This window comes from Helicoverpa zea, chromosome 7, assembly GCF_022581195.2.
Source record: "Helicoverpa zea isolate HzStark_Cry1AcR chromosome 7, ilHelZeax1.1, whole genome shotgun sequence".
Lineage (NCBI taxonomy): Eukaryota > Metazoa > Arthropoda > Insecta > Lepidoptera > Noctuidae > Helicoverpa > Helicoverpa zea.
Genome location: NC_061458.1, coordinates 1,575,644 through 1,777,508, shown reverse-complemented (window position 1 = coordinate 1,777,508; position 201,865 = coordinate 1,575,644). Strand labels below are relative to the sequence as shown.

Genomic DNA, 201,865 nt, shown 5'->3' with positions numbered 1-201,865 from the left:
TCAACCCCAAACGGCTCAAAGAAATACATAGTTGCCGATAAGGCTTATATTGGGGCCGTTTGAGGTTGAAAATAAACAGATGCCAAAATTACCGAAAAAATACTTCGTTCTAAGCACATCAAAGTTCGTGTTTGATGAAATAGAAGATTCAACAACTATCTTGTATAGTTTCATCAGTAAACACTAACTTAACTCAAAAATAGTTGATGAGAAACTTCGAAATACTTAAACTTTATCCGTCTTACCACAAAAACTTTTAAACGTCAGTTTAAGCCTTGTCTAAAAAAATGTCAAATTATGACGTTGACATATGGTTCATTTTGCAGCCACAAAATTTTTAGACAACTGTAAACCAGGCGTTAAAGTTTTTGTAGTAAGGCCATTCGAGTTTTTAAGTTTACGTTTTGGAAGAAAATCTCCGAAATTAGTTTAAATAGTCGCGTCAAAGGATTCTAAGTAAAGTTAAACTTTTTATTTAAAGGCTTTGAGAAATTCTTCAGAGACTTTTGACCCGACGAACTCCAGTTAGTAGTCTAGGCAGCCGCTATAATTGCTGTTTGTACCCACAAGTTATTGAAATAACAACATTTAAAGACTAGTTGCCATAATTGTGAATACAGTATATATTTTTTCTATTGAACATACATATTTCAGTAATAAGTTTCTACTAAGAAACTCTGCCTGAAAAACTACTAAAACTATTTACATGAGAAGAAGACTGGTAGTTTATGTTCAGAGCATGCCGAGCAATGCCGACCTCAGCGTTCTTAAAATGACGTGTAAAAGTGATGTAATGTCCAACTTGCAAAATAAACGATTTCTTTCATTTCAGCACGAGAAGGGACATAGGCTATTTTTATCGGGGCTTTTATTCAGGACACCAGTGGTAAATAAACCACACGGGCTTGTTCATTGTTTAGCTGCAATACAAATACAAACAGCCCATGGATTCGAGATCTTTTTATGTCAATGCTTGGTTCGTGTATAAACAGACGATAGTCAGTAACTATGTACCTTCCTTCGATGAGGCTTAAACGATGTTAGAAAACTACCATTTGTTAGCAAAAGTAACAACGAAAAGTACCAGGTATTAAAGAGTGCGTTTTACAGTCCTTTTGTAATATTATACCTATACAGGATAATTTTTGAGACCCTCGTACTCGCTGCACGTGCAATTGGTGGTTGCCGGCTGGCTTTCAAGACGTTCCTTGAAACATTACACCGCTATGAACATTACATTTCCTTATCAATAACTGTTTTTTTTCGTGCTAAAACATCAAAGTAAAAGTATATGTATCCTTAAAACTTGTTTTAACTATAAGTGGTAAAAGTTTTCGCACTTTTTAAAAAAAATCCAGTATACATATAAAGTATACCCAAAAAATTCGTCTATCTGTTTTTATCAAAAGCTAAGCCCGAGTCGTGAGAAAAAACAAATAATAAACTCCCTGAATTAATACCCAATGAAGTGTTCTTACTGTCGTAATCAAAGTATTGCTGAAGTATCTCAAGGGATATTTTCATTTTAGGAAGATTTACGTTTCGATGATTTGAGATTAATATTTTCAAACATTGTTTTGGTATAGGCGGAAAGTTGGTTAGGGTGAGAGGTAAAATGGCAGCTCTGTTAACACAAGGTTTGGGTAAGCCTGTTCCTAATCCTCGTTGAATTAAAAAGAAAATGCCAAAAACAACATCCTTACTCAGTATTATAAATGTGAAAGTAACTCTGTATTTTAGTCAGGCCAAATGACTGAACCAATTCAAATAAATGAAACATAAATATTTTAGACCCCGTAGAGGACATTGCTAGACGTGAGTGAAAATAGTCAGTAGGTATAAAATATGCCCTTAACTATTGCAAAATAAATAAATATCAATAAAGACTAGACTCGTAATATACTTATCTGACAGACACTTATCCCATGACCAATAAACTTGGCCTCCAGGGTCCACTAGCGCGACGATTAAGACAGGTCTTAATTAGAAGGGACACATTGATTTGTTAATTACTCGGATTCACTAAAGCAAATGTTGTGGTAATAAAACCAATTATTCTCAAACGAATCGGTTCTTGTTTAGAAACTATCAACTCTTGCCGAGGCTGCGGGATTCTTCGAAATAGATACCAGGGTCCTGGTATATAAAAGGCTTAAAAAGAACATGGAGGGTTTTACTCTGTAGAAGTCTAACACTACCTCCCGCTGCTTCTAAAGCGGGATGGGTTTCCAAAAAAAGGGAACTAACTTTAATATTCCAGAGTCCTACCTCAAAATAAAACCATTATATTTAAAAAAATATATAAAAGGCAAGGCGGACTGCGACAGACATTTCTATACGACATCAAAATTAATGTTGAAATAAAAATAAGCTTATAAAAATTCAATTAACCGTATCAACATTGAAAGGCTAAACCTTCAAAACTTACAATACTTTGTTTGGCCTAGAATTTAATAAAAAGAAAATGCTAAGGCCAGCCTTTATTGTGGTTTCAAAGCTACACAATACAAATATTGGTGCCATTCACTTTTGTGGAGCAAATTCAATATGGAGGGTAACGTAAACAATTTTTATTTGAAGTAGCCTTCAAAGATATCATGCTGCTGACTAATCTTAAAGGATTGACCGTATTTCTTTTGATTTTCATAAGCTTATGTAATAAATAGTTCACCTTCACTAAATATCGTACAATCAAATATTTTCTTTGCCTGTCGATAACTTGTGAGTTTGAAACAGAAATATTTCAACTGTCGGTCATCCACTCACATGGTCAGTTTGAATAATATCATTCCTAGGTGCTTTCATTTTAAGTACATTGAATTTATGTTACCTCCCGTATTCTAATTCCCACTGAACATTACAGCACCCATTACTGGCTACATTCAACAATAAAACTGAATCTACTGTACACAGCCAGCGACGAACGCGCATCGGGACATAGCGTCCACGTTTCAATCTGCCTGCCTAATTGAGATTGCTTTCCGCATATCAATTTGATTTAGAGGCCATCTACCTGCCAATGAGGGACTTTGGGCTCCTGCCAAACCGATTTTGTGTAATATCTCTTTATGGTAGGAAGCTACTGAGATTATTTTGTTTTTAAATTTTGGTAGTTCATGCGATCAATTTAAGGGACAAACTTTTAGTTGGATGAGTTTCTTGGCTCATAAATCAGTGTGGAGAGGAATGGTAGCCCGCACATCATAAGGATCAGGTAATCAGCTGGTACCAGATTAACTAAAAAGCTTGATTGGATAAAAATTAAATAAACTATTAACTAACTATCGGGCGATAGTTTAGTCTGCTCTGTTCGAAGTTCTTAAGCTCTGCTGATACAGTTCATTAGTTCACGTTGTGAATTTATACAGATTGTTTTGATCTAATTAATTATAAGAAAGGTCGATGAACTAGAAGAAAAACATCTTGGCTGCCTTATTAGAGTTTTTGCGGAAGTTTATCTCTCAGGATAAATCTCTGGTAAACAATAAATACAAGCTGTTGATTTGCATCCGCGTCTTTCAGGAGGTTGACATACGTAAATAATCAATTGAAGGTTTGGTTTCTGGGAAATAGCTGATATGTGCTGCTTTTTATGTTCTTGTAATTGAGCGTTTGTGTGAGAGCGCAGTGCGGTTGTAAGGCTAGTAACACACCCGCCGAGTCTTAATACGGCTGGCCTGATTCACATAAAAAATCATCACTACTGATTCACATAAAAAATCATCATCATCCTCCTGCCCTTATCCCAATTTTATTTGGGGTCGGCGCAGCATGTTTTCTTCTTCCATACTCTTCTATCTGCCGTCATCTCACAAGTAACATTCTTTCTTACCATATCTACTTTCACACAATCTATCCATCGTTTCTTTGGTCTTCCTCTTCCACTATATCCGTCCACGTTCATACTCATCACCTTCCTCACAACATGACTCTCATTCCTCCGCATCACAACCCCTAACCACGACAGCCGGTTTCCACGCAGTTTTTCTGATACCAACGCTACTTTCAAACTTCCTCTTATATACTCATACACATAAAAAATAAATAAAAAAATTACGTACCAATTTTATTGTTGATTTGGGTCAAGAATCATTAGCATAACTATGTCCCTCAACTTGACACGAATGCAAAACAACAGCTGTATTTATTGTATTTAGTGTAATCTACAAAAAAAAAAAAACAAATATTGCCACCAAAATTCATCGAAACATCACAACCAGCAACAGCCTATATTAGGACCAAAATGATGGGATACAAAGACCCGGTGACATTTCGCAAAGTTCACCGCGTTTGGCTTGACGACGCCCTTGAGTTTCTCATTATTATTCTATCAATCAATACTTATGTATAAGGTTGATGACGAGCATTTCCTTATAAATAAAGCAAACTCGTACTATTAGGGTGTGTCTACACGGTGCATCTAGCTGGAGCAAGTTAACATGCGCAAGTGACAAGAGCTTGCGAGTATTTTGCTTTGGTACATGTGCAAGTCGCTGGACCAGGCACGTTTTTATAATGCATGTAACCTGCGCATGTGCCTCGACATGAGCAAGCTACTTGCACCGTGTAGATGTACCCTTATTGTTACTTTATTATGATATTGACTTCGTAGAGGATCCAGTCTTGATGTTTGATGCTCACTTGTTTTTGTCTGCCTCAAAATTCGAGGTATCTGTCAGGATTTGTGTACTTGATTGGTTAATAGCTATACCTACCGTCCCATCGAGCTATGAGAGTGAAGGAATAGTGAGTGCACCTGCCTCAATATTTCATTCGTCTAAAATAATCCTCCTTAAGACTAAAAATAGATACTTTTCTGCAAACATTTTTCTTCATGAAAATCTTTTTTGCATGAATTTTCTTTGAGACCCTGAAATATGAACACCTGTATTTTGAAGCGAACTTTATTTACGTTTCGATTTTCGTGACCTTAATAAGGTCGTTCTAACAAAGGGTGTATTGTATCGAATTCCAAGTCGCTGAACATTGGTTAATGATACAAATAGTGACGATGAACTGAACTAATGATGGCTAAGCGTTTCCACGAAATCTGATCATGCGCCTTTTTAATGAAAGTTATTTTTCTAGTTTATAACTCAATTAAACTTTTTAAATGGTAATTTCATTTCATACAGTAGTAATCATTTATATCTTAAATTATCACCTTTTAGTACAAATGTAAGTTTTCTAAATATTAAAAAATAGTATCATGATTTTGTCCCTAAGGACCAAATCCCACAAACGCTGACCATCTAAGCTCCAAAGTCCCGGTATCACAAAACTACAAACCACAACCCCAATGTTCAATGAAAAGTAATCCGTTTGTAAGTTTAAGCCTGCGGCTCTACAGAGCGGAGCGGAGAGGAGACGTGTGGGGATCGACCAATCATATTACATGAAATCCACATCTCGTCTCCGCTCCGCTTCTATGCCGATTGAAATAGTCAAGCGCTCCGCTCGTCTCCGCCTCGGTGGGAATCACGTACCTCTTTTCACAGCTCTGCTCCTCTCAGCTCCTCTCGTCTCCGCCTCAGTGGAGCCTAGGGCTGCGGCTCCACTGAGGCGGAGACGCGCGAAGAGGAGAGGAGACGTGTGGGGATCGACCAATCACATTACAAAAGACGAGATGTGGATTTCATGTAATGTGATTGGTCGATCCCCACACGTCTCCTCTCCGCTCCGCACGTCTCCGCCTCGGTGGAGCCGCAGCCTTATCCTACCGCCGTGTAACCACACGCGGCAAGTTCACCGCTGTTAAACCGAACTTTAAACCTAATAGTCTCCCCGTACACTCGATTAACCGCTACAGTTAAGTAAAACTTAGTTAATGGACTTACCCTGACTGGTGGTTCATTATGACATTGTTTTAATAGTATGGAAAAGGAAACCTTTTGCTAACAATAATATTCAATTAGTATATTGAATATAAAAAACAATATGTATGTACATTAGTTGCATGGACAAATTGGAAAAGGTAAGTATTAGAAGCCTGTAATAAGGTAGTTAAGGTGTAGCAAAAGACTAGGTACGCCGTAGCTTACGCATAGCAAAGGATCAAATCGTTCAAATTAAAGTTTGTGGACAAATAAAAGTGCTGATGTTACTAGCTCTTAAAAACCACCTCAAAGCCATATTACCTACTTACCTTAACTTTTTACTTGCTAAAATCAAAACTAGGTATTTGCTCATTCAAATATATTAGTTACTAGCTGTTGCCCGCAACTTCGTCTGCGTGGGCAATATAGAATCGTCAAAATACTACTTATCCCGTAGGTGCATTCTTTCACGTGACAGTATAATTAGGATTAGCACTTAGCAGTCGCATAGATTCATTGATCAAGGTTGTGTTGTGGATGTGACCATTTATCTAAACAAAAGAAGTAAAGTTTGTGACGTTGTTCAGCCAATTTGGAAAATTATTACGTATATGGTGCGTAAGTTATTTTCACAGGAAACAGCTATAATCAAATAAATATATGTCTACATGCTTTGAGTCTGACAAAGCTGTCATTTGTACATTTTCTGCAGCTGCTGCGACTAATCAGAAGCCAGAAAGTCTGTCAGTCTTACCATGGATATCGTCTTGTGTAGTTGACTGGATTAAAGATAGGTAGATAGGTAGTCGCTCCAAGCAAAATATTGGTACTCAAACAGATTCGGTGACTGGAAGCCAACACCAACATAGTTGGGGAATAGCTGGATGGATGATAAAATGAGTCATCATCATCAGCAGGCGCATAGGGTAGGATAGCTTCACTTACTCATGGTAAGGCTGACCACACATTAGGCGTGCGCGATCTTCGGGCGTGTGAGTAGCGCGGACGTCGCGAGCGCGCTGCGTGAACGTCGCGTTTTGCTGCCCTGCGGCATGTGTGAAGAGTGCAAGCGACGCGCTCGAGTTGCGTTCTTACCCCTTCGCCTGCTATCCCCGCCGCCCGCTAAACGCCTTAGCAGTTAAACGTCAAGGAGAGCAGCGCGTGCGCGCCGCGAGCGCGCTGCAAATGCCGCAGGGCAGCAAAACGCGACGCTCACGCAACGCGCTCGCGACGCTCACGCAACGCGCTCGCGACGCACGCGCGGCGCCCGCGCTACTCACACGCCCGAGGATCGCGCACGCCTAATGTGGGGGAGGCCTTAAGCCGGGACTCCACCGAAATGTTTGCATTAGTTCACGAATAGGCAAAATGTACGTATCTGTGAGAGTCCACTTCATGTGTTCGTACTTGAAACCTGTAGTTTTGCCAAGATTTTCAGAATGTACGCTCGCAATTTGTAATTTCTTGGTGGAGCCAGCAAATCAAAAGAAACATAAGTGTTGTATACTGTGCGTCACTACCGCACACCGGGAAAATTTCGCTCTAGCGGAGGACGTTTATATACCATATTTTGTGTCACACGTAAACAGGACGACAGTAAGTATCCACCGAAACACTTTCAAAGATCTGATGAACGAACAAATCAGACCTGACTTGGTCACCTGGGGCCAATCAGAGCTCTATGAAGCGATAATACGCTTTGGCTCCTACTGTTGTTGTGGTTTCTGAAAATTTATTCACCTCATTCAACGATGAATGTAATTCTGATGGTACTATTAAGAACACTTGCTTAGCGCAGAAGCTGACGTTGGCAGGTCAACTCTTTTGACTTCTCGAATAGGATACCATTGGTTTTTGTGCAATGCACACCTGCAATGCATTCTGGATTAGGATAGGATATAGGTGGATAGGATTTGCAACAGAGAACAATTCTGTCTTTGTGATTAAATGACATCAAACGTAGTTTTATATAAAAGGTGTTTTTTAGGGTTTTTAGACTTGGCTCGGGTCTTACTGAGACTGTTCGTAATCGTGAACAGTGTATTTGCGATCAGAAGTTGAAAGTAAGCATGTCTCTGGTATGCGGCGCGTAATTTGTACGTTTTCAGACGCATAAAGCATTTTACGTGTGTATGGTATTAAATAGAGAGAGCTCCCATTTCTTATCTGCACTTTGTATCTGGGCTTGTTTTTAAAGCTACAGAATCCTACATTACCTTCCTCACGCTTAGCAGCGCTTGCGAGAGATAGATCCTCATTTCTTCTAGGATTAAGTTTATATATTTTGCACCAGAAAAAATAATTAAGGTCTACTTAATACTACTCACTCAAAGTAATTTGTTTTAAGGCCACCACATTAGTGGAAGATAAGCTAAACTATGTTTATGAAAAAATCCTGATATGAACTCCATCTGTAACTTTAAATGATAATTAATTGTTCCACTAAAGTCATTATTTTTGACATAATGTTCAAAAAATAATTTAGATGGCACCGTTTTAAATTTGGCTGAGAACTATTAATTTTCTTTTCATCAAGGTAATAATTATAGTTGAATTTTGATGTGGCACGGCAAACTGACAAACACTATTGAAATGTCTATCGAAAAATTACACTACGTGTTAAAATATGGTGAAATACGGAAAATACACAACTCCATCTGTTGAAATAATAGTCCTCTATAAAGAATGTATGGTAATATTGTCATTTACCACCTCGCTCCTTTGACAAATTTGATGTATTTTATTTACCACAGATTTAGCACAGATGGAGCTACTTTAACCTTGGCTAAACAAAATTTTCATATTTTTTTTTCTTCCGAAGTTACTTATAAAGGTGTGATTTTCTGTGTAAAGATTAATAATAGGCCGATCAACTAATATAAGTACAACATTCAAATGTACAGTTTTGACAAATAGATTGCGTGTCGTAATATTTTACATCTTGAATTCACAAAATTAATCATATCTTTTGATAGAGTGAATCGATTTCGATGAAACAAAAACTAAGTAATACCCCAAGTTACGTAGAATTTTTGTATATAAGCATTGTCTGCATTTAATTCGTAGATTTTACGTGAATCCCGAACAAACAAACAGATAAACAGACAAACAGACAAACAGACAAACAGACAAAAATGACAAAAATGATGGAAATGGGCTCTGTTAGTTATCCTTTAACATGCTGGCTATTTTTTTTGTCAATTTCTTCAATGTACAAAAATTACTTTTCTACAGATTTATTATATGTATAGATTAATCCGTACAGAAACTGAGTGTGAGATTTTTATTCTTAGAAATCACTGAATCATTTAATAGAACGTATCGTGTGTCATGGATCATTGATTGCGTGAATGTTTAGCGGAAAGATTGAGAAAAGCCTTGTACTTAAAGCGGCTATAAATATTTTAGCACTCGGTTCCACCGCAATTCCATCCCCATTTTAAAATTTGAAGAAAAATGTCAGCTTTGTAAATGAGTAAGCTATTTTGATAATTTTTCAAACTTTCATTCATCAAAAGTTGAAAACTCAGTCAAATAAGTAGTCGGTAACTAGTATGCACACAAAAGTCTACAAAACTCAGATTTGATCAAAGCTCAACACTTTTACCCTCACCATTCAATTTTAACGAAACCCGAAATCGATATTCAGTATTCCGAGAATATTTGTTCACTGGATAATAAAATTACCGTTGGCGAAAATGAACCTCGATCCTTCGCCAATCTGGGTATTTGTGTGTATCTGGGAGTGCCCATAAAAGTGTCCACTTTACGAGTCACTCAATAAGACGGTGTCAATACAACGTATTTGTTTAGGCTCCCAATAAATCTGCGTATGTTTGGGAATTTACAAGTGCGTGATATTCTTGATACTTGAGAAGTGCTGATTTGTGTTAGGAGTTTTTCTTCTAAAAAGCAGCCAAAAAAACACAACCAAATTGGTTCGTCCGTTTCAGAGCTACGGAGCCACAGATGGACACTCATTGTGGTTAAACTTAAAAGTACCCCTATTTTTTGCATTTCGCTTTGAAAGTGTGCCTGTTTATGTAAAATGTATCCAAAGTACAAAACATTGTAGCTGCATGTTTTTCTGGCTTTGTAGAAATTCGGCTGACATCCTCAAAAATTAATTCTCTAGAAAGGTAACTTTGGCAAATGCTGCTATTTTTTATCGCTATCACATTCCTACTCAATCGCAAACAACTGGAAAACTAATTGGATTTTTGGCACGCAATGTTTGTACACTTTTAGTTTAACGCACAATACTTTTTGTACAGATGGGGATTCAACTGTTCAAACGAGACACATTTTTATTTAACATGTTATGTGAGAAGCCGAAAATAGATCTCAGTGGCGTGCACTTGGAGAGGCCTATGTCCAGCAGTGGACTGCGATAGGCTGATGATGATGATGATGATATAATGTCTTGTATATGTACACTTATTAAAACCCACACAAATTATCTAAATCCCCTACTAAAAATCTAAAATATTCAACAGCCACTCAAACCATGCCATTACCTACAAGTAATATCAAAAACCCTTTATAAATTCAAATGTTGAATCAGTAGCCATGATTGCATATTCGCACGACAGCTATAAGCATTTTCACACGTACGGAACCCTTATCTAACCCCTGTAGTCATAAAATGTACTAGGAGTTCACGACGTACGAGAGGTTATCGCATCGTAATACGACAGACATGCTTTGAGTTAGGATGTTTATCTTACGACGTACATTTTCTGAGTGAGTTTCATTTTGGCTTAGGTTCACATTTTTAGTTACCTAATGCAAATTATGAGTTTTGAATTATAATAATGTCGGGACACCTTTTCACACACGGTCGGTTAGCCCCATGGTAAGTTATTAATTAACTTGTGTTATGGGTGCTAACACAACTGATAAATTACATATAGCTACATATATACATATTTATAAATACATATTGTAACACCCAGACCACGGCTAACAAGCATGCTCATCACACAAATGTCGACCGAGCCGGGAATCGAACCCGGGACCTCAGGTTCGGCAGTCCGGCATGGTGACCATTGCGCCATCGAGGTCGTCAATTTGTGTTTAGCTAGTTTTTGAAGTCGCTGTAAAATAATTTAATGCAGCAACAGACATTTATGGGTAATTTTAGCAAAACAAAATTAAACTCTTTGTGTGGTTTAGTGGATACGAACAGCTTTTCTGTGTGCTGAGGATATAAAAAATTATAAAGTTTCTTTGACCGACAACTCATTAAAAATCCACCGGATCTAAGGACCAAAATTAGCTACCAAACAAGTTTGACACAGATTACCCATAATTTCGCAAACAGGATGTCTAACTTTGATAGTCCTTTGACGGAAATTAAGTGTTATCATCGAACCGTGTTGGGCAGATTTTATCCCTTTAGAACTTCGATTGACAATATTTACACTTGGAAGCATGAAATTGAAGTCAAGAAAATCATACCAAAAGACGACTATTTTTGTGGGTTTCCCATCATCAATTCATTATTAAACTAGCTTCCACCAGCAGTTTTACCAGAGCCCCGCAGTAACTCCGTAAATGGGCTAGCTATAATAACACTGTAATATTTATTTCAAATAGGATAACTTATTCTTGATTTAAGAAAACAATCTCTTCAGTTTTAGGTATAATAAAATGTAAATGAATTAAACCAGCTTTTTTTGTTGTTGCTGTCAGTTTGCGTAAGACTGACAATTGAACACAGAACCCCGTTGCTAAGCGAACTTGCACCAAGCGTAACAACTCCCATAAAAGGAGACCACTTAAAGCTGACCCGGTTTTAATGCACCCCAGTGTATGTAATCAAGGAAAGTTTCAGATGACCTTGTAATGGATGAGGCCTGAGAAATGTGTGAAGTTTGTTATAAGTAAAGACAGAATCGAGATTAATTTTCTGACTTCACAGAACTTAATCAAAGGACGAAAACCGCGATTCCAATCTGTTCAGATATTAAGCGAAAAGTTGTGAACAGTCTGTTAAGAATTCTTCAATAACGATATAGCTATAGATTACTGTTTTAAGGCAAAGACAGAAATTACAAAACGAAAATTTGTCTTAGGGAAGAGAGTATCACACTTTCTCATCACCTATCACCCCCAGTTCTTTCTAAATCCCTCATATCAACCAGGACTACGGTAACTCTTTCGAACATCCCTGCAACTTCGGTAAACAGCGACCTTAAGTAGCCCGAAGTGTTTTCTGACTACTATTTGACAAGCACGTGGGACCGTACGGCCAACATCGACCTATCGGACCGCGCGCCCTGAATAGAAGAATCATCGCTCACTCATATAAACAACTAGCCGCTTTCCCGCGGTTTCACCCGAGTCCTGTGGGAACTACTGCCGTAAAAGTGCAGGTTTCCAACAGTGAAATAATTTTTCATACTGGTTCCATAGTTTCGGAGCCTTAAGGTGAGTATAGACTACAACATTTTCTGGAGCATTTCTGTGTAATGTAACGTTCGTGCGAATGCTCGTCGTTATGTTACGGGTAAATGCTCACAGTGAGCGAGTCTTTCGTCCCTCTCCTTCCGCGTCACCCCGCAACCGCGCATCGCCCGCACTTGGCTCGACGAAATGTTACACCAATATGCTCGTTGGTTTGTAACAAACAGGCGAGCGTGCTCGACGTTTTGTTCGTAAAAGGATGATACACTAGAACATCTCAAAGAGCGGCTCGTTGTTCTGTTACATGTAAATGTTGTAGTCTATACTCACCTTTTAAGGTACAAACAAACGAAAAAAATTTTTCTCTTGATACTTCCCATTAACATACATTACTCTCACCAAAATCACATCATTTTTCTCACTACAAAAGATAAAACTTGTCTATCCCATAAACATAACAAAGTCACAGTTAAAGTAACAACAAGTTAAAGAAACAGTATAGTTAGTTAAGTAAGTCGCAGTATGTAATATCAAGTTTAACTAAGCTGTAAGTGAGAGTTCAACGTGTGTCGCTAACTTGACGCATGATTATATAACTTGTACGAGATAGTTTACTTTATACTTGTTTGTGATGTTTCATGTTTTTCTTGTGTAAGTTTCAAAAAATATTTTATTATTTTACTTGCATGATCTATGAAAATAAGCGGTTTTCCTCGATTGGCCACGCGAGTGCCATGTAAGCTACTTCCAGTACAAGGATAAAAACTGGAATGCGAAAGTAAAGTTAATGGTTGTATTGTTATATTAAAATACTGTTACTGTTACAGCCTTTTTTTTATTGTTCCACTGCTGGGGCACAAGCAAGCTCTCACACGGAGAAGGATTGAGCATTAATCACCACGCTTGCTCAATGCGGGTTGGAGATTTCAGGCTATAGTCCAGGTTTCCTCAAGATGTTTTCCTTCACTTTATTATCAGCCATTTGTGTCTAAGATTATTTAGAAAGTACGTCAAATGGCCTAGTGGGTAAAGAACCAACCTCTCGAGTATGAGGGTGTGGGTTCGATTCCAGGTCAGGCAAGTACCAAAGCAACTTTTCTAAGTTTGTATATTAAAATAATATTTGATTTTTTTCTACAAACAGCGGTTTGCTTTATCAAACGTTAAATCCAAGTCAAGTTTATAAACCTTCTTGATAGACTGGCAAAAATAGTTTAAAAGTTAGTTGATAAATATGCGGATAGAGATACCTCATTAATTTGTCTAACCTTCCCTTATAAATTTAATATTCCCAAGAAATAAATACTTATCATAGACGAAACCTCTCTAAATTATGTAAATAAAGGCAATAAAAGTGATTCACTAACTTTAAGTGTTCTAATTTCAAAGAAACATTCAATGTCATCGATCGTTTTCTCTAGAACTACTTCACAGGTTTCAAGAACAATACAAGGGTTAGGCCGATGTCACATAGAAAGCGATACATAAACTGGCAAATAAATCAACGTCTTTCTAACTCTCTTCTAACTAATCTTTTCCCAAAATATGTTACAAGTCGGTCCCCATTCTTCACTTCACAGTTCAGAGTCTTGCATCAAGTGACTGCTCATCTGAACATTTTTTTAACGACGTCAAAAATCATCAAATGATCCTTCCCGCTGTGGGTTAGCAGCGGTGAGGGAGTGTCAGACTCTTACTGACTAAAAACCATCGTGTTCCGTCGTAGGCCTTTTATGTACCAGGGCCGCGGTAACTCTTTCGAATAATCCCGCAGCCCCGACAGTGCTCATCTGACCTCCGATCCAATTACGTAGGCAACTTAAATAAAAATATAATTATTCTCATATAATCATCAATAGTTAGTTATTTGATTCAAGTATGTATGCTTTATGATTCATAAATACTTTTAAAAAAGAATTAGTTTAGCAGTTTTAGAGATCACCCATTGTAAACAGTATATCGCCCCTGATTATATATAGTTCTCACAACTATTTGTTAGGTTAAGACTGTTCTTCAAAATGTAAGTTATCATCATCTTCCTTGTCTATTCTCATCTATGTTGGGGTCGGCTTCCTGTTGAACCGGATGCAGTAGAGCACCAGTGTTTTACAAGGACCGACTGCCTATCTGACCTTGTCAGCCCAGTTACCCTGGTAACCCAATATGCTTTGGTAATATTGTTTGTCAATATTTTTGGCTTCTGGCTATCCGTAACGTCTTAAAAAGGACAGTGCCTTCCGAAATACCGAGGATCTCATCCTGACTGATAGTCACCCATCCACGGGCCGACTGCGCCAAGCGTTGCTTAACCTTATGATCAATCGATCGCGCGGCTTTGACTTAGTCACAAGCTGTTTGGGTCCTCCGTGTGGGAAGTAATCGTAGATCGCTAATTGAAAACTAAAGAACATACGTTATGGGTTTTATAGTTAAAGAAATGTGCTTCACAATAATCCCCACTTATAATTTTATAAATGCAAAAGTAACTCTGTCTATCTGTTACGCTTTCACGTCCAAACCACTGAACTGATTTTAATAAAATTTGATACTGAGACAGAATTGACCTTGAGAAACAATATAGGATAGTTTTTATCCCGAATTTTTTTAAAGTTCTCTTGGAAACGCTATACAATCGAACTCGCTGCGGGCGTAAGCTAGTGCCTAATGTACAGTATTATTATATATAGGTATAATCGAATAAAACAAGAGTTCCTTGACAAAGACACGTATATAAGAATTATTATGACAAAGATGTATTCATCTTCCAATTGTTGTAACAGTACTCACAAATTCAACGTGCGCAATAAAACATAATTAACTTCACGAAACTGAAAAGACATTTCAAGTTCCACAATACAGCCTTAATCTTGGTTTATAACTTAAATCAAATTGTATCATTATAGTAAGCTCAACTCAGTCGTGCGCGCGGCCCTATGTGTGGGTAACCCTTGTACATATACAGTGACTTTGTGTGCGTGACAAGAGGTACAGTCGGGTACAAATACAGTTATTTAGGGGTTGTATACGGCTGTTTAAAGTACAGTTATTACGTAATTTAGTTTATTTATTTATAATGATTCTGTATCGCTACTTGAAAAATCAAATGATGAATTTTCGGATTCGCTACTTTCACCAATGTTAATTATAAATTCTGACTCCATGTCAAAATGTCTATAGTATTCTTCTTTTTTCTTTTGTACATGTCGACAAGTATTACCCAACATCCCTTCATCAATTTGACTTAAACGTTCATTTATGAGTTTCATTATTTCCGTCTTATTTTGGTCGACATTATGCAAAGCAATATAATTTTTTAAAATTCCCCACACATTTTGTTTCCATTATTATACTAAATTATAGGTCTTTTACATTCTTAGTCCACACATTTATTTATTGTCCGCGTACCCCGAGCTAGAAAATATGTAAGGAGTATTTAATTCATCTTAGATATTTCACTTCATTTATATCTTAGATACTGTCAATGTCAATTTGAAAAGCCGTATGAGAAAATAATGATAAACTGTAAAATGTAATAATAAAAAGCTTTGAATGTTGTTTCATTTTTTTGAAACGCTACCTGACTCCTTAAAACATTTTCTCCGTGAAGAACTAGACATTTTCGTAAACGACTGTACCCATAACAAAAAGCGATGAGAACACGTCATGCTTGGACGACGTCACTGTCACACGAATGAAAGTTGTATATTTACAAGCCGACGCACACATACCGCCGCGGACAAGTGCCACAGGACCGCACAGTGACTTAGTGCATAAGTGAAGTGCTACTAACATAGTTTTAAGTTTTTATTTACTAACAATTTTGTATATCATATTATGTATGCTAGTTTTAAGGTATTTATCTATGGGCCTTTGATGCCTGAGAATAAAGATGAGTTGATTTGATTTGATTTGATTTGATTTGATAGGGCCGCGCGCAAATCTGAGTTGAACTATCTATACCTACATGTAAATATGTTTGTATAATTATAAATTTTTAAAGGAAAATAATAATTTGTCATCTTTCCTAACTAATATTACAAATGTGAAAGTATAGTTATCAGCACGAATCTTGAGCTCTGACCTACATCTGCGCAGAAGTGATTTATTAGCAAAGAACCATTCCTGAGTGACGGCTATGACGCGATGCACTGCGGGCCAATCACCGCTTTAGCCCGCCCCCGCGCCTCACTTCATACCACAAAAGGGACCCAATAAATTAGTTCTGCGCAGGTGAAGGTCAGAGCTCAAGATTCGTGCCGATAACTATAACTCTGTCTGTCTGTCTTTTCTTCACGCCTAAACTACTGAACCGATTTGTGTGAAATTTGGTACAGACATAGTTTGGAACTTGAGAAAGGACATAGGATAGTTTTTATTACAAAAAATATAACAATAAAAATACAATTTATTTCGGACATATAGCGCCATCCATTGGTCAAACCAAAAATGTGCCGGAAATCACTATTCCACGCGAACGAGGTCGCGGGCAAAAGCTAGTACTACATAGTAAAGAGGGTTTTTTTTATATATTCCCTTGTCTGTTTGCTTGAACAATATGAGGCTCCGAAACTGCTGAATTCTGAATTCAAAAATTATTTCACTCTTGGAAAGTTATACTCTTCCCGAGTAACATAGAGTGTGTTTTATCTTGCGCAGTAGATTCCACGGGATGCAAATGAAACCGCAAGAAAATCCTAAGTCTTTTCATAAACGTCTGTGTACCCCGTGTTTCATACAAATAAAAGAATCTTATTCTTAAACTTTTTTTAGTTAATAAAAAGCAGAGCCTCATGTTATGTGTGACTTAACCCGATAGTCATTAAGCAATCAAGCTTTCGTATCAATAGTAATTTCATTGAATTAAACGCAGACAGTAAATTATAGCTTTGCTTTAGGATTGATTTTTATTTTCCAATTCATGTAAAAAAACATTCATTCTTCAATTTCTATGCCCTACGCCCTAATCACATCACCATTTATCTTCAGTCATTATTTTACTAATCACTACTAATATTATAAATGCAAAAGTAACTCTTATCTGTCTGTCTGTTACGCTTTCGCGTCTAAAACACTCAACTGATTTTAATAAAATTTCGTACAGGGTGGATTGACCTTGAGAAAGCATAGGATAGTTTTTATCCCGGACTTTTGAAGAATTCTCTTGGAAACGCGATATAACCGAACTCTATGCGGGCGAAGCTGCGAGCGGAAGCTAGTCAGACATAATTTCAATAGAATGAAGAAGTAATATTACCATTGAAACACTACTATTAACCTGCAATTTTTGTCAAAGCACCTAATTTGCGGTCTAGAAACTTGTCCGAGAGCTAAACGGCCTAATATCTGCCAAAAACCAACCGCCATTTACTTCTACTACTACTTCAAAACACGTCAACCTTGGACTCAAACCTGCTGATCCTTTCAAACATCGTTTTGTCAATCTTTATCGACAAAAAAATTCAAGGGTCAACCATAATCGTAACATCGACATCGAGCATCGTCTAACACGAAAACGAGGTACATGACAACATTGTCAAAACTTATCGTGTTCCTCAGAAAGAGTAGTACACTACAGACTTTTAGTCGGCCGATAGTTTGGTTGGGCGTTTCATAAGCACGGAGATGTGCGTAACGATTTAAGTGTCGGGTCGGTACAAGATCGACTACTTTGACTGAATTCACGATTTAGGCTGGCTATACAAAGGATTAGCGCGGCGATCCAACGAGGTAATGCTGCCAGCCTCTTGGGCACGCTCCTAGTCGACAGCGAGGGGGACGGATTATTGTGACGCTTATTTTTTAGTGGCATTTTTTTAGTTTTGCTTTTTTTTCTAGAATTATTTTTAATTTTAACTGTAAATGTCAGTAACAAAATAAGACATCATTCACGATCTTCTAAAAAAAAAACCATAGGCACATCGGGCCAACTTTCGGCCGACTGTTAAGTCTACAGTATGAGTACTCTAAATGATAATCGATATAGTATCGAGCAAACTTCAGTATCGCATGACGAGGAAACGACACAAGGTCACATCGAAGAACCTTTGTTACGTGGGCTGATGCAGTGTCTGAATTTTTGAAGAGAATACCCTCAACCCGAATCGAATTACCGCCTGCCATGAACAACACTATGGTATAATTATCAGCCTTTTATTGACACACTGTTGTTTTTGAAAAACACGGTAAATTAAAGTCTCTGCACACAGCGGGCGCGGCGCGGCGGGACGGGACGGTGACGCGACATAATGTACTAGATCGTCGCGTCGCGTCGCGTCGAGCGGGACGGCTCTGTGTGGCGTGGTCCGTAATATCTAGTACGTTACAACTGCTCAGTGTGGCGTCGCCGTCCCGTCCCGCCGCGCCGCGCCCGCTGTGTGCAGAGACCTTTAGTGGATCCCGGCTGTCATTGGAACATCTTTGTCATCATCCTTAGTCATTTCCTTCAGTACTTTTTCTGTTACTTTTTTGTGCGAATAAATGGTACCTATTTCTTTCTTTAGATACTCAAACCCGACATTCTATCAACCGCTCTTAGTTAGGGGTATCAAGTTGCTCATGGTTGGCCAGATAGGCGGTCGCTCTATGAAAAACATTGGTACTCAGCTGCATTTACTTAGACTTAAAGCCAACCTTAACATAGTTGGGAAAAGGCTAGGCAAATGATTATTGTCCTACTACAGGACTCTCTTCTAAGGAAGAGACACGGAAAGAAACGACAAGGAAGAGATTTCTTAAGATTGTGATTCCTTAATTCTAGTCGTACAATTTCCCACTTACACGGTTATTCTTGACTAGCTTCTGCCCGCGACTTCGTACTCGGATCCTGTCCCTTATGCCAGCGACTACGGGGTCAGCAAAACCAAAGATCTGAATAGTCGCAATAGACGTGAACATAGGGATAAAAGTAGTGATTCTAATAAGTCCGCATTTAAGTTGTGTGTGGCAAAAATATTACGTAAAAAAAACATTAAATAGATGACAAAGTCGTGGTGACTTAGTGGAATTAGTGGTGGTTTAGTGGGTAGAGAACCAATCTCTTAAGCATGAGCGTGCGTCTTTGATTCCAGGTCTGGCAAGTGCCTGCCAATGCAACTTTTCTAAGTTCGTATGTACTTTCTACGTATATTTTGGATACCAATGACCGTTATTTGGAGGGGATGTTAAACTGTAGGTTCCGACTGTCATTGAACATTCCATTCTTGGCAGTCGTTATGGGTAGTCAGAAACCAGTAAGTCTTACCAAGGGGTGTTGGGTTGAGTGGGTAACCGGGTTGTGGAGGTCAGATAGGCAGTCGCTCCTTGTAAAACACTGGTACTCAGTTGCATCGTGACTGGAAGTCGACCCTAACATAATTGGGACAAAGGCTCTTGAGATAATAACGACAATAATAATGAGATATAGGCACCGCAGGGCATCTGAGGCTGATGACGGGGAGTAGCGACCCCGCGGGGCTATATATACTGAGTTCTCCAGGGAGTGTATACTGTCCCCCATCTCCGGCCGGTCGGAGTGAACCATGACGGGGGTAGGTCTCACGCCTCTGGCTTGGCTTGGCCGTCCAGAGTGGAGTCGCTAGAGCAGGATTAGTAGCCTTGCTCGGAGGGTAGGTGCCTCATGGTAAGCACAGGGAGTGCGTAATCTGCGTTTAAAGTCCGCCGAGGTATCCTCACCCTTCAGCCGCTCATGTCCCTGTTGCCCTCTTGTTGCTATTCAGTGACTGGTTCCCGGGGGCCCAGTAAGTGAGGTGGCGAGTCTCCACCTGCCGTTTTTACATGTACCTAATACATTGTCATCCACTAACATCCCATCACAATAGCCCAAGTAGTTTTCCTCCATAGCTAGCAATAGTTTAGCACAGAACCGGGGATTGTCTTTTTTTTTTAACGTCCACCGGGGATTGTCCTTGGATTCATTTCTATAGTGTATAAAGGGATAATCGTCGGTTTTGTGTCACCATTTCATTAAAGTTGTCTAAAAAGGACTTCAGTGTGTTGGCTTCGGCCCCACGTTTGCCTCCCAAAAATTCGGAACTCTGTAGTCCCGAGGTCTAGAAGAGACATACAAAATAATAATGAGATATAACGCAACAAAGTTAGAGAGCGGGGGCTCGTGACGCCACGTCTAGGTATTTAAAATTTGTACTTAGCAGTGACTTAACACGAAATTCAAGCGTTGTTGTATCTTCGTTATTATTTGTTTGTGTGAGAGAGAAAAGAAAAATGCGTCAATAGAGAGTGCTTCAGATTGAACCACTTTTACTAAAACGTCATATCTTCATATGCTTCATATAGTCTAGCAGGGCTCCTGGAGTTCCACATCAGGTGTTTACATCTTCAATTTTTATAAGACAACAGAGAGTGCTTATCAGATTGAACAACTTTTGCTAAAACGTCATACCTCTACAAGGTGTTGATTTGCATTTGTGCCATAGTTCAGGAGGAGGACATACAATACGTAAATAATCGAATGGAATTACAGTAGATGGGAAATAACTAATATGCACTGCTTTTTTGTCATTGTAATGTCGTAGTATTTCAGAAGTAATCCAATTTTATGAATGAAATTTACGAATGAACATTGCGTATGCTTTGTGTTTGCGTTTGTGTGAGGGCGCAGCACGATTTTAAGGCCAGTAACATACGCGCCAATTTTAAATAAGGCTAGATAACATTTACGGAATTCGGAAAAAAAATTAAAGAAAAAAAATTACGTACCAATTTTTTTATTGATTTGTGTCGAGAATCATTAGCATAATTACCTCCTTGAATATGGCACGGATGCAAATCAACAGCTTGTATATGCTATAGTCTAGCTGGGCCCCTGGAGTTCCACATCAGATGTTTTAGATCTTCAATTTGTATAAGTCAATAGAAAGTGCTTATCAAATTGAACAACTTTTGCTAAAACGTCATACCTGTATATGGTACAGAGAAGCTGGGCTCTTGGGGTTCCACATCAGGTGTTCCAGATCTTAAAATTTATTATCTCAGCTGAAAATGCTCATCAAATGAAACAATTTTTGCCACGGCACCATATTTGTATCTCTTATAGTTTTATTGGTCTGTTGGAGTTCTGCATCAGGTCTTCAAGTTTCGAAGATAAATTATAGCCTATATGCTGACCAGGCTTAATACTGATACAACAAAGAAAAAATCATTGAAATCCGTTCAGTAGTTCGGAAGATTAGCGTGTACAAACAAACAGACATACAGACAGAATGTTTTTTTTGGATTTGTGCTCCATTACTGTTTCTAAACCCCACCCAATTATTATTTATTTAATATATTCAATGTACAGACACAGTTTTTTTACAGATTTATTATAGGTATAGATTAAATTGTAATTAAAAGATGCTTAAAACAACCTGACACTTTATTGCCAAATAATATTGTAGTCACGGATGTGTTAAGCACTGGAAAGGCAATCCCCAATTCTGATATAATTTATGACCTGACAAAAAGACTTGGGAAGTTTGCAAAAGTCAAAATCCTTCATAAGATTTTATTTAAAATAATTACTATGGCTGTCTCTCAATAGCTTCAGTTCGCAGTGGACTATTTTCCGCACATAGACAAAGAGTAGCCTATAAGTTATTAATTGCTAAGTTTCATTATAATCTATTCAGTGGTTTTTGCGTGAATAGTTTTCTCATTTTTATTATATTAGTACGACGGTTTCATTATTTCGTATCCTGTCAGTTATACTTCCGAAATAAAACTTGATGAAACACGTGTACCTATAATTTGGGAGTAGACGAAGATCATAAAACGTTTTACTGCTTAAACATTATATCTATGGACTTGTTTTAGGGTTTTGGTTCCTTAGAAATTGCTACAAGTAAGTATTTCAAGTGTTCTCTATATTTAAGTAAACACTAGCCGATTTTCCGCGGTTTTTCATGCGTCCCGTGGGTACTACTACCCATACCGAGATAAAATATAGCCTATGTTACTCGGAAAGATTGTAGCTTTCCAACGGTGAAAAGATTTTTGAAATCATTTCAGTAGTTTCGGAATCTTAGGATAAAAAAAAACTTTTCCTCTTTGTTAAATTCGTATAATTACATTCATGCATTCCACTTCAAAGTTCGCAGTACCGAGACTAACTACGCATACAAGCATGCAATATAAAGTTATCTGGGCTTATATCATAAAACATAACGTTTTGTTATAATATTTTATAGCTGTTTCACACCATTTTACCTGCGCCTCGAGGGAACTGCTTCTCGTATCAAGATAAAATAAATAGCTATCAGACTCAACAATAGGTAACTTGGCTTCCTATTGATAAAAGAATTTTCAAAATCGGTTCGATAAATGCAGAGATTACGTCTTACAAAGTCAACATACAGATTACGGATTTTACAATCTTTACTTCTTTAAAATTTTGTGTAGAATATAATATGTTAAACGTACGTACGTACGTACGTAACCTTCTCAGAAATAGCTAGAGAAGTATTTTAAATAATCGTACATTTTTTTAAAGATGTCTATGGAGTTGCTTGCCGGATCTTCTCCATGAGACCAACTCTTTGAAACCGTACAACTAGTTTGACATGAGAGCTTTCGTAAGCCTTTTTGATATAAACAATTTTGGACTTTGACTATGTAGTTTTTTTTTTTCAATTAGTAGCTTTATATTTACATAATATTTACATTAATTTTAAAAATTAAAAATAAACTTATATATACAACTTAAAACTAATACATTGCATCAAAAAATTGCTCCTCATCGCTGTCACTGGGTAATGTACCCAGAAGGCTGGCAGCATTGCCACGTTGGATGGCAATGCTGCGCGACCTCTGTGCGAAATAAAAGCCAGCCCTTGGGTCACGAGAAGTGTCAACAAGGCGCTTAGAAATTTCCTTCGCAAGCGCGTGAGCACTCGGACCCCACGGCCCGAGAGTTTCAACCCCAAACGGCTCAATCAACTTTGTAGTTTTATCAAATCTGACTAAAGTTATAAACATCACTAAATAGGTACCTCACCCATAACCTCAAAGTACCATTGAAAACATATAGACATAGTTCGTAGGTCTGCATAGCTCAAAGTCTGTTATACTAATCCTTTCAACTATTAACGGTATTGAATTACAATATCTACTAATTTGAACTATTATTGCCAATAGGTACCAGAACTAGGCAATTAGTTTACGAAGCCGCTTGATTGACTCCATTGTGAACTGGTTCAATTATCAAGAAGAATGGAAACCCATCTTTCAGAACTATTACATTTATAACTAGCTGTTTTACCGCGGTTTCACTCGCGTCCCGTAGGAACTACTACCCGTACCGGGATAAAATATAGCCTATGTTACTCGAGATTTAAATTAGTGTAGCTACTAAAAGTGAAAGAATTTTTCAAATCGATTTAGTAGTTTTATAGCCTTCAGGGTATAAACAAGCAAACAAACAAAACAAGTGAAGTACATTAGTACCCATAGATTAAATTTTAAGGAGTCTAAATGCAAATTACATTTCTAAGGAAATCCTGAGTAACTGTATATTTTGACTTAAAGGTAGATAAACTTTGTGCTGAAATAATATCGATTTGGAAAATATAGAGATGGGAGGAATTCGATACTAAGATATCGGGTGTAAAAAGACTCTTAAAGGTGGCGTCGTCACGTATTTTGGATAGAACGGAATAATAGGCACATTATAATGATGATTTTCTTTAAGGTATTATGATTTTTTGGGTCATTATCGAGAGTGACTGTTAATGGGATAGAAAAGGACGTAGTCAGCATTTTTTCCCGTTTTTTTAAAAAGTCGTTAAGTTTATTTTAAAAACTTGTTCCCCTGTTACATTTTACACTCAATAAAAATTTGTCCATGTCTGTCCCTTTAAACCAGTTTAGAAGTTTTCTCCTAAAAGCGTGACAGTCAGCCAGACAGTAACTTTCGCATTTATACCATCAGCAGGGATATATTATTTCAAGTGCCATACAAACCACTCAAAGCTGTTCACATATCTTTCCAAAGAGAACGTACGCTATAATTATTCCAAGCTGTTCATTATTCGGAAAGAAGAGTAGATAATGAATCATCTCGGCGCGACATTATACCAACTGGTGGGCTTTTCAAAAGACGCGGTAGTGAAAAGGGGTTGCTTACAATATTATATTTGCTGTGTATGTTTCTTGCTTGTGTTTTTGTGTAGTTCAAAGGAGTTTTAGGTAGGTAATTGGTGTAACTAAAATTAGTGGTGGTAACTTTTGCGTACGATATCCGTAGGTACCACGGTGCTTTGCAATAATTTGAAACTATATAATTTGTTCAGCTAGTTTTGAAGCTGACTGCACCACTGTTAATGTTTGTGTTATTATAATGGTTTTTTGACACTAAATAAAAATGATTTTGTTGGTGTAAAGGACGTGGCACATTACAGCAGCACGGCAACAGCACGGCTCCACACCAGCATTTAAGTTGTCATTCAATTTAGAGCATTAAATCGTGTATATTATAATATATTTCGTAATGTCAATATGAAAAAGCCAACGGCGAGCAGTCAGCGTGCTTGCCGCTTCCACACAACTCGACTCGCCGCCCGCGTGCTGCAAGCGAGCGGTCCTCATGCGTACAGCGCGCCGACGGCGTGCTAATTGCGCGCCGACTCCGAGCCGGCAGCGAAACAATGTCATTACGTCGTGTTCAATCATAACATCAATCATAATCGTCTTAAAATAATATTGAGTTTGCGGTGACAGCAAGCTTACACCCCGCGGCCGGCGCGCGGCCGGCGCGCCGACGGCGAGCGGACAGCGCGTGGTTGGCGCGCTGGCAGCTAGCCGTAGTCTTAATTCGAGGCGACGCCGTGCTGCAGCCGTGCTGTTGCGGTGCTGCTATAATGTGCCACAAGCTTAACTTTCAATGATTTTAATGTTCGCTAGATCAATAAGTGTAGGTTCTGGTTTGAGCATAATTGGTAGTCAATACTTTTTAAATTATCCAACATACTTAAATTATTTTATTACGCTGTAAGTTAAGTTGTCCTGAAGTCCCACATAAAGAGATCGCTTTTAGCGATAAGACCGCCGAAGATAAACCGTCTTACCACAAAAACTTTTTAACGTCAGTTTAAGACTTGTCTAAAAAAATGTCAAATTTTGACGTTGACACATGGTTCATTTTGGAGCCACATTTTTTTTAGATAAGTGTAAAACAGTTGCTAAAGTTTTTGTAGTAAGGCCAAAAGAATCTAAAAATTGGTGTACCTAATAGAGTATATCTACCTATCTCTTAAAAAGTCCAAAAACCTAAAAGAAATCACCAATTAAACTCACTATAATAAAGCCTTTATATTTTGATGAAAACGTTCAGTTTTTTCTGTTCCAAATCAATGGAAAATGATAGTCGGAAGTTTGGCAGCATGTGGTGTGCACAAAAACTTGGCTGCCGAAATTCACGGTGGCATAGCGGGAACTGACGCGATACGTTTTTGGTTTTGATTTTATTTTTTAAGGCAGTTACAGCTTGTGTTTTTCACCAAACTAAGGTGGGGTATAGGTATTGAATATGTTAAAAATATGCGTGAAATCTTAATTCAAATAAAAGTACTAGGTACCTTTAAATAAATACGAAATTAAAGAAGGAAAAAAACGGTTATAACTTTTAAACTAAAGTAGCTGAACTTAAGCATTTGGATTGTTTTAATTTTCTCTTTGCCTTGACAAATTGTGAGTGTGAATATACATGGCCACTACTTATAAATACAATGTCCAATAATATGTATGTACCTCTATTTACACACACAGTCTAACCAAGGGGTATCGAGATCCCCGGGTAACTGGGTTGAGAAGGTCAGATAGGCAGTCGCTTCTTGTAAAGCACTGGTACTCAGCTGAATCCGGTTAGACTGGAAGCCGACCCCAACGTAGTTGGGAAAAGGCTCGGAGGATGACCTCCATTTACACACACAAGTTTAGCTCACCCGCATTCCTAGAATAATGTACCTACGTCTGTTACCGGCCAACAAAAGACCTTTTTTCTAGTTTCATCAATCAAAATATAATGTTGTCACAACACTAACTTTCACAAAGTTATTTACAAAGAAACAGTGGAACTGACCAGAAACATGTCATCTATTCATAACTTTGATTTATTACTTTTGTAATTGAATTTACCTTTTATGCACGATTAAGTAAAAGTGTGCCTTTTGTTATAAAAGACTTGCCGTTTTCTCGTGGTTTCACTAGCATTACGTGAGAATACTGCCCACACCGGAGAACAATATAGTCGGGAAGAGTCGAGCTTTCCAACAGTGAAAGAATTTTTCAATAGTTTCGAAGCCTTTAGAATACAAATATAATCAAAAAAATGTCTCCTTCTTATTATATTTTGATTGTAGACTATAGTCCTCTCTTGTTTTAATCGTATAACAAACATAATGACCAATTCAAAAAACTAGAGTTTCCTAATTCATTTATGACTTTTTAATGCCCAACGCAAAAATTACAGGACGCTATATCTAAGAACCAGCCGCCAGCGGTTTCCCCCTTAACAACTTCGCGCAGCCGGATAAAAGTAGCAACAAAGTACCTATCATCGTTTGCGTAGCCTCAATGCACCACAAAGCAATTATAGTATCGAACTACATGTATACTATGTGTATTAAATCAACTAGCTATCAATTAAGTTGTCCAACAGCGATCTAATTGAAGTTGTGATCATGGAATCTATGTAATTTCTCGCCTGTTAGTTCTAAGTAATGTTATGCTTCGGTTATTATTTGAACTATTCTAGAGCCACGGCGCACTGATGACTAAACCGTCGGTCAATAAATGGTGCAATGGTTGGTCGACAGTTTATTAGGTTATCGTGAATCCGTTCAAATTTTTATTCGTAATGATACCGGCTGGATGTGCGGTCTAACATTCATCACAATACTGATCTCTGAGCCCAACCAAACTATTGGCCTACTAAACTTTGCAGCGTGGTCTTGATGTATCCAATGATTCGAGTTCTTATTTATTGCATACTAGCTTCTGCCCGCGACTTCGTACGCGGATAAAGTCCCTTATGCCAGCGACTACGGGGTCAGCAAAATCAAAGATCTGAACCGTCTGATATTGAATTTTAAGGGCCCGTTGACTTGAAAACAACGGAATACGCATAGCCATTAGAAACGTTCCATATATTTAATTTTTGTACTTCAACGGCAAAAGCACAGCAGACTAAACTAAACGCTGAGAACTGAACCGCAAAAGATGTGACCATAGGAATAAAAGTAGTGATTCTAATTAGTCCGCATTTAAGTTGTGTGTGGCAAAAATATTACACTTATTAATACGTTAAAAAACATTAAATGTTACTGAGATAACAAAGTCGTGATGACTTAGTGTAAGTCGTGGTGGTTTAGTGGGTAGAGAACCAATCTCTCAAGTATGAGCGTACGTCTTTGATTCCAGGTCTGGCAAGTACCTGCCAATGCAACTTTTCTAAGTTCGTATGTAGTTTCTACGTATAAACTGTAGGTTCCGGCTGTCATTGAACATTCTTGGCAGTCGTTATGGGTAGTCAGATGCCAGTAAGTCTGACCAGTTTTACCAAGGGGTATTGGGTTGAGCGGGTAACTGGGTTGTGGAGCTCAGATAGGCAGTCGCTCCTTGTAAAACACTGGTACTCAGTTGCATCGTGACTGGAAGTCGACTCTAACATAATTGGGACAAAGGCTCTTGAGATAATAACGACAATAATAATGAGATATAAGCACCGCAGGATATCTGAGGCTGATGACGGGGAGTAGCGACCCCGGTGGGCTATATATTCTGAGTTCTCCAGGGAGAGTATACTGACCCCCATCTCCGGCCGGTCGGAGTGAACCATGACGGGGGTAGGTCTCACGCCTCTGGCTTGGCTTGGCCGTCCAGAGTAGAGTCGCTAGAGCAGGGTAAGTAGCCCTGCTCGGAGGATAGGTGCCTCGTGGTAAGTGACCCACAGGGAGCGCGTAATCTGCGTTTAAAATCCGCCGAGGTATCCTCACACTTCAGCCGCTCATATCCCAAGTAGTTTTCATCAACAGTTAGCAACAGAACCGGGGATTGACTTTTTTTTAACGACGTCCACCGGGGATTGTCCTCGGGTTCATTTCTATAGTGTATAAAGGAATAATCGTCGGTTTTGTTTCACCATTTCATTAAAGTTGTCTCAAAAGGGCTTCAGAGTGTTAGGCTTCGGCCCCACGTTTGCCTCCCAAAAATTCGGAACTCTGTAGTCCCGAGGTCTGGAAGAGACATACAAAATAATGATGAGATATAACGCAACAAAGTCGGAGAGTGGGGGCTCGTGACGCCACGTCTAGGTATGTAAAATTTGTACTAAGCAGTGACTTAACACGAAATTCAAGTTATATCTTTGTTTTTATTTGTTTGTGAGAAGGAGAAAAGAAAAAATACGTGTCCATTATTTTAGGATTATCTAAAAGACGGACTAATTACTTTTTTTGATTCACCATACCTATTTCATAACATTCATTTCTATACATTTCAAGTGTAGTATTGCTCTTGAAGTTCCACATCAGGTGTTCCAGATCTTCGATGTATATACGTCAATAGAGAGTGCTTATCAGGTTGAACCACTTTTGCTAAAACGTCATATCTTTATATGCTATTGTCTAGCTGGGCTCCTGGAGTTCCACATCAGGTGTTTTAGATCTTCAATTTGTATAAGTCAATAGAAAGTGCTTATCAAATTGAACAACTTTTGCTAAAACGTCATACCTGTATATGGTACAGAGAAGCTGGGCTCTTGGGGTTCCACATCAGGTGTTCCAGATCTTAAAATTTATTATCTCAGCTGAAAATGCTCATCATATGAAACAATTTTTGTCATGGCATCATTTTTGTATCTCTTATAGTTTTGTTGGTCTGTTGGTGTTCTGCATCAGGTCTTCAAGTTTCGAAGATAAATTATAGCCTATATGTTGACCAGGCTTAATACTGATACAACACAGAAAAAATCATTGAAATCCGTTCAGTAGTTCCGAAGATTAGCGTGTACAAACAAACAGACATACAGACAGAATTTTTTTTTTTGATTCGTGCTCCATTACTGTTTCTAAACCCCACCCAATTATTATTTTTTAAATATATTCAATGTACAGACACAGTTTTTTTACAGATTTATTATATGTATAGATTATTGTCGAAATTATTTTGTGCAACTTAAAAACATTACACCTTTACTGGTAGATGTTGTAATCTTTTGAAAAGTAAACAGATTTCAGATTCAGACCACTATTTCCAGAAATCTTCATTCCAGTCGAACAAAATGCTGTCATTTAAGTATATAGTTTTGTGAAATAAATTAGTCAATATACTATGAAATTAAGCTTACCTTTACATACCTTTTAGTCTTTTATGAATATTCACGCCTACTTAAAGGGCACCTAAAATGAATCTATTTAAAAGGGTACACTTAACGGCTACCTCACCCGAATAGATATGAAAAGCGCCAGATTATTGCCCTTTGGTTGCGATAAAATTAACAGAGACAGCTGATTCTAACCTCTGTATTGATGGTGATAAAGTCTAGTTTTCTCTGAATGTTTTTGCCAGTATTTGATTTAAACGGTTATGACAGTTTTATGTAAATGTTAAGGTTTTTTGTGATGTTGCCGGGTTGATGCGGTTCTATAAAAGTGCTCTACAGAGGCGAATATGCATGGAAATTGGATATTATTGAGGGGCGAATAGTCACTTCAGCGCTATGAAGTATTTTTTTGTAAATATTATATACTAGGTATATTGTTGAAACAGAATGTTTGAATACGTTATAACGTGCAAGAACTGTTTTATATTTACTAAAGGATATTGTGTAAGACCGGTGTTTAAAAAAAATCTCGTGTAATAACTTGCCGTGTAATAACCACTCCGAAGTTGTAATATAAAGAAAATAAAGATACATCACCTAATACTACCTACCACATTACATCTAATACGCACTTGTTTTTGATAAAAAGTTTATGTCTAGAATATAAGTTAGCAATAAGCCCTCACATTTTTGCAACGCCTGCAAAAGGCCGTTAAGCTGAACCTAAACCTATATTTAAGATCTGTACAACCTTAACATGCAAATAAATATTTTGAGTTTGAGTTTGAAAAAAAAAAAGTTGCCTGTACTGCGCAAACATGAAGCATACCTTGGCTGACCTCAGAACGGCAAAGTTAAGTTTCTTTACTACGATGGTATAATAAAATAGTTTTTGTTGTACTTCTACATGATACAACAAACTCAAGAAAAGAACATGAAACTATCATTTAGTATGTTTATCATTCTCGCAATAAACCTATAGATAGAAAATTTTCTCCTATTCTATATATTCCTTGACCTCTTTCTACCTTCTTAGATGCTATTCAAGAAAAGTCTATGATTTAAAGCATGCTTCCTCAAAAGTGCAGTTTGTCGGTTCCGGGACGATAGGATTTTAGACGACGCTTTTATGAAGGTTGAAAACTATTCAGTGTTCGAAAAGAGGTTAATATTTTTATACGGATAATAAAGTTACAGAGAAATATTTGTACATAACTTTGAAATATATTATTACTTAAGTAAAAGTTTAAATTATTCATTAAGAAAAGAACTTTAAAGTCGTTAAGTTAAATTATGACGATCATAGGCTGTAACTATCTTTCTAATACCAACCATCAAGTACTACTAACCATCTAAAAAACAATACCGAAGCGATCCCTGTAAACACAATGCTATACAATCCATGCAAACTCCTCGAGTCTGACAAAGATTGATGCTGCCTTCGTAAACGGATCCCGGCAAACAGCAAAAAAGTTAAACAGCCATGAATAAATGTTTACTTGCGAGTTTTCCAATGCATATTTTCATTAAGATTTATTAGGCTTATGGTAGAAATTATGATTTTCCTTGTTGGCAACACAAACGGTGGGACGACGCGGGCGAAACTCGATAACAGATTAAAAAGTTTTGAATATCGAGTTGTTTTTGTTTAATGCAAGATTCAGGCTCAATTATTATTTATCTCATCGATACAAGAATCTACTTACATTGAAAAAATATGTTTGCGTCTTTTGTTTACCTATTGGACAGTACTCGCTGGAGAAATTACTGGCATTACTGCAATCTCCGTTGAAGTCCCCGTTGAAACCAAGTAACCCTCAGTATGATTGGAAAAGACAAACTTACCTGGGAACAGGGAAGTGGACGGGAAAGAATCTGCCAACGACGGGACTCTCGATGCCGGCCGGCCAGCAGGACACTTCCTCCGCACTCGCTTTCTTTAATGTCTTTCCACGAGTCAGGGTTATACAGGCACTAACGGTCAGCACTTCTAGCAAGGGTTTTTCATAGATTTTTAATCGCACGACGAACTGCGGGCGATACCAATATTTTAACCATAGATGTATTATATACAACTATGATTTTAAGAGACAGCAGAGAAAAAAAACAAAAGCGAAACCCGTCATGGCAGGAAGAATAAAAAAGAAAAAAAATGACGATTGACCAAGAAGTCTATACACCTTTAATTTATAAAATTTAAATTGTGTTTTTTTTTTTTTTTTTTTTTTTTTTTTTTTTAAATATTCAATTATCTATAATTTAATTTGACGGCTAATTAGTTACTAATAAATATATATACAACATACTAACTAACTTATTACCTAATATATACACTTACTATAAATAAAAATATTTAAAAAATTGCATCAAAAAACTCCTCCTCATCGCTGCCCACCGGGAGTGTACCCAAGAGGCTGGCAGCATTGCCACGTTGGATGGCAATGCTTACTTTTTGGCCAAAATAAAAACCAGCCCTTGGGTCACCTGAAGTGTCAGCAAGTCGCTTAGCGATATCCTTATATAGGAGATGAGCACTTGGACCCCACGGCCCGAGGGTTTCAACCCCAAACGGCTCAAAGGTATAGTTACCCACCAGGGTACTATATTTGCGCCGTTTGAGGTCCTCTGCAGCCGCAGCAGCGGAACCAGCACATCGCGCCGAGCTAGGAAGGTGATTGCTGTAGTAAAATTGCCATCAAATGTCCCGTTTCAACTTTTGAACATGTTCAATTAATGATTTCACGTACAATTCCAAAATCACAAAATTTCACGAAACAAATGCGAGCTTAATTTAATCAATCCCAAATCGAGTCACGATATAAGCACTTGTCAATTTACCGACAGTCATAGACATGGGCGCCGCCCCAGAATTTTGCGGCGGCGGCGCGCTGATGAATTTTACACAGCGGCGGCGTGACGCCGGCGGCGTGGATGATATACATGTTAATAGATTTGCAATTCCTTTCGATTCTAATAAAATTATTCTTGCTGTCATCCTTATAGTCATTGCCATTTCCCTCCAACACTCATACTCCTTTCATTCATATCTCCCATTTCAATCATCTAATCTACCACCGCATTTCTAAATTGCTCCGCCAAATCGGCCCTTTCCAACCTGTGCCATTTTATGTTTGGAGGTAACTTTTCTTTGCCCTTTATTGACTTTATTGTAAACGCCACTTCCATAACAAGGGGTCTGTGTTGCGAGACTACACTTTCACCCGGTATAACCTTACAATCTTTTATGTTCTTCAAATTACTGCGTCTAACCAAAAAGTAATAAATTTGTGTGGCACGTGGACCGCTTTTATAGGTGATCCTGTGCTCCGAGTTCTTCTGGAACCACGTGTTGACCACTGCCAGATCAAACGCAGTAGCCGGTAGCAACAGGGCTTCACCCTGTCGACATATAGCTTACATAAGGTGTTCGTTGACCTTGAAAAGGCATATGACTGGGTACCTCGTGAGGTTTTGTGGTGGGCCCTTAAGGAGAAAGGTATGCCAGGCTCGAATCAACTGCACATACTTCATGTGCAGTTGATTCGAGCGATGTACGGCAGATGCAGTACACAAGTCCGGTCTACAGCCGGCACTACCGCCAGTTTCAGTGTAGGGGTTGGCTTACATCAGGGGTCGGCGCTCAGTCCTTACCTCTTCCTGTTGTTAATGGACGCCTTTACAGCGGACATACAGGAGGAGGTTTCCTGGTGTATGCTTTTCGCCAATGATTGTTCTGGTGGGGGAGAGTGGGCCAGAGGTCCAGAGCAGATTGGAGGCATGGCGGCTAAGACTGAAGACGGTAGATTTAAAGGTCAGCAAGAGCAAAACCGAGTACCTACATTGCGATTTTGGCGGTATATCAAGACCCATGACCATAACCCTAGCCGGCATGCCCCTACCAGTCTGCTCCGACTTCCGGTACCTTGGTTCACTCGTCCAAAGTGACGATGAGGTGGACAGGGATGTTACGCATCAGATCAATTCTGGATGGATGCAGTGGCGACAGGTAACTAGCACTATTTGTGACCCACCGGATGCCCCTCAAACTGAAGGGCAAAATTTACAAATCCGTAATAAGACCTGTCGTCCTGTATGGATCAGAGTGTTGGGCATTGAAAAAGAAGGATGAGAATAGAGTGCATGTAGCGAAGATGAGAATGTTGAGACGGAGGTGTGGGTTTAACAGAATGGACAAAGTCAGGAATGAGTATATCAGAGGAAGCCTTGAAGAGTTTGTCGTGGTATGGGCATGTGATGAGACGGTGTGAAACGCATGTCACAAAGAGTGTGCTAAGTAGACCGAGGAAAAGATGGATTGATTGATGACTGAAAGAGGACGTGAAGCAGAAGGGAGTGGATGTAAGTATGTCTGACAGAGAGGAATGGAAGAAAAAGACATGTTGCACCGACTCCAAATGACTTGGGAACAGGGCAGGAAGATGATGATGACTCGGAGTACTTGTAGCGGATATACACAGCAGAGCCCTTGCAAATGTAGACAGCCATGGAAATTCTGTCTTCTTCTCATTCCAAAATGATGGAAGGTCCGCATTTTGGAAATGGGTCGATCCCCAATAGCAGAAGCAAGATATTGCCAACATTCTTGATCTAATGGATCATCTTCGATTCCATGACCAACAGCACTATGTTTTTTGGATAGTTTACTCAAAATTGATGAAAACTACTGATATTTAAAGAAACTGAAGTGTCCATTTCGTTCAGATAGGCAGTCGCTCCTTGTAAAGCACTGGTACTCAGCTGAATCCGGTTAGACTAGAAACCGACCCCAACATGGTTGGGAAAAAGGCTCGGAGGAAGAAGAGTATTGCCTAAATAATTGCGAACAAAATGGCACGTCTTAACCTAACTCACGCCGCGCAGCTTATGTCGGCGGCGGCGGCGGCGCGCGGGCGTGTCGCGGCGTGGCGACGCCGGCGCGGCGCCCATGTCTACAGTCACTAGAACGCGTATGAAACTAACAAAAAAATACACATGTTCGATTCCCGGGTCGGGCCGAAATCGCTTTGTGGGTTTTTCTAAAACTTTCACAAAGCAGCCCGGAGCCTGAAAATTGGTGATTGATTCACCCGTACATCGGAGAGCACATAAATGTCGGTCCTGCGCCTGATCTCTCTCTCTGTGTCGAATTGTCGTCTCATCTGGTTATGAGAGTGAAGGAATAGGGAGTGCACCTGTGTCAAAAAACTTTAAATGAGAATTAACAGCCGCCGTGGCCGAAATCGGCCGTGGACGCCATTATTGTTATTATACATTTTATATTCGGTAGTCTGTTGATTTCTGACACTTACGCAAATATTAGACATTTAAATAAATCTATTTTTACGGATTTCTGCTCATGACCATGGATGATGTAAAGGATCCGAAACGTCGGGATTAAATAATATTATACTATAACCGCGATAAAAACCGTAAAAGTAGTTTTATCTAAATTTCGGTAATCTTAAATGAAATAAATAGGATTCAAGACATGGTTTAAGATTAAATTTTTAATAGATTAAAAATAATTTAGGATTAAAATCTTATTTTTAACTAGCTTCCGCCAGCGGCTTCGCCCGCGTGGTGTGTTGATAAAAAGTAGCCTATGTGTTAATCCAGGGTATCACCTATCTACATACCAAATTTCAATCAAATCGGTCCAGCCGTTTTTGCGTGATTGAATAACAAACATACATCCATACATTCTCACAAACTTTCACATTTATAATATACAGTAGGAAGTAGGAAGTAGGATTTAAAGCGAATTTTCGACGTCTGTAGCTCTGACAAGCTGTCAACTGCACGAAACATTCAGTCGATCTATATCAGTTCATTCATCCATATTAGTAAATCTCTTTCAGTCTCTGGGGATTATAGTTCGGCCATTCAGAGAATGCGTTCCTGACACGTCGCGATTGAACTGACGACGTAACTTTGCAATGGCGTTGCAGTTACGATAAAAATATTTTTGCTGGTTGTTTACCGTTTTAACAATTGAGGAGCATTAAAACAACATTATTATATCAATAATCAATGAATATTATTACGTCGTCAGTTCAATCGCGACGTGTCAGGAACGCATTCTCTGAATGGCCGAACTATAATGCTGAATACACGTGGTCTTAGATTTTGTTATGAAAAGGTTTCTTTCACGACCGTAAATAATACGAACTTGATATCTTTCCATTCGATCTGTAATTACATTTCTGTTTTGGGTTCGCTGTCTCGTATTACGTTTATAATGACATACTCTATTAAAGAAATAATGGTACCGATACTGTATTTCACTACTTCTTAAAAGAGTACCTACTTTACTAAAAAATACAGCATTGACCTATAACTAAATTCTTCAAAATATGATCAACCCCAATTGCACTAACAATAAAAAAATAGTTTCAGTAGAAAAATGGATCTAGTAAAAAAATTAAAGAATTTTTTGCTTGACCGATAGATCGATATTATAAGATTCTATTACTCTAGCTAAAACTTACAAATGGCTACTTATGGTAATTTTTCATTCTTTAGAAAGAAAATATTTCTCCCAAAAATAATTCACCGAACTTTTAAAACATTTTCATCAAGCCTCCTCTTTATTATCACAGGTTTACCGACTTCCACATTCACATAAACGCAGACTGTGACTCCAGCATTTCATGTTACTCTTATGAAAAAAACTTCCTCTCCCGACTTACAAAAGGATGTGTTTTATGACTGGTGTACCGAGTCTGTCTGGAACATTAAGTACCTACGTACATACATATACGTAGATATACGTACGCATGGAGAAATGACTAGCAGATATATCATAACGCAAAATCTCCTAAGAAAGTTGCGCGCCAAAATGCAAGTGTTCGGGGAACGAAAAACGTTAATAGCTCCGCCCTTCCACGCAATGGAATCCGCCCATTATTCTCAAAATAAATTCTCCAAACAATCAAGACCAATCTTTGATAGACTGATCTTGATTTGACAAGGAACCCGAACATCTCGTTAGTTCTAGGAACTGATCATGCATATCGTAGGCTGCTTGACCTACAAGAAAACGCCTGACCTTCCTTATTGAATCTCCGCTACCTTTCCTTCCTCCGTGTACCTACGTTACGTACTACGTAGTTAGGTTAGGTTAGGTACTTTTTTGGTAGAATATGTTATTGTCTGCGTAAACGCGGGATTCTGCGGATGTGCGGCACTGTGACGCATACAAGTGTTTCATCTAGTCTACTCACTGTAACAAACAGTAACAAATTGCGTGCGAACATTACTAAAATGTCCGCGAAATTGCAAACTTTGTCCGTGAACACATGGTTGTAGTGGCCACGCGTCGACGTGAAAAGTTTTCGTAATAATTTTGGAGGAATCTCACCATAAGGCTACGTCGCACTTTTTATAGGACAGTACAGCCGATTTTTTGTACGCCTTTCATACTAGGATTTTTTCACCAACTTTTTGTACAATGTGTTGCGTTGCACTATTGCCCATTGTTTTTTTTTTTTCTAAAATCTTTCACAGATTTTTAGATATGGGCAGACAGCCTAATATTTGTTTTCTTGTAGCAAACGTTTAGGCAGAAAAAGGAGCCCCCACACACTAAATAAACTGTCAGCCGACTACATGAAGCCACAGATTCTTTGTAGGAAACTTTTTTTAACTTTTATAACGACATAGATTTCATAAGCCCTTCTAATCCGGTACTTCGTTGATAAAATGTTTACAAAATATAATTCGGCTACGCAACAAGAATATCTTAAGAACTTTTTGTCTAAGTTCGAGAGTTCGTGCATGAGTTTCTAAGAGATTTCGTCAGTATCGCAACGTATCGTATAAAGTTTTTTGTTTTATTTTTGCATTCCTATCAGTGAGTGGATGAAAACTTTTTGATTCAGTTATGTAATAACAAAGGACTGTTATAAACATAAGTTGTTTTTCTTCACACCAATATTATAAGTTTGTGTAGTTGTGTGTGTTTTTTGCTTCAAGGGTTGCAATCATTTTGATAATACTCAGCGGTAATACAGCTAAAGGCTACTTTTATCAGGATATGGGGCATAAAATAGCCTAAAGCCATCCTCTATGAATGCCTCAATAAAACTATCTTACACTGGAATCTATATTTATTTAAAGCGAACCAGTACTTTCTGAGATAAAAGCGCTAAAACAAATAATTCAGCTTAGCAGTAGAGTCCTATAAAATCAGGTATTATCGCAATACTGCACAATCTAGATACAGGAGCAGCCGTGTAATAAATACAGCTAAACTATTCAGCTAATACAATAGTTACGACGTGCCGCTAAACCCGATTAATGGTCGGATATAACATAATATAAATGAACCTGTAATCATGTGGAAACAGGTAGATAAATGACTTATAGGTACTGATGTTTATTATATTGGTGCATATCATGGTCTATCGATCACGAGGTTAAGCGTAGTTAGTCCTACCGTTACATATATGGTGGATGGCGTTCCATCCATGTAGGAGATGATGGTGTTCCATCCATGTAGGTAATAATCGGCGTTTCGGAAGGCACATTTAATTGTGGGTGTATTTTAACATCTTTGACAGAGACCCAGACAGTTTCACAACCAATCTTACCAAGGGATATAGGGTTGCCCAGGCAATTGGGTTGAGGATGGCAGATAGGTAGTCGCTCCTTTTAGAACCAGATATTCAGCTTTATCTGGTTAAACTGGAAGCCAATCAGTAGGGTACAGGATAGGCAGATAGTAAGTGGTTACCTCGGGGAGCGGATGAAACCTCGGTTATTGGCTAATAGGGATATTCATAATAGGACAACGTCATTTGTGCAGATCCTATTTCATTCATTTTGTTTAAATGAGGACCATGCCAAAATGATAATCGGAAACATTTTGTGAACATCCAAATATGTTGGAATATACGCATCATGTATGTATAATACCTCCTTTACAAATATCCAAGTTTATACTTCTTCAATCATTCGTCAAACATTGAATCATTCAATGTTCACTTCAATCGTACATTCTTTCATTCGAAATATAACAGTCGTCCAGGATACATGTGTTTGCTTTGTCTCACCTGCACCCATATCCAACAAAATATTATCTAGATTGCATTATTCATGAAATGGCATCAATACGTCAAAGCAATCGTTCCAATTCAATCAATTTTATGTTCTGTCACTATGATGGATTATCGAAACAGAAGATGTATTGAGTCACTTTTGTTTTATGCATGCTAGGGCAATTTTAGAGAATGGGAGTGAACACGAGGGCCCGCGTTTTTTCTCAACAAGCTCGTCTCCTTTCCGTCCTCTTTTTAAGAACTATGTTGGGGTTAGGTTCCAGTCTAACTGAGTACCAGTGTTTTACAAGGAGACTGCCTATCTGACTTCCTCATCCCAGTTACCCAGGCAACACAATACCCCTCGATAAAATGATTCGTCTATTACACCTACATTATTTGGTTTTCACGACAGAAAATAAATTGATGCCTCAGATTTAAACGTAGGAAAGTTTTCATGAAGAACGTAGGTACCATTAACAACAAGTAAGTAACATTTTACTCTCTAAAATATGCATAATACTCGCTTTCAAATTGAGAGTTTTTATTCTTTCTTTTATCTCCTCAAGTTTAAGTTAGTACTTTTTACATGACAACCATTATAATCAAATAATCTGATCACCAATCAATATAATACATAATAGGAGTACTAAAACCCACAAAAAGACCTCGGATAGCCAGTCAGTTTCGACAGCGGATATCGGACGAGCGCTACAAATATTTGCTGACTGCCGTCCCCTTTTAATTGGCAAACATACCACCCGCATTTGCCTTTATTGAGTTTTGGGATATAAAAATGTGAGCCGAGGAAAATAATCGCTAGACCCATCGCCTATTGGTTGTTAGGTAATCTTATTTTGAATGGCATTCTAAAGTCAGAAGAATTAAGGTTAGCTTTAAAGCCACACGAGAGAAAGCTCATTCTATCTCTACCTATTTTAGAGAAAATTAGATTCGAGAAAAAATGTTAGAGAATTATTTTTGGATCCTCTAATTATTTTCTCTGTAGATAGAGTAAAAACGCTGGATTCTTTCGAACTAAAAGTGGTTTCTAGGCCATCTCCTTCAGTCAACCAATATCAAGCAATGTTGGCGTTGGTTGGCATATGCAGTGGCGGATTTACAAAGGACAATGCCAGGGTCTGGGCTCATAGTTTGCCCAGCAATGGGAGTAGTTCCAGGGTGTTCCTTAGTGCACTCTGAACACGTAATGCAAATATTTTTGAAATCGCTCCCTGGGGTCCCGAGGAAAACCGGTTCAAATATTCTCCATGAAGAGTCACTTTACGAGGCCTGAGCCATTTGCCCAGTAGTAGGAGTGGTTGGAATAGATTCTTTACTTCACTCTTAACACGAAATTAAAATATTTTTGAAATCGGTCTCAAGGGTCCCGAGAAAAACCGGTTCAAATGTTCTCCTTAGATAGTCACTTAACAAAGTCTTTGGCATTTGCCCAGTAGTGGGAGTGGTCAAAATAGGTTCTTTACTTCACTCTTAACATGAAATCCAAATATTTTTGAAATCGGTCCCTGGGGTCGTGAGAAAAACCGGTTCTAATATTCCACATGAACAGTCGCTTTACAAAGCCTGTGTCATTTGCCCAGTAGTGGGAGTGATTGAAATAGGTTCCTTACTTCACTTTTAACATGAAATTAAAATATTTTTAAAATTGGTCCCAGGGGTCCCGAGAAAAACCGGTTGAAATGTTCTCCTTAGATAGTCACTTAACAAAGTCTTTGGCATTTGCCCAGTAGTGGGAGTGGTCAAAATAGGTTCTTTACTTCAGTCTTAACATGAAATCCAAATATTTTTGAAATCGGTCCCTGGGGTCGTGAGAAAAACCGGTTCTAATATTCCACATGAACAGTCGCTTTACAAAGCCTGCGTCATTTGCCCAGTAGTGGGAGTGATTGAAATAGGTTCCTTACTTCACTTTTAACATGAAATTAAAATATTTTTAAAATCGGTCCCAGGGGTCCCGAGAAAAACCGGTTGAAATGTTCTCCTTAGATAGTCACTTAACAAAGTCTTTGGCATTTGCCCAGTAGTGGGAGTGGTCAAAATAGGTTCTTTACTTCAGTCTTAACATGAAATCCAAATATTTTTGAAATCGGTCCCTGGGGTCGTGAGAAAAACCGGTTCTAATATTCCACATGAACAGTCGCTTTACAAAGCCTGCGTCATTTGCCCAGTAGTGGGAGTGATTGAAATAGGTTCCTTACTTCACTTTTAACATGAAATTAAAATATTTTTAAAATCGGTCCCAGGGGTCCCGAGAAAAACCGGTTGAAATGTTCTCCTTAGATAGTCACTTAACAAAGTCTTTGGCATTTGCCCAGTAGTAGGAGTGGTCAAAGTACGTTCTTTACTCTTACACTCTTAACATGAAATTAAAATATTTTTGAAATCGGTCCCTGGGGTCCGGGTGAAAAACCGTTTCTAATATTCCACATGAACAGTCGTTTTACAAAGCCTGTGCCATTTGCCCAGTAGTGGGAGTGATTGAAATAGGTTTTTTACTTCACTCTTAACAAGAAATCAAAATATTTTTGAAATCGGACCCAGGGGTCCCGAGGAAAACTGGTTTAAATGTTCCACATGAACAGTCTGTTTACAAAGCCTATGGCATTTGGCCAGTAGTGGGAGTGGTCAAAATAGGTTCTTTACTTCACTCTTAACAAGAAATCAAAATATTTTTGAAATCGGTCCCAGGGGTCCCGAGAAATTAATCTGATAAGACTTTTCTGAAAAATAAGTCTTACTCATATGTATATAGTCAATCTGAATGCTCAGGATCTCGCTGTCAGGATCCAGTACTGGAAAATGTTGGAATGGGTTATTTTTTTTTACTGTAATTTTCAGATAAATTCTAAAAGCGTTGGATTCTAATAAGAACTGACAATGATTTTCTGAAAAAAAGGCAATTACCGCAATATTTTTGAATTTACGGTTTAAATCTACAAGGCGCCTGCGCTAAGAGCTATCTTCTAGAAAAATCTTATCAAGACGAATAAAATAAGCTCAAACATGAGGTAGTTAGTAGATACGTTGAGGAGTTCCCTCGTCTCTCTGTCGTCTCCATTGTCAGGTCAGATCTTAACCTCCACTGTTTTGTGGTGTCTGAGACATATACCCGAATGACAAGGTTTTACTCGATATATGTCTACAATTTTCGAGAGTCGCTCCCGATTTTTTTAGAGATTCCATCACCAGACCCTGGGCCGGATGACAAAGGAAGTAAGCCCTTTCAAACAATAAAATAATTGTTGAAATCGGTTGGTAAGCGAGGGAGTTATGCACGTACAAACGTAAAAAGAATACAAATGAATTAAGAACCTCCTCCATTTTTGGAAGTCGGTTAAAAAAAAGTTGTCGTGTACAATCCCTCGTATTTGTCAATGAATATAATTCATTTCAATTAAGGTAATAAAAGTGGAATAGTTAAGAGTTCGTAAGCTTATTTTATGTAATATTGAATAAGAGTCAAACCATTTTTTCTCAAGACTCCCAGGATAGATTTCAAAATGCTTTGGTCTGGGACCTAATATAAGCCTATGGAACATAATACACTATGCAGTTACTGTGGGCAACACTTGAGCCCAACTTCCATACAAAGAATAGCATTGTCCTTTGCCGCTAGTAGGCCATTCAATTTTTGCCGCCCCTAATGATTGTGAACTTAATGATATTTCTGTCAGTTAATATGTAGATTATTTTTGCAACCCGCTATGTAACGAAGAGTTTAATGTAGACCTAACAAGTTTATTTGACAGCGACTTTAAAGCGTAAAACCTCTGTAACTTTTAAACGGATCAATTGATTTTCATGAAACATATAATTGTTAAGTTTGGGAACAGTAAAGTACCAAAACGAGTTTAAAAAACTGGCGTAAAATTAAAAAGTCGCGAGCGCAGCGAGCGCGAAATTTTTTAGTTTTGGGACACAAAAGTAGGTACCCAAACAAGTATGAAAAAAAAACCACTGCAAAGAGAAGAAGCCACGAGCGTAGCAAGCGCGAAATTTGTGATTTTTGGGACGCAATGATACCTAAAGAAATTAGAAAAAAGTAACTGTCAAGTGAAAGGCGAAATTGTTGAGTCTTGGAACACAAAAATACTCAAACAAGTTAAAAAAAACCAATGTAAAGTGAAAAAGCTGCGAGCGCAGCGAGCGCGAAATTTTTTGAGTTTTGGGACACAAAAGCGAAATTATTTGGGACACAAAAGTCCTCCACCTCCTAAACAACTTAGAAATCGTCAGCGTAGAGCGTCAGTTGTTTTTGCTACTTCGGTGCTTTAACTTTGGACTCAAAGAGCGCAGAATAAACCAGAAATGATGAAGAAACCGCGAGCGAAGCGAGCCGATTTTTCAATTTATCACATAAACCTTAGTATATACTACAGTGCGTTTATTAATCGTTTATTTATATATGGATTGTGTACTCGTATAATTATTTAAAAAAATCTGTAAAAAAATAGCAAAATTTGCCGCCCCTCTAAATCTGCCGCCCTAGGCACTGGCCTACTTGGCCTATTGGTAAATCCGCCACTGGGCATATGGAGTTGCATTCTAAAAAAGAAGAATGAACTGACAAGTGATAATTATATTGTCTATATTTCAAGTAAAGTGAATCCACCTGTACAATATTGTGGGAATGTGTTGGCTGCAGAAAGCATATGTACCTACAAGTGACCCAAGTAGCACAAAACTGTTGCTTAAGAGCTTTAGAGCCAATCCGATTATTACCAAAGGTGCCAAGATCAAGCGCCAGAGCGTGCTCTACAGACAGTGGCGGATTTACCAATAGGCCAAGTAGGCCAGTGCCTAGGGCGGCAGATTTAGAGGGGCGGCAAATTTTGCTATTTTTTTACAGATTTTTTTAAATAATTATACGAGTAAAGATAAAGATAAAGATAAAGATAAAGATTCATTTATTGCATAACTGTGTACATATTGATGTTCATTAAATACAATAAATTAGATCAACAGTTTATCCAAGTCGGACATGCAATATTAAAATAAAGTAGAGAAAAAAAAAGAAAAAAAGATAAAAAGATTCACTGACAATACAAAAGTGACACTTCTAAATTACTTTTCCAAAATATTCATTTAAATTATAAAAAACATTATCAATTAAAAATTTCTTTAACTTTGCTTTAAACATATTTCCATTTAATTGCTTAATTGCTGATGGCAGTTTGTTGTATACACGAATAGCAGTAATATATGTACTTTTATAATAAATCATATTGTTTATACAAGGCAAATTAATATTATACTTATATTGTGTACGAACATTTTTAATGGAGTCACTTTTAAAATTAAAATATTGCATATTATTTTTAACAAACAAACACAGTTCCAGTATATAGATTCCAGTCAGTGTTAGGAAACCCTTTGTCTTAAATGTATCTCTTAAAGATTCAGTACTATACATGTTATATATTGTCTTTATACATTTTTTTTGGAGAATGAAAGTAGATTGTACATTTGTCGAGTTCCCCCAGTAAATAATACCATACGTTAAAATGGGATAAACATGTCCATAGTAGGCATTTCTAGTGATGTCCACATTTGTAGTTTCTGACAAGATGGATAATGCATAACAAGCACTAGATATTTTTTTATTTATTTTCGCGATATGCTCTTTCCAATTCAAATGTTGATCTATCGTCACACCAAGAAAATTAATATGATTTACTTCTTCAATAGTTCTGTTGGCCACGTTTACATTTAGTTTCATAGGTTTACTCTTGTAATTTCTTAGTTGGACTAATTTGGTTTTTGAGAGATTTACACACAACAAGTACACAATCCATATATAAATAAACGATTAATAAACGCACTGTAGTATATACTAAGGTTTATGTGATAAATTGAAAAATCGGCTCGCTTCGCTCGCGGTTTCTTCATCATTTCTGGTTTATTCTGCGCTCTTTGAGTCCAAAGTTAAAGCACCGAAGTAGCAAAAACAACTGACGCTCTACGCTGACGATTTCTAAGTTGTTTAGGAGGTGGAGGACTTTTGTGTCCCAAATAATTTCGCTTTTGTGTCCCAAAACTCAAAAAATTTCGCGCTCGCTGCGCTCGCAGCTTTTTCACTTTACATTGGTTTTTTTTAACTTGTTTGAGTATTTTTGTGTTCCAAGACTCAACAATTTCGCCTTTCACTTGACAGTTACTTTTTTCTAATTTCTTTAGGTATCATTGCGTCCCAAAAATCACAAATTTCGCGCTTGCTACGCTCGTGGCTTCTTCTCTTTGCAGTGGTTTTTTTTTCATACTTGTTTGGGTACCTACTTTTGTGTCCCAAAACTAAAAAATTTCGCGCTCGCTGCGCTCGCGACTTTTTAATTTTACGCCAGTTTTTTAAACTCGTTTTGGTACTTTACTGTTCCCAAACTTAACAATTATATGTTTCATGAAAATCAATTGATCCGTTTAAAAGTTACAGAGGTTTTACGCTTTAAAGTCGCTGTCAAATAAACTTGTTAGGTCTACATTAAACTCTTCGTTACATAGCGGGTTGCAAAAATAATCTACATATTAACTGACAGAAATATCATTAAGTTCACAATCATTAGGGGCGGCAAAAATTGAATGGCCTACTAGCGGCAAATTTGTAAATCCGCCACTGTCTACAGACCTTATGCAGCAGCTTTGCAGCCAAAGGGGCACAACTTTTTGCAGTCTATAGTTCCATTAGAACTTCATAGTAGAGGCATAAAAGCGATACAGGAGCGGCAACTAATAATTAACACCATACTAAAGCATGATTGAATGAATGACAAATTTAGCCGAATGAAGAAAACTTCACTGATCGTTCACCTTGTCTCTCATTTATAAAATATATTTGTTGTTCCTGAGTCAGACATTACTGAATACAAATAAATATTAAGTGAAGGTAAGTGTTTTTGAGCTATATTTTGTATTATATGGTAAGTAGCTACAAACGCAGATCAGTTTATCGTGAATATAGTTGATATTGTTGATGTATTTTTAACGCGCCTCAATAATTACCTCAGAATATCGTAAAATATATAAATTATTATTACATAAATATTTTTGTATCACATACCTACACGATATTGAAATTACATACTGGACTACATTCGTTTTTAGTAAGTTGCTTGTTCGATATTTAGATATATTTTACTACAAATGCGATAAAAACCTATAAATTTATCGACTACTAATAAATAATTATCTTGTAAACATGGCGTCCATTGAAAGTAGCTTTAAGTTGCAACTTCCACCTTAAAAACTCCTCTCTGCGCGTCATAGCGCTAAGCTTCACTCTTCTGAAGGTCCAAGTAATATCTGTACCTCTATTGCAGTTCAAGTCTGCACTGTGATACTGCAGATATCCAACCACACTATTAATGGCTACTTGTTTAGAGATCCGTAGAAGTCGTTGAAAACTCTATAATACGATGATATATTATTGTTAATTGTTTAACACTTAAGAACCATATGTTACCTTGTTTTCAGAGTACCGTTCAAAATAATTCAAACTTTTAATGCACAACAAAATAAACAAGAACTTTGCATCTGTCCATCTAAATGAAAAAAACGGAGTGTTTCACTATACTTGAGAGTAAATAAATGGAGCTACTGATTTTTTTTTTTATATTCTTAAATAAATACATATTTTTTGTTATAAGTTTTTTATTACTTCAAAACAAACATTATTTTTCCTCTGTAACTGATTCGTTATCAGTAATTGAGAAAACAAAATCTACGGGACCCTTGCTTGTGTTTATGAATAAAATAACAGAATGTATCCAAATGAGCAGGCAATGTCTATTAACCTCCTGCATTAAGGTTCCCCAATAGAATGGGGAACCTTAATGTGGCTATAAGTAGAACAGAGGATCAAATTCCTACTTAAGTCTGCACAAAAGAACAAATCACTTCTGCAATGGAACCTTTAGTGGCAGAAAAGTGATAAATATATCTTTTATACAGTTCCGTTAAAAAGTCTACAATTAAGACTCTAATTGTAGACTTTTAGAACTGCATAAAGATGCAGTTCTAACGCGTACATCAGCGGCAACAGAAACTCTTTAGCAGCTTTAACCTTTAACATAATTGTTTGAACTCTCTTTTAAAGATGTAGGCTGCAAATGGGTTGTAGAATGATCTCTTGTAAAACCTAGAGTGCCATTTGGTTCAGTTTCTGCTGCCTTAAGTGATATTTACAGCTATGAGCAGATACGGAAGCAATAGTAGAACTTAGAGTTACTTTCGGAACCCCTAAAGCACTACTGTACAGCTAACAGTTGCAAAATAGGCTGCTATTTCCACTAGTGTGCTAGTTGGGGATTCTTAGAACGTTCGTGCCAAGTCACACTTGACGCATTGCAATTTTCACATAGCTATAATTTTATTGTCTTTGAATATAACACTTGAGACTAAGCATCAGGCTTATGAGCAAGACCAGAATAGTGACAGTGTGATGCGGTAAAAGGAGAACGGTTACTATTTTTTTTCTTGTTTACTTTGTAAAAAGTTATCTTGCCTAATTATTTCCCCTTACTTTTTTTATTAAAATTAGCATTATTATCGTTATTTTAATAAAAGTAAAAAAAAAAAACCTGAAACTAAAAGGTATCAAAAACTTCGTCTCCGTCTTCTCTAATGAATTCGTTAAAATTCGATTAAATGCACTTAAAATTACAAAACGAGTGACTGACCCGCCATCGACTCTTTAAGCAGGTTAAACCAATTTCACAATAATAAAATAACGGATTAAAAACAATAAACTCCACTTCAATAAATACTGAACCAAAATCGCGATCGCATTAACTGTCAGTTGGCCGCAAATGATCGAATTGACTGCATTTACTGAACACCAGTTGGTAACCGCAAAACATTTAACATACAACATTTGATTTGCACTCTATTTTGTTAGCAATAAGGTTGAAAATAGAGTGGTGGTGGAAATCAAAGTTGGTGTGAGTTCGTTGATAATTAGGTTGGTAACAATATTCAATTAGGATGCAACAGTCTCGCTCGTGTGTAGTAGGCTGTCTATGTTGGTTAAATATTCAGGTTAAACCTTTTTTGAAACATACGCTGACTCCACAAAATATAAAAAACAATTTTGGTTCAATAGTTTTACAAAATGATCTTATTATAGGGAAATATTAAAACTAAGTATCAAAATATTCATCCGCATCGCTGTCAGCTGGGATCGTGCCCAAAAGGCTGGCTGCATTGCCACGCTGGATGGCAATGCATATCCTTTGACCGAAGTATAGGCCAGCCCTTTGGTCACGAGTGGACTCCACTAATCGCTTGCTAATTTCTCGAAAGAGTCTGTGGGCACTTGGGCCCCATGGTCCCAGGGTTTCAACCACGGAGGACAAAAAATTCTCCTCCGTGGTTTCAACCCCAAACGGCTCAAAAATGCAATTGCCGGTGAGGTTTACATATTTGTGCCGCTTGAGGTTTTCCGCGGCTGCAGCAGCTTTTAGAGGTTTTGTATAATTGTGGTTGCTTTTTTATTGCATTTTATTTACAGTTAATTAATTACATATTTCTAAAACTGTACATACCAGTAGTAAAAAGGTATATGTATGTACCTACATGTTGTGTTTTTATCGAAGAAATAACTGGGGGCTTTGTAAGTTGTTTTTTCATCAGAAAATTGAAATAGAAGAAGAAATATATAAACCAATTAATAAATATCTAGGAAATATATTTACCCACCATTCAGAGATATTACATAGCTCTGAAAGTTTCTGGTTCCATTAAAATATCGTTCACACCACAACACGTTCAGCCGAACGTACAAACATAAAATTTTATTTATGAGAACTATAAAAAGTGCATGAAAATATTTTTGCATAAAAATTTCCATAAAAAGGGTAATGTTTTTGTCTGGTTCGTTCATAAACTATTCTGATTGATCTATCGGTATGAAGTGTGTGGTTAAGCGTGATTGCTTTTGTTTCATTATTTTTTCATTGTTTTATTCTTGTTTCGATAAAAAAAACTTTCGAATCCCACAAAAGCAAGAAACATGTCAAAAACAAAATGTCTGAGTATTTAAAATTAAAAATACAACGTATTTTTAATGACACTGACCATTTTCAAATAAAAAAGTAACTATGACCTCTTTAAAAAGTTAAAACCAGTGTATCCCAAACTCGTCTCCTTGATGAGTATCAAAAAAAAGATTGCATCCATTTAGTCTCTAAATCCCAAGATGACACGTAGGATTACTTAAAACTAAATACTCAAACTTTAACACGGGAAAACTGACCTAAATCCGTTCCACTAAAGTTTTAATTCCTTTAATCTGAACCTAAATTGTGGGTGGTTCGCTTCGGATATAGAGCACGACCAACTTAACTTGATACTTGTATGCCCATACTTTTACTCGTTAATAGGACATTGGTGGTTGTTTGGGAAAGTTGTGGGGGTCAAATTACGCTGGTGGTGTGACCATGTGTGTTTCGACGCATTACAATAGGAAACCACAAAATGTTCTGACAAAACAGGCTTCATTTTGTCCGTTTAGACGTCGAGCTTTTGTTGACGTTTAGGTAATTCGGGTAATTTAATCCGTTTTATTTTGTTGACTTGCTTATGAAAGCTTGGTTTGCTATCTGTGTGTCTGTTGTGTTCTGCGGTTACACCACTGAATATTTGATATGCAGATAGGTAATTGAAACTTGTGAACGATAATCATATTAGCACAAAGTGAAGTATCCATTCAAAACAGAGGTTGGGGTCGGCTTCCAGTGTAACCGCATGCAGCTGAGTACCAGTGTTTTTGTGTTTATAAAAGAACTGAAAAGTCATACTAATAACCGTTTTACATACCCTGAAATCAGGAAAACAAATAAACTTAAGTGTGCTTTAAAGTCTGTCCTTTCGAAAGCCGGTAGAACCTCGAAGTCGTAAAGAGAAGTCGTAAGAACCTAGTTTTACGACTCACAGAAGAATCCGTTTCCGACAGATGTCAGTCTGTACTTTCGACAAATAAATGTATGGTTCATCGATTCTATTCTGAATAATAGAATGTTTCTAGCGAAGCAAGACTTCGCGAGAAAATGTAGATTCTTGTACGTGATATTTGACTTAAAAGGAGGAGGAATAACAATTATTTATTTTGTTGGCCAAAAGTGTTTTAAAGTTTTGTCACTTGCATGTTTGTGTGTGTGTGGGCTAATTTGCATGTCATTATATTATGACTGATTACCGAACACACTGAAATTTTGTAACACCTTATGAACCTACTGTATTCATGTGATATTTTTCATTTTTACAAAAAAATTATGTGATTAACTGTGATCGACATAGATTAAATGTGTTTAAATAGTTTATATCGAGGCAACTGAATCACTTTTTTATGATCATGATGAAATAACACAAACCAGAAAACCTAGTGACGGTGGTCAAAATTGTCACCGCTCAAATTATCACAACTGACAATCGCCTAAAGTTATTTAAAATGATGAAATAATAAAGTCACTTTGAAGCATCATAATCAAAGTGGAGACAATCTTAATAAGTTTCGAGTGCTGCGAGCGATTTCATGGCTCGCTGAAAGCCTTTTCGTTACATTAATCTCGCCAACGACTGAAATTTGGATAAAACGGACCGCTGAAGTCCCAGTTTTCAGTAGCGATGAATATTCCACTCATTTTCGACTTGTACAGTAATTTAATTTGAACTTTTTAGCTCGGAATTGTCTCGTTGCATGTTTAAAGACTTTGTTTAACAATGGAGCGGGTTCTATTTACGTTTTTGGGTGCAACTAACATTTTGTTTTTTGTGGAATACGAAATTAGTTTGGGTTGCATTTTGAGGGAGTTTTTTCCGCAACCGGATAATATAAAGCCTTTATTATGTTGTTCTGGTGAATAAGCTATATTTTTATCATTGTTTTCATCAACATCCACGTTAGATTTAGGTACGTTTAGGTTTAGATACGAGTAACTAGCGTCCACAGTTATGACATATCGGTGTGATTTTATTTAGGAAATTTCGAACCATCGATATCCATCTCTATGAAAATGTCTTCCATAGGAAGAAAATCCTAACTACAGATTTAATAAATACAAAGGCAGTTGGAGTTTCTTTGGCTATTTAACAATTAATGCCATCTTAAGCTACAACTCACATTAGTTACATTATACATTTGTCAACATGTCGAATATTCGCCATATTGTATTGTATTGTGCAAGCCATTCGTTTGATGCAAAACTGTAGCCGCCTACATATTGTTGCATAATAATGCTTGTGACTTTTACTTGACTGTTGTGGTCCCTTTTATAAGATTAAGCGGAATGATAACCGGATTGACGGGTTTTTAAAGCGAAATGAACTCTCGGCTGATAGTTGGTGATTGGTGACAGTTTTTTTAAGGTGATAGTGGATCGTATTAAAGTTGTTGATGGGTTTGATTTTGAGTTTGAGTTGTTTTGTGCCACCATTTAACGTCAAGAACGAACAAACTATCGGCCGACTAAAAGTACGCACCATTTTTAAGCAGATAGCCATATTCTGCGTTTTGTGTCAAATGAAGGCATCATATGAATCTGGTAAAAAATTGAAATTTCTCGTTTCGTTATAATATACTAGTCGTTTTCCCGCGGTTTCACCCGCGTCCCGTGGGAGCTACTGCCCGCACCGGGATAATAAAATACAGCCCATGTTACTCGCAGATAATATAGCTTTCTAATGGTATAAGAATATTTAAAATCTGTCCAGTAGTTTTTGAGTTTATCCATTACAACCAAACAAACAAACAAAGTTTTCCTCTTTATAATATTAGTGTAGATATCGAGCAATGTTCGTGATGTTTTTAAACTGTGACGACCTCGATGGCGCAATGATCATCATGCCGGACCGCCGAACCTGAGGTCCCGGGTTCGATTCCCGGTTCGGTCGATATTTGTGTGATGAGCATGCTTGTTGGCCGTGGTCTGGGTGTTATGATATGTATTTATAAATATGTATATATGTAGCTATATGTAGTTTATCAGTTGTGTTAGCACCCATAACACAAGTTAATAAATAACTTACCATGGGGCTAACCGACCGTGTGTGAAAAGGTGTCCCGACATTATTACTGTCCACCGCCATTACTTAAAACTTAGACCGAACTTAAGCTTAACTTTAATACTATTGTGGTACACACTGCGGCGGCCACAGCAGCCGAGTTGAGCTGCAAATATTTTCATCAAATTCTTATTGTGCCCCTAATTTATATTCCGCCCAGTGTAATATTGTTGAAATATTTTATTTACATTTGTGGTTTTGCCCGCATAGGGAACTTTCTACACTCTGGTAAAAAGTAGCCTTACTTACTGTTTGTTAACTGTCTGCCGGTGAAAGTCTCGTCAAAATTAGTCCTGCCGATTCATAAATTAGCCAGTAAACAGACAAAAACACAAAACCTGAAATCATAGTGTTTCGGTATATGGATACTGCTTGAAATTAAAAGCTGTTATTCTTTAATTTTATTTATATATGGCGTCCACGGCCGATTTCGGCCACGGCGGCTGTTCTCATTTAAGGAGATCAGCCAGCTGCGCAGGACATATTATAGTGCACGAGCATTTGCGCAGACACAGGTGCACTCACTATTTAATTCCTTAACTCTCATAGCCCGATGGGACGGTAATCCGACACGACCGGAGAGAGATCAGGCGCAGGACCGACATTTACGTGCTCTCCGATGCACGGGTGTATCAATCACCAGCTTCCAGGCTCCGGGCTGCTTTGTGAAAGTCTTCTAAAACCCACAAAGCGATTTCGGCCCGACTCGGGAATCGAACCCGAGACCTCGTGCTCAGCAGCCGCACTTGCGACAGCTAGACCAACGAGGCAGTTTTTATAAGTGTAGCATAATAAGTGTGAATCAATGTGAAAATTGGTAAAAAAATATATATATTCAATATTTAACCTATTTTAAAATGAACTAAGTAAACTTAAAATAAACACTTACTAAGATGGCGTAGTGTCCTGACCTATATCCGCCACTAGCCCTTCCAGCTTTATCAATATTAATATTAATCGCTGTTCTTTGAACTGAATAGGAAGCTGCTAACGAAAGAAATAATAATTTCGTTTCGATATTGCACTGAGAATATTGTTAGCTTTCTAGATATTTAATATACCTATTGCTCGTACTTGCCTACTTTATATTAAAGAATTATAGTAAGGGCTGATTTTTCAGTCATCAGTCAAACTTCTATCTGAGGAATAAATATGGCGCTTTGACGTATTTTCTATACAAAATCTGTCAAAACGTCAACCATATTCGTCAGATAACAGTTATCTGGCGATTGAAAAATCAGCCCTAAGTAGGTTAAGAAAAAGAAATAGCCTAACTTCCAAAGCATAGGAATTCTAAAATTGCAACCATACATTAGAAGTTGGTAACCTGAAGTCAAGGGTACAGGCCTTCTAGAGTCGTTTATGTAGTTCCATTTCCGAATTTCAGAGTTTTTTAAGAAAATTTTCCATTAATAGAATATACTGTCATCCTCATAAGGGTTTATACGTTATGCCACAGCATAATCGCTCTGACGTTTGATTTATGCGGACACTCTAATCAAAAATACAATAGCAGAAATAACAAACAAATATACCTGAATGTAAATAACCTTTCGGAACAATTGTCACAAGTATCATTGCTGTAATATTTTATACTTACCTTTTATGTTTCGCTAACCCAATAAGATTTGTGGTTCGCAACTCGACGCTTTGATTTCAGCGCAGTTAGGGTTGTCATGTAAAAAAAAAGTGGGAACAGAAAAATATAAGAAAATAGTTGTGTTTATCGTCTTTACAGCCGAAAGACGTGCACTGCTAGACAAAGGCCTCCCCCAATGTTCACCACTAGCTCGGTCTTTCTGAAGACCCGCATCCATTGCTTCCCGGTGACCTTGGTCAGATCGGCTTTCCATCTAGTGGCAGGCCTGCCGTCACTGAGTATTCCGGATTGTAGTCGCTACTCCACAACTTTTCTGCCCCTTCAGCCATCTTTGCCACGAGCTATGTACCCTGCCCATTGCTGCTTCAACTTTGCAATCAAATCAATCTAACTTTATTATAAATTACTCCAACAATACTCCAACCACACATTCTTCCCAATTCCCCGTTCACGGTTTTCATAAACATTTATCGATAAAAAACCCACTCAAATATTTCATGGGCCTTAATAAAAATTCTTCAACACGACATTCGATTACTTCCCATCATCCTCAACATGTTATTAACTTCCTTCAACATTTCTCATTTAATTAGCTATTGACAACCCTATCGACTGAAGGGGTGATAAACCTGACTTTGTAACGTCGACACGCAACGAGTTTGGGGTTGTCTCCAAACAATGTCAGCATATTTATTCCTCCCTACAATGTTGTGGCTGGCAGTTTTACAATAACCACCTACTCATATAAAATGATGTACTGAATATTTACGATTCGTTGTTTGATTCTATGTAGTTTCAGAGTTAGCTAACAGCCAATCAGAAGGCTAAACAATGCTGGGCGAGATTCATTCGTATATGGGTAATAATTTAAGACACATCAACTTAAACACCAATTCCCAGCTGTATCCAATTAGACTAGAAGCTGACCCCAAGTTGGGAAAATAAATGACGATACGTGGATAAGTATTCCGATTATTCAAGCTGTTTCATGCAGCGCAGACCCTTTTCCTAGAAACTTTATTAAAAACCTTACTTCTTTCATAAATCGTCTTTCGTTCTATAAATCTTTTCCATGTCAACTTTTTTATATTGTCACCGAAAATATGTCCTCACTAAAAGTCATCGACGTAAAAGCTAACCCTAAAACATGGAATAAACAAGTAATAACCGCTTCATATCCTATGTTTGCTGGCAAGGCGATGTCCTTATCGAGTCGGAAGCCGTCAAGACCTCCAATCAACAGGTTGATTGGCTGTTAAGTGGCAGCTATTGGCTGTAGCCTCGTAATTACTGCCTGATGTGTGCGAGAAAAGAAATCTTAAGTGTTTTGTTGTAAGAGAAGATAGATCATTGTAGGAATAGGTAGAAAGTTGTTGTGTTGATAAGTTGTGAAATGTTTATGTCTTGGGACTTTAAATAGAGGTGAAGTAAGGCTGATAAGTAAAGCTGAGAAATTAGTATAGTTAAGATTTGAAAAGACAAAATTGGGCTTACCTGTTTTGATTTTAATAAAAAAAATTCTACAGCAAATACTTTTAGAAATTCCTATAACTAACCGGTTTTTAAGAAAAAAATGCGTCTTTTGTAGATACCTTTACAACGAACAAATATTTGACCTTTATTAATGTCTGAGCAGGATATTTGCAAAAATATCATTTTCGTGAACTTAAAATGCCTGGATTGTAATTATGACCCTTTTAACCAAGATATTTGGCCCTGTCATTAAAGCCTAACTTCCCCTAACATTCCTACCTTGAATACTACAAAAACAACATTAGAAGGAAATCACGTAAAAGCTATAAAACAGCTTGCAATCCAACAAATAGATGGAGCGCAGTAAACAATTTGCAACAAACCAATGCATGCGGACTGCAATGCATCTCGCAGTCAATGTGCACTTGTCCGTACTTATGTGGCAGTGGATTCTGTGCACGTGGATATGAACGTATAATTTTAATTTTATGATAGTCGATGTTGTATTGTCACTTTATTCTGCATTGGTTCAAATTAAAGGAACTGAATCCATTTGTATAGCACAGTGGTTCTTAACCGGTGGTCCGCGGACCACTGGTGGTCCCTGGAGGCATTCCAAGTGATCCGCGAAGCTTCGCGACGTTGCTATACGTTATCTAACTTTATTTTTATTGACTTATAATTGCGAGGTGGGGTTTTTGCATGCACGTATATTGGCTGTGTCGTACCTAGTCCCCCCATTCATGAAAATGTATGTTTGGGCTACATTTTACGTAATTTTGGTTTTGAGTCTTAAATAAAAAATTATTAAAATTTCTCGCTCGCTTCGCTCGCGTATTCAGAAACGATATAATGGCCCTTATTTTAGCATTTGTCAACAAACAAAACGTTAAGTACGTTTGGGCTAAATTTTACGTAATTTTTGTTTTAAGTCCGATAAAAATTTCAAGCTCGCTTCGCTCGCGTATTCAAAAACGATATGCCCTTATTTTTGCATCTGTCAACAAACAAAAAGTTAAGTACGTTTGGGCTAAATTTTACGTAATATTTGGTTTAAGTCCGATAAAAGTTTCGCGCTCGCTTCGCTCGCGCATTTCGAAACTACATAGGCACGTTTTTCTTTATTTGCATTTGCTTACCTACACAACTGCCGACATGCGTTTAGCAGAGTGCTAATTTAGGTAAACCGATGAGGTGGTCCCCGGCAAGACAAACTTTAGTTAAAGTGGTCCCTCATGACTAAAAGGTTAAGAACCACTGGTATAGCAAAAAGCACTTCAAAAACAGATTATCTGCTTTCGGGTAGTTTGGTAGGCGTTACGGAACCTACCGAAAAGATGTTCAAGTGACAGCCTGGGTCTACTAAATTTTAACGTGCCTAGTAGCAACCAATCTCACCAAGGGGTTTCGAGTTGCCTGGGTAACTGAGACTGAGGAAGCAGTCACTCCATTTAAAAAACTGGTACTCAGCTGCGTCCTGTTAAACTAAAAGTCGACCCCAATATAATTAAGGAAGGAAAAGATTAGCCAGATAATAGCGTAAGTAATAATCAATTATTTTATACAAGTACAAGTAGCGATTAGTTCATATTTCATACCTCATTCAGTAAGTGCTGACACAAAACCATGAAACATAATTACATACTATACCAGTCCGTATCCATCGGTACATAATCTAAGCCATGAACGATTCGTTTCTGAGTAGATCGTGTATGCACGCAGCGAATATTGAGTGGATTCCCATGTTCCCTATATCGGTGTGTTATGAATATTTAAAAGGCGCTTTTTTATTTTTATATCGGTAAATAGGTCTTTCGAAAACGGGGAAAGGATGGCGAAATATATTTTAGCTGTTATTGGTTGCGTTTGTATTTATATTTCATCGCTCTTTTTCGTTAAAGGTATAATAATTTCATGCTTGAACAGTTTTAGTTACTTTTTTGTAAGAAGAAAAATGAAGTAAATATCTGGAAATTAATGCCGTCTAAGATATTTTTATTTGTAGACTTCATTTTGAAAATCTGGATTTCTTCTCTTAGTTCTGATATAGCCTAGAACGTTGTTACGTGTCAAGCAGAACTTTAGCTTTATCGAACCCCTAAGAAAATATAGCGCGATAATGCAAAGATGACACTCCACGACCGAAATAGCCCAACTTCAGTCAACCTGGTGTCCATTTGATAACCTAAATAAACCTTTATTCACAACATACATTTTAAAATCTCAAACGAAACCAACTTCAGTGACACCGAACCAAGGAACTTTGAGCTCTATTGCCAAAGTAGTAAGGGTGTTTTTGAATGTTGGTTCATGTGAATGTTTTTTGTCTTTGAAGCGGCGGCGGAGAGATTGCATTTTGTTCATACACCGCTCATCTAGGAGTTGACAGGGCAAAGCTTAGAGTGGTTCGACGCAAGACATAGGCGGATATCGGCTATTTCCTACTAAAACGCAGACTGGGACTCGGTAAACAATGTGGGGATAAAATTGATGTTTGATTCCTCGAAAGACCTTTATGGGAGTATTTGTTACATAAGTAACTCATTCCTTCCGTTTTCGTTTTCCGAAACAATTTGCAAAGCTACTGAATGGATGACGAGTGAAACAGCGCTATATATTTACCTATCGAAATGTGTCGCGTGTAAAAAACTGATCGGAAAATTCGCTGACTTAAAAGTGCTGATAATTTAACTTTTTAACTAAATGGTCTACGCATGATGTGGATTCCTATAAGTGAGGAAACACATGGCACGGCTGTTTTTTGTATATTTTTATGTGTGTGTGTTCATGTTGGTTTCTCAATGTAGATACAAAATAATTGCATGACCCAATTATTTGTTTCCATCCTACATAGCTTTGGGTATCCAGTAAAATAATTTCGTTCGAATCTCCGACAAAATTCGAAAGTGATTTTTCTCGCCCTAAAACAATATTTCATCGTCCCGTAAAGGTTCACAGCGAGACCCTTAATAATTTGATGTGAACAAATGTTCAGAATAACACAAATTGTGAACTGTATTAATATTGGAATTTACTTATTTTCATTTGGGAGTTTGCACTTGTATTGCCACTTACATTGAACAATTACATGCAAGCATTGGGTAGAAAATATTTTTTGACCACTACATCGATATTTCCGAAAGTGTTGATCTGGGTTTTGGGTTTCTTCAAGTAAGCAGAAGCAACTAATTGTTGTCCTCAAACGCCATCAATCCAAAACACGAGCTTCGACTGAAAAATCTCACTATCATTGTTCTTAACCTAAAATTGAAAACTCAGAATTAATATTTCTTACAAACTTATTCAAGATCAAATACCGATAAAACTACTGAGAACTTTATCATGGAAAATTAAAAGTGGCCAAAAATCTTCCTTATCATTTCATCATCTTAAAAACTTTACAGAGACACTACTACTACTGATTTCGTCACTACACCTTAACCCTTCCCCGCTAGCAGTTCTTCCCTTCGACCTGTAACCCCTTTCCCGGTGAGCAGCACGTGGGATCACATGAATACGAAAGGAGGCCCTTCATTCAGCAGCCGAGAAGAGGCTCGTTACGCATCTCCGGCTCAAATGGAAACTTTTATCGAGCTAATCCCGCAGGACCTGACGGAATTTAAAAGGACTGTTATGGTTGTTGTGGGTCTCTTTTGGGGGGCTATTGGTGGTATTGATAGTTTATGATTTACCATATACGCCTATGGACAAAGGAATACAAGGAGCATTTTAAAGCTATCTAAGAACCGGTTACAATTGGAAACGCCCGGTTCACGTGCCGTACTCAGGCACGGGGGTGTAACATCACCAACTTTTTTTAAATTTATTTATTTACAAGGCACACCAACAACTTATTTACAATTACTTTCGCATATATAGTTTAATGATGGTTAGTCCTGTGTAAATAAGTTAGTTACAGGTGTGCACAACGCTCACAGAGAATAGCGTGATCGGCTGTAAAAAACTTAAATGCTAATAAAACTTCTAGACTCCAAACTACTTTGATCCGAAAACCCAGGAATCAAACCTGAGGGTCCGGTGAATAGCAATCTCGGTTACGACCACTATTAGAACAGCGGTACATATAGACCAACAGTAATACATTTTCATTCACAGTACATACATTAAACGCAATCATATCTTTTACCAACGAGCTCATCATTGAGTTTACAAACCTTCATTCAAATAAAGATGACTATATCAAGAGATATATTTCATTCAAAGCTAACTTTCATTCACCCTCAAAGCTACCCAGTTGAAACGCTAGTGGTTTTCTAAAAGGTGAGTACAAAAGAAAATGTTACATATTTCACGTATTTGCCTCAATGAGCACACATAAATATGGCGGAGAATATTTTTAACAAACAAGAATTGAAATGTTCACGTATTCATGTCGTTTTCAAATGTTTGTAAATCGGAATGCATTTGAAAGCATTTGCGTGTTTTCTTTTTATTTGCATAAGCTATTAAAAGCTCATCAATTTCTATTAGTTTTTGATTTTAGGGCATTCTTTCTAACTGTACTTCATACTGTTTATAACAAGGTCAATAAACACGAGCGAAAGTATTATCATTTCATTGTTTATCTTTTGAAAATTAATAAAGTTCGCTTCAAAAGATATTTCTTAAATTACGCAAGACAATGTCAATAGGAAATGCCAATAATATCAAAATTCAACAACCAAAATCCGATATAAACTCAAAACGATTCGAATTCAACAATTTTGATGATTGTTGACCATCTCAGAACCTTTGACGACTTTATTTTTCTTCTTCGTACATTTTAACCTTTACGAAGTCATCAGTAGTCAACTTCGTTCCTCGTCACAGCGTAAAACGTCCACTGCTGGACAAAGGCCTCTCTCATGCTGGTAAGATTTATCCATATTCACCGCGCAGTGTGGTATATTTTATTCGAAGATGCTGCCAAATTCAGTGTGGCAAAATAAAACCAGAAGGAAAATTCTCACCATCTAACCTCCATTAGCAAAATCCTATTCAATAAACCGTTTAAAGTCGAGAATAACAAACACATAGCCAATAATCCAGCCCCCTAATGAGATTCCAGTCCAGATTCAAGAGCCATTAGCTCCCTTAATTGACTCTCAGGGTAATAGCGACCTGCACCTGCCCGCAATTTAGTGTTGCCAGGAAAAATAACAAAATTTCCAACATTCGTCATAAAAATGAATTGTACTACGTAATGAAGTTTGTTGGAGTTTTACAAGTTAGGAGTTTAATTTGAAGGAGGTTGGTATGGGATTTTATTAAGGTTAGGTATAAAGTGTGGCTTAAGATAACCCAAGAAGATTTTTTTTATTGTTTAAGCGGTATCTCTTAAACGTGCAAGTTTTTCTATAAGAAGAAAAATGTAAGATCAATTTCTTAGAGCCAAGTTTACAGGTGATCTCCGGGGAATGTAGTACGATAAAACGTTTTATAGCTTCGGAAGAGCAATTGCTTTCAAATAAAAAATCGGTTAAACCTCGGGTTTTCAACTCTTGTAGATTCTATTGAAATCTCAACTTTTACTTAAGCAAATGCGATGTACAGAACATTTTCACTTTTCAATTTTAGGCAGACTTAAAGGAAGTCTTAAATGATTGCCAAAATGAGGGTTTATTATCTTTCAAAATTATCTCAACTGTATCAACGATCAAGCGAAAGATGAAAATACCAACATCAAGGTCATTGACCTTTAAGATAACCAGTAATCGAAATGTAGACTAACAAATGAATGTCTGCGGCAATCAAACACAGAACAGACCACATCACTCGTCAACGATATTAAAGTAAAATATCAGCTTACAAAACAAAAGCACAACGCAAATACTTAACTAAATAAATAAAGCAGCTAATCTGCTGAAGCGGCGGTTAACCTAATATGTTAAATGAACTGACTCTCATTTTGAAAGCGCTTTGTAAAATCGCTGTAAACGCTGTAATGGGTACACACGAACGAATGAGTTGGGTAACCTTTTTCCCTTTGAACCTCTTTTTTATTGAGGCATTCGACCTTCTTGGGAATATTTCTTCTGGCTGGAAAGAATGTGCGACAAATAGTTTCTCATTTTTTACGTTAGGGTGCGTCCACATCTGGCGAATGTGCAGCTCGCGAGCCGTTTGCGACCTGCCCGCGAGCTGCGCGCGTGCATTTTTGTTCGTGCGCCGCTTCTGCGCCGCCCGCGCGCAGTTCGCGCGCGACCTAAGCGCCGTACGCGATCAGCGCGCAGGCGGCGCGCGACGTCTGACATCTTCGATAGTACTGAGCCAGTATACGGAACTGTAAGGGCGAGAACAGTGCGCGCAGATCGCACGCCGCTCGCGCACTCTATACGAGTCTTGCATGAGTTGCGCTAAAGAGGCACACCAAACTATTGCAGTGACTGCACGCGCGCAGCTCGCAGACGGCTCGCAATCGGCTCGCGTGCTGCGCATTCGCGGCACATTCGCCAGATGTGGACGCACCCTTACAAAGAAGTTTGTATGGTAAATGTCGTATTTATTCAAATGTTTTTTTTTTAGGGTAACTGTTGTGCAAACATGTACGTAAGACTATAACTTATAAGTATAGTCAACCATATGCGACATAAAAAAATATAGGATCGATTCGGACATAGCTATATTGATTCATCCAGACTTACAGAAATTTTATCAAATATGCTTTTATTTACTTATTTCCTTACCTCGTTGGATCGCCATACTAATCCAACGAGGTAAAACTGCCAGCATCTTAGGCAAGCTCTCAGTCGACAGCGATGGGGACGATTTTTTTATGCTTTCTAGTTTTAGGTTTTACTTGTATAGTTTTAACTTTTACTGTAAATACTTACTTGTTCTTCGGTAAATATTTATGTAAATAAATTATTTTTCAAGTTTACTTACCTACCTCTTTCTCTGACTACAAAATATGCCCTAGATTTACAGCGATAATACCACAACCAAATGAAAATATTCCTAAGCACCATCCACAGCAGAAACCACAGCAAAATTTATTACCCCAATTCAGTTTAATTAACTTTCCTTAACAGCCAATTTAACTTCGTCTCCAGTTGTATACAGTTGAAGTCTGTATGACTCATAACTAATTTACATTGGCCAGACGTAGCCCATTTGACAACGTTAAGAAGGACCATTTGTCATCAAATACGGTGCTAGCGGAATATTAAAGACTGTTAATTATTTTACTTTTGCATATTAAAATGTGAATTGTTTATTAAAGGTTTGGGGGTGGACCCTTTTTTATTTTTTGTAGGATTACTTTAGGAATGAACTCAGACCTCAGCTCAGTGAAGTTTGTGTTAAATAATCAAGTTAAATACATTTTCTTTGTCACATGTACAAGAGATAAACTTGTTCAAAGACTAAATATGCAAATTAAATTATGTTTATGATGCTATTTGCGAAATATTATCGTCTCAGCACATCAGAAAAATCATCGTCATTACTAAAAGAAGACCATTTAGTTTTTTTCAATATTTTAGCGGAATAGTCTTTATCCTCGAACATTTACTTATCTAGACACACGGCAGTGTGTCCGCCAAGTTCGAGCAAAAAAAAGCGACACACCGGCCGTGGGTTATATTACACGAACCATTTCGGGCCAAATTCGACCCCCCTATAACTCAAAATCTATTTTATTTACGCATATCAAATTTCTAGTATCTGTTGAAACCCCCTCACTTATCTAAAATACAAAATTTCATTAATATACCTATTGTAGGTCTTGAGATATTGACGTCAGAAAATCGCTATTTTTACTATACACTCACTGACTGACTGACTGATTCACTGATTCACTGACTCACTCATCAAAAACCTAGACCACTTCCAATGGTCGTATTGACTTGAAATTTGGCATGGAGGTAGGTCTTTATGTCAAGGTAAAGGGAAAAATCAGAAAATGGCCAAGTGTGAGTCGGTTTCAAAATAATGAAGGTGTAAAATACTCAGTGTAAATTTATACCCCTAAGGAACTAAAACGAACTAAATTTATCTATATTTATATAATATATCTTCGAATGGTCGTACCGATCTAAAATTCGTTACAAAGGTTTGTATTTAGTCAAAGTAAAGAAAAAATCTGAAAACGGCCAAGTGTGAGTCACTTTCGAAAATAACGAATGTGTAACTTTGATCCAAGAACATAATATATGATAACATGTCGTGTCAGTCAGTTGGTAAATCTAGTCCATTTAGTTGATCTAGTTCATTTCTTTGTAAGAAGCATAGTGCATATTCAAAAATCTGAAAGATAGTATACATGAGACATTTCCTTAACTAACTTAATAATAAGAAAAAAATAAAATAAACAACCTTACAAAAATAAATGAAATCCCACCCAAAACAAAAATGTGAAAGACTGCCAAGTTCGATAATATGGGAATGCTTCGCCTATAAAAGAAGTGACATCTGAATAAGTACCAAGTTCCATACACATACCTCAGTTAAAAATAGTTACTTTTTAATGATGTTACTTGGCAAGTTTTAATATAAAATTAAATACTTGATTCATTGCGTTTAGTAGGTTTATAACAAGGTGTGTGAAAACTTGCCAAGTAACATCACTAAAAAGTAACTATTGTTAACTGAGGTATGTGTATGGAACTTGGTACTTATTCAGATCTCACTTCTTTTATAGGCGAAGCATTCCCATATTATCGAACTTGGCAGTCTTTCACATTTTTGTTTTGGGTGGGTCATCATCTCCCGATCTTTTTTCTAACTATATTGGGGTCGGCTACCAGTCTAACCGGATGCAGCAGAGTACCATTGTTTTATAAGACCGACTACCTATCTGACCTCCTCAACCCACTTACCAGGTCAACCCAATACACCTAGGTAAGACCGGTGTCCGACCTACTGGCTTCTAACTACCCGTAACGACTGCCAAGCATCTTCAATGACAGCCGGGACCTACAGTTTAACATGTCCTCCGAAATACAGTCATTGGTGTCTAAGATATACATACAAACTTAGAAAAGTTGCATTGGTACTTGAGAGGTTAGTCCTTTACCCACTACGCCACCACGACTTTTCCTACAGCCGGGTCCTACAGTTTAACGTGTCCTCCGAAACACGGTCATTGGTGTCTAAGATATACTTAGAATGTACATACAAACTTAGAAAAGTTGCATTGGTACTTGCCTGACCTAGAATCTAACCCACGCACTCATACTTAAGAGGTTGGTCCTTCACCCACTAGGCCACCACGACTTTTCCTACAGTCGGGTCCTACAGTTTAACGTGTCCTTCGAAACAGAGACACATTTACATATATTCTAGTAGTATTGTAACAGTATGTCGTTGAAACGGTGATTGGTACATGTGGAGCAATCTACCTGGCTATTCCGCCAGCCAGTCCTCACTAAATTGTAAGTAAGATTGAAAGCCTCGAGTGGTTAATGGTCGGCGCCTACACGTTGTTACATACATGTGTTAGAGTATAAATGTTATAGAGCGCTTAGTTGCGGTTGGATTGGTAGCTAAAAATTGTCATGAAGAGCGTAGGTAAGCTTAACTAGAACTTAACTAAAGGAGATTCGTTTTGGTATTAAAATCTAAGTAAGTAATGTTTATCCAGCAATTTGTCAACTTAGCGATCAATTACAAATAATGCAAGTGTGTTTCCTTTAAAGTCAATTAAAAAATATATACTTCCTCATTCAATTCCATTTGTTTATCTATTTTCCTATACCTTTACTACTAATCCGCTCGACTCACTTAGTTGCTATGTATACTATTCAGAGATCAAATAAAACATAATTGCATAATTCATAACTAATTGTTTATTTTACAGCAAATCTGCGGGTAGGTTTACCATCTTCTAGATCCGATTTCAAAATATTTCCTCAAGATCTATCTAATGCTTTGTTACATTCATACTCCAGAACCCCTGCACCCTCTTCGATACAGTCGACAACGTATTGTGTGGTTACTCCGAGTATCTATTGTTAGGCCCACGACAGGTGTCTGCCTACTGGAATCAATAATCAGATGTAACTCAATATTCTATTCAAATTGAATGCTGTACGTTGTAATATATATACTTAGGTGTAAGTAGGTAGTAATGAGAGGGAATGGGTTGAATGATTTTGGAAGAGGAAGGCCAAAAAGATGATTTTAGAAAAGTTACCATGGTCGTGAAAACCCAAAGGACAATTGAAGTGGCAGTGTTTGAATTGGTAACTTGACACTACTATTGGGAGCTGTCTATTGTAAATTCCTGACGTTCAAAAAGTGCTGTCTTGCAGCCAAGTTTGAATAAACGAATTTTGATTTTGACACAGGAGAACAGACTGACCCATAAGCATAAAGTGGTTCATTTACAAAACAAAAGTACGACGTAAACGAATCCTAAAAACAAATGCCAAACACGACAAAAATAAAAATAAATTCAAAATTTAAAATAAGAACTTGGACCAAAATGTCACTGGCCGCAGAAAAAGGCAAAGGCCCAGTAGCCATTTTGCACGTCAGTGTCATGGCGTCACCGTGATGTGTGACGTCACAACCAGCAGCCTTTGTCATGCAAATGGCGTCAATCGGGCGCTCACTCCTTCACAGTAAATTGGCAGTGTCGGGCGACCGCGCGTAGGCAATTGTTTGTCAATTGATATAAGTGTAACAAACATCAAAAACAAATGCCAAACACCACAAAGATGTAAATAAACACAAAGTTTTAAAATAAGAATCCCACAAAAAGCCTGGCCGAAAATGTCACTGGCCGCAGAAAAAGGCAAAGGCCCAGTGGCCATTTTGCACGTCAGTATCATGGCGTCACCGTGATGTGTGACGTCACAACCAGCCAGTCTTTGTCATGCAAATGGGCGTCAATCGGGCGCTCACTACAGTAAATTGGCAGTGTCGGGCGACCGCGCGTAGGCAATTGTTTGTCAATCGGAATGAAACTGATTGAGTTAGCTCGCCGTGTTGGTCATTGCTGTGGGAGTAGAGGGTTAATAAGTTAGTTGGTTAAGTCTCATGTTAATTTAAATGAGATAATTATGAAAAAAAAACTAAGACACCCTTTAAAAATAAAATCAGACGGCCAGTATTATATAGTAAAACACGATTTGACGACAGATTTAAAACCAATTGCATTGTAAATCAATGCAGCATATCGGGTGTGTCGTTCATAATCACATTAAATTCTATCACATGTACTTCATGATATTCTATAGCGAATTGTAAAAAAAAACAACATAATCCATTCAGTGGTTTAGCCACAGGACTCATTTTTCGTTTTCATAATTTACAACATCATGTGTAAAGCAGAGATAAAGTTAGGAGTATCGAATGTTTTGATCAGTTGACAGCTGTCAGTTTTCAAGGGAGAATTTCAGCTGTTTGTAATGACTGACTTCTATATGGTGTTCTAATTTTCGCACATTTTTATTCTATTTACTTTGTTTGAAAAATGCATTTTTTTATTTTTACGTATTTTTCTTTTTTCTTTGTGTTAATCGACATATATCAACCAGTACATTAACGCATTTCATTTAATGTGATTATGAACGACACACCCGATATACTAAGCCGACCCGATATACATAGGTACATTCCTATTCAATACTTTAGTACTTATTTATTTTTCTATTTATTTCCTTTATTAATTTATGTATTGTTCATTACGTATGGACCAGTTTTCATCAAGTAATATTCAACCAAATCAGTTGAACTGTTTAAGGGCTACGGTACCACTTTACCTTTTTGACGGTTTATATAAGGTGCTTTAATATTACCTGCCAGGACTTGAATGGGAGGTAGTATTGCGTTTATAGATTACAATAGTGAAGAAATTTCGTTCCCCGGAACAGTCAATTTAATTTGCGATATTAAACAAGTTAAATTAACATTAGCTCTACTCTGCATAACGTGGTTCACAAATTACGCGCGTAGTGTCGTTCGTCAATGAAAACAACTGCTATCTCTTTCTATCTGTTCTGCACGAGTGGCAACGCGCAACACTACTGGATGGTTTTAAACTAATAAATTAAGTCAAAATACGTTTTTTTTGGTATGAAAAAAAATATGACAAATAATCAATTATTTATCTTTACTATTGTAATCTATAAACGCAATACAACCCCCCATTCAAGTCCTGGCAGGTAATATTAAAGCACCTTATATATTCGTCACTTGCCTTGAGTTATCCTCATTTTCTTGTATAATTTATTCTTCAAATAAATACAGTTGTTGACAATCAAGATATTTTTCATCTTTAAAATCTAGGTCAGTTTTAAGTCCGGCACGTGTACGAGATATTGTTCCCTTTTCTCTATTAATAGTGTACAATGCAGGTCTAGACTGAAACACTCACACAATGGTTACATTTCCACGTTCAATACAATCGAGGCACGTTGATACTATAGTCGGGGTTTGGTGAAATAACTATCAAAATAATATTTATATAGTAACAGATTAAGCATCTGAATTTTGTATTATATAGCTGAATGTTACTTTTGCTAGAAAGTGCTAACCTCAGGAATTACTGGGTCTGATTTACCAAACTACTTTTTTAATAGCTTTGGGCTACTTTTTATTCAAGTGCATAAAGAAGCTTCCATGAGCCGCTGACGATACCGAGGGCAGAAGATTCATTAAACAACTGGAAATCATTAAACTTTAATTTAAAAACATTTTATTATTTTAGTGCATACTAATATTACAAATACGGAAGAAACCCTGGACGTAGGCTACTTTTTATCTAGCTGCGGGATAATACCCTCGGGACGCGAGTGAAACCGCGAAATCACACCAACACACACTTCCCTTTCAGCTTCAGCTCAATAAACTCACTCGAAAACAGCAACAAAATAAACACTGTAAGTACGTTAATCTTAGCCTCCCTTAATTAATTTCCACAATGAAAATTATTAGCTTGTTAACGAGGGCGAATCATTAAGGGTTGTCAAACGGGCCGACATTGCTGAACACCGTACTTTTCGCTACGGTAATGACGACTGCAGAACAATTGGGAAATCAGCATAATTGTGATGGACTTACAATCTTGTTTATTAGCGTTATTTAATTTGGACTTTTTACATTATTATTTATATCAAAATAAAAAGGTTTATTTAATCATTCAACATTCTGAGTATATTTGTATAATTTTCATCATTATCATGTCAGAGGTTGGTCTTTTACCTAATAGGTCACCACGACTTCAATAGTATAGTTTCTTGATTACGGTTTCGTACTAAAATGGCTTAACCAATAAAGATAAAATTCAGCATAAAGATAGGTGATACCCTTTAGACGGATATAGGCTGCCTACTTTTTATCCGAATGCAGGATGAAGTCGATTTTTATTATAACGACCCAAAATTCCTTTTGATAATATCAATCGATCCCTTTAAGAAAAACAGGAACAAACCTTTAGTATCACACTAAACAATACAAAATACCTTTGCTTACATTTAAACCCATTGCAGTACATTAAAATTATAACTTAAGCACATTTCCTTCAATTATGCGGCACTCAATGAGAATTACAGTGTGTTTACCACGTCCCGACGTCATTTACATAACGATTGCCGACAAAGCCTGGTGCTGAAAATACCTGTAATAACCGATAATTGCTTGAGTTTTGGGTGGCTTACCGGTATTTTATCTTTGTCGTACTGGTATCAATTAATTTTGTTAGTGATTTAGGGTTATATAAAATTGAAAGAATAAACAAATCGAACCCGACCGGTCGTTCCTCAGATTAGCTTCAAACAAACAACTCAAATTCACTTGGTTTTGTCGAATATGACTGCATGGCATGGAGATATTATGTAATGCTTGTAAAAATGGGCATTTTACGCCTGTACGATTTGCTGGCGGCTTGCAAATCTTAAATTACAAATTAACAGAAAAGGACTCTTCAGCTTTATAAAATTTGTAGGTATAGATTGTTCGAAATGTGTGAATCATACTCAATAGGCTTCTATTTAACTATAAATTTAACACTGACAACTAAAAGACTATTTCAATTACAATAATTTATCTACCTAACATAGAACCGTCCCAAACTTAGAACACAACCAAATGTTTTCCAAACCAGCCATTTTTACCTACACAAAAAATAACATTGTTTCGTGAAAGCTTCAAAGTCGTATAATTTGACCTGTAACATTAAAACCCGAGCAAGCTAATCATATTATTGTGTGCCTAAAATTACCCCTAATGTTCCGAAGCCAAGGTTGAAAACAAAATGTTGCTGATTTGACAGTCAACTAGGTAATTGCGAAGATTATTTAAAACACATTAGCTTTTTAATTGGTGATTAACGCTTGGTGTAATGTGTTGTTATTTTATTCATGTGTTGGTAAAGGTGTATTTATGTCAAACGAGGGAATGCTCATTTCATCCCGGTAATAGCAAGTAATTTTTATGTAATTGCAGAGAAAAATACTTTTATAAAAAGTGGAAAGAAAAGTTATTTTGGTAAATGCTCTAGACTCTAGAAGCAACCTTTTGACATGACTTCTAAAGCGATTTATTTAACAGTATTGCTTTTCAGTGTTGTTAGAAATCGTTTTTTTTTTTTACAAAAAAAAAAAATTTTTAGCTTTCCAGAGTCATGTCCAAAATGGTCAACATTTATATACTTCATACCTGCAATGGTTATCATTACCTATAGTTATCGGCACGAACCTTGAGCTCTGACCTTCACCTGCGCAGAAGTCATTTATTGGGTCCCTTTTGTGGTATGAAGTGAGGCGCGGGGGCGGGCTAAAGCGGTGATTGGCCCGCAGTGCATCGCGTCATAGCCGTCACTCGGGATTGGTTCTTTGCTAATAAATCACTTCTGCGCAGATGTAGGTCAGAGTTCAAGATTCGTGCCGATAACTATACATGAGGGGATTGTCAACATACACATACACATAGAGACATAAATGTACGGAAGAAGACATGTGCTGACTCTAAATAAAGGGACAAGTGCAGGAAGATGATGATTATGATGTTAAAAAAAAGCAAAAAGTGAATGTTATAAAAATAATATAGTTAGTGGGTACATCTATATATAGTATGATCATTGGACAAGCAAGTTAATTCACCTGTGACTGAATAACATAATACAGCTATTAGTGATTAGCCGGGATTACAGGCCAAGCTAATTATCTCTAAGACTGATTTTGATGCTATCTAATTTATGTGTCAGAAACAACGATTAAAACATATGTTTAGCATTTGGACTGCACAATTATGATTAACTCGCTGTTCTTATCGAGTCTCGAGGGTACTACTTCTCGCACTTGGATAAAAAGTAGCCTCAGTCCTATCTCTGGCTCCAGATTACCCGTGCACAAATTTCATACGTATCGGTGCAGCGCTTGGCGTAAAAGCGCGGCAGACAAAGTTAACGGTCCTTGACATTACAAAAATAATCCCCTTTAAAGTTTTAAAGCCTTTAAAGTTTATGTTCGCAATATATTCTTACCCCCTACTTTAAAATTCCCTTCTTCCCACATTTCTCTAACAAAACCTTTCACACATGTTCTCCAATACAACAAACAAACAACACAAACCGTATGAAATAGAATTTATCGTTCGTCCGGCGTTTCTGCCGTCCAAACGTCCGTCGCCGTGAAAAATGTTCAAACGCGAATCGTAATGAAAACGGAACGGGACAATTAAATTCCAATCATGCGGACGAACGATATGCGACTCTGTGACATAATCGTTGTTTTGTGACGAATTTGTCGCGATTCGTGACGAAATTGTTGTACTTCGAACTTGTATCGAATTTGTAAGTAATTGTTGAGAAACGGAAAGAATGAATAAAACTCATTATTGTCTTTAAAGTTCTATTTTTATTTGAGAACGTCTATGTAACATTTTTTAGGTATGCCATTGATATAAAAAGCGAACCAAAAATTGTACCATCTATTTATCCAGTGTTGTTTACATATTTAAAAATAAGTAAGAAAGATGTAACCAAACTCACAAATACATTTATAATATTAAAAATGTTTACCAACGCAAATCGTAATGAAAGCGGGACGGACCAATTAAATTCCAATCATGAAACTGAAACGACATGCGATTCAGTTCGTGTATTAAATCTGAATATTAAAGCCTGTAGGTATTTTGCAAGTTATCAAATATTTATGCACTCATTAAGGTTATGCTTGAGTGCTGAATTGAATCTCTTAATAGTATTTTTAGTGTCAACATTATTTTAATTCATGTTCGATCAATGTGTGAATCATTATGTCACAACTTCTTCTATTAACTGTAATTTCAAACAACGTTTAATTTGACTAAAGTATACTATCGGTAACATATCGTCGGTATTTTCAACTTGAATTTATTTGAAAAACAGTTACTACAGTTCTAGTTTTTAGGTACTACTTAATAACTTACCACATCGAAACTACCAAAATCCAACTTTAAAAAAAACTCGAAACAAACCAACCTCAAGTTAATACTTTTTCACATAAACTTAGACTTACATCGTCATAAATAAAGCTATCGGAATCGATATGAACCGTGCTCAGCGCAAGTTAAATGAGTTGAAACTCACTAGCGAGTTGTGGTCGCCCGCAGCGTGCCTACCAATTGATTCTGAGCTTGCCAATTTTCACTTTTCATTTAGATTTACAGTCAGAATTTCAAGTTTGTTGGCGTTCATGGATTAGGTAAAGCAATAGGTTTTTGGTTGAAGTTAGGCACGCTTCCAGTGGGCAGCGAAGATGAAGATTTTTTTGGAACCATCTTATTTTTATTTATGTATATTAGAAGTTAACCTATGAGGTAAATAGGCAGACCATTATAAGTAAGAACTCTAGATAAGCTGTTTTTCTGCGTTTAAAGGGAATCTCGTGACGCCACCCGGATAAAATATGTAGCCTTCATCCTATTCGACCGAAATTAGTTTTCATTTTAGAAGTAAAAACTTTATTTTTCATTTACCCGTACCTACTGCATTTAAATAAATTTCCTAATAGCATGTAGCAATATAATTTACGTGTCAAACAAAAACACAAAGCTATAAATATTTCTACCAGTATTTACAGCTCCAATACTTATCGTACCTTGAGCATTCACATTCGTATTATAAGCCAATAAATGGTCACGAATAACAATATGGACACGTAACGATATAATAGCATGGGAAATTGGCCCATTTCCCTATTCCGGACCGCAATATTTATTTCCTTAAACACCTTTTGACATGAAAGGAAATTGAATCATGTGGATTTATGACAGGAGCGTTTGTTTCGGTTTGAGGGCCTTGATAAGTGGACCTTTTCTTGACCACAACTGGACAAAGGTCTCTGTCATGCTCGTCGACAGTTCTCGGTCCTTTTTTACCTGCCTACTTTTGAAGAATATTGGCGTATGTAAAAGTTACCATAAAAACGTTTAAAATGGTGTACCAGAAAAGTGAAGAATATGCAAATTCTATAAGGTTTGAAGTGATCGCATACATTCTGAGGATTTGATGTTTTCTATCCATATTTTCACTCGATCCTTCTACTGTTTCATTGGTTTTCCCCATAGTCGTAGGACATCTCAATAAATATAGCAGAAAATTTCCATAGGAAAATGAGTAAATTAAGTAGGTATTTATTATTGAGATTTCTTATTTATCTATTTATTTTTAAAATGACAAAAAATCTTTTACCATTTTTATGTGGTCGTCAAATCGAGTGCAGTGTAATAAATTCATTATCAGCCGGATTTAATACTAAAATCTTTAATTTCATACAGAAATAGCACCTTCCATTAATAATTCTTATGTCGTAGACATACAAACAAACGCTCAAAACATCCATAATCGTATAAAAATCGCAATCGTCGGCCGCCGCAAGCCACCGTAGCGTAAGGCCTGATCCGCATTTGCGCAATTACCTTCAGGGTAGCGAGGTGTACGTACGCGAACCAAAATAACGCGAACCTGCCCTACATACTGGCTGGCGTTTGTTGTGCCTCCAAGTTATAAGCGGCAGGCTATAAAAAGAAAACTCCTTAAAACCTCCCTAAAAAGTTAAGTCCTAATGAAATAATTTGACGCATAAATGACTTTACCACGTTGTTTAAGAAGCCAGACAAAATAAATAAAAATCACAAATATTCACTGCTGAGTGAAAATGAGATATGTAATGGATAGTCAGAAAGTCTGCCACCCAGTCTTACAAAGGAGTATCGGTTTGAGGAAGTTAAGTGAGCAGTCGCTCCATGTAAAGCACTGGTATTCAGCAGCATCCAGTTACACTGGAAGCCAACCCCAACATCGTTTGAGATAAGGCTAGACAAATGATATTAAACAAAAGCATCCCTAAAGTTTGACCAACGTTCAAACGAGCAACAAGTTTAAATTACAACCTAGCCAAAAATATGTTTCAGTTTCCCCGTTTAGAGCTGATTACTTATACCACACACCAAAAAAGGCAGTGTGCGCCGGTAGCGTAGGTGACCCATCTACATCGATTAAGCTATACGTAACCCGTGACATTGTTTAGCGCTCGCTTTAAAAGCAGTTCCGTAGTACGCGCTAAACGCTTACACTATTCAATTACTAGCCTAGCAGGGGATAAAGTAGGCTTTATAGTTTATAGGGAATAGAGGAGCTGGTGTAATTTTCATATGAGCGGATAAATGTCTTCCGATAGTAACAGGTCTTTTATAGGTAATAGTCTATCGATAAAACGGGTTGCACTTTAAGTATGCCTTCTATACATACTTGTAAGTCATTTTGTATGAGAGAAGAATAGTGACTCCTTGGAAAAAAAGTGATAGGCACTGCGAGTTCAGCTTATATATAGATATAGAAGCTATAGCTTCCATTTCATATACATAAAAAAGTAACGTGTTTTGTGTGTTTGATTAACAGTCAATCAATCAAAGGTCATTTATTCAAAGTAGGCTGAAAATCTGCACTTTTTGAACGTCTTTACTACAGACATTAGGTACAACAGTCATTATATCACATTAACACCATGTGTTCAAGAAGATACTTAAGAACAATTGTCGCCCGGCCCAAAAATCTTATTAGAATGCCCCTAACCTTCCATGAACAATTTAACACCTGACCTTATTACTTTCATCTTAAGACTTAAGTACAGCGTTTTATTTCTCTCACTTCTTGTACATTTTGTAAAAAACTCAGCAGTCGTTGGGTACTTTATTTCCCGTTCTACAAACGGTCGACGTTTTTCATTGGAAGCGGAAACTGTTACCTGGAGCCTCGGCCGGTTTATAAAGATTTCTGTTTTACGCCTCAAGTCCCTGTTTATCCCTTTATTAAGTTGTCCAGAGTCTGCAGTGGTTTATTATGGATCGTTTGTTAGAAAAGTGCTGTGCTTATCTACTAATATCTATGCTGTAATCATCATATTTTGTTGAATGCACTAATCTCAGGAACTACTGGTCTGAATAAAATGAAATAAATTTATTAAAAACATAGTTCAGCATGTACAAATACAAATAGCTCAGTTGTAATAGCAGTAAATAAGTCTTAAAAATAAAAATCATAGGAGTTGAAAATTTGTCAAAAAAATTCAATGTTAGATAGCTCATTGATCGAAGGCTACAACTAGCTAGGCTAGGTTGGCTAGTTTTTTCCGGGTGTGTGAACTAGTTCCCACGGTATGTAATTTGGCAGAAGCTAGTTAGAGATATAAGATAAACGGCAGGTCAGATCTCTAGTTACAAATTTTTACTATCTGGTTATTAAAAAAACATTTCTTGATTCATATGTCATCGCTCACTGCTACATACACATGCACAGTTTTTATTAATACGCGAATTTAATTTATGCGACGAATTCAAAAAATAACCAAAGCCAAAATAAATATCTTAATCCATATTAATGTTTCAATCCACTCGAGTTCTCGAAACACATGACTCGATTCCACCAACTCGAACAATCGTAATCCAGATCTATCTATTTCGATTTACGAGAAATTGAATGAGGCTTTTTAATCTTATCATTTCGGCAGGGGTTTAAAAGATTATAGATACCATTTTTCTGAATTTACTCTTTATCGACCTATAATTTGATCCCTTGGTGATTGATTATGTCTTCCCATTTACTCTCGCAACTACTTATGTGTCTAGAATCGCAAATATCTCACTTTTCTCACTCAAGTTCCTGAATATTAGTGTAAGTACAGTGAGATTCTACGGGTAAAACTGCACGCTCAAAATAAAAGATAAATCAAGAATAAATTGAAAAAAATGTATGAAGTATTTATTTCGTTTATTTTGACTATTGTAAAGGCACTATATTAACCAATTTCAAGAGGACAAATCATCAAATCATTTAAGACCAAAAAAAGACCATACAATAAACAGCCCAGCTTTATATCATCCACCAATAAACCAAATACCTCCGAAAAAAAAATCCAAAAAACGAAAACAGACAAGCGGAAAAAATACGTATCATATTTTTCATTAAAAACCGTAGCTAAAGCGGCCTATTCACGAGCCTGGACGACAATAATCGCGACAATAGTGTCGTATTGTGCTTGGTACCGAGTTTCTGACAATGCTGACTTGCGTTGTGGCGGCCATGTTTTTTTTTGCAATGCTGAGTGATGCGATTGTTCAAGCGTTTTTAGTGAGAGTGTGCTTAAAATAGGAATGGTATAGCGTTGTTGGTATTTTTTTTTTCGTGGTTTGAATGGAGAGCTTTTTTTGAAATGTGATCTATTTCTATAGAAATGGTCTCCATCGAAAGAGAAACTTACCTAATGTTATATTTCCTAGTTTAGGTGTAGGTACAATTCTTTTATATTCTATCCTGCCCTGTTGTAAAAAGTAGTAGTGTTATCATCAACATGTTTCTGCTATGTGAAAATTGTATTTTTTTATATCTGTTATATTAGTATCATATTTATTTAAGTTAAATAATTGCCATGACTGCACTTTTGCTCCTATTTTTTGCTAAATCTTACTAGATCCACTTAAAAAGATCGTAAATAATCTTATCGTTTTCCAATACATTTAATTCCATAATACAATCATTCGCTTTCTACCATAAAACTTAGAACTACATATAAACGCTTCAAGACCTATAAACCAATCAATCTTTATTTCCTGCTCTATTTGCCCACAAGTGGTATTCGTTTATTATTTTTGCCCAACTAATCGGAATCTAGCCCGACCTATATTCCACTCTTCATCTGTAGATCTAAAATTAATTAACGCGTTTAAGACGTAGAGTAAAAACATGCATTGTTTTTTCAGTTAGTCAAGATTGCTTCTTTAAAATTTTCTTTGCTGTTCCCGCTTTTCAAGGCTAGTTTAAAAGGTTTTCAATATACTGTGTAATTTATATACTGTATAATTAATGACTGTTTTCACTATGAACTTTTTTTAAACACCATCTAATCATTTAAAATGGGCTAGACGTTTTAACAGTAAAATTGGATCAAATAAAGTAACTTGCATTATCATCATCATCAGATGTATTCTCTTCTCCACAAGACTCTTCTCATACAAAGATGGAATGAGGGTTAATCACCTGGCTTGCTCAAGGCGAAATTAAGATTTCATAATTTAGTCCAAGTTTCCTCAAAATGTTTTCCTAAACCACACTTAGTTGAGAGGCAGACATTATATGCCCTGTTGACGTAGTGGATGCAAATAATTTATTAAGAATATGTAGATTGTAGATATTTTAATGAAAAGTAAAATCCTCTGCGTTAGATGACTGTAAATAAAAGCGGTAAACAAATAACTAAACAAATTATACAAACACCATACATATAAAATATTGTAAATAAAATAGCGACACTCGATTGGCAATGTTGCGAAGGATATGAGATGAACATTCTGATCGAGCGGAAATCCAATAAAAGTATGAGGGAGCGACATCGACTTGTCAATTCAAATTTATGGGGAAATGCGTTTGATGGTTGTTTAACGTGTATGTTATGTTATTTGGATGCTTTATAACTTTTGTAGCAAAAAAATTTAATCATCGAAGATTTAACTGGGCAAAAAAATGAATAATACGCAACAGTTTTTTTTTCAATGTTGATTAGCTTTTTTTATGTATTACTATTCTACTTGTTTACCAAAGAAATAATTTCTTGCACTCGGATGAAAAATAATCTATGTCACTAATCCAAAGTGCTTCAGCATCCACCTAATTTCCCAACAATTTCAGGGTGAAGAAGTTACATGAGGAAGTTAATTTGTAATGTGAATTATTAATAACTGTCATAATAATGTTCTTTATAGTAGGTATAGAAATATTATTCTTGGCCATAAATTAAAATTGTAAAGGAGAAATTACAAAATAATATTGTCTAACTGATTTTTCTACTCTGTGTCAAAGCGGAACAGTGAACGACCAATTAAGAATTGATTTGGAATGCTGACGACTTAAACTTCACTTTATGTCGTTTGTTTTATCACGAATCAACCACCAAGATAATACCAAGTTCATAATAAACCTAGCTGCCGCACTCGGTTTCACCGGTGATGCTAGGAACCACTTCCCGTACCAAGGATGAAAAGGACCAGAAGAAACATTTCTAGCGGAATCTGGTCCTAAAAAAGCATTAAAAAATGGTAAGCAGTTTATCTATCTATATCTATACATATAATAAAATGATAGGAAAGACAAAACTGTATGTACATTGAATATTTTTTTAAAAGAATACTAGGGGGGTGATCCATAATCGATTCTGAACCCAAATATGTAGTTTTTAAAATTTTTGTCTGTATGTCTGTTTGTCTGTATGTTTGTCCCGGATAAACTCAAAAAGTACTGCATGGATTTAAATCAAATTTTGCATGACTATTACCTGGGGGCCGGTTCAACACATAGGCTATATATTATCACGCTATCACCTACGGGGGATGAGCAATGAACGATTAAATGCACGAGAATGCAGACGAAGTCGCGGGCAACAGCTAGTGTGTATATAATTTACTAGCCATTTTCCCGCGGTTTCACCCGCGTCCCGTGGGAGCTACTGCCCGCACCGGGCTTGATGCAATGATTTGACTTTGACTTTTGACGGTCCAGTAGTTTTTGAGTTTATCCATTACAACCAAACAAACAAAGTCTTCCTCTTTATACCTAATATTAGTATAGATTATTTATTTAGTTAATTTATGATAACTGTCCTATATACCTTCTGCAATAATAAATACCAGTAAAAAGTAAAATATAAATTGAATGTTCCCGAATATCGATATGCTCTCGATATATTGTACTATCACTGTACCTTATCCACTGCCCCGCGATATATCATGGCCGAACAATAAATCCGTCTTTACAAAACATTAATTTTTCTTATCGCAACACCGATACTGTTGGAGGCTTAGACCATGTGACCAACTGGTGCAGCCATTGCTGTACCTTAATCTCTGCGTCAGGTTTATGCTTAATGTTGTCGTGTGTCTCTCCTAATAGACAGACATGTGTTGCTGAGGAGTTTGTTGTACCAAGTCTTCGCAGTAAAAACCCATAGGAAGTGGTGAATGGTGTGCGTTTTTGGCTTTCCTCAATCTTTTGTTAAGTTAATTTTGGCTCTTAAAAATGCGGTTTTGCAGTTTTATCTATAGTTTGAATAAATGAGTTTCAGTCTATGCGTCGTCCCTTGTGATAAAATTGGTAGACTTTTTCGCCTAGAGATTTGTATGTCCGGTTGATTTAATGCTCCGAGTATGGAGGTAATTGAGGCTGCATGATATATCGGTACTTGGTCTTATTCGCGCCGACTTTTAAAGTCGAAAGCTTCGTAGCGTAAAGCAAGCTGCAACGGTATGTTCTTTGCGGTAGAAATATTTGGAGATATTATATTGGTTACGAATGGTTTAAGATATAAGATTGGCTCGAGCTCTTCATTAGTAATCGTATGTTTTTTATATGTAAAAAAGTTAAAAAGTGCCAAAAAATCGGTTAAAAAATTAAAGAAGTAAACCAAATACTTCAGTCTGATTTTTCCACCACTGTTCCTATGTCGTGTGTCTCTTTTCAATTGCCAGTTAAAGGTTAAAAAAATGCGTTTCTCAATATTTATAGCTACTCAATTACATAATCATATTGTTGGAGCTAAGCACTGTTCACATCCCTGATCATTAAACCTCCGGAACCCCATGCATTATCGCAACACACATTCTACATTTTAAAACCATAAACCTGTCCTAACAAAAATGGATTTAAAATGACACCTAATAGGATTCAGTACATGTACCTAAAAACGTCATGTGCCGAATTAAAACGTCCCAACATTCGGTCGTGATTAAGCACAGGTGTACAGTATGCAGTACATGTTCTCTTAATGGAAAAAGTCGATACATCAATTTATTGGCTGAAACCATGGAGAACCAAATGACTAGCGGAGATGTCATAACGCAATATCTCCTAAGAAAGTAGCGCGCCAAAATGCGGGTGTGCGGGGGACGAGGAACGTCACTAGCTCCGCCCTTACATGCCTTCTATGGAACCTGTCTATTATTTTCAAAATAAAATCACCGATCAATCAAGATCAATCTTTGAAAAATTGGTTTTATTTCGACAAGGAACAAGAATGCCTCGTTAGTTCTACTAACTGATCACGCTTACCGCACGTTGCATTGATCTAGAAGAGGGCGCCAGACCTACCTGCCTAATGGCATCTCCGCTATCTTTCCTTCCTCCGTGGCTGAAATTGAAGTTAATAAATGGCGTACTTGTATGGAAAGGCAAGACTTTTTAAATTAAACAAGGTAAGGTATTAATCTATGACACTGTAAAAACCTTTTGGTTTCCAGTTTCCTTTGCAACTTTTTTGAAGATTTTTCTACTGGCTAAGTGAAAAAGGGCACTTAAGATTGAGTTTTTTTATGTCCTGGACTCTCTAATTTTTAGTTTTGAATAGCATTTTATAAAGCTTACCCAGTCGTCAACTATCGATGCGATATTTAGTTATAAATGTTCAATGATAATAGAGCTTTCCATTAGATTGCATTGGTCTAGTGACCGCAAAAATACCATCAGAAATATAAATTACAATTTTTTGTGACCCTGAACCTTGGCCTTGAACTCAACATCCACAAACATAAAAAAAAGAAAAAAACATGAATTTCTAAGAAAAAGTTTGGCATACATAAATCTATTAACGAAGCATGCCAGTCACATAATTCAATCTTATGTGTATGAGAGAAATGTTACCTTGTGATACAAATGTGCTCATTTCGTAACGTGGTGCCTTTGAGACGGATTATCGAAACCTGGGGAGTGTTATTATCTACGTATATGTGTTGGATTATTATGTGAAGAGAATGTCTGCTGTCCTTTTTTGGGAATACGAAGGAGTGTGAGATTTGGTATTGTCCAAGATGATCATTATATGGGCACAGGCCTCCACTCACACAGAGAAAGATTAAGCGTTATTCACCACGCTTATTTAATGCAGATTGCTGATTTCTGACATTATAGTCCAGGTTTCCTCGCGATGTTTTCGTTCACATTTAATGTGTCATTAGTGTACAAGGTATGCTTTGAAAGCTGCATTAGTACTTGCCTGAAGTGGAATCGAACCCACACTCATATTTAAAAGGTTGGTTCTTTACGAGTTAACTTGCTTAAAACTCCACATTTACAGAAACACTTCCTCACGCCACCATGTTATATATACACACAGGTATCTAAAGTAACAGAATTTCATTAAGACTATGAAATTCTTTCAAGCACCGTCTTAATGAGATCGCAGCGATGTCACGCAGGGGTCAATGACACTTGGTGTCTTATTAATTTTTGTAATCACCTGACACCGGTGCGTTTTAGTAGCTAAGATGTAATTGTACGACTACTGTTATTGTTCTATTTTTGTCCAAATAACTCGCATGGAGATCCTTCTCCTTGTGAGAGGAGGCCTGAGCCCAGCAGTGGGACGATAAAAAGACTATAACAGTAACTCGCATGGAGGACGCGTGGTGATTAACGCTCAATCCTCTCTGTGAGAGAGTAGGCCTGTGCCCAGCAGAGGGACTATATAAGAGGCTTATGATGATGATGAGGATTCTATTTTTGATGGAATGCATATCAAAGAATGTCTTACGTTAGTTACTGCTAGATAAGTTTGCCAATCCAAAATGCACAAAATAAAAACTATAGCTACCGTCAGATAACCAAATAATTTTGTCACTCTGAGGTCATCCTTCAAGTTTCTACAAACACATGCAAAACATCTGTATAATTTTTTGTAGTTAGACCATAGAAGTTTTTATGGTATCTATGTCTGCGATATGAAAACCCGTTTTTCACAAAACTACTTATAGTGACAGACTAGCTGACATACCTACATACTATAAGCACTCCACTGTGAAAAATACCTATACATCATCCATTCAAATTAAAAATGGCTGAATAATTACAAAAAGAAAGGCCCTTATCATCAATGAAACACACTCGTGCTCTTCAATTAAAATAATTAAAACCGTTAATTGCATCATTCAAATAATTGACCATTTATCACCAGTGCGTGCAATTAATGCTTAATGCTGATTTGTAAATTATTGGAATTCTGAAAAAAAATGTATCATCAACGAAAAAATACTCCTGTGGCTAAACCACTGAATGGATTAGGTTATTGTTTTTACAATTCGCCATAGAATATCATAAAGTATATGCGATAGGATTTAATGTGATTGTGAACGACACACCCGATATAGATAGTATACAGGATGGGTTCATGTATTTATCTAAACTAAGACGGTTTTAAATACACTTAAGACAATCCTTCAAAGTCAATTCATACATATGAATTTAGTTTCATACTTTAAAAGATCTAAAGAAAGTATTGCAGACGTCTAAAACCTCATAAAATTACACAAGTATTTTCTCAAAACTTTGCTCGAAAATTCAACACAAAATCAAAATGCAAACATTAATTTAGCAGTACTGCCAACATAAATCAAGTTCCACATTTAAAATATTCTTTAAGCAAAACATTCGTTGCGTCAGAAAAAAACAATTTTCATAATTTCACCAAAGGCATTAGAGTAAAATTGAAAATGTGGTGTACAAGGAATTATGGACTTGATTAGCTACGGCGTAGTACGGCGTAGCGTCGTAGGCTGCTACGCCGGGTGCTACGATTAAAAGAAAATCCTTCTCTCTCTTGGTAATGGAACGAGGTTTTTTATTTAGTATTAAAAGGAGTATTTTATGATAGGTCATGTTTCTCCTGGAGAAGTAATTTGCTTTCTACTTGATAAGAAAGCTTGCTAAAGGCAACTCATAAAACGAAGTTTTTTTTCATAAGCTGCTGAAAATTAATAAAGTTAATGTTTTTATTTCAATAAACACAAATAAATCTCCTATATAATCAGCAATAGTTACGAAAGACATAGGCCAAAACTTTTACCATAACCCACATCGAAATTTTGAAAAAAAAATGTCTTTCTTTCCCAAAAAACAGCTTTGAATCCAATGTTCGTTCAAAATATTCTAAACCACATTGAGTTATTACAATATTACAGCTAGAACTATTACTAATACTCTCGGTAAGCTGTTAATCTGAGCTAAGCTGACTGTGCTTGAACTAGTTAAGCGTTAAACCATCTCGTTCTAGTTCAGTCATAATGTTTAGATGGTGTAATTAGGATGTTGAAATTCTGTTAAATGTATGGATACCGGTTATTGTGCAGTTAAGTTTAACCTTATATCACAAATGTATTGAAAAGTGAGAGAGGTGTAAGGTATAGATCAACGTTCCTGACTCACTTTTTTATTGTTTAAAAAAAGGGATAGTGTTACTCAAGTAAAAGGAATGTCTCAGTGTTTCTTAAAACGACAGCTGCCAATTACACTAATAACTACAAGTCTAGACTTCACCGTAGCAAAGTGGTGTGGAGAAGTTTTTAAACAATTCCACTCTGTTTTACACATGATTTTGTAAATTATGAAAACGAAAAATGACTCCTGTGGCTAAACCACTGAATGGATTACGTATTTTTTTTACAATTCGCCATAGAATATCATAAAGTATGTGTGATAGGAGTTAATGTGATTGGGTACGACACACCCGATATAAAGTACTATATTTTTTTTAACAATTGTGAATCTCTTATTTTCTCTAGGACGGTTAATGAAACTACAACAATATTATAAACCTCTTTACTTCTACACAGTATTCTCTCCAGCCGGCTGGTCAGGGTCTGGTTTCTGGCACGCCTGAGCCCCACATCTGTTGGGACAGCACTTCAGAGCTCGGGGGCAGTCGGAGTCGCTGGTACAAGTGTGGGTGCATACCCAGGGTCCACGGGGATATTCTGGGCAGAGGCCGGGTTTTACTGGAATAATTGGATAAGGATATGAGTAAGTAATATTTCTAGTAAATAAGAGTGAGATCCTTACTAAGTGTGTCTTATTGTACGGCTGTTGCGTTTCAAGATGAAATAAGAGAAGTTATTAAGATGGTATTTCGTATGGATATAGACATAATGCTAATAAAGAATTGAGTATTGAATCTTGTTAAGGTTCCGATGTTATAGAATCTTGAAGGAATTGGAATACAATTTCTTCAAGACTGAGGTCCATCCATCCAGTGGTCTAAACCCATATTTCCAAATCTACTATAGCACACTGGTGGTTTCTTCTCTTTAGAATATTCCTTAGAAAAAACTATATTTTGGGTTTTTTTTTTTTTCATTTCTCATATTAATTTATTTATAAAGTTATTTCTATATGTAAAAAGTCATCAATACAAACCTAAATCAACAAAATGCCTCTCAGTCATAGCATCGACGCACATGGCGCCCCCACAAGCCGTGGGACAGCACAGCTGCTTGTCATTCGCGCACGGCTGCTCGGGCCCGCATGCTGCATCGCACAGATCTACTGGGAGCGTTGGAGGACACGAACCAGCGGTGCTTGAGTAGCCCACCAGGGAAAATACTGGAAAAACAAAAGAAGAATGTTTTGAACAGTTGAAACAAAATAAACAGCATAAAAGATAATACAAAATGAAATAGTTTAATTTAGGAAAAACTATTCTTATGAGAAGAGGGCTCTTCGTGATTGGTAATCAGATATTGAAATGCTGACTAGACTGTCAGTCTTTGGATATGTGTATTTATGAATTTAAATTTTACAATATTAAAAATATACTATACTATCAGAACTATAATTTCCTATCCCTATCTAATCTTCAAAATACAAGTAGAAGAAAAATATCTTCTTCTAGGACCAAATTATGGAAGTTTAAAATATACTTAAACTGTGGAAAAAAGTACTAAAATTAGGTACGTAACTTATGCTAGTATTACTTCATTAACTTACTACTACTCCCAAAATCCAAGTTCATCACAAACATAAATCACAATGAATTCCCAATAAACAATTTATAAGATCTCCCGATTTGAATTTCATAAGTTTTGATTTTATCTCCGCTGTAATGTTCAGCTCTGCAAAGCCTGGCCTTCTAATAAATTATTAATGGCTTGCTTGTAAACCTGCTTGCTATTCACGATTGCTCAGTCAACAATCTTGGAGGTAAACAAAACATTGACTTAAATCTTTTGAGTTGCAGGGACATGACTTAGGAAATTGAGTTTTAGTAAGCTTTGCAATCATGTGTAAAGCAAGTATTTTAGTTGTATGCCTGAATTTAGAGTATGAACAGCCTTACTTATAAAAATCATCTTCTAAACATCATTTTTACTAATTACTACTTAAAGCCTTAATTAAGTAGTGATTAAATATTTGGGTTCATTATTTAAGAAATGTTTAAGCAACGTTTATAAGTAAGAATATTTTTTAAACAGCCCTTATTTATTACTGAGTATTTAATTCACGCTTTTTTTTTGCCAGAATATAGGTACATTATAATATTGGTCGATTCGTTATTTATTAAAACAATCAGCTATGATGGCACAAGATGCTATTCATTTGTCAATTAAAAGAGTTTAATGTATCTGGCACAGCAAAAGAGTTACTAACCTTTCCTCCTTCTAACTTTGTTCCAATTTTATTCTCCATATTCCAACTCAATTCCAAGATTTTATACGTTTTGTTTACATGAAACAAATCTATTAACCCGGAACACAAGCATTGTTTTTATGATTAAGATGTGATGAATCATGTTTGTTCCAATTATTTCTAGTAACACTTGCAGATTTGCTTACAAGGCAACATTTTTGCCACGTCAGGAATAAGCTATATTTTATTACGTATATATGTTTATAAGCAAATACAAACGAAAGGATTGCACTGCCTACTTTGATTAAGGCTATGTATGTAAATTGCCACCACATTATTTTACAAACTAAAACACAAATGAAGCTATATACGGAACTAAAACCACGTAAACTTAATTACCTTTGAAGTTACAACTAACTACATTTCTCTGCGAAGTATATAAAAATCTTTCGATTTATCTTACGTATAATCATCATCACTAACCACTGAATAAATTCAATAATATAAATGAATAAATCCAATAATAAATAAATAATCTCACCAATAAATAAGACACAGTAAGACATTGTACACACGCGATACACAGACGTTTGTGATTGTCACTTGTTGTGATTATCTACAGCCAGTGACACAAATAATATGTGTGGCATACGGGCCTGAAGGATGTAAAATATAACAGCTGGATGGCAAAGTATAAGAACGTAATTTTATTATTTTACGAAATAAATAAATCAACATCATATTAGCCAGTTGCCACCCACCGCTGAAAGTACGCCACCAGGAAACGCCAAGCATCCCGGAATATGTACATACAGGACATTGAAACAATACGTCATGCAACTAATTAGTTACCAATTTCTGCCAGCGGAATCGTCCGTGTCACGTAGGGACTACACCGTGCACGTGGAAAAGGGTAACCTTTAGCCTTCATAGATAAATGCGCGGATTACAAATAAAACCATTTCTCGAATTGACCGCCAGGGAGGGGCAGACTTTTACTAACTAAAACCCAGCTTTGTTATTTAGCCGAATGTATCAGTGATTGTAATCGCCAGTTGGTATATATTTAGCGAGCAATTCTCTAGTTTTGTTGCTCTTCTTACATGTCTGAGTATCACTCCTACTAATGTCAAAGTGATATCTCTGCGTATTCGAATTAAATATGTATTTTATAAGTAAGAACACATCGATTTCTCAGAAATAAAATAAACATTCGCTGTAAATAAGGAAAAACACATTTTATTTTTTGACATTGAATCTATTTTTATGTATTTGAAGCTTAGTAAAGTAAAACAATCGATAGTTCGAGTAACAAATCGATATATAAAACGTAAACTCATCATTCTTATATTCGTAATCTGATTTGTAAAGTTTTAGACTAAAACTTTGAAAACAGAGAATTACAAGGTAAGATGTCATTTCCGGGAATAAAATAAATAAACATAAATTCATTGAATCAACATTTCTCATCTTCGTCCAACTTTGATAGGACAACAAAAGTAAACACTTTAAGCTATCTGTCTAGTCTTCCAACCCCCGATTATCCTTCTTTTGTCTTTAATCAATTTGCCGCTTGTGATGTTAAGAAGAGCATTGCATCCATCACTTCTGATGCTGTTGGAAGTGACTGTGTCAGCCGTAAAATGATCCTCCCTATCCTGGACGAAATCCTTCCCGTCGTCTGTCACATCCTTAATTATTCCATATTTAGTGGTGTCTTTCCAGATGCTTGGAAAGAGGCCCAAATTACCCCCTTACCAAAGAAACCCAATCCCACATCCTTTTCCGAGTATCGCCCTATATCCATATTACCATTCCTATCCAAAGTCCTGGAACGTCTTATTCATAACCAGTTAAGTTCATTCCTATCCAAGAATAGACTTCTTAATCCTTTCCAATCCGGTTTTCGTCCTGGTCATAGTACTGTAACAGCCTTGGTCAATATTACGGATGACATCAGACTTGGCATGGAAAATGGGAAATTAACGGTACTGGCGCTGCTGGACTTCAGTAATGCCTTTAATACCGTTGATTTCGATATTTTGCTCGGTATACTTAGCTCTCTTAACATATCTCCAACGGCCGTTGATTGGTTTCATAGTTACCTGTACGGGCGCCGGCAACGTATTCGCATTGAAGATAAATACTCTTCGTGGTGCGAAACGAGTGCTGGTGTGCCGCAGGGTGGCGTTTTATCTCCATTACTCTTCTCTATTTTTATTAATTCCATCTCAAATAAACTGCTTTCTTCCTACCACTTGTACGCAGATGATCTTCAAATTTATTCGCAAGCCCAGTTGGGGGAACTATCCGAAGCTATCGAAAAAATTAATAAAGACCTTTCCCAAATAGCTGAGTGGAGCAGGTTCTACGGGCTTCAAATCAACCCGTTAAAAACTCAGCTGATTGTCATCGGCAGCTCTCGGATGGTTTCTAAAATTGATTGGTTTGAACTCCCTCAAGTCATGTATGACGGTGTCCAAATTCCCTTTAGCACTAAGGTTAAGAACTTGGGTGTATACTTTGATAGCCGAATGTCCTGGGAGCCGCAGATTCAGGAAACCAGTCGACGGTTATTTGCATCTGCAGGATCCTTAAGACGGCTGCGAAATTTCTTACCCATTGCCACAAAAATTGCGCTTGCACAGTCTCTTCTTCTTCCTATTCTTGACTATGCTGACGCCAGCTATCTTGATCTCAGAGAGGACCAGCTAAATAAACTTGAGCGCCTTCAGAATGTTTGTATAAGTTTCATATTTGGATTACGCAAATATGATCATGTGTCAGAATTTCGTGTTAAGCTCAAGTGGCTTCCAATAAGACTTCGTCGGAACGCTCACATACTCTCCTTGCTATATAGTATTCTTTTTCACCCTACTTCCCCTTCTTATCTTAAGAGTCGTTTTGAGTTTGTTTGTGATACGCATTCAAGATCACTCAGGTCATCAGAAAACCTAAAACTTAAGATGCCAGTGCATTCCACATCATTTTATGATAAATCGTTTGTTGTACAGGCTACTCGTCTGTGGAATGCACTGCCAGTGGCAATAAGGCGAGCGCAGTCGATTGCAGTATTTAAAAAAATGGTCAAGGATCACTACTTGGCTCATTGACTACTATCGCTGTATTGTTATTCTTTTATCTTTACTCTTCTATCTTTACTTTCCGTTTATTGACTATTATTTATTTTTATTTATTTTTTTTTTTTTTATTCTTTCTTTTTGTTTATATCTTTGGTATTTGTCAATTATATATAACCTATATGTATGTACACCCCAAACTGCCCGTTTTTCACTGTATTCTACAGATAAACTCCATCCAAAGGTTGTCTGGAAGAAATTGCTATTTAGCAATAAGACCGCCGATTGTACTGTGTTTTTGTATGTTGTGATGTCCTGTGTTGTGTCTTGGTGTACAATAAAGAATAATCTAATCTAATCTAATCTATATTTCTCAACATATTGTAAAAGAGCGAGATCTTTACCAATCTTTCAAAGCTGAAGAATTTGTTTGTTTGTTCTTATTCGTTTTCTTGAACGTACTAAAATCGGGAACTGATAAACTGAATGAAAAAATATTTCAGTATCTATCACTGAAATAACTATTTATCAAGAAAGGAAATAGGCTACTTTTTACTTGGGTGCACTAAGCAGTTCCCACGGGATCAAGCAAAGGTAAGCCGAAGACATAAATACAGACAGCTTTAAACTATTTACATCGTCACATATGAACATTCCAACTCCTATAGGTAATCTCCCAGTATCGGTCTTCAAAGGTAATATACTGCTTCTGAAGATAATGTTGTATTTGCATGCAGCGGACCATACCCCCTCCCCCCACTTCATACCCCCTCTACACATCCAAACATGCACAAACTTGAAGCAATGAGCATCCAAACTTTCATAACTCTATGCCCAAATTTCATATCTCTGTGTACTCTTGAAGACTTCCACCGCAATCAAATATGAACTTTAGCTCGTTGTGGTAAGGTTGAAATTAGAGTAGTAGAGGGCTCCCTGATTAAACTTAAGTCTAGTACACATAAAGATGTTCGTATCATAGTGATTTCAATTTCGTTCCTTTAAAATGTATTCTGTGCACGTTCTGAACTGTATAGATTCTAAAATTTGGGGAAATAACTTAGTTTGCTAACTGGATTTTGGAATAGAGTAGGTAAGAATTTTAGCGTGGTACGTAAATGTAGTTTCTTCCGTGATCGGGAGAAGTCGCTTGACCTAACAGGGTTATTTGGTATTGTAAATGATATGCTTAAACCAAAATCAAAATTTATTAAATAGTATCCCCCAATACATCGCCCCCGCCCATGCCTATAACTATAGCCTTTATTCTAACATGCAAGCTTCTTCAAACTGTAAAGTTTCTTCAAAATTCATCCTGTAGTTGCTACGTCAATCCATACCCACATCCATACCAACATCATCATCTCAACCATAGGACGTCCACTGCTGAACATAGGCCTCCCCCTTTGATCTCCACAGATACCTGTTGGAAGCGACCTGCATCCAGCGTCTTCCGGCGACCTTTATAAGGTCGTCTGTCCACCTCGTTGGTGGACGTCCTACGCTGCGCTTGCTAGTCCGTGGTCTCCACTCCAGCACTTTTCGTACTGGATACTAGATACCAACATACGCATTTATAATATTAGTAGGATTTCTTTGACTTACAATTAACTTAGCTATAACATGAAGATCTATTATTTCAGGATTCTTTCTGAACAATAAGGCTTGTCTCATGAAGCCTTAGAACCTGATCATGTTTGATGTTGATCCGTCACTCGCCCTCACAGCTGCTCATTAACTAAAATGTCCTTACAAAGACCCGACAGTGTTAATAACTAGAGTGTGTATGAAACAGCGAACAGTTCAGACTTTTACACGTATGATGAATCTGAGATTACTGGTTATTACACATTAGACAGTAAAGGATAAAAAATATACTTTTTTGCAGATGTGTGTCATTAATTTGTCTATCCTTATAGATGTCCTTATAGATTCTAGCTGAATTTCTAATCATCTCATATCGCTCTAAGTACCGCCAGAAAGATTTCGATAAATGTCGAATCGACATACGAAAAGCAATTATTTTTTCATTCAAGATATAATTACAAGTTTGACTGGCAGGTCACGTACCTAATAAATGCTTAAGAGTGGATCAAGATGACTTATTTTAAACAAAACACAGCGACATTCAATTTTTCTTCTGCAATACTACGAATCCAAAAAGTCTTAACTGTGCGCTTACTCTTACAGACCTTATTAAAGAGGTTATCTCACAAACCCGCGATACATGCTTCAATACCAGGAATCGCTCAGATGTTTGGAGCCAATGATTATGTTATCAGTCATCTGTATTATCAATAGAAGGTCATTGGTGAAGAGTTCGATGATTTGCGTAATATTTATATCTAAAATAGATTTTGTCAAGGTCTTTAAACTTGTTAGATCACCGATTCACAACACGAGATAGGTATGTATTTCTCATCAAAATGTTGTATTTGACAAATGATTAAATAGATCTCAGTAGCATACCGTTTTAAAAGTTTTACTATGCTACCACGAGATGGCGTTAGTAGACGTATAGAAGAATATAAAAACTTGAAATTATTCCGATATCAAATGTCAAGATTGACTGTTTTAAGCGATATAATTGTAGCTTTGATCGCAATATCTAAATTACATAAGATTATATTAAATAAGATCACTTTTGAACTTGCTTATTAGAAATTCCCCAAACGCCACCGTTGAAATTTCTGCACGAGCCTAATCTTGAAGTTCAAACCAAAGCAAGTAAACACCTCAGGTCTATAATGAGCTACTTGAAGAGCTCAATAAGCTTCGTCTATTGTTAGGCCTTTCAATATCCCTTAACCGTAAATAAAGAGCTTCACGTACAAACAGCCACGAGAGGGTTGAGGTGAAGTTAAGTTAGTATTGTGTTTAAGAGAGAATTAGATTAAGTTTAAAAAGTACATCAGCATTTTTTTACTATCTCACTTCAGGGCACTGGCCTCTTCTCATACAGACAAGGATCGAGCATTAGTCACCATGTTGTACAGTATATACTTGTACTATGTAAAACATACTTAGAAAGTACATAATATACCTCTGTTACCTTCGTCCTTGCCTAGCTTGGAATCGATCCCGCAACTATACGGTAAAAATGCAGCTCACAAAATATTCAAAATAGGTTACCTACGCATTATTATTTTGCAGCGAAGTACTCTAAAATGTAATCTTAAACCTGCCTAAATGATCAAATTCTCTTATCAAAAGAGAAATCGTGGTAAACCACTATTATAAAATAAAAGGGGTATTTAAAATCGTTTTCCATTCACCAACAGATCCTTCTACCTGAAGCTTTGATAAATGTCTTTGAAAACAACTTCGGCCTTTATTCATAGTGTTCAGTTTGACGGAAATAATTAAATTAATACTGCCCTAGTTTGAACTAAAAATAGGAAATATAAAACCATTCGTTTGTGTCCACGACTTTGGGTTGGTGTCCGCAATTTTTAATTGATTATCAGTTGTTTAATGAATAGGTTTCAGGCCGCTGTTATGTGCTTTTAAAATATTCTAGACTCTTGAATACAGGTCTTGTTAGGTTCACCTAAGACATATCGCTCGAGGCTGCGAGATTATTCAAAAGATTTAACGCGGCATTGGTATACAAAAAGATGAACGGATTTTGACGAAAAAAAAAACAGAAATAGGTATAAAAAAATGTTAAACTTTTTATGTAAACTAGTTGAAAATAACTTTTCTTAAAATTATACCAAAATAGTTGCATTCAACATACCGACTTCTCAACTGGATGTCGTATTGGAAATTTAAAGAGAACCCGACCAGTTAAACTTAGTTACAGTTCAGTTCGTCGATCAAGTACTCTCTTGAAAACTTCTAAGAATATAGTCGAACGCTTTTTTCAGTAGCTGGAGAATTTTACCGCGGATTCCCGGTTTATTCCCTAGATATTCTTTGAGAATCTTAAGAGCTTCTTTTGAGAATTTGACTTTGAATTCCATAGGTCAGGACTTTTTAGTACTAGTTTGAGATAGTGAATGCCAAATTTGCAACATGGTATTAGGCTACCCTGAGATCTATAAACATTTACTTTTGACAATGAAAATGAGTAATAGTAGTAATAAGTTTAGTTTTTTGTATAAACATCAATGTTTAGAATAAACAGCAATGTAGCGAGTTCCCACCAAAATTGTTCGCGCTTTCAGCAAATTAATAAATTGTGATACAATGTGCATCATAGTGGATCTTGCCATCATCTCGCCTTGGAAATCACTTATTTTTCTGGCAGAAACTTTGTATGGTATTAAGTTTCTCATACATTTTTTTATTTATTTAGTACACTATGGAGAACTTACAGCTAAACAAAAACTAAACAATAAAAGGAAGTCATAGTCGACAGAGAGCCAATTAAAAGTCCTCGCTTATAATAACAGCCTAGCAATAACGTGATCACACATCAGTGCAACGTTTTTAGAGATAATAATATATAAAAAAAACAATAGCATTTTTAAACACAAAGAGAAAAAAAGAATGAGTAGGTAGATCTAAATTTCAAAATAATAAACTAAATCTGGGATACTAAACTACTTGAAGAACTTAAGGCTCAACGACCTTCTGGCTGCATGCCGCCACACTTATTGAGAAAGGATCCAAATCATGCTGCTTGCAAATCATATTGAAGTGCCTGCTCGCACGCACAACATAACTGTTTTGCCTATAATTCGTGTATGAGTGGGGTACATATATGGGAGGATTAAAACGTAATACTCTACTCGGCACGTTGAATTTACTATTTTTTAATTGATTTTACTATACAATGTCGTCATATTTAGGATACTACAAAAAGAATTACCAAATAAAACACCAAAAAAACCTACACAATAAACCAATATATTAATTTACAGCACAAACAAATCACTTGTGGATAAATTTGTCATCCTTAACCTCGCTACTGGCTAGATAGTTGTCGAGCCACGCTTCGATCACGGGCAGGTTCTCCGCAGACCACTTGGCTTCCTCCCTGATGTTCCTCATGGACTTCTCGATGATGTGCTCAGCGGAACCGAACTGGCCTTGATGCGTGACGTACAGTTGGGAGACAAGTTCGAGACCTTCTTCGGTCGTGAACTGTGATGTGGCTGACGTGATTAAGTTGTCCCAGAGGTTGGTTCTGCTTGAGTACCTGTGGATGGAATGTTGAAGTTATTGGATCGTCTTGACGGAACGATATTCCAACTGTTCTAGAAGCTAAGGTTACATTTTTAAATTAACTCGTTGTACCCGAAATTGGAGAGAAAAAGTTATTTCCTAATAATGCTACAAGAACAACGTGTAACAGGCTTAGCTAATATTTTAGTCACAACCGTTGATTATATTATAGGAAAAGGTAATTAATTGCAAAAAAAAAGCAAAATTGACCAAAACGGTTACCATATTAAGAGTAGGTACTATTTTTGCACAATTTGGATCCCTAGTATCCTATACACATCCAAATTCACAAAGAAAGGCAACAATTTTACCGAAAGAGCTACCTAAAAGTCCCTAAATTCCAACTCAAAGAAGCCTTTAACCCACTCAAAAACTAAAACTCAATAGCCATCCGAACTAAGATAACAAGCTCAGGAACTTCCAAAGTTCGCGAACCTAGCTAAATTATCCAGACAAGACTAGATAGGGTTAGACACAAATGAGGAAAATTGGCGGCTGTGGTGCATAGCCATTAGGTAGCTCCACCTGCAGTGCTCAACCCTTTGAGTGATGCAAACGCGATTACCGCGGGAGATCACGGTGGATGGAACGAGGTGGTACAAACACAAAGAGTTAGAGATTCGAGGTTATTATTTTAATGTAGCTTGGTTGGTTGTTGTTTATTTTGAGAGGTTTCATGTTGTGTAACTTAATTGAGTGAGCATTGTGAGCGTGTTTTGTTTCTCTAAATATTACGTGGATATTCGGATCTGATATACGCCCGGTTTCTATTTAATAAACGAGGAACGATTCGTTTTACTTTTGACGTGTATTGTATGAGGCTCATGTCAAAAAACTACTATCCGACAATAGTCTTCAGTAATAGAATATTTAGGCTTCCTATCTGTTACGACATAGCAAGGCCTTTGATTTTTTGAAGTGACATGTCTTAAAAGATTTCAGTTTGTAAAGACGTTTTCCTTAAAAGAACTCTTCACGTTTCTACGTCATAATACGTAGACTCCGATAGCAACCGGTGCTCAGACCAAGTTCATAAAGAAGTCAATGAGACAAATAACTGACAACCTTTGCGGATCAGTGTCAATGACTTTGAAATCTTCCACACAATGAATGATACTATTCTTTTCTAAGGTCATTCATGTATTCCATTGCATCATAGAAAATGTAATTAGTTTAAGAACTCACTGCAAACTTTTAGTCGGACGAAATGTTATTTAAGATCATTAATTAGTATGGAAATGAATGGTAATGCGCACATTACAATTTAACAATCAGGTATCCGGCCCCTATATTAAAACCACCATTAGAACTCCCACCAACAATGACGAAAAAATCTCAAAGAAAACAAAAAAAAATACGTATATATCACAAAACTCACCTCTCCTTCAAGACATCCCAGTTATTACTCACGAAGTTGAACAGAGTGGTATACCCTGCTGCCGACCCCGACAGCATACTGAAGATCAAGAAGGCATCAGTTTCCGTGAAGTTCACATTCCCTTCCAACAGCGTCATGTTCAGAAGCCTGTTGATCTTGGCTTCGGATTCAGGGCATCCAGCCAAGGTCTTGAGGAGGTAGGTCCTCTCACTCTGCTTCCTCGAGGGGGGGAAGTTGATGACTCGTTGGAGGCCGAACTCCCATTCCTTCATGGTGCCCCATTTGAAGACTGGGCAGATGTACTGGTTTGATAGGCTGGTGAAGAAAAACAATTGTTAGGTAAGTTGGTAAGTTCCTTACGTTAAATTATTGTTTAAATTAAAATACTTGAATTTTAAAAGATTGTACTAGACATTTTAATAAAACCACTTTTATGGATTTTATCGCGGTTATCTTAATATGATTTAATCCCGACGTTTCGGGTCCTTTACATCAAAAATCACCAGATTGTGATAGAGTTTAAAGGGTTGTTTATAATATCTTAAGTTAGTATTTTTGCTGCAAATAAGAGGCATTTACATTATTCTTATATTTTTCTTAAATAATCCTGTAAATAGGCCTGTATATAATTTTGTTGCCAAATAAACTAACACTACATTTGAAGCGTTGAATGATGAGACCTTTTAAAAATACACACAACACCTTTACCACAACATCATTTTATCATCAATTTCCATTATCAATACACCCATAATACACTTCTCAAATTATGAACCAAAGACATACAAGATCAGCAAACAAATGACAATAGTGTAAAGGAGAAGCCATTTCGTGGCTCACTGGGCACAAAGATGAATGAGAGTCTTACACGAACATGTTAATATGTTCTGTCCACTATTGTAGATAATGTACATGTGTGTGTGTATGGAGGCTGTAATATAGTGACGGTGTGTGCTTACGACTTTTGTAATACAGTGGCTAACGTTATAAAGAGTTGACATTATTAAATGGTACCTATAGTTATCGGCACGGATAATGAGCTCTCGGCGGAAGAGTGGGGATCGCTTTGCGCACTATAAACCAATAAATCACTTCTGCGCAGGTGAAGGTCAGGGCTCAATATCCTTGCCGATGATTATATCTAATAGATAATTTTGTGGATTACTAAAGATATTATGATGATTTTATGATTCCCGCAGTTCCATCCACGTCGCTTGGAAAAACATCCCGCATCCGGAGAAAAATAGCCTACGACATTTACAAATAAAGTAGCTTTACCAATGAATGTAAAGTATTTTGCTTTTATTTCTGATTTCGATCTAAAAGCTACTGAAAATTAACTCAGGTAAAATACCTAAGTTGTATATGAATATTTACCCAAAATAGTTATTAATTAACAAATAATCGTTTGTTCATTTACCTAGATATTCTACAGCTAAGTATGCAAGTGCAAATCAATCTTGTAAAAATGTTTGTACCTACATAGTTAAATGTAATTTGACAACCAGTCGTAAATCTCTTTTGCCATTTTTCATTCCAGCATCATCTAGATTTCATATTTAAAATCCACGCACGTTTTCTGATAGAAGCTAATGGTTTTACAAAAATCAACTCTATGCTGAACATTATAAGAGCTATTTTAATAATTACGGTTTAAAATCATATGTATCAACTGTGGAGATGTAAGTCGTTAAATAATACAAAAATAGACTCTATGTTTGAAATTATAAGAGCGATTTTACTAATTACGGTTTAAAACCATATGTGTTAACGTTGGAGATGTAGGTAGTTAATTAATTATTGGTTTCTGTGGACTCCCTGAAGACCAATTACATAATTTACCATATCCCGCTTCTATTTAATTTAAATAACGTTATTTATTGCGTTCACTTTTATTTAATACCGTACTTTTCCTATAATTTATGTAATTATTTGATATCTTTATAGGATTCGTACAAATAAATATGGACATATTTTTTCAAGTTACTTCATAATTGCATGTTTATTAAGTTGAAGAGTTTGTTTGTTTGCTTGAAAGCTTTTCCTATCTGTTTGAAATATTATTTCTGTGTTAGATATCCCATTTATCGAAGTGTAATTAATGGCTACTTTTTTTATCCAGTTGCGCGAATTAATTTACACGGGACACGAACAAAACCACTTGCGGAAGTTAGAAAATTCTATTTTGCATTCAAAGACCCCTCAATAGACGGAAGACCTGAACTTTTACTTACATACATACAGTCATAGGTGGATTAAAACAAAAGAAATGAACACACCACACCACTCCTAAAAGTACCTAATAGTGCTTAACTATGAACCAAGCTATACTCACGGGTTCCCTTCATCAGGGTTCTTGGCTTGCATCCACTTGGAGTACTGTTCCTGCGCGTCTCTGATACAAGGCTTGTACCCAGCTTGGCAGAGGAAGGTCTTGGTCAAAGACCTGAGGTGTTTGCGCCAGGGCTCCTCATCTTCCTTCTCGTCTTTTGCTAACTCCTCGTATAAAGGACTGAGGAGTACTCTTACGTAGGCCTGTAGAGAATTAAGAATTATAAGGGGATGGAGACATGTTTATCCTGCAACCTAGAATCGGCACTGAAAAATATTTTTGTTTATACCGCAAAGGCTCCAAAACTACTGAACTGATGTGAAAAATTCTTTCAATGTCAGTAAGCTAAGCTTTTACTATTTTAGAGTAAAATTGGCCTTCCTTTATCTGGTTACAGAAATAAGTTTCCCTGGGATACGTGTGAAATAATTACTTAGAAGATAATAACATTATGTGCAGGGAAATATAAGTTCGGTAAGAAAAATAATAATTTTAAATGTAGCACCTATATTGTGTCATATTTTGACGAAGGCCATGATTTAGAACCTGCGAAACTCTACTCAACCCTTTTTGTAGGTTTCCTCACGAGTAAAGGATTATTTAGGTTAGACCTATAATAAATTACACATGTTGTATATCGTAATCCTAGGAATAATAATAAATCAATCTCACTAGTCCGATTCTAATCTTCACAAGTACTCGTACCAAAACCTTTAAGAAATTGACAATGACCACATCAAACTAGAAAAGTGAAAATTGAAAGTAATACCATCGTTTAGTTACGTTAAATGTCGTTAGTTAACTGTAATGCCTGATAGGGTCAAAAACGACCCACATGTATCATCCACTATTTTCTCAAAGTAACAATCCATTTATATGACATTACCATAACTTTACTACAAAACCATCTATGAGATCTCACCTGAAACTTTCCATGGAGACATTGACATATATGTCTTCCCAAATGATCAATCATTGTGAACACAGGATCCCAAACTAGATGGTGTCTCTCATTCTTCAAGAACAGTGTCATATTGAAGGCAGTGACAAAGGACAGTTCACCAGCATACGCGAGGTTCCATGCATCATGGAGAAGCTTGGCCCTGGTCAGTTCTGGTATCATCGTCCTCTTGTCGCTTTGTAAGAAGTTTGAGAGGAGGTTCCAGTTATCTTGGTCGTAGTTTACTGGGTAGGGCGCTGAGAAAAACAAATGAAGGTCGGTTTTTATGCTGGTGTTGTCCTGAGTACCTCTCTGTGTCAACCTAAATTGCTGGTTTTGTAAATCTTATTGGTTTTTGAATAATCTTTAAAAAAGTTATGAAGATACACTCGATTTTTCATATCCTTCATGCATTGTTTAAGGTTAACGAATATTCAAGATTATCATCCAAGTTCAAAATTAAAAAAATAAGCTCTAGTGATATGTAAAATAACGGATCCTTCACATAGCGACAAACTTTTCATATGAAAACATTAAAACTGTATACATTAATTCTCGTTAGGCACACAATCACGTGGGACTCGTTTAACTTTTAAACTACTATAAAGAGTTAAGTTTAATACTCTGGAGTCATTTAAAAGTTATAATTTGTATGCTAATCTGAAACAAAACCGCTGAAACCTCAACACTTTAATTAAGCCATGTGTCAAGCATGAAAAAGCGAAATATTTGCGAAGACCACAAAGAAGTCATCTATGTATACAAATAAAAACAAATGACAAACAAAATTTCCAAAGATTAATTTAAGCAGACTCGTCTATCTCAAATTATTAGGCATTTTAATATTCATAACGCATTGGACCGTCCTCTCTGAGGCCAGAGGTGCAATTAACTCCTGTAGAAAGTCAAGATTACAATACAGAATTGCTAATAATAAGCTCGGCCGTTTCTCTATTCCTTTTTGGACAAAGAAATATATTAAGTCAGTGCCTACTAAAGTTTCTGTCATTTGTATTCTGTTTCATAATGAAATGGAAGATTGCTCCTATTGTTCAACAATGAGAGCTATCCTTGGATTTTGGGTATGAATAAATATCATCTGAGTAAGTGCTTAATATTCTATTATTTAAAGAGGCAGAAATATCAACATAATATGTTACTAAAGAAAGTGCAGCTATGGCTAGTTCTAGCCGGATAAAACTAGATGTAGCCGGCCACATGCGGCTAAACTTAAAAGTATCTTCTACTAGTTACCTCTCTAGTACTAAAAATAATCTTATTTATTTATCAGATATATTTTTTATTTCTTTTGTTAAGCATTTTGGCTTCGTTATGAGATTCTAACTCGCCTTTTCCAACTAATTCTGTCTGATTCGATATTGAATCAGTTCTAGTTTTAGCTGGTGTTAAATTAAGAGTAGATCCAGCCCTCATAAATGATTATAGGAGGTATATAAGAAAAGACATAAGAAACTACATAAAGGAGTACATAAGGAAGCATGTAAGACTACATAGGGGATTACATGGTACCCTTTGCATTCAATTTATTCTAATTATTTACTAAAATATCTGAAAGTTCAATCAAGTAAATCTAGTTTAAAAAATAATCATAATCTAGCCACTTACCAATCTCCTCAGGGTTAACAATAATAAACTTGTCTTTATTCGGTACTGAACCTATCGTCAGTTCTGATCTATCCTTCATCCATGCAGCTGGGGTGGTATCCTTCAGATCCAAGGTTGACTCTTGTGTCATGACAACAGGTAACCACCACGACATCTTAGCAGCTTCGGGAACGTCGTGGGGTCTTTCACGGAGGTAAACTTTCTGTGGGAATGAAATAATTTGATTACGTATTTCTAACTTTTTTTTTCAAGAATCGTTATCAAACAATTATACAGGGTTACTTGTAAGTAAACCGCATCCTTTCATGAGGTGATAGTATAGGTCAATACGGACAAATTTGACCATGGGATACACTGGGCAAAAGTTAACCCGTTTCAAGATAATCGAAATTTCAAGATCTTTTCTTAAAAAGTCGTCTACACGTCGTCGTACCTACACGTATAAATTTGTATTATTAGTTAAAAGTATCGTTTTTGTAGATTTTGTGTGTTTCGGATAGAAGATGAATTACTTCATAATAACAAACCATAAAACTGTACAAATCACAGAGCAAATTATAGCGAACAGCAATTACTTTTCTAGTACCTAGCTATTTTCTCAAAAATATTACTCTTCATTTTTTTGTGCAGAATACTCAAAAAACATCTTCATTTATCTAGCTATCCAAAAAGGCACAAAACGCACAAAAAACCGCAAAAACGAGACTTTTTAACTAATAATAAAAATTTATACGTGTACCTAGATGACTTTTTAAGAAAAGATCTTGAAATTCGATTATCTTGAAACGGGTTAACTTTTGCCCAGTGTATGCCATGGTTTGTCCATATTGACCTATACTATCACCTCATGAAAGGATGCGGACTACTTACAAGTAACCCTGTATACACCTACTAACTAAAATGAAATTAATTTAAATAATGATAGTAATTAAAAATGGCAACTCCTCATTTGCTTGTTTTAAAAAACTTTTAACTTGCTTTTAAGAAAACCTATGTATGCGGAAACTGAATTAACATGAATTGAATAAATGCTCAATAAGCATAAATATTGTTTTCATTCATTTAATCATCTGGTATTGACGAAATTCGTATGAAACATTTTGTAGACAAGCTTAAACCGCTACCACTAACGCCATCTACCTACGTTTGTAAGATCTATTAAGGCAGCACGAGCTTGGAACATTCACGTTCTTTATGTTATAGCCACGGGGGACAGAAAGGTAAATTATAAAGAAGTCTCTGGTAGCCTATCAAGAACTTATCTAACAGATAACTTTGAATTACACATCTGGCAGAAATTATAAGCAGCTTCTATCTGGCAAATTGCCTTAATTATCAGATAACTGAATGACACTTTATCGGTAGCCAGTGAAACCAGACCTGAACATTATAAAACCATGCAGACATTTTTATGTATGTATTTATCTTACCTGTGTAACAACAGCAGTATTGTCTTTATAGTTTCTAGTAACATTGAGTAGAGGCAGTCTATCCTTCTCTATCCAGCTCTTAGCAACAGTCTTAATGTCAACCCCTTCTGGAATCTTCTTCTCGTCTTGTGCCGCTTTGTTTAAGGCGTTCCAGATGTCATCGCCGGAGAAAGTCTTGAATTTGCTGTGGTAAATATGAAAATTATTTGGCTTTTGAGTTTGGTAGACATCTGTCTTACCTTACATTAGATGATTTTTGTTGAGAAATGCTCATGTTTTGTTTTCATTATTATGCATAGAAAATATAATATATTTTGACCAACAATATAATATAAACCTTCGATGAAGGAAAACAAACTTTTTTTAAATCCAAAACTTCCAATACGGGAAAGTAAACATTTCATTTGAAACTTTCAAAGTTATCGTTAAACCGACCAATTACGTAAACTACTCTCAACCATTTGCAATTAATTACCTATCATTTTTTATGTTCCTAAGCAGTTCCTTGCCTCAACCTTCTCACGCCTCAAAAATCATCTAAAGTTTAAACAAACTTACCGTGACTCCAAGAACATCCTCAGGCCATTCTTGAAGGTCTCCTCTCCTAAGGTATAGTTAAACATGCGGAATAGCAGCTCGATCTTGGTGCAAGCCGTCTCCTGCTTCATGCCCGTGATGCGGGAGTGAGGGTAACGCTAGGACCGTGAGCTAACACTTGCCTTCCACTCCGTAGGGAAACAGTTGCTTATCTCAACCTTTCATGATTAAAAGTCTTCTTAAGTTAAGATGAACCTACCGTGACTCCAAGAACATCCTCAGGCCATTCTTGAAAGTCTCCTCTCCTAATGTATAGTTGAACATGCGGAATAGAAGCTCGATCTTGGTGCAAGCCGTTTCCTGCTTCATCCCCGTGATGCGGGAGTGAGGGTAACGCTTGCTGAACTCGTAGTATAAGGAGTATAGCACCGTGAGTGGCCATTTGCCTTCCATTTCTGATCCGTTGTTTATCTGTATGTAATTATTTGGGGTGAGACTTTTTGACAGATTGAAGGAAGCCTATTGCTATACTGTTATCGATTCTATTTAAGAACTGCTTAGTACTAGAATAACAAAGAAGATCAAAGAGTTATCTGACGTGTGTGTACTCTGTTTATTTTAATTTGCTGATCTTTGATGTCTTAAAAAATAACTTGCAAAATAGCACATAAACTTTATTAATCACATGGAAGATCTCGCCAAAAACTTATCAAAGTTGCAGAACATAGTATTGATATTAAGGGGATAGGGATATAAGATATACCTTAAAAGCAGTAGCAGCAGCGATATACCCAACAAGGGCCTTGTTGAGATGAGCGTCAGTCCACCAAGCAGGGGTGGTGAGAGCACCCAGCCACTGGTATGACAACTCCTGAGCTAGCTGGATGTAGCCACGGCTGCTAAGATCACTCTCCCTATTGACAAACGATATTAATTTAACATGGTGAAGAGAGTATTGAAAGAAAATATTTTTTCAAATTATTTGTATGGTTGAAGGTGCAAAATTATTAAAACAAAAAAAAATGCTAAGGATCCAAATAATTATATGACTTCAAGTAGGACTTTAACTATAAGTTATTGGCCACGAATCTCGGGCTATGAAGGAAAAAATGAATTTAGACAATGGCCTTGGATTCCGTTTTGTTTTCAACCAAGGAAGTTCTAAAACTCGATATCATCATTTATCAGGTCTGCATTTGTTGGAAAATACAGGTGAAGGTTTATTACAATGCCACGGAAATCATCATTGAAATTAGTGACGGCTTACGATAAACGCATGCATTACGAACTCATTATGGGAAACCATGAAACCATGTTAGTATTTCAATGATAAGCCGTTGTATTTACTTTTTTCTACCATATTCTGAAATGAAAAATTCAAAATAACTGCGTATCTTATTTCGTCTTATTTCACAATTGTAGGAACTAACAGAAAAAGCCTGTTCTATACTGATTTTATCCGTCTGCACCAGAAGGAGGGTGTGGCTGGCAAGTCTATTTTCATACACTTCTTTGTTAAGACTTCCACTTTAATTTAGGTCATAACTTCGTTAGTAGTAAATAGTTTAAAGGTCGGATTAACACACGTACCTGAACACGATAAGTCCCCAGTTATCAGCAGGCTTGACTCCTTGGTAGTTGGGCAGCGCGACGATATCCAACCTCTTCAGAGGCAGTGGAACTTTCCAGAAAGCAGCCAGCTCTTTGAACACTCGCACCACCTTCTCGTTGATACCGGCTAAAGCTTCTAGGTATTCTGGACGACCCCATACGCGGATTTCTGGATAAAAATAGTCGCTTACTTATTATTTTCAAAAAAATATTACGTAGAGTGTACAAATGATCTAGAGTTTATATTTTATGAATGAGTAATTTAACAGTTCCAGATGTTTTCACTAAGATATCAATTTTAATCATCGATGATGACACGAACATTGTAAGAAGTACTTAAGTCCTTATAAATTCTAAACAACTACTATTTGTAGCGCAGATAATTCCACGAAAAGAAAACAGCATTTTTTTACAAAGCATAACTTACCAATATCATTGCCAGCATCATCTTTGACTTGTGTTGATTCACCTAACTGCTTCAAGTTAGCTATCACCAGTCCGAGTGTGAATGTAGACATCGGTGGGGTTCTCTCGAAGTGGTCACATACTGCATCTGGTTCATCCGGACTAAAAGCAAACATACTTAGCATCATTGCGTAATGAAAGAAAAAAAATAGGGTTGTTTATTTCTCTCATCATTTCATCAGCATGATACATGTTCATTACTTTAGTAACACAATAAAATATTTGCATCACATAAGTTAACAACACATAATAAAAAGATAAATTAAAACTAAGCTGAAAACTTTTCGGGGATCACGCCCATAACGCTGGCCGTATTGCCACGCTAGAAAGCAAATTCCATGACTTTTGAGATGTCTATTCTTAACTTGGAAAAAGCAAAGTTTATGCTTAAGATTGACCTTTGTTTGTTGCTAATATCTTAAATGATGTGCATAGTGTTACATCGTGATCTGATGACGCACGACAATATCTTCGTTACATAAAAACACAAAACAAAAGAATGATCGGCCCATGATTGTAAAGCTGATGAGATAATAAAAATATAGGTCGCGCCCCTAATCTCTCTCCAGTCGTGTTTTTCAGCAATTTAAAAGTCAAAGGTTTTTATTACATATTGACCTATCACAGGTTCTTACGACGTCAAATCTAGTTGCAGTTGTCCTAATAGGTTTAAAGAAATAGTACATGCGTTGGGGCTGATGCGATCATTGATTGTCCTGTGCATCAGCTTACCTACTTTCCCCTTGTACCTGAGATTTGTCCTGGAGATAAATTAATAGTAAACCTATTAAAGAGTTCCACTTACATGTTTTCAGTTTTTGCAACAGGCACGTTGCTAAGGGCGATCATATCCCTGGGTCGGACCACACTAAGTTCAAACGGAGTCTTGTACCCAGGCTCGTCGAAACAGGGGAACATGCGACGAGCGTTGTTTGGACGAAGTTGGGTTGCTGCTACGATCCTGAATCATTCAAATAATAGTGAAGGTCTCTAAGGTCTAAATCTGATAGATTAAGGGCTGATGATCAAAATTCAAGGTAGTAGGTCATTATAAATGTATTAGGTCATTTTATAATTTTACCTTTCAACCTCCTGCTCAGTCACATAGCTAGTCTTGAAGAATGCTTCAGTACTTGTGGTCTCTAGATTACCCTTAAAGCTGAACTTCAAGACACCGGTTGAACCCTTTGTGACCGTCCTTTCCAGAGACAGGGTCGCAATAGGCTTCTTAGGGTCCATTGATAATCTATTTACTGTAATTCTCTTATCCTCCTTGCTGCAAATATAAAATCAGTCTTATAAATTAATTATTACATTAACAAAAGATGCATTATAAATCGGAATAATCTAGATTAATAGCTAAAAATAAACAGCATTAGATGTTAAAGTGGCGGATCTAAAAAACTTGAGCATATCTAATATTTACAACAAAAAAAATTGAGAATGCTTGCAACATCATATACTTTATTTTCAATTAATTAAGTAAATTAAAATGAATAAATTAGATCTCCATTTCAACCAAAAACATACATCCACATCAGCATCTACTTACGCATCACCAGGAAAATGAGCTCTAACTTCATGCTCCAAGATCTCAATTTCTTGTGCACAATGCACGCTGACTTCATTGCCATCCTTCAACCACGTCACATTGATGGCCACGTGGCCTTTGAAGAGACCATCTTCGAGGTAAGGTTCTAGATCTAGACGGTACCCTGTAGGCTCTACCACTTTGTCTAGACGGGTCTCCATTGATAAGCCATGGGCATTGTTTAAGTCAATACTGCGGGCTTTGATTATGTGGACTGGGACCTGTAGATCGAAAGCTAGGCTTAGAATTTTTGCTGAAATGTTTCTCGCGTGCGTGAGTGCCTTTCTTCTGATTTTTTTATTAACGGTACTGCTTATTAACGTCTCTACTGAATCAAATCGCGAAAATCCAGATAACTTTGTTTATTTATTTTATCGCTAATGCCTCAACCAAACTATAACACTGTAATTACAGAGCGAGATTTGCGTTTGTTCAGACTCTATGTATTCAAAATTAACATTACCCTCCCCTTTATCCTTTCATAGCCGTTTGACGCACGATCATAAAGAAAATGCTCTTTTTGCAGTTAGTATGCTCGTACGCATCAAAATTCAAAGAATTTCCGTATTATTTCCCATACTATAGTCACAAATACTAATTCTGTATACTTTGTAATTGTCACTTCTGATGATTTCACTCTAATAAGTATACGTAGGTAAAATGAATTGACCTCATATTAATAAACCAATATTTGACATAACACCTCGTCATTAAACCCAAGGAGGTAAATAACATTTTGAGGATAAAATTAGTTTGTTTCTCGGTGAAATCATTGTATAGAAATATCAGCTATTGTTATGTTAATTCTTGTGGAATGAAATCCATCCGTACTTTGACCCGATCCGGGAATTCCAGCTAGGTAACTTTAGGCTAGTTTACCACCAGCGGTTTCCCTCGCATCCCGTACGAACTTCTTCATGCATGCATAAAAGAAGCCTATAAACCTTCCTTGATAAATGGGTTTTCTAATACTGAAGGTTTTTTTTTCCAAATCGACCCAGTAGTTCCTGAGATTAGCGCGTTCATGCAAACAAAAAACAAAAAAAGTCTTCAGCTTATAATATTAGTACCTACAGATGGATTCATAAAACCTATACCTGCTTAGCATCTCGAATCCTGCAGTTAAGATACTCCAAGGTAATGTAAACAAAATATGGTAAACATTTACAATGCGTGGGCCTGGGTTATCGCCAAAGTATACAATACATGCAACTTGCTAAATACACCCAAATTATTATTTATTGCACTTTGATCAAAGGGGAATTTACCCGTAAGGTGACTCATATTTGGCTTTACTTTTAGAAACTTTTCGTGAAATATTCCTGTTATAAATGTACATAATCCTATTTTAAAGTTCAGGACAAACATTTAATTCGCCTCGTGATCCTTGAACAAACTTTCTAGGTAATTTTTCAGATAAGTTAGTGATAGTGAACTCAAAAGGCCCTGTCTGCTGCGGCGATTTCATTTCTTCGGAATTACTCTTTAGCTTCCGCCATTTCTACTTAATAAATAGCTTCCTCCTTCCTTCTGTGATAAATTCGGCTTTTTTGTATACTTGGGCCCATTTATCACCGACAACATAAACGTCCGTTACCAGTTTGGTTTTTTTGAACATTATTTACCTAAAGCAAACAGTTGTTTCAAGAAAACTGACGTTTTATGTTGCCGATAAACTTAAGCCTTTATTTTTCTATGCAAAAAACGAAGAGCCTCATAAAAAACAAATGCAATCGTTCCAAAATCAAAACGATAGCATACCACAATGACGTGAGTATCAGACGAGAGCAAAGCGCATTAATTTGTGCTGATTAAATAGCAGTTGTTACCGATTCAGCAAATATTAGCTAGTGGCTAGTGGCTAGTTAATTAGCCACAATGAGCTGCTAATATTGGCTGATATGGGGGCAATGCTTTTTGATGCCAAAGGCAATTTTTGGGCTGTGTTTGAAATTGAGATGAACAGTAGGTTTTTGTTTTATTGTTACACTTTGTAGTGTGCGTCTTGTTAATTATAAAGCTTAATATGATAGAATATAGTAGTCGAACATCCGAGTGAGTTTCATTTACACGACTCCATACCTTACAGTGCGACACTGCCAGGATTACAAAAAAGCTAGGCAGATGATGATGTTACACTTTTTACAGAAATGACGGAACTGATCCATGTGCAACTTTACATAGAAGATAGCTTGACTTATAAGCAAAAGCAAAGACCTCTAGAACTACTATATCAAAATGAAGCATTTAAAATGCCGTCATTTCTTTATCGCTGAACTAATGCGCCAGATATGAAGCCTTGAATAGATTTATAACACTAGAACAGTGGACAATAAATAACCAGACATTCTGTGCAGATACGTTAAAGGATGACGTACACAGAATGTCAATATTTGCACAAAATTTGACCAATGACACGCCTGAAATTCTTTAATAATGACAAATTGTGCAGGCAACATTTGATGATTTTACACTTATAAAGTAATCTGGTCTCTTTTCTAATGAAAATCAAAATTCCAGGACTTAAATCCGTTAAACAATCTTCATCAGCCTTTTTATCGTCCCACTGCTGGGCACAGGCCTACTCTCACACGGAGAATGATTGAGCGTGAAATAATAGATAACGATAATAGTGTTTTATAACAGAGGGTTTCAAGCACAACTGGGTTCAAAAGTTTTTAAGATTGTGGGCAACCGAACTAGGTACTTCTCATAGGATTGTACGTCTCATAGTAAGAGGTGTGTCCCGAGTTGATATGAACTGACAGGAGCAATAGGGTACCTACCTTGTCCGGTGGCATGGAGTTCGCGACTCGTAGGCAAAGACATACTAACATCAGTTGGGTGAACATCGCTGTCTTCGCTTCTTCTTACTTTGTTAATCTAGAAAGCAAGAAAGATGTAAGTATTTCGATGTCCCTTTGATTCAAGGTCAATCACGTACAATGTAGGTTTGGCAAACATCAATGACTACCCAAGAGCATGGTGCATTGATCTTCATTTGTTATGCTGAAAGCAATGTATTAAAATGTTCTAGAATATTATTCGTGTTGGCGCACATATTTTATTATTGGGAACCCATGCTTTAGCATTAAGTTTGATTTGAGCATATAAGAATAAGTGGACATCCATGATACTATATAGGTTCATCAGTTGCAAAAGAAAGATTGGAAAGTATATTTATTCTGATCAAAATTCTCAGCAGACTCAATGCCTGCTTTGTCTATCTGCAAAGAATTGTTCTCTTGTACGTAAACATTATTGTATTCTAAAACATTGTATTGTTAATCAAAACGTGGGAAAAGAAAGTATAGCCACCTTCTTATATCAAGAATTTAAGAACGACGAACCTTTTAAATACTTTGATACATTCTAAATTATAGCCATGTTCATCATAGCACGGTCTAGAAAATTCTTTAACTACGTAGAAGATGTCTCTTTTATATCCATATCGCACGAATTCCAGTCACAAACACGGGTCACGTTTGCAACAAAAGACCCTTAGCGGTCACGTGTAACCAAACATCCAGACTAGAGGACATAAGAATACAAATAAATAAAAGAGGTTACTAGATTATAATACTAACCTACTTACAAGGACACTCGAAGACAGCAAAAAAAATAAAAAATTGGGAAGCTTTAAAAAAAAGAAGAGTTGTCAAAATTTGAATTTAGAATTTAGATTAAAAAAATAAAAGTAATAAAAAGGTTAGTGTTGTAAAGAGGTTGCACTTACGTGTTGGGTTCTACTCGTGCAGATTGCCACTGTGATGTTCCAGCTTCGGTCCCCCTCAATTGTCAGCAGGATATGGCTCATTTGCACTGACTACTCAACTGTTGTGAACCTCTTACATCTAATATTGCTAATGTTATTTACGCGTCACATTGTACCGACAATTTGTTTTCAATGCTCCTATCACGCATTATTCGTGAGGAAGAGTTATGAAGAATGCGGGAAGGACGAAGTATTGTGATGTGCTAATTCGGTACTCCTCTGGATGTAGGCGGAGGAAACGGAGGTAGCTGGTAATAGATTTGTTTCCCACGGTTGTGGACGTTTTCTGATGACGTTGAGCTAATGATGACGTCTAACGAAGGGCTCATTTTGCTGAAAGAAGGTCTTCAGTTCATTCAGTGTCTTTCTTTTACCAAATTCTAATAATTTTACTATATGATTGATAAATAAATATACCCACCTACAAGCTGTTGATTTGCATCCGTGCCATAGTCAAGAACGTAATTATGCTAATGATTCGCGACCCAAATCAACAAAAAAATTGGTATGTAATAATTTTTGTTTTTTTTTTTCAGTATTCCGAAAACTGTCATCTAGCCGTATTTAAACTTGGCGCGTGTGGTACTGGCCTTAAAACCGTGCTGCGCACTCACACAAACGCAAACACAAAGAATACGCAACGATTATTCATAAATTTCATTCATAAAATTGGATTACTTCTGAAATACGACGACATTACAATGACAAAAAAAGCAGTGCATATTAGCTATTTCCCGTCTACTGTTATTCCAATCGATTATTTACGTATTGTATGTCCTCCTCCTGAAGTATGACACAAATGCAAATCAACACCTTGTATAACGAATAAAATAAGATTTTCACCTGCGTCCTGAGAGACTTAGTGTCCGGTCCCGGATAAAAAGTAACCTGTCTTTTCTCAGACTCTAAGATTCATTTTAATGATTTCTGTAGTTTTTGGAGAAAAAGTGCGAAAGACAATTAAATTGACTTTATCATTTATTATATAAGGAAGGATGAATTTCGGTGTTTGTATTTACAATAGACAATCCAAATAGGATTGTGCCAGAACCAGTTAATTAAGACAAGAATAAACAATATTCATTTGGCAAAACAAAAAATAATAACGATTGTGAATCCCACGTAAATTGCGCTTCACATATAAATAAATAAATAATATTGGCGTCATTCGTTTTTTTAACTAGACCCCTAATGGTAGGTTTCTGAGTCAACAGTTTCTCTATTTATTTTCCGCTAGCCCTAGATACAATTTTTAATGTATCGCCCGCGTCCCATGGAACCTACTGCACGTACTTAGACAAAGTGTAGCCTATGTTACTCGGGAAGAGCGTATATAGCTTTCCAACAGAGCGGAAGAATTTTTCAAATCGCTTCAGTAGTTACGAAGCCTTCATGGATCAAACAATCAAACAAAATAATTATTCCCGTCATTATATTAGGAATATATTTGACTCGATATTAGAGGTATAATTGTTAGCAACACCTAGCAAAAAGGTGTGTCAACGTTTGAACAACAAAACCATGCATTAAAATCCAAGATAATGACTTTATACCCCACTCTAATCTCCTGAACATAAAGTGTCATAATTTTATCTTTACTAAGGAAGGATGTGACATCTTCAAAGGTGATCGTTAGTATGAAATTTCAGCCGTTATCAGTACTTACAGTACTTAGCAGTTAATGTGATAAAAATTGCGTGTCTGCCCTTGAAATAAAATTGTGTGGAGAATTAACTCGAAACGTACTCGAATGAGTTAAGGCTTTAACTGTGTTATGTAAGAAAATGTGAAGTTTTTTTATGTATTATATTAATACTAGCTGTATCTAATTTCTGCACTCAGATAAAAAGTACGTGTACGTGTATACGTGTATACGTGTGGTTAATTGCATTTAAGTAAATTTTCGATTTAAGAAAATTCGATTTCTCATTAATTGGGCTATTTAGCACTGAAAAAAATATCCAAATTGGACTAATAGTTCCTAAGATTCGCACGTTCGAAGAAATAAACGAACTCATCAACTTTATTGAATTAGTTAAGATTTATCACATGAGAGAAGTCGTGTTGACAAATCACATGCGAACTTCAATTCGTTCATGGTGCGAGTTACAACTCATCACGTCGAGACATTCCTCAAGGAAGAGTTTTGGCTGATGGGTGTCGCCTTTCGGAGGTTCCGAGGCAGGCTACACAACACCTCGCAGCGTGACACGACGCCGACGCTTCGTGTACATTAGTTTTTAAGTTATTTATATATTATATATTAGTGTATTATAATTTAATGTTATTATATTTAAGTATTGTATTTTCTCTGGGCCTCAGATGCCTGATGCAAATAAATAAATAGATAACCAAAATTAACATTCCAGACATGATTTCGCAATACAATTTTCGACGTCCTTTCCTTGCTAATTAACTTGCAGCCTCGGTAATAGCAATCCATATCGAGATGATCATTGAAAGCGCATCAGTCACAAGTGATTGAGCTCGCTTCAACTGCCAATGTTACGGTCGCTGATAACAATGGCAGCTCTGTGAATATATTAGCAGGACTTGCGATTTCCTTATTTATGTCATTGAACATCCTTGGCAGCCGTTGCGGGCGGTTAGTAAGCCTGACAACCAGTAGGTATACGAACGTGTATTGGGTCTCCCGGGTTGAGGAAGTCAGACAGTCAGTTCTTACTATTACTGTTACAGCCTTTTTATCGTCCCACTGCTGGGCCCAGGCCTCCTCTCACATGGAGAAGGATTGACCATTAATCACCACGCCACGCTTGCTCAATGCGGGTTGGTGATTTCAGACTACAGTCCAGGTTTCCTCAAGATGTTTTCCTTCACCTTTTTTATCAGCCATTGGTGTCCAAGATATACTTAGAAAGTACATTCCAACTTAGAAAAGTTGCATTGGTACTTGCCTGTCCTGGAACCCACACCCACTTACTCGAGAGGGTGGTTCTTTACCTACTAGGCCACCACGACTTTTATTTTTGCAGGCAGTTGCTCCATGTAAAACACTGGTACTTAGCTGCATCTGGTCAAAATGGAAGCCGACTTGCGATTTCCTTCAAGAAAATCCAGGTACGAGCACTGGACGCGAGTGAAACCGCAAGCGAAATCTAGTCCTCACAATACGAGTATTTTCCATGGTCATTAAGAGCCGCAATCAGCACCATCATAACAGGCACGCACATATGCTATGATTGACGAGGAAAATAATAGTTAAAACATATTATATGAATGACTACTAGGAAATGCAATGACAATTGTAGGTATGTTTTATGAAAGGGTAAAGATCAAAGACGAGAGTTCATGTCTCGTGTTTGTAGTTTATTAATGAAACTGGCTGTTTCCCGCAGTTTCATTCAATACCCTTGGGGACACACTTCGGGAATCGGGTATCAAACATGATGGAGAGAGGCCATAAGGTTAGGCGAAAGCTATAGCAATAAATAGAAGAAAAAAATATAATAATCATTGACACAACACAAGGCTAGCACAATTCGTACAAAAACAATAGACGGTTGTGTCAAATAGGTTCAATGCAGCACTACGCAAAACAGTTAATGCCTGACGCTGGTTTTCAACTAGACCTAGGAAGGCCGAACATTATTTGGTTAAGAAAGAAATCCGTGCTTGATTGTTACTGACCCAATGCATAACTGCAAGCTAATAAGCTCGTATTTCACAAAATTTTCATTTAAATTGGCGGGGCCTTCCCAAATGAATCAAAATTAAACAGTAAAACGTTTCCATTTAATTTTTATTACCCACAAGTCACGTTATTAACATTCATTGAAACCGCATCAAATTAAATTGTAATCAAGAACGACTTTACCCACAGCTGATTTACGAGGAATTTAATATTTGTCTATGTGTGAATCATTTTGCGAACAATCATTATTATCAATTATGAATTTAAATTACTTTATTGTCTTGTGAATTTTGTAGGCGTTAAAGTATTAAGAAACTTGATAATTTTACTTATTATATTTTGAAAGATATTAACGAAGACTGAGCAAGCATAGTGATTAACGCTATTCAAATAGAGGCACTTTCAATTGCCCCGGTAATTGGTCCCGGCTGTCATCTGAAGAGCTGTGACAGTCCTCAAGGGTGGTCAGAAGCCAGAAAATTTGGCAACCAGTCTTACCAAGAGGTATTGGCTTGCCCGAATAACTGGGTTGAGAAGATCGGACAGGCGTTGTTCCATGTAAAACATTGATACTCATAACTCAGCTGCATCCAGTTAGACAGGACACCGAGCCCAATATTTCTTTAAAAAATTACCCTTGTTAATTATTTCTTTCCTGTTGGTTTTACGTGTATAAAATTCATAAATAAATAATTAGGAAGAGGTAGGCAGATAATACATACGGAATATCTCATCCAATTTCGTATTAGATACGCAAGACATCTGCAGGTGTTCCGCTAGTCTCTCAAAACAATAAGCCGAATAGACTGACGGTAATAGAAAACATATCACTGTTGTACACACAAAGCTATCGGAATTTTAAATATTATTACTACTAACTACTAACCTACAACAGTGTTTAAATTCTACGAGAAGTATGTGTTGTGTACTATGATAGCGCAAACTCGTTTCCCGGGACATTTTTGGTGGTAGAATTGTGGGTGTTGATTTCGTCTACTTTGATTCTTGTTGGTGTTCAAGTATTGTCATTTTCCTGTTAAGCCTTTTCCCGACTTAGTTGGAGTCGACTTATTTATCGCTATTTTTAAAAGACTTTGAAAAAAGGAGGCGGTTCTCAATTCTTCGAGATCTTTTATTTATTTAGGGCTTAGGCTGTAAACACAACATTTTTTTTCTAATACTTTATGTCATGGATCTCTGCAAAGTAACGCCTGACTCCATATTTTTTTATATATGTTCACCGATTACTCGAAAACGCCTAGAGCGACTTATAGAAATCATTTCTATAGTCTGGTACGTAAAGAAGTTCTCATGAGACGCGGATGAGGCGGCTGCCTGTAGTTAGCTAGTAGGTACATTTATATACACACTCGCTAGTCAATGAATCTGTAGACAGGAACTAGCTATATATTTGATGACGTCATGCTACTACCGTCTATTAGATTAGGACACAATGATTTCCTTGTTCATCGTACTAGTATGACGTAGATGAAAAACCTGGAGAACACATGTTGTGGGGTATTTCTTTTCATTTTCTGTTTATATTGATTTAAGGCTAGGAAATCTGGAAAAGGAATTTAATATCTCTTGAGTGTATAAAGCATAAACTTTCAGAAAAACTAATTCCCTTTAATCACGCTCATCGCTGCCATTTCAATATGTTGAATTTAATCTTTATAATCAGAAAAGATAGATAGATAGACAGATATAAACTTTATTATACAGCAATTAAATTTCAGAAGAAACTAGAATACAAATGGTCTTACTACAAAAAAGTTATACAGACGTTAGTCACGTGTTTAACGAAAATTCTCTACACAACATTTTCTAAGACACCTATCAATCGCCTGTTTAACTTTTTTTGTAATAGGACCAAAAAAGTTTAGGTGACACAATGGGCGGTCTTATCGCTAAGAGCGATTTCTTACAGACAAGTTTTTATGCGAAGAGATTATTTCATAACAAAACGCGCGAAGAAGTTGATGATTGAAAACATTAACAAGTTCTATTTTTAAATTCAGAGCCACGAAACGATTACTTTTTATTTTTATATTCAGCATCGATACCCAATGAAAAGATTCGTTTCTCTATGAAATACGAACTCAAGAATCTTTAAAAGGTGTTTATTAAACTTTTTTGTAACAATAATTCTGTAAATAACTCAATTATGCCTAAGGGAAGGTTCATATCGGATGGAACATCCGTCGCGTATCGGCGAAAAGGACAAATGTATAGAAAAACAGTTGACAGTTCACACTCAACCAATGATACGTTAGTGCGATCTTTGTACATTTACGATAACGCTCGACGTATTTTCAGTCTTCCCTAATGATTAATGAAATTCACAAAGTTATATTTAGAGCACGAAAATTAGGTGTAATTTAAACTTTTTCACAACTTTTCGTACCCCTTTTGTTTTTAATTACATAGGTACGCAGAACTTTGTTGAACGCAAAGATTTCTATTGAATTAGGGAGTTTTTGAAACATTATTTTTTTAACTTAATTGGTAACAAAATGTAATCTAAATAAGAATTTAAAGGATTTTTTATTTATAAAAAGTTCATACATTTTTTTAAATTTGTATATTCTTCACCTGAAAACTGCCAACGATGTAGGCAATGTCTAATCTCTTTTTTATTAAGCTCAATTTGTTTTAATTAGTTGAAGCAGTAAGTAGCATGTACACTCAGGAACCCTTCAACAAATTACACAATGTATATGTATGAAGATTAGCCAACTATGAAATCACAACATAAAGTAGATTTCACACATTGTGGCCCACGCGTACGCATACGCAAGTCTCGAGATTAATCGCGATAAACAATTATTAGGAAACGAATAATCAGAAACTACAAGCTGAGACGATGTTACTTCACCTAAACGTTATGATGAATTTGAAATCATTTAGAAAAAAATTCGTTAAATAACACTTGATGCTGGAAAAGCCTATAATATTAAAATGGGTTCTTAATTTTTCTGACAATGTGAGTCGCGGTGGCCTAGTCGGTAAAGAACCGACCTCTCAAGTATGAGTGTGAGTTCGATACCAGGTCAGGCAAGTTTTAAAGTTTATCTAAAATGAAAAAAGTATACCTACCTACAAGTACACAGCGAATATCCATCTGGTTCTCAAAACTTATATAAAACTCGGTCAGTCCGGTCCATTCAGCCATGTGTGTTTTGACCCCAAAAAACCAAGGCAAAGGCATCTTCACAGAAAGCCGGATTTATGAATCATAAAGAGAATGCATACAAGGCAAAGTCAAAGGAGGTTTTTGCTCTCAGAAAAGAACCATAAACTCCATGGAAAAATGACGTCACAGGTATTCGTCATCGTGTTACACTTTCTTAGAACGATAAGGAAATAGATTAAAATAAATATGTATGCGGTTTAATATCCCATAACATCAAACAAGGTGTTATGGTATTTCCCCGTCGCAATACCTGTCTGAAGACCAAATTCCAATGTTAGAATTAAAATTTATTATATGTCGTCGCTTCATTCTTCAGATACAGTTTACCAGGTAGTCCCTTTGACCTACTAGGCATTATTCGCACGTTGAGAGTATCGATTTTTAATCGAATACCCACATTTTTTTTTTTTTTTTTTTCTCAATATAGTGACGGTTGAATGTTCAAGTCATTCCTTTTTTCTGCGAGGCAGCGATCGCACGTATTTACAATACTAGTTCAAAAATTGTTCTTTCCGTGTGTATTATAACGATTAATATGCCTAAAAGGAAGCGTGAAGATAAGATTGAGCGTTATCAACGCAAAATCGACAAACTTAAAGCAAAGCGTAGAAGAGTTATTATAAATACTTCGTCAGACGACTCGGATAAAACAGGTTAGTAACCTAACTTCGTTATAATATATTAGTGCTTATCAGTGATCATAAAATATTATTCAAAGTTCACGCCTGGAGGTTGACCGTGTGTCATCACGAAGGCAAATCAATCCCTAGAGGTTAGCCGTGTGCTAACACGTGGGAGTTTCCTAATTTACACCCTAGAGGTTAACCGTGTGTTAACACGTGGGAATTTTAAGATATTATATAATACCCTAGAAGTTAACCGCGTGTTAACGCGTGGGTTATCAGAAACATATTTTAATATTTAAGTTTAAATCATCAAAATACCTACCTATTCAGGTTTTATGGTGGTGTCTGGAGGTGGATCGAGTATCCTCACGAAGACAATTCTTAAAACTTATTTTTCTATTATATAACAAATATTTCTCTTAAAAATAACATATTGTTATTTGCTTGCAGATAACGAAAATTTGCTCGAAACCGTTATAGACCCACAAGCTACGCCTGATGTATCAGTAACTAACCCAGATGGGAACAATATAGGAGAGGGTAGTGAAGAGCAGGCACCTGACCTGGACCCAGATATCTTATCCGCTCTAGGCGAAACAATCGAAGATATACCAATGTTAGGGCCAAAAATTCATGATAAATTGTCGAGCCTTTGGTTACCTATCCTTAAAAAAGGTATAAACAAGGAAACAAAGGAAAAGCTCCTTAAGGAGTACACAATTCCTGAAAATTGTACCCTATTACAGGCGCCGAAACTAAACCCAGAAATCTCGGCCGCAGTAACCGAGGCCGCACGATCTCGGGATAAAAGGGTAGAATCGGTACAGCAGCAACTAGGACAAGGTATAGTTGCTCTTAACAAAGGTCTAGAACTGCTTTTAGATGATGGAAAAGATCGGTTACAAGCCGTAAAATTCTTAAGTGACAGCTGCCGTTTACTTTGTGATCTACATCATCATGAAACCGAAGCAAGAAAACGGTTTATTACGCCAGGTCTTGACAAATCTTTCCTAAATATTATGCAAGACGTAGACCGTGACGAAATGCTTTTTGGCAATAAGCTTTCGGACAAAATAAAAGCTACCAAAGTTATTGAAAAGCACGGCTTGCAAATAAAAAAGCCTACCCCTCAACCAAAGACTCCGCCTACGTTACCTTCATACCAACCGTCGCGCCCACGCTATCAGGGAAACTGGACGGGCCCTCCTCGTTTCGCTCCGAACAGGGGGGGGAGGGGAGGGCAAAGGAAGACGACGGCACCCACGAATCGGAGAACCCAACCAGGCAGCTCTACACATCAGAAGCCACCTGCACAACCCAAGAAGCCGCGTGCAGCGGATCAGCAGTAGAGGTACATGCTGGTAGAATTCAGTATTTTTACAATTGCTGGTTACAAATTACCAAAAATCCTGAAATACTCAAATGGGTATCAGAAGGTTACTCCATACCTTTCTGCAGAACAGTGACACAGGTGTCTACCCCTCGTAACCTTCATACAAATAATGATAAGGTAGAAATATCACGTTCTATCAGTGACCTGTTAAGACTAGGTGCTATATCACCATGTTTGAGATCTAAAAATGATTTTATATCTAGTATTTTCTTAGCTCCTAAGCCCAATGGGACCAAAAGGTTCATCCTTAACCTCAAAAAATTAAACTCTTACATTTCTTCTCCTCACTTTAAAATGGAGGATCATAGAACAGCAGCTAGACTGGTGCCAAAAGGTGGTTTTATGGCAAACATTGATTTAAAAGAAGCCTATTTTTTATTGCCTATTTCAATAACACATCGTAAATATTTGCGCTTTATATTTGAAGGAAATTGTTTTGAGTTTAACGCTCTGCCTTATGGTTTATCTGCAGCCCCTAGAGTTTTCACTAAGCTAATGAAAGAAGTGGTAAACTATTTGCGGAGTAAGGGTCTCAGGTCTGTAATATATTTAGACGATATATTATGTATAGGGGATACCTATTCCGAGTGTCAATCAAATGTTACAAAAACAATCGAGTTGTTGAATTGCCTCGGATTTGTCATAAATTATGAAAAAAGCAATCTAGAACCACGACAAATTTGTAAATTTCTCGGCTTTATTTATAACACAATTGATATGTCATTAAGCTTACCAGCAGCTAAGCGAATTACTATCATAAAATTAGTTAAAAAATTTAGTTCCCTACCGCAATGTTCCATCAGAGAACTATCGCAATTCATTGGCGTGCTGACCGCAGCATGCCCAGCAGTAAAATACGGCTGGTTGTATACCAAATCCCTCGAGCGACAAAAATATTTAGCACTCCAAAAACATGGAGACTTCGAAGCTCGCATAAAACTATCCGATATCGTTTTACCCGATTTACTGTGGTGGGAACAAAATATAATGTCAACATGTAATGTTTTAAGATATGATAACAATTATTCCTTAGAAATATATACAGATGCCTCCCGAACTGGCGGGGGAGCATTTTGTAATGGCAAACGCGTGAATGGTGGGTGGAAAGATGATGAATTATCTTTTCATATTAATCACTTAGAATTATTGGCAGTCTTCTTAAGTTTAAAATGTTTTGCTAGCAAACATTGTAACTGCTCTATATTATTGCGTGTCGACAACACAACTGCTTTATGCTATATTAACCGAATGGGTGGTATTCGGTTCCCGCGTTTACATCAGTTGGCAAAAGATATTTGGCGGTGGTGTGAGAAGCGAAACATTTCCCTCCTTGCATCTTACATAAATACGCGTGAAAACGTGGAAGCTGATGCAGAATCACGTAAAATCAACGTAGACACAGAGTGGGAACTATCTAATTGGGCCTTCCAAAAGATAGTTCACACTCTGGGTGAACCAGAAATTGATCTTTTCGCATCTCGCACTAACACAAAATGCTGCCAATATATATCTTGGAAACCAGATCCTGATGCAATCACAGTCGACGCTTTCACTGTTAATTGGCATCCCTACTCCTTCTATGCATTCCCACCGTTTGCACTTATTCTAAAATGTTTGCGAAAAATAATAAACGATAATGCTACTGGCATTCTAGTTTTCCCCTATTGGCCAGGCCAAGCATGGTTCCCCTTACTCAAACGAATGATCATCTCAGATATTGTAATTTTTGAACCTAAAAAAGATATTTTACGTTCAAATTTCAGATCTCATCACCGGCTTCATCGCAGCCTTAAGCCTTTCCCTGGGGGCCGCGCTGCTCTCAGGGAAGCATTTACAAGATTAAATACACCGGAGGTAGCCCTGGATCTTATGTTAGCATCTATTTCCCACAATACCATGAAACAATATTCATCTACTTATAAATTATGGTGGTCTTTCTGTGAGAAAACCTCAATTGATAGTTTCGAAGCCCCCATATCATCAGTAATAGTATTCTTAGTTAATTTATTTAATGAAGGCGCATCCTACGGCGCCCTTAATAGTCACCGATCAGCCCTATCTTTACTCCTCGGGAATAATATAGGTTCTGATGAGCGTATCAAACGACTTTTAAAGGGCATGTATAAACAAAAGCCATCCCGTCCTAAATATGCTACTACTTGGGATCCCAAAAAGGTACTAGACCATATTTCCAGTTGGTATCCGAATCATCATCATCCTCCGAGCCTTTTTCCCAATCATGTTGGGGTCGGCTTCCAGTCTAACCGGATTCAGCTGAGTACCAGTGCTTTACAAGAAGCGACTGCCTATCTGACCTCCTCAACCCAGTTACCCGGGCAACCCGATACCCCTTGGTTAGACTGGTGTCAGACTTACTGGCTTCTGACTACCCGTAACGACTGCCAAGGATGTTCAATGACAGCCGGGACCTACAGTTTAACGTGCCATCCGAAAGTTGGTATCCGAATAATGAAATAAATTTAACTCAACTCACAAAAAAGTTAGCAATATTATTAGCTCTGTGTACTTCACAAAGAGTACAAACACTATCTGTTATTAAAATTTCCAACATCAATAAGACTCCTACTGGAATAAAGATTTTAATATCAGACATTATAAAAACCTCCGCAGCCAATCGAGAACAGCCTGTACTTTGGCTGCCTTATTTTTTAGATAATCCATGCATATGTCCAGCAACAACCCTTGAAGATTATCTTTCAGTTACAGCCGTATCTCGAACAGATGATAACGATAATCTATTCTTGAGCCATAAAAAACCGTTCAAAAAAGTTTCTTCTCAGACTATAAGTAGGTGGATAAAGCAGGTTCTTGCAGAGAGCGGCATTGACGTCACCATATTTAGTGCTCATAGCACTCGTCACGCCTCCACCTCGGCAGCGGCCTCTGCAGGAGAGAGATTGAGACCATAAGAAGGACAGCTGGCTGGTCTAGCTCGTCTTTGACATTCGCTAGGTTTTATAACCGTCCAGTGGTCGATTTAGATACATATGCAAGATCAGTATTTGCTGTTGATTAAATATTTATATAATGATTCACGCTAAATAATTAATCAAAATGTTGTATATTGATTTATCATAAGAAGTTTGAAATTATGTTTTTTGGTTATAAAATAAAAGTTTTCTTCTGTATATCTATGTTTTACTAACATAACTCTGAACATCTACCTGGTAAACTGTATCTGAAGAATGAAGCGACGACATATAATATAAGATCAAACGAACTTCTGGAAGTGAAGTTCGATCATTATTATATGAGTCGCTTCATTCGAAGATACAGGCTTCCCTCCCACCCATACCCTAGAATAAAACTTTTATTGTATTGTATTTATATTCTCTAAACAAGAATGACTTGAACATTCAACCGTCACTATATTGAGAAAAAAAAAAAAAAAAAAATGTGGGTATTCGATTAAAAATCGATACTCTCAACGTGCGAATAATGCCTAGTAGGTCAAAGGGACTACCTGGTAAACTGTATCTTCGAATGAAGCGACTCATATAATAATGATCGAACTTCACTTCCAGAAGTTCGTTTGATCTTATATAATCCATCATCCTCCGAGCCTTTTTCCCAATCATGTTGGGGTCGGCTTCCAGTCTAACCGGATTCAGCTGACTACCAGTGCTTTACAAGAAGCGACTGCCTATCTGACCTCCTCAACCCAGTGACCCGGGCAACCCGATACCCCTTGGTTAGACTGGTGTCAGACTTACTGGCTTCTGACTACCCGTAACGACTGCCAAGGATGTTCAATGACAGCCGGGACCTACAGTTTAACGTGCCATCCGAAACACAGCCAATGGTGTCTAAGATATACTTAGAAAGTACATACAGACTTAGAAAAGTTGCATTAAAATTTATAATCCGTCAATTTAAAAACAGAATCAAAATAACTAGTTCTAAAAATACAACGCTTTTCCTGAATTATAAGTTGTTATGCTAAATAGTTTTTTGTCTTACACACAAAACTACGATCCAAGGTCATACGTAACTGCTTTTCTTACCTTACTACTCATTGGCCAGCGAAATAAACTCGCGGTTGTATAAATACAAATTTATGTTGACACAGCTGTGGTAAGAAACAGAGGTGTGCTAGGGGCCAACCTAAAATGGTCGGCGAATACGTAAATTACGTTCACGGTAGGAGCGTGCATATCGCCATAGATTGGAGTCGCGCACACAGCTCGTAGTCGTTCCGTTTGAAATTCAAATTTCGAATTGTGATTTGTTTTTTTGATTCACTTTAGAGGATTCTATGTGACTTTGTTTTTTTTTTTTTGTTAGTTTGAATTTAAAAGTGGAAGTGTTTTTGAGAACCCATTTTGGATTGGTCTGTGGCGGTAAGTTTACAATAAATATTTTTTAACAACTTGAAATAATTAATATTTGTGAAATTGGCCACGTAAAACGTATTTAGTAACATTTATCATTTTGTGTGGACCTAAGTCCATCACTCCATTGTGATTTGGTATTCCACTTTTGTAAATTAAAATAGTTCCCACATATAAAAATTGCTAATTAACTCGGTGGTCGAATATATTAAAAATTAATTAGTGATCAGTGATTATAAATAAATTTAAAAATCACGTTTCTATTATACTTTTAAAAGGGTTGATTAACCTTTACACACTTTTGCACACACAGTTAAAAATACCCGTCTTATTTATATTTATAAAGAATGTGTTTACTTTATATTGGCTGAATGCAAAAGTGTTGTAATTTTCAACAGAGAAGTAAATTCAATTAGCAGGTTATCGCGATAAAAGTACCAACAGTTTTTGTATTTCATGACAAATATATATAACAAGATATACTTTTTTATTATTTACATCTACCCTACCTTCATAATATTAATATTTCCTTTTGTCTCATGTAAATATCTATGTAAATAAAAATATCAAACACCGTTAATGGTTTGTTTGTATTTATAGGTAATTAATAGACTTGATATCTGACTGAAAATCCAACAATCAACTGTTTACCTTTTCAGTGTAATAGATGATAAATGAACCTAGATAGGAATAGATTTCATTGATCAGTTGTTATGCAGATACTTCAAATAATTCTTTTAAGATGCGGATACATGAATAATTTGCTATTGCCTAGCCTACTTCCTAAAAAAACTACTATTGTTATCAAAATTGTTCAGTAGTTTTTACGTGATGGAGCAACATCATCAGTGGCCTTTTACATCTATGAAAGGTGATTTAAGCTGCATCCGTGTCCAGTTGCTTGGTTTTGGCACTTGCGCTGATGACTAACAAGGCCTATGCGAGAGCGACACCGCCGATCGCAACGTCCACAAACGAACTGTGTTCCTGGTGACGTTGGGGGTTGTGCCATTCGTTCGTGACGTAGATCACGTTTGTGGGAGAGCAGATCGATGGAGCAACAAACATACACAATTCTATCTACACCTCAATACATCGAACTTGTGTGATGTGATGAAAAGTACCAGAACACACAATTCCCGAAACGGATTCATAAACCACAATTATTTGTTTTGGTACATAAATATAATATAGCAAACGATAATTGAATGGAGTGTTATTATAATGGCTTTTTGATACTATTGATAATGAATGACATGTTGAAACTTACGTACATAATATATACAGTCAAACGGAGAACTTCCTTTTTTTGAAGTCGGTTAAAAATATTTCGCACAATGCACATGTTGTGTCCTCTATATAGTTTAGCGGCCATCTGTTTTAATTAGCCATTCAATTAATCTATTCATAGCAGTATTCAATCATCACTCCATTTAAAATGCAAAAACTGGTTAGTACACGATTAGCTGAAAAAGTGGGTTCAAGGTGAAGATTTTTGGTATTATCTCCAGTCTGGACCAAACATTTGCGGAATCAATAACAGACTTATTATATGTATAGCAAACAATAAGGACGCCAGGGTACTTGATGATGACATAGACTCAATAGTAGTCTCTGTCGCATAGTGAGACCAGACCTCTGAATAACATTATGAAGATGACCGTGCAACGTAAGATTAGTAAGTTAAGAATAATATATATTGGATCGTGTCGTACATTAATCGTGACGAATGGAGGCAGATGGGATAGACTAAAAACTAGAAAACTTATCTAAAATGAATTTGATGTTTGAAGAGACCTAGAATTAAAACTAGTCACATACTAAGAAGAAGGTATTGTCAATATCGATAAAGTCACATGAAAAGGATCCAAAACTTCATGAACACTAGCAAGCAATACAACAGCAATTAAGCGAAACAATGACCATGAATAAAACCATAAAACTAATTAAGTATCAATGAATTGTTACGTAAACTCATGGATAAGGAAAAAACAACATTAATGATCGGAATTACCTAAATAAGAACAAATAAATATTAACAATTTTCCATCTGGCAACATGACTTAACCACACAAGGAGGTCATCAGTCTACAATTAAGTAATTTGTACGAAAGTAGTAACACCTATGTAAAGTGATTTCGCAAATAATGGATGCAATAAAGAGTAATGGCCGGTTTCTTGCAGCAATGATTCTCCTTGCTGCTGTTGAACTGGTAAAACGTTCAGTCTGAGTAGATAAAGCAATAATAAAAATGTCTCGTGCAGTACGTTTACATACTATATATACAAGTTCAGATATACAAGTTCCCTATTTAGAGAGGATCAAAAATCTGATGGTTCATAAAGAAGGTGGTGACTTTCGAATTCTTCCTCAAACTATAATTTACCACAGTCACAAAATATATAGCAGCTGTTATTTCTAAATGATGAGCAAATACACTAATGGAAGGTCAGGGTTACATTAAATAAGAAAAAACAAGACAACTACTTACCAAGTGCATGATGCATCCCGTCAAATGTTAGAATGAGGGAAATAGATTATTGTGCTCAAGTAGGTGATATCATGAGCTACGTAATTGTGGTACATGCAGTGCTCAATGATTTAAGTGATAATGATAGCTTGGTTAATACTGGTTCCTTGAAAACTGACGGTAGCGTTCAAGATAATGATGAGTTGGTTGTGCCGTCGATTCCAGTTTAGTTGCACGGATTCAGAAAAAAATTAACATAAAGCTGATTGCCTAACCTTTACCCAACTCTATTGATGTCGTCCGATTGGATGCTGCTGGACCAGTATTTTACATGGCGCGACTGCCTATCTGATCTCCTCACCCCAGTTGACTGGGCAACCTAATACCTATTGGAAAGGCGTTTAAATTGTGTTCATCCAGCTGATTCATTACACATTAATTTAGATATCTCTGATTACTGGTTTACTCAAAATGCGGTAGTTCTACCTGCCCACACATTCCTTCTACTTCACAACAAAACTGATCAATTGCAATGCGGGTTCTCAAACAATTGAAAGTTGTTGTCAGTGCTCTAGTTGAATACATTGTTTGACATTCTATCTATCGATGCTATATAGTATGTTGTTTATTTTTTAATCATTTATGCATTTAGACAAGAATCAATATTTGTTTTACCCATATACATATTTTTTATGGGATTTTACCGGCTTTAATTTTGTCCCTAAAAATTGTCTTGTCTTTTTCAGTGTTTCCTATACCAGATTTGTTACAGATAAATGCTGGGTAAAATTATTAAAAAGAAAAGATACCATACTCCCCAGAAAGTTTCTCATATTCTCTAGAAAATTCCAGTTAACAAAATATCACCTTAAAACCAATTTTTCATAACAAACTTACCTCAAGCAGTGTTATCGCACCCGCATGCTCATTGGCCACGCCGATGCATTGGACATACTCCCTACTGCTGCTGTTATGCGTATTATATTGCTAACTTACGAAGGCAGTACCTAGTAAACCTTATTGCGTTTTACGAGCATCTCCGAAGCTAAAAATATTCCACACTGTGCCCACCAGCACGCATGCCCAGCGCGGTGAGTATGGGCAAATACCAGCTTGAGGAAGTCAAGTACGCAGATGAAAAAATCGATACAATACATGCGAATGCATGCGTCCAGCAGTGAAGTTTTAAGCTGTGACGGCGAAGACAACGAAAGTGATGACCAAAACTAGGATGAATGGATCGTGGGAAAGACGATGTGACTGGAAAGAATGTCACTTGTGAGATGACATCGAATAGTCAAGAAGAAGACATACTGTGCTGATAGAACAAATCCCTACAAAGAGTTAGGGCAGGTAGATGATGATAACTATAAAAAGGATGACCTAGTGAGAGTTGAGACTAATGACGGTGACTTTGAGATTGACAATTGTGTTGTTACTTGACTGAGCGATAGTTCCTTCATGGACGAAATTTTCTACTAAACAACTAAAGTATTTAACTCCAGGATCGCCACAATTAATTGTCGGTTATATTCCTAGGAAAGTAAACCACAAAAACGATGAGGTTTAATAAATATCACAACATACCTATAGGCATACATATTTGCTACATAAATCACTTACCAATAACTGTCGAATTGTTTTGTTTAACAACTCACATTATTCATAGGAAAAACCCATAAACACTGCCTACGTTTTATACCTACTGCACAATTTTCTACGTTTAGTTTCTCTGAAAATTGCAATAACATCTCGCTGGCATTTTCTAATTAAAATAACTAGAAGCTGACTATTTGGGAAAGGTTTTGTTAGCCTGGTAGGTCAAATATGTGTATTCATGATTGGATGTAAAAGCCATGCACATAATTTCATAGCTATGTACTTACATATAAGTTGGTATTCTATCTAGCATCAAAGCATATTTTATACCTGTGTGTGCTGGATAGAAGATATTACTATTATTACTACAAAAATATCATAATCAGCTGTGAAACTAAGCAGCCATTAAAAGGAAAAACCGTTTCAAACGAGTAGGTACATTTCCAAAAATGTCACAGTTAAGTTTACCAGTAAATAATCTTGTAAAACTGACCGTAGCTGCACGAATCGTCAAAGCGAGCCAAATGCAACGGATTGCAATGGTCCTTGTGCACAATGCCAATACGAATCGTAATTATTAGATATAATTACATTTCTCTGAATTATGCCAATTGCTAGATTATTGAGCTCATTTCGTGGTATAATGTCATTTGCAGTTGCTATGTCTGCTAGTCTCATCAACTCGCCGATGATGAGCTATCTGATGCGATACTGTTTTTTACCTCTATGGATGAGACAGATCGTCATCTGTCATAACATGTTCCTTTTTGATTCGGAAGGATTCGACATATTGCGAAACCTGACCATCTTGTTAGTTTCATCATTGGCAATTATTATGGGTAATCGGAAACAGATAGTCCGATGACCAGTGTTACCGAGGGTTTTTCAGCAGGCCAGGTAAAATACTGGTCTGTAGGTACTTAGCTTTAACCAGGATAAACATCTTTCAAGTTTTTACCACTTATTTCTCTGCCATCATACGCCGTCATATTACCTATTCAAGACCAGTGTTGTTTTTCCTAACTGGTTTTCATGTACAAAGGCTAATTTTCTTATTATAAGTAAAAGGATGATTAACGCTCAATCCTTCTCCGTGTGAGAGGAGGCCTGTGCCCAGCAGTGGGACGATAAAAAGGCAGTAACAGTAAAAGTAAAACGCTTAGTGACTTTGTATTTTTAATTCCAATTGAAGGACACATGGGTTCGGTATAACTTCCAAATGCAGATGCCACTGTATTTACCTCTAGTTCCCTTATATACAACTAAGTTGCTATAACAACTAATTTATATAGCTTATTGTATTTTAAATCAATAAGCTAATATCTATCTATCACTATTGGCAGTACATTGATAGCTTGGGAACAATTGATAACCAATTTACATCTAATTGCATTTCAATCAGTTGGTTTAAACAATACTGTTTCGAAGATTAGACTTCATAGGTATTCATGTTTATAATTTTCAGGTTTATCATGGTTGATGATTACCTATAGGTACAAGATAGATATACCTAGATAGATATACCTAGTTGATTATATTGATTTATGAAGGAAAGAGTTTGCCAGTAACTAGTAAATCACCTGAAAAAAAGTCGTGGTGGCCTAGTGGACAAAGAACCAACCTCTCGAGTATGAGGGCGCGGGTTCGATTCCAGGTCAGGCAAGTACCAATGCAACTTTTCTAAGTTTGTATGTACTTTCTAAATATCTTAGACACCAATGACTGTGTTTCGGATGGCACGTTAAACTGTAGGTCCCGGCTGTCATTAAACATCCTTGGCAGTCGTTACGGGTAGTCAGACGCCAGTAAGTCTGACACCAGTCTAACCAAGGGGTATCGGGTTGCCTGGGTAACTGGGTTGAGGAGGTCAGATAGGCAGTCGCTTCTTGTAAAGCACTGGTACTCAGCTGAATCCGGTTAGACTGGAAGCCGACCCCAACATAGTTTGGGAAATGGCTCGGAGGATGTAGTAAATCACCTGAATACGCACTTGCGCTAATATAAATGATTTTTAGGGTTCCGTACCCAAAGGGTAAAACGGAAACAAACGTGATTTTTGTCCATTTTATAAATAATGGTACGGAACCCTTCGTGCGCGAGTCCGACTCGCATTTGGCCGGTTTTTATTATTATTTATTTACTAATAACACAGAATATTTTGTAACTTCATAATTTTGGCCCGTGACGCAAAAACGTACTATTCACGTGTCAAGACAAACAAACGAAGGAAGCGATCACAAAAAATAATTTAAAAAAATTGCAATGCCAAATATAAACCACACAATAAGGAAACAGCAGTTTTTGAGATAGGCATACATATCTATACATTGACGGTTGTAACCGTCTATTCGCTGTCAGACCTGAAAATTTGCTACGCTCTGAAAATTTGCAAATGAAAGACTTAGTGAAGGATATAATAGGATAGTAAATACCAAATGATGTATTGTTTAATATTGAGCGTTATCTAACATGAATATGACAGGCGTGATTTGACATTAATTTGAATGTTTTTGTTAATAACCAGATGATCATGTTACTGGTGATAACGGCGGTTGGTGCTCTCGTTAATGTTTGAGTGGCTAAGTGGCAAATGGGAACAGTTTTCTTCCAATGTATTTCCAAAATTAGAGTTTGAAAAAGGTGCCAGTTATACATATATAGAATCTTAAGAAGCACTTACATCAGATATTTACTGCAATAGACTAGAGAAGACTTGGGTCTAGACTGAGAGATTTTGCCTTCGGATCATTGCTTTTTATACATTCGTCTTCGTTCTTATGTTTCAATTGTTAAGAAATACGGTATTGCTACTGCCACGTCCATTGTCATCAAGAATCAATAGCGAATAGCGAGAAGCTACAATCATTGACGAAACAAAGTGCCATTATTTCAAGGTAGTTTTTGACAAGGACGCTTTTAACGCTAATTATGGACCATTTAACTGTTGGTAAAGAAATCGTAGAAAGGTTTGGCTCGTAAAACTGACTTTCTTGGATTCACACGACACCTCGCGCGCCATGGTAGGTGATGGTGATAAACAAAAGCAAGTCGATCGACCGCGCGGTCATTATGTGTATATCTAAAATAATTAGGACAGCCTACGTGGAATTAAGTTCTCCATGATGTGCACAATAACTGCTAGGTACCACTGTTGTACAGAACAATAATCCGTAACGACAGTGCAAATAAATTATAGACACTCAAAGCCGGTAGGACCACATAGTGCATCAGTATCAGTAATTGCCTACCTGTAGCATATAAATGACAACTTACTGTTTATTAATAGCCGTTTAATAACGATGTGACCTGTTTTGAGGTCATCCATAACTGAGAAAATTGTTAGTTGGTTCTATATTTGGGCAGTCCCGTTACAAATGAAATTATTAAAAAAATAATTATTATAAAAACCACATAGGTGAGGTATTGACTCATAGGTATTTGTAAAATTACCTACTTCATACATTTAACGTTCTTCCGTGTTTTGTAAGGCATATTTGTGGGTCTTGATTGTTATTTCAAAATTTAAAATTCCAGCCAAAAAGTCTTACAAACAACCAAGAAACTGACTTGTGAGTGTCAGATAGGCAGTCACTCCATGACCTGTGTACAGTCAACTTCAGGTCAGTGGTCACAGTTTTATAGGAAAATCGTACTTATTACTATTGAGTTAAGGTGCATGACAGTTACCACTGTTGTGCAGTCTACCGTACCTGTAAACCTATTATAGGCATTTGGTTAAAATCCTAAACTGTTGGAATGTTTTGAAATCTGCCCACAGCTGTTCTACCTCGAATCTATATGAAGACAAAATTGTATCGTTGTTAAGCCAATTCATGTTTCACTCAATATCCTACAATCAGTCGTAACTGCAGAACACCAGAAGCATTTTTAAAACATTACTTTGTGGTGTGTAACCACCATGACGTGCAATATCTTTATGCAATCACCCTCATGGTTAAACCCACTGCACTTAGATAACTAACCCAACTGGAGACGCCATTTCTGTGCCTTCCTATCTGCCAAAGACCGTGATGTAGATACATGACCATGTGTGCTTTAGTTTTGTTTTTGTGCGTAACGACACTTGAAAATGCATGAGTGAGCTATTACCAATTTATTGCTGAGCATCGCAAGGATGTGTTCATGGCGGCTCCGGTTGGTTAAATGCTCTCAGCCACTGAACCACAGTAATTTCCTAATCATCAATTCGACACACTACCCACTATACTATTACAATCACGTGTCTTGATAATCAACTTCATAGCACGAATCACTGCCAATGATTCATTTTCATTTTAAACGGAAATTACATTATTTTTACTAAGAATTTTGTTGTTAGGAACTCCCAATGCTTAATTTTATATAAAGGTAACTTCACAGTTAGCAACTGATATGGTGATTATAATATTGTTTTAATAATAACATTTAACTAATATTAGAAAGAGTTTTTTGCTCCCAATAATTCGAAGGCCATCAGAGTGCGAATGGACTTAATTAAAATAAAAGCCGGGTAGATCCTACTTCATTGAGTAGATAGGTAGGTAGGTACCTACGTATAACTAACAGTATTGATTATACGAAAACATTAGCTACACCTTAGTTTCACAGACATCGTGCATTTTTCTATCAATACTCTAACAAGGAGTAGCTCCATGTAGCGTGCAAAATTGCGTTTTTTTTTTTAATCATTTAACTAATAAAGGCCTCGTATCGCCATTGTTTCAGAATGAATTAGCAACATGACCCTCTCGACGAGCCGGCAGCAGTTCCTGGCCTATGAATCCCAAACTCCAGAAGATATCCAATATGGAAGAAGAGGAGGAATATTCATATCCAACTGCATCTGTATCTCTTTCATCTTCTGTGCAGTTATTGCTGCAGTCATAGTGGGCGTCATTGTGCACTTCATCACGTTCTTCAAGGTAAATCCGAGCTTACTCACGTCACATTTTTTATGTTCGAATATACGAGTGTATAAAATCTCGCTCAAGCTGACGCTTATCTAATCTGCAACCAACTCCATGAGACGTTGCCCGATTTCAAGTTCAATTGTTATCTCGTAATAATATTCCTTATCAGTTTTAATTAAAAGCTACCGTCTTTAGTATGTTTTTTATCGAACTTTAATTCCGCAGTTACACGCTACTCCCTGCCTTTTGCAGATGGAAGCGGTTTAAAAATCGTAATACAAACTGCTTGGTCCCAAATAAACGAGACCTTTGCCAGTTGCACCCAGTTCTGAAAAATATAAAACGTCAAAAGTCAAAATGACAATCGATCATTGAGTGTCTGAGAGTGCGCGATATTCGTAGAATAATTTATTTTAAATAATAATTACCATTTATTTCAACGATAGTGCAAAAATGCGATAGTTTTAATAAATAATACTTGAACTCTTCAGTAAATACTGCATTTTATAACCTGTGATATTTTTATTTAACGTTCAAAATGTTTATGATAACAGTTATAGTTTTTATTATGTTTGAAGGAGTTTTTATAAATGGAAATCAGAATGTAAGTACAAATAATTGCATTTTCGTGAAGGAAAAGACCTGCTCTGCGGTTTTCTATAAGAATTTTTGTGTTTTCAAGGCTGAGGCAATGGAAAAAGCTTTTATCTTACAATATTTTTCTTCAGAGAAAAAGCATGATATCCTTTTTAGTTTGTTTAATTTATTTATTAAATTAATAATAGTACAATAGGTAACAGTCAAAACTTTGAGTGGCCAAAATCACGTTTCAACTGCCATTTAAACGAAGAAGCTACACTGAATTAAAGTTTAAATTTAAATATATTAAGTTCTAATAAACCAATTCACATGTAGCTTTATTTATCAAAATAAAAACTGCCTAAAATAAAGCTGCCTGGATAAGAAAGCTTGTATCTGTTCATTATTAAATTTTCACTTGCATAAAGTAATTATGAAAAACATGTGTTTTACAAGGTTTTCTACAATAGGTAACCAACAACAGTATTCAACAACTATTTTTAATAGCATTTCCAAATAAGTTATACAACTAATAGCAGAGACAATAATGGGCCATGCTTTCCCACCCACTTTCACTGTAATAAGAACACAACCTACCACTATATAATAATCGGCAACTAAACTTAATTCTTCTCTTTTGTTTCAGCTTTCACAAAAAACTGTAGACTTCTGGGATGAAACTGAACCGTTTGGTCTATCAAGTGCACCATCACCAGACCTCAGACTCCCTTCCTACGTAGTGCCAAGTTTCTACAGACTGAAACTAAAAGCTGAACTAGAAAACTCCACTTACTCCGGGGACGTATACATTACTATACGTGCCAGTCGGAGCACCAAAGAAATTATATTACATTCTAAGAACCTCAGTATTAGTAGCAATGCTAAGCTTACCGAACAAATCTATGAGAAAATTGAGACGTTACAGTCTCCGAAAGTCAAGAGGGATGTCGAGGCTGCGGTAACAGCTACTGAGAATGTTACTGCTTTCGATGTTCCTACGACTCCAGCTACTGTTGATCAGAATGCGACAGAGTCAACAGTGGCAGAAACAACAACGGTTGCCAGTAATGAGACTACTTTAAATATGGATACAACACAACCTCCGACTCCAGTTGATACCGAAATAACCCACAGTGCGGTACGGACCATAAAAATCCTGTCCATAATAGAAGGGACTGGTGATAGACTACTATTGTCTTTAGAGTCTGCTTTGAAAACTAATGTGGATTATATACTTCAGCTGTCTTTCGAATCGAAGATATCCAACTCTTTGACTGGATTTTACAAGAGTACATACATCAATGATAAACATGAGGAAAAGTAAGTAGTCTATTATGTGTTTTATGGCAGTATATGTTTGTGTTTATCCTTCAGGGAATTACCTACTGTTTTACTTAATTATCACCTTCATTAGCTCAACCAATGATGGATGTCCTTTACAAATATCAGTAACAAAGCTGAACTATATTTCAAAATGATCTATGACCACTGTCTTACCACATAATACTATACAACTTCTTTTATTATTTCATCAGTATCGGTAGTAATTTAATTTAGGTTGACAAGCCTCTTTCTTTTAAGTATTCTTATCTCTTAAAAAGCATTTATAGACCAAAGAAACTTGCTAGTCGTACATTATCACATAATAGAATATAAACAATGATATGCTTTTTAAAATATTACATAATTTAATTTAATATTTTTTAAATTAAGTTTGGTCTTCTTTCATAAAGTGCTGCAACTTCAGTGTCTATGTTGTAAAACTAAAATACCAATCAATGTAATTAGCAGCATCTACTGATCCATTTCATATCAGTCATTTCATCAGCTCTCTATTAAGGAATCCTCCCACAATGAGAGAAAACTATCATAACCTTGGGTAGCATCCATCTGCTGCCTTTTGTTTCTTTTAAACGTAAACGTAACGGGTCCAATATAAACTGATTTCTAAATTTCTTTCACTGCTGGGAAGCTACACCACTCTCCCCCTGGTAACATGGTTATGTATATCTTTTTCCGGGTACAGGATCGTTTCCAAGCGAACGGGGAACAACTAATACTTAATAAGACATCTTCCGACACTGATATGCAACCTTATCTTCCAGGAACTTAGGGGTCACACAATTCGAGCCGACTTCGGCGCGATCCGCGTTTCCTTGCTTCGACGAGCCGGCCTTCAAGGCTAACTTCGAAATCAGTATTGCACATCCCGAGACTGTTACCGCCTTGTCCAATATGAAGATTGTTGCTCAGGAACCTATGTGAGTAGAAAAGTTATTTAATTACGTATTTACAGAAAATCAAATTAGGCTTAATTTCACTTAAGCTAGATAATAACTAAGGCTCATTTTGGATCCATTCCAAAAAGTAGCTTCCTATGGAGAAGAAACTCCATCGTTAATAGGTATTGATAAATTGAGCTGAGTAAAATAAGTGTACACTCCTAACTATAATATACAAAGTATCTGATTGTATACTGATTGAGCTTTAATTTAGCAGCAACATATGAATGAGAAATTAGTACAATAAAATTGCTATAAATGTAAAAGCAATCTGAAGGTTGATGGTCGTAAAACTGTTTATTTTACGTTTTTCAGTAGTTAACTATAAAATTGATTGATTACACTTGAATGCGTGAATTGTTTTATTAATCGCAGATAGCACGTGCTTGTGTAACTTGTTATTGAAGTTTGTACTTACAAATTACTTTTACGAGTACAAATAATTACTATTATATACTTACTATTTATTTACAGCGTACAGGATCTTCTTTGGACATCTTTGGACTGCTTGCTTAAAATCGCTAAAAATGAAGTTTAATCGAATTTTATTTTATTTAAAAATACAACCAATCTTGTCATATAGAATGAGCAATTGATAATAAAAAGTATTGGTCGACATTGATCATCAGTTTCGATCATACAGTGTCGACGAAACCATTCTACCATCGATCCATGCTATGGTCGCCATTGGGCCCTACGATATACGATTGATACTCCGTTAAAACAGCAAGTCTTTAACTCCAACATTTTCTTCCACAGACCCGACCAACCCGGCTGGCAATGGACCCACTTTGACCGTTCAGTCAGCATGTCAACATACCTCGTCGCCTACGTTCTATCAGACTTTAAATCCTTAGAAACCAGTTACACGAGCAAAGACAACATTACTATTCCCATAAAAATATGGACGAGACCCGAATTGATAGGAAAGGCTAAATACGCTTCGACGATAACTCCGAAATTGTTGGCGTATTATGAAGAAGTTTTCGGCGTACCGTACGCGTTAGATAAAATGGACCTGATTGCTATACCTGACTTCTCGAGCGGCGCTATGGAGAATTGGGGGCTGGTTACTTTTAGGTAAGTCGTTTAAAATTTTGGTTTAGAGTATCAAGAATTATCGGGTTTTCCTGGTAGCTAAGTTAAGGAGATCTGATAGGTAGTAGCTTCTTCTGACCCACTGGTACTCAGCTGCATCCGGTGAGACTGAAAGCTGACTTTAGCGGAATCTAACATATTTTGTGACAAGGCTAGAAGGCAGATGACACGTTTATAATTTTTTTACAACCAAATAATTGCAAAGGTAGAAACTGATCTAACAAAAAGGTTTAATATGCTAGTTAAATAATTGAAACTGGGTATATTTCTTGCCAAACAAAATGGCGGCTTGCGATCGACTTTATTGCAACGAAATTGACTGTAGCACAAACTATACTCTAATTAAATAGCCAATATCGACTAAAATTACAGGTGTTAATTCTGACGTGTTTATGTCCGCAAAAACAAATGCATACTTGCCTCTACCAGCTGATTACCAGTCGTTACCTCATACAAGAACAGCTTCGGATCGTTACCCTTACTGATGACGCACTTTTTATATCTTTACTTGTATTTACCGGAATCCTTTGTCTGTTCGTTTTTATACTCGTAACTCTAATCTGAGAAAATGCTTGTGACCTTTGAAAAATAATTGTTTGACTAATCCAATTTTTGGTAAATGTTATAAGCCTCTAGCTTCCGCAAGTAGTTTTACCAGCAATCTATGGGAACGAGTAGTTCCCTCGATAAACATATAACAGTAGGTATCTGATCACTTTCCTCGATAAATGGCTTAAACCTTCCTTCGGAAGAATTTTTCAAATCTGTCCAGCAGTTGCTGAGTTTAACGTACGCGGTAGACATGCTCATCAGTTATATAAAGTAAAATAGTCTCATTCTGTCTTAGAAACCTTAAAAATATGTAAAGGATAAGTCATCAGGTAGCCACAGACTTTAAAACCGCAAAGCGTAACCAGTTTTGAAAATAAAAGGTTATGTCATACATGAAATATGAGGTTGTGAATGACGTAAATAATGACATAATAATATTGTTTACTTGTTCTACGAGACAAGCTTGGCTGGGTTCAATTAACTTTGACAGTTAACGTCATGCTTGCGGTTAATGTGTTCGGTTTATTATTATATATTTACACTACATTGTTCCTCTTTAAAATATTTTCCACTAACTGTTTCTCGAAGTTACTCTCGTTCGGCGAGAACTACTGCCGGCATCGGGATAAAAACAACCTATGTGCTTAGGTACTCAGATTAAGAAACTATCAGTGTATCAAATTTTATTTCAGTCGGTTCTTTAGTTACAACGTCAAAGCGTGACAGACAGAGAGTTACTTTCGCATTTATAATATCAGTAAGGATATTGGCAATGTTTGCGTTTTTAATCAAATTCAAGACAGATATTGATAAGTAATATGGTCAACTTATTTTTTTGGGCATTCTACATCTTGAACAAAGATCACTTTATACCCAGCACAAACCAGTTTTATGTAAAATAATATTTTCATACCCACTTCTATACGCGTAATATCGGTCTAATCGTAAGAATTTTAACGTGCCGTAGCGATAGGAAGGCGATTTCAACCGGCTTTTAGCGAGTTAGGTAGGTATATAATTTGAAATCCTCTTTATATGAACAAAAAGCGTAACAAATAGCATTAAAATAATAGCATCTTGCCTCTATCCTAATCTGCTTTAAACTTAAAGGCATCCATTTCCCGAGCCTTTTCCCAACTATGTTGGGGTCGGCTTCCAGTCTAACCGGATGCTCGATGATTGCTTTCAACTTGAAAGTATCTAGTTATAACTTTAGAGGACGAGTGAACAAATCACATTTTGATTTTATTGTATTACTACAAATAAATCAACATTTTTCTTTAGAAAAAATATGACGTAATAAAAAATCGCGACATGTGGTTAGATGCTCTTCTGTATTTTCTTCCTCTTTAAATTAAATTAAACTCCAGCTACAAAACAATAATCATCTGTCTAGGCAGACTGTTAACAAGGCTAGCCTTTTCTCCAGTCGTAACTATGTCAATGCTAATAGAAAAGTCTTATCAACAGAACTTATGTCCCATGACTCACTTTTAAGGCCGTTAACAACCACTTAGGGTAATTACACTTTACAAGTCGCTTATCGAAGGAAGAAGATAGTAAAGTTGTAACAAATAGCGTAAATACCTACTATTTTTAAATGGTTTTATGAATGACCTCGATTACTCATTAATTACCCTCGGAGGATGCGTCACAATGGTATATAGATTATTATAACGATGGTTTACATCTTCAAAGAAAGTATTTTGTCAGTTGTGCAAAATTTTTAAAAAATGCTCGGGTTTTGTTGTTTTTGTGGCATTGGTGAAATAAACTTAATCTTCTCCTGAATACATAGGTTTGTTGTTTATGGGAATATATAGGGGAGTACATGAGGGCAGTAATTGAGGTTGAGTAGTAAGAGGCTTGCCCTGGGTTGAGGAGGTCAGAAGGGCAGTCGCTCCCGGCTCCATGTAAAAGACTAGCACTTGGTACTGTATCTGATTAGACTAGAAGCCAACCCCAACATAGTTGGAATAAGTTCGACTGATGATGATGACAATATGATATTTTTTCTCAGAGAAACAACCCTTCTCTTCGACGAAGCGGAAAGCGTTCCCCGCGACAAACAGAACGTAGCCATCGACATAGCTCACGAGCTCGCCCACCAGTGGTTCGGCAACCTCGTCACCATGCGCTGGTGGACCGACCTCTGGCTCAACGAGGGCTTCGCGACCTACATCGAGTATGTAGGAGTAGACCATGTGAGTATATATTCATTTTAGGTAGGTACTTCTGCTTTCAGCGGGTCATTCTGGAGTCAAGGTAACTTAAAGGGCTCCGAAGTGAGACCGAAGAAGTGGGCAAAATATGGAAACCATGCCTGCGATTCGTTTTGTGATAGATGGGATGGTGTAAAGTACCTATGATATGATAGGTGTAATCATAGACTTCTACTTCCTCCTGCCCTGTTCCCAATTTTATTCGGGGTCGGCGCAATATGTCATTCTCTTCCATTTTCCCCTGTCACTCGTCATACTGACACTCACTCTATTCCTATTCATGTCATCCTTAAGGCAATCCACTCATTTTTTTTGGGTCTTCCTCTTCCTCTCCATTCATTTACATTCATACTTAGCACACACTTTGTTGCATGCGTATCATCCCTCTTCATTACATGATGGTATGGCACCATGACAATCTTCTACTTCTCATAGATCACTGAGACCCAAAAAAATGATTCTGACTGTAGACCCAAAAAAATAGAATCCGAAATACATAATTAAACAACACCTCCTATATTTCGTCTTCCAAACTCCTTAAACCTGGTAAACTTGAAATTCAGAGTTTAATTTCTAAATTATAGGTGGAACCAGAATGGAACATGTTCGAGTCGTTCTCACGCGACAAAATGGATCTCTTACGTTCTGACGCTTTGAAGAACACTTCTCCCGTATCGCGCAAAGTGGTGGATGCTTCGGAAATATCGCAGAAGTTCGACGAGATCTCCTATACTAAGGGAGCTAACTTGATTCGTATGCTGAACCACACGATATCGGAGGAGCTGTTCCATAAGGGATTGGTGATTTATTTGAATCTGTGGTGAGTGCCTTTTTCTGTAGTCTAGTCGAACTTGATGGCGACTTGCAACCAATTTCCGAGCTTGGCCGTCGGGGCCTGTGATGCATCGACGCCTTAAAAGGTTTGACGTGAATTTGTACGACATAATCTACCTATAATGATAACTTTCTGCATATAGCACTTAATTCGAAAGAGTTCTGTTTATTTGTCTTTATTATTCTTCATGTAGTTCTTCCTTAAAATGGTCTTGGAACACGAGTGAAACCGCGGGACACATCTGTTTCACTGTTTTTTATGTTTATTTTAATCTTTCCATTGATCCAAACATGCCATTAAATTATTCGTACTTATCATCTTCCAGGAAATACTCAAACGCGGAAGAGAACGACCTATGGGATGCAATGTCTCGAGCTACAATGTCAGACCCGACGCTAAAGGATCTGAGCGTGGTGCAGTTCATGAACTCGTGGACGCGGCAGGCGGGCTACCCCGTCGTTAACGTCAACAGGAACTACGACAACGGACATGTCGAGTTCGAACAGGTAAAGGAGAGGATTAATCGCAAAATTCCTTGACGTACTTTATCGTGGTCCTAGCTATTGAGGTTTCGCAAGAACCTGTAAAAACCTTTGACTTCGCGTGGGAAAATTGGACGCAGTATGGCAAAATACACTCGGTCAACTTTGCGGACCTCACTCCACTTTTCCTCGGATGCATAAACCGTCAGCATTGGAAAACTTTTCCACATTTGTATAGTTTTTGAAAATAGAGCATTTTATATCGTGGGGTCCTTGCAGTTCTTTTTTTTAGATTAATAGTTCGATTAGGTAAAGGGATCCATTACTAGGATTTTTGTTATTTGAACATATTTAGAGGCAGTTTAAAATACCCTAATATTTATTATATACCTTAAATTAATTTCTTTGCAGCGCCTCTTCACGTCAGCAACAGACCCGTACCAGAAGATGATAGACCAGCTGTGGCACATCCCCATCAGCTACACCGTAGTGGACTCTCCAGTAGACTCCTGGTCTACTAAGCCGAAGACCTGGCTCAAAGGACGCATCAGTACTGTTACTGTGCCTATCAATGATACTCAAGCGTTGTATGTCAATGTTGATGCTATTGGTGAGTTTAATTGTTTGACTAGCCTTTTCTTAAGCTGGAGTCGGGTTCGGGTGTAACCGAGTGCGGATGAGTATCAGTGTGCCACAAGAAGCTACTGCTTGTCTGACCTTAACCCAGTTACCCGAGAAACCTGATACCCCTTGGTAAGAACTGGTTGTGTGACGTGGTTCGACTGCCTAAGATGATCATCTTAGGCAGCCGAAATGACAGATGAAACCCACCACTTTAACTCGCGTCCCAAAAGACTGAGGAAGTTGATAAGATGGTCACCACTCCACGGACCGACCTCATGTTGCTTTGCCTTATGATCGATTGATCCGGCCGGCTGCAACTTAGCTGCAAGCTCTTCCTTTTATATTGTTTTTAATTTTAATTAATTATTGTTATTATGCAGTTTTTTTTTACATATGAGTTTTATTAATTTCCTAAAACTCTTCCAGGCTACTACAGAGTAAATTACGACAAGAAAAACTGGCAACTTTTAAGCGAGGCCCTCAAAGCTGGTCACGTGAAATCCCCCATTACAAAGTCACAGCTCATAGATGACGCCTTCAATCTCGCCAAAGTTTCCCAGTTAGACTATAGTTATGCACTCGGCTTGACAACCTGTGTTATAAATGGGGAAGACTCGAAAATGGTGTGGGATTTACTGTTGAATAATATGGCCTTCTTGAGACATAATATGAGGTCCACTTCGGGATATGTTTATTTCCAAGTGAGTATTTTTTAAGCTACTTACATATTTTTGTTTTGTTCATTTTAGTCTAGATCACAGATAAATGCTCCTGTTTTGCTAAATGAAAGTGACTTGAGGGATGAAATTATTATAGACTTTTTCGAAAGACAGCTCCTCAAGTCTATGAATGAATTATTAAAAACCGATACTTATTTAACAAAAACAATATTAATGTAATCTTCGTTTCTGTATACAACCTGTTTAGTCTTTTACTGAATATTCACAGAATGAATGAATATTCCATTCAAAAAATGCCATTATACTTTTTGCACATATTATGTCACTGTTTGATGAATATTCGAAATTGATGATGTTTTACATTTTTTCAACAATATATATATATATATTTTATGTATATATTTATAGCTTTCATTTACATAGATATTTACAATACATATTTACAATAAATATCAAAAACTATCCTAGTAAAACAAACAACTAAAAAGCGTCAAAAAATTCGTCCCCATCGCTGTCAACTGGGAGCGTACCCAAGAGGCTGGCAGCATTACCTCGTTGGATCGCCATGCTGGTTCTTTGTCCGAGGTAATAGCCAGCCTTCTGGTCACGCGAAGCGTCAACCAGCCGCCTAGAGAGATCTTTAAACAGAATGTGTCTTCGGACCCCACGACCCGAGGGTTTCAACCCCAAACGGTTCGAAAATATAGTTTCCGACAAGGCCACTATATTTCTGCCGCTTGAGGTTCTCCGCAGCCGCAGCGGCAGCAGCAGCACAGCACGCAGAACTTGGAAGGTGTGATGGCGCAAGAGTATCGACACAGGTTGCGTCCCATACTAAAGGCCTACCCATCTTCCAAGGGAATAACGACATGCCGTCTGGTCTCTTACCGTCGTCGGTGCCAAGCCGCTTGGTTCTAATACAGCTGGCACCCCGACGGCAACAAGAGCTCGACGTATAATGCCGCGCAATACGGCCCGCACTACGGCTGCACGACAGGCCGTGGTGTTCGAGGCTGGTGACAGCCGTATCACAGTGGCAGCGATGAGGGGAGCAGCACGGTGCTCCTATACGTAAACAAGTAGCGAGGCGGAAAGTTGTGTCGTCAAACATGGTGCCAATGTTTGACGACGGTAGTGCCTGAAGCCAAAGCCCCGACTCCCATCTACCCACAGCCAGTAGGCGCGCTCGCTCAGCAGGAGTAATTGCCGTTTCTATCAAACTATTCCGGGTTACTCTGCAGAGCGGCTCATCCCACTGTCTTTGGGAAGACGGGTTGCTGGGTAAATTTTCGTTCGGGCAAGTAATTTTCCATGCATCCATAGCCTCAGCTAAATACGGCACCTCGAAATCAGCCTGAATTGGAGTAAGAATATTCCTGGCTAATTTCTCAGTGCCGTGAACCGAGGATATGAATGCCGGTAAACTAATACTGGTAATTTTGCGGACGCCGAGACCTCCCATCCGGATGGGCAATGTGGTTTGTTGCCAGGCTCGGTCGTCCAGAGCCACATTGAGAATGGAGCTGAGGGTATGGCGGATAATTTTATCAATTGGGTCTAAAAGGTGGCTATGTTTAAAGAGATGAGAAGAACGGAGGTAATATGTAAATTTAGGACCAAAACAGCAGTGTCGAATAATTGTGATGGCCGAATGCATTGTAATTTTCTGTAGGCGTTCCGAAATATCGTTGAAATTATCAATTTTTTCCGAAATAAATGTAGAAAAAGATTGGTCTAGGATGGGAGCCCCAAGAAGGCGGAGAGACTGTTTATCTATGATTTTAATCTGTGGTGCTAATGATTTAAATTTGGATATTGTAATTTGTCTGTCAGTCGTGTCAGTAATAAACAATTCGCATTTTGTACAATTTAGTTCTAAACCAATGGAATGAAAGGACATTGTTCAATTTTGGCCTAAGAACCGATGTGAATATAAATTATACTATAATTTTTATTTATTTTTATATTGTTTGAAACATATTTTAGTATTCCACGGACACTTCAAATAAATAAATTCCAAATAAAAAGTAGGGTCACAATTATTGATGCCTTATAAAATGTTTCCGTCAGCCAGTGCTGCCAGTTTCGGAAGTTTTCGGGATTTCGGTAAATACGGATCGAATTGAGAACCTACTTTCCGAAGTCGGTTATTAAAATTAGTTGGTAACACTTTATTCATTTAAATACCTAAACTGACTAGCTAGAAAAAAGCTAGTATTCTGTATAATGTTTTAAGATGGTTTTGAGCGAATCGCGAATTTCTAGCTTGGCATTCGAGTAGGATTATAGTTTTCGTAATTGGCAACACTGGTGTACTTCAGTCAGTTTGCTAGAAGTCAGTTTGATTGGTTTGATTGCTTTGCGACTATCGTTTCTTTTGTGATTTTCTATGCGTTTCATGGTTTTATTCTAACAACTTTGGCTTGATTACGGACTCCGATTAGATTGCGTACTTGGTAGACTCGGCTTTGTGTAAAGAACTGGATTTTACTAGCATTTTCGGATATTGCTCTGTCTGTGATCGAATTTAGTTATATTATAATTACAACAATGGATGCAGAATATAGTATATTGTATAAATTGTGGATCTGCTGGAGGTTCTTTGGTATTAGAAAACGAAGATATACTTCGTTGCATACAACAATGGACTGTTCCCCGTATGGTAAGTGGTCTACGAAAGTGTTTTTCTAATTTTGATAAGAATGTTACTACCTACTTATGTTTTCATAAGCACACAATTTCTCGGTTTTCAAATCAATTGCCACAATTGCAAGTTACTTGATATTTACTAATGATTTTTTGTATTTATTATTACAGGTTGAAGCTCATGACCTTATATGTACGACGTGTTGGTCTGAAGCAGTCGAGCATAATAAGATGCAATGCACTGTTGGACGCAATTGTGTACTTTGTAAGAAGCTCCTACCATCAGGCATACTGTTGCAATTGTATCGTTGGGCGTAGAACAGTGGGCTGTTGTGCCCACATAATGACTATTATCTGGTATTTAAGCTGGGCGAGATACCAAAGCTCAGTTCTTAGATATATTATTGAGAAATATTGATGATTAAAAACCTTTAATTGAATATAAATATTGTTTTTATTGCACATCCTCGAAAACCTCTTTCATTGTTATTGGTAAACCTTACTTTAACTGTTAAATTATTTTGTGTGGTAATGACATTTTTAGTATGGTCTGTGCCTTCTTGGTAATAGACCGCGGGTTCGATTCCCGCCTTATGGCATGTAGATAGCTAGGTAACTGTCTAATATAAAAGTAGTAACAATCATTTAAATAAATAATTCTCCATCGTAATAATATCGATATTTTATGAATTGTGGTGAAAGGAACTCTTCCATTTTGGAAACTTATGCGTTTTATCACAAATCCAAAGTGGATTCACTATATATTAAGAAACGTAACGTTGAAAGCAAAAGCGTTTAGGTAGTTGTTTTTCATAAAAATTCTAAGCATTTATGAAAACTAGTCACACGCCCCGTCTTCGCACGGTGGCAATGTAAAACCTTGGTGTAAACCTTCCTCTTGACCTACTCTATCTATTAAAAAAAATCGCACCCAAATCCATTGCGTAGTTTTAAAGATCTAAAGCATTCAAAGGGACAGACAGAAAATGCAACTTTATAAAATGATCATTGTCAAAGAATTATCTTAAACTTGACTATTTACTATCTCTTTTCCTAGTATCTAGTAGAGTAGTCTTTTCCTAGATCTAGAAGAGAACATATAGAGCTGTACATAGTATTGTTGATTTTTTGTATAGTGTAGTTTGATAATACTACTCTGATATTTCACGCAAGCTTGGTTATTTTTTATTTATAACCTCAAAATATTAACTTTTTTCGTAATTATTTTAGTTTCCTGAAGTGTCCGTTCGTGAAAACTTATTTCATAGGATTCCATATAATTTTAAGAGTTTATAGAAGTCACTTTCCATTCGAACGGTTCTTAGGCAGAACATGTATGGAGCCGGAACAATGTCCTTTATGTTTTAAATTAATGAAATCCTGAAATACGGTCTCTACATCGCCTCCCAGGGTCCCATCATCTAGATACCAAACGTTGAATTTGGAATTTAGCAATGATCGGGTGAATGGCTAGGCTGAAAATTACTGGCCCGAGGGGATCACCTTGTTGGCATCCGACTGCAGATTCCAATAGGTTGTCCTTATACAGTAATTTTGATGGGTGCCTGTAACATTGATAGAGAAAACTATAAATTTTGGGTACTTCTTTTTGTGCTTCAGCCAACAGGGTGTCCCGGTTTACGGAATTGAAAGCATTTTTGATGTCAACCTTCAGGATGACCTCTCCTTTGCCACAATTTAGGTAGGCCGACAAAGCGTGTACGGCAGCCTCGCAGCCCCCTTTGGAACGGTATCCCAACTGTAGGGGCTGAAATTTGTTCGAAAGTTCCTCACAAAAAAAAAAAAAATTTGCAACCGATTTTGGCTGCTATACGACGATATGTTGTTCCCACAGCAATGGGACGAATGGGGGCTACCGTTTTTTGTTTCACCAGATGGCGCAACTGTAGCGTGAGGTCTAAAACTATGGCAATCAAAGTTCGTATTATGAGCGCTAAAACTTATATCTACATTATATGATTATATTAGATCATATGTAATACAATAGAACTATAGTGTGAACGTATTGGCGATGCCACAGTGTTGCGCAGTGCCGTTTTGCTCGAAAAAGAAATGCGAACATAAGTTTCCGAAAGATTAAAGAGTGTCAAAGCAGTGACATTTATAGAACCCTGATCTGTATTTGCCATAATTAATCTAAAGTATTTTTAAATATTCATAATTTTAATTTAATTAGAAATATAAACCCTCGCGCGTAAACAAACAGTGGCATTTGACGTTTCGAAGACCTCACGCTACACAAGCGCCTCTAGCGGCGATTTCATACGCGGTAGCCCTCATTCCGCCGTCCTTTTTCTTAAGGGCGCACAGATTAGCGCCATATAAGACGTCGAGGACAGTATCGTGCACACTGCCGGAGAGCATCACATTGGTTAAGGCTGTAAGCTCCTTAAGAAGCTCCGCACCGGCGTCCCCGGCGCCCAAGCTCGTTAAATCTTTAAGATGTTGCGGGGTCAGGCCGTCGAGGCCACCGGCGGATCCGCTTCGGAAAGAATTTACAGCCTCAACCACTTGTCGACCTGTAACTGTGAGGGTGTTTGTATCAGGAAGGGGAGGGTCGGGAAAGGAAAGACCATCAGCGGGGGCCGGTTGTTTGCTCTCCAGGGCTCTAAGAGTATCCGGAGAGCATGGCGCCACAACATCACTACTGAAGAGTATTCTGGCTGCACCTCTGATATCATCTTCGCCTAACTTTGTTTCAATTAAATTGCTTATACCCCTTGGGGAGGTAAAACATTGTGCCGGTAATTTAGAGTCAAAATTTTGAGTCGAAATATTACAATTTTCTTTTACTTTTGATGTCAAAGATTTTTTGCTAGCTAAATTTTTTTGGATGTGGAGAATTCTGTAGGGGAAGGTGAGTAACAGTTCCCAGGCACGTGGCGAGTTCTCCCGTGCTGCGAGGCGCATGCACTGCGCTAAGGATTGCGCTACTAATGGCCTCGCACCACGGGGGACCCGCTTTAAAATGGGAACAGAGTTTTTTAATTTGGAAAGCTTTTGCCAAATGGGAACATTATTAGGTACTGTGTGTAACTGTGGGCCGGGTTGGGGGGTGTTAACATTTGGAGGTACTAAAAACTTTGGGGTCTGTCTATTTTTCCAATGTGGATATTCAGACCCCGCTTACCTTTAAAGTACCGTACCTGGGTACAGTGCGGGCATCGCTCCGAAATACCTAGCGATGCAGAAGGTTGACTGGCACTTCTCGCCGCATCGCTACTGTTCATTTCACTTACAATTAACAATACAAATATAAATACAAAAAATAAATATATACACAACACAGTCTATCAAAAACACTGAATGACAGACGTCACTGGGGTGGCACTCAGAAGCGCAGCGCCGCGCGCCGCCGTCACCGCAGCGCCCTGTCAGCGCAGCCTCCGGCCATGGCAACCGTTGCCGGAGAGACCGCTGCAGGGCGACGCGTCACGTCACCATGTCACCAAATTGCTTCAATCGTAATTGAGTCGGGATTGGATCTCAGTCGAAGGAAAATTAGGAAAATCGGGCCCCTGTTGCTTCCGAGTTAACTTCTGTGTTGCTTGTCCCTAGAGTCAGGAAGAATCTTTATTGCGTTTGTTTTATTTACTCAGTTCTGCTTGAATTTCTGCGATTTTTTTTTATTTTTCAACTGATAAATGCTTCGTTTATTTGCTGTTACTGGTAAATAAAATATGTTTTGCAATATTGCAATAAAGTATTTCGTTTCGATTCGTTGTTAGCTGACAATATTATTTAAAATAAAAATTATATATCGATAGGGAGACACTAATCTTTATTTTTATTGATGGGGAGGCCTTTGCCCAGCAGTGGGACATTACAGGCTAATAATAATAATAAAAATGTTTCTTCCAGGATTACATGCGAATAATCCTAGCTAAGCAGCTAGAGCGAGTGAACTACGGGCTGAGCAAGCCGAAGGACGACAACGAGGCGTTCCTCATCGAGAACCTCGTGATGTGGGAGTGCTACGTGGAGGCGCCGCGCTGCCTCGCGTGGGCGCGGGAACAGTTCCGCAACTGGACCGCGCAGCACGATGTTAATAATAACCCGTAAGTATAAAACACTTAGCTGGAATAGGCTCTTTTTTCAGGGTTTTGAACCCAAAGGGTGTCATTTTCACAGATTGTTTTTTAACATATTTATTTCTGGTGCTACAATAACAACAAATAAAGTTAAATAAAGGTGGACTCACTTAGCCAGTTCTTTTTAATGTGTTTCATAAAATTAAACTATTTGAATAAATAACTAGAAGGGTTGACCCATCAGAGGTTAAGTTACCCAAAGCACGCTCTATACAATGGATGGGTCACTATTTAAGTCACAATGTGCCTATGCTGACATTGTACATTTTGGACCGATAATTGACATTAGACCTTATAATAATAATAAATCATTTATTTCAGGCCTTTACACCCATATAAATTACAAACAATACAAATTAATTAAACTTATCGTGATAAAAATCAATAATCAATCATAATTAATCTCAATAGGTTACATTTCAATACTTAAATTTTACACAACATTTCTTAAAATAATATTTCTACATTATTCAGCAGATGAACCATATGAAATAACCATTATGAAAGTCAAATGTGTTAATTGCATATCAGTTTTATCCGGTTCTGCCGGTTGTTTTCTATAGAATTTTGAGAACTTTTACTATGTACTTAGCTAGTTATTTACCATTTTAATTATGTTTTTTTTTTCTATCCAGCATCCCGTCATACCTCCGTTCTCTAGTATACAACATGGCGCTGCGTCACGGCGGCCGCGCGGAGTTCGACTTCCTGTGGGACGTGTTCGTGAACTCCACCGACCCTAACGTCAAGAGTCTGGTCATCAACAACCTGCCCAGCACTAGGGAGGAGTCGCTTATTACTATGTGAGTATTTAATTTATTTATAGGTACATATCGACTGCAAGCAAGCAATACCTCCTATCTGACATTTTTGTTTCAAAAAACCAAAAAACTTGTATCTACCATAAACTACCTTTAGATTCAAAATAAAAACAAAAAACTTTATTAATCAATACTATGCTTAGAAAAAGAAAACTTGGATTTTCAGTATCTCATTATACCTTCCTCGGAATAAGGATTTTATTAAGTTTTATTGTTCCCCTTTAAAATCCACCCGGAGTCAGATAGGAGGTATTGCTTGCTTGCAGTCGATATGTAAGATTGCAAAATAGTTTAGAAATAGGTATGAGTGAATACGAGTGAGAAGATGTGTAAATAAGAGAGGAAGGATGGGAACCAATGAAGTGAGTACTTCGTGTGAAGTTTTGAAAATAAAAGACTAAATTAGTGGAACTGCATTTTCTTCACCGTCTCAACTCTGCATGTCGTTATAATGATGACATATGTAATGCGTGATAAGAAATTATATGTCGGCTAAGTCGTAACGCGAAATATATGACTCAAATGCATGCCGTCGTGGGTCTATCTTATGTCTATGCTATATTAATGCTAAATAATGTGTTTGAAGAAATACTTCTCGAGATACAGCGCGTCAAGTAATACAGAAATGAATGTTACATAAACTCGTAAAATAATAAAAGCATTTTAACTATAGAAAAACTATCCCCATCTTCTTTGAAATCAAGAAATCTCAACATTAATTTTGTCAAAATCGAACTCCCTAATGTTCTTCTTTCCAGGCTTCTAGAAAAATCCTTAACCGAGATACCAAAGCAATACGCAGTGGCAGCGTGGAGCGTAGAGCCTCCCCTGGGCAGTCGGCTGGCGCAGGACTTCTTAGTGAAGAACTTCGACCGCGTGTATAATAAGTTCACTCAGATGGACGCATTCACGTTCCCGGCGGTGCTGAGCGGCGCTTTCGGGTTTATTTCCACTGAAGAGGAACTTAGCAAGGTGAGTTTCTTTTTAGGTAATCTTCTAGAAGGTTGTAGAACATTCTAGAATATGTAGTAGTATGTATGGAATGTAATATCTTTTGTGAGGTTCGCATTTTGGTCCTTTGAGTTTATCTTCACGGAGGAAAGGCACAGCAAAGGCATTTTTATCAAGATTTATTTATGTATTTGTATTATATTAGGATAACCCATGTGGTTTGATTCTATAAAAATCTCGAAACAATAAGGCCAGCAGCATGAATTAAAACTTCTTTTATTCATCACCATGCCAAACAAATATTTCTAAAAATATTCTAACTAATGTAACCTCTCAAAACCAATATTATTAACCAAAACCAATAACATATTATTTTCTTTCCCAGCTAAAATCCTTCGCCCTGAAACACAAAGAACAGTTGATGCCGATGTCACAAACTCTTCAGAAGCTAGTGGATACCGCTACATTCCGCATCGACTGGATCAGGAAGCATTCTGCCGGCATCAGCCGCTGGTTCAAGGACTATGTCTCAGGTAAATACATAGTGTGTCTAAGTAGAAAAAGTCCCGAATTCGCTCCTCCCTTCTCTTGAGAGGGGGAAATAGATGATAATATAACTATCTCTGTCTCACGAAGTATGGACCAAATGAAACAGCCGTATGTCAATAGTTCTGTATAGTTCTGTCTGGAGTTCTGTCTGCTAAAAATAATCAGGTTCACATCGGCATGTCAATAGTTCTGTCTGGAAGTCAAAACGTGGTAAAAAAAAGAGGTTCATTTCAGAACTTTTGACTCGTTGGCTCCTAGCTAGATAAGCAAGCGTAGCATAGAATAGTCCTCATCCACGATTGTACAATTCGTTTTGCTTTTTCATTTTTCCAGTTGAATTTTTTTATTTTCAAATAATATTTATTTACTATCGCATTTCGTAGAGCCTTTATGTTCAACAAAAACTATATTATTACTTCAAGAGTAGTGTACTGCACCTGCTCTTGGATCTATTTTTGTAATAAGTGCTTTAATGTAATTAATGTTTAATTTTAAGTGTGTGGAGTAGTTTAGATTAAGTATCTGTAAAATTGTCAATACACTATTGCATTAGGTTCTCCTGTAATAATAGTTGTATTTTGTGATAAATAAATAAATTAATTCATTTTACTAACTTACTAATCTTTGAATTCCAGGTAAACTACCAATATCGCAGCAAAGTACAGTTCCTCCAACCTCGCTACCTGCTGACGTGAGCAGCGCCGCGGCCGGCGTGACGTCACCGCCCGCGCCGGTGCCTACTACTGCCGCTCCACCAGCGTAATACATTATAATATAAATTAATTATATTTATTTACTTATACAAGCTATTGACTTACATCCGTGTCAAATTCTTATGCTAATGATTCTCGACCCAAATCAAAAATAAAATGGGTAGGGTTTTTTTTAAACTTACAGAAATTCGTCAGTGTAACCCAGCCGTATTTAATATATAAACTAATAAACAACAAATACTGCGCTCTCACACATAGCATACGCAACGATCGTTCATAACAAAAATAAATTCTGAAATACTATTAACCAAAAAAAGAAGCACATATCAGCTATTTTCCGCATACCATACTTACAATTGATTATTAACGTATTTTATGTCAACCTCCTCAAATTTGACCCGGATGCAAATCAACAGCTTACATGTTCTCGAACGTTCCTGAGACGTACATTTATAGTGAAGAGCTATAAAAAACTTTATCGACATTGAAATGGCATCTAAAATCAATTAACCCAACTGACACGTATAGTCGATTTGATTATATTATTATCTTCATGTGATAATTAATTTTGGATATTATTTCAATGATAATAAAGTCGATATTGTATCGATACGCTTTACTATATCTGTGGACAGCCCTATAGTTTTGAAGAGCGTCAGTACTAGAATTCGTTTTGTTACACCAATTTCGACTTTATTTACACATGATAGAGTTGATTTCTAATACTTCAGAGGGTTTTGAACTATTGACCCAAAGTCGTTAAGATCTGTATAATATAAAAATATTATTTATCGAACCTCGATATATGGCAGCTAATATATCTAAGTTTTTTTTTTCTGATTTTCAAATTGGAAAATGTAAATGATCTAAAAATATAAAGCCTAAAATAATTGTAATTTAAGTAGTTTTTATTTAGCAGTATACATTGCGATATTTATACCTAAGCCGCGAACTAGTCGCCCGAAATAGAAAATTACTTTTAATTTAAAAAAAAACTATATATTTTAATGAGTATATAATTTATTCTAAATTCAATTACCGTAAAATGAAACCTAAAGTGTGCCATTTCTATAAATGAGTTCATATTTTTGCGGTAATTTAGATCTAGAAAACCTTATATCTTTCGAAACTTGATATTAACTTTTACATAATATACAAAAATAAAAATCGTCACGTGAGACAAAATTATTACAGTATGGTGAAAAATAACACTTAACTTTGTCAAACAAATTCACATACTGTCAATATATTTCAATTATTTTGTAATAGGGACAGTATGCTCGAGATTTGAAGACAACACTATTTTATATTTAAAATATATCAACTCGATAAAAACCACGAATATCGATTCTTTTTATTTCTTAAACGATGTTTTTTTTAAGATTTCTATTATTATGTCTATTTTTTGTTTACGTATTTATAACTTAAGATATTATTTATTAGAAATTATAACTTTTAAAAAGTGTGTATTTTCATAATAGGTATTTGCCAAATTAGAGTGTAGTATGTAAAGCTAAGCTAGCTAGTTCTTAATATTTGGCAAAATAATATGTACTTATTATAATATGTTTTATAAATTAAAGCTTATAATAATTTTAACTTTTATCGAAAATTATAGTTTTAAAGCAAACATCACATTTTAGTTTTAGTACAATCAATTAAAATAAACACTGTTTGTTACACATCATATTATTTACATTCTACCAAAAATTGCCGTTCTTCAATTGTTTTATATATATTAAAAAATAAAAAATACGCACAAGAGTCGATGTAAAGATTGTAGAATATAAATAAAATAAAATTCTATCGATAAATGCACTGCACAACACTATGTATTAAAGGCCTGCTTCCCACCAACGTTTTACTTTGTGTTCAGTTTTAAGTGTTATCTTACTACGGATTCCAATAATCGACCCATCAGTGGTTTTTCGATAAGAGATAACTTGTATGAAGCTAGTGTCAATATTTCAATCTCTTATCGAAAAATGGATGGATCAGTTATTGGAGTCCGCAGTTACTATCTCATAATGTGGCTATGAAATGTATAATACGAATTAGTCATTGTCGTGTCATAAGCTTAACCATAGAGCAATTTATTTACCAATAAATAAACTATAAATAATTTTATGTATGCTAAAAATATTTTAAAAGTTACCAAACTTAAAAAATGTAATGGCAAATATAGTTTTAATTAAAAAATTAAGGAGAATAGATAGTGTCAAAAAATCTGTGGTGATTACATAAAATATTATCATATTATCGACAAAAGAAAACAAGAAAACATTATATACAAAAAGAACATGAAAAATGTAAAATATTGCTGTGACCTAAAAGGCAGACAGTTTACTTTGATACTAAGAAAAAAATAAATATATAATTACCGTTAACCTATACATTCCTTATTCATATTTATTAAGTGCAGTTGGCAACACAGTTGACATAAAAACCTATTTTATTCAACCTATTTACACTTTCTAGAATAAAAACTATTTTAATGTGTGCTAAATAATTTTTATACCCAAAATTCTTGAGAAAAGAGTTAATTCTGTTGCCAACTGAAGTTATTTTTATTCATATTTAATTTGTTCCTATTTATTATTTAATAAACTTCTCGAATTTAGATAAACTTTTTTGTTAAAATGTATTTGTCTAAAGTTTTATTTGTAAGTGTTTGCATGTGGAAGCTTCGTGTTGAATAAATAATTTAATTATTAGAATTTGTTTTAATTATCTCCATTGAAAGTTACGAGTATTGATATGGAAAACAGAACCGTTTAAATAAGAAAAAAACTATACTTACAAGTTTTTTATAAGTACTTATTGTCAGCGGTAACTGAAGTTCGTTTTTATTAACGAGGTAGAATCAGTTAATCAGTAGTTATTTGTCTTTACGTGACAAATCCCTTGAACACCCAAGAGAGCGTTATGAAATTTTCCCGGATAGTCAAATTTTCCGACTGACAGTTCAAACTACAATTTTAAGTTAGCCGCTAGATGGCGTAAAAGTAATTCCATATCTTTCCCTAATCCACCATGTATTTGAATCAAATTCTATGGACCCATAAGATCAAAACTAATGTTGATTTATTCTAAGTTGAAATTAATTGCTATTATCAAGCAGAAGACGTTTTTGTACTTGCCCGTACTAAGAAGTAAATACATACCTCCTACACCGCTACGGGCATAATTGTAATGCCCAACATCGACAACAAACATTAGCCGTTAAAATACTTCAATAAGAATAACCAAATCTTATCTATACGATATATTTATACAAATATATATAAAAATATAACCCTCGATAGAGTCTCGATGCGTCGCCACGTCACTACCCCATCGTTCACTATGGCAGCCCCGAGGCAGCGCGAAAATCGATAATCTGCTTGTAAACAAGCCTAACCAAATGTAGGACAAACACTCATAGTACAATTTTCATATTCCGCAATTATTGTTTCAAGTTACCTTTTGATTTAACCACTCTTCGTTTATTTGTGAGTGTTAAATTAGTTAGCAAACATGGATACAGCGAATGTTGGGTATTCTTATCATTTACCGACTGGTGGCTGGAATTATAAGATCCGCAACACATTGTCACAATTCAGTGATTTGTTCAGCGAATTTAATAAATATATCGCGCCGGCATATCATCATGATCGCTGTGAAAGGTATGTATATTATGTTTTTTTTTTTTGCATGTTTTTGAAAGAACTGCGCAGTACAATATTTACGGAAATCTGATTTATGACCTTACACAGCAGTTTCCTGATAGCATGGGGAGTCGTTAATTATTTTTTGGACATTATATTTAATCTACATTCAGAAATCGTTCTATATTATTTTTGAAAATAGAAGCTAAGAAGAAAATAAATAACTTGTATTTTTTTTTTCAGATCTGTTCAAATGAGGATTTATTCAATGCACAAAGGGGAGTTTGTGATGGTATTTATTGCGTTTTTCGCTTGTTTCGGCTTAGGCGTATTTATAGGATTGGCAGGTAACAAACTATTAATTTATTATAGTTAATTCATAACAATACTTAGAAGACCCCTACTAAAGGAGTAATCTTTAGATTTACCAGCTTAGACACTTACTCTTCGACCAATGATCGTACTTATCGCTTGTAAGAATATTTTCCAATTAAATAAACAACATGAATTTTGAACCAGTTCAAATTGCGTAGCGTACGAAACATAAAAAATAATAAAGTTCATTCTAGAACAGCTACATTTACTTCGCGTTGCTTTAATCTACGTAACTATTACCAGAATGGAGTCACGTAGAATTCAATACGGCCATTCAATGGACCACTGGCGATAAGTGATGTTAAATCTGCACCAGCTACTTTTCTCTGTATACCTACGGCTTAAGCGAAAATATCTAAACATTCTAGGCCCCTCACCCACTATGACGACTTCCATCCCCGCATCATCAGTGCTGACGAACGCGAGCAGCATCTACCAGGGCCCCTTCCACCTGCACAGCAAGGCGCTCGGCCTGCGCGCGCAGCAGCTGTGGCTCATGGCTGAGATACTCACTAACAACGACGATGGTACGATGATAAAAACTAGCAGTTTGGTTTGTAGATGTAATTTTAATTTTTACGTCTGGCAATAATCGGCGCAGGGTAAAAATTGCAGTGCACGGTTCCAAAAAAAAACGCTTTTTTGAATCTGGGGCAGTTTTTATACTCAATAATCTATCGGTTATTGTCTAAATGTATGTAGAAAACGGTGTCTCCATGTCAGTCCATGTTTCTTGCCTTTCTAGTTAGTAACTACCTAATATTTTACCTCACGTGATGGGAACAAGTTCTGCTTATCACTGTTACAGATAAAAATACCTCCAAAATCTGTTCAGATATGTCTTACTTGACTCCTATACCTATATGTTTGCTTTCATGGAACTAATGTGTGATTATTTTTGCAGAAGAGATATTCGACAAAAGCTTCCAAGTTAGTATTTCTATAGAAGGCGTGTTAGCAGACCATACAACGGAAGATATTCTGTCTGAAGCAGACGCTCCCAATAGGTAAGTTAAAACATGTTTAGGTAATGAAAGCTATACGTAACTTTGTAGGATCCTTTACGATCTCTATCGGAAAGAAAGGATTAAGTAAGGTCTACTCGCTCTAACAAACAGAAACAAATTACGTCAGAACATTTCTAAAATTTCCGCGAAACTGCAACCATTGTGTGTGAACACATGTTAGCAACGGATCACACCGAGGAGCAAATTTTCAAAACAATATTGATTTCGCCTTAGTTCTTGAATGTCCCGTACTGCTATATATTGCTGAAGTTCTAGAGGCCCCTAGTCTCCCGACACTTCGTAGGGCGTATTCGATCCTGAATGATCTTTAGATTGCTAGACTTCTACGTCTAGGCTCCTAGTCTCCCGACCCTTACTAATCTAGAAATTCAAAGACCAAACATTTCTACAGCTCTAAATCTTCCTGGTGTAAAACTGAACCCTTTCTTTCACGAACTCTTCCAGGACCCAACACCTAAAGTGCAAGAAGCGAGTATGCGACGAGGTGATGATACTCCACATCCTATGGCTGGACTACACACATTACGTGTTCAACGTCAACTTCTTCGGGCTCAAGGAGTTCCACCACAGATACTTTATTAGAGACATCATTTTCTATGTGAGTATCTTGAGACAGTAAGATGGACGATAATAGCTGGTTGGGAATTTATTTTGAGACATTATGGTAAGTACGGTTTTTTGCTGTGGGATATGTGAATGAGTTATCGCAGGCCTGGCACATAAAGGGTGGTCCCAAATAAAATAATATGGTTAAGTGACCATTGAGGAGACCTTTTTATGCTTAAATAAAGGCTCCTGGGCCTACTGAATTTCACGTGAAACATTAAATAAAAAAATGGATTAAGGAAACTATTTTTTTTTTCCAGTTCAAAACTTACAACCCAGCATTTACGCAGATGGAGACTTGGTTTCGATTTATATTTGTGATGACGTCTTTCTTTATGACCGTAAGTTTTAGCAAAACCTAGTTCTTATACATATATTATGTAGATAAGCCAATTCTTCGATAAAAGGAGTTATGGAATATTAACGCCATTTTTGGTAAAGATTTTCTAAAATCCTTATGTTCCTACTTAATTTAAATACATCGATGCATATGTATCATAGATAAGCACTGGTACTCAGCTGAATCCGGTTAGACTGGAAGCCGACCCCAACATAGTTGGGAAAAGGCTCGGAAGATGATATGTATCATAGATCATTTGCGAGTACCAGTTGAAGACCCTTAAGGCACCAATCTGGCATTAATCCAGACAAAATACTGCGTAGTTCCTGGTGGCAAAACCCAGAAAAACTACGCGATTGAAGTACAAAATACAGTCGAGAACATCGTACTTTTGTCATACAGATATTTTAAAAACATCCTTTTGTTTAATTCAATTGTTTTCAGTTCTGGTTTGCCTACATGATGCGGAAATACCCTATGACGGACTGGTCGATAGAACAGAGATGGATTTATATTTTGTTGCCGTTATTGCTTACTTTTAATGGTGAGTACCTTTTGACATATTAACAGGTACCTATCTGGTTTTAGGATCAGGTACTTTCATTTCACACACCCACGTAAAGTGACCTTTTGTGCAACCGTACTTACGAGTTTCCGGTCATTTTCAATTCTATTTGAAAAATAATCGTCATAAGGATCGATAATAACAGATATCTGCAAAATCATTATTTTCAAAAAACTTTGAGAACTCTTTTAATTTCGTCTGATGCTTTATACCCCACACGCTGATGTGAGCATCTACATCCAACTCTCAAAGTAAACAATGGCTTGTATTCAAAGCGTTCCAAATTTAAAATTCCTACCAACCCCACACAATACCCTGGAGAATGCTACTCAAGTACTACGCTCACACAACTTTAGACCTTATCTCTTTAAAAAGAAGGAACTCTTTCAAATGCAGTCCAAAACGTTCGACATTTAAATAGTATTCAGGGACGTGTGCGATTACCCCGGACCGGTTTGAGTCACTCCCGCGCGCCGCCCAGCGGTGACGCGAACTCTCTACTCTATGCTATGACGATACAAAACTTGAGTCACTCGATATTGTGACTGTACGTAGGACTGAACTATAGATATGTATGAAGTCAGCCTTCACTTATCTACCCACATGTACCTACGCAGTATCGATGGAGGTTTTAACTTTTCTTTTAAGTCTTGCCAATGGGGTCTATTAATCGTCCAGATACTCTCAGAGTTTGGTTTGTGAGCAATTTAAACTGCAGACAATTGATCTCAGCCTTGAAATCTCGGAAATAAGAGATCCTTAAGTGTATGGGTTCTTAATATATGTAAACCTCATTCTTGCATACAAATCTTAAGTAAAAGATCTAGGCAGCTAGAAACAGCTTAGACAAGACAACTTTGGATTAGTTAACCTGCAACAAAGTTGCCTCGTTAACTACAGCAGTAGGGACATATCTAGTTGCAAAAACAGTGTGACGGCAAGGCGTTGAGTTTCACCATAGCAAGGTGCAAAGAAAGTTGCGAAATGCATGGAGAAACTGCCAGCAGTTTCTCGTAGGTGGTTATACTAATAGAATAGAGGCGTTTTTCCGAGAATCTTTATGTAATCGGCAGATAGGTAAAATAAAATAAAAGAGGGTGCGTAAAATAGGAAAATATAGGTTCCTTGCGCGCCGCCTGCGTCTCTAAAATACTTATTCGTAGGGCTTAGCTGGGTTCGGGCTAGCTAAGCTAATGTCGATGAATCAGTTGGTAAGAAAAATATGACATTACATACATTCATATACTACATACTTATACATTGACTCATAAAAAATAATCAGTGTTATACTTACCCATAGGCCTTTCATTGCGTGGAGTAAGTAGTCCCCACGAGAGGCTAGTGAAACCGCAGCCAGAAGCTTGTACCATAATGATACGTTGTGTTACCTATTAGCCTGTATCTAGGCCTGGATCAATCAATCATCTATTAAACATATTGGTAGGACTACATAGGTACACCTCAATCAATCGATGTAGGTGTAAATCTACCTAGATTGATTGTTCCAAATCCCCAATGACCCATTTACAATTCTGAACACGTAGAACACTATTGTGAACTACATAACATCTACCAATTCTATTTAATTAATCGTGTATTATTATTTCAGATCCTATTTACCCGTTAAGATTTTTTCCGGGGGCCATCATGGCGCCTCTGATCGGAAATTTCTTCCAAACTATATTCCTTGGAGCTGTTATGATATCGTGGCTTGTGCAGTATCACGGACTTAGACAGGTACGTACGACAGACCCATCTTCTATCAAGTGAGCTGCATGTCTAATCACCTAACAAGCCCTAGTGTCAGAGTATTCTCAAATCTGCCTAACCGCCTCTGACGTGAAGACCCTTAATGAATACTTTCCCTGTCCAAACGGTACCCCTTGTGTACCAAACTCAGGCCAGGACGACTCCCGAGCTTTATAAGCAATTATTTAAATGCCCCAAAACAGGGAAAAGAGGTTTAATCATCATAATTCTTAAAAGCAACCCTGAGCTAGTGAGAATTTGACACCTTAGCTTGCCTAAGAAGTGAGAAGAAATGACGCCCTCCACTACCGCATATACGCATTGAATAGTGTAGGTACATAAATGGATAGTGGGGTCCGTTATTTCCTCTTGGACGATTTCCATCTTTCTCCCATCACCTATTTAGGAGAACAAAGCTGTTTTACTTTTTTTTAATCTTTCAGAATGACAGAGGCATTGTCTCCTTCTACTTATTTAAATACGTGGTGGTGATAATGTGTGGGATCCCAGCCATCGTGCTCGGGAACTGGCAGAAGTTCAACAGTTATTTGGACCCCACCTTCAACTATATGATGGACCCAGATTATCCAGTAAGTATTCTCTTTTACTAAAGTCTCAACACTTTTAAGTTTTATCTTTCGACTGGCAACATTTATGTGATAGACGTTAACTTGAAATATGGATGCCTGTAAACTCTAGCTAGAGTTTGATCTAAACTAGAAACGCCTACTTGGATGTATTAAGGATTTTTTCCGGGATAGTCTGTTATAATGATCAATGCTGCTGATTTACAACTTTTCACTTAGGTATCTAAAATACTCCATCTACGGTCAGCATGCAGAGCTAAAAATACCATCATATTGGTTATACACGGTTGGGTGGGTGGGTAGAAGTTTGACGAGTTCTTGTTAAAAGCGGAAAATAACAGATAACTGACAAAACTTTTCCTAAAATTAATCACGACACTTATTAGTGTCAGAGTTGACGTCATCTTCTCTATAATAATGACGTCATGACGTCAATTAGCGTTTCCGCCAAGATGGCCACTGCCATTAATAGAATAAAATAAAATTTAACTTTACAACCACGGCTTTAGGTTTACTAACACTACTGTGTTAGTGTGACGTTGAGTACCTACTCAAAACTTTTAGGTACCACGAAGATGAACATTAGTTCATTAATGAATTTTGACACATTTTAACCCTATAAGGATGATTATGAACTTCTAGGAGACCTCGGATACTATGCTTTTAGTTTACCCCTTTTTAAATAAAAATAAACCTATTGTTAAGTTCTGTTTTATCAATTCCAGCTGGTGAAACTATGGTTCTTCTGTGCAATCACGATATACTTCTTATACTTACTTATATTGATAATTAAGGCGTATAGTGATTTGAGGAATATGCCTTTCTTTGGTAAGTTTAATTAACTCTCATTAAGATAACGATAACATGTCTAACGACTTAGTTTGTTTTACCTATTTGTCCACGATGGGCCACTCACACTAACGGCCTTTTCGAATATTCTGCCTATGTAAATAACTGATATTTAAAATTTAAAAGAGATATAATTTTTTCATTAGCCCCTTACAAAATATCCCGATAAAGTGCGCTTCTCAACCTATGTATTTGTACCAACTTTTTTTTTCAAAACAGTAAAATTACCTTTATTTTCTTGCAGATATCCGACTCCGCTGCTTATCCATAGTAGTGGGTACGGTAACGTCCATTATTACAATCCTAGCGCTCCAGGGCTGGGGCCCGGCCGCCCTGCAGGACCACTGGGCCTGCCAGCCCAAGGTACACTTCGACACGTCAGCACCATTCATGGCCCTGTACGGGCTGTTCAACTTTTACATATACATACTGGCCTATTTGTTCTCGCCCGGTGGGGGAAATATCCATGGTAAGTGGGGAGTTCAATATTTTTAGAGTTTATTGGAAGTGATTTTTAACGTTTAAAATGAGTTGGGGTTACAGTTCAACATTTTAATGGGTATCTAAAAATTTTACTTATCACTACCCTTGTCCTCTATCATGCCGTAATGTTCTAACATAGTCAAGAAAACGCCGCGTTAGAATTCTCATCATCAGCTAAATTCAAATTGTTTCTTCCAGAAACGGCCATAACCAAAGACAACCCCGCCTTCTCTATGATCAACGATTCAGATGAAGAGGTTATCTATGGATCAGACGAAGAAAGCCGACGTCCACTGAACTCCCACCATAGGATTACTACTGATGAAGATTTATAGATAATTAACTATAACTTAAAATAATATTTTCCGTAAATGTCATTTTTTTCTTGTTATAAAATTCTAAAACTAATTAGACCAGACTTGTTTTATTTTTATTTCAACCTACGCTGATGTAGCTAACTACCATGAAGTCACAACAGTGACTACTTACTAAACATAAAACTAGTACGTTTACTTTTACATAGTACTTTTAAAACATAAAACTTACACTACTGTTAAGAATTGTCAGATGTACTAACGATGTTTCGTCTAACACAGTGCTGAATAGGGCAACCGCTGGGTCCGTAGCAAGATTTAGCGGGATGCCCAAAATAGTTGTTCTTGCTAGGTGGAACAGCTAAAAAGGCCAATCCCGCTGGGTGGGCCCCCTCAATCTATGTCCTGGGTGCGAGGTAATTGCGCTTAACTAGAAATTAGTGCTTGCCTAGCACAATATTACGAAGTTCCAAACAGTTTCTGGGTGGGTCAACTTTGGGACTCGTTGATTTGGGACTAGATTAGAAAAATTCTAGGTTTATCTAGAAACTACACAATACTACCTCTTCTCACTCAACTTCTTACATACTTTTTCATAATAAATATCAGGTTTACAGATAGCTATCGTATTCATTCTAAAAACGTCAATGGTAGGCATTAGTACTACGTATTATAGTTCGGCCATTCAGAGAATGCGTTCCTGACACGTCGCGATTGAACTGACGACGTAACTTTGCAATGGCGTTGCAGTTACGATAAAAATATTTTTGCTGGTTGTTTACCGTTTTAACAATTGAGGAGCATTAAAACAACATTATTATATCAATAATCAATGAATGTTATTACGTCGTCAGTTCAATCGCGACGTGTCAGGAACGCATTCTCTGAATGGCCGAACTATAGTAGCCCCTATCTAGACAATAACGATAAGTTTTACCAGCTGCGACGTAGGCAGAGATACTACGCTAGTGTTTTCTGATGAAACAGAAAACTTACCTACACGAATATTATGTAAAAATAAACAAAACAATAACAAATTGTGATTTATTCATTCAGTCAACGTCAAATCACGTTGAATATAATATTAGTCATGGAGGCAACAGAGGCAGGCATTGCGAACTGCAGCGGGGTCAATGACCCGAGTTCCTGGCCATAACGTAGCCAGCGTAGTGTTACTAAGAATTATGTTACCAAGTAATCTTGGAAGCTTGCAATATTTATGTCAGTTGCTTGCTACGCTAGCAAATAATTTTGTAAACAGCAATTATGATGGCTAACATCATTATTGAAAAAACGTAGAAATAGCACGAATGCTACACTGCTTCTGGTCTTACTTTCTCAACTTGAACCTCAAATTACCTACTTTTATGGTCAGCTTTACCACATCCGGAATAATATCAATTCAAAATTATTATCGACCCACTAATAAGCACAAACCAAATGAAGGCCCACTGTGAATTTCTATCCAGGACTGTTCAGATACCTAGAGGTCTACGGAGCCAATGGAAAGCAATCAATCTCATTTTTTACCCGTAAATTGGGCCACTCTACGACATTGCTCAGTCCTCATTATCTTATCGACAAACCATGTATAAAATGTAGTTTTCGCCTCCTCTGGCCTCCCTTGCAAAGTTTATCTCCACATGTCTCAGGGAAACTGCTTTCAGAATCAAGGCATGGCCGCGGTATTGTCTAGTTTTACTTATATCGGTCAAACGATCAGTTAGATGCTTACGCCACATATGGCCGGGGTGTCTTATGTCCTAGTTACCGGAGCTGCCATGCGCGAATTAAGTATCTCCAATCTAGACTTCTAGAGTAGTACGTACCTATGCTCTTGCTTTGTAGGTACTTACACACCTCGGTGGAGCTCTTTAAAGAAATGAATGCAAAATGAGCGTAGACGAAGGAAGAAACGATGATGTGACTTTGAAAGATGAGAATGTAGGGGAAAGTGGTATAAGATGGGGTCGTGGGTTAAGATGGGGATTGCGAAAAAAAGAATGTTCCAAACATGCTTTGAAATTACTACTAACGTCATCTAATGGCCTTTTGAGTAAATTATTCAGTGCCGCAAGTGTCATGGCAGAAAGTACGTGCATTGAGATTTCGTAAGTAATTTATTGATTTTGACGCTTTTAAGCTAATATTTCGATTAAGTGATCTACGTGACTGTGTGAAATATGTGACAATAAGACGGACGAAGTATTTTTTTCGTAAAGCTGACATATTATGCCAATTTATGAGCAATGTTTCAATCGATTAGCTCTGGTTTTCTAATCTCAAAAAAATAAAGTTTGGTAAATTGTCGTTTGGGGCATGATGGGGTACAAACTGCTATACTTACGGAATCTCCATATAAAGCTGAACTAGAAGAAAGACAAAGACGTAAGAAACCGAAAACACAAAATAAGAAGACACAAAAGAAACTCAATAAAAAACTAAAAAGCCACCCAAAAAAAAAATGATGAATCTGAGAGTGACACTGAGGATACTGAATGTTAATACTGTCAGGGTTTGTATTCTCAATCTACTGAAGGATGGATCACTCTTGTCAGTTGTGTGGAAGATGGGCGCATTGTCCATGTGCAGGAGTTGAAGACGACGATGAGGCGGTACATATTTGTCCAAATTGTGGCGACAGTGATTGATTTAATGTACCCCACAATCATACCCCATCTTGCCCCATTGACGAGGGCAAGATGGGGCAAAACACAGTTTTGAAAAAAAAAAAAATTCATATGAAGATTTAAATTTTTGAGTTATTGTTGATTAGAATATAAGAGTAATAAGACTGATTGTTTCTTAATTAAATTTTCTATGTTGTATAATAATTTTTTGTTTGTATTTCAGCAACTTTTCCTTAAAGGCCCCATCTTATACCACTTTCCCCTACGTATAGCCTGCAATGAAGAATAGAAGAGAATCTTGCACTTACACCACATATAATTTGGACAAACTGAATAGGACTATTTGATGAGGGTCTGGACACTCCCAAAACTGAGCAAATAGGTAATACAGTACCTACTTTCCTAAAAAAATTGCAACTACGCCATATTTTGTTGCGACAACACGCATATCCCCAGGTGACTCAAACCATCCCAGAATTTTACGACGCAATATGGTCCATTTTGCGTCATAATTTTGTAATAAATACATGTTATTCCAAATTATCAGAAGTAACAGACAGAAAAATGAAACAACTGCATAAAGGTCGCCCACTTTGGCCAAGACCAAGGCATAATGGCAGAGAAATGATATTGAAAAAATACAAAATTCCTATTTGTAAACAACATTCTGTAACGACCATTAATGATATATTTGTCCTTGACCGATATAAATTGCCCTACGGTGATAAAATTTGCCCCTGACTGATATACCTATGATATACTACCTAGATCGATAATTCTGAAAGGGGCACATTGAATAAGAAAACTACATTAAGCTACATACATAAGTTGCTCTATATCGACAGCTGTTCTCAATTTCGAAGCTTAACAAATATTTCGACTTTAGGAACTTGCTCAGAACTGTCATTCCCAAATTGTTATACATACATCGTAAACTTCCCTTTCCATACAATAGACTCTAGGTTGTGGAGTGGCTCAAAAGATGAAAAGAGGGTTCAGTTATCTGGCATTTTGAGTGAAGCAGGTGCTCTCGGGCATTGTTGCTTCAGGCGTTATCTGACACCTTAGCATGAAGCCTGTCTATGACTACCCTTGTCGAGAGGACTGGGCATGGGACATTTAAGTTGTGGCATATAACTTATTAATATCCAAATGCAGTTCGAAGCTGATATCACCTGCGCCCCTGCGGAGGAGTACACTCTTTCGTAAAGGACACCAGAAATAAAAACGAAGATTTTAAATCTTCTGGAACGTTCAGTCCAGGCCTAAACTGCTATATAAGGACAACAGAGATCATACAAAGGAATACGTGATTTTCCATTCGAAAGTATATTCTACGTTTAAAACCCGAACAGTAGGCAGCAGCTTGTTACAGTCACGTGTGCATTATTCTGTCACATGGCATTTATGGCAGCACGTGTTTCACGCGCAATAATGGGCAGACTTCGTCTTAAAAGCTCCTTAATTGACCACATCGAAAATATCTAACAGAGTAGAAATATTTATGTAATGGTTGAACGCACATTGATAAGGTATCTGTAGCGTATGTACGAGAATTTACGATTGCCATGCAGCCCACGGACGTTCCCCCACAATTGAAAAATACCATGTTGATGACATCGCAACATACAATGCAAATTCAGCTATTGCACATTGTTTTTATGTCGCAGTCATCTGGTTGAAGCTGCTATTTGATTGAACGACTTGCGCCGTCATTGAATGACTACATTCAATTGAATCACTGGGCCGAATGTTGATTGAACAAGCGTCACTCAACGTCCAGATAGTTTGCAGATTGAAACATAGCCCTTTGAACAGAGCGGACATGAAATCAGTCAGGTGATTTTTACGTAAGGCAAACATTCGTTTGATTACAGAACTTCGACAAAGTTCGATTTCATTAAATTATACAAATTTTCGTAGCTAACACATTTGCAAAAATTGGAATTGGTAGGTATCATAATTAGAAAATCGTTTTCTGTAAAAGATCATCAAAATTACTGAATTAACAAAAGATAAACAGAAATTTCGCATATGCCAAGCGCAATAATACAAAATCAACAAAAAGAGGTAGGTACAAGCCTTGCTCAGCAAAAAGAAGAAAAAGACTAATGTAATCTCGATTATACCTCTGCACACAATGGATCGGATTGCAACACCCTTTCAACAAGCGTTGCTCAACTCATAGTGAAGAATTCCATATAAACAGTTGATAGTCCATCCATCAGTGAAGTGTCAAGCAGGGGTCAACCCATAAACGAACAATAATGCTTTATTCCTAACAGCACGGCAATCTGCGCTGTGGAACGACTAAAAGGCCACTTGAGACCAATGCAAAAATGACGCGCCAATTACTGAGCATTTCTCGATCCACATACAAGAACATTTTAAAGACCATACTAACAAAAATATCGAGTGCATTTCATGAATTCTTATCGCTTTTCTCAGTATACTTCTCGTTAAACCCTTTCGTATATATAAACCACTCTCGAATGACATTCTGCTCAGAATAAATGTAATTCGAGAACCTACAGCTAAATATAATACCAACTCCTAAGAGGAAATAGTCCGTCAACAATGATAATATTCATATTAACGAGTAATTAAAGGTAAACATTAAAACTGGGGCTAACCATTAGTAGAAACATTAGTCCCTCAGCATAGTTTTGAAAACTCAATAATCCTCAACAAAAGCATGGCCCTTCAAAATGGCGCCATTTATGTCAGAGTATTTACTGTATGCGAAATTTTTGCACAAGCATTCGGCAAGCGTGTTTAACTTAATGAGATGCAGTATTATTTAAAAATATTCCTTTATTTATTTTCGCAGTACATTATATAATATTCTATCACGTCACTTGTTTACAAGGATGTTATCCCAAGCAATACGATCCGCCATTTTGTAAGAGCGTGGGTTACAAAATGGCGAACTACCAAGGTTTCCAAACATGGACATGAAATGAAACCTTAATCTTGACATTAAAATTTTAATCATGAAGGAATAATAAATAATAATTAGCAATGTACCTAATGATAAATATTAAATACAAGAAATTCAATCTATGGATATAGTCTGTAAATTGTTGAGAGGATGCGTATGCGCAATGAGTATGACGGGATGCGGCTGCAGCACGGCGGCGGGCAGAGGGCGCTGTCGGGCACCGCAGGGCTCGGCCGGCAGCGCCTGCGGCGTGGCCGCCGTGCGCCGCAGCACGGCGCCGCCGCGGATCACGCACGTCACTCCCGCACGAGGGTCACAATTCTCGTTTACACTAGGAGTCTCATCGTCTGAACACAAGTCAATAACCTCACAATCATTGTCCAAGCGCTTCAATGGGTCCATCGTCTCAGAATCTGCTGGCTGATCACAATCAAGTCCATCCACAAATACAATGTCTTTATCTTCTATGCACTGTTGTTTACTTTCTCTTTCTTTCCTCAAATTATCCAGGTACTCCTGTATTCTCTTTTCTGACATTCTATCTATATTGACGGTGATTGGTTTACACTTGAGAAGCAGCAATTGTGCTTTAATGTCGAGTACCTTTTTATTTCTTTGATAAGGAAAAACATAATTTCTGTTCCAGTAGCTCAGAGGCCGTCTGTACCTCACAGGGAACTGCTGGTTTTTTATTTTAACATTATAATTTTTACTAAAAGGAGTTGTGGTGCAGCAAAATCTTTCAATTCGCTCTCTGGAAAAACTCAAATCCCTCTGGGAATTTGTTTTGGCATTCCGCATGTAGGCAAGGGAGGAAAATGGATATGGTGGGCCCCGGTCAATGCTGGCAGCATTTCTAGGATTCTTTGGCTTTGTGCCATCATCAGGATCAGATTTCACGGGTTCCTCAAACTTTTGACCCAACGGGTGAAGTTTTAAAGCCGAGAGAAACTCAGGCAGACCGCCACTGATAGTACTTGATGGGATGTTTTCATTGTTGCATAGCCTCTCATGTGCTCTCAGAATATCCAAGTTGTCAAAGTGGCTGTCACAGTTATCACACAGGTATATGTCAGTAGATTTAATTTGTGTGTCTTCAGTGCTCTTGGGAGTATTTTTATGGTAATGTAGATTCTCATTTCTGAATGTAACTAAAAGTCTACCGTTGGGCCGGTAGTACAGGGATGTAGTGTGGTCTCGGTTGTCGACATACCTGAGCCGATTGCGAGGATACCTCGCGAGCTGCGCCGAAAACACCAGCAGGAATGCACTCTTGTGGAACTCGTAACATTTCTTCACTAAGTTCTTCAACCTCGTCTCCCAGTCCTTGGGCACCTCGGCGGGCCTCACAAAAGGGTGCGAAAACATGACATCCTTTGGCCACCAGGGTGGCTGGCGGATATCTTTCGCAGTATCATGTCCCCAGGAACATGTCACCATGAATGTTATGAACTTCTCCAGCTCAGCGGTCTTGATCAGCGACAACGCTGTCGGGTTGCCGTTAGCAAAAAGAAGCGGCAAGTTGGCGATCATGATTCCCGCTGACGCTTATGGTCATCGAAACCTGAGGGAGGCCAGCGCTTGCGATGTCAAACAGCGCAGGTTCACAATAACGGTTAATGCGCTACAGTCCATTTTAGCGGCGCTAATCGGGAACATTTATCACTCATAAGGATCGTCACAAATGCAGAAATACTTTACGCACTCTTACAAAACACAAATTGTAGCTTTATTCACAAAATTGTTCAGAGCGAGAGCGCTAACTAAAAAGAGAAAGATCCATAGATAGAGCCACCACAGACTTCATAAATCTTTGTTTCGACAAAATGTACTGCACTTTTGAACGTAAAGCGAGACGAGAAGCGGCGCAAAACGATAAATTGTTATTAAAAAAAAAACTCTTGTTTCTACTTTAGCGCCTATTTCTTTCCAAGTTATCCTCCATTTTGTATTTTTTAGATCGTTTCATTGGTGCTACTTTGGAACTTATGCTCTACTGACCAATCACAATTCGTAAATATTGTTGAACATTTTGAGGGACGTTGTTTATTTTTATTTTTTGTAGGACGATTTTCTATATATTAAAATGCCATTATAAATATACCTAATGAGATGGAGTTTTTATTAGGTACAGCTTTTATTAAGAATGGTATGGAAAGGAAACAGTAGATAACAGAACACTACAACACTACACACTATGGATACAAACTTAGACGACTTATCCTTTAAAAATGTAAACACTACATAGTTTGAAGAGTTATAGAACCTTATTTAGCATACAAATCTTACCAAGTATTATACAAAATTAAATCAATTTTTATATTTTTCAGCATATCGATAATCGAATTGTCTATCGGGTATTGGAGTGGGTACAGCTCTACAGAGCCCTCCCTGCTCCCTCCCTGGCCCTCTCACCAACGCTTGCTCATTGGCCATTGAACCAAGTGCCACTTTGATTTTGAGTTGTCAATTCAAAGTTGTCAAATATTTATCTGCTGTTGTTATCACATTGATAAACCAAGAAAATACAATGAAATAAAATAGATCCAGTTCATTTAGATTATTGCTGTGAAAATTGCAAAGCCTCTTTTATTTGGTTTAAATAATTATGTGTTCCCGGAACTGATTTAAAACGAAAAATGGTCAGTTATATTAGCAAGTTATAATATACATCGAAGAAAAAACAAATATAATTAGTTAAATGTTTGTATTGTTTACTGTTCACAGGAACACAATAGTGCCGATAGTTCTCCTAATTCGCCTTCAAAGAAATTTCCTGAAATCACCGATTATTTGTAAGTAAAATACAGCCTCCTTGGAAGAAAACCTGAATGTTGTTATTTTTCTTTGTTCAAGGCTTCTGCTGTGAATAATACTGGTTTTAAGGCCGACGGTTATTATTTACTGTGGTACTACATAACTATACTACTTAATATTCAAAAGAAACTTAAATATAAGTGGTTTGCAATAAATTAGGCATTCTTTTTTTAGTGTTCTGATGATAATCCCTAGTAGTGTATGTAAAAATAAGCTTTTTATTATTATTATAAAAAATATATGGATAATTATAGCAAATCTTAAAATCTATTTTTAAAGGTGTCTTCAATTCATTCACGCAGCAGTATTTTAAATGTGTAGTTGGAGGCATCTCTTGTTCAATCTAGTACAAGCAAAATCACAATAATAATACTTTATATCAGTATTTGGACAGCAACACCCAGGATCCAATCAACTAGCTCTCATGGTGTCATAAAACTTAATTCTATTTATTAAAAAAAAACAGAATGTCGGCTTCCTAAACATTTCTTATTTATTCAGGTATAACATATTGAACTCATGCATTTGTCACTAGGTTGGACCTACCAGCATGGAGTGTAGACAGCCTGAAAGCTATAGCCATTCAGCAGAGGCTGCCGCGCCCACGGAGCCTAGCCTGGGCCATACTGCTGAATGCCTTACCTCCACCTAACATGGATATTGTATCCAGGTAACAAGTTATAATTTAATTAGTGACCCCCTGCAGTCACTGACAACAACCATATTGAAATAGTTTGGACTTTGAATAGGATCACATAGCAGATAACTGATGCCGGAATATCATATTTCATACTGTCATATGGTTTGCAACAAAATCAATCAATTATAAAAGACTAGTCAATTAAACATTTTTGTCTCTTTGCAATTAGCCATATTACATACATAGGATTAAATAATATTTTTATAGATAAAGATATAAACTAAAGCATTTAATAAAAGTCGAGTTGGCTCTTATTCTGAGAATTATTCTGATGACATTACTTTGTTAATAATAAATTGACTCATCGGCTCTTTAACTTTGCCTTATACTTTTGCTTTTTTTATGTACAAGTTATTTTATTTCGTTATTCTGTCAGTACCAGAGAAAATTGTTGTCCTACATCCTACTTTTCTTGACATTTCATCAAATGTCCATCCTCCTACTGTGGGAGGCGTGTGTGTGAAGCGTGAGGCAATGTCAGTCTCTTACTGACTAAAACCCACCATGTTCCTTCTTAAGCCCTTTATGTCCCATGGCCGCAGTAACCCATTCGAACACTCCCGCAGCCCCCATAGTTATCCTGCATCTTGTCATTTTTGTTTTAATTACTTCTTTAAGAAACATCTGTATTGTTTTTGTTGTTTCAGTTTGAAAGCTCATAGGAATTTCTATGATGACTTGAGTGTGAAGCTGTCAATGGACCCAAGAGCTGTGATAGGAGACGATCCACTCTCACAGGATGATGAGGTATGTAGTCTATACAAAATATTTAAAAAGAGCTGGCCAAGTGCGAGTTGGACTCGCGACCAAGGGGTCCATAGCGATATCTAAAACTAAGTTTTTTTCCGCGGTTTCACCCGCGTCTCTTGGGAACTGTTGCCCGTACAAGTTAAAATGTAGCGTGTGTTACTCGCGAAGAGTGTACATACCTTTCCAACATTGATAGAATTTTTCAAATCAAATCAGTAGTTTCGAAGCCTTTAGCGTACAAACAAACAAACAAAAGCTAGTTCCTCTTTATTATATTATTATAGAAAAGAGCAAGAAAAAAAAGGGAACAAATATAATGACCACCATAAAATGCTTTGATACCCTAAGTTTTGCAACCAGAAATATCTACTGAACACCAGAAAAATAAAGTCTAAAAATGTAATAGTACCAGCTATTTTAGTCACGACTTCACTTTAAATTGTATTCGACCACCAAATTTAGTAAATGATCACCAACTCTTGACGACCAAATTAATGTATTATTTTTGCCTAAATAAGTCACTGTGATTGCCATGAAATGTAGGCTTATTACTAAATAAAGTATTATGATGCCATATTAAGTTATGTGTCCGGCTTGCAATGCATGCGTGAGTGTCAGTATGACGAGTGACAGGGGAAAATGGAAGAAAATGACATAGGGTAGGGTGTATGAACCGCGTGTAAAGTATGAACCATAGTACCTACCGGCCATACCTAACGTTGCTAGCTCGCGCAAAAATTATGTCGAGACTCCCTTGCCACGTCATGAAGTTTGGTCTATTCGCCGTGGGTCTGTCGCGATATACTCACACGTGAGCCGCGTCTTAGTCTTCTACTCAAGCAAAAACGACAAAAAAAGGTGAGTTTCTTTTTGTTGTTACTTTAATAATCTAACTCTTACTTAAATATGTGTGAATTGTATGTGTAATGTAGATCATTAGGCTTGTCTGAGACTATTTTTTGGAATTAATTCTCAACGGTTTTTGTATAAAACATGACCTAACATTTCCTAAGAGGGGGTGGGTACGCTGCGAGCCATTTATCCTGGGTAAGCAATGAACCACGGTTCATGGTGTATTGTGTACCACATTTTAGTGCTTTCTATGATATATGAACAGGTGGGAAGTATTATTAGACAGTTAACCTCTAAGTGTTAATGTGAGTACCTATCATTAATTACCATTATTCGTCTATTTCAGCATGGAGGAAAGCACGTAAAAAGGGTATCACACCGCGGAAGCTACACAAAGAGGTATAGAAAAAACACTTGTCAGGATTAAGCATTCGAAAAGCAGCAAAAACTGCAACCTTCTCTATCCAATATTGCGAGAGACGAAGTGCTTGTGCGAAGATATGTCACAAACAAAGTACAGGAACAATCCGTCTTGTAGACAAGAGCCCCATTATGATGCAAGTAAATTTTTTACTGCCCAACATGAAGACAGCATAAAGAAATGTTGATTGTTACAATTTGTTATTTGGACAATAAAAATACATAAGTCTGAATGTGATAAAAACACGTCGACTTTATCAGTGGCGTAGCGTGGGTGTCTGCCGCCCGGGGCAGTTGTCGATTTTGCCGCCCCTTCCCGTGTATTTTTTTTAAGAAGTGTTACTGGCCGTTTGTCATTTTTAACCGACTTCAAAAAAAGGGTTTTTTTTTGTATCGACGTTAAAAATCATCAAATGACCCTTCCCGCTGTGGGTTAGCAGCGGTGAGGGAGTGTCAGACTCTTACTGACTAAAAACCGTCGTGTTCCGTCGAAGGCCTTTTATGTTCCAGAGCCGCGGTAACTCTTTCGAACAAACCGCAGGCCCGGCAGAAGGGGGAGGTTCTCAAGTAGACTTTTCTTTTATATCTTTGTTACTTGATTTCTTGAAGGTTTTTAAATTCTTTTAGGTACGCAGGCTAGCGAAGTAGGTACCTATAAGTATATATGAAATTGAAATAATTTAAAAAGCGGGGCTACTTTCAACTGTTTAACAAATTAATTTAATTTACTGGACTAACACTTAAATTAGTTTCCATGGAAGCGTGAAATTTGCCTTGTATCTAGGTAGGTATTGCTTATAGCATTCAAGTTTATCTAAACCAGCGGTTCTTAACCTTTTAGTCATGAGGGACCACCTCATCGGTTTAGCTAAATTAGCACTCTGCTAAACGCATGTCCGCAGTTGTGTAGGTAAGCAAATGCAAATAAAGATAAACTTGGCTATGTAGTTGCCAAATGCGCGAGCGAAGCGAGCGCGAAATTTTTTCAGACTTAAACCAAATATTACGTAAAATTTAGCCCAAACGTACTTAACTTTTTGTTTGTTGACAGATGCAAAAATAAGGGCATATCGTTTTTAAATACGCGAGCGAAGCGAGCGCGAAATTTGTATCGTACTTAAAACAAAAATTACGTAAAATTTAGCCCAAACGTACTTAACGTTTTGTTTGTTGACAAATGCAAAAATAAGGGCCATAAAATATAGTTTCTGAATACGTGAGCGAAGCGAGCGCGAAATTTTTATCGGACTTAAACCAAATATTACGTAAAATTTAGCCCAAACGTACTTAACTTTTTGTTTGTTGACAAATGTAAAATTAAGCGTTTACAGTTTCTGAATACGCGAGCGAATCGAGCGCGAAATTTTAATTATTTTTTATTTAAGACTCAAAACCAAAATTACGTAAAATGTGTCACGTGTGTTTTAAGTACCAAATTTTAACAATTATTAATTTTAAGTTTCAACTTTCTTGTTTAATGTTTTGTTATTGTTAGACAGTTTTATGTAGCGGCGCAGATACTAGTTGCGAACATTTTTTTTTTAATTGGGTAAATTTTGCCGCCCCCTAAAAGCTGTCGCCCGGGGAATTTGCCCCCCCTGCCCCCCCCACGCTACGCCACTGGACTTTATAATGCTAAGAGCATTTTAATTCATATAAATATACAAGTATAAAATGTTTTTTCTTTTTTTCCGGAAAGAGTTTGTGCGTAACTTTTAAGATGTTCATAATTATTGTTAAAAATTAAGTTTTAAGGCTGATTTGTTGGTTCTTATATGTATGTATAACCCGAAACTTAATAATTATAAAAAGTTATAAATAGTGTATTTATTTTTCTTTAAAACAAATGATAATTTTTTTTTTATATCACCGTGATTCATTGTGTACCACATGGTTCATTTAATACCACCCCCCCGGTTCTTTGTGTACCCCTAGGAGTACGCTATGAACCATTTCTCATGTTAAAAAAAAACATGTATAAATCAGGCAACAGCAAATGTTTTCCACTTATTTCAACACAATTTGGCAGCTTATTAAATAACCTATCATTTGAGACAAAAATATTTTCTTAGACTGTAAAAACGAGCGCGCTAGAGATCTCCAAACTTTTGGTGGTTCAATGGCTACCACCCTACCCTATTGCGCCGACGCCAAGTAAAATTGGGAACAGGGCAGGAGAAAGAAGAAGAAGAATGTGTTTCTCAATACACTCTTATCGCACTGTTTAGAGGCATGCAATAGACAATTTTCCACGCTAGTGCAGGAAAAGGGTCCCCAAAATGTTATTACATTTATTTTATCAGGCCGAACTTATTTTTTTGGAGTCAGTTTACTTAAACAGGATAGCAAGATGTAAAAACTTTTTTGATGATCATTTACTACTTTTGGTGATCATTTACTACTTTTGGGATAACAATGATTTTTTTGGACTCATTTTGCTTAAATAGGATAGCAGAATTTAAAAACTTTGGTTATAATCTTACTTTAAAATGGTGGTTTAATTTTGGTGATCATTTACTATTTTTGGCTTACGCATGATTTATTTTGGAGTAATTTCACTTAAATAGGATAGCAAAGTGTTAAAACTTTGGTGATAGTTTTACATTAAAATGCGGGTTTCATTTTGGTGATCATTTACTATTTTTGTCTGCTGTTTGTTACTATATCTGGTGATCAGTTAAACATAAGCCGAAAAAAAATCTTGTTTGTTGTACAAGAGTAGCAGTCTGCCGTAAAACTACATTTAATGTTTTTTCTAATACATAAGTTTCACATACAGCTGCAAGGGCAAGGTTAATGAATGTGCAACATTTTTCTAAACAATATAACATAAAAGAATGTGAGAAATTAAACAAAGAAATATTACAAATAATATTCTTAAGACAACTGGAAAATTAAAACAAATATAACTTCACCTTGTTGATTTGAATAAGTTAATAACCTGCTTGAAGGTTGTGTTACGGTATCGAATTTAGTCTACAATAACTTGTTTGGACGCGACCTATTAATTCTGCCGAATATGAACATTTGGCTACATCTATGTAGGTATAATTATGCATACTACATTCACATAAGTTTCAAGGACAGAGAAATATTCCTGGTGAATCTGTATAAAGTTATCATAAATTGTATTATTATCACATTTCACACTAATATTATAAAGACGAATGTTTGTGTTCTTTCGTTTCTTCTTTAGTGTAGAAGGCTAAATGGATTTTGATGAAACTTGCCGTAATGATAGCTTCATCAGAAAAAATAGGGAAGCCTTTTTATCCCGGCGCGGGAAGAAGTTGCCTCACTCTTCTCTTCTTTTTGTTTCTTTTTTGTATTTTTGTCGAGAAGTTGCCTCACTATGCCAAAAAAAATTACATCAGCCTTTGTGTTTTGTTTCAGAGCGTATGGAAACAGCATTTCTGTGATAACGAGCTGAAAACGCTCATACTTCAGGATGTCGTCAGGACATTTCCTGAGGAGCAGTATTTTAGAGAGAAAGATGTGCAGGACCTTATGGTAAGACCCCTGGGTATATGTAACATAAGCGCAAGTGCCAAAACAGATGCTAAAAGGTCATCGATCTTACTTGGAGTTTTCTTAAAATTTTAGCGGTTTAAAAGACCCCAAGCTTAATTAAAATTAATTTCAATATTCCCATATTCTCCAGTCCTCGACTTGGTTAATTCTCCTGATGTTATTTTCTAATGAATATTTTCCATTTTGCAATAAATAGATAAAGGAAACATTTCTTTTTATAACCACAGGTGCGTATCCTATTCTTCTGGGCGCGTTCCCACGCTAACGTGGGGTACAGGCAGGGCATGCACGAGATCCTAGCGCCCGTGTTGTTCGAACTGCATCTCGATAGGAAATATGCACCTGATGATTTAGGGTAAGTGGTTTTATGCACTCCTAGTTTTCTCTCGATTGTTTCTCGCTATTTTAACCACGTCCTGGGGGAACTTCTTCGAGCATCCGGATAAAGTATAGGCTATTTCACTGTCACCCGAGGATAATGTAGCTTCCTTATAGTAAAATAATTTTTCGGCTAAATGGTTCCTGAGATGAGTACTTTCAAGTAAATAAACTCTTCAGCATTGAAATATAGTTTAACTATAAATATATGTTTTTGTATAAATAGCTTATGTATTGAAAACAGCTATTGGCTACTTTTTATCTGTCTCCGAGAAATAGTTCCCGTGAGACACGTGTTAAATGGTTGGCGGAAGCCATTTTATAATGTTAGGATCATTTCTTAATTCAGTTTCTTTTTTTTTTTTCAGAGACAAGTTAAAGTATATATTGAAAGAAGACTGTTTAGAACATGATAGCTAGTAAGTATTGTACATCTAGTTCATTTTAAATTTAGCGCATTTTCTATCAGCGATTGCGCAAAAAATACATTTTACATTAAACAGAGGACCTAAAATGTTTGTGTATTTTCAGCATGCTTTTCAGTGCAATAATGAAAGGCTTAGAAAGATTCTATACGACGGGTGATATTGTACCTACGTCTTGTGGTAGACTACCCACATCCAAAATGTCTCACGTGAGTATAAATGCGCTAATATGTAAAAGGAAAAATATACCTACTAAATAAAACAAACAATAAGGAATTTTCAGTTGCGATTGTACAAGGAAAAAATATAAATCGTACTCCTGCAGTTCCTAGAAAATGTTGGCTACCGTTTTACAATAATTGTATTTTGCTTTGTCTTCAAATTGGGCAACTTCAGATTCTGCGCTAAGTTTTGCGCAAACTTCTCTCTTACGTTTTAACCATCGATGCAAAAAAGAGTATTATCCATTTGACCGCTCTGTATCTGTGTCTGTGGCACTTGTAGCTCTTAAAAGAATGAACTGATTTGTATGCGGTTTTTTTTCAAAGTACCTATGTATTTTTATTGTTTCAGAACCCTAATGAAGTGATAAGATATTTAGACAAAGTGAGGGAGGAGTTTTTAGTGCCTCTGGACCTCGAACTATCTTTACATTTAGTTGAATGCAATATATCTATGGAACTGTTTGGGATGTAAGTGTACTGATAAATATACTAACTTTCTTTGATTTCTCGCAGTATCTAGAAAATGTTAAATATTGACAACAGAAGCATCTATTAATGACCCTAAGAATTATTATTCAAGAAGAATTTATTTCAAAGAGCACAAGACCAAAATTAACCAAACTGTTAATCAGAAGAATAGGAAAAATACTTAAGAACTGGTCTAAAATATGCAAACCTACATTACATTTTTATTTTTATCCTCAATGTGATTTTACTTCGCTCTTTTTTTCTATCATAATTTTTTCCCTATAACAGTCGGTGGTTAAGACTACTATTTGGTCGCGAGTTCCCTCGGTCAGAGATCCCTAACCTATGGGGCTTTCTATTCGCCGACGGACCGATGTTCCCGAACTTACATTACGTTATCGTCGCCATGTTGGTCTCTATGCGGAATACATGTAAGTCTTTATGTTCTTATTATTGAAAATGAAAATATTATTTTTGTGTTCAATGTAATTTATGATTGACCCAATACTTTGCCTTGCGGTACCCCCGTTCTATGTATGACCCGAGAAAGATGTGCACGTACAATTTTTACTTTTTTATTGTCTATGTACAGGATAGGATTACTTTTAAAGCATAATCATGAATTCTGAAGCTTTTTAATGTAGTTTATAAGTAACAAATATTGTCTGAACGTGATGCACTCAATCAAATGCTTTAGAGGTGTCCTAGTCAGTACATATAATTCAAAACGGGCAACTGCTTGCTGTGCAATTATTTTTATTTTATATATTTCACTAAACTATAAATGCCTGTTCAAATACAAGTGGCATGTAAGAATCAGGAAAGTTGCCGGCAACGTATGCTATATTTTTTTGACTAATGAATTATGCTTTTTCCGCCCTTTTCTATACGGGGACAAATAGACCTCTAATATGCAACCAATGTTCGTAAACAGTATTAGACCCAGACCCTGGCGTGATACTGTCAGCGCTGATGCGTCCGTCGTGCCTGTGCGTGGGCTACGTGTGTGCACTCGCCCTGCACCTGCGGGCGCCGCTAGAGTTCCCGCGCCCGCCCGTCAGGCAGGAGAATACTAATCACAAGTTAGTGTCTATATCTAGTTTTAGACCCAGACCCATATTTATTGACTGTGCAGCTAAAAGATGAGATCGATTAGCCTCAGACTCGGATATACAATACACATCTCTATTTACAAAAGTACTCATTATTAATCTATTTTCAGCAACAACACGGAATCCCAAACCCTAAAACCTTGGAGCAGCATCGAACACATAAACACGGACGGCGACTCCGGGTCGGAGGGCGTCGCGGAGGGGGCCGACGTGGCGCGAGAGCTCGCCGCACTCGCACTGCTGCGCGCGCAGCTCCCACGCGCCGCCGCCGCACTCGCACGTGCCCTGCCGCGCCCGCCGCCGCACGTGCAGCAGCCGCTGCAGCAGATACTGCAGGTACATACATACACAGCTCCCACGCGCCGCCGCCGCACTCGCACGTGCCCTGCCGCGCCCGCCGCCGCACGTGCAGCAGCCGCTGCAGCAGATACTGCAGGTACATACATACACAGCTCCCACGCGCCGCCGCCGCACTCGCACGTGCCCTGCCGCGCCCGCCGCCGCACGTGCAGCAGCCGCTGCAGCAGATACTGCAGGTACATACATACACAGCTCCCACGCGCCGCCGCCGCACTCGCACGTGCCCTGCCGCGCCCGCCGCCGCACGTGCAGCAGCCGCTGCAGCAGATACTGCAGGTACATACATACACAGCTCCCACGCGCCGCCGCCGCACTCGCACGTGCCCTGCCGCGCCCGCCGCCGCACGTGCAGCAGCCGCTGCAGCAGATACTGCAGGTACATACATACACAGCTCCCACGCGCCGCCGCCGCACTCGCACGTGCCCTGCCGCGCCCGCCGCCGCACGTGCAGCAGCCGCTGCAGCAGATACTGCAGGTACATACATACACAGCTCCCACGCGCCGCCGCCGCACTCGCACGTGCCCTGCCGCGCCCGCCGCCGCACGTGCAGCAGCCGCTGCAGCAGATACTGCAGGTACATACATACACAGCTCCCACGCGCCGCCGCCGCACTCGCACGTGCCCTGCCGCGCCCGCCGCCGCACGTGCAGCAGCCGCTGCAGCAGATACTGCAGGTACATACATACACAGCTCCCACGCGCCGCCGCCGCACTCGCACGTGCCCTGCCGCGCCCGCCGCCGCACGTGCAGCAGCCGCTGCAGCAGATACTGCAGGTACATACATACACAGCTCCCACGCGCCGCCGCCGCACTCGCACGTGCCCTGCCGCGCCCGCCGCCGCACGTGCAGCAGCCGCTGCAGCAGATACTGCAGGTACATACATACACAGCTCCCACGCGCCGCCGCCGCACTCGCACGTGCCCTGCCGCGCCCGCCGCCGCACGTGCAGCAGCCGCTGCAGCAGATACTGCAGGTACATACATACACAGCTCCCACGCGCCGCCGCCGCACTCGCACGTGCCCTGCCGCGCCCGCCGCCGCACGTGCAGCAGCCGCTGCAGCAGATACTGCAGGTACATACATACACAGCTCCCACGCGCCGCCGCCGCACTCGCACGTGCCCTGCCGCGCCCGCCGCCGCACGTGCAGCAGCCGCTGCAGCAGATACTGCAGGTACATACATACACAGCTCCCACGCGCCGCCGCCGCACTCGCACGTGCCCTGCCGCGCCCGCCGCCGCACGTGCAGCAGCCGCTGCAGCAGATACTGCAGGTACATACATACACAGCTCCCACGCGCCGCCGCCGCACTCGCACGTGCCCTGCCGCGCCCGCCGCCGCACGTGCAGCAGCCGCTGCAGCAGATACTGCAGGTACATACATACACAGCTCCCACGCGCCGCCGCCGCACTCGCACGTGCCCTGCCGCGCCCGCCGCCGCACGTGCAGCAGCCGCTGCAGCAGATACTGCAGGTACATACATACACAGCTCCCACGCGCCGCCGCCGCACTCGCACGTGCCCTGCCGCGCCCGCCGCCGCACGTGCAGCAGCCGCTGCAGCAGATACTGCAGGTACATACATACACAGCTCCCACGCGCCGCCGCCGCACTCGCACGTGCCCTGCCGCGCCCGCCGCCGCACGTGCAGCAGCCGCTGCAGCAGATACTGCAGGTACATACATACACAGCTCCCACGCGCCGCCGCCGCACTCGCACGTGCCCTGCCGCGCCCGCCGCCGCACGTGCAGCAGCCGCTGCAGCAGATACTGCAGGTACATACATACACAGCTCCCACGCGCCGCCGCCGCACTCGCACGTGCCCTGCCGCGCCCGCCGCCGCACGTGCAGCAGCCGCTGCAGCAGATACTGCAGGTACATACATACACAGCTCCCACGCGCCGCCGCCGCACTCGCACGTGCCCTGCCGCGCCCGCCGCCGCACGTGCAGCAGCCGCTGCAGCAGATACTGCAGGTACATACATACACAGCTCCCACGCGCCGCCGCCGCACTCGCACGTGCCCTGCCGCGCCCGCCGCCGCACGTGCAGCAGCCGCTGCAGCAGATACTGCAGGTACATACATACACAGCTCCCACGCGCCGCCGCCGCACTCGCACGTGCCCTGCCGCGCCCGCCGCCGCACGTGCAGCAGCCGCTGCAGCAGATACTGCAGGTACATACATACACAGCTCCCACGCGCCGCCGCCGCACTCGCACGTGCCCTGCCGCGCCCGCCGCCGCACGTGCAGCAGCCGCTGCAGCAGATACTGCAGGTACATACATACACAGCTCCCACGCGCCGCCGCCGCACTCGCACGTGCCCTGCCGCGCCCGCCGCCGCACGTGCAGCAGCCGCTGCAGCAGATACTGCAGGTACATACATACACAGCTCCCACGCGCCGCCGCCGCACTCGCACGTGCCCTGCCGCGCCCGCCGCCGCACGTGCAGCAGCCGCTGCAGCAGATACTGCAGGTACATACATACACAGCTCCCACGCGCCGCCGCCGCACTCGCACGTGCCCTGCCGCGCCCGCCGCCGCACGTGCAGCAGCCGCTGCAGCAGATACTGCAGGTACATACATACACAGCTCCCACGCGCCGCCGCCGCACTCGCACGTGCCCTGCCGCGCCCGCCGCCGCACGTGCAGCAGCCGCTGCAGCAGATACTGCAGGTACATACATACACAGCTCCCACGCGCCGCCGCCGCACTCGCACGTGCCCTGCCGCGCCCGCCGCCGCACGTGCAGCAGCCGCTGCAGCAGATACTGCAGGTACATACATAGCTAGAAAATCTTGGCCAACATTTTGTTTTTTTTGACGTGGCAACTTACTCATACTACGGGCTGCATGCACGATGCAGATGACGTTGTTGTCCGTTAGGCTCATTGTCGCGTTGCGCAAACGAGAGCGCGGCACGAACGAGAGAGAGGCATGATTGGCTCGATTAATTTCCACTCCTTCTGTGAATTATGCTACTGTAATGTTTGACGTTGTCACGTCAAACTGGCATCTGTAAACCGACTTTATAGACAACCAATATTTTACATTAATAGCATGTGATGTCAATACCGAACAATACTTCAAAGATGGGACAGTTTTCTTTACATATTTCCTCCATTACACACCCAATCATCCTCAAAAAAAAAAATATTATAAAAAAATATATTAAGACAACATTTATAACTCAACAGCTAGCAGCCCTTCTACAATGCCGCAACCACGCCTTAATAGACGTCGAAACCGCTCTCGAAGCAGCTGAAGGTCAACAAACCACTGAAAAGATCGGCCGCCGGCAACTAGTCCCCGTCGCCATGATTACGAAGCAAGGACAACAGAAACAGGTAATAAAACCTCTAAACAAAGTAAAGGAGGTCCCACTCAAAGTGTTCCACCAAGGAGAATGTGTTGCCAGTGATCTACCCTTCTTGGATCCTTTAAGATTGAGGACAGAGTGACTAAGGACAAAACTTATGTTGTACAGCTATTATCATTGATTTTAAGGTCTTTTTAATATAATAGTTTTGATTTTAAGTCATTCTCATTGTTGGTTTATGAATGGATTTTTAACAAAGTACATTTTCATTTAACAACAAAATTGTTCTAAGTTTTGCTCATTAAAATGGTTTCTTTGCCACTAAGATTTCTCTGACATCGAAAAAGGGTGTCTCGAATTTGTCTTGTCAGCTAATTAGTTTCGAATTTTACTTTTTTATATTGTGTTATAAATTCTTAAAGTTTATGAATACGTATTTCTTTTATAAAGTTTAAATTTTCATAGAAAATTTAGTTTTAATTAGATTTTTAGACTAGTCAGGTCACAAAATAGTAGTAAGTCTAAGCTTTGGCGAAAATAATATTTAAGGTCTAAGATATAATTGTTATAAAAAGCTGCGTATCATGCATTTAATTTTACACTCGTTTGTCTACCAATGTGATTATAGTAGATTTAAGAAAATATCTTATTAATACTCTGTGGATATGCAAATGTTTATATGGATCTGTGGTTCAGGGAAAAATGGTGTGACCAATTAAATATTAATTGGGTTTGTGTAAAAAAGGTCTTGCTTATCTTAAAAATGTGCAATGATTTGTCAAAATTTACGGTAGCTAACTAAATATTAAGTGGAAGACATTATTTTGATTAATTTATGTTTTTTTTTTGTATTACCTGAGGATAAAAAAAAAACTGCATAGGTATGCAAGAATTTTCTACTTTTGGACATGCTCACTATATTTACGCATATTACGAGATTTTTTATTCCAAAATTAAATATAGCTCTTTGTAAGTAAAGCCGCAATTTCTAAATTTTAACAACATATTACATTTTGTATTGCTGTTTAATCAAATATCAGTTTAAAAGTTATCATATACTAACGAAATATATATAACATTAATATGAATGTAAGGTGAGCAGTATTTGTATAATCCAGTATTTAAACAGTTTCTTACAATTTTATCGCTGTTACAGTTTAAATCACTAAATCACTCTGGACTGCCATAGTTTTCATATTCGTTTATAAACAAAAAAAAATGTTCTTTCTAAAAATAAGTTCAAATGTAAGTTATTATATAAAAGCTACATCAAAGTGTTTGATATACCTATCTTCGTCCGTGCTTCTTTATTTAATAAGTATAACTATTAAATAAAAATGAAAATACAATTGTTAATAGACATTGAATTGTATGTTGTTTATTTTATTTTTTAGTGATTTTTTCAATCAATTAATTTAAAAGAATACTGTTCTGTCTTTGTTTCTAATACTAGTTGGCTGGTTTATGTGAAGTAAAACAAATATTTTATTATTTACGAAACTAAAATTTATGGATATTAGGAAAAGAAGTTTTAAGATATTAATGTTACAACTTTTAAAATCTGCTTTGTAATATAAAACTTGTATGTTATTTTAAAGATGATACTTATACTCAGTGTAAATACTTTAATTATTTTTATATTGAGCCAAGTTTCGGCAGTCGTTTCATATATTACATACAAGTAGCGCATTGTTACATATTAATATGTTTATTATCTTGTAAAAAGTTTCTAGTTATGTGGGCCACGCTATTATGAGGGATTTTGATCTATACCTCATTTTTACTCTAGATTTTTGGTCTTCAAAAATCTGTAATAATTATTCAATACAGTTTTTCAAGAAGTTTATGCTTAAGTCTTGGTTCAATGTATCAGTAGATTTAATTAATGTGATAGATAGATAATTGCTTCATTTAAAAAATGTTTGAACAAACATATTGGCTGTTATGCAAGTGATTTTCGTACAATGGAACGTAGTGGTAGTAGTTAAGTGTATATTTTGCTGTTTAGATGTAAGCCAAAGAACAAGATAATATGTATGAGCCTTTGGAATTTATGAAAAATGAATAAAATATATTTTTTCGTCATACTTCTTTTATTTTTTCGTCCTCATGGCCACAACAAAGTCTTTGACTGATTTAATGCCATCGTCGTCGATAGAGACTGCGGTATCAACCAGTTAAAATATTTTTTTCCATAGAAATAGCGTTTATCTATCACCGTATGCCGTAGCATCGTGGTTCTATATCCTCCTCGTCAATAACGATTATAACGAATAGAATGCATGAAATGAATTTCATCATGTCACTGTCAAGTGTCAAGAAACTTAATGTCAACAAACGTGCCATGTAATTGTCAAAACAGAATCAAGGAAAGCGAATTAATTTGTGGAAATAAACAAAACAAACTAACGCTAAAGTGGTGTCGTTTTAGCTAGTTCCATTATCCAATATTTTTAAAAAGGTGCCTTTATAATGGCCGAAACGAAGGAGAAAGAGGAAAATCCTCTAGATATTGACGGAAGTAACTTCAACCCAGATATGTATTTAGATTGCTTGTTAAAATGTGCTACGTTGAAGCAAGTCATGGATAAGGAAGCTGAGGTAGTTACCCAGAGCCAGTTCCTTCAGTCAGAGATGCAGACCTTAGTATATGAGAACTATAACAAGTTTATATCTGCGACGGAAACCGTGCGCAAAATGAGAACCGATTTCAAGATAATGCAGGAAGAAATGAACAAATTAAGCGAAAATATGAACAAAATCACTTCTTTTAGCGCTCAGATATCTGAATCTTTGAGAGAAAGTGGAAACAATGTTAGCAGACTGTGTGGAACGAGGCAATTATTAGATAAACTCCAGTTCTTATTCCTGCTGCCTTCTCAGCTTAATAAAGCCATTGAAGATGGCAGATATGCTGATGCGGTTCATGATTACACTCACGCCCAAAGAGTACTGCAAAAGTATGGTAACCAGCCATCTTTCCAGAGCATTCAGACTGAATGTTCAGAAATAATATATGGGCTGAAGAAAACTCTGCGTGAGAGACTGCTTAGTCCAGATACATCAGCATCTGAATTAGCTGAAAGTGTGGGCTTGTTGAGGCAATTACAAGAAACTGACTCCTCTCTCCAGGATATATTCCTTAGCTGCTCTGAAAGCCGGCTCGACCAGCACTTACAAGCTCTGAGTGCTATGGTAGAAAGCACTGATATACTAGAATGGGTTGAAAAATGCAACAACACCCTTCTAGCTGACCTGGGTATTATCATATCATGCTACCATGAAATGTTCCAAGACAGAGAGAGTACTAACATTCCAGACTTTGCTGACAAAATCATGTTACAAGTATTCAATTTATTTGAAGAGGTTGTGAAGAGACCAGACAATATTGGCACTGAAATATTAATCAGGGGACTTGACAAGTTCTTCAGGAAACTGCAAGCTATGACTGAGATCATTGCAAGTGACACCATGTCTAACAAAGCTATTGATGTGGTCATACAGTGCATCAACCACAAAGCTACAATACAATACAATTCTATCCAGTCTCAATTCAAAGACAGTTTGACAAAAGTGAGACAATCTTTGGCAAGCAAGGGCACAGATACTACAGATTTAAAAGATATACTGAACTCTTTACAGGTATACTTGATGCAGAAAGTTCAAGCTTCACTATTAGATCTGATGGCATTCCTACAAAACAATCTCTCATTTGGTCTCAAACCTTGGTGCGCTAAGGCTGTAGCTGAAACATGCTGGAAAGTCATTTCAGAGACCATGGTCAACCTATCAGACATGGTTAAAAAGATGGCTTGTACACAAACATCAAACAACAACATTCCCTTTGAATTATTATTAATTTTAGCTAAATTATGTTTAGAAATGCAAGAGAGTGGTGTTTCTACATTACACACTCATTTACTGAAGTTGTTAGAAGAATCAGCTCCTGGTATAACAGTTGAGAATAAGGATACAAACAGCGCTATGGTGCACCTGTCTACAGCTGCTCAGGCCGCTTTGGATGCTGAAGTGGTATTTATTGGACAGACAGCAGCACAGATGTTGAGGGTATCGGTGTTGGCTCGAGACTGGTTGAGGGCACCTGAACCTCGCGGACCGCGGGCTGTGTGCCGCAGAGTGGTCGAGACTTTAGCAAGTGCAGACAGCGCGGCGTCGCAACTATTCCCGACTAGCATCAAACCTTCGAGCGATTCCAGTCGACGCACGATTTGGTCGCGCGCGCCGTCATCGTTCTCACCTCTGAACAGAATATTCTCGGAACGAATTGAAGTGTTCAGCCCAGCTGGAGCAGACAGGGCCGCGTTATCTAATGGAGCTTTGAAGGTAGCTCTGAAGGCCTTGGTGGAGTGCGTCAGACTGCGTACTTTCGGCAAACACGGCTTGCAACAGTTGCAAGTAGATGTGCACTTTCTTCAACAAAGGTTGTCCTGTATGGGCAACGACGAACGGTTGCTGAACGCACTGTTAGAAGACGCGCTTGCGTCTGCGCAACTGAGATGCGTAGACCCACAGCTGATGGAACCTAGCATTGTAGATATTATTTGCGAAAGAGGATAAAAACATCGAATTATTATTTAAATATCTCTATTTAGCAAATAAATATATTTATGGATGAAATGTCTGGATGTAAAAATAAAGAAACAATACTAAATTTTAGACAATTTATTTATAACCCATTAATCAAAATTGCATCATCATATTAAAAATAATGATATCATCTACATATATAAAATTTTATGTTAAATGCTTCTAAAACATAAATCTCACAATACGGACTACTCTTTTATATTTTAGCAATTAATTACATTTTACACTGTTAGTCACGAGAGTGGAATAAACATTATTTAAAATTAAAAACAACATAATATATTATTACCATTAGAAACGAGAGAAATTGATATATTTTGGTCCTAGTTCACTATAAATTTGGGGAGTATCATTGTATGACTACTCATAGACTAACAAGACACGACGCATTGGTCAGAATTTTGGATAAATCTTCGACACGGGCTAACATCGAGCAATTAACTTCAACTTTGATATATTTGATGACTATTGCAACTATCACGTCAACATTACACCACGTTTGTATTAACATCAACGATTGAATTGATTTATGCTTAATGTATATGGTAAAATAGAATAATTGCTAATATTTCAACAACTTGGTAATGTGCTGTGGGTTTTTCGAGTAATTTACATTTCATAGTTGGTGGTACACCATAAGGCTGCAATCACGATACAAAATAGAAACTATTCGAAATATTCCCAAGAATGCACGAATGTTCTGGCAACCTTCATATAAAACAGCAAGTATTGGAACTACTCTCGAAGTGTTAAAATATCCGAATCAAGGTGTGCTGTTACATAAATTCAGTAATAATGTTAGAAAAATCTGGTCAATCAAATTCCTCTAATCCCTTACAATAATGATGAAAACATACTACGAAGCACTAAATAACCCAAACTCCGCAATCGGGAAGCGCAATAATTCTTATTATAAGCATTTGTATGTATATTACAATTCCTTCCAAATCAATATATAAAACATTTTCAATAATAAGCTCATTTAGAATCCACCAAACATTACTTATTAACTTCATTAAGAACTCTGTTAATCTAATATAATTTTACAACAAAAGTTTGCACCTTCTCGCAATATTTCTGCTTATCATTTCGAAATCAAGAATAGTAGAATGGCAAACATTTACAGTTTAACTGAAAGTTACAGCGTGCTAACCGATAATGCCAACGAAAATGATTATCCCTAATCTTAATAAAAACATAAATATTTACTCTTATACATACATAATATCTAAACTCTAGAACAAATTGACAAAATATACTTATTATTTAAGTTCTCATTTACATATAGACAAGATCAACGCCTAACTAACCGACTCACGATAAAAATATTGTTTGTTGACGTATCGTTCCATCAAACGTGTAAAAATATTTTTATTTAACAATGGTCCGTTTGTTACGATTGTGAGCCTTGTGATGCGTGATATTATCTAAACAGTACTAGCGTCCCCTCACTAACGACGTCCCGAATTCTAGGGGAACTACTTCAGTCCAACTTCGTAACGCGAACCAATCTCTATAATTAAAACATTTATTTATTTTTTTGCATTATTTTCCTCATTTTCTCTGGTACAGGGACACCTCGATGTGCGGGCGTTCTTCTCGGTTTGACGCTGGATTTGGCCTCAGACTTTTCAGGTTTGGGTTTCTTGGCGTCGGCTGGCGGTTTCGGGTCTTTGTCGAGAGATTTTCTCGTCGGTTTTGGTTCGGGTTTGTTCGGTTTGGCGGAGGTGCTGCTGTCGCTCCTGGCGCTGGACTTGCGCGAGGCCTGCTTGTGGTCGTGGGGCGGCGGGTGCGGGTCGGGCGGCGGGTGCGGGTCGGGCGGCGGGTCGCGGCGGCGGCGCAGGCGCGGCGGCGTGTGCGCGAGGGAGGTGTGCCGCGCCAGCAGGGCGGCGCTGCTGAACAGCTGCCCGCAGTCGCAGCGGTGCTCCACTTCTAACGTTCCTGGAACGGAAAATGTACTAATAAGTACCGATAACTTATACTGATAAGGATAACTTCGAGGAAACTGAAAGCTAATTTTGTAATTTCCATTTTTTTTTTTCTAGAGACACAGTGAATAAACATTTATGTACTGTGATGTATGATGTTTTTTTTTTCCTAATTACAATTAGGAATCCCCGAAGGAAATTCCAGATCAAGTTTTATGTTACCAATATGTCGATATTGCTACTACAAGTTAGGAAATAAATTTGTTTCAAAATTACAAAATAAATACAACTTACTTCTCTTGATCTGCTTGACGGGCGACGGTTTGTGCCTGGCGGTGACAGCTTTGCCCAAAGATTTCCTCTTGGCAATGCCGCTCAAAGACTTTCTCTTATCAGCTAACGATTTCTTTTGAGTTTTCTTTTCTACATCTTTAGGTGTGCGCTCTTGTGCGGGTTTCGTTGATTTTTCAGGAATGGTTTTTGGGAACGAGTATTTTACAGTTTCGCTATCGTCAGAGTCAGTTGAAGGCACTGGTTCTAACTTAGGCGCTTTGGCTACATGTTTGACGGTAACCGGGTTGGCTTCCACAACTTTGGGTTTGAGGCGCAGTATTTTGGGCGGGTGCTGTAATGACGTCCTTCTCTTGACTAGGTCCTTGGAGTTCGGCCGTTCTATTTGTAAGGAGCTGCGCTTGTTGGCTCTCACTTTCATGAAGACCTTTTCTTCGGCCGTGTCTTCGACTTTGAAGTTCGGGTTGAGCATGTACCGGACTTCGTCGTCATCGCTCGATTCTACTGCTGGTTTAGATTCCTGGTGCACTGGTGCCGCCGTAGTTTTCAAACGCTTGCTAGCACTGGCTGCCGATTTTTCCTTAAGGATTTTCTTTTTGGGCGTTTCGTGGACTTTAGTTTCCTTAACTTCAACCTTTTTAATCTTTTCTGGTACTTCTGGTTCTTCAGATTCTACTTTGATATCTTTTGTTTCTTCAAATTCTCTCTTTGTAGGAACCACTGGTGGCTCGCTGGATTTTGTTTCTACTTTTTGTGGAACGGTCTCTATTTCTTTTTCTTTCTCTTGAATAACTTCGACCGGCTTCTGTTCAACCGGCGTGGGTGTTTCTTTAGGCTGTTCCACCTTTTCGACTATCACCAGTTCACTGTCTTCATCTTTTACCTCTTCAATGTCTGGTTTTGGAGAATCGACATCGTCAAGTTTTTCTTCAATTTTAGGAGACTCACTTGTCTCTTCAACTGATTCAACTACCTCAGATTCTTCCGCTGGTTTACTCTGCTTTGACTGCCTTTTCTTTCTTTGACAGATAATCGTGTGTTTGTTCAGCGAATGTTCATTCGGGAACACCATGTAACAAAGTGAACACTCGTGTATTATATCTCTAGTGGACAGCGAGCTCTTGACACTCTTGTCATCAGATTTTTCTGAACTTGTTTCAACATGTTGCTCTTTGTGTTCAATTAAGTGATGTAGCTTTCTGAACGATTTTTTGCAAACCTCGCATTGGTGCAAAGTAATGGGTTTTTCCTTCTCCACGTGGTTTTGTTTCTCAACCACAGGCGTGATTTTCTGTCTGTTGATTCCGTCGTGTGTTTCTCTGTGCTCCACTAAATGGTGCAGTTTCCTGAATGATTTATCACATGGTTCACAGCGGAACCCTGCACCGGCATCTTCGCTGGCTTTAGCATTAGCCGGTTCCTTTTCAATCTTAGTATCGGACTGTTCTGAGGAACTTTTTCTTAGAGATCTCGCAGGCGCAGAGCTTGGGTTATGAATAATCCGATGCTGAACTAAATGATGAAGCTTCCTAAACTCTTTCTTGCAAACTTCACAGCTGTATACAGATTTGTTTGCAACCGGAGCTTCTTTTTCCACTTTCTTTGGCTCATCTTTCTTGTGCTGTAATTTGTGACTGACCAAATAAGATAGTTGCCTAAATGTTTTGCCACAGAATTCACAAACCAAATCATTGCTGCTGTGAAAGATTTTGGCTCTAGGTTTTCTGGACTCGTGAACCTTTCTTTCATCAATTTCTTTATCTTTCTTTTCAGGCTTTTCTTTAGCCGGTGGCGTATCTTCAATGACGATCACATCGTCAATATCATTAGGTTTAGACACAGAATCTTTGGATTTTCGCTTCTTGGGAGTTTCTTTTCTGACAACGAGTGGTTTATCGTCATCAATATCCATATCATCGGATTGACTACCTTGCGACTTGGAATCTGACTCTTGAGATGGTCTCATTCTCCTAGGACTTCTCTTGTCCGAGCCAGAACGACTAGGCGAAGGACCGGTGCAATGTTTAACATGTTTGAACACTACGTTTTCTGTTCTAAATAATTTGTTGCAAATAGGACACACGATATTTTCATTAATTTTCCCCATCGTCCAGTTTTCTTTGATAATTTCATCATCACTATCATCATCGTCCGTCGTTGTCACTACATCACGTTTGGGAACTTCGGCATCTATTAACCGTGGTTTCTTTTGGGGGCTTGGCACTTTATTTTTATCAACTGCTCCTTCAGGTAGAGGATATTTTCGCGGACGGCCTCTTCCCCTTTTAACTGGAGTACTTTGTTGACTATCCGGATTTGGAGAGTCAATAATATTCAAGTTTTCTGAGTGTTCAAGTAATTCAGCAGCTTTGACTAAATTGTCAATAGCTGAAACAGCATTTTTGTGCACAACACCATTATCATTACGGTTTATAGTCTCTTTGAGAGGATTTTTGATAACATCTGTTGTGTTTTGGAATTTATCATCTGCAGCATTGGAGCCGAGGAGATAATGTTTCTTTCGCATTGGGTATTTGACTTTGTTATCCGTTTTATCTTCTTCAGTTTTCCTTTTCTTTTTGGGTGACACTTCAAGTCCTAGATCTCTTGGTTCAATCAGTTCCAGTTCTGGTTCATCAACTGGAGTCAACACTTGTTTCCTCTGATGCTTAGTTTTGGTTTTAACTTCTTCCTGAGACTTTGCATCATCAGTTGTATCAAGCACGTCAGATTCCAAAGAATCAAGAGTACTAACAGTTATATCGTCGGGTTCCGTGACTATTTTCTTGGCAGGGGAAAGTTGTTGACCTTGAATGTTTAATTGATTTGGAACAAACTCCATATTGTCCATAAATACTACTTTTACTGGTTTATCTTCTATTATTGTAATGGGGCATTCCTTTTGGCGCTTTGCAGATAAAGCTGATTGATATGCCTTTTGTAACTTAGACTGATTTCTGTTAGAAGAATCTTCGGTAGCTGCACCTACTTTGTTTGTAGCATGTTCTTTTGGCGGTTGAATACTTTGCCTCACATTTTGATATTTATATGGCATCTTAGCCTTGGGATCAGCACGAGCGATGTCATTTCTAGAGTAACTCTTAGGATAAGGATCTTTCTCTACAACTGTTTTGATAACATTGTGTGGTTCCTTATTATCGAAGTTCACAGTGAGACGATTCTCGTATGTTATGGAATTTCGTCTTGCGAATTTATCGAAATCTTTTTCAGTGATAATCGATTCTTTTTTAGCAGCATCGGCTTTGGCTTTATCTGTGCTTACACGAGATATCGTGACTTTATCCTTAGGTAATAGTTTAGCTGCTACAACTTTCTTATTCACATTAATATCTCCCGTTATAGGCTCATGCTCTATTATTTCTTCTTCAGAGTCCACTTCTATCACACTATCCTTTGCAATCTTTTGCTGGACTTTATTTGAAAATGGTAGGAGATTCGGTATTTTGGTAGTTTTATTCGGGACCACCGGCTTCTCTTTTTCAGCTTTAGTAAATACTTTAGGTTTGGGTTCGGCGATAGGCACAACAGGTAATTCATGTGGAGGTCTTTCGATAAACGGAATACCATGTAATTCGTTCATTTTCATTTCTATCTCATCGAGCGTGGCTCGGTCCGTAGGCTCGTAATTCAAAGGATATTTGACATTTTGATTGGCATTAGGGTCCTTGGCCGAACTCTGGTCTGGTTCTTCTTGAATAGCTTTGGGAGGTGCAACTTTTCTGTGTATCATGTCTTCAATCGTTTTATCAATCAAATCCTGATAATTCACTTCCGTGCGTTGTTGAGCGGGATCTTTTTTCACATTAGCAACATTTGCAGCTTGAGATGTTTCATCGTGCTCGTTATTTGTGACTTCTTGTTTAACGGGGGCTTTTTCAGCCATAGCTTCAGATGTTTCTTTAACTTTCTCAACTTTAACAGTTTTGCTTTCTTGATTAGTCTCTTTATTTTGATTTAGGCTGACTTTGCTAAATGCAGGTTCATTTTTAGCAACTTTATTTGCTTCCTGAGTTTTTGCTAAGGCTGCTGCACTGCTCGACTGTCTTTGACTGTCAATTTTCTGCAAAACATCTCTTCTATTAAGATCATTAGAATTCTTCAGCTGATTTGTACTTGTAGAGGGAACAGCTGGTGTGACAGGGGTTGTATTTCTATTCTTAATTTTATCCAAAAACTCTTTTCTGTTAGTAGCTGTCCATTTACCGAAAGGTACAGCCTTCTTGCTTCCACCTGGTTTAGGTTCTTCTCCGTTTGAATCGTCCCTGTTATCTTCGGTTTCATTCTTATTGTCACTGCTTTGCGAAGGAACATTGTCCGTTGATGTACTACTGACGTCTTGTGTGCCTGAGCAACTGGGTTGAACATCTTCGTCTTTTGGCACTCTATTAACTTTAATATCCTTGGAGCTCTTGGCTGGTTCAGTTGTATCTTTAGGCTTAATCTTTACTTCATGTTTTTCTTCCTTCTTAGTGACTGATAAAGGTTTTGATTCGGGGATGGGTTGTGCCGACTTTTGTGGGATATGTTTTTGTTCTTTCACATCCTTGCTAGACACCTTTGCAACAGTAACATTACTTTTTCCAGCAATTTCCATTTTGACATTGGTGCTACTGTCTACTACCATTGGTACTACAGTAAGCTGAGATTCAACAATTGTGATAGGTTGTTTCAATTCCCTGCTTTCTTTTTTGGGGGATTTTTCTAGAACATTATTTTCTTTCTTATTTTCTACCTTGTCTGTTTTAGGAGCTGCAGAAGTCACAATAGGTCTCTTGACAAGTCTAATTTCAGGAACAAGTATAGGTCGCTCGTGAATTTTGAGTGAACTTGTTGCTGTCAGTTTTGGTAATTCTTTTATGGGTATATGCGAATGTGGAATTTCCTTTTCTAGTACAATATCTTCTTTGACTCTCTCTACTTCTTTGACTGAAGTACTAGGCTTTTCAATTGATTCAACCTTCTTTTCAGAGTTTGTAGGTTTGGGATCAGCAGAGTTTGTAGGTTTGGAATCAGCAGGTTTAGTAATAGCTTTCATTACCGAAGATGTATTGCTAGTTGGTTTCATTTCACCTTTTTTCGATTCTTTAGTCGTATCTGGCTTAGCCACAGGTATTTTTGACACATTATTTTTAACGGTTTCGCTCGCAGTAGGTGTATCATCCTTTTCAAGTTTTTCTGTAGAACTATCAGCCGTGACTGCCGATGTGGAATCAGCTTCAATATTCTCGGCACCCTTCTTATTATTGTCTTGAACATTCCTGTGTTGTTTATCTTCTGCCCCGTTCTTAGCTGTCACATCTATTTCTAATTTCTCAGTTTCATTATTAACAACATCTTCAGCTTGTTTATCACTTTTTTCGTTTACTGATGTTGATTCTTCAACTTTTGTTTCATCTATTTCACTATCGTCGATGATAACAATTTCATCGTTTTCTTGGTCTGTTATATCGTATATAATTTCTTCAACTTTGGTCTCATCTTGACTATCACCATGAGTATTGTCCTTAGCTATTATATCCTTATCTTTTGTATCACTTATTTCAACAATTTTAACATCATCATTAACTATTTGAATAGGCTCAGAAATCTTAACTTCTTCTTGACTTACTTCAATAACTTCAACTATCTTTAATTGATTATCACTATCGCTTTCAATAACTTCTTCAATCGTTTCTTCAACTTTATCAACAGTATTTTCAACTGTATCTAATATCTTAATTTCATCTACATTTACTATATTCTCACTATTATCTTGTTTCTTCACTTCATCAACTTCCATTGGTACATCCCCCTTTAATATATCTTTCTCCTTATTTAAATCTGTTACTGTTGAATTAGCAGCTTTCTCTGGTTTATCATCAACTTTTCCTACCTTTTCAACTACATTTTCATCAGATTTGTCAGTTACTTTGTCTGGGTTTTCAATTATATTTTCTACAGATTTTTCAGTAACTTTCTCTGGTTTTTCAATTATATTCGCTTTTGGTTTTTCAGTAACTATCTCTGGCTTTTCAACTGCATTTTCTATAGATTCCTCAGTAACTATCTCTGGCTTTTGAATTATATTTCCTTCAGATTTGTCAGTAACTTTCTCTGTCTTTTCAATTAAATTTTCTTCAGATTTGTCAGTAACTGCACTACTCTTTTGATTCGCAACTTCTTTATTACTTGACTCCGATGGTTTAGGTTCAATATTTTCAGTATTCTTTACATCTACGGTTTTTTTATTTATTTCTTCAGCTACAGTAACATTTTCAATTGATTCATCAATGACAAGATCTGTATCAATATTTTCTACCTCAGTGACTTTACTGTCATCTTCTTCTTTGTTTTTGGTAGGTGTTTCCGATGTTCTTTGTTTACTACTATCAGTATGTACTTCTATTGTTTTCTTAACATTATCAGAATGTCTACTAGGGTGAAGTTGTTGGTCAACCATAGTTTTAGTTAGTGGTATTCTTTCTTTATTTGGAGTTGAATGGTATGTCATGGGTGTAAAACTTCCTATAACTGGAGATTTGCGCGATTCACTAAATTTCATCATTTTCCCATTTATATTTACTTCAGATTTTGCATCAGGTGATGTTTCTTTATTACCATCAAGTTCAACTTCGGTAGTTGTTAAAATTGGTTCTTTTCTTGGTATTTTATTTTTTCTTTCAGCAACTTTGTTGCAGGCAGACTCACTTATAACTTTATTGATATCATTTATAGGCACATGTGATGATATCTTCTTATCTGCCATCTTCCCTTCTTTTGCAGGCTGGAAAATGATAAATGTTTATACATCAATTGGTTTATTGCAAACAAATATTTACTATAAGAAACCGTGTTCACAAAAAATCCTTACCACTTCTTTTGGTACTTCTATCTCTATTTCTTCATAAACTTCTAAATTACCTTCAGCGTTTTCACTGAAAACACACAATAAGAAATGATTTCTCTACTCCACAACATGTTATTATATTAGTCAAGACAATCATTAAGTAAAAGATTAGTATCAAGGAGCACTTGTGACGTAAGTGACATTCTGAAATCATCATTAGATTTAGGGCTTAACAAGTGTGTTTGACAGAGCTGTTGCCTGATCTTGTAAAAATTATTATAAGTAGATATTTTGAGACAGAGATCTGTGTAAAGGAGTGAACAACAAAATAATTTAATAATTCTAGATTTTTCGCCAAGATGGGTTATGCTGTTTATAAATAAATTGTGTGAGCTAAAAATTATCTTCCTAGTTATCCTGGATAGGAAAGTTATCCTGGTCAAATTAGTTTTTAATAGCTGTCATATTTTTATTAAGAAAAAATAACTTCGGCGTAGTTACAAAATTTTGTGGATAAAAAACTGAGCATTTGCAATCCAGTGTGCAATATGAAATTATAATTTCATGTACAGCTTGCATACAATGAATAATAATTACTATTTTAACACCCAAGCTACATATCTTACAGCTATATAAAGAACCCAGTGATTTTATTAGTGTTTAATTTATTAAGATTATGATTACACCTGCTTGATTTTAAAATATTTAACTGCATTATAAATAAGATAGCCAAGTGATTAACTGTTATTTGCACTAATTATTAAAACTCATTGTTTGTATGGGATTTCTTCACAAATTCAAAATAAAACCTAAATGGATAATGCGATATTAATAGGCATACCACACACTAATTACTTAATGAGATGAAAGCAATCCATTGATAATTATTTTTTAAAGTAAATTACTATTTATCTAAATAGATTGTTTAGATCAGTGGTTCTTAACCTTTTAGTCATGAGGGACTATTTGACCAAAAGTTTGTCTTGCCGGGGACCACCCCACTGGTTTGCCTAAATTGAGGGTTCTTTGATAAAGAATACAAGCACACTTTATAATTAGCACTCATTTCTTTATTATTTTGCAAAAAACTAAAAGCTACAGATTTTAATTTAATGAGATTTTGTGACTGCAATCTCTTTACTAATTTCTGAATTCTTGGTTCAGCACTACTCAAAGCTAAACGCATGTCGGCAGTGGCATCCAACAAATTTCTATGCTTGTTTTTAACAATCTGAAGCGTCGAAAACCCACGGACGTATTTGTAGCTTTTACAAATGCGCGAGCGTAGCGAGCGCGAAATTCTTTTCCGACTCATACGGACATAAAATGTAGCCCAAACGTACTTAACTTTTTGTTTGTTGACAAATGCAAAAACGAAGGTACACAGTTTCTGAATACGCGAGCGAAGCAAGTGGGAAATTTTAATTATTTTGTAAGACTCAAAACCAAAATTACGTAAAATGTAGCCCAAACATATTTTTTTTTCAGTTGAACAAGTAAGATGGATTCATGGATATATATGTAAGATGGATATCAACCCCGCGACCACTTGGAATGCCTCTAGGGACTACCAGTGGTCCGCGGACCACCGGTTAAGAACCACTCGTTTAGATAAATCAATCTGATTCAGATAGAAAATTATGATCCAAGTTATAGTTCGGCCATTCAGAGAATGCGTTCCTGACACGTCGCGATTGAACTGACGACGTAATAACATTCATTGATTATTGATATAATAATGTTGTTTTAATGCTCCTCAATTGTTAAAACGGTAAACAACCAGCAAAAATATTTTTATCGTAACTGCAACGCCATTGCAAAGTTACGTCGTCAGTTCAATCGCGACGTGTCAGGAACGCATTCTCTGAATGGCCGAACTATAGTTTATGTTTCCCTTAATGAAAATAAGATATGACTAGTATTTTTATAAATAAGAAACTTGAGAATGAATATAACTGTAGCTTATCAAGAGAATTGAAATACAAATAAATAAATAATTTTCTAATATTAGATATCAAAACAAAGCAATACTTCTATCTTATATGGAAGTATTAATTACTACTGGCCTTAAAACTTGTATATAATGAAGTAAATAATTTTCACAGCAGAATTACATTACCAAAAATCAATTGAACATTCTCTTATCTGTGACCTATTTCTATAAGGTAAGTAGGTATTTTGATAGAGGGAAATACTACTGTTTAGCACCATATATCTCTATGAACTTGTTATAGACTTCTTGCTTTATGAAAAGTGAGGTGACTTGTAAGAGCTTTAAGGTTTAATTTTAGATCTAATGAGGTCAAATTATGTTGATGTTTCAGTTACACCATGGTTTCATTTATAGAAGATTTGAATGGATGGGGTCTACTCTTATTCTTATAGGATTCTACTAAATATTGCAAAATGTTAATAGACAATATTATGACAATAGTTTGTTTTGTAGGTAAAGTTTCAAGCACAAATCATTGTTTACATGTGCTTTGTTTACATCTTTTTGTTATGTGTAGTTAAATAAAATCTAATTAGAGACAACTCACCGCACTTTCAGGAATTTGAAGCTAGTCTGCTGCTGATCATCATCAATAATCTGAACAGCGGCCAGCTCTTCCTGTCCTTCCTTCCTATACAAGTACAGTCCATTACCAATATCTATAGCATCTACGTTTTTACCATCAATTTGTAGCACCACTTCTGTATCTTTACTAGCTATGTCCGTCTCCTCATTTATCAATGTAGGTTCTAACAAATTCTCCTCAGACTTAAACTCCATTCCCTCCGTATCCTTCAGCTCAGAATTAGACTTATCATCAACATCAACATTGTCATCAATCACTAGCTCATCGCCATCATAAGAATTGTCATTATCATCAAATATGTCAACACCTCCAGACAAAATGTTTGCTGCTTCAATCTGTTTACCTATTTTGTAGCTATCTAGAATATCACTCTTTTTACCAATAGGCGATAGATTGGATATCAGGTCGTCCGTGTTCGTCATGGTCCCTTCGGAGTCAGTGGTGGTGCTTGCCAGCGACACATCTTTTATAGAAGAAATGTCGAATGTTGAGTCAACAGAGTCAACTTCTGACAGAGAAAAGTACTTGGAGGAGCTCTCGTTGGCGGTCATGAAGCCCTCGCTCGGCGGGGACGTGGTGTCGAGCGTGGAGTCCCGCGAGCCCCCCGCTTCTCCCCGCAAGTGGCTCAACCTATCCATTTGCACACTTCATCTGCTGCGACAACAGGAAAACGACAATTTAGTAACAATGCACGTTTATAATCACAGCGCGAATACACTCTACCGATTATAAGAAAGCTAATGAAAACATTTGAAGGTTGGTCGATTAATTAGCACCTAGGTCAATAGCAAAGAACAGTGAAACTTTTAGAACAAACGTTAATGATACTGTGACACTTTCGATAAAAAAATAATAAATCACATCGTACCAAGTTATTATTTTATGATATAGCTGTCAGATTAAACTTTTGAATACAATTTTTGTATTAAATTATTTGTAGAAGTTATAATAACAATTTTATTACAATTTTGTTAAAATAACACAACACATCAAAAGATTAAAGATGGACGCCAAATAGCGATGTTGCCGTTATTTTGCATGTCATTATGTTGATAAAAAATTGCAAAATAAATATCTTTCACGATTTACAACATATTTTCCGAATTTAATTATATGCAAATTATTCAGTATTGTTATTAGCTTTGGGAAATGTAGTTATCATTCTCTAATATGCTTTATAAATGTCTCTATTTTATGTATTCATCTAGTATTTTTTTAGTCTGGCAACTATTTACACCGTAATGGATGCTACTGATAATGCAAAACCTACCTATCGCTTGGCAATGTCAATGACCCGTGCGATGTGGCTACGAAAGTAATTATTATCTTTAAACTCGTATTGGCGCGTAAATTGTGATTTAAATATTAAATCATACATAAATAAATTGTTTTAAACGCTTTGAATCTTATCATCTAGTTATTACTTCAGTAATTTGCAATGTTTCGTGGAAGTTAAACTTCCCGCCAAATTATCTTATCAAAATATTTTTACGTATGGCTCGGGAAATATTTCTAAATTTTTTGAGCAAAAAACTAAAGCTCTTATATTCTACTCTCATTAAACATAATAAGCATAATAAAACATAATAAGCGTCCTATAAACACTTAACTAAGCGGTTGTGGCGGCAAGATTGAATATAGAATGATGCGTGGATTCATCTGAAAGTAAGATATTCTTTTGAAACAATGTAACGATATAGATTTAATTTCCTTTTATATTTATTTTATCATTCCTATTTCATAACATATATCTTTCATAAATCTTTAACATGCGTTGTAAACATTTATGTGTAAACATCATTTATTCTCATGTCAGTAACTGTCAAAGTCAAACCAATCAAACATCAAACGAAAAGGAACGTTATTTTCGAAAGCTGCTACTCTGTGGCTGCTTGCGTTTATTTGTTCATAATTTTTATTTTTCTTTCTACAGATTAAGAGTTTATTCAGAAAAGTGTTATAATGGCGCCCCGAGAAACACCAAAACCGACGACTAAAGTGCAGCGTAATGTGAAGGACTTGCCAGCCAAAGGCAGAGCGTCACCGGTTGGGGCGATTAAAAAAACCGTTTTGGTCAAGAAGACCGTGGATAAAACTCCCCTTAAAAGTAAGTAAATGCATTCTCTTTTGGTTGTCTTTATCTTGATTTGTCTGCAAGCGTACCTAGGTTATATTTATATTTTTACTTTTAATTATTTAGAAGCAGTGCTGGGAGGAACGGTTACTTTATGTATTGGCGAATTCGTCATCTTGTGGTGTTTTCTATTTGCAAGAGTAGATAATCTAAGTAACATAAAAATAAGTACTAGGGGTTTTTTTCTGTTGTACTGAGAGGTAAAGATAATAAAGAATGTTATGGACATGATCACTTTATGTTTAGAATAGTTAGGTATGGTCTTCAGCTTCCTATGTACAGTCAACTTCAGGTCAGTGGTAACAGTTATAGGAAAATCGTACTTATTATTATTGAGTTAAGGTGCATGACAGTTACCACTGATGTGCTGTCTACTGTACTCCTTTAGTGTGAAACAGGCTCTCCAATTCTTAATCATCCACCTTACCTTTTTTACTTGTAGCTCCGAAGATAAAATACTTACCTCCTTTGTATATTAATAAGAGTTCTCAAATTATTTCCAGTAAATAAACTGAACGTGGAACCAAGGACAACAAGGCAACGGACCAGTACAGTTCCGAATGCAGCTTCGCCAAAACCCAAAGAAAATAGATCAGTTCCTGTACCAAGCAGTGTGACTAAAAGTGGTAAGAAGAAACCTTCATGGAAGCGACGCCCTTTGCCTGCTCACTCTGGTGTGCCAATACCAGAGAAGATGAAAAAAATAATGGAGAAACAATTTTTGGATTCGGAATTCGCATTATAATTTGAATTTGGAATCATTTATACTGGCTGGTTTAAGTTTTACCTAAAATGGTGGGCTGATTTTTTAATATGATTGTTTGATTCATTACTGACTTACAGCCAGTTTCTTCATCAAAAGTTAAAGCCAAAGTAAAAGTCAAAGTAATGTCGAAAGTTAAAGTAACGGTCAAATTCAATTTTTCTATTAGTTTTGCTGTAACTTTAGCCTTGATAAAACGTATTTGACCGTTACTTTTACTTTAGACATTACTTTAACTTTAACTTTTGATGAAGAAACTGGCCGTTAAGCATGAAGGTTCTTTTTGATTTTTGTATTGAGATATTCAAGGAGAATAAGTAGGTGTACTTATAAAAATATTATGACCAATTTCTATAGTGTAAGTATGCATTATAGAGGTTGTTAAATGCAGTTCTGAATTAAAAACAGGTCATGTTGCCATAAACTTAAAATTAGGATCTAAAAGTTTTCCACTAAAATAGTATAGAATAGTAAAATAGTATTCTATCTTTTATTAAAGAGTGAATTTACTATTTATAGCTGAATTTAATAGTTTCTTTTTAATAATGTATCATTATTAAATCAGAGACAAGACTTCTTAGTTGATACTTTACATACATACTATGATTTAGATATAGTCTGTACACTGCCAAAATTAGAAAATAAGCTGGAACAAATTAATAACTGTAATTGCAAAAATTCTTCTTTCTTCTAGTGTTATATCTTTATCTATCCTTTTTATCATATGTGTTAGGGCGCTTTCACATTAGCCTCGCGACAGCAGCGTTGCAGCTGCGATTTTTTGACTTGTTAAACAAAACGACATAACTTTTCGGCTAATATAAAAGCGCCCTTATTGGATAATATTTTCGCAATTTCATGCGCCATCATTGGATGACTTCCCTATGTTGGGTTTGGAAAAGCATGTAAAACAAATGTTTATATTGACTACCCATTTTTCGATTATACAAGGTTTTCCAAGTGGTTTCCTGTAAACACAAGTGTAAAAAACTGTGTAGTAACTAATATTGACATGTTCAATATTTTAATTTGTTTATGTATGACATTATCCCACTGAATAGTTGCTAAAATTTGGTACCTGTTGACTCTAAAGCTGATCTTCCACTAGCATGTAAACTAAATTATGGAATCCGCACATATTTTCACACTAGCTCGTGCCAGCGGTTTCACTTGCATCCCGTGGGAACCTCGGCACGAACCCGGATAAAAAGTAGCCTATAGCCTTCCTCGATAAATGGGCTATCTAATACTGAAATAATTTTTCAAATCGGACCAGTAGTTCCTGAGATTAGCGCGTTCAAACAAACAACTTCAGCTTTATAATATTAGTATAGATATTTTTTAAACTGCTGTAGATAAATAAATGATTTAA

General features: G+C 37.2%; 11 protein-coding genes and 1 long non-coding RNA gene across 17 annotated transcripts; 7 read left to right on the top strand and 5 right to left on the bottom strand.

Annotated features, from left to right (window-relative positions):
• Window positions 1-82,772: 82,772 nt before the first annotated feature.
• Window positions 82,773-85,235, bottom strand: LOC124631859 (waprin-Phi1-like). Its single transcript, XM_047166486.1, has 3 exons — window positions 85,131-85,235; window positions 83,381-83,566; window positions 82,773-82,962 (listed from the first exon to the last, which is right to left on the bottom strand). Exons 1-3 carry the CDS (start codon window positions 85,153-85,155, stop codon window positions 82,793-82,795), a joined length of 381 nt encoding a protein of 126 aa, XP_047022442.1. The 5' UTR covers window positions 85,156-85,235; the 3' UTR covers window positions 82,773-82,792.
• A 7,267-nt stretch (window positions 85,236-92,502) lies between these two features.
• LOC124632123 (aminopeptidase N) lies at window positions 92,503-108,601 on the bottom strand. Of its 3 annotated transcripts, none has more exons than XM_047166800.1 (16): window positions 108,488-108,601; window positions 107,538-107,634; window positions 104,713-104,972; window positions 104,242-104,436; window positions 103,966-104,121; window positions 103,123-103,262; window positions 102,675-102,864; window positions 101,848-101,998; window positions 101,483-101,555; window positions 101,106-101,244; window positions 100,548-100,731; window positions 99,118-99,319; window positions 97,474-97,748; window positions 96,555-96,754; window positions 94,220-94,534; window positions 92,503-92,815 (listed from the first exon to the last, which is right to left on the bottom strand). In XM_047166800.1, exons 2-16 carry the CDS (start codon window positions 107,601-107,603, stop codon window positions 92,548-92,550), a joined length of 2,814 nt encoding a protein of 937 aa, XP_047022756.1. In that variant the 5' UTR covers window positions 107,604-107,634; window positions 108,488-108,601; the 3' UTR covers window positions 92,503-92,547. The 3 variants fall into 3 exon arrangements, with proteins under 3 accessions (XP_047022756.1, XP_047022757.1, XP_047022755.1); XM_047166801.1 differs by lacking the exon at window positions 108,488-108,601 and adding an exon at window positions 108,102-108,120; XM_047166799.1 differs by lacking the exon at window positions 101,106-101,244 and having other exon boundaries at window positions 101,344-101,555.
• A 7,184-nt stretch (window positions 108,602-115,785) lies between these two features.
• Window positions 115,786-117,380, top strand: LOC124632147. Its single transcript, XM_047166833.1, has 2 exons — window positions 115,786-116,030; window positions 116,454-117,380. The coding sequence occupies exons 1-2, from the start codon at window positions 115,913-115,915 to the stop codon at window positions 117,350-117,352; spliced, it is 1,017 nt and encodes a 338-aa protein (XP_047022789.1). The 5' UTR covers window positions 115,786-115,912; the 3' UTR covers window positions 117,353-117,380.
• A 310-nt stretch (window positions 117,381-117,690) lies between these two features.
• On the top strand, window positions 117,691-120,832 carry LOC124632146. Its single transcript, XM_047166832.1, has 2 exons — window positions 117,691-119,594; window positions 119,855-120,832. Exons 1-2 carry the CDS (start codon window positions 117,691-117,693, stop codon window positions 120,324-120,326), a joined length of 2,376 nt encoding a protein of 791 aa, XP_047022788.1. The 3' UTR covers window positions 120,327-120,832.
• A 772-nt stretch (window positions 120,833-121,604) lies between these two features.
• LOC124631783 (glutamyl aminopeptidase-like) lies at window positions 121,605-152,588 on the top strand. 2 transcript variants are annotated; one of them, XM_047166387.1, is made up of 15 exons: window positions 121,605-121,757; window positions 130,544-130,740; window positions 131,954-132,627; window positions 133,413-133,568; window positions 134,349-134,669; window positions 137,260-137,443; window positions 138,046-138,281; window positions 138,622-138,802; window positions 139,190-139,388; window positions 139,829-140,103; window positions 146,611-146,807; window positions 147,476-147,643; window positions 148,420-148,633; window positions 148,998-149,145; window positions 149,797-152,588. In XM_047166387.1, the coding sequence occupies exons 2-15, from the start codon at window positions 130,558-130,560 to the stop codon at window positions 149,922-149,924; spliced, it is 3,264 nt and encodes a 1,087-aa protein (XP_047022343.1). In that variant the 5' UTR covers window positions 121,605-121,757; window positions 130,544-130,557; the 3' UTR covers window positions 149,925-152,588. The 2 variants fall into 2 exon arrangements, with proteins under 2 accessions (XP_047022343.1, XP_047022344.1); XM_047166388.1 differs by lacking the exons at window positions 121,605-121,757; window positions 130,544-130,740 and adding an exon at window positions 130,957-131,332.
• On the bottom strand, window positions 133,489-146,056 carry LOC124631786. 2 transcript variants are annotated; one of them, XR_006984543.1, is made up of 3 exons: window positions 145,880-146,056; window positions 134,051-134,110; window positions 133,489-133,564 (listed from the first exon to the last, which is right to left on the bottom strand). It is a non-coding gene; the product is annotated as an uncharacterized LOC124631786 (long non-coding RNA). The 2 variants fall into 2 exon arrangements; XR_006984542.1 differs by having other exon boundaries at window positions 145,896-146,056.
• A 650-nt stretch (window positions 152,589-153,238) lies between the features above and the next one.
• On the top strand, window positions 153,239-160,516 carry LOC124631784 (transmembrane protein 181). The gene is made up of 12 exons (XM_047166389.1): window positions 153,239-153,539; window positions 153,765-153,868; window positions 154,265-154,423; window positions 154,801-154,903; window positions 155,369-155,522; window positions 155,791-155,871; window positions 156,315-156,414; window positions 158,045-158,172; window positions 158,628-158,774; window positions 159,497-159,599; window positions 159,865-160,089; window positions 160,302-160,516. The coding sequence occupies exons 1-12, from the start codon at window positions 153,391-153,393 to the stop codon at window positions 160,436-160,438; spliced, it is 1,590 nt and encodes a 529-aa protein (XP_047022345.1). The 5' UTR covers window positions 153,239-153,390; the 3' UTR covers window positions 160,439-160,516.
• A 5,504-nt stretch (window positions 160,517-166,020) lies between these two features.
• Window positions 166,021-167,931, bottom strand: LOC124631997. The gene has a single exon (XM_047166648.1). It carries the CDS (start codon window positions 167,519-167,521, stop codon window positions 166,103-166,105), a length of 1,419 nt encoding a protein of 472 aa, XP_047022604.1. The 5' UTR covers window positions 167,522-167,931; the 3' UTR covers window positions 166,021-166,102.
• Window positions 167,932-168,429: 498 nt separating this feature from the next.
• Window positions 168,430-183,428, top strand: LOC124631969 (TBC1 domain family member 5). The gene is made up of 13 exons (XM_047166619.1): window positions 168,430-168,630; window positions 168,716-168,783; window positions 169,341-169,475; window positions 170,153-170,252; window positions 174,921-175,037; window positions 175,286-175,413; window positions 175,805-175,855; window positions 175,968-176,070; window positions 176,435-176,553; window positions 176,842-176,984; window positions 177,488-177,635; window positions 177,776-178,001; window positions 181,222-183,428. The coding sequence occupies exons 1-13, from the start codon at window positions 168,628-168,630 to the stop codon at window positions 181,483-181,485; spliced, it is 1,605 nt and encodes a 534-aa protein (XP_047022575.1). The 5' UTR covers window positions 168,430-168,627; the 3' UTR covers window positions 181,486-183,428.
• A 254-nt stretch (window positions 183,429-183,682) lies between these two features.
• LOC124632061 (vacuolar protein sorting-associated protein 51 homolog) lies at window positions 183,683-186,015 on the top strand. Its single transcript, XM_047166716.1, has one exon. It carries the CDS (start codon window positions 183,816-183,818, stop codon window positions 185,919-185,921), a length of 2,106 nt encoding a protein of 701 aa, XP_047022672.1. The 5' UTR covers window positions 183,683-183,815; the 3' UTR covers window positions 185,922-186,015.
• LOC124632060 (titin-like) lies at window positions 186,012-198,606 on the bottom strand. 2 transcript variants are annotated; one of them, XM_047166713.1, is made up of 5 exons: window positions 198,465-198,606; window positions 197,558-198,250; window positions 195,042-195,105; window positions 188,174-194,954; window positions 186,012-187,892 (listed from the first exon to the last, which is right to left on the bottom strand). In XM_047166713.1, exons 2-5 carry the CDS (start codon window positions 198,232-198,234, stop codon window positions 187,480-187,482), a joined length of 7,935 nt encoding a protein of 2,644 aa, XP_047022669.1. In that variant the 5' UTR covers window positions 198,235-198,250; window positions 198,465-198,606; the 3' UTR covers window positions 186,012-187,479. The 2 variants fall into 2 exon arrangements, with proteins under 2 accessions (XP_047022669.1, XP_047022670.1); XM_047166714.1 differs by having other exon boundaries at window positions 197,558-198,247.
• An 827-nt stretch (window positions 198,607-199,433) lies between these two features.
• On the top strand, window positions 199,434-200,564 carry LOC124631843. The gene is made up of 2 exons (XM_047166472.1): window positions 199,434-199,703; window positions 200,234-200,564. Exons 1-2 carry the CDS (start codon window positions 199,559-199,561, stop codon window positions 200,473-200,475), a joined length of 387 nt encoding a protein of 128 aa, XP_047022428.1. The 5' UTR covers window positions 199,434-199,558; the 3' UTR covers window positions 200,476-200,564.
• The last annotated feature ends 1,301 nt before the right edge of the window (window positions 200,565-201,865 follow it).

Bases quoted from the DNA above. Each gene is read 5' to 3' on its own strand.
- LOC124631859 (XM_047166486.1), bottom strand. From the start codon at position 85,155: ATGTCTTACTGTGTCTTATTTATTG. The intron at 83,567-85,130 runs GTGAGATTATTT...TTGTTTTTCCAG, and splicing joins TTACTGTGTCTTATTTATTG to TATTTTCCCTGGTGGGCTAC. The intron at 82,963-83,380 runs GTTTGTATTGAT...CAATTATTCCAG, and splicing joins GAGGCATTTTGTTGATTTAG to TAAAACCCGGCCTCTGCCCA.
- LOC124632123 (XM_047166799.1), bottom strand. From the start codon at position 107,603: ATGTTCACCCAACTGATGTTAGTATGTCTTTGCCTACGAGTCGCGAAC. The intron at 104,437-104,712 runs GTAAGTAGATGC...TTATATTTGCAG, and splicing joins GCTCATTTTCCTGGTGATGC to CAAGGAGGATAAGAGAATTA. The intron at 104,122-104,241 runs GTAAAATTATAA...TGAATGATTCAG, and splicing joins ACTGAGCAGGAGGTTGAAAG to GATCGTAGCAGCAACCCAAC.
- LOC124632147 (XM_047166833.1), top strand. From the start codon at position 115,913: ATGCCTAAAAGGAAGCGTGAAGATAAGATTGAGCGTTATCAACGCAAA. The intron at 116,031-116,453 runs GTTAGTAACCTA...ATTTGCTTGCAG, and splicing joins AGACGACTCGGATAAAACAG to ATAACGAAAATTTGCTCGAA.
- LOC124632146 (XM_047166832.1), top strand. From the start codon at position 117,691: ATGGAGGATCATAGAACAGCAGCTAGACTGGTGCCAAAAGGTGGTTTT. The intron at 119,595-119,854 runs GTATCCGAATCA...ATCCGAAAGTTG, and splicing joins CTAGACCATATTTCCAGTTG to GTATCCGAATAATGAAATAA.
- LOC124631783 (XM_047166387.1), top strand. From the start codon at position 130,558: ATGACCCTCTCGACGAGCCGGCAGCAGTTCCTGGCCTATGAATCCCAA. The intron at 134,670-137,259 runs GTAAGTCGTTTA...ATTTTTTCTCAG, and splicing joins TGGGGGCTGGTTACTTTTAG to AGAAACAACCCTTCTCTTCG. The intron at 149,146-149,796 runs GTAAATACATAG...TTTGAATTCCAG, and splicing joins GTTCAAGGACTATGTCTCAG to GTAAACTACCAATATCGCAG.
- LOC124631784 (XM_047166389.1), top strand. From the start codon at position 153,391: ATGGATACAGCGAATGTTGGGTATTCTTATCATTTACCGACTGGTGGC. The intron at 153,869-154,264 runs GTAACAAACTAT...TAAACATTCTAG, and splicing joins CGTATTTATAGGATTGGCAG to GCCCCTCACCCACTATGACG. The intron at 156,415-158,044 runs GTGAGTACCTTT...TTATTATTTCAG, and splicing joins GTTATTGCTTACTTTTAATG to ATCCTATTTACCCGTTAAGA.
- LOC124631997 (XM_047166648.1), bottom strand. From the start codon at position 167,521: ATGATCGCCAACTTGCCGCTTCTTTTTGCTAACGGCAACCCGACAGCG.
- LOC124631969 (XM_047166619.1), top strand. The intron at 170,253-174,920 runs GTATGTAGTCTA...GTTTTGTTTCAG, and splicing joins CACTCTCACAGGATGATGAG to AGCGTATGGAAACAGCATTT. The intron at 175,414-175,804 runs GTAAGTGGTTTT...TTTTTTTTTCAG, and splicing joins TATGCACCTGATGATTTAGG to AGACAAGTTAAAGTATATAT.
- LOC124632061 (XM_047166716.1), top strand. From the start codon at position 183,816: ATGGCCGAAACGAAGGAGAAAGAGGAAAATCCTCTAGATATTGACGGA.
- LOC124632060 (XM_047166713.1), bottom strand. From the start codon at position 198,234: ATGGATAGGTTGAGCCACTTGCGGGGAGAAGCGGGGGGCTCGCGGGAC. The intron at 194,955-195,041 runs GTAAGGATTTTT...ATCATTTTCCAG, and splicing joins TAGAAGTACCAAAAGAAGTG to CCTGCAAAAGAAGGGAAGAT. The intron at 187,893-188,173 runs GTAAGTTGTATT...TTTCCGTTCCAG, and splicing joins CGTCAAGCAGATCAAGAGAA to GAACGTTAGAAGTGGAGCAC.
- LOC124631843 (XM_047166472.1), top strand. From the start codon at position 199,559: ATGGCGCCCCGAGAAACACCAAAACCGACGACTAAAGTGCAGCGTAAT. The intron at 199,704-200,233 runs GTAAGTAAATGC...AATTATTTCCAG, and splicing joins GGATAAAACTCCCCTTAAAA to TAAATAAACTGAACGTGGAA.